The sequence below is a fragment of the Molossus molossus genome, unplaced genomic scaffold (assembly GCF_014108415.1).
Source record: "Molossus molossus isolate mMolMol1 unplaced genomic scaffold, mMolMol1.p scaffold_m16_p_14, whole genome shotgun sequence".
Taxonomy (NCBI): domain Eukaryota; kingdom Metazoa; phylum Chordata; class Mammalia; order Chiroptera; family Molossidae; genus Molossus; species Molossus molossus.
This window is the reverse complement of record NW_023425349.1, coordinates 14,776,112-15,064,469: the sequence shown is the minus strand read 5'-3', so window position 1 is coordinate 15,064,469 and position 288,358 is coordinate 14,776,112.

The window sequence follows — 288,358 nt, the reverse complement described above, 5'->3', positions numbered from 1 at the left end:
ACTTTTGCCCCACCCTGCATATCCCTTGAGACACCTCGCCAGGTTGTTTGAATCTGCACAGTCTCCGTTTGCTGCTATGTAAATAGGGATGAAAAGAACTTCCTCAAAGAACGAGAGGTATATGCCTGGATCACCTAAAATAGCATGTGGCACGTAGAATTTTTAAAGTAAATAAATATTTTAAATGCAACTGGACTGAAGTGATGGAGCATAGCTTATTTTTTATTCAACACATTTTTATCAAGTATGTATTTTGTAAGAGGCACTTGACTAGACTGGAATACAAAAATAACTGTGTAATTTCATGCCGAGGAAGCACAGGCTGAAAGGGACGACAGAGATTTTGACCTGGCAGCCGGAGGTCCTGGGTGCCATCGGCGGCACGGTGTAGGAAGTGGATGGGGAAGCTGAATAGCTCAGCAATGGCAAAGATTGACAGGGACATGAGGGTATGACACTACCATGTGCTGCTGGCCATGGCGTAGATCGGGATGGGCATTCTGAGAACATTCCAGCTGGTTAAGTATTGGAATACTCATGTGTTGCAAGTTTTCTCTGGGGACATATTGACAGGAAATTTTCATGCGTGTAAGGGGTGAGTCAGAGGGTGTTCCTGGCAGGTCAGTGGAAGAGCCTCTCTGTGGAGCAGTAGGCAGGTAAAGGCCTAGAGAGCAGAAGAAACAGAATGAGAAACAGCGAGCTTTCATTTACATACATTAACATGTATGAACCACAAAAATGACAGCATACATACAAGAATTCACAAAAACAAAAGCGTCCTGATTAAACACGTCAGACTAGTTGCCTGTGATGCGGGGAAGGAAATGGGAACGCAAGGGGGTGACATAAATAAAACAAGAACAGGTCCTTGTAAGGACAAGCCATACCGATTTGTCATGAGCTGAGGAGGATGGGTTACCCAACCCTATCCACGGAGGACAAAAATGAGTGATAAAGCACATGATCTTTCTTAGGGTGAAGAGGAAGCCTCTTCTTTCAACAAATACTTACTTTTGTGCATAACATTGTTCTCTAAGAAGAAAACAGAGATGGAAATAATCCAAATCCTTGAACCTAATGGAGCTTGTAACTTCTTGCTAGGGCGGCAGACAGTAAGGAGGTGCACACATTAATATGCACTGTGATTTCATGTGGCAGGAATGCTATGAGAAAAGGTGAATCAAGGTCAAGAGTTAGGAGGCCAAGGAAGGTCTGTCTGCAAAAGTGACACCTGGGCAGAGATATACAAAGTCAGAAAGAGACACGTTTGAAAATCCAGACAGGGGCCATAAAGGGGTTATGGTATCCATCCCAACGTGGAGGAGGGGGTTGGGCAATGCTGGACACCTGCTGAGTGTCCTGAAGTTCAACTCAGTTCTGACATTGTCTCTCCTGAAATAGCATCAGATCCCACAGTTTAAGGGGTCAGTCCTACAAGGCTGACCCAGCCCATCAGTCAGAGCCCAGGTTGTTACCTGTACTTTGGACAGACTGGCTATCAATTAAATGTTCCCACAACCCCCTCCGCAAGTCTGATTCATTTGCTAGAGTATCGCACCAAACTCGGAGAAACATTTTGCTCGTTAGATTACCAGTTTATTATAAAAGGATGCAACTCAGGAACAGCCCAATGGCAGAGATGCACGGGGCAAGACACGGGGAAAGAGCTCAGAGCTTTCTTGCCCTGTCTGGGCTTGCCGCTCTCTCCCAATATCCACATGGTCACCAATCTGGAAGGTCTCCAAACCCAGTCCTTTGGGGTTTTTACAGAGGCTTCATGACATCAGCATAATTAAATAAATCATTGGCCATCGGGGATCGCTTTAACCTCTAGTACCTCTCCCCTCCTTGAAGGTCATGGGGTGGGGCTGAAATTTAACTACATGGTTGACTCCGGTGGCAACCAGCCCCCATCCTTTGGTGTTTTCCAAAAGCCTTGGTCCCTCTCAACAGGAAATTCCAAGGGTTTTAGGAGCTCTGTGCTAGAAACTGGGACAATGAACAAATAGCTATTTCTTATTGTAAACCACAATATCTCAGAGAATCAATATAGGACAGCTAAGTCAATGATAGATGAACAATGAGTGAGCTCGTGGTCTTGAACAGAAGGTCAGCAAGGCTGAAGTGAAGGAACAAGAAGCACGGGGGGAGGGCGGGTCAAACAGAAGGATGAGTCAGACTGTGGAGGCTCTCAACAGAAGAGGAAGGGCTTTACAGATTATTCTGAGTGTGATGAGAAGCCAGTCACAGCCTTGGAGCTGGACAGTGACATCGTTTGACTTCCTTTTTAAGAAAGTTCTCTCAGGCTACTGTTGGGGACCCTTTGGTCAGGGTCAAAAGTAGAAACAAATATCAAACAGGAGACTTTCAATTGTCCAGGCAGGAAATGATGGTGCCTTGGTTTGGCTGTGAGCAAGGCTTCAGTGGAATATTTACTTTTTCCAGCAGAGAAGCTTAGAAAAGGACATGTTCGGATGAGGAATATCATTAGAACTGACTCAGAAATGTGAACTTTCCAGATGACTTAGGGGGTATGCTAAAGGAGGGAGAGGGAAAAAGACAGATAGATGCAAGGAAGACCGAAGAGAGGTAAGGAAGGGCTGGATCGATACACTAAGGAGCTTGGATTCTTTTCTGCAGAAAATGGACCACCAGGGGAATGGGCTATGTAACCTCAGCTTTTATAGGATAATTAAGGGAGCCTTGTAAATGATGACTTAGAAGAGGCAGAAGACAAGAGGTGAGGGGAAATTTAGACTAAAATCATTTTGGTTTGCAAGGATAAGAAAAGATGTGTTCATGTAATGAAGTATGGAAGGTACTCAAGTGTTCTGCTTAATGGATATGATAAATATGAATACCTACCACACTGGTTTCTTGTAATGTCAAATTTGTTCATGAAAGATGCTCAGAGGAGAATCTGACACATGGTAATTCCTCAACAAATAGTATTTACATATTACAAGTAGTAATGGTATTATTTCTATATACTATTCTATGTCCTAGTACTAGTTCTATGTACTTGGTCTACAGGAGGTACACAGAGAATATGTAAATGTCCATCATTTGATTAGGGCAGAAGTGTCTCAAATCACTGATACCCCCAGCACACCTGCATGCTACATTGGTAGTACAGGTATACACAAGGTGCTTTGGGAGCATCTGGAGGGGAGGCGGTAATTTAGAATAGAGCACACAGAATGTGTTTTAGTGGACAGGAGGAGGATTTGAGAAGGCTGGATGAACACAAATGGACAGGTGCTTTGAGAGAGTAAGATGTGGTATGGCCTGAAGGTGAAAACATGGACTTTGGAATCTACTGGCTGAGATTGAGACCTTATGCGCCATATCCAAGCTTTGTGATTTGGAGCAACTTTCTCCTTCTAAACCTCAGTCTCCTCATCTTGAAAATTATATTGAAATTCTTATGTATCTCATGAGAAATCTTATGTATTTCATCTGTGATAAAAAAAAAAATTAAGTGCAGGTGAAATGGTTGGCATGATACGTGGAACATTTTAAGAGAGAAACCAATCTTGCTATTATATTTTGCTTATTATGACGATTCAGCCAACTCTTACGCAAAACATCCCCGGCTTCTGCCCATTGATTTTTGTCTTTCTTTGAATTCTGTCTTTCAACCTGTGTGACGGGCAGATCTGGCCTGATTTGCATTTTGTTTCCTGGTTTTCCATTGTTTGCTTCAATATCAAGGATTTGATGTTCTTGAGCGTAGCTACCCCCTCTTGCCGTAAGAGTGGCAGTTTGATGTGGTTTGAAGACTTTCAGAACGAAAGATGCTCTGTAGCATTGGTACAATACACAGCACTCATGTGGCAATGAATTGATGCCAATGTCCCAACCCACGGTGAGTCAGAACACCCACTTCCTGCACTGGGATGTTTAGAAGTTCTGCTGTGCTGGTGTTTATGACTGACATGGAGAAATGGAGATTTGCTTTTAAGGTAACGAACATCAGCTTCCGTGGTCTTCCTTCCCCACCCCCTGTCTTCTCACATTAAAGAGAAGTCAGAGCACATCTCTGCCCAAAGAAACATCCACGTGCAACCATTAATGGGATGTTAAGAACTACAATCACCGAAGGTTGGAAGAAGCCTTAAAATATTTAGTTCAACTCCTACACGTTGTTGGGCAGTGTAAGCGTAAGTGAATCCTGATGTGAACAGCTTGCTCTCTTCTGAGGTCTCCCATCCCATTTGTGGACAGCTATAAATGCTAAAATATTCTTTTATTTTTATACTGATCTTCACACATGTCTCCCTGTAGCCTATGGCTGTTTGGTGAAACCCTACATTTTATTCTTTTATTTGAGCCCCTCAAACATTGTAAAACACTGAAACATTGTCCTGAATTTGTCTGTCTTAGGTTTCTTGATTGGCTTCACATATCATACCACCCTGCTATTCTGCCCTGAAATTCTCATTCATTTTGTATTTGGGCACCAAACCGAGTGATTCTCAGGTGCCAGTCATTCACTTTCAGTTCCTCAGAGCAGATAAAGAAGTAAAGGCAAAGGTCGGTTAAGTTACCCATGTGAGATCATACAACTAGTAAGAGTGTATATGAGATTCCAATCCAGGTCATTCCTTACCCTAGTATGGGCACTGCTGACAAATACACCCTTCTGCTTTCTCATGCCCCTTTGATGGAAGCATCTTCTCTTTTTAAAAAAATATTTTTTCTTCATTGATTTTAGAGAGAGAGGAAAAGAGAGAGATAGAGACATCAATGAGAGAGAACATTGATTGGCTGCCTCCTGCATGCCCCCTACTGGGGATCGGGCCCACAACCTGGGCATGTGCCCTGACCAGGAATTGAACCAGCAATCTCTTGGTGCATGGCTCGACACTGAACCACTGAGCCACACCAGCTGGGCTTTGATGGGAACTTCTTATGCAATATTAAAAGCAGAATTACTGTAGCAGTAATAATTATGATTATGACAAATAATCACCAGGGTTTTTGAGAGCTAACTGACCTAGTACCTTGACTCTGGGTCTTTTCTATCTTTACAGAAACTTTGAGGTAGATACTCATTTTACAGATGAGGAAACCAAGGCACAAAGGTTGAGTAACTTGCTCAAAGGTATGCAGCTGCTAAATGGCAGAACTAAGATTCAAAACCTGAAAGTCTGTTTCTAGCACCTGCCATTTGAAGCATTATGCTGTAACCCCATGTTCCCAAATCTTGATGTTGTGTTTTCTAAAATCTATCTTTATTGTTGACAGTATTACAGGCGTCCCTCCTTTCTTGCCCTCTTTAACCCCATCCTCTTTCCCCCACCCCCGCCTTCATCATGATACTGCCCGTGTCCACTGGTTATGTCTATATGCATATCAGCGCTTTGTGTCCACTGGTTATGTCTACATGCATATCAGCGCTTTGTGTCCACTGGTTATGTCTACATGCATATCAGCGCTTTGTGTCCACTGGTTATGTCTATATGCATATCAGCGCTTTGTGTCCACTGGTTATGTCTATATGCATATCAGCGCTTTGGTTTATCATCTCACTGGTGCCTATTGAACTATCAATGATGTGTGTGTGTGCACGTGTGCACACTTTGTTTTATAAGAAAAAGACAGGCTGTTAAGCCCTATCTTCTCTGTACTGGAATTGTTCAGTGGGATTTTTTGCAGGCCAACCATTTATCCCTATTAGAGGCCAGATCTAGGGATTCAGTCCATTGACTCAGCCTGATGAGACTTGTTTCGCTGATCATTCCATACCCACTTCCCAAGCTTTGTAGCAATTTCTAAAATAGCAAACACATCTTCTAGCCTTCCCTAAGTCATTAACAACATTTTTTTTTTTTGCAAAAAATGGAATGTATACCTACAGGGGGGAGGGATCCTTAAACTAGTAGGAGGATATTCATTCTTTGAGCATCTGACAGATTTTTTCTTTCCTCTCTCTCTCTCTCTTTTAATCTCTATTGTTGAAAGTATTATATATGTCCCCCCTTTTACCCAATTGACAGATATTTTTTTAGCAAGCACTGTGTGGTGGGCATCACAGTAGCCAAGGTAAATAAAACTTTCAGCAAAAACAAACTCAATTGCCTCATGGAATTTTCAGCTTCAAATGGGAGAAATGCATTTATCCAATAACAATACAAATTAATGATACGTATTCTGAAAGAGCTATTCGGGGTTAGTGGGTTGAAAACTGTTCCTCTGAAGAAGTGATGGTTGTACTGGGATTTAAACAATGTGCTGGACTAACTAGGTAAAAAGAGGATAGACATTTTTAACACATTCTCTTTGGCTATAGGTGACTTCCAATTGGATGAGCCATTGTCTTTTTTTTAATTATTATTTTTTGTCTTTTTTAGTTTAGAGAGAGGAAGGGAGAGGTAGAGAGAAATAGAAATATCAATGAGAGAGAACATCAATTGGCTGCCTCCTGCATGCCCCCCCACTGGGGATTTGGCTCACAACCTGGGCATGTGTCCTGACCAGGAATCAAACTGGTGACCTACTGGTGCATGGGTTGATGCTCAACTGAGCCACACTGGCCGGGCTGAGCCATTGTCTTATAGAATGTGAAATTGAAGAAGATAGAGCCTTAGAATAAATGAATATACAATTCTAGTTTGCAGTTGTCCAAACTCAGTGCTGTGTGTCATACATGAATAGTGCACTGTTTTTAAGAGTTTCTGAAACAAAACAACTTGGAAAATCCTGTGTGACTCAACATCAAAATAGTGTCTTACCTGGAGAGCTTTTTGGGTCCCTTATAACATTTAAATATACTGTGAATCTCCAAGTGAGAGTTATTGAACATGGTGTTTGCTAAATTTATTTGAATAGTATTCTTTGTTTCTGTGCCACAGCTCTTAATATTTTTTTTCCAGGTTCCAGAATTTAGTATGGGAAACAATGATCTACTTTAACCCAATACCTCAAGCTCAAATGCTTGGACTCTCTCTAAGACATGTCCATCAAATACTATTGAGTTCTTTCTTGAATATCCTTCATGAATGAGTATGATACCCAATGTTTTGTGGGGTTTTTTCCCCCAAATAAATGAAATACCTAAGACTCTGCTTAATTATCTTAGTTTTGTGAACTGTGTCAGTTGCTTTGACTTAGTCTCATGTTCCCCAGCAGCACAGAAATGGCCATTGCATTTTGTGATTCTCAGAAGAGCTGTATATTCCTCAAGTGAACAGTAGGTTGGCGCAGAACCGTTGGAGTGGGGATTAGTCATATTTTATTTTTATAAGAAAGCCACTTGATGCTCTACAAGAACCCTTTTCTAAACATCATTAATAAATAAAAAATAAAGAGCCTGCATATGAATAAATGATGAAAGTACCTCCCTTGGTAATTTTTTCAAGTTTCTGAAAATACATCCAGTCTTCATCTGCAAACTTAATGCAGTTAGAAGAGCCATTGAGAATGTCATTATGTTGCATGCGTCTCCGTGGACGTGAAGAGACAGAGGGGACCCTACCTCTTGAAATATAGGATGTCTTCGAATGTGCAGGTCACTTATTCAAGGCAGATTATTTACAGTGTTTTTTCTTAATTGCTATAGATTGTGTAATGTCAAAAAGGGGCAAAATTTATAGATGAAAACTGCGGGAGAAGAAGGTGGCCCGCTGGAGTGGAGCTGATCAGGTTAATATGCTCATATATCATCACTGTTCCCAGGACAGGCCTCTATTATTATTCATCCAGCACATTCCACTGTTTGCATGACTTTTTCACTACTAGCCTGAGAGGTGGTATTTATTTATTTATTTTTAGCTGAGGGGCAAGTCTGGTTTAACTTCATATTCCTAATGCTTTGCATACCTTCTAATACAAAGGACAGGTTCAAGAATTGTTTGTTAATTTTTTTTTTTGTAATGAGTATCATATTCCAAGAATGGTACCTCTCAGAGCCAGTAATATTTCGGTCATGAAAACTTAATGAGATAACCACCCTTCAGGGTGTCATCAGCTCAGCTGTTAAGTTTAAATCAGACTTTGCGTGGAAGTATTCACAACAAGGAGACTGGCAGACATTACAAATGACCCCCCCTTCATTCACCCAGTCAAAGCTAGTTGTTAGCTGTTCACCAGCCTGACACTTTGCTTGGCTGCTGCCTTGGCTCCCAGCTCTCTTTCCCTTGCTCTCTGATACAAGCAGTTGGAGGATTTTGTGGGTTTCGATCTTAACTCTTTAACTTTCGTTGACTCTGTGCCTGATCTTAAGAAAACATTCTCCCTGACACTTTACACACATCTCCCCCAACCTCTCTCTCCCCACCCCGCCTCTTTCTTTTTAAACTTAGCGGAAGGAAGGCTCCTTCAGACATCACTGTCGAGGGAAGGAAATCACTTTTGGCAGGAGTCTCGTAAGTAAGGACCATAGCATGGAACTTAGTCAAAAGCATGGATTTTACAGCGGGAGTTGGAATCCTCGCTCCACCTCTTTACTCTGTGTTTTTGAAGGGGTTACTTAACCTTAGTAATCCTCTGTCCTGTAATCTGAAAAGGAAACAATAAAACCACTCACACCCATTTGCTATGACAATTATATTGATGTTGGAGAAATGGATGGATAGCCTTTCTCTGTTGCTAGTGGGAGTGGGTACTTGGGGTACCACTGGAATAAGCATTTCCCCCATGGGAAGATGAGATGTAGTAGGAAGCTTTATTTTCATGGAATTACATCCCTGGGTTTCTAAAGTCCCATTTCCCTTAATCCAGTCCTGGAAGACGTGCAGCTGGGGATTCAGCAGAGCTAGAAGCAAAGCCAGAGCCCAGAGTTCCCGTTCCAAGGTGGAGTTCAGTCCAGCACAGCGTCAGGCCAGTTGCAATCCATCAGTCCATTGTGTGGGTCCACATGGCCATGAGCCATGTGGGAAAGTGCAGGGGAGTGCAGCTCCTGCAGCAAGAGAGCCAGGAGCCCAGCCTGCAAGAGAGAGGAAACTCCTTTGTTTAACAGTGGTTCTCAACCTGCCTGATGCCGCGACCCTTTAATACAGTTCCCCATGTTGTATGTGGACGTATCTGCATGTGGGCGGACCCTCCTGGAGACAGATAGAGGAGCTGTGTCTCAGTTCCTAAAACTATCAGAAATGTGTGTTTTCAGACAGGCTTAGGCGACCTCTGTGAGAGGGTCATTTGACCCCCACAAGGGTCACAACCCACAGGTTAAGAACTGCTGGTTTAGGAGATTAAATATTTGAAATCTTCCTGTGCTTGCAATGGCCACACCTACTATGGACAATGACCTGTTCCCAGGTGTGACTGACAAGCAGGTATATTCCCTGTTTCATTCAGACTTTACTGGGCATGCGTCTATTCTTTGGCCTTCCCTTCGCTGCTTCCCAGTTATTCATAACTGGGTTATTACAACAGTATCAATATGAGATCGTGTCTCTAAAATAATCTAACAGAGTACTTGGGACAGAATAGTTAAACAATAAGCACAGCTATCATATTATGCTGTGTTTTTCTTTTAGGATTAGAACTAGATCTTTACTCTGTCAGCTGTGCATCTGTGTGCAAATATGAATTGGAGACAAAGGCCCTGGAACAGATAGCAGGCTTTGCCACTCAAGGGTTGTATGATCTGGGCAGAACTCTCCGAATCTGTCTTCGCTCTTATGAAAGAGGATAATGATGTCTCACTTGCCTCCCTCACAGCACAACTGAGAGAATCCAATGACATAATAAATCTGAAAGAGTTTTGAAAGCAAATGTGAGAACATGTACCACGAGGCGGCTTAAAAATGTATATCATTACTGAACAATTCCATTTTTAGGAATTTAATAGGAAAAAAATTCTTAGAAAAAGAATCCATACAGAATATTCATCAAGCAGTTAGTTAATTACAGTGGTGTTATTGCTAAGAAAATAGAAAAGAAGCCAAATACTCAATGAGAGGGAATTATTAAGTAGATTAAAATGCATTTATATGTGGAATGTCTGCAGATATAAAAGTCATTTTATAATAAACCTGAAAGAATGTATCCCACATTGTTTTTAAAGAATTTGTCACTGCATGGTAGGATTCTTAGTGACTTTCCTTTTTGGCTTCTTTATATATTCAAATTACTTTATGATTAATATATATCACTTGTATAATAATAATAATAATAGCAATAATAATAATGATTACAAAACAATAAACAAAGTATGCCAATATGTGAATAGAGTGGTTCATGAATAAATGTTTTTATATTTTGTGCATTTTGGTCTTTTAACTTTTCTGCTTTGAGTATATATTATTTTATAATTTGGGAGAAGCATTAAAATACATCAATGAAATATGAGGCATCAATACTTAGCTCTTGTTGTCTGTATTATTCAATGAGCAATAGTCATGATTCAGGAGAAGGTACTTTTACTTTTCTGATCGCCTCCACAACAGCCAATATTCTAAAAAGATGCTCTAGAGAAATGGCCCCTTGATCTTTAGAGTCTCATAGTTTTACATCTTGTGGGCTCTCTGCTACCTGTTAGTCTTTGTCTTTCTTTTTATATTAACTGGGAAGAAGGGAATAACAGTGTAAAACTGGACTTTTCGAGTCAAGTCAATTCTTTGCATCTCAGAAAAGTAAAAACAAATGTTCTTCCTTTGGGCACTGCTCTTCTTGTCCGTTGAAGGTAATGCAAAGACGATGTGACATGCGGGTGGGGAGAGGTTGGGGTTAGTAGAGCATGGGTCTTACGAAAGGAAGCATTCCAGACTCGCTTCCCAAACAGGGTTGCATGTAGTAGACTGTCCTACGCATATTTTACTCTAGCAAGGTTCTTAATACAGAGAGAGGAGGCCTCAGAATCTTTGTTTTTATAGAATTACCCTACTTCCCTAGCTATAGTTTATTGATCAAGGTGGAGATACATGTCCTGAGATGGCTTGTATGCAAATCAGATTCTCAAAACACAGGTTCGACACATGTCGGAAATGTCGTCATAGTATTGGCGGTGTCCTAAGAGAAGTTCCAGGAGCTGCAGTGGCTGACTCCTTACTCCAAAGGCTTGATTGTTCAGTCTCATCTTCTGCTTTAGGAACTACCCCATTTCCCTTGTAATAAATAAGTCCTCCCCTTTCCCCTAAGGAATAGGCAGAATCAGTTTCTGTTGCTTAAAACCAAAAGAATGTTGCCTAATGAAGCATGTGTCTATCAAAAAAGCCATTGGATGAAGAACATGAGATTCCTCAACTATGTCGTTGATAATGGACATAAATGTACTTTTCTCAAATCTGGTTTCAGGGAAGAGTATAAAGGGATAGAATGGACTCTTACTAGATCTTGAATTACTCTAAGTTGCCTGAGAGGAATTGCTGTTATGGGGGCTATGTTATAAGAGAGGAACCAGCAATTGTTAAGTCTGAAGCATGGATTGAAATGGTCTTGAAAGACAGTGGGCAAATGTGGTGACTAGTGAGAGGTACTGATGGATTAGGACCTGAAGTTTTGTGATTCTTGCTGAGCAAGTAGGGAAAACTGTTACATTCTGTGGGATGGTCCATAGATATCTTCTTAAAGATGCCATACAGAGCTAAGCAATGTTTTTTAAAGTGTAAAAAAAATATTAGTTACCATTGGTATGTTTCCATGTCACGCATAGGTGTTATTTCTGTGCCCACACAAGTGTGTATGCTAGTGATCTCCATCCCTGATTTTTGAGTAGGCCGTGACATCTTCAATTACCTCAAGATACACTGAACATTTATCCAAGATTCTTAAAACAGAATTAAATGTCATACCTGCTAATTATAAAAATAAATGTAGGTAAGAGCGGGTTTATGTCCTGGAATTAAACTGATGGCTTTTAAATGCTGCTTGTTCATGGAGGTTTAGAATTGCTGATTTGGGAACTGCAAGATAAGGCAAATGTATCAAAAGATACAGGGAGAAAAAGCTGTGCTTGTGATGGGAAAAGATTGAGAGCTGGTGACAAAAGCTGTTGAGTTGAGAACACCTTGCCACTTATTAAAGTTAAGATAACTTGCCTTGCCTTGGGCTCTTTATTTTAATGTAGATGTCTGAGAGTGAGTGGGTGATTGAGGGAAATGGAGAAAGGTTATATGTCTTCACAGGGCACGATGGCAATTGAATGACTACCAGACCCATCCCCTGTGATGTTAATATATGCACTCATTGTTCCACCCTCTTTTCTAGTAACGGGTAAACAACATTTGTCACTTGCAATAGACTGCTTTTTACTTCCAAACTGATGGTGAACCGACATTTGTATTTCAAGTATCAAAGCTCTGGCTGCAGAAGCAGGAGGCCCAGAAGAGATGTATGTGGTGGGTGGAAAGAGAGAACAGGACAAGTTTCGCATGTACAATTTGGCAGATCGTTCATAAGTCTGGCCTTCATGACAGGAGATGGCCTAATGCCTCATTAATTCCCACAGAGATGACGGTGATGTATCACCCCCTTTCAATCTGAAACTAAGTAATGCATTTAAAAAAAAAACACCTAATTTGCACATGTTTAATGCGTTCATTAAGCTATTAGTCTTTCAACAAGAGATTTAATAGCAAATTAACATTTCTTTTAAATAAAAAAAATCATTCCCCAAAAGTCTTCAGTGAATGCAATTATTTTGTGTTTTGAGCACAATGGGCTACAGGAGAAAATACTTGGCACTTGTTTGAGGGTGGAAAAGACCATGTTGGAGTCTTCTCATTTATTACACAATTAGTCACTCTGGGGCATTTTTTTCCCTGAATAACACATATTTCTGGGGAATAAAAGGCATCTTGGAAGTAGATGTGAGAAGGTCAAAAACAGAAAAGACTCCAAAAGGACTAATTTTGTGAACTGGATCATGATAAACTGAAAAAAATGACTTACCCTAAACATAGGTTTGAGAAAGAATGGAAGTTGACTTTGCTGGTCAACATTCAAATATCAATATTTACGTAACATTTATTTTGCTCCAGTTATATATTATGCACTGGACTAGATGATACATAAAGCATGATATCAAGAAAAAATAACATGTATTATTTCTGTCATTGTGTGTTTGTTGAATATTTACTATGCGATGTGTGCCATGTTGAGCAAGATGAAAAATCACAGGCTCTATTCTTGAGGGAAGTTACTGAAGAATTTGGGAAATAAGCATGTAAGCAAAAAATATATTCAGTTTTTCAAAAAACTTTTATTGAATGTATTTAGAAGACATTGGTTAATAAAATTATATAGGTTTCAGGTGTACAATTCTATACTACATCATCTGTGTATTGGTTTGTGTGTTCACCACCCAAAGTCAAGTCTCCTTCCATCACCATTTATCTCCCCTTTACCCTCTCCCACCTTCCCCTAGCCCCCCTTTCCTCTAGTAATCACCATACTGTTGTCTTTGTCTATGAGCTATTTATTTATTTTTTGCTTAATCCCTTTATCTTTTCCACCCAACCCCCCAACCTTTCCCCTCTGACAGCTGCCAATCTGCTCTCTGTATCTATGAGTCTGTTTCTGTTCTGTTTGCTTATCAATGAAATTATATGGTACTTGTCTTTCTCTGACTGGCTTATTTCACTTTGCATAATACTTTCTAGGTCCATTCATGCAGCCATAAAGGGTAAGATTATCATTTTATGACTGAGTAGTATTCCATTGTGGAAATATACCATAGCCTTTTCATCCACTCATCTAATGATGGTCATAAGAGAAAAACAATTAGTTATCTACAAGGGAGCTCCCACAAGACTGTCAGCTGAATTCTCAACATAAATATTTTAGGCCAAAAGGATTGTCATGAAATATTCAAAATGATGAAAAGAAAGAACCTACAACCAAGACCATTTTACCAGTGAGGCTGTCACTTAAAATTGAAGGAGAAATAAAGAGCTTCCCAGAGAAGAAAAAGCTAAAGGACTCTGTTACCACCAAACCAGTATTATAAGAAATGATGAGGGGTCTTCTTTAATAATGAAGAAGGAGGAGGAGGAGGAGAAAGAGGAGAAGAAGGAGGAGGAGGAGAGAAAGAAGAGGAAGAAGAAGAAGAAGAAGAAGAAGAAGAAGAAGAAGAAGAAGAAGAGGAGAAAGAAGAGGAAGAAGAAGAGAAAGAAGAGGAAGAGGAGGAGGAGGTGGAAGAGGAGGAGAAAGAGGAACACAGTTCAGAGAATAAAATGACAATAAATGCATACCTATCAGTAATTGCTTTAAATGTAAATGGCTTAAATGCTCCGATCAAAGACATAGAGTAACTGAATGGATAAGAAAACAAGACCCATATATATTCTATTTACAAGAGACACATCTCAGAACAGAAGATACACTGGGACTAAAAGTAAAGAGACATAAAAAGATATTTCATGCAAATGAACATGAAAAAAAAAAAAAGCTGGTGTAGCAATACTTATATCTGACAAAATAGACTTTAAAAGAAAGGCTATAGTAAGAGACAGAGAAGGACACTACATAATGATAAAGGAAGCAATCCAACAAGAGGATACAACCCTTGTAAACATTTATGGATCCAATATAGGAGCACCTAAATATAGAAAGCAAATCTTGATGAACATAAAGGGAGAGATTGACAATAATACAGCCATAGTAGGAAATTTTAACACCTCATTGACTTCAATGGATAGATCTTCCAGACAGAAAATCAACAAGGGAGCTGTGGCCTTAAATGATACCCTAGATCAGATGGATTTAATTGAAATTTTCAGAGCATTTCACCCTAAAGAAGCAGACAATACACTATTTTCAAGTGCACATGGAACATTTCCCAGGCTGGATCACATGTTAGGACACAAAACAAGCCTTTCTAAATTTAAGATTGCAATCATATCAAGCATCTTCTATGACCATAATGGTATAAAACTAGAAATTAATCACAAGAAAAAATTATACTCAGTTTTAAATCTTAAAATTCTAGACGTAGACAAAGTGCTTTGTGAGCAAAGATGAAGGGCGTTCTAAATCAAATGGGAGATTTGGAAAAAGCTCCATGGGTAAAGTGAACGCACATAGTAGACATTCAGAAATGAGTAGAAAATGTACTCCCAAATGAATGAGAGCACCAGAAAAGGTACAAAGGAAAACATGTCACACATAATAGGAAAAATTTATGTTGGTTTGGTTCTGTTCTGGTCAGTTTGTGCTTCTATAACAAAGCACATACCATATAACAGAATACCTTAGACTTGGTGGCTTAAACAAAAATTACTTATTTCTCAGAGTTGTAAAATTTGAAACATTCAAGTTCAAGGCACTGACAGATTCAGTCTCTAGTGAGAACCCTCTTCCTGGTTTCCAGAGGGCTGTCTTTTAGCCGTACCCTCACACAGTGGAAACGGCAAGAGTACTCTCTTTGATCAGGGCGCTAGTGCCTTTCATGAAGGCTCTAACCTCATAATCGGTTGATGTTCCCCAAAACCCCACCTCCCAGTATTATCACATGGGGAGTTAGGATTCCAACATATGAATTTGGGGAGGAGAAATAAACGTTCAGTCCATAACCTCTACCCTACTACACATTACCCGTAGTCTTTCCTCCCTGAATTTTAAAGCATTTTATTGTGTAAGTTGGAATTAATTCTTCTCTATGGAAGCAGAGAAGACATGAAGACACATTCATTGATTAGTATCCACAAAGAAATTTATATGATAATCTGAAAATGAACTCTACCAAGCAATATAGCTATTATGTTTCAATTGAGAGAGAAGGAAACCCTTTTTCACTTTCAGTAGCTAATAATCTCAGGGTGAAACAAATTCCAATGTATACCATTAAATAAATATGGATTATTATAGCACCTAAATAGATATAGCTCAAGGACATTGCCTCATATTCTTCTATTCCCACCCTCATCAAAATTTTTGTGTGTGTAATCCATGGCACATTATGTGCTTTCTTTAATTATAGACTATCATATTGCATGTATTTTTTCCCTTAAGTGTATGCCTTCAAAATGAACCCAATGAAATTTTCATTTTTTCTTTAATGAATTATATTTAAAATGAAAATCTAGGGTAAAATTTGCTATACTAGTCAATCTATTAATAGCAGTGTGCATTATTCTTGTGTTGCCACGTACATACTGCTTTGGTTCGAAGAAGATCCTTAAATTATTTCCGGGAAGAGACTCTATGTTGACTGACAACTGCACAATACTAGTTATTAATATTATTCCACGTCTGATGGATTTCTCCCACCATGATATATTTTGCAAGTTCCTGGGGTGAACTTTGATTTGTCACCTTGGGAACCAAAGAAAGAAGAAATAAATCTTGAGAAAGCTCAACATTCATCTTTTTGGAAAAGAGTAAAGAATCAAATGAGTAAATAACGTCAACATCAATATTTGATGTCTACATGCACACCCAAACTTGGAACATCTGTCTTCCTGCCACTAATGATTTTCTTCCAGATGTGATCCAGATATGTTTGCAAATGGGGAGCAGAGGGGTGAGCACAATTTACTTTACAAGCAGTTGGTGGTTCTTATCATTATTTTTTTGCTTCTTTTTAAAAAATATATGGATTTCAAAAGTGATGTGACAGCCTTCACTGATTTGTCGAAATGACAGTGAAATAAATCTAACATTGCCTTTGGCTTTGCTCTGCTGTGTGTGGTGAACACACAACCTTCTTAAAAAGAGAGACAATGGGGTATGATGGTACCCATGTGGATTTTGGAGTCAGTCATGAATTTGAAGGCTAGTGGATCAACAGCTCCTTATGTAGTGATATGAACAAATCCCCCATTTGCACCTCTGATTTCCTATAGGACCTTGAAAAAGTCATTGTTAATAAAGGTAAAATAGTAAAAATAATTGAGCATTGTGTAGTGTACATTAGGTGTTCTACAAAGTGATTTACATGAAACAACTCTTTCATAGTCTTCATATCTGCCCTATAAATATCACCAGACCATTTGTGGACATCAAAGCCCAATAAGACATGAATAGGAGTTTGCAGTAAAAAAAAAAAAGTAAGGGTATATTTTTAGGAAGCAGCGCATGCCTGGACACATGTGAGGTAATGTGCAAAGATCTGGCTCCCCATGGCTTCCAGGGCATGGGGTATATAGGAGAAAAAAGCATTAATCATGGTGACAAAAGGAGTTAGGATTATGGTCAAGGTCATGGTCTCTACGGATCATTGGGTGCTAGGAGTGCATCTGGTCTTGATGTGCATCTGGTCTTGATGTCGTCCATGGCGTTCCTTCACCTGGTTCTGCAGCTTTTCTGGGCTTGGAGCTGAAACACAACTGAAGCCTAGGTGTTATCTCTAGTTTGACTGAAACTCCATCTCTGGGGTCAACAGACTGGAAGCTTTGTTTCCTAAGACTAACGCTGTCAGAACCTCATTGTTCCGAGGGCTTAATACTTAAGCAAGCGGACATGCAAGAGGAGAAGGAAGGAGGTGAGTCAGGGAGCTGGATAAGGCCAGTTTAACTCAAAATGAAAAAATGGAGAAAAGTTTATATTAAATAAATGAAGTTTCGGACTAAGGAAAATGGCGGTGAAGTGAATGGAGCGACACAGACCATCTCCCAAGACCAAACTGGATTTACAACGAAAATAAAGGCAAATCGTCAGGAAGGGGCAGCCGAAAGACACCTTGGAGGACCACTTAACCAGAAACACCCACTCAATCCTGGTAGGCTTGTGAGGATGCGAGAGGGGGCCAGGAGCCACGGTCCGCAGCATCTGGGCAGGGGTCAGGGAAGTTAATGCTACCGCCTCCCTTGCCACCCTGCATGGGCCCTGGGAACTCTGTAGCCTGCTAAGCTCTCGGCTGGAGCCGCACAGACTCGCGGGCACCAAGGGACTCGACGGGACGCTGCTACCAAGGCTGAGTCCCACGAACTCTGCGTGCTAAGCCCTCGGCGGGGGCCGCGTGAACTCGCGGGGACCAGGGGACTGTGCTGGATGCTACTGCCACCTCTGCAGTGTCCCGCTACCGCGGCTCAGTCCTGGGGCTTTCCTTTGTAGGTAACCTGTTGCTTACTCTCTTGCTGCTTTTAGGATTCTCTCTGTGTCTTTAAATTTTGGCAGTTTGATTACTATGTGTCTTGGTGTGGGCCTGTTTGGGTTCTTCTTACTTGGGGCTCTCTGTGCCTCTTGAACTTGAATGCCTTCTTCCTTCACCAAATTAGGGAAGTTTTCTGTCACTATTTCTTTGAATATATTCTCTAGCCCTCGCTTACTTTCTTCTTCTTCGGGGACTCCTATGATGCGAATATTATTCCGTTTTCAGTTGTCCCACAGTTCTCTTAAGCTGTCTTCCTGTTTTTTAATCGTTTTTTCCTTTTTGTTTTCTCATTGGTTGATTTCTTCTAGCCTGTCTTCTAATTCACTGATCCGGTCCTCAGCTTCCCCTACTCTGCTTTTTAGACCTTCAAATGTTTTTCATTTCTGATATGTCATTCTTCATTTCTTCCTGTTGGTTTTTTATTTGCAACTGGTTTATTTTCAACATTTCTATGTCTTTACTCATGGTGCTCACGTAGAGGTCTTCGGTAGAGGTCTCTTGTTCTTTCATTTGGCTTTTGTTTCTGTTTCTCACCATTTTGGCTATCACAGTGGGCTTTGGAGTCTGCCAAATTTTCCCAGTGGGTGTTGGTGTTCTGCTGTTTGTGGCTCCCTCTCCTGGGTTTGGATGCGCCAGGGAGGACCCACTTTAAACACCACCGTCAAGTCTTAGCTTTTCTGGTTAGTGTTGCACGCCCAGGGAGTGGTAGTTATCCTCTAGCTTTTCTTGCTTGGAGGCTATTAGTAGAGGTCACCTGCAGACCCTTGGTTTCTGAGTTGCCTGAAAAACTCCCTCAGGTGCTCAGTGTAAGAGGATTTCCTGAGAGTGAGGCAGGTGTTCCTTGTTAATGGGCCTCAATTAGCATTTCAATGGCCACCAGGTGGGGTTGAATCTCTGAGGGAGGGGCCGCCGCCTCTCCCCAGGGCCCTGAGAAGAAGTAAAATGACCACAGTCCTGCGTGGCTGCACTTGGCAAAAGCTCTTAGCACCCTCGAAAACCTAAGTGTCCCACACAGTTCCAGTCCAGTCTACCTTCCCTCTGTCAGAGCCCAAGGTGAGTGGCTGCTGCCAATTTAGCCTCTGTCCAGACTCTGCTTCGTGGAGCCGCCTGGGACTTTTAACCTGAGGGCGCTGCTTCCAGCCAAGGGCGGCCAAGGCTGCGGTACCAGCTGAGGGGGTTGCACTCAGCAGAAGCCCCAGGACTGAGCCACGGTAGCGGGACACTGCAGAGGTGGCAGTAGCGTCCAGCACAGTCCCCTGGTCCCCGCGAGTCTGCGCGGCCCCCGCTGAGGGCTTAGCACGCAGAGTTCGTGAGACTCAGCCTTGGTAGCAGCGTCCTGTCGAGTCCCTTGGTGCCTGCGAGTCTGTGCGGCTCCAGCCGAGAGCTTAGCAGGCTACAGAGTTCCCAGGGCCCATGCAGGGTGGCAAGGGAGGCGGTAGCATTAACTTCCCTGGCCCCTGCCCAGGCCGCTGTGGACCGTGGGATCAGGAAGAGAGAGAAAACTTGAACAGACCAATAACAACAGAAGAAATTGAAGAGGTAATCAAGACTCTCCCAGCCAACAAAAGCCCAGGCCCGGATGGCTTCACGGGGGAGTTTTACCGAACATTCAAAGAAGAACTAATACCCATTCTCCTCAAACTATTTCAAAAAATTCAAGAAGAAGGAAGACTTCCAAACTTGTTTTATGAAGCCAGCATAATTCTAATTCCAAAACCAGAAAAAGACACAACAAAGAAAGAAAACTACAGGCCAATAACCATGATGAACATAGATGCCAAAATTCTGAACAAAATACTAGCAAATCAAATCCAGCAATACACCAAAAAAATTATCCACCATGACCAAGTGGGATTCATCCCAGGGATGCAAGGCTGGTACAATATTCGCAAATCAATAAATGTGATACACCACATAAATAAAATGAAGAATAAAAACCACATGATTACATCAATAGATGCTGAAAAAGCCTTCGACAAAATCCAGCATCCATTTCTGATAAAAACGCTCAGCAGTGTGGGAATAGAGGGATCATATCTAGACATAATAAAGGCCATATATGAAAGACCTACAGCCAACATCATACTCAATGGGCAAAAACTAAAAGTATTTCCCTTAAGAACGGGAACAAGGCAAGGATGCCCACTTTCGCCACTCCTATTTAACATAGTACTGGAAGTCTTAGCCACAGCAATCAGACAGGAAGGAAAAATAAAAGGGATCCAAATTGGAAAGGAGGAAGTGAAATTGTCATTATTTGCAGATGACATGATACTGTACATAGAAAACCCCAAAGACTCTACCAAAAGTTTACTAGACTTAATAAATGAATTTGGCAAAGTAGCAGGATACAAAATTAATGTCAAGAAATCGATGGCATTCTTATACACCAATGATGAACTCACAGAAAGAGAAACTAAGAAAACAATCCCATTTACCATTGCGGCAAAAAAATTAAGATACCTAGGAATAAACTTAACCAAATAAATAAAGGACCTATTCACAGAAAACTACAGGTCATTGAAAAAAGAAATAGAGCAGGATATAAAAAAGTGGAAGCACATATCCTGTTCATGGATTGGGAGAATTAACATCATTAAAATGTCCATATTACCCAAAGCAATATATAGATTCAACGCAATCCCCATCAAAATACCAACGGCATACTTCACAGAATTAGAACAATTACTTCAAAAGTTCATATGGAATCAAAAAAAGGCCTCGAATAGCCACAGCAATCTTGAAAAGGAAGAACAAAGTTGGAGGAATCACAATACCAGATTTCAGGTTATACTACAAAGCCACTATAATCAAAACAGCCTGGTACTGGCACAAGAACAGGAATATAGACCAGTGGAACAGAACAGAGAACCCAGAAATGGACCCAAGGTAATATGCTCAATTAATATTTGACAAAGGTGGCAAATGTATACAGTGGAGCAAGGACAGCCTCTTTAATAAATGGTGCTGGGAAAATTGGACAGCTACTTGCAGAAAAATGAAACTAGACCATCAACTTACACCCTACACCAGAATAAACTCAAAATGGATAAAAGACTTAAATGTAACTCATGAATCCATAAAAATCCTAGAAGAGACTGTGGGCAACAAAATTTCAGACATCATACGCAGCAGAATTTTTACTGACACATCACCTAAGGCAACAGAAACAAAGGAGAAAATGAACACATGGGACTACATCAAATTCAAAAGCTTCTGCACAGCAAAAGATACAATCATCAAAACGGAAAGGCTACCCACTGTATGGGAGAGCATAATTGCCAATGATATATCAGATAAGGGGTTAATTTCCAATACATATAGAGTGCTCATACAACTCCACAAAAGGAAGACAAATAACCCAATTAAAAAATGGGCAGAGGAACTAAACAGACACCTCTCCAAACAGGACATACAAATGGCTAAGAAACATGAAGAAATGGTCTTCATCACTAATCATCAGAGAGATGCAAATCATAATAACAATGAGGTATCACCTCACATCTGTCAGAATGGCCGCCATCAACAAATCATCAAACAACAAGTGTTGGCGAGGGTGTGGAGAAAAGGGGACTCTAGCATACTGCTGGTGGGAATGCAGACTGGTGCAGCCACTATGGAAAACAATATGGTGTCACCTCAAAAAATTAAAAATTGATCTTCCATTTGACCCAGTGATCCCACTTCTAGGAATATACTCTAAGAAGCATAAAACACCACTCAGAAAGAATATATGTACCCCCTTGTTTGTAGCAGCACCATTTACAATCGCTAAGATCTGGAAACAGCCCAAGTGTCCATCAGTAGACGAATGGGTCAAAAAGCTGTGGTACATATACACAATGGAGTACTACGCAGCGGTAAGAAAGAAAGATCTATTATCCTTTGAGACTACATGGAGGGATCTTGAAAGTATCATCCTAAGTGAAACAAGCCAAACAGAGAAAGACAAGTTTCATATGATCTCACTTATTTGTGGAATATAATGAACATAACAGTTTGAGGAATGGGGTAGTCCCAGAGACGCGGAAGCGGGGTATAGACTGACAATTCCCTAAAGAGGGGGGAGGTGAGGGAGGGATGAACCACAGAACTTATATGCATGTATGCATGAACAGTGGACATGGACAACAATCTGGGGAAAGGGCAGGGAGGGAGGGGGAGGAGGGAATCAGTGGGGGAAAAAGAAGAAACATCTGTAACAAAATTAATCAATAAAAAAAAAAGAAAGACTCATCATGTTCTGGGCAAGAATACTCAAAACAGAACCAGATCTAGATAAAATCTCAGGACATTTTTGAATCTCAAGGACAAGAAATTATTTGAGACACACCCATCAGAAAATCAGTTAACCCGAAAATAACCAAATGAGGATGGTTTCTTCTCCAGAACAGCTAAGGATAGAACACAATGAAGCAAAATGGCAACAGTGTAAGAAAAATTGTAACACAAAAACTATTCCCGGATCAACTGTCACTCAGCTCACCCAAAGGAATGGCCACCAGAAGACACAGTCTGATGGCACCGTCTCTGAAAGGCACCCCTCGCCCTAGGCAAGCTGCTGGGAGGTATTCTTCCGCCAACCTCCCTGGAAACATGGCCCAAAGGGAACCAAAACTGTGGTTAGCTTATTGGAAATAAACAGTTAAAACTAAGTAATACGTGTAATGGTGATAATACAGTGGAATATAAAAGAGAAAAGCAAAATTTGAAGAACAAAGTGATTGGGAATAACAATTTGCTTAATGAAGTCAGATGAAATTAACACTGGCCAGAAAGCTGGAGGGGCAGGAGAGTGAGCTCAACCCTGCACAGGAAGGCTTCCATCTTGGCTTTGACGACTAGAAAAAGGAATTTCCAAACATTTGCTCAAAGCATAAAAAGGCAATGATTTGTGTAGTTAAAAAAAAAAAAAAAAAAAAAGAGTAGGTGTTTTCCAAATAACTGCAAAACATTAATACAAATAACTAACAACCCATGAGAAAACAAAGGAAATATCAAGAATCCACTATACAATGGCAAATACGTAATGTATTACCAAAAAGTCACTTATAAGGTTAAAACTGTATATGCTATATGTCAGTGAAAATGAGAAAGTTTTTTATTTTGAAAAGGGGAAAACTTTCTTGGGGTTGCGTGGGTGGCGGCCACTTGATGTGTGTCTCTCATGTTGATGTTTCTCTCTCTCTCTTCCTCCCTCTCTCCCTCCCGCTCATCTGAAAATAAATGCAAAAATGTCCTCAGGTGAGGATAAAAAATAAATACATAAAATTTAAATAAATAAATAAAAGGGGAAAACTTTCAATTGAGTATATATATATAAAAAAATGAAGTTTCTCAGTGGTCCTATACCTGTGTGCTATTCATATTTCAATTTCAGATGAAATAAAGACATATTGTGATGAGGTGATTTGCCCAAAGACCCAGAGCTAGAGAGTGAAAGAAAAAAAAAAAATCAGTTGAGTCAATAGAAATTCATAACCTCAACTCAAAGCAGCCACATTTTCCTGTCTTTTCCTGGGTACCTTGTCAGACGTTGCAAAGTGCAGTGGACTAGTACACAGCAACAATATGCATAACAGAAATGATGCTTGTTAGGTGCTTACTGTGTGACTGCCACAGTCCAGAACACTTCATGATTTTAATCTCCTAAGTCCTCACTAGAACTCTCTGAGGTGCTTAGCAAAGGGAGGGATTTTTATAGACAAAGAAGGGGAGACACAAGAAATGAAGCCTTTGGTCATCTAATTACTCAGGACGAGGATGCGCATTTGAATGCAGGCATTCTGACTAAAGATGTCGCCTAGTGTAAACTAGTAAGGTCTACCTGAAATACTTGCTGAATGAATGAATACATTTCTCCTCTCCTAGTACTAGTTCTTCATTGTAAAATGATGGTGATTAATAATAGCTTCCAATTTAATGAAACAAATATAGATCACAATTTTGTGAAGGTAGGTATCATTATCCTTCTCATTTTATGAGGATTCCAAGCTGGGAAAAGGTTTGGCAGCTTCATCAAATTTAATTGTTTAGGGAAGCGTGGAGCAGAGAGACCCTAAAATGGCCTTCTGAAACCAAAGGCTCTGCTCCCCACCTTCTCCATGCTGCCTCATCTAAGGTATGAAGGGTGTTATTGAAAAGTTCTAATTTATTGGACGTTTTGTGATTGAAGACTCATGCTCTAGACCACCTATTCCTTAATGTATTACAACTTGGAAAGGAATATATCCAGTTCAGTGTTAGCCAGTGGTAGGAGGTAGAGAGCTGAGTGACTGGGATGTTTAAAAGATGTCTAAAAGCCATTTTTTGGTCCGGCTGGGTGGCTCAGCTAGTCAGAGCGTCATCCCGTGCATCAAAAGTTTGTAGGTTCGATCCCTAGTCAGGGCATGTAGGGGAGGCAGCAGATTGATATTGCTCTATGTTGTAACCCAGGAGATCGACCAAACTCAGACGCCGAGATGGGGTTTAACAAAAGGAGTTTATTGAGCTAAGTCCGCAGGCACCTGCAGTATGTCCCACACAGGAGTAACTGTGGCGGCGGAGAGCTAAAATGGCTCCTTTTTATAGGATTTTGTAAGGGGGGTTGCTAGTGTAAGCAAGCATGTTACAGAAGCGGAATTTAGCAGTTAGTTAATTACCTGTTACTCAGTTTCCCAGACATCTCAAAGGTCAAGATGTTTTCAATAGATTATCCCTGGCGCCGACCCCAGGATTACTCAAGGGTTATTACCCCAGGGTTAGCGATTACTTAGGGATTAGTTAGTGAAGAATGTTCTTCAGTAAATGAGTAAATTGACAACCCCTTTGGTTGTCGTGAAGGCCTCTGGGAGTTTGGGTCAATGGCACTGAGTTATAACACCTAGTCAGGGCATGTAGGGGAGGCAGCAGATTGATATTGCTCTCTCACATTGATGTTTTTCTCCTTTCTTCTTTTTCTTCTTCTCTCGTCCTTCCTCTCTTTCTAAAATCAACAACTAAATTCTCTGGTGAAGATAAAAGAGAGAGAGAGAGAGAGACAGAGAGAGAGAGAGAGAGAGAGAGAGGATAGATAGATGATAGAAAGAAAGAAAGAAAGAAAGAAAGAAAGAAAGAAAGAAAGAAAGAAAGAAAGAAAGATAGAAGCCAGTTGCAGCCTGCAACATAGAAAGTACAGCAAAAGATACTTGACACATTGAAATTCAAATGTGTCTATCTGGCAACAGACTGTCACTGGGTCCGGGAAGCCCGAGTCCGGGTGAGCTGAGGGGTAATGAAGCCCCGCGTCTCATGTCATTGACGCTGGCATTTCAAGCACCACATTCATAACAGAAGTCACAAACTGCTGGGTCCCTCTCGTCTTCACTAAATTGAAATGGTTCCGCTGGGGAATATGGCAACAGGGATGAAAGAAAAATAATATTCCTTTTCCCCCTGTACAAAGAGAAGATGCTGACAATGTTTATTCAAAAGAGTAACATCTGCAAATGTTTCTGGACATGGTGACATTATGCCTAGCCATGCTTCAGTAAAGACATCCACCAACATATCAGAGGTGGAGAAACTGTGCTATTATTATGGCCTTTAATAAAACAAACAAACAAACAAAACCTATAAGCAAAGAGGGAATTCTGGATCCCACCTCAGTTCCCTCTGGGTGGCAGTTTGGGCTTTTGCTTGCTATTAACAGAAACCTAGATGCAAAATAGCTTAAAGAGAAACCTGTATAATTTTATTAACCGATATCACCCCAATAAATTTAATTAAACAACTCATAGACACAGACAATTTAGGTGGTTACCAGAGGAAAAGGGGGAGGGGAGAAGTTAGAAGAGAGTAAGGGGGAGTGGGGGTGGAAATATGTGGTGACTAAAGGAAAATTGACATTGGGTGGTGAACACACAATGCACTTGAAACCTCTATATCCTAATTAACCAATGTCACCCCAGTAAATGTAGTGCAATTAAAATAAGAGAAATTAGTAAACAAATAACTAAAAAACAATAGTTAAAAGATTTAAAGGAGCTCACAATAAAGAGAATCGAGGGTTACTGAATTCAGATGCTGGACATAGGGGCACAATATATATAATGAGGATCAATTATTTTCCTCCTAATTGCGATGCCTCTGAGATTTTTGTTGCCCCATATTTTCAGCATTGATTCCAGTATCTTCTGAGGCTACTGCTATGTTTGTTCCTGTCTAACAGAGAAAAGGCTCTGCTTTGCAGAGAGCTTTAATAAAATGTCCCAGAATGTATTCCCTTTGTCTCTGGCTAGCTGGGGCCACGGTCTATGCCTGCAACAATGTTGCCATTGTATTCCGAGTTGATTGTATTCCAGTTGACTTCCTTGAGGCACCTTTAGAGCTAAAGATGAACACAACTTCAATGGAACATATATATTCAGAGCAGAGGAAAGGTGTCAGTGTCCAAATAAAATCAGGATTTCTACAAAAGGAGAGTGAATGAATGCTGAATAATAAAAACAAACTGTGTTTCCAATGCATCTGTCCTTTTAGTAGACCTCAAGGAAATACAGACACGTTAACTTCTAATCAATCACAGAAATAAAAGAGCTTTTACATCTCAATTGAGAGATTGCACATTCGTGGTCCAAGGACCGGATTTATCCCAAAGATGTATTTTCTAAGACTTAAAAAGGTTCTTTGGTATTGTAACTTGAGTTCATATATAACATCTAGAATTTTTTTTTTTTTAAATCCACATTTTCAAAGTTTCTCCTAAGCAATTGAAAGATGGAACACCTCTGAGCCAACATTCTGGCTTGGGGCTTGTCAGCTGGAGATGAGCAGTTGTTATGTCCTTCAATCAAAGACAGTGTCTATTTCACCATAGTCCCAGCTGTCCTGTATCATCTCAACCCTGAAGCCCAGTCTAAGGAATCAGAATTCACATATTTTCCCTACAGATTCCTTTGAGACAGAGCCGTGTTTCTCTATGAAAAGGGCGGGGATAGAATGACTTGTTTGTGTGTCCCAACAACACGAAAGCAGATGTTTTGCTTGAGGAAGTAAAGAATAGTCTTATAAGTTTAGTAAGCAAACACTTGATGCACATAAATTATATTAAGAGCAGTAGGCTTTTGCATTGGGAACCTTGAATCGATTTCATTCATCATCATCTTACAGATGGTGAAACTGAGACTAAAGATGATAGAGTCTTGCGAAGATGCCATAAGAAGTAGTGAGGTTGTTACACTGGGTCCCCATCTTTTGCTTCCTACCCTCACCTCACACACACACACACACACACACACACACACACACGGTAATAAGGAAAATAGAGGAAAAACCTTCATTTATTTAAACTGTAAAAGTAATATACGTATTTATAGAAGAAAAAAAATCTCACCCCAAATTCCACCTCACTAAAACTGAGAACTTATTTTTCCAGTTGATACTCATTATTTTACCACAACACTGTGCCTTGCTTTGCTAAAACATCTTATAAGCATTCATTTTGTGATATATTATGTTCAACATTAGTAAGTACATAGATAATAACCTAATACAAATATTCCATAATTTTAACCATTTGTCTCTTTTTGAATATTTCTAAATGTTTCTTGTTCTTTGATTCTGTTTCCATTCCAATCTCTCTTCCAATCAAATGCCCAGTGCTTCTTGGCCCCCTGCCCCACCCATGCACCCTCACCCCGAGCGTTCAGAGAAATGAACGGACGAGCTTGAGGAAGGTTTCATATGAGGGATGGGGGATCATAACCTAGTTTCAGAAATTGGTATATTGAAAAGGAAAAGTCAAAGGAAGAATCTCAGATTGGCAGCAGGTCGAGGGGTATGAAGGAATAGTGTTAAGCAGTGGGGATAGTTGCCTGGCTTGGGGAATTCAAACATATTAAGCCAGTTCCTCAGATTCTCATAAATACCAGTGTAAGGGAAGCAGTGGAGAGCAGGCACCTCCTGATCTAGGGCTCAGATAATTTGAAGCTCACTCTCCCACTTTTTCTTTCTCTCTCTTTCCCTCCCTTCCTCCCTCCCTCCCTCCCTCCCTCCTTTCTTCCTTTCTTCTTTCCTTTGTTTCTTTTCTTTGTTTCTTTTCTTTCTTTACTCTCTTTCTTTTCTCTCTTTCTTTTCTCTCTTTCTCGCTCTCTCTCTTTCTCTCTCTTTCTTTCTTTCTCTCTTTCTTTCTCTCTCTCTCTTTCTTTCTCTCTCTCTCTCTCTTTCTTTCTTTCTTTTTTTCTTTCTTTCTTTCTTTTCTTTCTTTTCTTTCTTTTCTTTCTTTCGTACGTGCCCCTAGTGAGAACCAAACCTGGGACTCTCTGGTTCACAGGCTCCAACAGCTGAGCCAAACCGGCCCTGCACTTTTTCTTTCTCTATGGATTAACTCTTCTACCTTTTTAAATGGGTTCCATCTATGGAACCCTGGAGAACGCAACTGCCCCACTTGATTTTCATTCTCCTGGTACCGTGACAACCAAGCTAAGAGGTAGTATTTCCAGGCAGACATGTCCCAGGCACACGAGATTAGGTTTGGTTCACGTACCCATTCCCAGAATAACTATGGTGGTCAGAAGAGGACTCATCCATTAACTCACCCACTCGTTTGCTTGCTTAGTTGAGACTTGTGTCATGTGGTCACCATTGTGGTCTGAAAGCTCTCAGTCCACGGGCAGAGCAAAGAGAAAGGGACGAGCATGCTGGCATCTGGAAGTGCTAGCAACCATGACAACTCAGAACTGAAGTGACAAGGATGAGTTCGCATTCGACGGGGCAGGTGAACGCACGAGGGTCAGTGATGGATGGGCACGGAACAATAGCTATTGAGTCATTCATGTGTTCGGAACTCCTCTGCATGAGTTGAAGTAATATGCAAATGAGCTGACGGTCACCCTGGTCCAGAAGGAGCTCTTTGCTTTTGGAGGCAATGATCGGGGGAAGGCACGTGCCACAAAATTGGATTCTGAAGAGAAGGGTGTCCCCTCTGAATGCCAGGACATGCAGTGATGGAGGAGCTCAGCTTGGGCTGAGGACAACCAGGAAAGCTTTAAGGGGCAGAAGAGCCTTCGAAGGCTCAATGAATGAGTGTCCAGGGGCACTGATGAGCTCAGTGTGTGGCAGCCATGGAGAGGAGCCGTACAGTTGGCATCGTGAGGAAAAGTAGGAAGTTTGGGAGAGTGAGTAGGACCCATTTCCTCAAATGTGATACCCAGGACACTGAACTTGATTTGTTTTCACTATAAGATGCCTTCAAAAAATGCAGTCCCAATACCTTTTTTTTTAATCCTCACCCGAGGACATTTTTCCACTTTTTGTTCAGGTAGAGTGGGAGGGAGAGAGAGGGACAGAGAGAGAGAGAGAGAAACATCGATGTGAAAGGAACACATCGTGTGGCTGCCGCCCACACAACCGACCAGGGCCGGGGACAAACTGCAACCAAGGTACGTGCCCTTAGCGGGAACCGAACCCGGGTCTCTCAGGACCGCAGGCCGACGCTCTAACCGCTGAGCCAAACCGGCCAGGGCCAGTCCCAATACCGTTGAGTTTTTTGAAAATTGTGCGATGTTTGGAAGTTAGAATGAATCAGGATGCAGAAACATAAAGCCGTTATATATTCATCAAGAGTACACATCAATAACCTCAAAAATATAAACGTTGGTTTAGCCATGGTAAAAGTAAAAAATGAGAGAGAGAGAAGAGACATTTAAAAAAAGATTCTGAAGGCCAGGTTTACTGAAGGGTGTGGTCAGACAGTCATCCTCAGGGACCTGTTTTCTGAGTTTAATTTCCTATAGGAAAACAGAACCATAAAGATTAACATTATTATTATTATATTTTTTTTTCTTTATTGACTTCAGAGAGAGAGGAAGTGAGAGGGAGAGAGAAATAGGAACATCGATGAGAGAGAACATCAACTGGCTGCCTCCAGCCTGCCCCACACTGAGGAGGATTTGGCCCACAACCTGGCATGTGCCCTGGCCGGGAATCAAACCAGTAACCACTTGGTGTATGGGTCGATGCTCAGCGACGGAGCCATACTGACCAGGCAAGATGAACATTAAATGTATATATATTTAAATCAAGAATTTTAATTCTATGAGTTTATACTAAACAAATACTTGGTAGATCAATGGATACATATGTTCAATACGACATTCTCTGAAATGAGAAAAGCACACACACACAAAGACAATATATCTGAAATTGAGTTCTCATTGTAATAAATGATTTGAAAATCATTCCGTGGGATGCCACACAATATTGGAAAACGATGTGGTAATGTATGTATTTTGCATAAAGATGAATGCGGAATTTTACATCGCAGATTTAAAGTTCGGAAGAGTGCATGCCAAACAGAGGCTGTTGGGGGCTTACGCGGTGAGAAAATGAAATAATTTTTATTTTGCTTTCTGCACAGTGGTGAGTTCTCAGTCTTTTTTGGCAAGAAGTCATCTCACTGACAATCAATGGAACATGAACGTATGAATTTAGCTAAAAGACAGTAAATTATTAAAGTATAAGTAAGCCAGACAGAAACTGTCAACATGACACCTGACCAGAAAGAAGCAGTGAAAAGCAGGAAGAAGACCTGGCTATCCAAGTCCAGCCGGCACTGAGGCAGGTAGCTGCTGAATTCGAGTGGTGGAAACTTTGATTTAGACAACTGAAGTAAAAACTGCACTTGAAAAAATGCCTGATCTGTTTGGCAGATATCAACCTATTTTATCATCATCATCACCACCATTATTATATAAAGGAAATAAAATAGAGATATTTGGCTATTCCATAAGGCTAAGCTGAGTATCAAGAATGCTGGAGATATCAAAATCTGAGTTTGCAAAATATTAATCAAGTCATTAGGATTCATATTGCAAATGGTGCTTGCTATGTGTGAAAAGAGTCACCCTGGGGTTCTTATGAATAGCAAGTGTTTCTTTTTCCTTTTATCCCGATTTTGGTATCTACAAATTCCTTCAATAGTTATGTGTCTCTAATGCAATTGAGAGGCAACTAAATTTACAAAACTTTCACTTACCGAAGCTTGTCATGACCACAGTTAGCTGCATGAGGGGCTCATTTGGATTTCATCCTCCGTAACACTGAACGTGGGTTTGCATTTGGCTGTGGCCTTGTGGTCTCGGGGCGCAGTGCACTGCTAACTCTGGTTGGGTTCATCAGTGAAAATGAAATGGAACGTTGACATTTACATGGTGAAACTGATCAATGCAGATGGAAACTCTGAACCAACAACCTTTAAAACTCATAAAGTATTGTTTTCAATCCTCGAGAATATATTTATTGATTTAGAGAGGGAGGGAGGGAGAGAGAGGGAGAGAAACATAGAAACATTGATATGAGAGAGAAACATGGACTGGTTGTCTCCTACATGTGCCCAAGCAGGGATGGAACCTGCAAGCTTGGTATGTGCCCTAACTAGGAATTGAGCCCGAAAGCTTTTGGTGTAGAGGACCAACTGAGCCACCTGGCCAGGGCCAGATCTTCTTTGTGTAAGAGTAGATGTACTTGGTAAAAGCATCTTCATAATGTACAGACTTTCAGAATTAGATGAGCTGCCAACACGTATATCGTCCTCATGTTCTATCTTTAAGAAATCACCCAAAGGAGTTAGAAAACTTGTACCAGGCCACCTTTCCCATCTCTGGAATAAGGAGAACTTAAGTCCAACTCTGAAGTCTTTTCCCCATGAAACAATGTGTCACTACATTCATTTCCTAGAGTTACAATGTTACTGTGACTTAAGTGAGGCAGGGTGTCTCTTCACTCTAACAGTTGCCACTAGTAACTACTAGCTACTCTAGCAAAGGGCTTATTAAATCTTTTCCTGACCAGATACACTCCCATGCACACTCACACATACCCAACAAAATAAATACAATTTTCATCCTGAAAATCAAGTTCTCACTTTGATCTGGCTGCTTCTTTTCTTTATTTCTCTTTTCTTTAAAGACTTCTCCCGTTTCCACATCTTGGGCAATTATCTATTTCTATGTAGGTGATACTCGAATATTTATCTCCATCTCTAGTATCTTTTCTTAAACTTCAGTAATGTATTTCCAATGATATTATGCTCCTTTCCAGTTCTGGAGAAATACTGAGACCAACACAGAAAAATCTAGGGAGAGAAGGAAAGCGAGAGTTCTAAAATATCTGCTTTTCTGGACTTAGTTATACTTGAAAGAAGCAAAATTTGCCCATGCCTGATCTGTACTTTGGAAACTGAATCAATACATTCTATTTTTAATCTTTAGTTAAAGTTGAGTTTCTGCTACTTGCATGGCTGACTGTAATATAGTATTGTCTAATATATAGCATAAAAATAATTTGTGTCAGATTCCAGCTAGATGTAGATAACAGGAGTGTTTATTGTACAAAGATGGTCCCAGTGACATCTCGCATTGGGCATCCCCTTCTACAGTGTAACCCGTCACTGATTCCATGGAGACGTGCAGCTCATCTCTTCACCCACTTGCAGAATGTGGTGGAAATGAGGCAGTGCCAGTTCCACACAGATATTTAACTGCTTAGGAAGTTTCTACTTTCTGCCTCTCGGAGGACGGTGTCCATGTGCCCTGACCGCCGTGCCGGGAAGAGCCCAGGCCAGCGCAGTCGTGTTATATTAGGAGGCAGAGATGCGATGTGGAGGAGACACAGAGAGAGATGGGGCTGGAGCTGGGGGGAGAAGTGCCAAGTAGCACCGAGTTGCCAGACATGTGGTTAAGAAACCATCCTCTTGGACATGTACCTTCTAGTCTCAGCTGTCCCAGTGGAGACCACATGGATCAGGGACAAGCAGCCCGCCCAAGCCCCTCCACATTCCTGACCCAAACGTCTGGGAACAGCCAAATGGCTGTTTTATAGTACAAAAAGGTAGACAGTCATTGTTAACAAAGAAATAGATAACCAGGACACATAATGTGGACAAAATCAAGGAAGAAGGAACCTTTCATTTTAGTAAGAAACATGACATAGCATGAAAGAAATAAATAATGTTATAGGAATAAAAATAGGATGGGGTTGATTGGAGAGCACTCATAAAAAATGAAGGGGTGTTGACTTCATTGTGCATAGAGCCAGGGTCTCCTGCATGTCTGCATCGTGGAAGCGATGAGCAGAGCCTGCGTGTGAGAGCCGAGTCCCCTCTAGAGGTGACAGCACCTCAGGAGTCCTGCCCTGCCGCACACACTGCTGGCCTTGGGAAACTTGCTTTGCCTCTCTGTGTTTCCATGTGTTCCCCCATAAAATGCAGTGCTATGCAGATCAAATGAGCTAAGAGCCACGTAGCGTAGGCCAGTGACCGGCATGTAGACGCGTTATCTACACGTTGATGACATATTTCAAAAAATGAATCACGCAGATACTTCTGGATGTGCAGGTAGGGTTCACTTGTTTCCATTTTGTTTTGTTTGAGGGGTACAGTTAGGAGTAGTTTTTATTTTTTATTGTGGTAAAATATATGCACCATACAACTTACCATTTTAACCATTGTATGTGTATAATTGGATGGCGGTAAGTGCACTGGTGTCCTTCTGAGCCATCACCACGCCCATCTCAAGGACGTTTTCAGCGTTCCAACCTGAAACTCTGTCCCTGTTACACAGCTCCTCATCCTTCCCTTCCCCACCCCAGTCCCTGGTAACCTCCCTTCTACCTTCTTTATGAACGTGGCTACCTTAAGTACCTCGTAAGTGGAGTCATAACAATACGTTATTTGTCTTTTTGTGTCTTTCTTCACTTAGCATAATGTTGCAAGTTTCATCCATGATGTGGCATGTTATCAGAATTTCCATTCCTTTTCATGTCTGAATACTACGTGTATCACTTGTGTTTACCTGCTAGTTCAGTGATGAACATGCGAATTGTTTCCACCATTCAGCTAGTGTGAACAATGCTGCCATGTACATTGTTATCAAAATGTTTGTTTCAGTCCCTGCTTTCAGCTTTTTTGCTATACACACAAAGTGGGATCACTGGATAATAAGGTAATTCTACGTTTAATTTTTTGAGAAACTGCCTTCTTATCTTCCACAGTAGCTGCACCATTTTACATTTCTACCAGCAGTGCAAAAAGTTTCCAATTTCTTCTCCCCAACATCCTCACAGTATTCATTATTTCCTTTCCCCTCCCCCCCTCTCTTCCCTTTCCTTTCTATCCCAATGGGTGTAAGTGAGCTTCAGTTGCGGTATCTGGTCATATGTGATGACCAAGTTGAGATTTCCCGAATGAGTAAAGCTCAGCTGGGACAGACCTGGAGAGAGAGAGAGAGAAACATTGACGTTAAAGGGACAAATTGAGTGGTTGCCACCCACACGACCCAACCAAGGCCGGGGACAAACTGCAATCAAGGTACGTGCCCTTAGAGGGAACCGAACCCCGGTCTCTTCGGACCACAGGCTGACACTCTAACCACTGAGAAAACCTGGCTAGGGCTGTATAATGTTTTTTAATATTTTTTCTTTATTGATTTGAGAGAGAGAGGGAGAGAGAGAGAGAGAGAGAGAGAGAGAGAGAGAAAGAGAGAGGAAGAGAGAGATAGAAACATCAATGAGAGAGAACATTGATTGGCTACCTCCTTCATGTCCCATACTGGGGATCATGTGGGGATCAGGCCCACAAAATGGGCATGTGCCCTGACCAGAAATTGAACCAGTGACCTCTTAGTGCATGAGTCTATGCTCAACCACTGAGCCACACCAGCAGGGCTGTGTAATAACTCTAGAAGGCTCCTTATGGCTGGAGGGGACAGGATGAGAGTGGTGGTGAGGGGTAGGCATGGATGTACTCATAAATGGAGACCATCCCGACAAGCCTTGTTTTATGAGTTGATGGTGGAAGTCCTAGCCTCCAGTACCTCAGAACGTGACCTAATATGGAAGTAGGTTTATGGCAGACGTGATTAGTTAAGAGTAAGTCCTACTGGAACAGGATGGGTTCCTAATCAAGTATGTTTGATATCCTTAAAAGAAGAAAACTACATGCAGGTAGAGAAACAGCAAGAACATCACCTGATGACAGGGGATCAGTGTGACCCATGGAGAAGCCAAGGGTCACCAACGATGGCTGGGATGTCACCAGAAGCGAGGAAGCAACAGGGAGGATTCCCTGCAGGTTCCAGAGGGGGCCCGGCCACTCTGCAAAGGTCTTGGTTTCAGCCATGTAGCCTCCAGAACCGTGAGAAAATAAATGGATGTTGTTCAAGGCACTGTTGCTAGAACTTCGCTTTGGCAGCCCTGGGAATAACTACACCTCGTTTCAAAGAAAGAGAGTTATTTTAAGAGAAACGGTGGTCCAGCAGAAAGGATTAGAGAGAAGGGAGAAAAGCTGATTCAACTAGTCGAGAGGCTTCTGGGGTGAAATCCATGGGGAGTTGAAAAGGGTAGATTCAGATAGATGAGCAGAATAGAGGTGGACAAATACCAGGACCCAGTCAGAATTATAATAATGTAAAAAGGATGATGATGAGGATGATGATGATGATGATGATGGTGAGGATGATAGAATAAGAACAAGTATTTCCTTAGAGCTCTTTGTCAAACACTAAATGCTTAATGGTGAATTGATCCCCCGCCCTACCCCACATCCCACCTATAATGTAGCTACTGTTTTACCAATGGACTATTATTATAATGAATGTGAGTCTTGAGGAAGAGGACACGTACAGATTAAGTGTTCAAAACAGATTCCAACCGAAGCCAGTTTTTTCTTTCTTTTCTGTTCTGACCTGCAGAGCCTGTGGTCTGAGCTACCAGGCTCAGGCAGAAGGAACTGTGTGAGGGTGGACAGTGGAACACGAAGATGTTTATATGGAGCCCTGGCCAGTTTGGCTCAGCAGTTAGAGTGTCGGCCTGCAGACCAGAGTCTTGGGTTCGATTCCTGGTTAAGGGGCAAGTACTTTGGTTGCAGGTTCAATCCTCAGCCCAGGCCAGGGTCATGCAGGAGGCAATTTCTCTCTCTCTTCTCTCTCTCTCTCTCTCTCTCTCTCCCCCTCCCTCCCTCCCTCCCTCCCTTGTTCGCTCCCTCCCTCCCATTCTATCTAATAGAAAATCAATGGAAAAATATCCTCGGGTAAGGATTACTTTTTAAAAAGATACGCATATGGAATAATAAAAAGATATTTAAAGCACAGACGAGGGGTGAAGGACAGACGGAGGCTCTTGTTTACACCTACAGGGGTGTGGACGTTTGGAGCAGGTGCAGGTGGATAAAGGAGGAAACTGACGTTTTGGTCAGGGACAGGAAATTGCATCATGTCCCCAGCCCAGAAGGAGCCTGGCCACTCTCCAAGAGCGGCCCCATCCTGCCCCAGCCCCTCCTCGAGCGGTGCACAGGGCACGCTCTCCCCCGTGGTCCAGGGACTGCTGCCCGACAAAGCCGGAGCTTCCTTCGTAACACGGCTCTTGGAAACCATCTGCAGACCTGCTTTGGCCGCCAGGCTGCGCTCACCCTGCCACCATGCAGCTGGCTCAGTTCTGCTCGGCACAGGAGTATGTGGGAGCTAAGGTGTCCACCTGGAAGGAAGGGAAGATGGAATTTGGAGGTGACTTTGGCGAGAGCTCCTCAGACTGCCGCGGGCAGGTACTCATTGAAGACGGTGGGACCCCGTTTATTTAATTGTGTGTATGTGTGTGTGAGTGTCTGCAAGCATGGTGTCTTCAAACCCCGCCAAAGTGAAACACTGCTCCAACCATGCAATAATGACAACATAGTCTAGATTGACACCTGCTGATTCACATCACACAGCTGGTGGGGGCGGGGGGCTAGCATGTATTGAGCGCCCAGTGTATTCCTGGCGCATTGTTATCTCCCTTGCTATACGTATGTGCACCAGCAGCTGCGACTTCAAAAACTGTTGTGAAACAATCAGTCCAAAGACCTCAGAGGTGTGCAAAGTCAACATGCACTCCTGTTTGTGCATCTGCAGTCAGTCAGTCGGTTCTGCTGCCTTGACCTAGAATGGGGGCTCCCTCAGGTGTCTGTGGTCAGTGGGTGTTGGCCAAGCAACTCGGCAGATCTTAGGTCTTTCCTACCTGTCTGGAGTCTGGGCTGGGGAGCGGGGTGGATGCAGCTCTGTTCCCCTTGCCTCATTCTTCAGGAGACTATCCCAGGCTCATTCCCACAGGGAAGGCTGAGAGGCAAGTGAAATCACAGGAGCACATGTGGGAACCTCTGCTTGTTTCACGTTTATTAACTCTCTGCGAAAAATCACAGGCTCAAGTCCAAAGTCAGAGTGCGAGGGGTTCAGACGCAGGAATGTCTTCAGTAGGGTCCTCAGATGCTGTCAGTCTACCTCTGCATCCTTGTCCACAATTCCTCAGAGTTCATGAATTTTCATAAACTAATTATGGAATTCTATACTGTGTATACTATACTATGTATACTATTACATATACTATGACTGTATTAATGTACATTCCCACCAACAGGGCAGAAGGGTATGCTTTTCTCTACACCTTTACCTGCACTTACCTTTTGCTTTTTTTTTTTTTAATCCTTACCTGAGGACATTTTTCCTTTTTTTTTTTGTTTAGATAGAGTGTGAAGGAGAGAGGGAGAGAGAGAGAGAGAGAGAGAAAGAGAGAGAAACATTGACATGAAAGGGACACATCTAGTGGCTGCCTCCCGCATGACCCAACCAGGGCCAGGGACAAACTGCAACCGAGGTACGTGCCCTTAACAGGAACTGAACCCTGGTCTCTTTGGACCACAGGCTGATGCTCTAACCACTGAGCCAAACTGGCCAGGGCTGCTTTTTTGATAATAGCAATTCTAACAGGTGTGAGATGATACTCTGGTTCTGATTTGCATTTCCCTGGTGCTCAGTGAGGCTGAGCAACTTTTCTTGTGTCTGTTAGCCATTCGTATTCTTCTTTGGAAAGTGGCTGTGTCCAATTTTTAATCAGATTATTTGTCTTCTACTTCATCCTATTCTTCTTCTGGCTATTGTATCAGTACTTTATATATTATGGGTATTAATCCCTTATTAGGTATATGATTTGTAAATATTCTCTCTTGTTCCATAGGGTGCCTTTTCACTGGTGAGTATTTCTTTTGCTGTGCAGAAGCTTTTAAATTTCATGTAGTCCCGCATGTTAATTTTTGTATTGTTGCTTGTGCTTTATTTTATTTATTTATTTGTTAATTGTCACCAGAGGATATTTCCATTGATTTTTAGATAGAGTGGAAGGTGGAAGGAGGGGGGAGAAAAAAAAATCTATGTAAGAGAAACACATTGATTGATTGTCTCCTAAATGGCCCTGACCCAGGCCAGGGATTAAACCTGCAATTTAGGTACGTGTCCCTGACCTGGAACAAAACCTGAGACCCTTTGGTCCATGGGTCAGTGCTCCAACTGCTGAGCCAAACCGGCCAAGGCTGTTGTTTGTGTTTGAATATAATATAAAAACCCAAGGGAAAATGAGAAATAAGAGAGGAAGAAAAACAACTAAGAACTTAATTCCTAAGAAAGCTGGAGTATTTTTCAACCAGCAAAAACTGGGCTCAAATCTCAGTTTTTACCTATATTGTTACTGAGGTTTTGTTATCAATTAGTGATTTTTGTGGCTCTCAGTTTCTTTCAATTGTTTGTTACACAGTATAAATAAGGCGGTGTCAGTTAAGTATTTAGCATCAGTGTCGGTCAATAAACGTTGGTTGCTCAAAGGATAAGAGATCTTTCTTTCTTACCGCTGCATAGTACCCCATTGTGTATATGTACCACAGCTTTTTTATCCATTCGTCTACTGATGGACACTTGGGCTGTTTCCAGATCTTAGCTATTGTAAATAGCGCTGCTACAAACATGGGGGTACATATTCTTTCTGATTGGTGTTTCAGGCTTCTTAGGGTATATTCCTAGAAGTGGGATCACTGGAAAGTATCATCCTAAGTGAAACAAGCCAAACAGAGAAAGACAAGTATCATTTGATCTCACTTATTTGTGGGATATAATGAACATAACAGTCTGAGGAATGGGGTAGTCCCAGAGACGTGGAAGTGAGGTACAGACTGACAATCCCCAGAAGAGGGGGTGGTGGGGGAGAGATAAACCACAGACCTTATATGCATGTATGCATGAACAGTGAACATGAACAACAAACTGGGGACAGGGCAGGGAGGGAGGGGGAGGGGGGAATCAGTGGGGGGGGGGGAAGGAGAAACTGTAACAAAAATTAATTAATAAAAAAGAAAAAAAAAGAAATTGCCATAAGACAAGTGGCATAATCTTAGCAGAATATTCAAAGTGATGCTTAAATAAATCTTTTGATTTCTTAAAAAATAAATAAGTAAATAAACATTGGTTGCTCTAGCTCTACACTACGTGAGGGACATAGGGCACCTGTCAGTCAGCGGTGGTGGAGGCATCAAGCCCAGACGTTCAGGCTCCTCAGGGGTAGCTGGAAGGCATTTGCATTACAAAACTAATCCACAGAGGTAAACTGCTGAGAAAGTGGAGTAAGCACATTGATAAATAGTTCTAAGTAAAAGCAATTTCAGCCCGAGACCCTTAGGCTGTCTTCTCTCTTTTTGGCGAGTGTCAAACCCCAGAGATATGGCTTCTTACAGCAACAGACACAGCGACAAAATATGCTCTGGATAAGGTAGAGTTTTCCTTAACTACACTTGAAGTCCGGGTGGGTCAACTTACCGTCACAATAAAGCACATGGGGATCTTGATAAATTTAAAGCAAAAGACAAATCAGGGTGTCGGGGTGTGTGTGCGCACAGGTGTGCACAAATGAATACATATAGGTGTACACTCGTCTGAGTGAAACAGATTTATTCTTGGGAGACAAATCCTGCCATATCTTCCCCTTCTTGTATTTATGAAGCCAGCCAGGCACTTTTCCAATTCACTTCATTCTCCATTGCCCATTGATTCCATGTATTGGCTCCGTGGGGAGCTCCAGAAAGCACCCAGTGGTTGTGCCGATCACGCCTGGAGCTGCACAGCTCTCTGTTAAGAACGTGATCGCATAAGCTCCTTCCAGAGCCATTATGAAGCGGTTCTCCCTTCCCAGTGACTTCTGATGGCAAGTGGCTTCAAGAAACAGCTCAGAGAGGTACTAGACAATTGGTGAGCGTCAAATCGAAACCCTAAAGGAAGTGCAAGAAAGCAAAGCAAAGCAAAGCAAAACAAGCAAACGAGAACTATTCCTAAGATAAAATGTTATGCTTTTTTTTTTGCATATAGTTTAACAATTTATCAAATCAATTAACACAGTTTTGTGTGTAGTAGTTCTTTGAATTTCATGGTGTTTCCCCTCACATACAGAAGCTAAACTTAAGGGCACATAACCCTGAATCCATGTAGAACAGATTTTATTATCACATTTAATGAATTAAGACCATTGTAGCTACATCTATCTAAATACGCAGACAGGAGTTTTTACTGACTCTCTTTCTAAACTCACTCCCACTATATATGACTCCCTTCCCACCAATACAACCTAAGAATTAAATAAGGGTATTGAGTTTTAAACACAGTCTTGGAAGTTACTTGAGTAGTTACTTTAAATAAGTCACCACAAGAAGTGGTTATCAATGGTTCTCAACTTAGGGTGTAAAAGCTCTCTTGAGTGTATACGGAACAGTGTAGAGGTGTACATATCTATACGGATACATAACATTTAACAAGACTTTAGTTTCTGGAGGCCAGGTTTGTTAAATTCCCTGCCAGATTTGCCAAAATCTCACTTGTTGAAAGTCAGTGCGGCAGATTATGAAAAAGGTGCTTTAGACAGATGCACCCCCTCTCAACAACAGAGAAGGGCCATTTGGATGAAAATGAGCTCAGAAGATAAAGGTAAAGATCTGGCTGTCAAGTTGAAAGACAGTACATACTCAGAGTACCTCCTTGCTAGAGATGTTAATTGTAGAGTTCACAGAGGTCAATCCCCACGTACTAAGTCTGGTTGGTCTTAATTAGCACAATCTGATTTTATTAAGACTGTTACTGGCAAATTTACTTTGGGTTTTATTAGTTTGGTAGACTGTGTGCATGTGTGTTTGTGATGAAGTTGAAGGTTAGAGGAATAGATGGGGGGGGAGGTTTTTCAAATCTTTACAAATGAACCTATAAAAACATATCATAGTTGCCTTCTGTGACTATATGTCATGAAGGAGCAAAGTACTGTGGACTCTATGGTGGGGGGCAGTGAACTGAATGAGTGACGTAGGCCTGTTAACATACATGAGAGGAGACAACATGGACCTGTGGACGGCGGCCTCCCCCACAATGTTTAGACAGGCAGAGATGTTTGTTTGTTTGTTTTCCCTCTGTCCTTCTCTCTGCAACCTGCAGACTATTTCAGAGTGGAATGGCTCAGAGTGAAAGGGCCCTTGGGTAATGCTGCATCAGTCATCAAACATTCCTTAAGCCATTTGATCTCACTGGAGCGTCCAAATGCCATATCTGCCTTTTTGCAGACAAATTCCATGCATTCAATTGGATTTAAATCTTTCTCTCCATTCTGCCTTTCTCCTGTCCCTAGATACTGATAGGATTATCTAGCGCTGGGCAAAGCACTCACAGAAGTTTTAAAATAGGTCCTTTCATAGTCTGCATCAGTGTCTCAAGTCAGAGCCCGATTATCCCTCCACTCTGAATCCATATCCCTTTATTCATCAATGCCTGAGTCACTGTATACTGAGTTAAAATCTTGTAGTCATACAGCTTCCTCACAAAAGTATATGATTTTAAAAATACATATTAGTATTGACATTTATTGTAACTTTTAAATAGATGTCCCCCAAATATATATGATATAAGATATTACACATATTAAATGCTCAACAATGCATTTGCTATAAATAAAATGTCTTTGAATGTATGCTTTATATGACCAGGAAGTCTCACAAGCTCAGGAAATAACCCTAGATCTTCAGTAATAGAGGAAAGTTTGAATATTTACTACTCATAAATAAACATTTGGCCCAAATGATGGAAATTAAGTTTATATCTGTTTTCATTGACTAAATAAAACATGTCCAATTATGAAGGGAAAAAAAACCCACAATGCTAAAACTGTCATATACTTATTAATGCTATAAAATGATATATACTCTGCTTTTAATCTTTAGATACATGTATTTTTAGATTACACAAACTGGTTCATGCGGTTTGTAGAAATCATATTTTGTTTGGATTCTTGGGCAAGCAATTAACGCTTTGCCATGCAATTTTTAAAAAAGCATTCAGCACGATGGGCAGAGCAGAATTGCTCTTTTTGGAACTATGGCTTTCTTGGATTATTCTCCCCTACTCAGAAGTCCAGACTCCCATCTGTCTCTTCATTGTGTGTGTGTTTGGGGGGGGGGGGCGGTTACAAGACATCTTAAATTTTAACAGCATCTTTTTAAATGAAGGAAATAGGCTAAAAGCAGACTGGGAGGGGAGGGGCTTAGGTACTTTTGAGGAATTCAACATTTGACATCCCAGAAAATGTGTGAAAACCTTCAGAGACAAACATTGATATTATCAAGATGAACAAATAGGCAGGGGGAGTAGTTATCAATGATAACAAATAAAAGATCTTAGAGTAGGTACACAGACAATTGCCAGAGAACAGGGGGATTTGGTAGTGTGGTCACTATATTCATTTTGTAGCTGTGGAAAGGAGAACTGACGGTGTGGTCTCTGAAGAGCATCCAGGCATACTCGAGGAAGTGAAATCTGTACTAGGGGTGAAAAAAGGGACCTTAAAGAATTTGTTCTAATACATGGAAAAGAAATTCCCAATATCTTCTAATACAGAATAAAGAAAATAATACTAGAATTGGGATCAGTTATTCATCATTTTTGAAGAGACATAAAGTTTCAAACAACCCTACAGTGTTGTTTTCACAATAGCTTAGAATTATAACTTTAAAAATATAAATTAGTCCGGCCAGTGTGGCTCAGTGGCTGAGCATCAACCCATGCACCAAGAGGTCGCCGGTTGCATCCCTGGTCAGGGCACATGCCCAGGTTGTGGGCCAATCCCCAATGAGGGGCATGCAGGAGGCAGCCAATCGATGTTCTCTTTCATCGATGTTTCTATCTCTCTCTCCCTCTAAATCTTTTTTATTTTTATTATTATTATTTTTTTTTATCCTCACCCGAGGACATTTTTCCATTTTTTTGTTCAGGAAGAGTGGGAAGGAGAGAGAGGAACAGAGAGAGAGAGAGAAACATTGATGTGAAAGGGACACAAGTGGCTGCCACCCGCACAACTGACCAGGGCCGGGGACAAACTGCAACCGAGGTACGCGCCCCTAGCGGGAACCGAACCCGGGTCTCTCAGGACCGCAGGCTGACGCTCTAACCGCTGAGCCAAACCGGCCAGGGCCTCCCTCTAAATCAATAAAAGAAAAAATAAATTAAAAAAAGTTATAGATTAGTCTGTGACCAACATGTAAAATTGATTATAAAAAATGTATAATTTTCGCCATGGCCGGTTTGGCTCAGCAGTTGGAGCATCGGCCTGCGGACCAGAGAGTCCTGGGTTCAGTTCCTGCTAAGAGCACGTACCAAAAAAAAAAAAGTATAATTTTCCCCTATGCTGTGCATTGCTTATGGAGTAGACAGTATGTTATTTTTAGACTTATATATTCATGTCTTTATAAACACTTTCATTTGGCAAATATTTATTCAATTCCTATGATGTTATAAGAATTGCAATGGGTAGTAAGTTTGCAGGAGTAGCCAAGACACATAGGAACTCTGCTCGATGAACAGGAGGACAGCTGCATTGGTCAGGAGCAGGGCATGCCGCGTGGAAGGAGGTAAATACATACTCATTTTCTTCTGTTTTTTGTTTATACGTATTATGTACAAAATGAATATTTTATTTCTTTTCAGTGGGTTCTATCATTCCTATCTGCACACCTGAGTAGCCTTATGTCTGCAGAGGTAAAATTTCTACTCTCCATTAAAGTGGAATTTCTTCCTTTTGGAGCCTGGCTTGCTGCTGATAACAATATATTTATTTTTGTTATTTTATGTTTAATAGATGCTTATCTGCATTTATTTTAGTTATGATGTTTGTAAATGACAATGGATTATTAGGAAAATATCAGTTGAGGCAGCAGGTCATTTTATTAAGGAATAAATACTGTACATTTAAAACATAATAGTTGTTTTTTAAGTTTAGTGATTTCTTCCATATAGCTTATGTTTTTATGAAGTCTAAATCCTTAAATTCAAAGTAATGTGTGGTTTTATAGAGTAATTTTAATAGTGATAATAACCAAGAGTAGAAAATATTGCAAGACACAGTGTCATGTGCTTTACTTGGTTTATCTCATTAAATTTTTATTAATCATTCCAATTTGTGAGGCATATATATTTTTCTACATGTTACAGATATGAGAACTGAGACTTGGAAGGCTTATATAATTAAGCCAAAGTCAAACCATTATTGTGTGTATTTTTTTTTCCTTTATTGATTTTAGAGAGAGAGGAAGGGAGAGGGAGAGAGAGAGAAAAATCAATGAGAGAGAACATAAATTGACCACCTCCTGCATGCCCTTCACTGGGGATTGGGCCCACAACCTGGGCATGTGCCCTGACCAGGAATTGAACCAGTGACCTCTTGGTTCAGGGGTTGACACTCAACAACTGAGCCACACCAACTGGGCTGTTGTGTATATTTTAAGACACTTCTGTCATGCTTACTATTTGCCCAGAATTGTTCTAAATAATTTCCAAAATTAAAATAAATTACTTTGTCAGTTTTGTTGTTATATTCATTTTATAGACGTGGAGATGATAGAAGCATCGTAAAGTTAAGTAACCTGAGATCACACATTTACAACGTGATAAAATCACGTTTAGACAGTCTGACTTCCAAGTCCACACTCTTAAATAACATTTTGAGCCTTTTGGAAAGTTTGCTTTAACTCATCCCTTAAACTGTACTTTATAACTATTTACTGCTTCCATTCATCTTTGCATATCCTTTTTAATGCCAGGGACTGTGAACCATCACTTTATCATTATGTGTAATCAATTTTTTGTGACATCGACTTATTTCTGTAGAGGTTTGGGAAGCCACTGCATTGCTTTGAAAAGCACTTGGAATCTCAGCTCAGCTGTCGGGAAATCTCAAGGACAATCAACGTGCTTTTGATCTCATCACAGGCTTCCTCACCCACCGTCCGAGTCCAAGCACTCGCACCGAAGCTGCTCTTCCCCACCGCGCATGCGCACACACGCAGTCACATATAAGATGCACTTTTGTTTCTAACAGCCTATGCTTCCTGCTTCCTGCAATTTCCCTCAGCTCTTACCTCTGTGCCGGTTGTAATCTCAATTCCATGATAAATGCTTCCTTTGTAACAGAAACCTGCTCACAGAATGTTCCCTCACCTTTTTGTTGCTGAAACCAACTCTTGCCCCACAACACTTCTTCTTGAAAGCATGTTTGTTATTTCTCACCCTTTGGTCTCTGAAGTGAGGTCCCCATTCTCTAGCTTGTCTTGACTTCTGTCACAGACACTCCTGATACTCTCTTAGACATAGGTCTTCTCTGGGTCTCATGTTCTCCACCTTATATTGTCGATGTAAGGACCCCTTTTAGTATCTGATGTAAGTAACTGACTTGTTTCTCCCCAAATGTGCAAATGATTCTGGAGCAATTTTATGATTGAAAATTGAATTTCTAGTTATGAATACATAAGTGCCAGTATGGGCATGGACCCTTTGGCTAGAATTTCTGCTTTTGAAGCACCTTTATGACTCATTAATGACACGGATTGAACATGATTGTTACACACCATTTAGGACATGGAATCTTATCCTTCTTGAACTCCATCCATCACCTTGCATCCAAGCCAGATCATCGTTCAACCACACGACACCTAACATTTCTCCATCTCCTTGAATCATATAACCTTCAAAGTCACTCTAGTAAGAAACCCACATTAGAAAACACTACTATCCAACAAGATCAACATCAAATATTTATTGATCTCCAATTATATCTGGGAGATACAATAACAGCATTTATTGATATAATAGGATAGATGCCATACTAAGCAGCTTCCATCTATTAACTCTTAATCCTCATGGTGATTTCTATTAATATTTGTGTTCTTAAAGAAAGAAAGTGAGCCAAGATTGTTAACTCACCTCTCCTATGCATTTGTATAGTTTATTTATATTACAATAAATTAGGTGGAAGCTGGGACTTAAACCCAGAAAACTGTGGCTCTGTGGCCCATGTTGTGAACTATATCGCTTTTGGGTAAGCTTTGCTGTCTATTGAGAAATTCACGTAAGTAGAGAACTCAATTATTCTAGATAAATAGACAATCTAATTGTCATTTGGTGTAGGTGTGGAGCGATATGTCTAACATAGAGCCTAAAATATGGAAGACGACCATAAATATGAATTACCTTTCCACATTCTTCCGTGAAACTTTGCATGAGAACTATTCAGAAAATAAAGGAACCAGCAGCAAGGACAGGGTGGGGCAAAAGTAGGCTTCCGGTTGCTGGCAGGGGAAGTAATACAAAAATGAATCAAGAATGATACAAGAATATATTCTGTGTTTCACATACTTACCACTGTACATCTATTTTTCCCACCCTGTATTTAGACACTGAAAAATAGATTTTAAGTGTTCAAAGGTTTTAGATGTGCATATTTTAGATCTCCCACTCTGCGTGCAGAGATTTACACACACTCTATCATATCTGTACCAGAGTGGAATTTCTCTTCCATGCTCCACTTGGTGAGAACCTGAAACACTGAGAATATTTCCTTTGACAAAATCCCACCAGCTCTTAAATCATCTGTCCTCACGAAAAACAAAAGAGACGGGACGCATTGAAGGCATGGAGGAGAAATATTATTTTGAGAGACAGAATCCCCAGGGAAATTGGGCTGTTCTGCGGAAATGAATTTATTGGCCCCTCGTGACCCCCCCCCCCCCCCCTTGCTAACACCATGTATAGTTTACTCTGTTCTTTTATTCCTTTTCCCTGGGAGGAAATTTGCGATTGTGCTTGTCTTTTAAATGACTTCAAAACTTCTATTTACTACCTACTCGTAACTGTTCTATCTACTGCTACCTGGCGTGCCATCTCTAAGTACTACTTTATAGAGGATTTCCTCCACGAAGACTCTCAAATATCCCGGAATACTTCCAGAAAACAAACCTCCTTAGCTTTGCGTTCAAAGTCCTGAAAATCAGAATAGTCCCTATATTTTCGAATCATTCCAATAGTGCAGAATATAAATTTACCAGGGAAATAAGACTCATTCATTTGTGTCTATCTTTCTTTGCATTGTTTAATTAATCAAATTATCAACACGTCACTGTCTGGCCTAATGTTGGTCACTTCAACTCTCTTTACTGTGGTTTCTTCATTTGTCAGTGAGGAGACTGGACATGTCTCACACACAGAACTGCTGTGGAGATTCAAACAGCCAAGGTCTACAAAATGCACAGATGCGTGTCTGACACACAATGGGTCTTAGGCCGGTGTTACTGTTACTGGTATTTGCATGCTCAATGTTTCAATCACTCCGTATCTAACCTACAGAACTTGGCGGTTCCCTACAACATACACAAGCTTCTATTTCTCCTCCAGTCTTCCCTACTTACAACGCTTCCTACACCCTGGTGTTCTGGCTCAATCGTGGACATGTTGATTTTCATCTTCCCTCATTTCTCACACTTAATTTATTATAGACTCCTGTCTATCATAACTCGGAAACAAATCTCAAGCGCATTGACTTCTCTTGTTCTGCTCTCCTGCCTCCACAGGAGAGTCACCACCACCTCTCGCGTGGGCTGCAGCGTGGGCTTGCAGACAGATCTCTGCTTCTCTTCTGTCCACTTCCGTTTGGGAAGCAGCCAGACCGATCATTTCAAATACAAACTTAAATTTAGAAAATGCATCCATGGTTTCTTCTTGTTTCTAGGCTAAAAATCCACACAGTTTATTGTGGCACAGAGAATGTTCATCACTTGTCTCTCTGTCCTCCGACTTCCTTTGGTACCATCTCCCCTGACTCTCAGTGGCTCCTGCACTCATGAACCCTCTTCTCTCCTTCCAGCATGCAAAGCTCTCTCCTCCACCTGAGATGTTGTGCAGGATGCTGCATTTGATTGGAAAGTGATTTTATACACTTTTTTGGGGGTATATCTGCCCAATTTTTATAATGGCTCACAATTCTGTGAGCTCACAAGGATGTTCAAAGCACATTTAAATGCTACCTCCTCATCGACGATTTTACCTAATTACTCTATTTAAAGTGGGCTTTCTCTTTTTTTACAATTTTCAATTTTTTTATTTAATCAATTCATTTTTGTTACAGATGTTTCTCTTTTCTCCCCCATTGGCACCCTCCTCCCATTCTCCCCCCACCCTCCAGCATTGTTGTCTATGTCCATTGGTTATGCTTATATGCATGAGTTTTTTGGTTTATCTCTTCCCTACCCCCTACCCCCCTACTCTGAAGTTTGTCAGTCTGAACCTTACTTCTATGTCTCTGGGTCTGTTTTGTTCATTATATTCCACAAATAAGTGAGATCATGTGATACTTGTCTTTCTCCGACCGGATTATTTTGCTTAGCATAATACTCTCCAGGTCCCTCCATGTCGTCTGAAAGGGTAAGAGATCTTTCTTTCTTAAGATGCATAGTACTTCACTGTGTACATGTACCACAGCCTTTTTATCCATTTGTCTACTGATGGACACTTGGGCTGTTTCCAGATCTTAGCTCTTGTAAACAGTGCTGCTATAAACATGGGGGTACATATATTCTTTCTGATTGGTGTTTCAGGCTTCTTAGGATATATTCCTAGAAGTGGGATCACTGGGTCAAATACAGTTTAATTTTTAATTTTTTGAGGAAACACCATATTGTTTCCCATAGTGGCTGCACCAGTCTGCATTCCCACCAGCAGTGTACTAGAGTCCCCTTTTCTCCACACCCTCGACAACACTTGTTGTTTGATGATTTGTTGATGGCGGCCATTCTGACAGGTGTGAGGTGATACCTCATAGTTGTTTTAATTTTCATGTCTCTGATGATTAGTGATGTTGAGCATATTTTTATATGTCTCTTGGCTATTTGTATGTCCCGTTTGGAGAGGTGTCTATTTAGGTCCTCTGCCCATTTTTTAATTGAGTTCTTTGTCTTTCTTTTGTTGAGTTGTATGAGTACTCTATATGTTTTGGAAATTAACCCTTTATCTGATGTATCATTAGCAATTATGCTCCTTTTCTGTTATATCTTATTGTCTTACTTGTTTCCATAGCACACAGCTTGGTTGTAATGACCTTATTGATTTATGGTATACCCTTTGATATATGTCTTCCCCCTCGATTGTGTTTCATTAGGGCAAGAGTCCTGTGTGTCTTATTTACTGCCCCAACCCCATCATCTTGTGCTCCATGAATATTTACTGGGTGAATGAATAACCATGTCACCTTTTCCTTTGAACATCCTCTGTTACTCAACTGGTGAAACACTTTGCTATGATGTGTGAGGTGTTAAAACTTTCCTCAGTTTTAACTTATTGCTTACTTTCTTATTGCTCTTCTAGATTCTAAGTCTCTGATAGCATGGGCTCTTCATTTTTATCATCATATTACCATCAACAACCACATGGCCTGACATATCATCATGCTCAGTAAATGATTGATCAATGAGAGAATGGGTTATGCTTGGAATACAGTATACAGGGTTATCCAATCAACTATTTAATAAACATCTGTTAAACCCACCATATGTTAAGCAAATTGTTTCTGCCTATATCATGGAGCTGAGTGTCTATTCCAAGGTCTCTGAACTAATGACATGATACCCATTTGGAGCTGGATAATTATTCTTTTGTGGAGGACCGTCTTGTTCAGTGCAGGATGTTTGGCAGCATCCCTGGCCTCTGCCCACAAGATGCCTGTGATATGTCTCCCCCGTCCCATTCTGACAACCAAAAGTATCCTTAGACATTGTCAAATGTCTCCTCGAGAGCAAAGTTACTTCTGGTTGATAGCCAGTGGTTTGGGAAAGAGACAGATGTCACTGCGTATGCAGAGAGGCATGCAACTGTGCATTGTGCCCGATGCAATGGAAAAAAGTAAAGGCTGAAATGTGAGAGTAGAGCGGGGAGGCTGATTTAAACTGGTGGGTGCAGATTGTCACTGGATTAAAGGTTCCTGAGGATAAAATCGCACGTAGGCTTTGGCGTGGAGGTGAGTAGGACAGGTAAAGGATCAGGGGAAGAAGTTTGCAGGCAGAAGGAATAACATCTGTGGAGGCCCTGAAGCATGACAAAGTCGGGTTTATGCAGAAAACTAATGCATAATAGTGACTGAGGTACAAGGTAGCATGAAGGGAGCCGAGGAGTTAGGCAGAGGCAGGGTGGTGCAGGGTACTCTGATCCATTATGAATTTAGAATGGGATCATAAGACTAATTGGAAAAAGTTAGAGTTTTGAGCAGCAGGGATGGAATAGGGGAATCCAAAACAGAATTGGATTTCTATAACACCTTTTGGCTGCATAATGGAGAAGGAGGCTATTACAGGGATTGTAGTGATAATGGTGGTTTAGTCTGGAGGGATGGTGTGAGACACACTTAACGTCGCCTTGCTTGTTTGGGTGAAGAAGTGGGTGGATTCACAGTTTCTGGGGGAACTATCCTCTAGTGAGAAGGTATTCTATGTGGGGACTATCAAGGTGATGTTTTCTTTAGGGTGCTTTGGAGCATGTGCATTGACTTTCCTGCGTTGTCTCTTTCACACTCGGGCTAGCTCCTGAATCCATCTTAAGGCTTCTCTCTTGCAAACATCACAGATGGTTCCCACTCTTTCTGCCCTCTGGAGAGGCTACTCCGTCCCTCCGGGTGTGAGCATGAGTGTGTGGGCTCCGCATAGGGAGAGGGGAGCAAGTCAAGCAGAATGGATCCTGGAGTGGAGGGACCTGAAGCACAAGTGATCACAGGGAGAAACGTGGGCTGGTTCCTCTAGCCGCACACCTGCTTTGACGGTGCAGCTAATTAGCAATGTGAGCACAAGCTGGGCTCTTGGCAGGGAGCAGTAATGCAGTGGGAGGTGAGGGAAGGCAGTCTTGCTGGGGAACTTGTCCCTGATTCATAAATACTCCTGATTATTGTGGTGACGCCCATTTGTGATTTCACAGCTAAGGGCCCGTCAGTCGTTCTCATGCACACTCCTCGTTTTCACAGATTTCTAACCCAGTGAAAGAAATTCACTGCCACTCTCGACAGAGTACAAACCAAGGTTTACTTTCAAACACTGAAAAAATGACTCTGTCAGATTCACATCCACAATAAATAAAGACAGGTCACTGAATTAGCTCAACAAAAGATTATGTCTAATGTTACGCTTGTTTGTTTGTAATCACAGACCACATCGTGTCTTACGTGAAAGGGACAATAGTGAAATTGCTGTGGCCCTCTTGCTAAAACGGTGGGTACGAATATCACTCCTGAGGTTCTAGAAAATGCTTTCATTCGTTTCTATATTTATCCAACAGTCATTTACTAGCCCGGGGCACTGGGCTGGGACGGAAGCAGACAAAAAAAAAAGTAAGGCAAAGTTATTGTTTTAGAGTAGCTGAAAATTTGGAGGGACACTTACATCATGGTAAAATACAAACAACAGCAACAAAATCCAAACACAGAAACGTGCACTTGAGAGTGACAGAGGAAAGTCCCGCCACTTACAGGCATTTAAGAGAGAGAAAAAAGTAAAAAAAACAAAACAAAAACAAAAACAAAAAAAACACAAAAGTATTTCTGTTTCTATATTATTGAATCCAATGTAATAAGAATGAGGAAGGATTTGAATTTTCAGCTTGTTTTGGTAAATAAACCTAACTGTTTCCTTTATTTTATTTTATGTTTTGCTGTTAGAGACAGAGAGGAAGGGGGAGAGAGAGAGAGAGAAACATTAATGAGGAAGAACATCGATTGGCCGCCTCCTGCATGCCCGCCACTGGGGATTGGGTCCACAACCTGGGCGTGTGTCCTGACCGGGAATCGAACCAGTGACCTCTTGGTGCATGGGTTGATGTTCAACCACTGAGCCATACCGGCCAGGCTAAACTTAACTGCTTTCTGACTGCTGTGAAGTAGATTCAGGGGAGAGTGGAACCCACCCAGGGTAGAATTCAGGGGAATTGAGGTGTCCCTCCCCTACTCTCGCCAAGGAGCAGAGATCAGACTGTCGGACTTGCCCCCTTATGTGGACTGATGCCAGTCGCTGGAAGAAGGGTAACACCCCTTTAGTTGTTACTAATTATTTGAACTGGATTTATATCCAGGATCTTTCTGACATGCCACCAAAGGTAATATTGAGACATTTTTTTAGAAATTAAAATCTATTTTACATTAATAGAAGGGGTATAGCCAAGAAGCCTGGGGAGGGTAGGAAGAGATATTTGAAAAGTCTATCAGGCAAATGCTGAGAACTGAGAAAATAGACCCCAGCTGGATGGCTGTCCGTGGAGAAATGAGCCTAGAGGCTGGGATGAGGATCTCCATAAAGTTTATGCCTGGAGCTTAGCATCTTTATTGCCTTAACTCTTCATCATCAGCCAGTGGCTTTTTCCCAGGAGACCAGGATGTTGGCCACTCAGACACCAGCTTCTTTTTCTGGTTAGATATTTAGACGTCCCGGGTCAAGGCCTCCTTCAATCACCACCCATTATTCTTACTCTCCAACAGCCCAGCAGGAAAGTGGTACCCAGTCCATGCTTTTCCTGCCACCCTCGGTCTGTCTTGTAAAGATGTTGTCTCCCTACAGTGCCCCAAGATGACAAGAGATAAAAGGAATGCCCTGGACAGGAGGTGAGAAAGAGCTTCCTCGCCTGAACTTAGGGACAAGAAGCTGACTGGAGCATGCCAGAGTACCTGAGACAGTGGGGAAGGTTAAATTATTGCAGCTATTCACATCGATCAAGCTCCTATGTGTGAGGCACTATGTTCTCATTGTATGCATTATCTCATTGAACAATGTTAATGTTTAAAATTCTAATCATACACTTAGGAAAACTGAGATACACAAAGAAGATATTTTCTCATGGTCATATACCTACTTAGTAGTAGAGAGAATTCAAATGTACAGTTTGACTTCAACATCAATACGTTTTTGTTTTTTTTCTGATTTTCTTGGTTGTAACTTATCTTTCCGATATCATTGTATTTTATTTGTAAAGATGGGGGGAACGTATCCTGGTGCCTTATTTCGTCGTCTTTGTTATAAGGGCTTCTCTTTTCCTAGAGCAGTGTTTTCACAAAGTTTGCTCCTTAGGACATGTATTCGACAGGATATTAATAATAATTCTGTCTGAGGCTGGAGTAGGCAAAAATGTATCGATGATCAAACAGCTGATAGCATGGAGGAGTGGGAATCCTGGGATTGCAGGACTCCTCAGCACATTTAAAATTCTTCTGTGAACGAAACATCTGTAGAAGAGGCAGAAGCTGAGCATTTGAAATGTAGCATTAGCGAACATGTTTGGGTCCACAAAATTCATATTTTTTATTGCTTTGTGTACGTATGACAGTTCTTTGCTGTGGAATACGTCTGGGGACTGGCTGGCCATGAGGATCAAGTCCACGTTTATTAGCACAGCCAATAACCACTCCTTCTTCAGACTCCAGCCTACTGCCAACCCGCCTCATGCGGTCCCTCCCTGCACACACAGGCACGCACATCGACCAACACAGACACACAGACGACCTCTGAGCTCCTTGAAGACACCGGTCTGTTTGCCACACCCACATGTTTTCACAGAATACACCCTTTTCCTTAGGTTGTGTTTTCAACCTCCCGTCACCACCGATGCAAGAAGTGTGTGTTCAACTGTCCATGACTCTCCTCAAATGCCATCTCCTCTTGAACCCACTAGAGAAAATTTTACAAAACTCCATCAGCCCTTCCCTTTCCCCAGTGTGCATGTCTTGAGATCTTGGGGGCACAGTGATGAAGACCTTAACTCTTTGGTGGCAGGTGGGAGTGTTCTTGGTTCAGACTCTACATAGACTCTGGGAGGCAATTTCTACATAAAAAGGCAGTTGAGTGTTGGAAGTACCAGGGATGCACGTGAAATCTAATTAGATCCTCATTTTCTTATTGTCGTCAAACACAGGGCACTTGTTATAACCCTATATCCTGCCTAATATGATCATGGCTGACCTGTTCCTCAAATGTAATGCTATCCACACAACCACATCCCCAACCTAATGCTGTACTAGACATTATATCACCAAACCAACCCCAGCCTCATAACCCATTGGCCCATTAATATGCTACTAATCATTTCTTTATAAAACATAACCCACCCAAACAACCCTATAACCTTTCTAATGGATTCAGAACCAGCCAATTTCCAAACTTGATCTCATCTGCATAGTTTCCATCACCTCTTAATGAGCTCTAACTGGCCCTGCAAGTCTCAGCATTAACACAAGCTATTCCGTGCAATTTGTGGCCTTCCATTTGATTTTTTTTTAAACATCAAATACTGTATCTTTTTTTCTTTTAAGTCCATTTTTTCCCCAACTTATCCAATCTCCTTTTATCCTGCTTGAGAAAATTGGAATATCTCTCAACATTATAGTTCATTATCTTTTCCAAAAGAAGGTGAGAGGAGATGTATAAAATGCATCTATTTTCAGGTTCCACCGCTACATTTACATTCACCGTTGGAGTTAATGAAGACTTCCTCATGTGTGACCAGGGACAGGTCCTGTATTAGCTATTTCGGTGGATGCGTATAAGAAACTCACTAGAGGGTTGCACAGAGACCCATGCGCCTCTTCATAGGGGGTTAGATGCAGCTGAGCTCAGAGCCTTCCATGAGAAATATCCCTTCCACGAAGTTACCGCAGCAAACCAGACAGAGCTAAGACAAGAAGGGAAGGCAGCATACCTAGCAGGCAGATGGCAAGTCAGCATCGTTTCCGAAAATTCTATTTCCCTGCAACGTATGACAATGATGGTTCTCCGCTTATGAGCACGGGGGTTGCCATGTGCTCCTTTGGTTGATTGATTCACTTGACAAACGTTTACTGAGTGCCTACCTTATGTTGACACGGCTGTGCGGGATTGGGCCAGAGGAGTCATACTCACCTCGATCTGTAGCTCATCTTTATTACTTGACCACGTTTTCCATCTTCTCTGGATTTGGCAGGGGTATAGAGGCATATATGTAAATATTTGATTGTTTGATAATACACATATTGGTGTGTCATAAATGAATATATATAAAATTCAGCCACACAGCAAATAAATGATCAAAGGCTGTGTGCCAACGAGCACACCCAACACTCTGAAAAGACGGTACTATTATTTTCACTTGAGGAAAGTAATGCTGAGAGAGCTCAATATCATTGCTCAAGATCTTGCAAGTGGCAGAGGCAGGATTTGAATCCAGGCCTCTCTGACTTAAAAGCCCAGGTTCTTTCTCTCATATCACACTACCTGCCCAGCAGAGTCACTGCAGAGACATTGATCTATGTATTCGAAATCCCTTATGGGTGAGGAAACGAAGGTCAGAGAAGAGAAGTGATTTGCTCCAGGCTTCGTGTATACAGCTGCACACAGCCTAGAGAAAGATTGTTTCTCTGGAGAACAGGACGGTTGCTCTCTAGCCACAGCATCCTGGCACTTCAGATTGGCTCTGTCCACCAGCACAGGAAGATAAAATGAATCCCCATTGCCCAACCCCGGTAAATAGCACCCCTGGCATTGGTTCACCCAGGACCAGGTCTCCGGAGGGAAGAACGCGTCGTTTATCATGCTGCCCCAGCCCCGTTATGGTTACGCATTTGGAGAACCACATATCAAACGTAGCATGTGTGCAAATGATCACACAATTCCTTCAGGCCTGCTGTGTCCCCTTAATAGGCCCATCTTTCAATTATGATGTGACTATCAGTCAGTGTTCTATAATCTCATTATTTTTGCTATGTTGACAGTGGTAGATGGATTATTTTCCGCTTCCTTTTGAAGCCAGGCCCATCAACATGAGAAGGTTCTTGAATCTATAGAGGGAAAAAGAGGCACTTCAACTTCTTAAACCTAAGAATTGGAACATCCTTGATATGTTCACGAGTAAGAATAAAAACATCCATATTTGAGAACCTACTTTCTTGAGCACATCTGATTAACCTAATTAATTATATCTTCCTTTGCTCAAAAAATCATAGCTCTTAAGTACTTCGGTTTGAGGAGAATTTAGAAATCCAGTAGCTTATATGTCTCCTTATGTATTTTCCTGTTCAGATATATCCTTAACAGGTCATCACATAGAATTGGCTTGATTAGATCTCTCTGTGGGGAACTCACTACCTCACATGACAGTAACTTGCTTCACCAACATTCATCATAAGGTTATCTATTCTTAAATCAAAATTAAAAAATTCAATCTAACATCATTTAGTTTCTCTTTCGTGCCCACAGAAGAAATAAATACAACCATTATTCTCTCAAAAAGTATTTAAAAATTGTAACCATAACTTCATTTCCATTAAGGCAGCCTTAATGATTGTTTTCTATTTATTAAATGAACTGTACCTAGCCCTGGCCAGGTGGCTCAGTTGGTTGGAACATCATTCCATGCACCAAAGGTTTGTGGGTTTGATTGTGGTCAGGGCAAATACCTAAATTGGGGTTCAGAGCCCTGGTCAGGGCACATACAGGAGGCAACCGATCGATGTCTCTCTCTCTCTCGCTTTCTCTTTTTTTCTCTCTCTTCCTTCCTCTTTCTCTAAAATTAATAGCAACATATCCTTGGGTGAAGATTAAAAAAAAACACAAAAAAACCACAATTAGCTATCATGGTATGGCTCAAAAATCAACCAAATTGCCAGATTCTCTTGTGCATGTGACCTAGCTGATGCATACACGGATAGTCCAGACTAGCGAAGTGACTGCTCACCGCCACTACTCTGCAGCTGATGGCCACCAGACCATGCCCTGGTGACTTGGAACAATGCAGCATCACTATGACTAGAGAAAGTATCTGTGCAACTTTTGCTCCATTTTAAAAAAATGAAGTAATTTCAAGTTACAGAAATTCGCAACAACAATACAAAAATTTTTCTTCTTGTAAGCACTTGAGAATGAGTTATGGGCATGGTATCCCATCACCCTAAACATTTTATTATTATCATTATTATTATTAATCCTCACCCAAGGATATTTTTCTATTTATCTTCAGATAGAGTGGGAGGGAGAGAAAGGAAGAGAGAGAGAAACATTGACTTGACAGAGACACATCGACTGGTTGCCTCCTGCACAACACTGACCGGGGTCGGGGATGAACCACAACTGAGGTACGTGCCCTTGGCTGGAGTCAGCCTGCGACTCATTGGTCTTTGGGCCGACGCTCTAACGCTGATCCAAACCGGCCAGGGCACCCTAAACATTTTAACTTATAAATCCTACAAAATAGACATCCTCCAACATAATTACAATACAATGTCCAATGAGGTGGTTTGTATTAACCTAATTTCATAAGCCGTTTCCAAGTACCTTTAATTTCCATAAATAGCCTTTGTAGCCAAAGAGTCTAATCCATAATCACGTGTCACATTTATTTGTCATATATTTTTAGAACCTTTCATTCAGGACCAGTTTCTCAGCTTTTCTCTGACACCTTTGAATATTACAGGCCAATTATTTTGTAGACTATCACTCAATTTGGATTTGTTTGATATTCACTCCTGATCAGATTTAGATGACAGATTTTTGGCGAAAAATAGAAAAATGGAGATTCTTTATTCTTCTCATTGCATTCTATCAAGGGGTACACAATTTCAATTGTCCCTCTACTGGGGTTGTTAGTCTATGTTGTATCTACACATTTTCTTCACCATAAAGTTACTTTTATAATTAAAAATGTATGAGGAATTATTTTGTGACCAGGCAAATATTCTATTCCTTATCAAACTTTCACCCACTAGTACAGCATCCATCAATGTTAGTTGGAGACAGTAATTACTGGGATTGCCACGTGATGACGTTCTATTAGCATCCTTCTCTCTCCATTACTTGGCATGCTAGTAACAAGACAACTGTTACTATGTTCCCATTTATTTATTTACTGATATCAGAATGGATGAGTGTGTGCCTATTTTATTTAATTGGGTATGCTTCATTATCATTACAATTTAATTTGGTGCCTAGCTTATTCAAAGGAGAGGTTCTCCTCCCTAGTCTCTGGACCCTTTTTTGCAAGTCCACAGTGTTTTTCATATTTGCATTCTTCCTAGCACACCAAACTGCATCCGGATCTTCTCGAACTTTAGTTTCCATAAATGTGAAGTCAGCCATCTCTCTTAGGATACCTGGTTCTATTTACTGCAGAGTTTTTTTAGAGATAAAGTTCTGGATACTGGAAGCGCTTATTGTTGTATTGTTGTAGGGTGTCACTATGCCCAAGCCCTTCTGGGAAAAAGACATAGGATGTGTGTGTGTGTGTGTGTGTGTGTGTGTGTGTGTGTGTGTATATAAATTACCTGTGCCATCAAGCACCCTTCCTCAGACCCCCTCCTCACCCACCCATTCAGGCTTCAGACCACCTGTTAAGCATTTACCTCCAAGGGACACAAACCTCAATCCATCTCACCCAATGGCTTTTGTATTAAATGATTTGTGAGGGAATGGATGAAGAAAAATAGGAAGGAGGAAGGGAGGAAAGAAGGAAGGAAAGAAGGGAAGAAGAAAGGCTCTCTTATTCTGGTTTAATTTTACTAAAATTTCTTTATGAAAAGAAGAACCTTGAAGAGTTTCTGACAAAATGAAAGTGGAGCTGAGTCCCTGCATGTCCGTCTGTTGAGCATGGTGGTTTCAAAGTACCTCCTAGTACAGTTCATATTAAAATCCCGCCTACCCTTAAGTTTGTTGCCCATCTTGTGACCGAATTTCAGGAGCATACATTTGATCTCTCTATGAAGTTGACTCTTGTTGAACTTCCTCTCGGAAATCTTTCTGTTTGCCAATGGCATGGGTAAGACATGTGATCATCAGCTGCACATGTATGTGTGTGTTTCTCTAATAAGTGAGCAAAATGATGCAATTATAGCAATTTCCACTTTACTGTGAACACGTCCCTTTCTAGCAACATGACCAAGTACTCTCAGCTTTATATGCAGTATGCAACAGAACGTTAGAATGGAAGTTTTGACTGAGGCGTATTCTAAAATACACTTCCAGACAAGCAAAGATTTCAAAATAGAGGCTGGTACCTGTTTGACACCTTTTAATCCTTCTCTCCTTATGAGTATAACATGGTCACCAGCTGGAGAACGCAGAGAGGATTTTGGAAATAGCTCTGTGAACACTTTATGTATAACATCCCTCCCTGGGTAGAGTTGGGGAGGGCTTTTCTGCTCACCTCACATCAAGACCTTTGGGAAACCATCTGTAGAGATTACTGACGATCCCTCTTGTTATCTAATGTCTGAGTCATTCAGGGTGGGGCAAAAGTAGGCTCACAGTTGTCCATATGGAAAATAATACAATAAATGATCAAGAATCCAAGAATAAATTCTGTGTTTTGTGCACTTACAACTGTAAACCTACTTTTGCCCCTCCATGTATATGAGGAATATAAAAGTCAAAAGCCTGGGAAAAAATGACCTATATTCTCAAGAGTAGACGATTGTGATTTGGAAAATAACTATCTCCCCCACCTGGTAGAGCAAAGGATGTATGGCCTTTACCCTGGGCCAGTTATGGGCCATGTAACAAAGGGAGAGGTTTGGGTTGTCTGGGATTATCTAAGAGGTTTGCATGGAGGGAGAGCCATGAGGACCCGGGGGAGCTGAAGACTGCAGACTGAGTAGCAAGAGGTAAGTTGGCACGAGATGCATCATGACAGCCAGTGAGAGACGCTCAGAATCGGGGGTGGTCGTGCCAGAACACCCAAGGCCAACATGGGCGGCATTTCACTGCTGTCCTGCCCAAACACTCTGACCAGGTCTCCGCCCCGTGCCAGTCCAAGAGGAACTTGCCCGCTTCCACCTTTCCTCTCCTCCTAACCCTTGCCCCAGTCCTGGGGTTTAGAATGAAGAATGGAGGAAGAGGAGCAGACACTCTCCACAACCCCCTGTTGCCCTAAAACGGGCTAAGAAGAGGGGAGGGGAGAAGCTTAACTTCATATCAAGTTCCAAGCTTTGAGGACTAGAGAGGGCAGGGTGTCCTCGCGATTAAACTGAGGCAGTTTTGTAATGGAGTCATCTGGGAATTGTTTCCCTGGTGAGCAGAGTAGATGAGATGTCTGTCTGAGGGCAGGGAAGCAACCAATGTACAAGAATTCGCTGGAGTTGCTTTATGATTGTGTATCATAAGACGTGCTGATCAATGAAAGATTATATGAGCATTGCAGCTGTGTTCTCACCAAAACAACCCAACCTTATAAATGAGGCGAATGATTTTCAGAAAGCCATGCAGCTCTTCAGGCAGAACAAAGATTTACATTTATGTTTAACTGATACTTTTAAGTCCAAGCCTTTAACTACAGGGCTCTTCGTGAATTTGTGACATCCACTGTTAGATAAATATGATTTGATCACTTCTTTGTTGACAGTATTACAGATATTCCCCATTTCTCTCTCTTTGCCCCCCTCCACCCAGCCCCACCCTCCCAGGCCTTCACCCCATTATTGTCTGTGTCCATGGGCTATGCATAGATGCATATATGTTCTTTGGTTAATCTCTTCCTGTCCCCCCCACCGCCTCCCCTTTGAGATCTATCAGTCTGTTCCATGCATCCATACCTCTGGTTCTGTTTTGTTTGCCAATTTGTTTTTTCATTCAAAAACTTCATCAAATTTTTGAGTGAAGACTTGAGACAGAAATACCCCAGACCTAAGTCCTTTAGAAGCTGAGAAAGTCCTTTCTTCCTATAAGGGGAAATCAATAACAAAACTTACTTAATAAGTATTCCACTGAGATATTCCACTGCTTAGGAAATCTAAAACTACTTTATTAATATATATTTCAATTTTTAAATCTTAAAGTCTTTTTGAAAAAGGCATTATTGAAATCTACATGCACTCCAGTCAAGGAGTAAAATCTGAGTATATGAACAAACAACCAGTAAGTCAACTGAGAAGTCATCCTCTGCTCAGACTAGACTCAGGTCTGCAGTGTTCTGTATTCTCTAATTTGTTTGTTTGTTTTGAATCCTCATCTGAGGATATGTGTTTTTAATTGATTTTAGAGAGGGAGAAAGGGAGAGATAGAGAAAGAATCATCAATTTGGGAGAAAAACATTGAGTGGTTGCCTCCCATACGTGCCCCAGCTGGGGATCAAACTTGCAATCTAGGTATATGCCCTGACCGGGAATTGAACCTACAACCCTTTGATGTACAGGGCAATGCTCCAACCCACTAAGCAACCCAGCCAGCAACCCAGTCAGCATTATCCTCTCTCATTTTTACCTCCACAGCTCCCTTCCTCCCCTCCCCTCCCCTCCCCTCCCCTCCCCTCTCCTCTCCTCTCCTCTCGACTATTTTGGAGAAAGACAGAGAAAGGTCTGTCCCTCCCTTTGAAAAATGATGTAATAGTGATTATTCAATCAGATACTATTTGTAAAACACCTATGACTAGTATATGGTAAAATCCTCTACAAGTTGTCTCTACTTTCGCAACACAAGCCTTTTTAGATATTAACTGGTGGAATGTAGTAAATGACATTATGCTACACAGTAGTATTAGAAAAATGGAGCTGCCCACGAATGCACATGCATCTATCTTTGTATCATATCCACGCCCCAATGCCCAGCTGAAACCTGTTCTCTACTAAGTCCTGTCCACACAAATGGGTCTTTCCCTTGATAACCCCTCTCATTCTCTTTAATTCAAATTTAGTTATTTTTTAAATAAGCTTCATTCTGTATTGCGTTATTTCAAATATTCACAAATACTTATCAGAACCATTTTATTCAACTTCTCAATTTAACAGTTTAGGACATTGGGCGAAAGGAATTAAGAAACTTTCCCCAAATCACACTATGTTAAAGACAAAACAGTTGCCCTAATTCCTCATTAATCTTTCATCACTTTACGGGAAAGCTTGGCAAGACCTAAAGTTGTATTGCATTCTTTTATTATCTTTATTCCCTGAGGCTAAGGGCAGTGGTGGGTTCGTCAAGTGGGCACCCAATACATCCCCGCTGTGTGAAATTTTACATTTTCTACATGCACAAGGGGTTTCTGAACATTCCTGTGCACAAAACTCACCCTGGGCCTTGTTAAAATATAGGGACTCTTGTCTCTACCCCCAGAGATCGTGACTCTGAAGGTCTGAAATGGGGCCCAGGAATCTCGATGTCCTTCCTACTGCTCCAAGTAAGTTGATCTTCATGGTCCACGAAGTAGTTCTTAGGAACCACTGTCAGGCCTATATACTTTATTCTGGGATATTTCCAGGGAATTTTGTTTAGTATCATGTTTTGTTGTCTAATAGACCTTACAGCTAAGAAAGAAGAAGAAGAAGAGTTCTTCATGATGCTGTAACTAAATCCTTGCTCCGGCCATTTCCTGTCTACTGCCCCGGGTGGAATTGGGTAACAGCTGGTCTTTTAATAACCCTTGAAGATTATGATGAAGTTACTCATCCACCTTCTCTTCCCCTGGCTGAATAGCCCCAGCATCTCAGCTATCCTACAGGCCCTATTTCCCAGCCCATCCTCTCTCCCGTAGCTGCCTGGCTTCTGAAATAAGACTAACAGCCCATTATTATGCTGTGTTACATGAGGTGTAGTGAAAGCCATTTAAACATGAAGAAACTGAAGTAGAAAGAGGAGAAATAATTGAAAATCCACAGTGAGAAGAAGCACCATACAAGTGGTAGGATTGGGGTTTGAGGGTAATCTTCATGTATGCCTGGTCTGCACACAGTTCTGTTGGAGTTTGACGTCTCCGGGCAGATAGGCAGGCAGAGCCGTGCGGGGGTGGCATTGTAGCCAAGCAGGACACCACAGAGCTCCAGGCCAGGACTGCTAATTGGGTATGTGACTTGGAGCAAGTCACTTTCTCTTCTTCTTCATTTCCTTACAAGGCAATGTATATTCTATCTAACCTCCAACCGTTGTTGTGAAGCTCCAATCAGTGCAGCAGAAGGAACTTTGGAAAGTATGAAGTTCAGTCTATACCTAGACTTCAGGGGTTGGAAATGCAGGAGGCTGGTTCGATGGAACTAGGGAATTGGTATCAGCATCAGTAGCTTGGGGATAAAAATTGTAAGATTAGTCAGCAAAGTCCAGTCTCTGAGACACAATTAGGACAAACCAGCAGGGAAACTCATGGCTAGTTGAGCCACACTTCAAATGGGAGTGCTCCTCCTCCAGGAAACTAACCAGTGATTTTCTTGGAAGGCTGGTGCTTCTCTGAGCTCCAATTCCTACACCTGACCACCCTGGACCTGAGTTCTCAGCATGTTCTTCCTCATGGTGCCCCAGCTAGTCTATCCTTCCTGCTGTGATATATCCACAGTGGCCTTACCAAAGCCATTCTGCTTTATACTGTGATAGTCTAGACACAGGTTCATGGCAGAGCAATATCCATTGTCAAAGACGAAATTGGATCTAGTATATCAGCTGTAGGAGAAAGACTGATAAATCAGCAGCATCACCAACCACCCAGGTCAATCAATGACTAAGTCATCACTCTAGCATTTCTGCGCATTATTTAGCTTACTGACCTTAGTACTAGGTAATGATGATGCAAGGCTCTATTCTAAATGATGGACTGTATTATCTCATTAAATCATAATCTACTACTACTGTGAGTTAGAGATTCACAGTTGTCCCAGTCATCCCAGCTGACTGATGAAGAAACTGAAGTAGAAAGAGGAGAAATAATTGACAATTCTGTAGGAACCGGAGCCCCAGAAGCAGACCGCCGGCATCCAAACCAATGCTCACAAACACCACACTATGCAGAGTTAACCTTAGAGACAGAACTACACCCTGATGAGAAGAAATGATGACATTTCCATCCTTTCTCCATACTGCCATTGACCACTTTATTTCTAGACATTGAAGTCCTAACTTATTGGTTTAGTATCTAAGACCTTTAAAGGTCTGGATGTAAATTGTTCTCAGCATCTTAACTCCAACAACCTCTACCTCCACACCCTATATTTAAAGACAAATTCAGCAGTTGCCTGTTGTCTCTGGGCTCCAAGATTCCTCAGCTACTCACTTTCATATTCACTGTTGTCCCTTCTTCCTATGACAGTCTTTACAAAATTAGCTCAGCCAAGTCATAACCCTTTCTCTATAAACAATATCAATGTTTACACTTCATTTCCTAATTCCTGATCCAAGCAAGCAGATGTTAGTTTTGAACTCCAAGTTCATCTCAAAAGCCATCTTTTCAGTCTAAGAATTTTCTTTCAATGTTGTGATAATATCGTATCATTCTTAAAAATCCGTGATGTGGGGGACATGTACATACGCTGGAGACAATGTCACATGCTTTCCTAACCTTCACGTCAGTCCTATGGTGTTTCATTAAAATTTCCATTTTGCAAGTAGTGAACTGAAATTTATATAGGTAGCTCAAGGTCATACAACTGGATTTTATATTCTAAATGCAAAAACTGTGTTCTCAAAAACCACAGTATACAACTTTATTAGTCTGTAAAGTTCTTTTTTTTTTTTCTTTATTGACTTTAGAGAGAGAGAAAGGGAGAGGGAGAGAGAGATAGGAACATTGATGAGAGAGAACATCAATTGGCTACCTCCTGCATGCCCCTCATTCGAGATCAGACGCACAACCTGGGCATGTGTCCTGACCAGGAGTTGAATCAGTGACCTCTTGGTGCATGGGTCAATGCTCAACCACTGAGCCACACCAGCTGGGCAGTTTGTAAAATTCTTGAAAACAGGTTTGCATCTTGGTCATATCTGATTCCCAACACATTGCACATGGTGATTACCATGTATTATTGCATTCTTTTTCTTTTTTTTTTTTCTTTTTTTTTTTAATGTCTTTGCAAATTGATTTAAACTGGATTTTGTCTTAGAGCATGGGCTTCCATAAAGTGGCACATTTTCTCCAAACCACACCACCTGAAACTTTCTTCGCCTTTATTCATCATTAATGAGTGTTTGCTTGTTCTCCTAGTTACGTTACCCTTCTATTCAATCTTTGTTTTAAACTGGCTTTCATGTTCTTGCTGCTGAACTGACAATCCTTCATTTCAGCTGTTTGACAGATTGCACTCCCTGCCTGCCAGCATCAATATTTACTAATGGACCCTTTCTCTTGCAAAAGCTGTTTGCAATGAGGAAAGATAATGAAGAAATTGCTTGACCCCAGACACACAGCTAGCAGTAACGATGACCCATGTCACTGGGTCTCACTGCCATCTGTGCCCAAGCAAGGGGGGAGGGCGAGAAAAAGATGAGGGAGCTGAGCCAGTGGAGGAGAACTCCAAGGAGAGAGAAGGTTGACGATTGAGAAGCAGGAAGGGAACAACCTTTTGTAAGCATACTTCTATGGCCCAGACATTTTACATGCATGGTCTCATTCAATTCTCAAAACAATGTACTAAGATAACTGTGGCTGATCATTTTGATTTGGTCTTAAATAAAAAAAACAAAAACCAAAAACAAACAGAGTCAAAGAAGGTATGTCAAAGAAGAGAGCCAGAAAACAAAAGAAACCACACATCATAGTTGTCTAAGTCCCTGACTCTTGGAATTGTCCCAGAATGGATTTGAGTCGAGTCTTCGGCCGTAGAATCATGTGACACCTGCAATAAGTTGTATCTCTGTTTGTATGCACGCAACACGCTTGGTGAATTCTCAGCATCATTTTGCAGGTGTAAAATGAAAATAATAAGAGGAGCAATTCTGAAGATTAAATGAGATGATAAACATTAATTTATTAGCCCAGTCTCAGACACAAAACAACTACCACATACATGAAAAGCATTATATTTTTATTCTTGAAATGATAGTGAACAAATGTGAACTTGTTTCTCTCTCTGAATTCTTGCCATTTCCACTTCACAACAAAGCCAATGACTAAAAGGGAAAAGAAGGGGCAAGAACAAAGTATTGAATAGTTCTCTTTGTCATTGTAATACACCTTCTTATATTTTGGGGATGTAGAGAGAGCCCCCTCTGGCCAGATTTCTACCTTCAGAGCCTACCAAACTTAGCTATCGTTCTGGGTAGCATAATGTTAATTTACTGCCATGCTCAAGTTTATACTTTCATAGTCATGCCACAGTTTTGTATTAAAATTAACTCTTCATCAATACATAGAATATCTTCCCAGAAGTGACAGAATACAAAAATATTTGAGAGAAAAATAGAAAAGACTTTCATACTAATATGACTTCATGTATTCCTCCATTTTTATTGAAGATTATATGAATTCATGTAACATGGTTTTTATTTTCTTCTATATTTAGTCCTTTGAAGATGAAAGAATGTAAGACACCTGAAAATATAGGGTGTGGCAAAAGTAGGTTTACAGTGGTTCACATGGAAAATTATGTAATAATTAGTAAATAATATTACAATAATAAACTATGTTTCTCCTACTCATAATTGTAACCTACTTTTGCCCCACCTGGTATAATTTTAAATCTGGGATTTCTGGATTTTAGTTTTAATTCTGCCTTGTACTGTGTGAGCTTGATCAAAATGCTCAGCCTCTCTGTTAGTATTTCCAAAGCTGTAGAAACTGGGAAAATGAGCTCATATATTTATAGTCAGCTGTGACAGTGTGGATGAAATGTTCTGTACAACTTGAATTCACATAATCAATGTATATAAATTCTCTCTTTTTTTCTGCTTGTTTATGAACATGACTAGATGTATCAGTCAGACTTGTTCTTAGTTTGTAAAAGGTGAAAGTGGTGTGATCAGGATTTAATTACCAGGCATGTTCTTCTCCTTGATCCCTGGGAAATTTGACAGAAGACACAGATTCCCTGCAGAAATGGACATGGGCACGTGCTCATGAACTCAGGCCTGGATTTCCGTGGAATCACACAGACCCTGAAACCCACCTGTGTGTGGACCCCGCTGACGAAGACTCAGCCTCTCTCCACGTTTTAGTCCAGACATCCACCATGAGCCTAGGGTGGTAGTTCTTCACAATAAGTACGCCGGCCTCTTTCCGGGACACCAGCTTTATAAAGAGCTGTGAGTGAGTGGGTGTGATTTGGCCGAGGAGCTGAAAGAGAGCACACGAGGTAGGGGAGCCTGGTGGGTTGGTCACGGTAGGTGTCAGCACAGTGGACAGCTCTCTACATCACTCTGCTTGTAACAGCGTTCTGGGACCTTGCTAGTCACCAACTGTGCAAGCCCTGCCTGCAGGAACCAAAGTGTATCCTCAGTCCTCTTCCTGTCAATGTCCCCTGAAATGCCACCTCCCCTTCCTCCCTCCATGTCATGTGCGTTCCTGGAGCAGAGATACTCTGAGCCCGGCCCCAGCCCTTTCTAGGACTGTTGAATTTCAGGATCTATGTCATGCCTCTCTCCCAGATGAGGTGGTTTCACAGATGAGGGGGCATCTCTGAATTGCCATAGTGGTCGGTGAAGAGTCAATGGTGATAACAATGCTATTTTTATTCTGGGCCTTTTTCTTACTACTTTCCGGGAATAATTTCCTCCCCTCTTGTGTCTTGCTTCATGACTGCCATGACGTGGCCTTTATTCCTTTATGTACCTTCTTTTCCTACTCTGTGAGGAGCTCCTGGACCACGTGGACAGCCTCTGACTCTGTCTGCAAAACAGGATGCCGACGGCCTGCCGTACAACTGCTGCAAAACAAATGAATGAATACAGAAAAGACTGGAAAACTATATGCGTTAATAAATAATGTATGCAAATATGCTTTATTATATCATGCTTAGCTTACAGAAAAATCTTGGTGAATGTCCCTTCCACAGAGAGGTCTGCCCTGACCATATAATGTAGCCCGTAGAGCAGGTTGTAATGATAGATATCATTATAATCATGTGTTTAATATTTATGTCTCTTATAAACTACATGAAAGAGCTTCACTGCTGGAACAAGGACAGTTCTTGGAACAAGCATCGGTCCTCAATATACGTGAATAGAACACAGGAGTCAGTCGTCTCTCTTTCCTTTCTTCCCTCTTCTCTTTTTCCCTCCCACTTCATCTTTTCCTTTGTACCTCTGATGTTTCTTGGGTTTCCATGTTTATTCACTTTTTTTCTTCACTCATTCTTTTCTTTTTCTTATGCTTCCCTTCTTTCCTACAAAAATAACTACACTTGATGATTATAATATTGGGAGGGTGATGATAATGATGATCACATTGATAGTGATCATTCACTGGGACTGTATTATTTGCCAGGCACTGTTCTAAGCATTTTGCCTAAATGAATGTACTTAATGGCCCCCAAACCCGGGGAAGTAGGTGCTATTCTAATCCCCAGCTGTCAGAAGTAGGAACAGAGTCTTGGAGGGGTTAACCTGCGAGCCCAGGTCAGGGAGCCAGGAAGTGGCAAAGGTAACTGCAAACCAGGATCCGACTCCAGATGTCACAGTCTTTAACCGCTGGGACGTGCCTCCCAGAGACCTCCAGGGCCTCAAGCAATATATTATAGGAATCTTTGGAGAGCTTCAGATTTAAAGACTGAAATAGGATCAGATGGTTTTCAAATTTTCTTTGTTCCACTTTCAACAGTTTCTTAGAAAATTCACTTCAAGTTATCAATCCGAAAATGGATTTGACTGGATTAAAAGTCTGAACCACTCTGGCCATCCCTGCTGTCACAGACAACCTGATAAGCCCCCATAGTTCTTGATCTGGGGAATCATGGGAGAGTCTTGTACCTGTCAGATTGCTTGACCAGGTCCTTGTCTTGTGGGTGACAGCAGCTCCATTTCCATTGCCACTTGCTTTTCTATCGGAGAGAAGCCAATTCCAGAAGATCTACTCAGAATGTTTGCAGTGGAAGCTTCTGGTAAAATACCTGTGTTGTGCAGAAAAGTGGGCACAGGTTCAGAAAGAGGGCCCTGGGGGGAGACAGCACACCTGAGTTATAATCCCCCTTTAAGATCCCCAGCTCTGTGATATGGAGAAAGTCACTCAGCATGTATATACAGACCTCCGATTTCCCAATTATGTTTCAGGTATGTATGTATGTATGTATTTATTTATTTATTTATTTATTTATTTATTTATTTTTATAGCGAGAGGAGGGGAGAGGGAGAGAGATAGAAACACCAATGAAAGAGAACATCAACTGGCCGCCTCCTGCACGCCCTCCACTGGGGGTTTGGCCCACAACCTGGGCATGTGGGCCCACAACTGGGAATCGAACCGATGACCTCTTGGTGCCTGGGTCAGTGCTCAACCCCTGAGCTACACTGGCCAGGCTCCCAATTATTATCTAAAGGGATTCGGCTTTACATCATTTAAGGTTTGATTGAACTATAAAATTCTTTGAAGTTCATTTAAAAGAATATACAGAAAAGCAAAAAAAAAAAAAAAAAAAAAAAATGGATTTCCAGTTTGGGCAGTTTGACTCCAAGGTAGACAGCTGCAACTCTGAAACTTAAATCAGAGGTTATATGACACCATCTCCTCTTCATCTCCAAAGAACGTTCTCACTGAGTGTTAGGATATGAAAAAGAGCAATGAGCTGGGGCTCATTCAGGGCAGCAGGAGAGATGAAGTCAGCTGTGACGGAGGTGCGCCGGGCTGGGGCGCTGGGGGCCTGTAGGAGTGGCCACTGAGGGAGGACGACAAAGAAGAAACCTCTGGGCCTGATGTGACGAGAGCTAGGGTCCGTCTTCCTGTGGAGAGTGGTAGTGAGCGGAGCAGGGCTTCCTGGGGTCCGAGGCTGGGTGGGCTGTTGAGCCTGGCTTCTAGTTACAGACAATTCCTCTCAAAGTGACCCAAACGGCCAAAGGGGTTGATGACTCATGTAGTGAAAATCCAGACGTAAGAAGCTCCTTAGGTGGGTTTGATGCAGTGGCTCAGAGCTTCCTAAAAGCAAGCGGGTTCCATCCATCTGCTCTTCCTCCTTTTGTCGGGGTTTCGGCTTCATTTCGAGGCTGGCTTCACTCCTGGAGGCAAAATGACTGAGCTGTTTCTCGTACCACATTGCTCAGGGAGAACCCGAGGGCTGGTGTGGGGCAGCTCTGCCGGAAGATGGAGGGCACTGTTTCTCGTGGAAAATCTTCCATGACGCACGCACCCCACTTCAGTCCCACGCCCATTCCTAAATCAATGCCACTGGCCCTGGGCCTTGGCACGCCTCGGCCACCCAAACCAGTCACTGTAGCAGTGACGCGATGCTTCTTTCTTGGGTCAGATCAATTACGAATAGCACAAAAGTCTGGGCACTTAATGGCCCCTAAGCTCATGGCGTCTCAACAGTGGAGGAAAGTAGATACTGGGGGACAACCAACATGCCCACACTGTGAAATGGAAAACGCTGAGAAGAGATGGTAATACATTTCATCTAAGGAATCAACTCCCAAAGATTTGTGATGATTGCCTGGAAAGATACGTTCAGAGGTCTTTCCGGACCTCATGAGATTGGGCTCTATTTGATAATAAGGACCTGCTCTGGGCAGTGAAAGAGGCAGTCTATATCCCAAGGCTTCACCAGTTTTGATTTCGCAGGAAATCATACTACAAAGAAGAAACGTGTGTTGCCCAATTTCTAGAGTCGCCTTCATTCAAAATCAGGAAGAGATGAAGGTGATCACCAGGTAGCAGTCAGTCCTGTATCTTGTACCGCGGACTCCGGCAATTACTGAAAGTTATCTTTACTGAAGGGGCTTTTCCGATTCTAAACAGTTTTGCCTGTAGACACACTAGAATAAACGAAAATGAAATATATTTAACACGGCAAATGAAGTGAGACAGAACTAAATGTGATGCATAAAATCTTTATCACATCGAGGAAGTGATGTTACGGAGCCAGCAGCTGCGAACATGGGCTGCAGCTGTGATCCACACAAGGCTCTCTCCTCATCGCGGGCACCTGCACGTGGACACGATGTGTAGGCGGGGACGCTGCCCACCCAGCCTTCTCGGCTTAGACCTAACCCCCAAGTGGGGTGACTTGAGTAATAATGGGGACAGGCCGAAGTTGATCAGTCATTGTGTTCAAAATGTTGGATTCAATGAACAGGTGCCTCGTACAAACTGAATACATCATTTTCTGCAAGGGAATCTAGAAGATGCAGACATACTCTGTACTGGCAGTGAACTTGCTATCTACCTGGGATGTGGGTGGGCTGGGTGCACCAGTCAGGTCTCCCAGGGAAACGCACGGCTGGGAATCTATCACACAGCGGATGGAAGAGTTCAGAAGCCAAAGAGGGACAGGGAGGCAACCCAAACTGAGCCACAGCGGAAACCCACTACCATCCCGAAGCTTCTGAGGGAAAATGGAAGGAGAACCTTGGGCCAGGGTCACGTGGAACCACAGCAAATCTTTCTCAAGAGGACAGAGGAACATAAGAAGCCCGTCCCCGACATGGACACCCCCCGATGTGGGCATGGAAGAGGTGGAAGTGAAGGGAATAATCCCTTGCTCACTGCCTTCTTCTCACCCTCCAGCCTCACTTTACTATTTCTACTGTCTGACAACATTTGTGTGTCAGTTCACCCGGGAATCTGGCGTATGCAGCACCCAGGGCTCTGTCCCACAGAGGAGGACAAAAGGGAGCTCAGGGAAAACAGGTCAGGACCAGCATAGAGACTGGCATGATAGCTCTAACGTATCACCTACTACAAGCCAAAGACTGTGCTAAATATTTTGCATCCTCTGTGTTGTTTAATCTTACCAACAGACCCATGAGGGAAATTCTACTACCATCCCCATTTTTGTTTTTTTAATAAGGAAACTGGCATAGAGCAGTTAAGAACTTCCTCAAGTCATCCAGCTCATATGAGGCTGGACCAAGACTCAAGCTCATGTCTGTCTGTCAAGTCTGGGTTCTCCACCACCAGTTGGTAAGGCAGCGACCACCACAGAGCAGGTTGTTAGATGTGCCATTGAATGTCTGTGCTATTTGGGGCAGATGGTAAGAGGTCCCACTGGGAATATTTAAAAAATAATTATGGCCCGGCCAATGTGGCTCAGTGGTTGAGCGTCAACCCATACACCAAGAGGCCGCCGGTGCGATTCCTGGTCAGGACACATGCCCAGGTTGTGGGCCCGATCCCCAGTGGGGGGCGTGCAGGAGTTGGCCAATTGATGTTCTCGCTCATCAATGTTTCTATCTCTCTCTCCCTCTGCCTTCATCTCTCTCTAGAAAAAACAACAGAGGAAAAAATATCATGGAGGCCGGGGCACTGGAGTTATTTCTTCAACGCTGAGAGCACAGAAATGATACTGGTCAAGGGAAATGTGGTGGCCACGGGAGGAGCGAGCCACTTGCTTGAGGTACCAGTGCAGAAGGGGGGGACAGCATCAGAGAGGCAGTGGCAGGAAAGGGGGGCATTTTGAAGAAGGGGTATATGTGTAAACTAGCTTAGCTGTTGTAGAGAATAGCACCCAAAGCCTAATTTGGAACCTGAGGTTAGAGGGCTTCTGATTTAGACTAGAGACCCCTTTTAGAAGAAAGAACTTAAATACACATCTTTTATAATCATCATTCACACTTGCATACTTCGTCAAACTCTTCTAGACCCGTGACTCCCAGCCAGCTGTCAGGATAGCTCGGGTTATTTTTGCTGGTGATAGTGATGAAACGGAGGTTCAGGAAAGTACTCGACTTCCCGACAACCACGTGGTAAGGGTCATGCCACAGGGTAGGACTCGGACTCCTGCCATTTAGCCCCTAATCTGAGATCCTTTCTCCCATAATGGAGGCAAATTTCTGAAGAAATGAGGTTGTTGGTTTCAAACAACAGCAACCACCTCCGGGTGGTTGAAAGTGACGAGGAACCTTATGAATAGCACAGGAGAGAGACCCAGGGATCCTGGAGGCACAGACACAGCTAGTGGGACTCATTTGGGGGAAACCATCTTAAGTGTCTCTGGGTCTGTTTTGTCTTCCCCCAGCCCCAAAGCTTCCTTGCCTTTCCCAGTCCACTCAGAAAATGAAAGGGAAAAATACCCACATTAGAGAGAGAAGCCGGGCTTACCTGTCTAATCACCGAGAGGTCCCTTCTCTCTCCCTTTCCGAATCTCTCCCGTTCTCAGGAAGGAATCAGGACTGGGTCCATTGTGTTCAGTCCCATTAGCAGGGAGCCATAAAATGCACAAGGTCACACTTTGTAAGGTTGTGGGCAAGACTCCCACCGGGGGAGGACAGAGGTTACAGGACAGCATTGCTTCGAAGGTGTTCCCCACAGTGAGTGGCTGCACTGTCGGATGGAGAAGAGGCCATGCTTCTGCTCACCAGCAAGGCTGCAGGCAGGCACCGAAGAAAAGCAGGTCCCATTGCCCCACTGTCTCCCCGAGCAAAGCTGTGCTTTTCCCAGGCAAGGCCCTTCGAGCTGAGGATGCAGAGGGAGTGTCTTAGGTCTCTCTGTTATTTCACGTTCTGTCTGGAGATGGTTAACCCTCCAAATCTTCTTCTCAGGCCAGAGTGGGGTACTGCTCGGAGACATTTAAGAAGATGCATCGACAGCTTTCACTGTGTCTGGAGGCTCCAGGGCCTGGCTCCCTGGGATAAGGTGCTCTCTAGTTAGCTTAGGATCATCGCCGTTTCACGAATAACATCTTATAATAAAAATATCCCTTAAGTGTGTATGTTTAACGAATGATTTTCACGGCCCTCGTTTTGTTTAATTTTCGCAATAACTTTTTATGCTAGGAAGGGGAGGACAGGCTATCTGTTTTCCTATTTTAACGTACGCAGCTACTGAGGTGAGTCGCGGGTCTCGGCATCCCAGGGTCGTTTGGTGCCATTTCTGTTAGATGCCAGGTCTCTTTATTCCTAATGCGCTGTTCCTCCCGGTCATGCCAGTTTCATCTTGCAACATGTCTCTTCCAGCTCCTTCTTTTCTTAAATCGTGCCGACAACCCCATCCTTCCTCCATGGCCTCCCAATATCCCTTCCAATGCCTTTTTCTTTCTAGGACCTAAAACCCTGTGTTATCGCCAGGTGTCCTCATTGACTACCCCGTCCTTCCATCCTTGCTCCCTGTTTCCCTACCCCAGATACATTTGGGGGTCCTGGGTCAGCATCACAACAGGCCAGACTTGCCAAAATCTGAGAAGAAGCCCACCTGATGAAACCCCAATCCCCAGCTTGAACCAGCAGAATAAAATGTACACCAACGAGAGACCCCTCCTCCCTGCCGACTTTGGGTTCCTTGCGGCTCCTTGTTAGAGCATGACACTAACCAGAGCTGTTGTGCACTCACTGCTTTCTCTTCCCACTTTCTCTTTCATTTTGCCTCTCTATGAATATGTCCAGAGTTTAAGAAATAATTCAGATCTAAAGGAGCGGTACCCAGCGTTTTTCTTTTCAAAGTCGGATGGCTGGGCACTGGGGTGAACCATGCCCAGTGACTGCCACTCAAGCCTGTTGCCCTTTCCGACCTTCAGGAAGGTGGCTCTTCTCCATGGCCCTCTTCAGACTGGCATGCTTTTGGAATTTGTAAGTCATGCTCTGAGCAAGCAGGACAAGCGTGGTGGTAATTTTCCACAAAGATATGCTATTATCCACGTGGAGGATGCATGAAGCTGATATCTCTATTAACCGGAAAGAGCTGGAGTTCTGACGGCTGAGGCCCCGAGCAACTGCAGGGATCCTTGGCGCTGTGTCGTCCAGGACACGGAGGCAGTGTCGCCAAGAGACCAGCAGCATCAACCTGCAGAGGAGTGGCTTCAGCCTCCCAGGCCGGCAGCGTGTCCAGCAAAGCTCAACGCCTCCCTTGGGTTCACAGGCCGGCTGCCCCGTGGCGTTAAAATGGAGCATTTAGCAGGAATCAGTGACATCATCTTTGGAAATCTCCTGCCGGGTTGCGCCCTCATCATACCAGGGTTAAAAGCATGGGGTGGATGTAAAGAGCATTTCCAAAGGGCCGGCTGGGGTGAGGCTGGTGACGCTGGGAGTGGAGAGGAGAGAGGTGGAAAGAAACGGTTTTCGTGATGAGACTCCCATGGAGAGCCAAGCTCGCCCAGTGTGGGGAGTCCGTCTGATGTACATTTAATCACGGATATCCATTTAAGCTGGTGGTGGATTCATGGGGTGGGCTGCTTCTCCTGGGAGGCGGGTCAGCCTCTTTCTTCTGTTTCCCCAGCTGGAACCAGGAGGAAAGGAGAGGTGGGGATGGTGGGTGGAGTTGAGCACAGCATGGAGGTCTGCCGGGGTGGGGATCCGGGCGCAGGACCCGCCCGGGCACCTGTCGAGGAGACCTGGCCTGAATAAGGAGGGTGCTGGACAGTGGGAGGAGCACCTCCCTGGAGTGAGGGGGCAGAGAGCAGGTGGTCCAAGAAGGTTGATCTCAACATGGAGTGAGCAGGGGATGGAACAACCTATTACAATAGTAACAATAAGCCCAGCCGGTGTGCCTCAGTGGTGGAGCGTCAACCACACACCAAGAGGTCACTAGTTTGATTCCTGGTCAGGACACACGCCAGGCTGTGGGCTTGATCGCCAGTGGGGGGCATGCAGGAGGCAGCCAATCGATGTTCTCTCTCATCAATGTTCCTATCTCTCTCTCCCTTCCTCTCTCTCTAAAATCAATAAAGGAAGACAAAAAATTGTAATAAAAAATAAATGAAATAAAATATTAACAATAAGCCAACAAACACCGATGGAGCCCGACTCTGCACCAGCTCCGTCCCTGGCACTTGGCCTCACTATTCTCGCTGATTCTCACCTTAGCCTCCTCGGTAGGAGTGAGCAGTGTGGGTAGTTCGTGTTTCCCTGGGACAGAGAAGCGGGGTGGAGAGGTGAACACACTGCCGATGTCACACAACTGGTAAGAAGAGAAACGAGAGTGTGGCCCGAGGGCCAAGGCCTGCGCTGGGGGACAGGCACTTTCATGCCGTTTGTGTGTAGCAGAACCGTTCAATCGTCACGGCCAGGTCCCGCGTCCGCGGACGCCGGGAGCTGTGCTCGGACCAGGGTGTCCGCGTTTCTTTCCCACCGGGAACCCGGCAGGTCCGGTCCCTGGCAGACTCCGTGAGAGCAGTCGGAGGACATGGTGAGGAAGGAACAAATCAGATGCCGAGCAGGAGAGCTGAGAACTGGAAGCTCGTGGTGGTGACAAAGAATTCACTCTAACGGGCTTGTTTTTCTATTTTCTCCCCCCAGCTGATCTGATGACAGTCTCGTTCCAACCAAATTCCCTTGTGCGCGCGGCTCTGTGTTTCCATCTCATTTTCTCTCACCTATTTCATTTCCATCCCATTACCCACGCCTCCTCTTGCTTCCTGACCACTCTATTTTCTGCCAGGCCCCGAGATGCTCCCCATGCACCAGGCTCTCCCAGACGGCTTGTCTTCTTCCTCTGCTGGGGGCTAATAGCTCTGTGCCCATCTCCAGGTCTTCTGGGGACAGGACGGCTTCTACCCCACGCAGGACCCAGGGAGGGGACCCAGCGTGGGGACCATAAGAGGGCAGAAAGAAGGATGACAGAAAGAAAAATAAAAACAGGGAGGAAAGACCGGGGATGTAACAGGGAAGTGATAACAAGAGAGCGAAACGGGAGGAAGAGAGGATGGGAGGAAGGGAAAGATCCAAGAGAGAGAAGCTGTTCATTTGAGAGAGAAGGGAAGGGCTGCCGGACACAAATAGAAAACCAGAGTGAGAGGGAAACGGGAGAAGAAACAAGTGATCCAGAGACACGGGAAGGGAGAAAGCAGACATGGAGAGAAGCTAAGGCGATGAGAGGGAGGAAAACGATGGCGGAACAGCAAAGGCACGGGGCCGGGCGGGCGTGGGACTCGGAGAGGCCGAGTGAAGTCACCAGGCGAGTGGGGAAGACAGCTCTCCGGCAGAAAGGAGTGTGGGGAGGGAAGGAAAACAAACCCAGCGGGAAGAAGATGGAAGGAAGCAAAGCAAGGTTGACAGAGGTGCTCAGAGCAAATGAAAAGATGATTTTCTCAAGCTTGCTTCCCCCCCTGCCTCGGCAAACACACTGTTTCATTTGACAGTACACGAGGACATTCGGAGAGCTAAAAGAGTAAATAAATAAAAGTAACGCCCTGGAGCTCTGTACAGGGGATACTCTTTGGTCCACAGTGTCTCCTGGGAGGCCCCAAGGCTCCGCGGTAGCTTCAGGAAATATGTAGCCATCATCATAATAGGCAAGAGCAGCTGAGAATAGACCGTGTGCTTGCCCTGTGCTTAGCACTGTGCCCGGGTTGCTGCCTGTGATTCTCCTGGCTCTCTGTGATCAGTTACCGTTGCTGTCTCCGGTTCTGAGAGGAGGATACGGTGCTTAGAGGAGTTGCCCAAGTTTGCACAGCTTTACATGCTAGACCCAGCGTCAACCTCAGGCTGTCCAATTCCAAAGCCTATGCTCTTAACACCGAAGCCCATAAAAGGAAGCCTGGCATTTAGAAGTAGGGCGTGCAGTGTTGACTGAACCCCCACTGTGCACCGGGGACCATGCTGGTGGGCAGGGGCCAATCGGAGATAAATAAGGCATAACCTTGGCTCCCGAGAAGGTGATGGGGTAACAGTGGAGAGAGGGCATGGGGAGTTTGCAGTAGGTGGAAATAGTGCTTTCTTGGATGTAAGGACTAAATGTTTAGGGACAGGGATGCGAAATGGCCCTTCATGGGCAGGGTTTGAAGGGAGGGTAGGAGTTCTTGACAAATGTTTTCTGAAAAAGGGTGATAAATGTTTCCAACTATGTGTGTGACAGATCTCTAGGACGACCACTTGGCTCTGTGTTAGTGGCACCAAAGTAGCCGCTGACAACCTGTAACTGAAGAAACATGCATGAAGGATGCTTGTTCCCAAAGGATCCGCGTCAATAAAATTTGAATCTCGTATGATTTTCATGTGTCACAAAATATTATCTTAAAAATGTTTTTTCAATCATTTGAAAAGGTAAAAACAAAAAACAAAAAAACATTCTTCGCTTGTGGATGATAAGATGGATATGGCCAAAGGGCTGTAATTGACCGACTCCTGCTCCAGGTAAAAATGAGGCAAACTATTCCCAGTACAGAGAAGCATGTACAAATCAGAGTGCCCTGGAAGGACTTGGGTTTGCTGAGCATTGCCATTGTCTGCCCCAAGAGCCAGGGCAGCCCAGGGCGTGACTGAGGTTGGTGTAGAGATGTGTGTTAGGGCTGGATAATGAAGCAGGTAGAATTCCTCATGTTGAACCCTTGAAATAGTTTCAAGCAGAATTTTAGCTCATTCCAATTTAATTTTAGATATAGACAATAAGGGACGTGGGAGTCTCTAGAGCAATATTTGAAGTATGGACTGAAAAAGTCCCCAAGTCAAGCAAAGGCACAGATGTGGACACAGGGACAGTTCTGAACGTTGTTTCAGAGGTTAAATGGATGGGCTTTGGCAGTTGAACAGGTGATCAAGAAATGAAGAAAGACACTGAAATGCTTAGCATGTCTCAGTTGGCAGTTGTGCTTACAATGTGAATCAAAAGAATTCAGTGTAGTCCAGCCAGTGTAGCTCAGGGGTTGAGCATTGACCCATGCACCAAGAAGTCGCCGGTTCAATCCCGATCAGGTCACATGCCCAGGTTGTGGGCCTGATCCCCAGTGGGGGGTATGCAGGAGGTGGCCAATCGATGTTCTCTCTCATCGATGTTTCTATCTCTCTCTCCCCCTCTCACTTCCTTTCTCTCTAAAGTCAATAAAGGAAAAAAAATTTAAAAGAGTTCAATGTAATAAGGATTCTGAGCTCTTTTATAGAACCAACAAAAAAGTGTGTGTGTGTGTGAAGTTTTCTGATTACAAGAGTAATATAGCTTATTCTAGTTAAGTTGTTGTAAAGACTATAACATGTCAATCATGCATACATTTTCTGTGACTATGAAGCTCTTCTGTGCACCATTTCTAGTCCTGCGGACTTCACCCCTATCCCAGCCATGGCAGGTGTATCCTAGCCATATCTTGCCTGAAACATGCATTAAGTACCTCTAGCTTTTTGCCCCAGGGCTTCTCTGACTACATATCGAGGGACACAACATTTTGCCTGGGAAGATGTGCAACCCGGAAGCCAGAGTCAATGTCTAAGGATCAGCTCTTCACCGGCAGGAGCTGGGAACAGATCTAAGAACGCCTCTCCCCCTCTGCCACGGCAGATAGTTCTGAGATACTGGTGGGATTGAGCACCAGCTGTGTGCAAAAGTAGTCAACTCAATAGGCATCTTTGCAGTCCCTTGTCCTCCTCCTCTGACTCATTTCACTGACCTCTCACTCTTGCTGTCTAGATCAAACTCCCTAAAAATTACCTGTCTAAATGTTCTGCTCCTAGGAGAACCCAGGAAAAGGATGTCGGTTACCAACAGAAGCTTATTTTTTTGCCCAGATAAACTGCCAATGTCTATGTTCCTGTTTATCAGGCAGCTTTCAAGTGGTCATTTTGAGACACAGGTTCTTTCCATTGTGTGGTTCTGACATCTCCCAGGACCCAGAGTTCCCTCGGAAGGAAACAGTTTCTAGAAAAGTCACACCTGCTTCTTTAACTGTCTCAGGACCATGTGGTATGCGTTCCATCCTCTTTCATTCCTCAGGCAAGCATGAGTCACATGACCCTATCCAGACCCGTGGGACCTGTAGTTCCGCTCAGTAGCCTTCTCTTAGCAAGTACTATGCTGTAGAAACAGAGCGTGTATTTTGGTGATCAGCTAGCCATTTCTACATCAACGTTCAATTACTAAAATTTGAAAAATACATGAGTATAAAAAATAAGTCACTATGACTCCACAATCCAGAGAGAGCCACTATTTCATTCTGAAGCATTTCTATGAACTTTTTTTTTGTATAACTAATCACAGTTTAGAAATGTGTTATATATAGACTAACTTAAAATCCTACAGTAATTATAGATTTTCATTCTGCTCAATGCACTTAATATTTTCTTCTATTATATAATATTCATTAATTATATTATTCATTAATTTAGACATGAATTATACAGATTAATGTTATAATAGTATATACAAATGTCCTCATTTGAAAACTATTCTTGAGATGTCAGGAAGGCTGAAATGAGTTCACCGATCACGTACCAAGTGGAGACAAACTTCAACGGGCACAGGAGCTGCTCACTGTCAGGGGAGGGTAAGACCCGAACACAAATAAACACGTTCTATTATGTTAAGAGTCCACTCCTGAATTAGTGGGCTGCAGAAACGAGGCCACCAAAGACTTTGTGTCCTAACTTTAGCTACGAGTTTTTTTTTTATTTTTCCTTTGAGAGCTTAGTGAAAAGAATGAAATACATTGTTGATATTGGATGTTACAGAAATGGAACACCAATTTTAAATTAATAAAAATGCCTACTGTTATTGCTACCAGCACAAAGTCTATAATGTCACCCCACAGAAAAGAGAAAAGGGAACGGGAGGCAAAGGGAATGTCCCCATTTGGACACAATGGTCTCATTTGAAATCAAACACTCAGGCAGTCATGGGATTTAGGAGAATGAGGGCTTGTCCCCCATGGGTTAGGAATGGGATAAAAAGAAGAATATTTATAACTAGCAGTCATCGAAAAACTAAAGGTGAATAAGCTATTTTGCTTAGGGCAATCGTGTCTTCTTTCTTTTTACCCTCTTACTGTCCATGCATCTAAATATTAATGCTCCTCCTGCTGAATTGCACGTCAAATTCATGCAGAGCTAGATAACATCTGGGTGTATGTTTGTGTATGTGTGTGTGTGTGTGGGGGGATGTTATTCGATTTATCCCTAAGCTGCTATGCAACTAAATATTCCAATTCTTCATGCTATAAACACATAGCGCCAAATAGTCATGCATGTTCCAAGGAGGAAGCTATGGAAGTATTGATGCCTGGGTTCCCGGAAGAAATAGAACCTACTCTGCAGGGTTTCAAGGTCCAATTGTTTAATTACCCGAACAATGATATATGGCTAAGAACTTACTCCAGAGCCAAACTGACTAGACTGAATCCCCTATGATATTCTCTAAGAAAGTGACCTTGGCAAATTCCCTTAACTTGTCCACATACTCTGTATAAAACAGGGCTGGTAGCATGCAGGTGTCATGGAATTTCTGTGAGAAATCTATGCAAGGAAGCATACAAAGCAGCTGTGTTGTATCTGGCCCATGGCAAGTGACCCCAACATGTTATCCAGTTTTTCCAAGCGCTAAAGAAATGCTGAGTGGCATTTGTAAAATTGTCTTCAGTCCAAAACACATCGAAAGTCTAATGTTTACTTTAAAAATTTTGAAGACGCTGACAAATTTTCTAAAATGTACATAGAAAAATGAAACTTTCACAAAGACCTAAGGAAACTTTGCAAAATAAAAGCAAAGAAGGAAGATTGTTTCAATCAGACTTGAAGACAAAATCATAGTAATAAAAGGAGATGGATTTAAATAGCAAACCAACAGACCAGTGAAGGAAAATAATTTAAAGATTCTTGATAAAGAGTATAAAGAGCTGAAACCTGACCCATTTATATCTAGCAACTTATTTTATGATGAAGATGGTACTAAAAACCAACAGGAAAAGGACAAATCACTTAGTAGATGGTGCTGGGGAAACTGAATTACTCCCTGGGGAAAAATAATGCTAACCCTGTGCCTTACATAGGATAGATGGATCAAGGATTCATATATAAAAGAAAAAAAGTATATGTAACCAATAATTCACAATCTCAGGGAATTATTATCTTGTGTTAGAGAGATTGTTGTTAAACATGACCCCAATTATATAAACTATAAGGTTTTGGAAAAAGCATGAAATTTTACACCAAAATTATAGATTTTCATTCAAAAATTGACTCTATATACAAGACTAACAGATTAACCTATTTTGAGATATTACATTTGCAGTGACAAAGTATGACAAGATCCTTGCCCTGTTCTGATCTTAGGGGAGAGTGTCCAGTTTGTGATCATTTGGTATATTTTGAGCTGTTATTTCCCCCCCCCCCCCCCCCCGTAGGTATTCTTTATCAAGTTGAAGCCTCTACCTTCTATTCTTAGTTTTCTGAAAGTATCCTGAAGAGATGTTGGAAATTGTCAAATGGTTTTCTGCATCTGGTGATAGGATCATGTGATCTGTCTTCTTTGGCTTGCTGATTGGTGGATAACATTGATTTGTTTGGGGAACAGCCTTATCTACCTGGGATAAATCCCATTTAATGGTATTGCTTAATTGTTAATATACATTACTGGATTTGGTTTGGTAATATTTTATTGACAAATTTTTCATCTGCATTCATGAGCAATATTGGCCTGTAGCTTTTCTTTCTGGTCTTTATCTGTTCTTCTTTTCAGGGTAATGCTAACCTGATAGAATGAATTAAGAAATGTTCTCTCTACGTCTATTTTCTGGCAGACGTTGTGGAGAACTAGTATCATTGATTTTTTTGAATGTTTTGTAGAACTCACCTGTAAAACTAGCTTGGCTTGGTGATTTTGGGAGAAACTTATTAATTATTGATGCAAATGTTAATATATGTAGTTATATTCAGACTATTTTTTTTCTTACATGAATTTTGATATTGAGTCCTTTCATGGATCTGTAAATTTCATCTAGGTTATCAAATTCATGGGCATAATTTTTTATGCTTTGTAAAAAATTATCCTTTTAATGTCCAAAGTATTGCTAGTGATGACCCAACTTACATTTCTGATCATTGTAATACGTGCCTTTTTTCTGCTCAGGGTAGTTAACCCGGCTAGATATTTATCAATTTTATTGATCTTTTCAAATAAACAGTTTTGGTTGCATTGATTTTCTCTATTGTTTTCAAATTCATAGATTTTTTTTGCTCTGATTTATGTTAGTTACTTTATTCTGCTTGTTTCAGACTAAATTAGTTTTACTTCTCTATTTTCCTGAGGTGGAAGATTATGTATTTTATTTTAGATCTTTCTTCTTTCCTAAAGTTTGTATTTAACACTATAACTTTCATTATCCCACACATTTTAATCAGTTGTATTTCAATATTGATTTAATTCAAAATGTTTCACAATTTCTCTTGTGACATCATCTTTGACCAATGTGCTATTTAGAAATATGCTGTTTAACCACAAATATTAAAGATTCCACATTTATCTTTCAGATATTGATTTCTTGCTTGATTCCATTGTAGTCGGAGATCATACTTGGTATTACTTCTATCATTTTAATTTTGTAATGTATGTGTTATGGCCCAGAACGTGGTATCTTGGTGAATGTTCCTTGTGAGCTTGAAAAGAACATGTATTCTGCTGCTGTTAATGGAATATTCTGTAAATGTCAGTTAGATAAAGTTGATGAATTGTGCTATCCAGGTCAACTATATGCTTACTGATTTTCTATCTACTTGATCTACCAATTACTGAAAAAAGCAGTATCAACTTTTTCAATTATAACAGTGGATATATCTCTTACCCCTTTCAGTCCTTCCGTTTTTGCCTCATGAATTTTGAGTCTTCTTTGTACTTAGCTCTATTGTTAGGTGTACGCACACTTAGAATGGCCATTTCTTCTTGGGCAGTTGACCTCTTTATCATTATGTAATATCCTCTTTATTTGAGATAATTTCCCTATTTTTTTAAAATTCACAAATCTGTATATTTTAAAATCTGATGATCAGAATGCTTTGAAATGACCATGTAAGTCTTTGGTATTCTGCTCCTTGAGTCTGACTTCTGTTCCTTGCACCCATTGCCCTCCCTTCTCCTGCTGAACTCAAAATTCTCTCTGACTTTCCCCTGAAGAACTTGTGTCTGTCTCTCTGGGGTGACCACAGCCAGCTGCCAGTCATGCTTCATTTCCTGTAGACACTCAGCTGCCTGAGTACTTACCAGGAGCAGCTGTTCGCAACCCGGAGGGGGAACCAGGGATGCTTTATTGGGGAAGGACTGCTGATGGAGGGAGGTAGGAGAGGCATTGAAGGCATCCAGGGGCCTTGGGTGGAGGGTATCGAGGAGAATATCAGAGAGGAAAGAGTCATGGCCAGAAGTCTGACTGCCTTGTTCCTGCACCCCGTGGGGCAAGGGCCTCCGCGGGCTGTGGACTGTGCAGGCCTGTTGGCCCAGAGACGGTGAGGGTCAGTGAGTTTGCAGTAGACATCCGTCAGTCAGCCCTGTGGAAGCTACTTGCCTCCAGGAAGAGAAAAGCCACTTTCTACTCGCTTGGGCCACATCCTCACTCCCTGAACCCATCCTCCTCTCACACTGAGAATGGCCCTTGGGTCCCAGAGGGGAGGTGAAGGCAGAAGAACGGAAACTGTGAGAGCAACCCTGTGGCGCTGCGGGGAGACGGCGCGCGGTCGTAAGCAGCGCCGGGGCATCGGCAGACCTGTGTTTTGCCCCTGGGGCCCTGGCTCAACCTTAGCATAACCTTGGGCAAGTAACAGAATATCTCTTGGCCTGTGCTTCTTTATCCTGTTGGGTTTGATTAAATGTGTTTTAGTAGGAAAAGTTAAAGAACCAAGACAAGAAAAGCCTGGATAATTAGATGGCCATAAACACTGTATTAATCTGCAGCCTGATGTGACTCTGATGAAAGTGAGGTGATGTTAGTCCTCTGCAGGAGAGACGTATCTGTTCTCTTTTGTTCTGCTCTGGTCAGATTGTTTGAAATACAAAGACTCATTCTGAAGCACGCTTGTAAAGGGTATATCCAGGAAGGAATCTGGGAGCGTGAATGAGAAAATTACAAATCAGGGAGATATGCAATCTGGAGCAAAGGAGATGGTGGGAGAAGATTCGATTTATTTTATTACGACAATGGTTAATACACGGCTGCAGCTTAGTAAATACTTGTTTTGTGCTAGGCACTGTCCTGGGAACTTCAAATGCACCATTTCATTTAATTCTCATAACTGGGTCTACGGGGAGCTGTGTGTGTGTGTGTGTGTGTGTGTGTGTGTGTGTGTGTGTGTATGTATGGATGTCCCTGTAGTAAAACTGATGAAGCAGATGGAATGAGTTATATCACTATTTTTAACATCACACAATTAAGAGTAGAGGGTACCTTGGATTTAAACCGTGTCTATCTGACCCAAATCCTAGCCCCTACCTCATAACAGCCACAGTGTAGGGCAACAATCTTCAAGTCCTACATGGTATTCAGGGGTGCTGCTTATATCTAACAGCAGAACAAGGACCTATGGTGAAAGTCATATGGGGACAGAATACTCCTTACTTAATTATGAACTTCTGAACAAATGAAGCTTCAAGTCGATTGGACGGGCTGCCTGAATACAGTTAGGGTCCTGTGGGTTGGCTGAAGGCGCTGAGACAGCAGCAAGGCAAATACTTGCCTGGGGTATCTTTACGGTCATTCATGCGCAGTACGGAGAGAGCTAGATGATCTCCAAGGTCCTTTCAACCCTGAGGGCTTAGGATTCTGTGATTGCCAAGTCTGAGTGTGCTTTATCAATTCATGTCTTAAGACTCCACGAAGCGTGCAGTATTTCTCTTGATTAAGACAGGTTGGTATCCACATCCCTCAAACTCTAAGAGAAACATAATAAATAAGTTAAAATAAGAGCCCCCATTTATTGATCCCTTGCATAGTTTCAAGCACTAAGTGCTTCACGTACTTTAACCAGCACAACTTCTTGGGAAGTCTTTTTTATGATTATTTTATAAAGGGATGGAGAACCTGAGTTTTACATCAAGTTTATAAGTAGAGTAGGTAGCGGGAGAGAAACTGGAACCCAAGCCCACCTGCCGCTAAAACCTTATTTCTTACCATTCTATTATACCTCTTCCTTCCAAATGGTATAATCTTCCCATTATTGAGGATAAATGTGAGGCCTAATTGAAAGGAATCTCTCATGGAGCAATGATTTCCTAGGTGCCTTGTGCTCTCACTGAACCTAAAACACTTCATTTAATATTCACAATGGTTCTCTTACATAGTTCTTACTCTTATGTTATACATACAAAGCTGAGAAGCAAACAGCCTGAAGACATTTCCCTCGGTCACTCTTGTGATAACTGGCAGGACCAGAATTCCTTCATAAACTGAGATGTCTCTGCAGTGTAGCGCTGTGACTTGGCACCTGGGGCTGGACAAGGCCATAGTTACATTGCTAAATGCCTTGCTTGGACTCTGAATACTTGACAAATGTGAACCTTGAATCCATGTTTTTGAAACTTCGTTAATTCTCTTTATTTTCACACCAGCAATGTTGATCATGAAAAGCCAATAAGCTGTATGTCTCTGCTTATTATGACCAGCGCTTTAAATCTCATTTTCTCATGCATTCGTACTGTCTGTATAAACGGAGTAAGTGTTTGCTGTGTGGTATTGTACAAGTTGCTAACATAAAGCAGCCGGGGGAAATCTAAGCAAAAGCAGAATCTGTACCTGGGCTGTAATACAAGAATCAAGTCCAGAGACGGTCCCTTCCCACCAACAGAGAAACTGATGGCCAAAGAAAGCTTTCTTCTGCTGGGTTCAGTTTCAGCTCTTGAATTCAGCAACAGGAAATAATGGAATAGAATGATTTCTGAAGCACATTTTGAAAGGGGAGCAATATTTCTCTCTCTGGATGTTTTGAAGTATGGAAAACATTATTAGACAGATGGGGAGACAGGGTCAACCAGTTGAACTCCCATGATCTGCTGCAGTCTTCTGCACATTGCAAAAGTTAAGGGTTTGCCTTAGGAACTGGAATGGAAATGCACAGTAAGCTCAGTGCTCCGCTGAGCTGTCAATACAGGTGAGTGGCCAGAGATCGGGGAGGGAAAATAGCCATTTTCCCTTGCTACACTATTGAGGAAAATTTGAGGTTCAGGACATCTGGGTGATTTTTATATTCTAGGGCAACGCTTCCTGAAAGGTCACTTTGTAGCCTGTTGTGCTCTAAATGTTCCTACATATTACTAATGATGATTGAAAAGGTTCTCAAATTATTACGAGGGGACAGAAATCTGACACTTCAGGAAAAGTGAATTACATGATAGGAAAATGATTTTCATTTTCATCGTCTTCTAATTCTTCAGACTAAGCCAAGGAGACACCTCTATTTCGGGGCTAATAGATCTTTAACACTTAATTTCATCCTCTTATTTTTTTTAGTCCTCACCTGAATATATGGTTCTTGATTTAGAGAGAGGAAGGAAGAAAGAGAAAGAGAGAGATCGATATGAGAGTGAAACATTGATTGGTTGCTTCCCATATGTGCCCTGACTCAGAATCAAACCCACAACCTAGGTATGTGTCATCCTCCATTTCTAACAAAGAAAAAAATAGGCCTGATCCTGAGAGTCTTGGCCCAGCAAGAACATCTACCTAGGAGTCAATAAAATTCCATTGTTTTTATGGGATTTAATTTAAAAGATATAATCAATACTTAACATTTGCAGATTTCATATTTGAGAATTCACCCAAAATTTCTTTGCAACCCCAACATCAGTTCTTGCAGCATTTTGCAGTGAACATATGCAGAGTGGTGACAAAACGCTGAGTCACCCACTCATCCGTCACCCCACTCATCTGTTCCCACCCGAGGTTGAACTTGGGGACACCCTTCCTGTTTCAGCTCTCACACCATAAACAAGTGTCCTTTCCATGGTCATGCCACACTTTTTGCATTTTTGAGGGTTTTTTATTGTTAGTGGTTTCTCCGTTGAATAGGGCTCCTAAGCCAGTACTGAAAGTGCTGTCCGGTGTTCCTAAGCGAGCAGCGCACCGGGCGGAGAAACTGTGTTGGAGAAGCTGCATCCAGGCGAGGTGTAGCGTGGCTGGCGTGATCGAATGTGAGTGAATCAACCATATGTATTGAATCAGCATTATATGTGAAGTCAACAGTATCTATTAAATAAGGTGTCTTAAAACAGACACTTTATTTTTATTTTTTTCAATTATACAGCCATCTTTATTTGTAAAAATCCAGATATAAAATGTATTCTTTTGGTCTTCATATGATTTCCTTTTTAGAAAAACAAAAAGGCACATGGAAGCCTTCCGTGCTGTTATTCCCACAGACGATGTCTGTCAGGCAGCCCTCCCCCCTCCCCCCAAAAGACATTTTGAAAGAAGGTTATGTATCGATGAAATTGTGTGACCCGAGGGTGTGGGAGCCCAGCCCCCGATTTCCCACAGGTGCCGCGGTCAGCATCTGCCAGTTCTGTGGTTGTGGAGACGCGATAGAACACAACCCCATGAGTAATGAGACTCGAATCTGCTTCTGTGTTAGGCAAATGATTTGAACCTTCCATTTATGACGGTGCTAGTTAAAGTGTCCTTTAAAATAAGTTTAAGTCAAAACGCAGGTTTATTGGAATAAACCCCAGGCAACTGCATGTCAGTAGTGCAGGTTGTTGCTGTTACCGCCCATATTTGAAAGCAATAAGGGAAAGTCAGGTTTGGGGGTCACTTCTCTGATTTTTGAGTAGCCTGCCAAAATTTCCAATCAATCATTGAGCCTCCGTGCCCTGCGTCTAAAGTGACAAGACTCAGAGGGCAGGGGGCTGGAGGTGGGAAGAGCTAACCCACAGAACGTGTATGGACATATGCATAACCAATGGCACAGTCAACGGGGACCTGGGGGAGGGGCGGGACGTGGAGGAGGGTCAATGGGTGAAAAAGAGGGACATCTGTACTACTTTCAGCAGTACAGATAAATTAAATAAATGAAGTGACTACCCCTTTGCACACAGGGAGGTGCTTCTGACGAATCACGGGGAGGAACAGGAAACCTACAAACAAGCTCACCCATACCAGGGAGAAATTGCCACAATCATTGCTATTCTCTTGATGACAAATTGTGAGAATTACCAGCCCCTCTGAGCCCCTCTGCGACTGCAGTTCCATCTGTCAGGGGGAAAAAAAGCGTTTTTGAGATGCCCACCCCCCCTTCTTTACCCACTAATAATGAAAAAATAATGACCTTTTCCCCATGGTGGTGAATATTTTTCCTGTCAACTCTGATAGGCTCATAATGTGGGCAGACAGATTATTTATGACCAGGGAAATTAAATATTATTTCATTTCTCCTAATACAATCTGTGGTGTCTCCCTGCTCCCAATTCCTCCCCATTTAGGTTATTGTCTTTTCTGCTCCGATTGGCTGCGGGCTGGTGGGCCACCTGGGCCCTGGCAGAGCGTGCGAGCTAATGGAGGTGGCAGAGAGGGTGCAATTTGCGAGGCCGCTTTACCCGTCTCTTCTAAATGAAGACATTTGGTCCCTGCGAGTCAGAACCCATTCTGATGAGTCTCGATGCATTTGGGCTAATGGAACAGGACAGCGATGGCCCTAATAGATTTCCTGAGGTGGGTGTTCTCACTCAGAATCACAGAATGCCAGAATCGGGAGGGACGGTGAAGACCGTCTGTTTCTAGTCTCATTTTGCATATTGGGGAACTGAGGCACAGGGACGGGGGCTCCTTTAAGGAACTCTGTGGGGGGAGAGCAGTTCTGTCAAGCACCATTGCGATGATCATTCTGGTTTGGGACTTACGTCCTTTGTAGGACCCCGTGCCTCTACTCAGTACTCAGACACACAATCCCACTTTTGAAGGTCCAGAGACAGGACTCTTTCCCAAACAGGACATGTCTTCCAGGGGTCTGCACCTTTGATTCGTCTTCTCCCTCAGGCAATTTAGCTGGCAGTGCCCCGCAAAGGGCAGGCTGGGCTTTCGTTAGGAGTGTGTGTGGCAGCAACTCCTCTCTCTGCCCAATCCGGCCTTCCTCCCCTCCTTCCCGTAGGTACTGATTCCCAGCACCAACCCCATCTGAGTGCCTGCTCTGGGAGAACGCAACCGAAAGCAGCGAGGAGATGAAATGTGGGGTGAGGTTCTTTCTTCCCTATTCTTCTGTGCATGCCACACCTGTAATGTGCCCAAGCAGGTTCAAGTCCAGCGTGGAAAATACAGTCCTGCCAACTTAGAGATGCTGGCCAGCTAGTAAATAGGATACGTAGAGCCAGGCTAGCGTGGGTCAGTGGTTGAGCAGTGACACATGTGCCAAGAGGTCACAGGTTCGATTCCGGGTCAGGGCACACACCCAGGTAGTGGGCCAAATCCCCAGTGGGGGGCATGCAGGAGGTGGCCAATCGATGTTCTCTCTCATTGATGTTTCTATCTCTCTCTCCCTCTCCCTTCCTCTCTCTCTAAAATTAATAAATAAATAAAAAAAAAAAAGAAAAGAAAAGATGGACAAGTAGAGACCATTATGCCTACACCACTACTTCATCCAGGCCACTGTCACCTTGACTAGACTTGTTCAGTGGGGACCTTGCCTGTATCCCACTTCCCACCTTCCTCCCATTTATTCACCCAAGTAAAACCCCATATCTGATTATATCACCTCTTGGCTTCAAATCTCTCAGGGAAGCACCTCTGTAGTTCAACTAAAGCGCCATCGTCTTATTTCATCTCGGGCCTGTTTCCCCGACATCATTTCTTTCTAATGTGTTAGGCCCTCCTAGCATTTACCTGGTTTGAGTTTTTCAAACCCTTACGTTCTTCCCATCTCGAAGGCTCCATACCTGCTTATCCCTTCGCCCAGAACATTGTCCCTTTGTCTTCGCTGAGTTGCTGATACATGTCATCCGTGACAACTTGTTTTATTTGTCATCTCCTCAAGGCCATAGAGTTTTGTAGGGTCTATACTGCAAATCCCAGGACATGCTGGACATATTGCTAGTCCTCATTGATTCGTGTGTTTATTCTACTTACAGTGATACCTCGGTTCTCGAACATAATTCATTCCAGGAGGACGGTCGAGAACCGAATTGTTCGAGAACCGAAGCAATGAAACCCAATAGGAAAGCGGACTCCACAAAGCGTGACTCTCTCTCTGCACTCACACTGATGACGCGAGCAAGGCGCGCTGGGCCGAATGAACGCCATTCGGCTCATCTCGGAAGTTCGAGTTCCAAATATTTGTTCGGATTCCGAGACAAAAGTTTCTCGAATCTCCTGGTCGAATACCGATTTGGTTGAAAACCGAGGCGTTCGAGAACCGAGGTATCACTGGTATTTGATGGTAGTGGTCAATAATGACCTTAAGCAAAGGATGGCCTTTGCTCATTTACATAAAGCTTCCAACTAGGCACGAGAGGTGGAGGGAGCTCTCACCTCCTCGGCCACCGATTTCCACCACTGGACACAACTCCTTCCCTTGAGGGTCTGTATCGTCATTGTAGTCATATAGTCATTTGCTTGTGTACTTCATTCTTTGTCTACTCTATTAGATGATAAGCGCCACGTGTTTAGAAACATAATTTTTCTTCTTCACCCACAAGTATACTGCCTGCGTTAGATAGTGCCTGACATATAAAAAGTGCTCAGTAAATATTTGCTGGAAAAAAAATGATTGTTGCACGAATCAGGGAAAGTGGATGGGCGGCATCTGAGCTAAACTGTGAAGTGAGCACAGGATTTAAAAAGGCTCTGTGACGAGGAGGCATTTCTGGGGATGGTGGGGACAACTCCTTATCTGGAAAATGGGACACAAATCGCCTACGTAGAAGTCATGTGCTCACAGATGTAACATTGTCCGTCACAGCAACACCGCAAACATTTCTGTTAGCATCCTCCTCCTCCTATGGCTAATGGACAGCAGAAACTGTACACCTATCTATTCAAAAGTGCGGTGTTACATAAAAGTATAAAATCCCATTTATAATTAGCTTGCATGCTTTGGAGAATTCTCTGGGGGGATTTGGATTTTGTAACTTTTGAAGTCCCAGCCTTGCAATTTATGTTGAGACAGTGGAAAAATGGACTTCACAGAAAGTGATGCACGCCACACAGCCTAGACTGCTGGGACAGTGGCTGAAACTACGACACGTTTCTCTTTCTTAGGAATTTGCTCTCCCCACCAGATCGTGATCTGCCGAACAAATGCCCCCGGGAAGCCAAGGGTATTCGGACCAAGTCTTCCTTACAACCTCGGTGGTTCTCTTTAAACTGCATGTGCCACAGGGATAACGTTCAACGTCACGTTTTCTGTTCTCCCCCCTTACATCTGCAGGGCTAGGAAGCACTGGTACCTCAGAACACTTTGCAACAGTCCCCGGCGTTAAGAAGAAAGCATTACCAACTTCAACATTGCCCAGCGCATGGCGAGTCCTCAAAGTTGAGGTCGCTGCCATTTTCCTCCAGGTAGCTGATCACACTTTCATTTCTCTCTTTTTTGCTTAGGTCAGTGTCTTTTTATTCTTTATATTTAATATATTCTGTTAATAAACTGTGCATTCCAAAAGGTAAAAAAGCAAAAATAAAACCAACTGAGATCGCAACAACTTCCCTCCTTCCACAAGAAAATAGCACCCTGCTGGGAAAGGTTTGGATTGATAAATGATTTGGGTATTAGAGAAAATGCAGGTGGCAGAATGAAAAACAAACAGAAGTATAAAGTTATTAAAGAAGTTGCTCCTGTCATCATACTGTGTGTTTTTACAAAAGTTTATTTTTAAATGTACACTAGGCTCCATGATTTAATATATATTTAAAAACCATCTTTATGGTTTTAAAGTGTCATTAGGAGTAAACACTTCATCCTACCTCTCCTGTCCTTCACACTATTTTATGCTTGTGACAACACAGTTCTCAAAGTTTTGCCTTTTTTTTTTATCCTCACCCAAGGACATTTTTTCATTTTTTGTTCAGATAGAGTGGGAGGGAGGGAGGGAGGGAGGGAGGGAGGGAAGAAGAGAGAGAGAGAGAGAGAGAGAGAGAGAGAGAGAGAGAAACATTGACGTGAAAGAGACACATCGAGTGGTTACCACCCACACGACCCATCCATGGCCGAGGACAAACTGCAACTGAGGTACACACCCTTAGCGGGAACCGAACCTGGGTCTCTCTGGACCGCAGGCTGACAACCGCTGAGCCAAACTGGCTAGGGCAAGCTTTGCCTTTAATGGATACTTTATTCTAGGTGCACACAGATGATACTTTGATTAGCTGTACCACTGCTTCCTGCCATGGGCATCCAAATTCCCTTCCCTAAATTCTAACAAAATTCCTGCTGCTTTCAGCTCTAATTAGGTCAGGTAATCAATCTATCACAAATTCCTCCTTTCTTCTTGGGGACCATTGCCTGGAACACTCTCCCTGGTATTAATCTCTGTATCAGTCATGGTTTTTGGTTGCAAACAAGAGAATGGATGCTTCAATGATAAAAGCATTTATTGAAATAATATTGTGTAGTTTGCAAACTCAACGGTAGTCAAGTCATGGATCCTAAAATACATAGAAATCAAGAAAGACTAGGCAGCAGGAAAATCGGCTGTGAGCTGCACACCCTGGAAGCTCAGAGCTGCAGCCAGTCGAGGCCCCTGGACATTGCCATTTGCCACTGGGCCCTTAGCCACCCCTGCAGCTGCGCATCACTGAATCAGGCCCTCAAGAGTCAAAACCATGGGTGGGGCCATCTGATAGCCTGGCCTAAGCCATGTGTCTGTACCCATACTCTAGCTCCCAGCAAAACTTACCCAGGAGGGGGTGGGCAAGGCTTCTCCCTATTTTATTTTTTTCAAAATGAGAACAAGGTTTGAATATGGGAACATTAAATAATTGGCAAGTTTCAGTGGCAGAGTTAAGTATTAAATAGGTTTCAAATCTTGTCCACGTTTTAAGCTCTCCATCATAAGGAAACATGAGAATTGAGTAAAGGGATAGGTTTTTTATAAGAGGAGATGAAGTAAATGAAGATAACAAGGCAACAATCCCACAAAATTTCATGCAATGCTCTCTTACAATCCATCATAAACCACAGTCATAGCCTAGAGAAATTTTATTCATTCATTACAAAAGTATTTGTTAAGGGTCTATTGTCTAAGCAATGCTGTGAATTCAGTCCCTATCCTCAGGAAATTTACCATATAGTTCATTGCCTTTGGTGACTTAATAGAATAAAGTAATTGACTGCCTTCAATTTTATATATATGAAATTGAAACTCACTGTGTCTTTTTTCAGTTATTATGCTGGCAAGGAACATTTATTCATCCCGTACACTTAAATACAATAAGAAAGGCTATGAGCAAGAAAGAAAGGCAAAAAAAAAAGTGGTTGGAAGATTGGAATTGGGTGTCAAGGTAGGGATTTGGGTGCTAGACCACTGTGAGCCCTTCTGTAAATCCATGAATCACAGCTCCAGCCTCCTGAAGTGTTAAATGAGGTAACACTTGACTCTACTTGTCTTATCTCTTTGCCAAAATAAGTTAGGACAGTCTACCTGGACTCAGTTTAATTTTGATTCCATAATAAAGAAACATACTTTTAAGGGCATCTAGTGACAGATACGGACTGACAACGTGTTTCGCGATCATTGTCTACTCTAAGCTACTGTATCTGATAACACCTAGATATCACACAAGCTTCGACCAATTTAAATTATTTCATCTCTCTATCAAAATGTCTTTTTTATTAAAAATTCAACTCTCACACTCATTCTCACTATCCATACACAATTTTGTTTCAGAGTTAAGTGGTCAGTCAGTCACAGAGGGCTCTGTTGCAGTTAGAGAAGTACTTGAAAGTTGAGACTTTGTTCCTCCTACTTTATGATCTCTTCTGTAGACAATGAACAGTGAGTTCTGATTGGGGCTCATTTAGCTAAGGAAGAATCCAAATCCCCCACTCTTCACATTGTCAGAAGAAGGAGATTTTTCTTCTCCTAGGGAACAAAATTGAGAAATGTTTCTGATTTCTCTGGACCCTTCCTCTCTCATTATCAAGAGAGAAGTAAATTAATCCCCTGCTGGCTAGAATGGAGAGCAGGAATTCAGCATGATCATCTCAGGACCTCTCTGGATCTCTCATTTGGAGTGTCAGAAAGTGTCCTTCTTTGGTCACTTGTGTCCTAAATTTATAGAAGATTAGGTGATAGAGTAGACCCTGACGTGCCAAGGGGCTGGTGTATATTTGAGAAAGTAAAGTTTCAGAAGATCCAATAGTGGTTGCAGATGAAATTACCTATTCTAATACAACTTTATTTCTAATAGCATGGCCACTTTGATGTCTGTTTGATTTCTGTGTCTATTTCTTAATGTAACCATACTTGGGAAAAGAATGAGATGTTATTTGTGGGATCCCTGAGAACTCCAACTTGTTCCTTCTGTGGTAGCATGTTCATTGAGGAAGTCCTTGGTCCTTGTCTACATTCTAATGGCAACTTTATCAGAACATGTTAAGCATAATTTCTAGAGAGAGATCTCACAGGGACATGGTAAGCAATTCATATTCTTTTAAAAAATATATGCAATTAATTTTTTAAACAATACAGCACAAATCTTTCTGCTTTCTTCTTAATAAGTACACATTGCTCATTTCATCTCATTTTTTTCCTCTGAAGAGAAGAAATCAGCTTTAATTGTGTGACAAATATCAACGAGCTCCTTTAGGAGAGACCTAGAGGGGATTTAACTAAAATTCCCCCAGAACCTATGTTTGGTGTTAAGGAGTAAATTAGTCATAGTAAAATACCTTCGGTGGTCCGGAGCCTGCAATCAAATGATACCTTGAAATGAGGCTTTCTTCCTGTAGCCATTCGACCATTCCCAAAAATGTATTTAGCCTGGCGATGGTAGATTACACACAATATGATGTCATTTTGCTATAGTGCTATAGTTTGTTCTCACTGCATATGCTATGCTTGGATAGTAAAAGAGGAATTGGTTTTTAGTGATGTTACTTAGGAAGATTGATGAATTTTTTTGTGCATGGGCAGACTAGTCCTTTAATCCCAGGTGGTTCTAACTAAGAGCCCAAACCACATCGAATGAACCTCATTCATTCATTCCTTCATTCCTTCATTCCGTCGTTTATCTTCCACCCATTCATTCATTGAATAAAAAAAAATGACAGTCAGTCAACTGGTATCCAGCATTTTTCTAAGTACTAGAAATACACCAATCAACAAAACAGACAGAAATCTTAAATTCTAGTGGGAGAGACTGGTAATAAACAAAATTAATAGGCAAGTGATACAGTGTTTTAAAAGCAGTAAGTTCTAGAAGGGGAAATTAATAAAATAAGAAAGAGATGTATGGATTATCAGAGGCAGAAAAGGAAGTTTTAAAGTGGTCAGGCAAGACCATAATGAGAATAAAGCATCAGAACAAAGCCTCAGGAGGCAACGCTCCAGCCGCTGAGCATTCTGGGAAGAGAGAACCACAGCTCGAAGGCTCAGTGAGGAGCAGGTCTGGAGTTTTAAAGGGACAGTCAGAAGCTGCCATGATTGGAGTTAAGTGAGTAGAGAGCAGATTAGTAGGAAATAAAATCAGAGAATGAGAGGCCAGATTATGTGACTTTGGGGCCATTGTGTTTGGAATTGTAAAGATTGAAAGGAGAAGCCACAATAGGATTGGCCTCAGCCCGGGCTCAGAAGGACAGTGTAATAACTCAAATGGGTGCCTGGGACCAGGCTGCTTCCAGTGACTATGTAATCTCAGTCTAGGTGTATCTAGGACAGTCAGGAAAAACAAAATAAAACACAACTCTCTTAAAAGAGTAAAATAGCATGTTTGGATGGGAAGATCATCAGTTCTGGTTGGGACAAGATAAATTAGAGATATCAAATATACAGGTGACTATAGAAAGCTTGGTTTCAGGTAAAAGGTAAAGCCTTTCAATACCTATTTGAGAATATCTAGCCTATAGGTGGAATCAAAACTAAGATACTGAATATAGTCCCCAAATGAGTGAGTTTAGATAGAGGAGAAGAAAGCCATTGATATTGCCCTGGGGCACTGAAAGATTAAGAGGTCAAAGAAATCAGGAAGAATTTACAAATACAACTGAGAACAAAAACCAGAAGAGTATGCTCACCTGGAATTAAAATAAATAAAGGCGTTGGAGAAATAGAGTGTGGCCCTGGCCAGTTTGGCTCAGCAGTTAGAGCGTCGGCCTGCGGTCCGGAGAGACCCGGGTTCGGTTCCCGCTAAGGGTACATACTTTGGTTGCAGTTTGTCCCCGGCCCTGGTTGGTCGTGCAGGTGGCAGCCACTCGATGTGTCCCTTCACATCGATGTTTCTCTCTCTCTCTCTCTTCCTCTCTCTCCCTCCCACTCTATCTGTACAAAAAATGGAAAAATATCCTCGGGTGAGGATCAAAAAAAAAAAAAATTAAGGTCCGGAGGAGAAATCGAGTGTGTCATGTAATGCTCATAGTACTGAGGTGAGACTGGCCATTGGATTGAGAGATGCAGACATTGCTGGTGGCTCTGACAAGAGCAGTCTTGCTGGAGTTGCAGGTGAAAACCTATTCAGGATGGGTACCAGTGTGGATACATTGGAGACCATGAAATTAGAGCTTCCTCTAGGCCCCTTCTCTTGAAATCCTGATGTCTGAGTTGCAGTAGACATAGGTGCTATTCCCCAGGAGCTCCAATGAAATCCCTCTTCAGGTGCCCAAGAAGGTCACCTCTTCTCTCTGTCTTGAATTTGGCCACTTGTCTTGCTTTGGCCAATGAATTGTCAGAAGTGGCAGGTATCAATTCTAAGCAGAAGCATTGAAATCTAGTGTGTGATTGTTTTGTGACTGTTAGTCTCTTCTTTCGGCAGCTCCGAGCAATGTTCAATAGGAACTTTATTAGCTTTGGTCAAATAGAAATGGATATTCTCCACAAATGTGTGACATTCTTAGGGTATAAGCGAAGAATGAGCTTTGTTGTTCCAGACCACTGGACTTTTGGGGTCATTGGTTACTGCAACCTCATCGAGATTAATCTGACCAATACCACAGCATGTGCCCCTGCTGTGTCTCTGTGTGCCTGCTGAGATTGTACCTATACTGACCGACTGACCACAACATGCTTGACACTTACAGGGAACTTACAGGCTCTCCGCAACATGAATAGTATTTGCTTTCCTCACCAATACTGACAAACTTGGAATGGTAATAATTAGCCCTCATTCTACCCTAGACATGGGGCCCTCCTCTGTCTCCCTGGGAACGGGTGGGAGATGGCAATAAAGCATGCTTTCGTTTAGCACATCTGTGGGAAGGACAGGGTCCGTGCAGTCATTGTAAGAGTCCACCGGATTCGAAGGAAAGGGCGAGTTCTCACTTCACATTGGGAATTCAGAGATTAGTTTTATGCAGAAAAAATACATCCATAAATAATAAGTGTTCAGTAATTGTTAGCTACTATTTTCGGTGCAACTCTTATTCTAGTATTGCCATTATTGTTGTTGCTTTGATTATTATTATATCCAGATGGTCATGATGACATTGAATGTCAAAGCAAAATTTCATTTAGCACAGAAATTTATTTTCCACCATTCCCTGTATACCAGGACATAAATGAAACTGAAAACCTGAATTCATTCGACATTTGTTAGATGTCTGCTGCATACTGGGCTTATACTCCGGAGACTAATATTGGCAAAGCCATGTTCAGGTGAATTCTTCCACTTCGGGTCCTTGGGGCATGAAGTCAATCATCTAGGAAAAGAAAGCTCTCCGTCAAGCCCATTCATCTTGAGTGGGGAACAGAACAGAAGCCCATATTTTCCCATGTCAACACACTGATGGTGTTTTGTCCGTAAGTTTATGGCCCCCTAACCACAAATCTGCAAGTGGAGAAACTGGACTCAATTGGAGTGGGTGATTGGTAAAGGCCGAAACATTACGAGACAGGGAGATATGGAGACAGAGACAGAGAGACAGAGAGAATGAGTTGAGAAAAAAAAGAGGGAAATAAATAGCTCTGTTTTTAAAAGATGAGTTTATTTCCCATTGTTTCCTCATTGTCTAAGTGAATGCATGTCACTTAGAGTCCATTAGTTAAACAATGGCAATAATACAAGGGGATTCTAGCTGGTGGAAACCCTCAGCAGTATGCCAAATGACTCAGCATTTATTCTTGTCTCTCTTTTTCTTCCATAAACTGCACCCAGACAGACCATTCAATTCCACAAGCCATCAAGGACTGTGAGATATTACATCGCTATAATGCTATACATATAATTTATTCATCTTGTCAATGAAATTGTGATAAATGCTGGACTTCCAGGGATCACAGCACATATTTCACCTCGAGCCTTTTAAAATAATTTTTATTTTTTAAATTTTCATTATAAATTCTATAAGCTGATCAGCCTCATGATCATGAAAAAATTACTTCATTCCCCAAATTTATGTGGCATAGTAAAATCTGGGCAGGACTTCCTTCCCAGCCTCTGCCTCTCAGGCTTGTTTATCTGTTGGGAGAAAAGGGGTAAATGGAACCAACATTTCTGGAGCCTCGGTTTATTCATCTCTAAATTGGAAATAGCGATCCTGCCTTATGAGGTGTCTACAGGACATGTGCATTTTAAAAATAGACTGTTTTGCTTTCAAAGTTAATTTTCATTGGGTATAGGAGGCTGCCAAAGGTTTCATTCTCCTTATTTATTTATTTTTTAACAAGCACACATTGAAGAAGTGAATGCCACAATCCCTGCTGTCTGAGTTTTCAGTCCACTGCGGGAGACTGTCCAAACCATCACACTGGCACAATTCAGTGTCAGAAGCCCTGTAACAGAGATCAGAAAACTTACTTTGAGAAAATCAGGAAAGGAGAACAAACTTGGTCAGAAGATTTAGCTAATGCTGAGGTTTACTTCCTGAATCCTGAAGGAATGTTCAGAGAATTCCTGCAAAGGGAGGAGCTTGTTCAAAGTCATGGCTCATTGAAAGGGGCTGGCGAGTCCATGGTATTAATCACCTAGAGCTCCCGTAATATAGTCTCACAAACTGGTGGCTCAAAGCAACCGACATATATTGTGTTGTAGTTCTGGAAGCTGGAGGTGCCAAATTAAGGTGTTGTCAGGGACATGCTCCCTCCAAAGGCTCTAGGAGGACCCTTCCTCAGCTCTCCCAGCATCCGGTAGCCACACACATTCCTTGGCTTGTGGCAGCATCACTCCAGTCTTTGCCTCCAACTCCACACAGCGGTCTTCTCTCTGTGTCTCTCTTCACATGGCTTTCTCCTCTCTCTGTGTGTCCCTGTACAAATGTTCCTCTTATAAGGTTGCCTGTCCTATTGGATTAAGGCCATTGTGATGATCTCATCTTAACTTGCTTGTTTATATCTACAATGACCCTATTTCTAAGCTCACATTCACAGGCACCAGAGATTAGGACCAACAGCCCCCCTGTTGGAGGAGGAGAATTTAACCCATCACATTCATGGGCAGTTAAGTGTAGCACATAGGAATCAAGTTTGGAAGGAAGACGAGAAGCTGGATCCCGATTATGAAGAACACAGAATGCCGCATGGAGGGGCCCTACGCATGTCTCCGCAGGAGACTGAATAAAGCAGCTTCTTCTCTCTTTGTTTTTTAATCCTCACCGGAGGATATTTTTCCATTTATCTTCAGACAGAGTGGGTGGGAGTGAGCGAGAGAGAGAGAAACGTCGATGTGAGAGAGGCACATCAATTGGTTGCCTCCTGCATGACCCTGAATAGGGCCAGGGACCAAACTACAACTGAGGTATGTGCCCTTGACCGGAATCGAACCTGCAATTCTTTTGTCCCCGGGCCAAAGCTCTAACTGCTGAGCCAAACCAGCCAGGGCAAGCAGCTTTCTCTTTATAAAGATAACTATGGCAATGAAAAAATGGGCAAAGTGCGAAGTGGCAGTCTCTTCCAGATAAATAGCAGGGAAGCAAAAGAGAGGCCACAGCCAAGAGAAATTTCTTGAATGAGATGACAACTGATCTTATATGGGAAAATTAAGAGAGGAAGGAATAGAGAATGGCCCCAAGGTTCCTAGCTTTGGGCACTGGATAGCTGGTGAAGCTATTAGCCAAGATATGAACCATACACAGTGGAGCTGATTAGGAACAATAGGTGCAGAAGACAACTGGAAACTTTAATTGAATGCATGTTAAGTTGATCTGGGGAGGAAAATGGAATTAAGGCAAAATTTTGAGGAATACAAATGATGAGTATATTTTGCATTGGGTTAGTTCTCACACATTTCAAAATCTGAGAACAAGTTGTATTCTTGACTTTTAATAGCGAGGTAACAAGGATGGCAAATTATATGAAGTGCATGCGTTTTCTATTTCTGAGCAATAAGTGACCACCCATTTAGCAGCTTATAAACACATGTAATTATTATCTCACAGCTTCTGTTGGTCAGAAGTCTGGGTGACAGTGAGCTGGTTGTTCAGTTCAGGGTCCACTGGGCTTGAGTCAGGGCTGTGGTCTCTGAAGCTCACAGTCCTCTTCCATGTTTGCGGGTTGTTGGCAGAATCGATTGCTTGTGGTTGTAGGACTGAGGCCCTCACCTGCCCGTGTCTGTGCCATGTGGCCCTCTCTGGAACAGGCACCTTGCTCCTTCAAGGCCAGAAGGAGAGCATCAATGCTGCTTTGAATCTCTCTGACTTCTAGACCATCTTCTGGAGCTTTCAACTGACTAGGTCAGGCCCACTTACAACGATTTTCCTTTTGATTAACTTACAGTCAACTGTTTAGGGGCACTAATTGACCCTAAACCTTTTACCTTTGCTGGATAATGTAACCTGTCCATGGGAGCGAAATCTCATCATAATCACGAGTCCCACCACAAACGCGGAGGGCGAGGGTGGTCCAGGGTGTGTAGGCCGTGAGGTGGGACTCGAGAGCCAGCTTGGAGTTCTGCCTCCCACACAAGGTAACAGTGAGTGCTGGGAGAACCAGGACTACACCTCATCTCTTCTGACTTCAATTTCAATATTATTTCCCAGTATACTAGTTCACCCTCAGTGAAGCATACATCTGATTCTCATTGGTGAAGCCCTGTTTGCAGAAAGCCATGATTCTGGGCAAAGCAATGATCTTCTGTACTCTTGTACAACATGTGTGGACATTCCTAACGATGACAGTTGGGCTGGGACACATGCTTCCTACCATAAATAAAGATTCATTTTGCATCAGCCAGAACAAACTAACAAAACACTAAAGTTGGCATGTATTTTAGAAATGCTTCAGGAATTGACACTTTTCAGGCATTCCAGATTCCTCTCCATGAACAGTGAAAGTCAATCCCACAACTGTAGCAGTTAATAATAATGGCGATAATAATGATGACTCGTAATTTGCACTCATACATTTTTTTCAAGTCAGCCTCACAACAACCCCATCAATTCTATTCAATAAACACTAATTTAACCTCAACTATTTATATTGTACTAGGCGCTGTGTGGACAAAAATCAGTAATCGGTAAACTACAATCTGTATCCTGACCCAGCTCAAAGTCCAGTTGGGAGAAATAGACAGGGCGTGCTATTTCATTTAAAAAAGAAAAGTAGACTCCGTGAGGAGAATTACAGAGTAGGAACCACATAGTTGATTAGATAGAGGAGATCGCTTGTTCTAACCTTATAACCAGCTGTCTTTTTCCTGCCTCACATCACTGTCTGTTTTAGTGACATAATATTCAAATGATTCACATCCATCTATTTATAGTTGAGAACAACACTTTAAGGCGAGGGTAAATCATGGAGGGAGAGAGAACACAGCTGTAACAACGTACTTGATTTCTTCATGGACAACACTTTCTCTGGGTCAGATGGTCAATGTATTGTGTAGCTGTCTTTGTTGTATCCGACAGTCTGGAGCAATCTCTGGAAATGACACGAGAGTAACCTGCTCTCTAGCGGCGTGGACTGGATGGTTCCCAAAGGCCAGCAGGAGAAATTTCCCAGGGAATCACAGCTGGATCAATGACAAGGTTACCTAATTGCTTTGCTGATTCAGAAGGGGAAAAGAAAAGAGAAACGACACCCTGAAATCAGTGAATAAGAAGTGATTCCGAGGCCAGGACGATCAAGTTAGGAATCCAGATTCTTCAGGGAGGCCCCCTGAGGAACGGCAATACTTGACAAGCAGAAATAGCCAAATAGTTTTGAAAATTGCTTACCTAGTATTTAGAGAAGAAAACAATATTCAGAAATAAATGGAATAGCATTGTGCTCAAACAATTGCATTGTTCTAGATAAGCTCCTTGGCATTCTTTATTTAGAACTACTTAAAAAAATTCCCATAGAATCCCATTGTATTTTGATACCTGACTTCCGATTGGCTCGGGCTCCCATCATCTGGGCCCTCCATCACAGCAAGCTGGGGAGGTTACGAAAGGCCAGAGTTCTTTATTCGGTATGCTGCATTAAAGAAAGGTACTTCTTTTTCTTTTTCATCAAGTTATTCAACCTCACTAATGATTAGGCAGAGGGAATAAATTGCCGGCTAATTAAATTTGCAGAATGCATTCAATAGTGAAGGTATATGAGGGTAAGAGAATACTGTAACGGGTCTTAAAAGCTTTGCATTTTGTGCGTGAGAACGGTAGGGCGTGAGTCGGTGTGTGCAGTCACAACTGGCAGAAGGGAGGCTGCTGGGGCAGTGGTCTTAGACAGAAGAGAGAGGACACGTGTGGAAGGAGGAGACAGACTCTAAAAGCTGTGTGATACCAGCGAACAATTACTCCTGTCTGAGTTAGCTCCCAGATTTGTTAATAGACTTCCCATGTATATCATTCTGCAGAGGCACCCCAAAACCTCATCCCCAAATGAGTTTTTTTTTTTAATATTTGGCAGCCACAACACGGCTGCTGAGGTAGCCACTGGGATTTCATTTGTTCTCAAAATAGAAAAAGCCTTTTGGCAATGGTAAGTGGCCATCCACCAGAAAGTGTGCAAAGCTAGATGATAGGTATGGCATATATTTCTCAATTAGTAGTTTTGCTCATGGCAGTGAAGGTGAACTTATTTTTATAACAAAATGAATGCAGACACACTGCAGTATAAAATAGAGAAGTTGCACGGAGCTATAACTCGAGACTTAAAAGAGATTTCTTCCTTACAGTGTACCAGCTCGACATACATCTCCAGGTCTTCTAGGGTCACCTTCCTGGGTGTGACAGGTTTTTAGGTGGAAAAAGTTAAGAAAGTCTATATATTCCAAATATGTGCATCGCACGATATGCAATATTTATTTTAAAGAGGTATTAATGTATTAAATATTCACGGAGAGCCTATTCTGTACCACACATCTTTCTCGGAGAGGAGGGAAGCGCCAGGGGAGACAAAACAAGTCCCTACTTTCAGTAACGTGCATTCAGAGTCTACATTATACTTACGAAATCCTTCGCAAGCAATCATTGGTCACAGTCGTATTCATGGATTATTCATTGGCATGCCTTCATTGGTCCACTTCGCACACGTTTATGAGGTGTTTTCTGGGTGCGAAGCACTGTGGTAGGCATTGAGCTTTGAAAGTGAACTCGGTAGACCTGTGCTCCGCCCTGCTCTGCACAGCACGGGTTTCAACAAGGAAGACTATCAATTAAGCAACCAGTTCCCGTGCTATGCAATCAGTTTTAAGCGAGTGACGTAGGATTTGGGACAGGAGGATTTGACAAGGGTGTTTCATTGGCCTTGGGGTACATAAACGTCCTCTCCAAGGAAACATGTTGAAGCCTACGCTCACAGATGTGTAGGAGCTGGTCGGGTGGACAGAGTAGAAAACGGTGTGTTTCAGGTGGAGGGACAGCTTGAAAGAGGCTGAATGGGAACATAACTTACCCAGTGCATGAAAAAAATTCCTAATGGCTAGAATTCACAGTGAGGAGCAGCAGGCGAAACAATGTTCATGGAGCATAGATCTGACCGTGGAGATCCTCACGGGCCATGCTAAGGGATGTGTGCCTTAGCGGGGAGGTGATGGAAAGGTCATAAAGGGCTATGAGCGAGGGCAAGACTTGACCGTGTGGTTTCCGAATGATCGCTCTGGCTTCAGGGTGGAGAATGGATTTGAAAGGGCAGAATGGAAGCAGGCAGACCAGGAAGGAAGGCATGGCAAAACCCAGGTAAAAGAAGATGCTGGTCAGGCGGTGGCAGTGAAGATAGAATAAAGCGGTATCGAGGAGGTGAGTCCAAAGGATTTGTCGTTTGGTTGGAGATGGGTCAATGGCAACCTTGCTCTGAGGTTTGTCTAACGTGGCTTGTGCGAAGCCTTGCAGCCCGCTAGTGGAAGAACGAAGACCTGAGTGGTCCTGAGCCGAAGTGTGCATACCAATCTAGTATGCTGTTTTCTATTCCAAGTCCCTCACCTTCACAACCCCTCTCCGCCCAGACCACAGAAGCCCACCCTCTCCTCGGTGTCTGTAGTGATCTCTGTGTATCACCTTTAACTGATGAGTGCCACATGTCCTCCCCAGGTAATGACACAAGCCCCATGGGGCTCCTTCTCCCTCCTGAAGGAAGCCAACGGCCTATTTGCACATGAGCCCGGTTCCTCCCCTACCGACCATCCCTGTCACAAACTGCCCACTCAGGCCGTGTTTCCAGCTACAAGCAGACAGGTTGACTGACAGGATCACACATCTGCCGCTCACACAACTCCAGGCAGGCACAGGGTGGAGAGTGGGTGTGCGGGGCCTGTCTGGCACCAACAACTTCTGCGGCACCGGCATTTCAATCAGCACCGTGTTCAGCCAGCCCTCGTGTCACTCAACAGTAGTCCAGCCCCAGGGGTCCAGTACCAGAGCAGCACTCCAGGGGGGACTTCTAGGGAACCAACCGAGGTCCTGGGCTGCTGCAGAGAGAGGGGTTACCGGGTCCATGGGCAGCATCTGTCACACCTTCGTCCCTTGCCAGACAATTAGGATACAGTCCAGTTGGGTGACTTTACCCTGCCCCAGGAAGTGACAGCTAATACCCGGCTGGCAGAGGAGAGCGCTCCATGGTTCCTAATGACCATCCAAGTCCACAGCAGCTGTCCAGTGCATCCAAAACAAGTTGACTTTTGTTTATTCTTTCTTTGGGGAGAAGGGCAAATATAAAGCGTGGTGTGCTTTGAAATGCCAATCTAACTCCATAGGCACTCACACGGACCTGTGCATAGGGCTAGACACATTTTCACAGAACCGAGACACAAACCTACCTGTCCATAGATAAGCTAATCTATGCACAGACCACAAGCATTCAAGCAGGCATATAGATGTATACAAAATATTCCTATGCTAAAACATGCATGATTATAAGTACACAGATGCAAACTTGCATTAGGATGCACACATGCAACACACACACACACATTTAATCACATGTATTTGCAGTCGACACAGTGCACACAGACATTGATATACAAAGGCACGTGTGCAATGCATGCAGGTGGAAGGACTCGTGTAAACACAGGCTAATACAGATACGAATGCATGTGAAAAGACACTGGTACAAATACATGCACCTGCACACGCACCCGTTTCTCAGGGACACGTTTAAAGAGAAAGGGACCAAGAATGAAGAACATTTATGTACTGGAGTTTCTACTGTCATCATTCAAATCACTTTCAAGTGTGTAAAACAGAAGAGGGGAAAAAAATCAATTCTTGATAGGAGAGGTTCAAGGAGCTGTGAAATCATATTTTATTTTCAAATATCATTCAGAGAAGTTTACACTCTTTCAGCAAAGTCTGGTCTCCCAGGATGGGGGGGGGGGTGGGATGCGAAGAACCAGCTGGGAACTGTAACGTGAAAGACACCGCCAAGTTCAAGGCCAAGGCCTGTGCCGAGGGCAGAAAGGACACTTTCATCTTCTCTGGCAAGAGCAGGAGGCTGTGAGGGTTTCAAGTGACCCGATTCAAATAATGGCCACCAGGGCTATCTGATGTGACACTGGTCACCTCATTGATTGCTAAGTTTGACTTGGTCAGTTCACATTAAAAAATAAACGTGCGTGGGATCCGGAGGGAGTGTGAAAGCTCCCTCGGTTTTTTAAACACAGAGAGACACAGGCTGGAGGAAGAGGCGTGTGACCTGCCCAGCGCCACCGGGAGGAAGGTCTGGGACGGAGCCCAGCCAGCTGGTTGCTCAGCCCTAAACTTCCTGCCTCTCCTGTTGGACATCTGCCTTCAGAGGGTCCTCCCTACTAAGCAGAATTCTGATATCTCAAAGACCTTTATAAGCACGAGACTAATTAACTCCTGTAGCGTCGGGGGTGTTTAATTACAGACACCACCCTGAGGGCTGGTGGCGGCCGAGGTTTCCCCGAGGGCCAGACCCGGTGACACACACAGCCCAGTCAGTTGTCCTGGTGAGCACCCTCCCTGCCTGTGGGATCACTCTTATTCCTGGTGTATGCTTAAGTCGTGACCAGGGCCGGGCTCCGGAATACTAGCAGGATGTTACGAAAATAACAAGCAAACCCCAGTACACGCCGAAATGCAGAAATCCTAATAAGTGAATATGCTCAGCCACAAGAAGCAGTGGGGGAAGGGGGCAGACGAAGGGCACTGGGAAAGTCAGATGCTGCCATTGCCAGTGCCAGCTGTCCCACTGAAAACAGTAACAATGGAGAACAAAAGGAGAAAGCTGGGCTGCCAGGGGGTTAATTAGCAAATGCGCAGTAAGTTGAGCGCACAAATGTAAGGTACATGGCTGTCTGCACGCTTCCTGAAGGAACACGTTATCCCAGCGGTTCTCTTCATGCTCTGACGCTCACTGCACCTGTCCCTGCTGTCCCCTGAACTAACCCTCAACTGTCCTTTAAAGACTGGCCAGATGAGCTGACCTGAGCCTCCATCTCTCAGATCCATGTTCCCCGGGGGCCCTCAGACGTGATTTCTGGCATTTTCCGTGGCGGTCCTAGAATACAAAGGAGAGTTACTGTGCACCACAGAACAGCAGGTTTCGTAACAAAGTAATTTTACCAGAAGCTACAGAAGAAAGGTTTTCCTCTGATGGATTCACAGAACGCATGAGCATCTTCAAGGTTCTGAGTGGTGTTGGGAGAAACACATCCTCTCAATGTGGTGGATCCTGTTTCTAAGTATTTTCTGAGCGTGTTTTGTCTCGTGCCGCTCCCTCCGGGCCCTTGGATTGTGACTGTTCATAGTATGAACCTGGAGAGGGTTCCCCACAGGACGCAGTTTGGGGAAGTGCTCCTCTCCTGCAGTGCCCCCATTTCAGACAGGAGCCAGCTGACAAGAGCAATGAGTTGGCCGAGATCAGGGAGTAAATTAATGATAGTTTTCCTCTCGATCGTTTTTTCTTCTTTTTTGGCCTCACCTGACAGTTGGTCTCTTCTCAGATCCATTTTGGACACAATTTAGTATCTGATTTTATTCTGTGTTATTGTGTGTGTGTGTGTGTTTAAATTTGCTTTTTTTTTTTTCCAGTTACAGTTGACATTCAATATTATTTCATATTAGTTTCATGTATACAGCACCGTGAATTGTGTGTGTGTGTGTGTGTGTGTGTGTGTGTTTAATGAAATCGTATGTATAAAATCATTCAGCATAGCTTCTGGAACATTTCAATCACTCAGTAGATGTTAAACCTAAATATGTGTATTGGTGTGGCTTTCCCAACTCGATCATGTGTCCCTGGGACGGTCCGAGCCTTGTACACCTCTGCATGCACACTTCGTAAGCCCACGGCTCATATGGTCCTTCTAGACCCACTCGAAGCACGCACCAGCTGCTTCCTCACTTTCTGATCGAAAACCAGAGGCCGCCCTGCTTTTATGCCCATTGGAGGAAAGGAGAAAGCCTGACATTCAAGCAATAAAATGAACTCTTTCCCCTACAGAGTTAGTCTAACATTAATAAACGCTTCGTGTTGCACTATTGCCCTCTCCTCTTATTATGTGCGTGGATTTCATGCTCGATGTAAATGTCAGAACTCGACTGTCTGCATTTTCTTGGGATTTGTTGCCGCTGAAGGAACACCTGCTGTGACTTCGGACCTGGGCGCCCTTCCTCCCCACCCCGCCCCCATCGCTCAGTGACCACAGAGCTATGGAAAGTGGGCAAGGAGCACTGCGCCTGTTGTGAGCCAGGGTTGAAACCCACGTTCTGTGTTTTCCAACTCTGAGGTTTGGGGCAACTTGCTTTTACTCTCTGGACTTCCCTGTAGGGAGCAGAAATGGTGCCTTTGAAGTCTCCACTGTCCCATCCCATCACACCCAACTCTCCTTAATAGAACCACGACTGTGTTCAGATATCTACCCATCCTCCCCTGAACCAGGAATATATGCTGATTAATTGAAACCAGTAGTTTGTAAACCTCGCAAGCAGCAAAGTCATCTGGATGGCTTGTTAAAATGCAAATGTCTGGGCTCCGACCCCAGAGAGTCTGGCCCCCTGGGCCTGGGGAGGAATGCTGACGTCTGCATTTCTCAGGAGTTCCCAGGTGAGGCTGATGCTTCTGGTCTGAGTCCCCCACTTTCAAACCACCCAGCTAAGGCAGTTGGGGTATTTCCATTCCCCAGTTGGTCTGGTTGTGGTATTTTAACTTGTTTGAACTCATTCCCCCCAAGCAGAACCCAATACAGGCTTATAGGCTGTAGTTTAGGGGGACATGATCCTAGGAACCAGTGTGAAGGAGCCATGGAGTGAGAAGGGGAAGCCACCAAGGGTGAATGACTGGGTCTCCTCTGAGGTCCACTAGGAGGCATTGCTGTGCAGTCCTAATGCGGGACTCAAAGTTTACCTCCTTGTGCAGTGGTTCTCAACCCTCCTAATGCCGCGACCTTTAATACAGTTCCTCATGTTGTGGTGACCCCCAACCATAAAATTATTTTTGTTACTATTTCATAACTGTAATTTTGCTGCTGTTATGAATCGCCATTGGAAATATGTGTTTTCCGATGGTCTTAGGCGACCACTGCGAAAGGGTCATTCGACTCCCAAAGGGGTCATGACCCACAGGTTGAGAACCGCTGTCCTAGTGACTCAAGAGGCCAGGAATTTAGTTCCCATCCTCACTTGTTTAAGGTTGCTACTTAGGACCTCATCTCTGGCATTTCAGCTTAGCCCACACACAGGCTGTACATGCTCCGGAAGCTGTCATCAGGCTCAGAGATGCTGTTTTCTTAGGAAAAAGCCATCTATGGGGTTTGCCCAATAAATTGCAGGTGCTCTGGGCATGGGCTGAGGGCAGAAGGTGGAATACGCCCAGTGTCCACTACTGATGAACTGTCCGCTACCGATGAACACTTCATGCAGATCTGGCCAGTACATGTGAGGAGTATCTGCTGGGGGACCCTTGTCCAGGTTTCTCTATTCTTAAGAAAATTCTCGAAGTATTTTTCTATGGATGGTGTCATATCTGAATAGGACACTGACTTTGCTCTATCCACGTCAGGACAGAAGTAGTCGCCTTGGAATGAGGCCACTGCTGAGCAGAGCAGAGCCGGGGGCTGAAGCAACCTGTGTCTGATGAAACTGTGGAGATATTGACATCTCCTAGCTGGAGCGGCCCTGTCACTGGATGCACTGTGTGCGAGATAAGAAATGGTGTCCTTGTTTAAGACGGTCAGAATTGGGTTTTTCCATTAGCAGTTGCTGAATCAAGTGCTATGCTGATTCCCCGAAACCCCAAAATTAAAATGGTGCTTCACACCCTTGCTATCAAAGTGTGGTCTGAGGTCTAGAAGCATCCTCCTAGACCCCACTCAGAGCTACTGAATCAGGGCCTGTGCCCGGCCGGGCCCCCAGGAGCCCACGTGCACGCTGAGGAACAGAAGCCCTGCCTTACAAAGCTCCTGTGCGGGGATCACACGACTCAGGTTGAATTTGATCGTTATTTTCTTTTTTTTTTTTTGGTATGTGCCCCTAGCGGGAACTGAACCCGGAGTCTCTGGTCCGCAGCCTGATGCTCCAACCGCTGAGCCAAACCGGCCAGGGCTGACCGTTATTTTCTATTGACACCTCGGTGCCTCCTTCTAGTCCACTTATTCCTCATCTCTTATGTAGAAACAGGAGTATGTCAGCACATGGAAATGTACCCAAATGTGAAATTCATTGCTGGTTAATTAGCCTGGACGGTAATTTTTTTTTTTTTTTTTTTTACGTAGGAGTTAGTTTTCCTACATATTACTGAGCAATTAGAATTCTGTTCTGAGAACAGACAACATGGGAGCTGAGGGCGGTGAGGAATGCAAAGGTGCACAGCTAAACACGGTTATTCATTGGAATTTCTTCCTGGGTGTGTGGCTTACTAAGCCCGACTCCCGGCAATTTGAACGAAAGTGAAGCAGCGAGCAGCAGGGGGACCCCCTCAAGCAATGCAGCGTGCGCTGGAAAAGGAGAGAAAAAAACCAATCAAACTCCGGATCCAGCAAATGGCAGGATCTGTTATTATTTTAGAAGGGCCTGGACTGTGACTTTGCCCTGGCATATCCCAAAGCAACACCTCGTACACGTATTCTTCAGAATGTCACGGCGTGAGATAGGTATTATTAAAGAATGGTTCTGTGGTCAAATGAACTTGGAAAATGTCGGGAAATAATAATACAGGCTAGAAGTTTGTTTACTAGATAATTTTCTACAATAGGTCAATATTCAAAAGGCTTTTTTTTTCCCCTATTCCAGAATTGTGCCAAAAGTTTCCTATCAGGTCCCTGTGTTTGCCGCCTACCCCACACTTCACTCTGTCCACCGAACAGCAAGTGGAATCTTTTCAAAATGCTAATGAGGCTGGGTCATTCTTTTGCTCAAAGTGCATCCATGCACTTGATATTCATATTGATATTGTTTCCTCTAACGTTGCCCATAAATCCCTTCTTGAGTTCGTATGTGTTCTTCCCAGGATGGAGGCTGACCGCCATCCCTAGGTCTCTCATTTTGTTGACCATGACAAGATAGTTCTTATCTGAGCTTTCTTACATATTTAAATCTCATTTTCTCAGATAAGCCATAGCTCACGCTGTTCCCATCTCTCAGAACACCCTATAAATTTCTTTCGGAGCAAGTTGTAATTCATGGTAATATTTCTATTTGAGAAATTAGTTATTTAATGCTTGTCTCGCTCCCTGGGAAGAAATCTGTCAGAGATCCCGTTTGCCACCACCTCCCTGATAAGACATTTCCCAGATCTTGTCATGGTCAACAAAATGAGAGACCTAGGGCTGGCGGTCAGCCTCCATCCTGGGAAGAACACATACGAGCTCAAGAAGGGATTTACGGGCAACGTTAGAGGAAACAATGTAAATACAGTGTCTGGTGCAGAGGGCACAATTAGGAAATAGTCTTTTAATGATTGAATAAACTGCGCCCCCCTGGCACCGCAATGCACGACGTGATCCAGAGGCACGGGAACACAGGCACAGTTTTTTAAGCCCAGAAGTAATATTCCGTAGACTGCACTTGGAGAAATGCTTTTCGGGGGTCAGTGCCACTCCTCCTAGGTGTGAAAAGAGGAATATAAGTTATAACTACATTTCAAGCTCTGACCCGCTGTGTGACCACGGGCAGAGTCATTTCAAGCCTGAGACTCACTTGTGGAGTGACGAGGCTGGCTGAGACCATCCCTGCGCTCCTTGCGGCCCCCACATGCGGAGGCTCTAATCGTGCAGAAGGAGTACTGCTCTCACGTTGGTCCTGGAGTGGGCTCTCCCGGACTCCAATCGGACTGACCTCATTTAACCCCTGGTGTTTACAGCCTCGGAGGGTAGGTCAGGAAAGGAAGTCGACATCACCTATCTGACTTTCCACAAGTTGTTTTACAAAGTCTTCCTGATGTCTCTGTAGAAAAGCGTGAGGAAGGGGGCTTGAAGGCGGTAGGGTGGTTCTGTAACTGGCTGTAACTGGTGTTGTATGTAATGTATGCCTGAGTCACCTTTCAGGGTTTTAGTGGATGGTAAAATTAAAATAGAACTAGACTGTCCGGCTGGTGTGGCTCAGTGGATTGAGTGTCATCCCATGGACTGAGAGGTCCCAGTTCGATTCCAGGTCGGGGCACATGCCCGGGTTTCAGGCTCCATCCCCAGTAGGGGGTGTGCAGGAGGTGGCCAATCGATGTGTCTCTCTCGCCTCAATGTTTCTCTCTCTCTAAAAAAGTCAGTAAGATATATTTTAAAAACTAGACTAATTGTGGTGATCATTTTGCAATAGGTAAAAGTATTGAATCATTATGTTCAGTACACCTAAAACGAATGTGATTTTATAGAGCAACTATACCTCAATTAAAAAATCAAAATAATTAAAAAAAAATGAAAGATAACCACCCAACAAAACTGCTACAAACTGAAATTTTATAACTAGAAATCTAGTATATTAAAAGAGTCAGATGATAAATACCCCCTGTTCTGATGGGGCTCAGGGTGCTATTTACAATGTTTAAAAGGAGAAGACAGATTAGAACACCATCCCAGAAGAGTGAACAAGATAATGAGAGAATTGAGGGAGTTGAGATGTAGTCCACACAAGAGACAACATAATTTTGGAGACCAGGATTCGGCCTCCCCGATGGAACTCCTCAGTGCCTGAAATCTCCCTCCTCGCAGCCCTTCCAGTGCGTCCTCTGCGTTCTCATCACTTACGAGGGCCGGGTCTGGCTCAGCTTGATCACCACCCACCACCCAGGAACTAGTTCCGAATTAGGAGTGTGAAATCAATGAGTTGATGGATGAATAAATAAATTGTTATTTTCCTTAAATACATTTACTATTGTAAGGAAAGACCATTTATGTTTATTCTATGTAATCCAATTGATTCACAGGAGGACCAACTGCAGGTGGAAAATCGTTCCATACATTTCCCAGTGTGCCACGGGCCGTTGGACAGATAGTGGCTTTCCTATAACTGGTGGCCAACATGCCAAATTTGGAATTTTTGGAGAACCATTGGTCTGGAGCCACCGTGGATAAGACTCAAGCCATTATTTTTATGCAGAGGTTCGTTACGCAAAGTTTGGTCTCATCCAGGAGAACAATAAATTAATTCCTAAACATTGCCTGGTATTTTGTGTCTCTGGGCCTCTAGTTTAGCTATTCTGCCAATCCACAGCTCACCCCCATTTCAGTTAAGTCCAATCCACCCTTTATAACGCCCCTCACGTTTGGCTTTCACATAAAACACTTCATGAACAAAACTCATTCCTTCCTCTTCCACAGGTCTGTAGGACAGGAGTCCCTCTCTGCCCCCATCCCCAGCTTCTGCCTTGTGTGAAAGACTGGGCTGCCAACCTCACACACCACCAGTGCAAAACCCAGGAGACCTGCCCATGCGCAGGTGGACGCAGAGAGCTCAAAGGATTTCCCTTCCCTGCCACATGTCTGCTAAAACCACCTCATAAAAATGGGAAGATTAGACCTGTTATTCAGATCTTTTAAATATGCAATTATCTTCCCTTGAACAGCAGAACTCCTCCTGGTATGTGTTCCTTCCTCTGTAAACATGCGTAGGAACCAGTGGCAGAGCCGTTCTTCTTTGCTGCACGATTGGAGAGCAAACTCTACCTACGCTCAAGGTGCTGTTGAACGGGTGAGAGACTGAAAGGCACAGGCCCTCTGAAGGGAGAAGGGAGGCAGGACGAAAGTGATGGAGATGCGTGTGAAGACTTCAGGGTGGTGGGCAGAAGTCCGGACCATCACATCTGTCACTGTCACTTCGTTTTGATTGACAAGTTTGTTTACCAACATGCGTTGTCTTGTCTGGCAGTGAAAAGCTTTGTGAGGAGTCATGTTGTGATTCTTTCGTGTTGCTCTTTGGACAGCAAATACTTTCATCCAATAATATTTGGATGATTTCAGAGGAATGAGTACATGAGAAGCATATGGATGACATCCCCCTTGGAATGTGCTTTGTCTTTAGAAGACAGGGTTCAGGTTGCTGGAGGAAGCCTCTGCCAGGCACGTGCTGGATTGGGGGAACATTGGACCCCAACTGAGAATCTCTCTCGCTGCGGGCTCACCTCCCCCATCTTCCCAACACTGGCTCTTTTTTTCGTTAACAGCATTTGGTAGTATTGCCTGCTTTGCTCACAGTACCAGGCTTTGTGCCACGGAGAGCCAGATGGATTTCCTGCCCTTAGCAAACTACTATTTATTAAACGTTAATGACAAAATGCCAGTCAGGATTCTAAGCTCTTTGTAGGTATCACTGTATTTCGTATTCACCAATGAGAAAGGTACCATGATATTCTCATTGGCATCATTAGGTTCCCGTTTTCCCTCGTGTATTCCCATTTCTCAGACGAGGAAACTGAGGCAGAGGGAGGTTAAGGAATCCGTTCAACATGAAAGAGCCAGCAAATGGGTCAGCCCACCTGACTCCAGCCCCTTCCACCCCTCTGCCTCTCACACTGTTACAAACCACTTCCTCTCAGCCCGGAGTTAGCATGCTGCCTTGTTTTATTCTTGAGCTTATACCATGAGGTATGTATTCCCCCGATGGTTTTACAGATGATACAGCTCAGTCTCAGAAGCAGTTTGAAAAAGGCGTTACACACACAGGACCCGGGGTTTGCATCCAGGCTTCTTCTGTGCTGTCCTCCAAGAGCAGCCCCTGAATTCACTGCCTCAGAATCGCCTGGGGTGGAGCTGTTGGGGCCACGCTGCTTCAAAAACACCCAGATTTCAGACCATCCTTGGAACCTGTGAGTCAGAGTCTCTGAGGCAGGTATGTGTTCCAGTCCGCCCTTTGTAACCCCGTGAACCCCGTGATCAGGTACTTTCTGTGACTCACAAAACTGAATGCCATCAAAAACCCCTTGAGAGGAAGCGGCAGCCACCAGCCAGCGCTATCAGGGAATTGCAAAGGAGATAGAAGATGAACCCGTGTGGAGTGTGGATTCAAGAATGAAACAGCTGCAAAAATACAACTTGGAAAAGCAGGTGATTCTGTAACGAGGCTGCGTGTAGATTCATTCGCAGGGCGGCGGCCGACTGTCAGTCCTGAGGCCTCTCGGGACCTGGGACATGGAAAGCACAGAGGGGTCAGCGTGGCGGGGCACAGAGAACAGGGCTCTGGAGTCCTTTCCTGCCTCTCACTCCTACTTGTCCTTTGACTTCTGGTGAATTATGTATTCTTTCTGCATTTTCAATTCTCTGTCTGTAAGATACTCGCTTTGTTGATTTTTATGCGGCGTGAGCGACCTACACATCTAAAGCAGCTGACACACAGTAGGTCTTCAGTAGTCACTCACTAACTAATTAATGTATTTTTGCCGATGTTTCATGACCAACAAGGTTTTTGAGAGAGTGTTTGCCACACTCTTTCTACCCAAGCCGGCATTATACCAGCCATTACAAAAAAAAAAATGTCCATTTGTCAATTATTTCCCTTCCTTCAGACCATAAAACTGTCTCCTTAGGAAAGAATTTGCCTGTTAATGCGAAGTTCATTGCTAGTGGTAGGTGATGACTTATCATCCACTTGCACTTTCATCAGAGAAAGATGAAGACATGCAAGATTACACCAAAGGAATGAATGTCTAATGGGAATAAATTCAGAGACTATTCTAGATTGGTAATAGAACTATTTGGGGGCATAAGTTCTTCAAGAATGTCATTTAAACTTCAAGTTCCATTACTTTCTCCATCTGCTCGAAATACCAGTTCGGATATCGTATCTTTTATTTACTTATCTATTTTGGTGGAAACATAAAATTGCCAAGTTGCAGAGGACCTGGAGGTCATTTATAACAACTCCCAGCAATGCCTGTCCGTGGAGGACAGTCTGCAGTTTGTTCGTGGATGTCACAGACTACAGTTCACATGGGTTACTAAGCCCGATGAGATAAGAAGCCAGGCGCCATTTTGAAGATGAGAAAAATAAGGTTCAGAGAGATGGGGGTGCCCGCCCAAGGTCACCCAAGTCACTCAAGACCAGTCCTTGCATCCAAAGGCCAGACTCCTTGTTTTTTTCTCTTCCTTCCCAAGACCATAGTACATCCTGACTCCAGACAGGCCTGATATTACGGATGAATTCCTTTCTCTATCTCTTTCCATCTCCCTTTTTAGAAACTTTTAATTAGTCCTGGACGCGCTGCCATTATTAGTATTTGTTATTAAGTATTAAAAGCCATCCCTGTTTCCTTCTCCTCCCCTGTGCCTCTCCCCAGGCTTCCCACTCTGACGCTTCTGCTTTTAATTGTTATATTTTTTCACCAGTGATCAGTGGAGCTTCCCTAATGATCTCAACTCATTTGGAGGGTTTATAGCTGCAGCGCGGAACTCCAATAAAAGGGAGAGAGAAGCTTCGCTGGAACCCCGGGGGCTCCGCTGCTGCCTGGAACCGAATCCTTTGCAGCTCAGACCGCCTCCTGCGCAAGGCCCTGTCCTGTGTGGAAAGTGTCAGATCTCCTACCTGGGAAGAGCTGTTCTCCTTCTGCACCCTCCCGCCCCGACCCCTCCTCCTCTCTTCCCAGAATACCCTGCGAGATTCCTGCACCCGGAGGCAGGCACGTGCTGCTATTTGTTCAAAGATGCAATAAATAAGTGCATTAATAAAGGAAGAGCGGAGGATTCTAAGGAAGAATTATGGGCCACTTAGCTTTGCGAAAAGATGTGCAAAGTTCTTAACAGGAGTCAAGTGCTCACAACCTCGAGAAAGTAGACAGGAGCAGAGCATTATTAAAAGACTCCCCGAGCCAGACACATCATGGGGCTCGTGACAGCTAACTTCACTCAGCATTTACCATGTGCCAGCCTAAGCCCTGGACTTTACATGGAATCACTCTTCCAAGCCTCCCCACAGCCCTGTCATGGACTTGTTCTTATTATCCTCAGTTTGAAGTTGGGGAATTAAGCGAGTGAACCAACATGCTAACGGAGGTCATCTAGCTCCAGAGCGTGGGTCTCAAGTCTCTACATCATAGTCCTACTGGGATCCTCGGACGCACCTCCCAAGGACTAAGCTTAGTTACTATGCATTTAAACCTTTCAAAGATTGTGTTTATATAGTTTCTCATTTAATCGTGATTGAAAAAAACAACAACACAAAACGATGTAAGAGAAAATAATACAATTGTTCATCTTTGATTTGGGGAGAACCCAGGACAAGAGGGGGGTTATGGTCCTTCCCCTGTAAGGAGAGGTGCAGGACAGACTCAAGTTCACCAACAGTGAAGGTGGCAGACGGGCAGTGACGGAGGGCTCGCCGTTCCGCCCCGCAGTGCCGTGGGCTAGTCATCTCACCAGGTCTAGGCTGTGCGGCTTTTCTGAGCCCTGGTTTTCCCCGTCTGCAAACTGAGGATGAGAATGTCTGTCTCACGGGATTTGGCCAAGAGTGTTATTTTATCTTCTAGAGTATGACAGACACAAGGCATTTGGTTTTCCTCTGCAGGCTCATGAGAGAGACGTTGTGACAAAGTGAGCCCCTCCGAGAATGTGGGCAGGAGTCGCTGGGCACATATACACGAGGCTGGACCTTCTTATCTCACTGGTCCATGTTGCTCAGCTGCCGAGGAGAGAAGTGTGGAAAACTGCCCTGCATGCATATGTATGAATTAAAGACTCCCCTTTGCTAACTCAGGGCCATCCTCACTCTCTTGCTCATGCATAGAGAACTAAATGAAGCACAGTGGTCAAGGCAGTGACCACAGCCATTCAAATCTTTCAGGCTCCTAAAAGCTCTAAGCCGGGAAGGACCCAGACGCATACAGGAGAAAAGAGTCACCCATGATCATATGATTTAAGCAGGACTTGGACTAAGAGTTAAGTACTGGGAAAACAGCGCTTGGCATGGTTTCTACATCTAGGAGACCCAAACAGGAACCTTCCAAGATCTATGTCCCTAGTGAAATGGTCGGACCAGGAGCAAAGGCTGCTGAGGCTGTCTACAAAGTCACACCAGCTGAGAGTGATGGAGCCCTTCCGTTCCATGTCGTCTTAATGACGAACCTGTAATAAATCATGAAGAGGAAAGTCAAGGATTCTAATACTTAATTATTTGCCCAGTGATTGAAAGTCTAATGTCATTTGCTTGTGCTTGTTTGTAAAGGCTCCTGTATTTCCCAGCAAGGAAAGAACTTCAGAGTTCAGGGATTTAATCTAGATGAATTCATTAAGGTGCTTATTCATCTACACACCCTCACAGCTGAAGATCCAATCAGTTGTCAGTGCCTCCCAGGGCTGGACATGGAACCAGAAAACTGGGAAACAATATTATGAATGTGTCACTTCGATGCAAACTTAGTAGAATATCTATTTATTGGCCACTGATTCTAATCTCAATAATAATTGGTTGTCTGTTGTAATTGTATTTTGCTTTATGTTGGGATTGGGTGTAATGATCTTGTGGTTCTCATGAACGAGTAAAAGGCCAAAGACACAGTTTTGGTGATATGGCAGATTGGTGGCTTCTGGGGCCTCAGTCAGTACACGTAATTTGATACACTGACTTAAAATTTAAAAAAAAATATGAACCCTTTTTATTTTTAATGCACCTTAAAAAACATCAGAGAAAAAAATCAGAGACCAGGGACTATATGAAAGTGTGAACACAAAGAGGTAAATGAGAGTGTTCCAGACAGTGTTCTGCTAAGAGGATTTGTGAGTTCCTGGGGGCCTGAATCCAAAGTTCTAAGGGAAGGGGCAGCCAGGGGGGCTATAATGTGAGGACAGATAGATTATCTACATTAAGCCCAAACCCCAAAGGGCAACATTATCATTGGATGAACTAGGAGAAAAAATGCCCATGGAGTTTTAAAAGCACAAGACATATATTGATGTCTGAACCTACTCATCAAAAGTTGATAAATCAGAAGGGATGTGACCAACATTAAAATTTATCAATATGCTTCAGGGATATTTTTAATGGTGAGGTGAGTATATTGATTAACTGTATATTTTATTAACTTAAATGTGTATGTTAAAATTTGTTCAGTAACAGCTAAAAGAATGTATTACTTCCAGAGGAGTAAAGAAGAAAATGAACTCATTTCAAAAGAAAGAAGACAAAAATAAAAGTTAAATGTAGAAAATTAACATAGATAGAAAGCACACAATAAAAAAGATAACAACTCCAACTCTATCAGTAATCATGATTGATGTAAATAAATTACTTTGCCTTTAAAAAATAAAAATGTATTTAAAAGTCCACCTTTAGTCTCTTTACCAGAGAAAATCAAAAGCACAAATGTATCGACAGATTTAAAAATCACAATGGGAAAATGTATCAGGAAAATACAGCCTTAGAGATGGCAATATGTTTAAATTTTAGAGAACCTGGATACTAAAGGTGAAAAAAGACTGTTAAAGGAGGGAAATAGGGTCATTCTATAAACAAAACAGATTTACTTTGCTAAGAAAATATTACAACTTTAAACTTCAAGTCACTTAATAATACAGTTTCTAATTATGTAAAGCTAAAAAAATGACGGACCCACGAGATAAAAATGACAAATTCACATCACAGTGAGAAAGTGTAATGTATTTCTCAGTAATTGATTAAGAATATAGATGACTCAAACAACATAAATAATAAGCTTGGTTAGTGGAATATTGCCCTAACAATGATTTTTCTGGACAATTTGAAATGATTGATCATTTCTAAATCAAAAAATTATTAATAGGTTTCACAGATTTAATATTATATCACCAAATTTTCTGACCAAATTGAAATTGCTATATGACAATATATTAAAAAGATAACAAAAGTAAATATAAATAAATAAATATGTGTGGATGTGTACTCATGCACACACACATCAGGAAAAAATCACATTTATAGGTATATTCAGAAACTTAAACAAAATTCTAAATTACCCATGGGACATGTAAGAAATTATAATGAACAGTAAATAGTTTTTAGATCCGAGTAACTGTGAAGATCCTATCCAAAGTTTGTGTTGTAGCTGAAATGATACCCAAAAGAGGTTTGTGGTTCTAAAACCTTTGTATCAAAAAGCAAAAGGGGTAAAAGTTAATTATTAAAAATCAGTAAAATAATGGCATGAAAAATCTGAAGAGAATAGGATTGAACAATAAAAAGAAAGATATCTGCATATAGGTGTATGTGAGAGAGAACAGGAGAGGGGGAGAAAATGAGAGAGACAGAATGAGAGAGAAAAGGCATAGGGAGCAATGCTAAGAAATAAAAAAAAACAACTATAGTTTCGACGGTAGTCATTAATAGAAATAAGAGGCAATATGTATAATAAACAATATTTGAATAAATGGAAAAGCATACCCATGAATTAAATCCTCAAAAAATTTGGTTTACTAAACCTCACTGAATAAAAGGTAGAAAATCTGAATGATTTTTAATAATGTTAATGGTATTGAATAGTGTTTTAGTCTTTTTCCGTAAAGCAACTGGTCCAGTTGATTTTACAGGTGAATTGTATAAACTATCTAGGAGACCAATCATTCCCATCTTACAAAATGCCTCTCAGAGAATAAAGTAGAGGGAGAGGTTCAATTCTCTACTTGTTTTTTTAGAAGAATGTAATTTTACCACCAAAACCACACAGAAAGAGTCTATGATAGGAACATAACAGACCGCCACCACTCAGGGACATGCAAAACGCCTAAATTAAATATTAGCAAACTGCATTCAACAGTGAATAAAAAATGCATAGTGATTACTCTGAGATTATTCTAGGAATGATTAATATTAGAAAATCTTTAAATTTATTTTATCATTATAACTGACAGACTAATAAATAAATCTCCACGGAAGCAGTAAAAGCTCTCTATAAAACCTGACAATTGTTCATAATGAAAACTCCTCTGAACTATGCCTGAAAGGCAACTTCCTCAACCGCATAAATGAGAGTTTTTAAAAATTTACCAGAGAGAAACTGAGTAGAAAAAGACCTAAGTATACAAAGAAACTTTCTACATTTTACACACACACACACACACACACACACACACGCAATAGCAAAACAGATTAGTGAAATTCGAGTCTATTTAAGAAGCTGAGCTGCGGTTTTCCACATGGGAAGAGGATAATGAAAAGGTGTGCTCAATTCATCCTGCCTCTTAAACAAAATCATTTTCCAGCTAATTTGAAGACTTAAGCATGATAACTACATCCATAAAACTTTCAAAAAAAAAAAAAAAAAACCAACAAAAAACGAATAATATTTTTATGTCTTCAAGGTAGAAAAATGCTTCTTAAACAAAACCTACAAGAACAGAGCATACATAAAATTATACATTTGACTTTTTAAATATTAAGGGCATTCTTCTTGGTAAAACCCCAGAAATAGTGAAAAGACAAGCCGCAGACAGGGAGAAGACATTTGTAACCACATAATGACAAAGGTTTACCTTGCAGAATGTATAAATATTTTTTTTCCATTAATTTATTTTTGTTACAGATGCTTCTTCTATTTCCCCACATTGACAACTTCCTCCCCATCCCCTCCCACCCCATCCACAGCTTTGTTGTCTATGTCCATCGGTTATGCATACATGCATATAAGTGCTGTGGTTTATCCCCCCCCTACCCCACCTCACCCCCGAGGATTGTCACTCTGAACCCTACTTCTATGACTCTGGGTCTATTTTGTTCATTAGTTTGTTTAATTTCATTATATTCCAGAAATAAGTGAGCTCATGTGATATTTGTCTTTCTATGCTTGGCTTGTTTCACTTAGGATAATACTTTCCAGGTACCTCTATGTCGTCTCAAAGAATAAGAGATCTTTCTTTCTTACAGCTGCGTAGTACTTCATTGTGTACATGTACCACAGCTTTTTTATCCACTCATCTACTGATGGACACTTGGGCTGTTTCCAGATCTTAGCTATTGTAAATAGTGCTGCTATGAACATATAGGTACATATATCCTTTTTTATTGGTGTTTCAGGCTTCTTAGGGTATATTCCTAGAAGTGGGATCACTGGGTCAAATGCCAGTTCAATTTTTAACTTTTTGAGGTAACACCATAGTGTTTTCCATAGTGGCTGCACCAGTCTGCATTCCCACCAGCAGTGTACTAGGGTCCCCTTTTCTCCACATCCTCGCCAGCTCTCGTTGTTTGATGATTTGTTGATGGCGGCCATTCTGACAGGTGTGAAGTATCTTTAACAAATCCATAAGGAAAACACTAACCATGAATTAAAAGGGGAAGCAATGGGAAAAGCATGATCCTGCCTTTCACTACAAAGAAAATCTAGCTGGTCTCTGACACATGAAGAGATGCTCACTGTATCAGGAATAGTACACATACAAGGAACTGCCTTTCACACCCACAAGATTAACAAAATCTAAGAAATCTATCAATACCAAGTATTAGCAGACATGCAGAAACAAAAGAGTTGTCATTCACTTGTGGGTGTGTAATTCAGTCCTTCTATTTGGAAAATAGTTTGACCTTACCCGGTAAAATCAAACACATATACAGCCTACTATCTAGCAATTCTACTAAAACTGTGAATAATGCAAGTGTCGAATTGACATACAATTTAGTACTGTAGAGTGGCTACTTGTGCTGAGGATAGAAATTTCAGCCAGGGAAGAAAACATAGAAGTCTTCAAGACAAACAGTAATTATTTCTTCAACTATTGTGAGTATAAGGTGCTAATTTATTACATTTCTTGTACTGCACATATATATTTTACAGTCTTTTGTACATAAGATATATTTTACACAATAAATTAAGTATGTGTTTAAGAGAAAAAAATGGTACGAAAGAGCAAAGGTGTATGAAGAAACAATACACGAGTGACATGATCTGACTTATATTTTCCTAGGATTTCTCTCTCCACTTTATTAAACATAGACTGACGAAAGGCAAGCAGGGAACAGAGAGGTCATTTGTTATCTCAAAGAGAGGTGATATGGTGACGTGGACCCTGTTGGCAAGAGTGTAGGTGATGCGAAGGGGATGGATTCTGGGTAATTTTGAAGATAGAACTCAACTGATTTGCTGTTCAACTTGGTGTGAGTTAGATAAGAAGGGTCAAGGACAATGCCTCATTTTTTTATCTAAACACATCAAAGGACAAAATTAGCAGCACTTATTGCCCAGGGTTATGGAAATTCAGGGAGAAGGTGCAGATAAAGGGCTTGATTTATACTTTGTCCCTTATTCCAAAACCCGTAAGATGGGTGTGTATCTGTGCTGGTTTTTGAGTATATAGGTAATAATACCACTACTCTTGATTTGGTTTTATGACCTTTGTAAAAAAAAAAAGATGGACCAGCTGGAAGAGTTTGATGACAGCCGCAGTTGAGGAAAGAGTTTGAGTTTAAGGTCCAGATACATACTTGACTGTGGAGTTGCGCTAGATGTTGACATGCTATCTCATTGACTCCTCACAAAGATCAGTTTGTAGGTTATAACCCCCACTTCCTAGGTTAGGAAAGTGAGATTTAAGAGGTTGCATGGCTTATCCAGTGTCACAGAAATCATCCAAACCTCTTCATCTCTCATGGCCCATTTGAAGAAACTCAGATTGATCGGTGTGAGAAGATACTTCTACTCTACAGTTTCCATTTAAGTGACTTCTTTGCCATTTTTATATCATAACAATGCTGAATCAACTATATGGTTTTCTGAATTTTGTCATCTCTGGTCTTTGGCATATTCTAGTTCATCTCTATGGAATAGCCTCTCTTTATGCCTCAGGAAAATTTCAGCTTAAGTAATATATTTTCCTGTTAGTTTCTCTAATTCCCTCAAGTAAAATTAAGATTGTGTATACTGCCTGGCCAGTGTGGTTCAGTGGTTGAGCGTTGACTCATACACCAAGTGGTTGCTGGTTCGATTCTTGGTCAAGGCACATGCTCAGGTTGTGGGCCAAATCCCCAGTAGGGGTGGGGGGGCATGCAGGAGGCGGCCAATTGATGTTCTCTCTCATCGGTATTTCTCTCTCTCTTCTTCTTCTTCCTTCTCTCTCTCTTTCAAAAAAAAAAAGCAATGAAGAAAAAACAATTTTTTTAAATACAGAAAGATTATGTATATCTAATTTCTGGTTTCAGTGAGTCCCATTCTGCACTCTGAGGGAGGACCTGTCTCCCAGATAAGGATGTGAGTTTGCTTCGAAGGCAGGACATTTGTCTCATTTGTCTTCGAACTTCCAGGCCATGAGTCAGGTCCAAACACACAGACTCACAGTGAGGGCATATTGATGTATAAATGTAGTAACTCTTGAAAACGCATATGGTATGCATGACACTATATCAAAAGCTTTCCTTGAACATCAGGCTGGGTAGAAAAGCAAACAAACGTGGGACCTCGTGTTGCCTGTCTCTGCCAGGTAGTCCCTCTGAAATACTGGAGTCTAGACTTCAAGACCTCCCTTGCAGGGTCATTGCCCTCTCGCAGGGACTAGGAGGTAGTAGAACACATTAAGGAAAATGCTCTGATCCTGCCCCCTCACTGCGGTCGGTCCTGGAGATTTTCCGGGGCCCGTGGGTGGCGCCTTGAGAAGCCCGGGGCAATCTGCTTGAGGCCCACTGCGCTGAACCAGCCCTGCAGCGGGCGCCCCGCTTTGTTATTCCATCCCAGGGTTGCATCTGACAGTAAATACCTTTGCTATTTCAAAACCTACTCACCGAGGTGACAGATTTGCTAAGGGGAACTTCAGTGTAAAAAGCTGCCGCCTTTTTTTTTTTTTTTTTCCTTTGGACAAATGTACAGAGTATATTAGCTTTTCCTGCTCTAATTTATGGTGTAATAAAACCTGGTATGCCCCAGCCCTGATGGAAAAGTAGAGTGAAGGGCTCCTCTTGCTGGCTCTTGATAAATCCTACCAAGTTCTTACCATGAGCACAGTGATGATTAAATTTAAAGGAGCAGATTGGAAGAAAGGACACCACGTTCAGGCTGGTGAGAAATGAGAGAGACGACTCCTGAGATTTGAAGCGAAGACCTGGCAGGCCCCATATGTCTCCAGCCACGATTTATGCCTTCGGGATGTCACTTCATCATGTCTAATGTTTTGTGTGTCACACGCACATGCAAACCTGCAGGTGACAGAGGCCCTGGTCTGAGGCTGGAAGAAAAAGCAAGGGACGTAGCTATGCCTCTGATTCTGCCTCTATATCCCCACTGAAAAGTTGCATGCTGACAATGGAGAATGGGATTCTACAAGTTTGGGGTTTTAAGGAAAGAAAATTAATATTGGGCAAGTTTGTCTGGAGGCGAATAAACCGAGGACGTATTTGCAAGGATATGTTAAAGGAAAGCACCTGTCAAAAAAGATCTTCCATAGAACCCAAAACAGATTTCTTCATTGTTGCCAATGGCAGATAAGTTTAGATTCTTAATAAATACATTTTAATGAATTAGAAAATCATGTTGATTTAACCCAAAACAGCGGACCTTTATGAAGCAGTGCAGTACTTGTGAATGGCAGGCACTTCAGATTTAAATCCTTGGATCACTCCGACTAATTAAGCTCATTTTATATCTTACCTTCATCAACCCTCAGCATAAGGTTATATGACAGTGTTTAATCCTTATTTTACGGAGAAGATAACTAAAACTCAGAGAGGTAAAATTACTTTCTAAAGGCTACACAGGGGGTAAAAGGATGGACAATCCGATTTCCCAGATTCCAAATCATTTTCGGTTATTGACAACTTGTGCTAATCCAGATATATTGTCAAGAAGTTATACAGTTACCAAATATATTAAAACAATTTTAAGTTAACTTTGTTGGTTTAAAAACAATTAATACGTGGTTATCTTAAGAAGCCAAGACGACTTAAATATGAAGAGAAAGAAATTAGCATCATCTGAAATCCACCATCCAGAGATAACCAGTTCATGTTTGAGTGTTCCTTTAAGCACTTCTCTTTGGCTCGATACAGAAATATGCACAAATTTTTATATAAATGAGATGATATCGAACATACTGTTCTAAAATCTGTTTTGTTTTTCATTCAGCAATATGTCATGGGCATCTTTTCATGTCGATAAATATAGATTTGCATCATTTTTAATTGCAGCATAATTAGAAGTCACAATATTTTAGAGAGGAAAAACATGTCAGGGGCTGTCTACCCCAATCTCCTGTCCAGTGTAGAAAGACTCTGTATAACTGCCCTGGCTGAAAATCATGCAGATTTTGCTGCATTTTGTCATTCAAAGATGAGAGTTCTAATGGTAAGGGAATTATGCCAAACATCCCCTCTCTGTATCGTTCACATGCTAAAATATGTGTCCATATTATGAAACTCAGCTATCACCCCTGCTTCTTCCCTCTCAATCAAGCCTTCCCCAAGTTAAATATCCCTAAATCTATCTTTTGTCGTTATGAGTTAGAATTTCTAAACCTTTACCAAGCCAGATACCCTTCCCCAGATAACTTTAATAAATTAATGAACTGAACACAGTTCTTCATTTGTGGCATCACCATCGTTGAATAGAGTGAGCTTTTCCAGTCCAGTGATTTAGACGCTGTCCTTCTCCCAATAAAGTCTAATACTGAATGTTTAGAGAGATGAACAAATGGATGAACATTATGTAGAACTGAAATTAGCAGTACGGATGTGCATGGACATTTTGTTTTATGAGACCTTCAGAGAATGCATGAAAACTCATTTTTTATCAATTGTTCAAACATGTAAAAGCAGTAAGGTGGAACAAAGAACATTGGACTATTCTTACTTATTAAAAATCAATGCTCTGAAGGAAAAACTACAGATGCTATGGTAACCTCCACGGAATTTGACCAGAAGGCATTCAATACCACCTTACCCAATATTTTTATTATTTCACAGAGTAGCTGTAGGCCCGAATGTTTGTTGACTCTTGCTCAATGGCATATGGCAAGGAAGAAGGAAGATTGTGTTTCCTGGAACATATATGCAAAATAGTGCTACCAGCAAGTTAGTATAACTATGGAAGCCTCCACTGAGCACTTGATCAGGAAGTTCTTAGGAAGGAAGATGGATAAACTTGAGTGACTGTGTTTCCAAGTCAGGGGCCAATTTTCCATCTCAGAATAATATGACAACTTGCTGTTGAGTTTTGTTATCTTCAAGACAGCTGAGAGTCTGGCTTGAGTAATTAAAATGCTAATTGGAAATTCAACATTCATCAGAGGAAATCGCAATGAGTCAATTTTCTTTTCTTTCTCTCTAAGTGTTTTCACTGGTAATGGCAGATGTTGAGGTTGTGAGTTTATTGTGTACCCTGGATGTAGAGAAATCTTCTATTCAAGCTGAATTTTTCTCCTGTATTTTTGTTGATTGTCTACTTAAATTAACCTTCCCTAATGAGACGGAGATTCGTTGGCTATGTCTGTAATTTACTGTCTGTGAAATTAGTTAGTCTGGATAATTCATCCCACGGGAGACAAGGATGAGATCACAGAGTGAAGCACCAGGTAAGAGGAATGGAGAACATAAAGAAAGGCTCTTCTGTCATCGTATCCACAGTTGGCACTGGGGAGGCATAAGGAGAATGCATTTGATAAGCCCAGACTCCAGGAAACGTGATTTATCACTGGCCACCTCCCTGCCTAGCATGTCCCATTGGGAGCTTAGCTGGGTGAGATATGCTACTTAGATTGTGGAACCAGCAGATGTCAGTATTGGTGCACAATAGTTATAATAAAACTTACTTCTTGGCCAAATCATATAAAGCCTAGCTTTGAGAAAGACCTACACACACAGTGACAAAATAGACTATTTGAATTGTTACCTTTTTTTTTTTTTTCTGAATGGGAACTTACTCTAAAAGAACATCATCTTGAGACAATGGATTGCATTATATTGAATTACCATATTTTGTTTTAATGAATTCTAAATAGATATTCCTTGAGGTGTGAGAAGAAAGGGATACAATTTGGTAAGTAAATGCATGTGTAAAATGCTACTTTTAATTATATATCTGCTACAGGGATTCTTATAATTTATAATATATTCACTTCTAGCAAGTCTTCAAGATAGGATAAAGGTATGCATTGCTCTCAACATCAGTTGGCCATGTTATTAAAGAAAATAATTTCCTAATAATATTCTTCATAAGTATTGACTGATAGAATCTTCTTGTATTGCAAATGATGTGCAAAGAGTACAAAATGGTTATATAATCAACTGACAGCTCAATACTGCCTTCAATTTAATGGCAGAGTCCTATCCAGTTCCCCTACCTTATGCTCTGGTGAAATATCTGTAAAATATTAAAAAACAAACAAACAAAAAAAAACATCTGAATGCAACATTCAAAAACCGAAGCCCATAAATAAAGACGGGAATTGGGTTAAAATGAATTTCTGGGGGCTACTGAAAGACTGACACTGTGGTGGTGAACTTGGTTTTGTCAAGCTTGAAGCTTAGGAAGGAAATGTGTGAGCACAACCAGAGAGTGCTGCAAGGTGAATTAACAACCCACGGGTGCCTGGGGCAAAAGATTATGGTAGAGACATAGGATAAGCAGCTGAAGGCCTAGAAAGAAAAGCTGGAGGATATTCTTTGGGAAATTAGAACCTTCATTAACACCCATCTTTATCTATATGTAGAAGGCTGCATGCATACCAGGGCAACATGCATGCTCCAAGACCTAGGAAGACCCTAGGACTGCACCTTCGCTACATCCTTAGGCTGAGGGAAAGCCGCGCTAAGTTTTAGGCCCCCAGCAGAGTCAGACAGAAAAACTGAGAAAGGTATTTGGTTTTGTTTAATTATTGTGTGTGCTTCTTTTTTTAAAAAGCTCCTGGCTTTCAAGGCAATTTCTGTGAAATTATTAGGTGAACACGAACTAAAGGAACAGAAATTTCAATGACCATACATGACAAGGAATACAGTCTTTGCAAAAAATAGTTCGCAAAACTCATTAAGTAATGAATTGCTGTAGCCTTTCACAATCGAAATGGAAAAGAAGAACAGAAAACTCAGGGAAAGGGTATCTAATTTCTATAGTAACTACATTAAATATTCAGTTTTAAAACAAAAATTATAAGTTTTTGTTTTTAAAAAAGGAACATATGACCCAACAAAAGGAACAAAATAAACTGACTGAGCTCATTGCTGAGGAAGCCCAGTCATAGGACTTGCTGGGCAAAGAAACGACCTTCATAAATATGCTCAAAGCTCTGAAGGGAAACAGACGAAACTAACAAAATCAGGAAAATTATGTATAAAATACAGAACTATCAATAATGAAATATCAACCTACAGAGTACAAGCAAGGAAGTACTCAGAGAAAAATGTATACCTAGAAATGCTTACGTTAAAAAAGAGGAGATATCTCAAAGTCAATAACCTAAATTTACACCTTGAGGAATTAGATAAATAAGCTAACTAAATGCAAAGCTAGCAGAAGGAAGAAAATAGTAAATATTAAAGCAAAGATAAGCAAAATAGAAAATAAAAAAGCAATAGAGACAGTCAATAAAACCAAAATTTGGTTTTTGGAAAAGATCAACAAAATTGGCAAAATTTGAAGTAGACTGACAAGAAAAAGAAAGAACTAAAATCAGAATTAAAGAATAATATTTCCAATCTTACATAAATAAAAAGAATTAGAAAATACTGTAAGCAATTGTATGCCAACAAATCAGATACTCTAGATAAAATGGACAAATTCCTAGAAATATGCAAATTACCTAAATGTACTCATGAAGAAACACAAAATTTCAACAGACTTATGACAACTAAAGAGATTTAATGGGTATTCAAAACCTCTTAACAAAAAAAAAAAAAAGTTCAACCAGATAGTTTCAATGACAAATTCTTCCAAACATTTAAATAATTAATATTCACCCTTCACAAACTCTTTCAAAAGTAAAAAAGTAAATTAAAAAAGGGAACACTTCCTAATTCTATTATAATTCCAGAATTACTCTGATGTCAAAGCTAAATAAAGATATCAAAGAAAGGTACAGAACAATATATCTTATTAATATAAATGCAAATTTCCCAACAAAATACTAGCAAACTAAGTGCAACAGTTTATTAAAAGGATTATCCACCATACCAAGTTGGATTTATTCCAGGAATAAAAAAGTAATTCAATGTAAGGAAATAAATCAAAATAATACATCACATTAACAGAAAGAAGGAAAAATATTTTGATCAGTGTTCTATAGTAAGATTCTAGATTCTCTCTCAAATATGATGTACAGAAATAAATTTAAGTGTCCAGGTGTTGTCTGAGGAGTTCTAATGGAGCAGGTATATCATTTTCTCATTCTGGATTACACACACACACACATGCTATATCTTTATCTATGTATCTATCTATATCTTCCCTTTCATTTATCCTATACACACACACACACACATATACACATATATACTTCATATATATTAATATATATGTATATATACACACACATATATTATGTAATATGTAATATGTAATATTTTATTAAAAGATCTAAGGAGGCTATGGTACTCAGGGTAAAATTTTTTGACTAATGGAGAATAGATACAACATTTGAAGGATAATAAACCTTCAATCACTAAAGGTATTCATGTATCAATGTGAGAAATAATTGGTAAGAATACTAGAGAGAAGGAATTTACCATCCTGAACTCACTGAAACTGTAATGCCCTATAAGGTATTATTGGACTTTCTAGAGCTATTTTCAATATTCAAGCGCACACACACGTAATGGAAATTCTTCATTTACTCAGCTTAAGAGTATACAGGTTAAACAAAGAGTTTGTTTGGGGATTTCCTGGACCAATAGATCTTCAAAGGTCATTTCTTAATGGAGAGAGCAGTAAGTAATAGTTCTGTTAAGAAATTCAAGTGCCAGATTGCAAATCAGACAAAAACAGTGACTACGAGTTTTTCAAATTCTGAGAGTTTATGATTCTAAGATACAGAATGTATTGGGATGTTTAAAAGAGTTTAAGCAAATTTTATTTTATTTGTAATTTAATTTATTGCGATGACACTGGTTAACAAAATTATACAAGTTCTGGTGTACAATTCTACAACACATCTGTATTGTGTGTTCACTACCCCGATTCAAGTTTCTGTCCATCATCATTTATCTTCCATATACTGTCTCCTCCTCCCCTCTCCTCTCCGCCCCCCACCCCCGTGCAATCACCACACTGTTTTCTATGTCAATGAGTTTTTTCTTTTGTTTTTCTCTTTTTTTTCCAATCCCTCCAACCCACCCACCCAGCTCCCCACCCCCGAAAGCTGTCAGCCTACTCTCTGTGAGTCTTTCTCCATTTTGCTTGTTCATTCATTTTGTTCATTAGATTCCACATATGAGTGAAATCATATAGTACTTGTCTTTCTCTGACTGGCTTCTTTCACTTAGTGTAATGCTCTCCAGATCCATCCATACTGTTGCAAAGGATAAGATTCCTTCTTTTTCATGACCAAGTAACATTCCATTGTATAAATGTATCACAGTTTTTTAAACCCAAAACGCTAATTTGAAAGAATGTATGCACCCCTGTGTTCATTGCAGTGTTATTTAAAATAGCCAAGATTTGGAAGCAGCCCAAGTGTTTTTCAGTAGATGAGTGGATATAAAAAAATAAGCAAAATTTTATTGACACACCTGTAAGAGTCATACTTTATGGGAGACAAAGACCTAAAATATAGAAGATGTCTTATTGGACCAAAACTACTTTTCTAATATATTCATGAAAAATGCTATTGATGACAAACACAATTAAACATTATTCTTTTCCATATAGTATCATTAACATTTTGCTTATATAATTCAATTTTTACTTGAACTCTAAATATAGATTTTATTATTATTCTTTTTGTCAGAAATTAATAAAAGTTATAACTTACGATATTTTTAAGTCATTTGACCAAGAGTAGACAACTTTTAGAGACAAGATTTGAACCTGGACACTCTGCCCCAAAATGCGCATTCAAAAATATCATGTTGACAACATTTTAAAAACCTGTAAGGTTTTTAGACAAGAGATTTAGCAGTGTGAGCAATCAGAGGACACGGGTAAAATTAAGTGGCAAAAGTCATTTTGAGCCATAAATACGACAATAATGTAACAGCAACAAATTAGTTTTATGTAACAGTCTAAAGCTTTCCATTGACTTTTACTTTCATTATCTTGATGAATTAATTACAACAATTATAAATAAGAAGTTGTGATTATTCCCATTTCACAGATAGGGAAACAGGTTAGGACAGAAAAAGTCCCTATCAGTGTTGATTCTCAGTGGCAGAACGCAGACTTAAAGTCACGGCTTTTTTTTTATTGTGCCACCTTCTTTTCATAAATAGTATTATGAATATAATTTGATAAGACTGTGATACAAACTTAATGTTATGGTGCTTTTCTCTATCACTTTTTTCATCTCCACTGAACTCAGACCTGCATAAGGTTCAGAGATCTCATCTATAAAAGACGGGGGGGGGGGGGGGGGGGGGCTGTAATAAGTAAGTAGCATTAAATGCAAGGGGTTATTTTAATCAGTTGCATAGTGTATAAATAATAATTCATTGTCATATATTGAGCATATAATAAGCACTTATATAAAGGTTAACTTTTGTTATCACCATTATTCTATTTTCAGAGATGAAATTGTAACTAAGCATCCAGGATTTAGGCAGTGACTGGGAAAATTTACTTTAGTGTTCCTTAGTCAACGGTTGGGGAAAACAAAACCAAACACAATAAAAACTGAATTGGTCTGGGGGTGCACGCTGTGATGGATACCAGCACGTAGAATCTACTTATTGAGTCAGAGGATCGTGGACTTAGGACATCAAGTACAACTTGGCATCAAAGACTCACAGATTCAGAAACTATTAGGTTATACCTTCACTCAGCAGCACTAAGAATCAACTTCTTACATCACCATGTTCCTCCTGAATATATCTGATGAAAAGAAGACCACGTTGTTTCTACTTTAATATTTCCTTGGCCAGGAATGCCTTGTCTCTTGGGGCTTCTAATATCTGGATAGCTGTCAAGGCTAGAAAAGTCATGCACTCATTAATCTAAAACATATCATCTTGAACCAACTCACCTTGACTCTCGTTCAGTCTCTTGGGATTGTGTATGAGAAGACAGATCCATTTTTGAATGATGAAAGAATGCATAGGGGTCAAACGCCTACTCTCTTTTACCATACTTTGAACCTATTAATGTACAATTAAGGTCTTGCAGAAGTATGCGTTTTCTACTTGTCTCTCCTTCATCACCAACCCCAACTTTTTCTTCTCCTATTCCTTCTTTGAGCAATTGGGTCCTTAATTAGCACGTGCAATTGCAGGTTATTAGAACATAAGGGAAGTTAGAAAATACCAAGTCATTCCTCCACATCGTTGGGAGGAGGATACTGAAGTCTAGAGAGGTGAAGTGGCTGATCCCTGGTCACATAGCTAGCTCCGCATGAAGACACAATCTAACAGGGGTAGGTGAAAATATGGTAAATGCGGAGTCCTGTTTGCTTGTTTTGAACTTTGTTTTTATGGAATGGGACTACATTGAAAAATAGATGTCATTTATACGGAGGGGGAACAGGAGGGGAGAAACCCCAAAGAACTCTCTACTTGGTGATTTTCGTTCCCAGGTAACGCACGGATCATTTTTCACCTGGTATCTGAAAAGTCCTGCATGGCAGAAGTGCCTTTGCTTTCTCTTTCCTTGTTATTTTGTCCAGATAGCTCTCACTTTCCGTTCTATATTCAGGACATAATGCCACCTTGTGCCTTAGAGAGGATAAAGCTAAAGAAAGCAGTGGAGCAGCGAGGCAGAGAGAGAGACTCGGGAGCCAGTTAGAATGGTCTGTTCACAGGGGACCAGCGGGAAGATGCTGGGCAGGAAAGAAGTGGTTCTTTTTAAAAGGAGTGATACTTTTCAAAAATTCTATCAGCTAGATACCCAAGCAGCTTCACTCCAGGGGAAAGTGGAGAACTCACTTACGGAAGTCAATTCAACTTTATTACTATTCCCAGTGGAGGCAGACAGAGATTTCTAATGAAAATCTTGGAGGCAGCGGCAGAAGTCATGAGAAGCAGGATCTTATCCTGCCTGTTGCTCTGAAATATCTGAGAGACCTTGGGCGAGTGACCCTCCCTCCCTTTATGTCATTTTTCTCTGCATATTAAAACAGACGGTTTCAAATGCACCGTCAGCTTTAACATTCCCTGATTCTAGATTTCCTGAACATGAATGGATGTGGAAGAGGAAAAAAAACAACACCAACTCTGAAATGGAGTTGGATCTCTCAGGGTTACCGCAAACTTTTGGAAAGTATTCCAGATGTATTTGGGACATGCCGGTCTCCCAATTACCTGAGTGCTGAGATGCACGCTGTTGCCTTTGGTCCCCGACTGACATTAATCATGTCAGCTCCCTTTTCTACAAGAGTGACTGCTTTAATGGGAAACTCCAGCCACTGTCAACATGCCAGGAGGTGTGAAGAAGGAAGGGCAGATGAATGGGAGGGTGTGATTAAAAAGGAAATGATGGATGAGGAAATCAAGCTCCTATATGATGAGAGGGGGATGGGGTTGGTACGGAAGCTGGAGCATGGCTCGGAGTCGCCTGACCCATTGTCTCTGGGAAGTACTTAAAAATATGCAGCAGAAAATTGAGGCCTTTTTGTTCTACTTATCTCCACACCTAGCACCCCATGCGATGGAGGCTGAACGGTACGGTGGTTAAGAGAGCCGCCTGGTTTTGAGTCTTCTCTTTGCTATTCTCTAACTGTGTAACTCAATTTCTTTCATGGGAGATAATAATCATGTCTATTTGATAGGATCATTGGGATGATTTAACAAGATAATGCTCATAAAGTGATTAACATAAGGGCCTGGTAATATTAAGCTTTTATAAAGTTAGTTGGCGCCGACCTTTAATTCTATATTATTTACAGGTATCACTTACATCATCTGATTTAATGCTCACAAAATTCTCCCATGTACAGTAGAAATGATTGCTATGCCGCACACGAGGAAGCCACCGTTTAGTGGTATTTAGAGTCAGATAACTTCTGAAGTTGGGACAAGAACGAAAGGTGGTTTGTCTCCCGGGTCAGCACATGAGATTACACATGTGCTGAGCACCAACAGTGTGCCAGGCCGTCTGTTTTGTGCTTCAGCACAGACTCTGCACACTTAAGGCAGCTCAAGGACATTGACTTGCTTCTATGAAGGTAACTGAGGTTTAAAGAAAGAAAGTGATTTACCTAGCAATGCACAACTCACTCGTAGGGAAAGAACTAGAGTTTGAATCAGACCCTGGGACACTCAGTTCAGTTTTCTTTCCATCTTAATCTGAGTGTTCCCCTAATCATGTAATTAGTCTATTACATGGTATTGGGTGACAATATAGAGAAATATAAAGGATACATTCGAAGATGAGCCCCTTATAGTTTCAATAATGCACCTAAATCACATAGCTAGTATCTCCAACAGTGATTCTCAAAGGCAGTTTTCTGCAAGATTATTTAAAGACCAAGAATTGGTTAAACGAGTTGGTCTGTAAGGTATTCCGCCAGACAAAACAGCATGAGGCTCATAGCATATATCATGAGCTCTGAAGACAGATACACAGACCTGTCCGTGACATTTACTACTTATGTGTCTTGGTAAAAAATTACCTCTTAAATTTCAATTTTCTCCTATGTGAAAGAAAAACAAGACTGCCTCTCAGGGTCATTGTGAGGATTAATCATGTAATTGGAGGTATCAGTGTTTACTCACTAAAGGCAGCTTTAACAAAGGAAAGGGTTTTTACATTGTGGATTTGAACTTACTCAGAAATTCCTATGTGTATGTCCTCATATCTTTATAGAGATGTTCCCTGTGATGGTTATGATCAGTACTAAAATCAATAAGTACAAATCAATTCAATAAATAGGTGTTGCTCTTTTACCCCAAGTAACATACTGGTTGGCATTGTCCTTACACTGTGGAGAAGTCCCCATGTAAGTTTCACCTCAGACTGTATTGTTGCGAGTCTCAAGTACAAAGGCCCAAAGCATATGGTATACATAAAGTTGAAATGTAGCTTTTATCCCTGTGTACTTTCAAAGGGTAAATTGTTAACTTTGGACATAAATTATCCCAGAGGACATATAATTCTGATGCAGCCAATGCATAAGCTAAATAACTTTTTAGATTTCTCTTAACATCAATTATCACCCTCAATTAATTTTTGTTGCGTACTCATTAAGTTACGGGAATATATGAATGTAAGCATAGAGGCAGAGGCCCATTGGTCATGCTGTCCGAAAGAACTTTTGCTAATGATGGGACTGTTCTCTGTGCTGCCCCGTACTGAATGCACACTGCATGCGCATTCAACGACTACATTTGATGTTTTTATTTCATTTTAAGACAGTTACATTTAAATAGCTGTATGCGGCTTGTGGACAGTGCATTGAACAGCACAGGTAGTAAGAAGAGGGCATTGCTCTTAGAGTCAGGTGACTGGATTCTAGTCTTGACCTTACGACTGCTATATTAATTTATACGCAAAAACCTCTTCTTGCAATGTATGCGCTGTCTGGGGCTAAGTACCCCTATTCATAGAAAAAAAGGATTTCACTAGGTCCAGGATTATACACCACGGCATTGAAGGCTCCGGGGCTGATACCTGTGCTCCTGGCAGACATCACTGAGCTACCACCATTAATATCCTCCTACACGTGACGCTCTGGCAAGCACTTCAGTAGAGTCCAGGAATGTGACAAGGAGCTTATATGTGTTTTCTGTATTGAATAGCCTATACAGTCCCTTCTAATGCCCAATTATTGGGTTGAGTCTAAATTTTTTTGCACCTTAAGAGGCGTAGAATCTCATGTAAAAAAATACGGTTGTTCTTCTTGAAGTCAACTTGAACATGATTATAATTCTATCATCTATGCATTTACTTAAATAGCTCTGAACCTCTTTGTGCACCATGGGGTGGAGGAACTGTGGACTTAAAATCAAAACAACTGAGTACTAGTCCCAGACCTTTAAATGATTTGCTGTTCCAAATAATTAGTCATTCAAGATATGTGAACCTCAGTTTCTGCATCTGTAAAATATGAAGAATTAAATGATTTTTTGTATCAGTTTCACTTGCAGTGAGTCAATGGCCTCAACGTACTTAACTAGAGGAAAATATTATTAATATGCTGGTGGTGAAGTATGACTGCTTAGTATTTTTAAGTAGAATAGATGGTCTTTCACCAAAGAGTACAACAAACATTTATTTGGATTAATAGTATGGCTCTTTTACTTGCAGAAGGAGGTAGGGACAAGGAGGCTTATCTCTCATGGCTGTTTATGCAAACACACACCACTTGCTATTGTAGATTTTCCATGAACACGTATTGGCATGGGATTATGAAATGTGATGGATGGAGGAGAACCTGGAGGTCATCTGTTATAGGTTGGGTTTTTCCAGAAAGCAGACGCAGAGGTGGAAATTAGCATGGACAATGTTAATTAGAAAGTGCTCTGGGTATCAGCAGCTGTGGAAGAGAAGGGAAAGAGATAGGATTGGGATGGGGCAAAATACAACGTGTCTCCAGATGTTAGTACTGCAGCCTGGTGGGCTAAATCGCCCTGTTTGAGAGTCACTCCCACAGGTACCCTCAGACTTAATGTTTCCTGTTGCGAGAAAAGACGTACCCTCCTTTCCAAAGCTCCATACTCCATTCTCTTCCTTCTGCCGGTTTCCCCCCTATACTGTAAAGAAAGATTTAAGAAAACATTTTAAAGAAAGTATTCTATATGTACTTAAAGTTCCCCTTTTCCATCTTCCCTTCTTCTCCTCTTCAGAGTTCAACTGTATCTTGAATGTGTATGTATTCTTTTTGTACATGTTTTTATATCATATATATGTAAATCAATGCATAGTATGCTTTGTACATTTTTATAAATGCTCTTAAATTACATATATCATATGTATAATATATACACACACATATATCACACTGAAAAATGCTTGTTTTTCATTCCACATTATACACTGAATTTCCTTTTTCCTCATGATGCATTCAGATCTACTTTATTCATTGGAAATACAAAATCTACTAATTCATTTCCCTCTTGATAAGTATTTAATTTGTTTTCCTTATTTCACCTTTACAAATGATGTTGCAGTGAGCATTCTCGCCTAAGTGTCTTTCTGATGTAAACAAGATAACTTCTCTAAGGGATGACACCTAAAAATAGAACCGCTAGACGGGAATGCATCTTCAACTTCACTATGTGACTGCCCACCGCGGTGACTGAACACATTCCCAATCCATCCCGTAGTGAATTAAAATGACCATTCCCCTAAATGTTTGGCAACATATGTTAATGTTAATTTAAATAAAAATTTCCTGATTGATAACTGATTTTTAAAAAATTGAGGGCTGACATGCATAGTACAGGCATACAGATATTGATCATACCTGTACAGATTGAGGATTCTTTGCCTTGATGTATGCCTATATAACCATCAGAAATCCAGATAGCATTTGCAATACCCGGCGAGGTTCCTTTGCGACTCTGTCTAGTCTGTTTGGTGTTTTATTGCTGCCATAACAAATTAAATCAAACTTGGTGACCGAAAAATACCAGTTTATTACTTTATTGTTAGAAATTTAACACTGGTCTTACTAGACTAAGATCAAGGTATTGGCAGAATGTCATCACGATCTGGAGGGCTTAGTGAAAAATCGGGTCCCTTGCCTTCTCCAGATTCTTGAGGCTGCCATGTTCCTTGGGTCATGGCCTCCTTCCATCCTTAAAGCCTGTGACGTCTCATCTCGCTGATACTGTTTCCATTGTCACATCTCTTTCTCTCTTCTGCCTCCCTCTTCCATTCATAAAAACTCCTGTGGTTACATTGGAGCCACCTAGATAACCCATAGTAATTTCCCTATTTTAAGGTCAGCTGATTAGCAACCTTAATTCCATCTGCAACTTTAATTGCCCTTTGCCATGTACCTGACATATTCATAGGTTCTGGGATTAGTGAGTCCCATAGGTGGGTCAGTATTCTTACTACCACAGGAGTTAGCCACTATTTCGACTTCTACAGTTATGAATTAGTTCTGCCTTTGATTTGGTTTTCTTTTAAGGCAAATAAAATCTACATTATGTCCTATTACTTTGTCTGCTTTAACTGAACATGTTTCGGGGGTTTTATCTCTATTAGCAACTGTTTGTTTTATTGCTCTATAATATTTCGTTAAGTATATCACACTACATTTGTCCATTCTGCTGTAAAAGGGCATTTGTGTTGTTTAGATAACTTGTCTTTATAACTAAATCTATAAATGTTTCTGTACAACTTTGTATGGACTATGCACTCGTTTCTATAGGGTGTATACCAAAGAGCAGGGGTCCGTAGGGAGAAGGTAGATGTTTCTGTTTAACCTGAAGAAGCTGCCATTTAATTTTCCAAAGTGGTTTTACCATTTTATTCTCACAATAAAAGAGAGTTCCAGTTATTCCTTATCATCCTAGCCCACACTTTATATAACCCATCTTTTTCAAAGTAGTAATTACACTTGATAAGAGGTATCTTTCTGGTTGTAAAGAGGTATCTCATTATGGTTCAATTTGCATTTTCCTGAAAGCTCATGATCATAAGAGCCTTTTCATGTTTATTGCCGTGCGTATCACTGCTTTTGTGTAGTGCTTGTTTGAGTCATTTGTTTATTTTTTAAATTGGATTTATGGGTTTTTTTTTGATTTGTAGAAGTGTGTTGTAGAAACTAGATATAAATCTTTTGTCAGATATATGTATTGCAAATATTTACTTCTAGTCTATGATTTGTACTTTTACTTTCTTAATGATGTTGTTTGAGAGGCAGACATTTTTAATATTGAAAAATACCCTTTTCTTTCTTTTTTATTTTATGGTCAATGCTTTTTCAGTTCTATTAAAATATTTTTGACTACCCAATTTTGATTTACAAACACACACACACACGTGTATATATATGTATATGTACATATGTGTGTATGTATATATGTGTCTATATGTGTGTGTGTATATATATATAAAATATCTCTTACATCTTCTCCTAGAAGTCTATGCCTTTCACATTTAGGTCTATGATATATCTCAAATTAATTTTTATGCATATATGACGTAGAGGTCAAGGTTCATTTATTTCTCTATAGACAGTCAATTGTTCATTTGCTACCTTTTGAAAAGATCACATTGACCAGATTGAATTACAATGTGCTATATTTTTTAAAAAAATCAAATGACATATACTTTTGGGCAAAATGATTATTTATTGTATACTTCCCAAGCAACATAATTGACCAATTTATTACATCAATTGCACTAGTTTTTCTCTCGTGTTTGGGTCCTGTTTCTAATCCTAGAATGATGAATAATTCTGGTGAGATGTTTTTCCCATTAATGATGTGTATTCAAACCCAATCATTTCATATTGAAGGAGATGGAAATCTGACTTTGAGCTCCTTTTGTCAGTCTTTTTTTAAAAAACATTTTTTTTTCTTTATTGATTTTAGAGAGAAAGGAAGGGAGAGGGAGAGAGAGATAGAAACATCAATGAGGGAGAACATCGATTGGCTGCCTCCTGCACACCCCACACTGGGGATTGGCCCTCAACCTGGGCCTGTGTCCTGACTGGGAATCAAACCGGTGACCTCTTGGTGCATGGATCGAAGCTCAAACTGAGCCACAAAGGCCAGGCTGTCAGTCTTTTTCTATACATTTTAGTGGATTTATTTTATACTTTCCCATTCTTATCGTGTGAATTTTCTAATGATAAAAAAGTGACAAATACTAACATTTACTGAATATTCCTGGTGTGCAAACACACGGTGTTCACAGTGAACCATGGTTCCCTCCAGCACAAGCTTATAAATACGGATGAATACTTACTAATCACGGTCTCAATTACTTGTTGAAACATTCCGAGAGTCAGTTACCAATATGATCCCCATTTTACAGGTAAATGATCAATCTCTGGAAGACAAAGTACTTTTGTAAGATCACAGAGCATTAAATGATGGTAGGTTATATGCTTTAGGCATTGCATTATTATGATTTTACCTTTGGAAGGGGACTTAATGTCTATTTTATTTAAAGATATGTTTTTATTGATTTTTTAGAGAGAGGGGGAAGGAAGAGAGAGATAGAAACATTGATGTGAGAGAGAAACATCTATCGGCTGCCTCCTGCACTCCCCCTACTGAGTATTTAGCCTGCAACTTGGGCTTGTGCTCTGATTGGGAATCGAACCAGGATCTCTCAGTCCATGGGATGATGTTCAATCCACTGGACCATACTGGCTGGGCATTTGTCTATTTTCTTTAATTCACTTTGAGTCGATCACACCATCCCAGGTGACCAAGAGGTCTTTCAAAACTATACTTAAGAACCCGAGAGGCGTGTTGCTCGTGTTCCCAGTGAGAATGCATAAACTGGAAATGAAGAGCTTGATCTCAGGCCTGAGACAGTAGGAACACAGCCCTGTTACAATTAGCCCAGAGTCATTATGCAAGCGACACAGCATCTCTGAATCCGAGTTTCATTCTTGGTTTTCCTGAAAAAAAGAATACCTCTCTTACAGGGTTAATCTGAGGATCTAATGAGATAATACTTGCCTCTTATCTAGCAGAGATCTCGGCATGTAGTAAATTCTAGCATTTACTATTATGATTGTTTTTACGTCTTTGGACAGCTCTAACTTAAAACAATCTGCATGAACTAAAATGCACAGGCTTCTGTGCCTGTGGGACATTCAGAACACAGCCCTGTTCTTCCTTACATTATTTAAAGCCTGCCACTTGCTCCCCTTGAGACTTCTTGTACCCAGGCTTAGCTTCCACTGTCTTCCACTTTACTTCAAGTGCTATCCTTTTAAGATTATTAGTTACTTGTGTCAAATATTGAATGCCTTTTTTCTAGAATACCCTAAAAGTGAATAACACAGGATAGGTAACCAAAGAATGTTTGTTGAATGAATGAACCAAGTCCCCATATCCTCTCGGTCATTACCATTTATTATCATATCATCTCTTCATTTAATTTTAAGGACACCATATCTTATTTATAGAATTATTTAATCTTTCATCATTATACATAGATTATATAGAGAACATCTATCACTCCACTCTGTTAAGGATCTCGCGGTATTTTTTACATGTTCTTAATACATATATCAGGTAACCATCGCAACCTCTCAATTATATTAGATGTAGTTATTTTTTTCTTAAAAGAAACACATGCTCACTAGTTTAAGTGGGATCTGAACCCTGCTATACGTGCTATTTATAGTTCAAGTTCTTAAATACAGAACATTATTCCCTCTAAGATGAATTACTAGTGAGAAATTCTAGTCACCTCTCTGCTGATTATAATAGAGAATTGTTCTGTTCCCTTGGCTCAGTTCTCAGTTCTTTTCTCGTATTCCTTTTCTCTTCTCATTTCTCTCTCCTGATATGTCCCTCCGCACTCTTGACAGGTTGTTATTAGAAACATTTCTGCATATTAACTTGGATTAACTTACCTCTCCCTCATAAACCAGTGTGTGAGTGGCAGGCCCTTCAATACACCTGGACACACGAGATGCCTCGCATCTCCACCAGTATGCGGGTCTGTCACATCCTATCTCACTGTAATTCCAGACCCTGCTTCTTCTTTCTCCAGAGGCTTAATGTCAACCCAGCCAGCACGTTCAGGACTATCTTTGCCCTACCTCTGAAAAAAAACAAAAAAATCCTTGGCATCATCTCAAAGAGAACTCAAATGCATTATTACAATTTCTAGTTGTATAATGCTGGATAAATCTTCAAAGGAGGTGGACATCTGATGAGAAACAGTGGCGGGTGTTGGGAAGGGCACTGAGTTTGGGTCTTGATAAGAAGGGCACTGAGATCTTGATACAAATCCAAGCTTGGCCTTTCTGTCCCCCTGCTTCCCAGAACCTTGGCATTTCAGTAAACCCAGTATTACGAATTCGACCTTAGGTATGATACTTGATATGATTCTGGCTACATTTGAATATACCAGCTGTATCGTTGTGAAGAACAATAAATCTGAATACAGGTATGATATTTACTAATAATTAGGATTTTTCCAAAACGCATCAGATATGATCATGGTATTCTGGTTTTGTACAAAAATGTTCTTTCTTTCAGAAATGTATTTTAAATGTTTAGGTATATAATGGCACGATGCTATATTTATTATATTTGAACATTTAAGCAAGAATTAGACAAATTCAATATGACATAATGTTAATGATGAAATCTGGATGCTGGTTGTACTTTCCTCTCTGGTTTGCTACAGGGAAGGTAAAAAATAAAATAAACTTTAAAACAATTGTTTACAAAGGTATCTCCTCTCTAGGATTCTGTACTTCTAACTGTGAACGTCTTTTAAATGTTTACGCTGCTTGGGTGACCAATTTCTTTCAAAATTCAAAGCAACATAAATAATTTGAATTCCCATTATTATATGTCAGATGGGGTTTCTCTTTTTTACTCTTTCCTCCAGGAAGCTCAGAGGCATAATGCTTCATTTCAGTACTTTGCTTAGCCCACTGTTCGTCATGGAGACAAATACTGGGGTCATTCTGTGTTGTCTACATTATTCTCTCCTCTGATGATTATCTGTTCTCTCCTCCAATGATACTGTTGTAATTCTCAGCAAAGAATTGTTCTTTTCTTGGTAGAGGGGAAAGCATCTTTAGATCCCAGTTGATGGTAGTCAGCTCTATTTCCTTCTTGGCTCTTGGTCAAGAACTTGGCAAGACTTGTCCAAATTTTCTGGGCATACACGCTGTATTTACTGCCTCTCACATTTGTTTCCTTTAGAAATCTGATTTTATTACAAGTAGGTTTCTTTTGTAAGCTGTCCCAATTCTCTTTAGAAACGAGTGGTATAATGAAGGAATACATGACTAAATAGTTCAGTGCATCAGTGAATTAGTGATTGAGTGATCAAGCCGAGGATTCTTCTATCTCTTGTTGGGTTCTACCAAAAAGTTATCACTCTGATCTATGCAAAAGGCAGAATTTTGATCAGCCTATTTCACAGGTCCTTATAGATGAAAAAGCAATCACTATTCTAATTGGCTTTATTTTATGTCACGTATGCCAGTATGAGGCTCAGAAAATCATTTCTCCCAGACAATTTAATACGACTGTCCTGGTTTTCTTTTTCATTACTTTTCTTGTGTTCCCGATGAAACATTTCCCTGGTTTCTGCTTCAGTAAGAGCTGTTTTCTCACCAGGGTTTCTGGGCTCCTCTGAAGGATGCATCACACACTTTTTTTCTCCCTGAAGGTGTTTAATGGCCATGAGAACGTGTAGGTCAGGCTGATGCTGGGCAGCACTTTCGTTCCTAATCAATATTAGAACCAGGAAGCTTCAGCCTCCACAGCCATCAGCTCCTCTGCACTGATCATCCTGTTCATAGCCAGTGATCAGAAGCAGTGCCATTTTTTTGAACAATCAAGATATTCATGAGTTGTGTTATTTTTAGTGTATTTGAAATGGCACCAGCAATGGGGCTATTGGCAAATGAATACACATTTTGATCTACTGTGAATGTCTCTGCAGCAGAAGTGATACATTTGCTTTTTGCATCTCTTCCCAAATAAAAACCTTCAGACAAGACATATGACAGATGGTGGTGGTCTGAGAATCACCTTGTGGAGTGCCAAGAGCAAACAGGATTTGGGGGTGCCACAAGGCAGGCATGACTCTGCATAGTGAAGAGTAGAATATCTTACTAAGACTCCCTGATGTATACATTTGGACCAAGATCGTTCCATTAGGTGACGATGGTCCAGGATTCTACCCAGATGCTCCTGAAGGAGTTGGTGAAGAGTGGTAATGAAAAACTCTGATTTTGAAGTCAGACTTTTGGATCTAAATTCTGATCTAGTCACTACTGACTTTATAAAAGTCCTCTTTGAGTCCCGATTTTCTCATGTATAAAAAAGGGAATAGTCATGCCTCACTGAGATAACGCGTTAAAAATTCTTAGTCTAGTGTCCGATATGCTAATGTTAGAAGAACCTAATAAATAGTAGTAATTATTAATACCATAAGTACATATTAATAATTAGTAATACATAATGAAGAGTAATAATAGTTCCGCCCGGCCGGTGTGGCTCAGTGGTTGAGTATTGACCCACATGCACCAAGAGGTCGCAGGTTCGATTCCCAGTCAGGGCACATGCCCAGGTTGTGGGTTCGATCCCCAGTGGAGGGCATGCAGGAGGTGGTCAATGGATATTCTGTCTCATCGATGTTTCTATCTCTCTCTCTCTAAAATCAATAAAAGAGAAAAAAAATTTTAAAGAGTAATAATAGTTGTAGTCATAGTAATATATTTATCGAGTCCCCTTTTGGTCATCTTGAAGATATAAAAATTAATTGCACATCCACCTTAGAGTCATAGGACCACAGTTTCAGTAGAGAGATAAAGCTTCTGCCTTCCAAGGTAGCTGAGGGTTAAACAAGATGATACATGCGGAACTCAGCACAGTGGCTGACCACCGTGCCTTCGACACATCACTACGACACACGTGGGAAGATGTTAATTTCAAGAAGACATGCCAATAATGTGTCTTGGGAAACCAGAGGGCAAGCGATAACTTCCCACTTAAAGAATTCAGGGGGTGAGCCGAATATGCTAGGCCCAGTGGAGGACAGCATGGGGGACAGACATCATATTTAAAGAAGCAGACGGTAGGGAGTTAGCATTGCAGCGACCAGCAACAGGGTTGTCTGAGGCGAATTTTCATGGCAAAGTTTGTTTCAAGGAAAGAGCCCCTCTAGGCTTAAGAACATCTTTTTCTTCTATAGATGAAGAGATATTTCAAGTTCAAAAGAATTTTCCACTCGTTAACTGCTCATGAAGGCTCACAAGTTGAACAAGTGTATGGTCCTCATTTTCACATGGAGAAGCTAAGACCTGGGACTGTGAAGGCTTTGCCCACATTCAGCAGACTCAGGAGTGACTGAGCCACACTTGGGTTCCAGCGCAGTGTCGCACAACGGGCTGCCCTTCCTCCAGCGTGCCAACCGGCAGTGCCAGCCAGCACCGATGCTAATCTGCCAGCGATGGCAGGATACCAGCGCCCGATGGTATCTCCAAAATGAAATACTCGCTGGACCATGGGCTGTCTGCTTCGGGGCTGCCTGGAACCACAGGCAACGCGGAGAATGAAAACAGCAAATTGAAAACAAAGCCCACCGTTCTTCTTAGAGTTTGCGACAGTCACCTACACATGGGGAGCGAATAACACATTTTCTGCTGTGTGTTCGCAACGAGGAGCTGGAGCACGGAGTGGCAGACCGCATTGCACTTTGAAATCAACTTTAATTTGAATTTGGGGCCAACTTTTATACTTTTCATGCTTCTCAGTAACCTGTGGACACACGTCTATGTGATGATCGTTTGCATTATATCTTGATGGAACCTTAGTTTCTCCCTTACTAACGGGAAGATGAAGTTACATGTTCTTTAAAGATGCTTCTTTCTGTGCTGGCTGCATTCAAAGTCTACATCCTTAGAATACAGTTAAATTTTATAACCTGGGTTACTATTTTTTTTTAACGACTGAGTTGAGATCTTTTTTGCCTTTTGAAAAATTGGTTGAAAACAGCCTGTCATATACCAGGGAAATTCAAAATCCTTGACTGATTTATTGCAAATATCTAAGGAGGGTGGTGTGTGGGACGGGGGAGCTGTGTCCTCATGGACATCAGGATGTCCTCATTAAGTTTGTGGCTTGCCTTGCCCTCCGCATTTGGGGTTTCCGGTCCATCCTGCATGGCTGCAGACCGAAAATATTACAGCAGCCCTTATTTTTTAATTCTCACCTGAGGATATTTTTCCATTTATCTTTAGATAGAGTGGGAGGGAGGAAGAGAAAGGGAGAGAGAAAGAAACATTGACATGAGAGGGACACATCGACTGGTTGCCTCCCGCACGACCCAAACCAGGGCCGGAGACAAACCGCAACTGAGCTACGTGCCCTTGGCTGGAACCAAACCTGTGACTCATTGGTCCGCGGGGCCAATGCTCTACTGCTGAGCCAAACCGGCCAGGGCTACCGCAGCCTTTTTTTCAAACTCCCAAGTCTGCTGGTCCAAGGTATTTATTTTCCCAACATCTCCATTTCTACTGCAGAAGACTTTAGTCACCTTTTACATTACCCTCTTTTGAAGGTACATGTCTTAAAGTCCTCACTTTCACCCCCAAAATTAGCAGGCATATTTCTTAAAAAATAAAATAAACTAAAAATAAAAAATCCCCTCCTCAAGGGAAACTCTGCAGGAAACTTTAAAGATTTCCCTTCACTACAAATCCAGTTGGTATTTAACAAGAAGCATAGGCCCTGACAGCTGGTTGTGGCTTAGATAAAACTTTTCGTGAACATTTTCCATGTCATTAAGTGTTCTTCCACAACATCATTTTTAATGGCCATGGGACATTGAAACATATGCATGCCTTATAATTTATTTAACGGGTCCTCGATTGCTGGACAATTAGGTGGGTTTTCAAAACTCATGCAATTTCAGGATTTCATCATTTTTTAAAACCGCTTGCCAATTTAATAGGAGGAGGGAAAAAATGCTACTTCAGTGTTTTATTTACATGGTTTTTATGGGTGCTAGTAAATGTAAACACTTTTCACATTAATTGATCATTTCCATTTTATTCCCCCGTCTCATCAGACAATCTTGTTGGCTTTGATTGCGAAATATGCACTCTCTCCACTTCTTCAGCTTCACAGCTATCACCCTAATCTGAACCCCTGTTCCACATGAACTGCTGACGTCACCCTCTAGTTGGACTGCGTGCACCCACACCTGTCTTCGTGCAAAGACCAGTTGGGTGATGTCCGCTCCTGCTAATATAGTCGGACTGCTCATTCCTCTCATAGCCCATGTCACAGCCGTCAGTGACCTGGCCCCTGCCTCGTTCTCTCGTCTCGACATTGTCTTGTATCGCTCCGCCCCGTCATTCACTGCCCTTCGGCCACACCAACTGTCCTTCTGGGCTTTTGCTTTTTGCTTTCATTCAAGCTCACCGAAGTGCCTTCATACTTGCTTTCTTCTCCATCTGGACTCCACCTCCTACCCCCACGTCCACACCTGCATGAGGCTGGCTTCTTCCTGTTCTTTGGAATCTCTGCTCAAGTGCTGCCTTCTCTCAGAGAAACTTCTCTAACTACTGACAATCAGCCTTTTCTGCCTCCGGGGAGCTGCAGCAGCATGGACAAAGATGTCAAAACATACACGTTTCTTTCCGGTTTTTTACTTTGGTAAGCAAAGGGGGAGGGGAGAGTAATGTAAGATTGGACTGGACAACTAGTCAGAAGGCCAGGTAATTATAGGGCATTATCAATCAGCTAAGTAGCTTCTATTTTATTCTCTAGGAATCTAGGTAGGGTTTTTTTAGAGCTCTATATCGTTTTATTCAACCATAATTTATTCATTTATCAATCATTTATTTAAGGCCTACTATCTACCAGACATTGATAGATATTAGGGAAACAGAATTATCTTTGCCTTTAAGGGGCTTGCCGTTATAATTGAGAACCTAAATTGCTCAATATCCCCAGAGCACACGTAAAGTCCTGAACCATGGTTTCTCCCAATTCCCAGTGGACTGTGATCCATTAAGGAGACATCTCCTAAATGAAACAGTTAAGATACATCAGATTCTTATGCCCACAAGCCTCTTAACCTAAGGAGTTCTACGTCTTCCACATACTAATAACCTCCCTAGCCATCCTCCAGCTAGAGGCTGTAAATGAACACGCGAAAGCCCCTGGTTTGAGACTTAGATAAAAATCCCACCCAAACATCCCAAAGATACACACAGCAAGTCTTCCTTACCAAAGGCTTTTCCCACCTCCAGCCAGTGGTGGAAAGAGGTGAGGAAGTCGTGAGGGGAGTGCTGTCAGATGTCATCTTCCCCCCTCTGATCGGAGAAGACACCTTGCACATCGATGAACATGCCATCTCATCGACTGTACTTCCACTCGGGTGTCCTCGAGATGGAAGGTGTCAGTTTTCATCTCTTTGATCCATCACTGCAGCATATTTGAGAGGAGATACTGGGTCTCTTCATGTTTCTTTCCCATCTCTTTTAATTATATTCAACGGAGAAAGAAGAGACTGATCTCCCCATAAGCAAGATGCTTTCACCATCATGAAACTGTTTGCTTGCTCTTCTGGTTTGGGGGCGAAGTTCAGTTCTGTCATTTTTGACCCACCAAGGTTAAAGATAATGTTTGTCTTCCTTCCTTCCTTCCTTCCTTCCTTCCTTCCTTCCTTCCTTCCTTCCTCCCTCCCTCCCTCCCTCCCTCCCTCCCTCCCTCCCTCCCTCCCTCCCTCCCTCCCTCCCTCCCTTCCTTCCTCCTTCCTTCCTTCCTTCCTTCCTTCCTTCCTTTTTTTCTCTTCTTTTCAACATATAGTGGAGTGATACAACTTAGAAAAATCTATACATAATGGCTCAGTAGCTGGCCACTGGCTACCTGGGATACCCTCTAAAGTTAATATATTTAGGAACCCTTAACTTTTGTGAATACTCTGTTTGCTTACGCATATATTCTAGAGCAGGTGTTCTTAAGGTCGTTTTATGCCGTGACCATCTTTGACCTTCTAGTGAACACTGTGGAATTCTTCCACAGCAGACTAAAGATGTCCACACATTTTGAAACTTCTTCCAATGAAGCAAGGGAAATAGTTTGCTTTCCCTTGACATTAGTTGTTTATATGTAACTAACAGAAAAGAACAGAGGAGATGCTGCAGAATACATGAAGAGAGTCCGAAGAAGCCCTGTTTCTTCTGCCTCAGTCACTTGGAACACTCTCTCCTGAACGTTCCTTCTTGGGATGCTCTCAGCACTCAGCCTCTGTGATGTGAGAAGCCCACGTTACCAGGGGAGGTAGACAGGTCAACAGCCCCATCTGAGCTCCCAGCCATCAAGCCTGTTGACTGGCAACTACAGACAGCAATGAGCTGAAACCACACGAGAGGTCACAGTTGACAACTGCTTACCTGGAGCCTTCTTAAGCTCCTGATTCACAAAAATCACGAGAAAATGCAATGGTTATTGTAACTTGCTAAATTTCCATTTGATTTGTTGTCCAGCAGTCACTAACCAGAACACCCCTCCCCTTTTAAATGTGTGAAATAAAACTATAAATTACACCCTGGCCGATTTGGCTCAGCGGTTGGAGCGTCGGCCTGCGGTCTGGAGAGACCCGGGTTCGGTTCCCGCTAAGGGCATGTACCTGGGTTGCAGTTTGTCCCTGGCCCTGGATGGTCATGTGGGTGGCAACCACTCGATGTGCCTTTTCACGTCAATGTTTCTCTCTCTCTCTTCCACTCTAGCTCAACAGAAAATGGAAAAATGTTCTCAGGTGAGGATAAAAAAAAAAAAACCTATCAAATTACAAAGAAAATAAATTACATTAAAACAGCTACAAAGTACTTTTAAAACAAATTTGATTTTATCTCATTAAATGCATTTATTCCTAAATCATTAAATAACAAAAGTTAGCAGTATATCTAGACCTACTATAATTTTAAAATAGTGATGAGCAAAAAAAATAATAATAAAGATAGTGTAAAATATTACTCATCCACGATTGCTTGTTGTTCAATTGAAGGACTTACTAAATTTCCTTTAGATGTTAGTAAAAACAGAGAAACGTGTTTCTGTACAAACTCACTGAACCCTTGGGTTATTTGAAGCTAGATTAAGACATCTTGCTCCAGATTTTCCTCCTTCAGGACTTTTAAATACTGTTATTTTTACCCTGCATACACTTTCTCCCATGAATGTTAAAAATTAATTCATCATTTTAGAACTGACTCCAACACTACCTCCTTAACCAAATCTTTGTGAATTCCATGCCACATCCGGACCGACCTTCTCTCTAAACTCTCAAATGAGTTTTGATCATTTATGGCTATTTATGTGCAAACTATATGTTTCTTAATAAAGTCAGATTTCTTAAGTAAAAGAGAAATATCTTGTACATATGTGTCTCAGAAACTACCACATTCTCTCTCTCTCTCAGGAACTAGCACAAACATAATAATTTATGTGTTCACAACAAAGTTATACCAACTTAAACACAGTGAGTCCTAAAACTGGCTGATCCTCAACATCACCTAGGGAATTTAAACAAGTACTGATTTCCATGTTTCAACCCAATCTACTGTATTACAATAATTAGAAAAGGGCCCAAGAATTGGTATGTTAGCACACTCCCACTCCCCCAAGTAATTCTTTTGTTAAAAAAAAATGCTTTCATTGATTTTTTTAGAGAGAGAGGAAGGGAGAGAGAGATAGAAACATCGATGTGAGAGAAACATTGATCAGCTGCTTCCTGCATGCTCCCTGCTGGGGATTGAGCCCGCAACCCAGGCATGTGCCCTGGCCTAGAATTGAACCAGGATCTCTCAGTCCATGGGACAATGCTCAATCCACTGAGCCATGCTGGCCCGGCCCCCCAAGTAATTCTTATGTATGCAGCTTGACACTCACTTGACTTTAAAACCACTGGACAAAATAATTCTAATAGTAATAATAATAACAATGATAATCATATTAATGAGTGGATCAAATTAGATCACTTTTTTGTTTGTTTGTTTGTTTGTTTTGGTACATGCCCCTAGCAGGAACCGAACCCAGGACTCTCTGGTCTGCAGGCTGAGGCTCCAACCGCTGAGCCAAACTGGCCAGGGCTAAATTAGATCACTTTATCTGAGCATCAAAAGACCTTTAACATCTGCATTCAACTGACCTGTTCTACTTGATCCACACTAGCTGCCAGGACGTATCTTAGGCAAATTCTGGCCATCTCTTCGCATGACTATCGTCGCTCATGAGCGTCTCTTCCCAGATCACAGTGGTCTTTCTCGTCTGTGAGACTCAGAGGCATCGCTCTCTTATCTGTGTCAAGTGATCCTGCTTCTCTGGTCCCTGAAAAGTGGTCCAGTTACCTGAGTCAAGAGGACTCATCGGAGGCATTGCCTAGGAGAGTGTGACCGGGGAGGGAAGGGAAAGAGTCTGTTCTCTTCTGGTGGAGAGAGGAAGCATGGGAGGTGCTGCTGGCCCGCTGCCTGCTGAGCCAAGGAGGGAACGGTCATCGGAAAGGAAGTTAAAGGCAGGCGTACAGAGAGAACAGTGAGCACGTCGGTGGGGATTCGGTTCCTGCTTGTCATTGCCGCAGACGTCACCCACATTCTACGCTTTCCCTAGTCCGGGGCACCGCCTGTATCATTCTGATTAGTGCCCCCTTTCGGCCATAGCTCCTTCAGGCTGGCTTTGATCTCTGGGGCCCAAGAAAGTCAGATGCTAAAATCTTTGCTTTCCCCACACCTCAATTTAAGTTGGTAGCCCCTTAAAATAACTGTCCTCCTCCCCCTACGCCCAGTGGTCCAGTCTGTTCCAACGGCTTAAGCCTACAGGAAAAGCCTTTCTGATCATCTGTACCACATAAATTGGCAGACGTATCATCCTGTTCTGTATCTGGTACTGACTCATTATTGTCTCTAATTTAACTAATGGTATTTTTCAGGCGTTTTTTTCCATACCTGGAAAGAACATTAGAGATTAGAATTTCAACCCCCTCATTTGTATTGAAGGAGAAAATGATACCCAGAGAGAAGTGACTTTCTGAAAATCATGTCACATTGCTCAAAGTAAGTTCTGTTTGGGCACAACAGCATCCACCCGGGAAAAGGAGTTCTTGGTGAAACCGGTTCCAAAGAGGTGCATCTTGTACATCCTTTAGCAAAGAATTTTCTACATAAGCACCCTTTCTGAGCAATCCGGCAGGAAAACAAAGGAGATTTAAATGGGTTCAGTCCCATTTTCAGGAAATTTAAGCATAGGAATCTTATTTCAACAAACATGATTTGCAGTTGAATCGGTGTTCCTTGGAATATCCATTGGTGACCTCTTTCTATTGGCGTTGTTTCCTTGTCTCAAACCTAACAATATGTCAAGGGGAAATTTTATCATTCTTTCCTGCCACAGTGAGATGATAAAATGACAACCTTTCTCCATTTCTTTCTTAATTTAGATTTTAACCATTTCCCCTCAAGTCTGTGATTTTTTAATTGAAATGTAACATATCAGCGTCAGGTGTACAACGTGATTGGAGATATATATATATATATATATATATATATATATATATATATATTGAAGTAAGCACCACAATAAACCTTGTGAACATGTATCACCATACATAGTTACAAATATTTTCTTATGATGAGAACTTTTAAGATCTACTCTCTTAGCCACTTTCCAATATACAATATGGTATTGTTAACTATAGTCACCATGCTGTATATGACATCCTTAGGGTTTATTTGTTTTATAGTTGGAAGTTAGTACCTTGGATCACCATCACCCACTCTGTACCCTACTCCGGCCTCTGGCAACCACCAATTCGTATTGATGAGTTCTATGAGTTCATTTTTGTTTCATCTTCATTTAGGTTCTATATATAAGTGAGATCATATGGTCTTTGTCTTTCTCTGTCTGATTTATTTCACTTAGCATAATGCCCTCAAGGTCTCTCCATGCTCTTGCAAATGGCAGGATTTCTTTCTTTTTTTATGAATGAATAATATTCTATTGTATATAGGCCACATTTAACTTTCTATTCTACAACAAACGCATTACGAGACCCGAGCTGTATGTATAGCATAGCCGCTCGACTCCATAATCAAATTCTGAGGAACAGTGTGTCTGGCTCTCTCCGTTCCAGCGGTGGGAAGGGATCAAACCTTTGGCTTTTGGACTGAAAATTTGGCTGATGTCTCAGTGAGAGCAGAAGTCATGTACAGAATCTGAAAGCTGAAAGGGATCTTGGAAATAACATGAGCATCCTTATCTTGCAGGAGAGAGTGAGTTCTAGGATAGGGAGGTGACTTTTCCAAGGTTGCATAGGGATTGTTTGCTTAGAGGCAAGAATCAAAGCTGGGCCTTCAGTCTCCCGTTCCTGCATCCTTTGCACTAATTTCTCTTATATTCACCATTTGTGCAAGGTCTGAGCATGAATGATTTGGGCTCTTGCTTTTTCTTTTCCTCTTTTCCTTCCTCTTTTCCCACTTCCCTCTCCCCACCCTCTGCTCCCTCTCCTCCTTTTTTCCCCTCCTCCTCCTCCTCCTCCTCTTCTTTTCACCCTCTACTTCCTTCTCCACCCCTTCTTCTCCTCCTCCTGCTGCCTTTCTGTCACAAAACCCCCCATTAAATATGGAGAAAATTTCAAATTTCTCTGATACTAAGAAGATCTCCAATTAAAAAGCAATGAGGTGCTGGTGTTAAATCTCTCCTGCTTCCCAGACCTCTCTGAGATCTTCTCAATGCAACAGGCCTCTAGCCCAGAAGTGTGCCTCTGTGCACCTACCAACAGGGCTCTGCACACATTTTAGGGGTTCAGTTAGTGTACCCCGATCTCAACCATATGGTATACCCTCGTGCCTTTTTTCTCATGCGTACATATTACTTCAGGATCTTCTTCAAATGAACATGTAATTCAGTAGACCTGAGGGGGGGCCTTAGAGCTATATCACTAACCCCAGGTGACGCCAGAGTCCACAGGCTACACCTTGAGTTGAAAGAGCCTAGACCCAAATCGCCAGCTCCCTTTGGATTGACCTCTGTAGTCCACGCACACCTTCACGGACATCTACTCTCCCTCTAAACAAGAGGAATTCATAATAGTTACACCGACCTTGTAAGATAAGAAGATGAAATGCATATACATTTCAAAAAAAATGAAGTTCACCTGCCCACCTAATCTTCATCCAGAAAGGAATAGGGAGACGAGATGGTCAAGGCAATTACCGAAAATGGTAAATTTATGAAGTTTTACACTCGCAAGTCATGGGCTTTCAATAACACTGCACAGTGACATGGTTAGAAATCTCTCTTGCTCTTTCAAACACACACACGTACACGCATGCACACCACACATCACACAAAGACATGCATGCAGACATATATACAGTAACAGAGAAGCATCATCCAAAGCATTGATCAAAGCTTTGTACTGATAAGGAAACAAAAGGATACGTTTTGTAACCCTGATTTTTTTCTAATTTTGTTTGTTTGTTTATACTGATTGAAAATGGGGATTTGAGGAACTTGGTTCAGCCACAGATTTGATGTAGTTTCATTGACAAGTCACTTAACCTCACAGAGCCTCAGATTGTACTGTTAAATAATTGAGTTTTACTTACTGAGACAGAAACTTGAGAGCTTTATTTATTTATTTATTCATGTATTTTCACAGTGTCTGTATATCCTGAGATAACAGATGACATGGGATCAATTGGAAAATACTATAACACGCAGAGGGGTTCAAATTCTTGCTGATGCCCTCTCCTTCCCTCCTTTCCTTGTGTTTCTCCTGCCACAGGCCTTGGGGGCAGATGGGGTTCGAGTCCCCTCAGTGTCCCTGCTTGTACTGTGGAGCCCGGAAGTTACCTCATACACAGCACGTAAATAGTCCGGAGTCACAAGAGGATCCCATTCAAGGTCGGCAATCTGCACGTCCTCATTCCTTACATCGGATCACTCCCCAGTCTAGATGGGAAAACCATCGCGGTGTTTAAAAGGGACATCCTTGCCCTGACTGGTTTGGTTCAGCGGTTAGAGCGTCGGCCTATGGTCCTGAGAGACCCGGGTTCGGTTCCCGCTAAGGGCACGTACCTCGGTTGCAGTTTGTCCCCGGCCCTGGTTGGTCGTGCGGGTGGTAGCCACTCGATGTGTCCCTTCACATCGATGTTTCTCTCTCTCTCTCTCTCTCCCTCCCACTCTATCTGTACAAAAAATGGAAAAATGTCCTCAGGTGAGGATAAAAAAAAAAAGGGACATCCTTGCTCGTTCCAGGACCCTCGCAATTTAGATAGATTAATAAAGAGTGCTCACGGGCCTCATCAGTTTGGGCTCAGTACAAGAGAAACGTGATCCTGGATGTGATGATGTTTGCTTTAGAAATATCTGGAGAAGTTTTGTCTTGCTCAGTGCATAAACCATTAAGGTGAATAAAATTATAATAAGGAAAAGAAATGTACCTTATGTCAGTGCCCATAAGAACATTACTCTTATCCATGAAAGTATAATCCTTAAATATAATAATGATAGCTAAGCCCTGGCTGGTTTGGCTCAATGGTTAGAGTGTCGGCCTGCGGTCCAGAGAGACCCGGGTTCGGTTCCCACTAAGGGCACGTACCTCGGTTGCAGTTTGTCCCCAGCCCAGGTTGAGGTTGTGCAGGAGGCAACCACTCGATGTGTCCCTTTCACATCGATGTTTCTCTCTCTCTCTCTCTCTCCCCCTCCCACTCTATCTGAACAAAATATCAAAAAATGTCCTCGGGTGAGGATAAAAAAATACCAATAATGATAGCTGATATGTACTGACCACCACGGCCAGTTCTCTGGGCTAAAAAGCACATTGGCATTATTGTATGTAATGCTCCATGGTGGCCCACATGACAGGCACTGGTGTGATTACCATTTTTAGACTAGAAAACTGAGAACTAGAGAGGATAAGAGCTAGTGAGTAAAGAAAACCAGTTAAAGCTGTGAGGCTGCAGGTTCTGTGCATAGAGCTTGCACAGTCTGCCTCAGCTATGCTTTGTCTTAGTGCCCGCACATTTGAGTGCATACATAGAGGTATGTATTCAGTTATCTTAGGATTCAGCTGATGCAGGATTTGGCTCAGTCTCACTTTCTGTTTGTGCAACATAGAGACGTTTTGCCAGAATGATCTTTATGAGCACTTACTGGGGAGTCAAGGAATTCAATCCAAGCATGATAGATTGTTTGCAAAAACACAATAGTCATTTATCTCCCTACCCCTTTGCCAGGTGATTTTGCAACAATGTCTATTAAGAAGTGGACTCTGCCTGGCTGGTATGGCTTAGTGGTTGAGCATCGACCCATGCACCAAGAGATCACGGGTTCGATTCCCGGTCAGGACACATGCCCAGGTTGTAGGCTCGATTCCCAGTGGGGGGCATGCAGGAGGCAAGTCATTAGATGTTCTCTCTCATCGATGTTTCTATCTCTCTCTCCCTCTCCCTTCCTGTCTCTCTAAAATCAATAAAGAAAAAATATGTAAGAATTAGGGCTAGATTTGCTACTTTCTGCGGGCAATTAAAACAGCAAAACTAGGATTGCTCCAGTTCCGGGCTGCTGACCCCAGAGCCCTTGCACACATCCACTCTTCCTAGTCTGCCTCCGCCCTGCCATGACCTGGGCTGGCCTGCGGGACAACAGTCATGTGTCCCAGGCACCCTTGTAGCACTAGCCAATAGTCAGCCACTGTCAAACAGTCGGCCACTGCACAACAGTCAGCCCCTGCACAAGGCCTTAGACCTGTCTCCACCCAAGTTGAAAGCTGACCCTGGGCACATGTGCAAGCCCAGCTGAGATCAACCAACCTTCTCTAGATCAGCAGAACCACCGAATCAATCCACAGACCCATGAGCAACATTAAATGGTGCAATCCACAGATTCGTGAGCAATATTAAATGGTGTTGGTTGTTTTAAGCCATTAATTTTCTTACAGTGGCTTAAGATGCAACAATAAGTAAGTTAACAAGAAAGCAATAGCAAAACCATCCTTTCTCCTATATTGCCTATTTTAGGGTTTTTTTTTTCGTCACTCATTTATTCAATAATTATCTGATAACTGACTACTCTGGGTCTGTATTTGAAATAGGCCAAGAAAGAAGTATTCATTTGAGGCTTTAAATAGGTTCTATTATAAAGAAACATCTGCTTACTTTAGACTCGGCGAGAGAGAGCAGGACACAGTGGTGCTTTCTTTAGAATGAAGCTCTTTTGTCATCTGGCATTAAGAAACACTTGCTGAGCGTATCAAGACTCCGCTGTTCTGACGACAGCCCAGCTCACCCATTCAATACCTGAGCTTCCTCGTCTTTGGTCCAACTGTAATTTGGTTCATTTTGCTGAGTGTCTCACACACTCCCCTGTGCCTATTTCTGTCCTCACAGAGTTAGATCAATACAATAAACTTTTTAAAACTTTTTTTTTCCCATATGACCTACTTTATTCCTTTCCAAGTTCTTAGTTCCTAATTCTCCCTCTGACCTATCTCAATTCTACTCAAATGCCTCAGTTTACCATTAGACCAAGTCCTAACCATGCGTGGCACCCACCTCTCCCCACCTGCCAGGATACTTTCCTGGTAGCATCTTTATGGCATAGACACTAAAAATGATGATGGGGAAGAACTTGGCACATAGAAAAGAGCTATAAATGTACAAGCTAACTCATAAATCAATATCAATGATAAATTGTATTAAAGTGCCATTTAATTCTTTGTGATCATCAATAAAGATATAGCCTAACCCGTGTGGCTCAGTGGATGAAGCGTCATCTCATGGACTGAGAGGTCCCGGTTCGATTCCCTGTTAGGGTACATGCCCTGGTTGTAGGCTCGATCCCCAGTAGGGGGCGTGCAGGAGGCAACTGATCGATGTTTCTCTCTCACATCAATATTTCCATCTTTCTCCCTTCCTCTCTCTCTTAAAAATCATTGAAAAAAAAAAAAAGATATAAAAAGCTTCTCCCAGCACCCTCTCTGTGGTCACCTTCTGAGCCCCTTCAGACTATTGCCCACTCTGTGTTAGTCATTCTGTTTACCATCTTGATGATGGTCTGTTTAGGCTGAATTATCTCATTCTGGAAGCATTTTGCTGAGGAGTACCATTTTGAGGGTGGGATAGAGAAGAGGTTGTTTTTCTTCCTTCAATCAATTAGAAAACCTGTACATCAAACACGTGCAAATGACGTTTAAACCTACAGTGTCTTCCTGGTTCCCGATATCAGCGAACCCTCCCCTCCCCGGGGAGTGTGTGGCTTGTTCTGGTTGGGGTTACGGAAGTGGCAGCCCCCCCACTGACACGCGGCCTGCACCCTTCCTTCCCTTCTCACCCGTGTCCCTCGCCTCCCCAACGTCGTCGTCTTCGGTGCCTAATTAGACTCTCACCCTCCAGGCCCCTTCGACAAAGTGATGAGCTACTAAAAATACAGCCCTGCAGGAATACATTCAACGTCTATTTCTGTTATTTTTTTCCACCGATTCCAGACGAACAAAGCAGTTAAACAAAGGAGAGAAAGGGCCGTGATTGCGGACCTGGAACACAGTCGCACACTTTGTTCATTTTAATTACACCAAGTCATCGTTTAGCAGGAGCCCAAGGATACTGCGAAGGAGAGGCGTTCACAGATCTCAATTCTTTTGATATTTTCCATTTAAAGCTTCTTCCATAACCCTGAACACGAATCTCTGCATTGTAATCCTGAGGACCCCCCCGCCCCATCTCGGGGTGGCGTGTAACGGGCTCTGCTGCTTTCGGACGTGGGGAGGGCCGGACACAACCCCGCTGTTAGCTGATGAGACCCAGCCCCATCAGGGCACTGACTGCCTTGTGCATGGAAGATGGGCCTTTGCAAAGTGGGCTAGGAGATGGAGGGGGCGGGGGAGAGCTACACCGTGGACTCCCGTGTATACTCAGAGTTCTCAGCCTGAAGAAGCAGAAAAAGAAGCCAGAACACATATGTGAGGAGAAAAAACCCAAAATGTCTCGCTTGTGTGAAAAATCTAAATCTGAATGTTTCTCTTCCTCACCCATGTGCTTGATAGTTAGCAAGTACTATTTTAAAATCTGTTTTGTAACAATGAATAAATGATTCTTTTCCTCGAATAATATTAGGTGCTATTAAGTGTACGGATGAAGAATCATATACTAAATGACTTGTTTAGTCTGCATGGAATAAAGTCCTTCGTGCCTGCACACTGCCGCGGGTCCCCAGGATCTGCGGGGCCCACATCCATGACTAACACAGAGATTAAAAATAGTCCCCAAAGAGGCTTATGTTGTTGCTGGCATGTACTATGTAGTTAGACCTATGATGGTGGTCTAAACATATACAGACATGTTTTTCTTGTTAGTCCCTAAAAAATACAGTATAATGACTGTTTCCATAGCACTGACATTGAATTAGGTATTACAAGTAATCTAGAGATGATTAGAGGGTGCGGGAAGATGTGCGCAGTGTTTTTGCAAACGCTACATCATTTATATAAGAGACTTGAGCATCTGTGGATTTTTGTATCCACAGGAGTCCTGAAAGCAATCCCCCGTGGATACGGAGGACGAGTGCATGTATGTTGGTCCCTGGAACGTTGGTGGTCATTCGATAAGCATTCGTTTAATGAATGAAGGGATAAATGAAGGCATGGCCAGGTGACTGGTTCAATGAAGCAGTGTGTGCACACAGTTTTTGATAGGAACCTGGAAGCAGCTTAGATATTTGCCCAGTGGATTGAAGACAGACGACGCTTCCAAAATCAAGGCACTGAGAAACAGCATGGCTAGTTTAGAAATAGAAAATCCAAATGCCCTGCTAGAAACACTGAATAGTTAAACTCTAGAAAATTGAAAGCCATTAGATATTTTTACCCAGTGAAGGGAAAGAATCAGTTTTGGAGAGACCACTAGGGCAATAGAGAAAGAATTGAAGAAAGGGTTAAGAGATAATAGCAAGGAAATAATTCGATATTTATAAAATGTTAGTGGGATTGAATTCCACGGAATTGAACTGATATGCAACAGACTGTAGAAAAACATTATTTCGGAGGATATATGTTTAAATATTTTATTTGATTAACATGGCCACGTAAAGTTATTCAAACAACCTGTAGTATGGATCAGTTGTTTCTTTGAATGCAGCACTGTGATCGGCCATGTCAATGAGCCTCATTCTTTCTCATCTCTATAATGGGTCTAATGATTTCCATATGGCACAAGGGCGAACATGAAAGTGTCATAACACTTAGCAAAAATATTTGATAAGCCATGAAGTGACGATTCTCATTAATTATCAGTTTGATCACTATAATTAATACAAATACCAGTGTGGGTGGTACAAGTCGAGGAACTACTAACCTTGGCACCGTTAGCCCAGAGTTCTGCGTTGGCAGCTGCTACAGCATGGAGGTCATGGAGCATGAACTTTAAGTCTGAAAGCAATGAACTGAGATGGATGGACGATCCTCGATGCTAAACCCTATGCAGTACACAGTGAGAGCTAAGTAAATGATCTCCACTCAGGTCGCTGACATCTAAAGTCACCTCTAACTTCTTGCCCAAGGATTCCTCAACCTTTCGTTTTTTCTGTCCACTTTGGGAATTCTCAGTTCCCACCCTGCCATGTCCCCACACAAGTCAAAAATGATGTAGAGACTCTAATAAGCCTCTTTGTCATGTTGGATAAATACCAAAAATAGGGGCCTCACATAAAAGCGTGTAAATACATATTTTTTAATTGTGTGTGTACAGACATGCACACACGCCCATATATGACACAGTATATGCTAACAGACAATTCAGCTCTATGACTGTTGACTGAGCCTCTCATCAGATTTCATACCTCTCTGATGCTTTCTCCGATCTGAAATGAAAGAATGCATTTCTGCCCACTCCCTGGCACAGCCTGCTGAAGTCCATCACCCATTCCGGCACACGTCGATTAGGTTACACCAAACCTCTGCAGCTCATTGACGTGGGTCTCTGTGTATTAGTTCTTACCTCTCAGGCCCTGGTGACACGAGAGGGGGCGTCAGCCCTTTGATGTCCTTGCTGGTGCTTGGTCTCTGCCTCTCTCTCTCTTGGTCACAAGAAAGATTGTATTCGCCCAGAAGCCTGTCAAACGGATATTTGATGTGATGGAGATGGAGACTCGCTGAGCTCATTTCGTTATGATGCCCTGTCCACTATGAGATCTGTTCTTTTTGTGGTTCTGAAACACCAATGTAATCCGATTTGTCAGTGAACGGAGTCTCCGGCCACGCCAGCAGGTCATTTTTGGTTCAGCAGAGGGGACACTGAAGCTCCCTCTGGGCAGGGATGTGTCCACGGACACAGCTGTCCGCCGACGCTGCACACCAGGAGACACCGAGGGAGGAGAGGGGAGAAGGGTCCCTGGCCTTTTCGTCAGAAAGCTCTCCCTTGCAAAGGAAAGGCAGGCAGTTACAGTGGAAGGCAGAGGAACAAAATACCAGCATGGATAAGTTTCCACGGAGTAGAAATTCACTCATTCATCCATCCAATGCCTTATGAGTGTCAATCAAAAGGTTGTGTTTCTTTCCCAGATGTGGGATCCGGAAAGGTTATGAAGTGACAGTCCCACGTGAGCAGTGTCTTGTAGGGTGACGAGAACTTCACTAGCTGGACCCTGGGGGAGAAACTTGGCAGAAACCCGCAGCTGGTCCTCCCCCTGTATCCAAACACCTGTAAAATTAGACTGCACATGTCTTTTCATGAAGAGGTCAAGTTGACTATTTTCCTAGGATCCTATTTTGCACACCCATGTTCATAGCAGCATTATTTATTTTTATTTTGTATTATTTATATTTTTTTAAAAACTTTTTCTTCTTCTTTATTGATTTTAGAGAGAGAACAAGGGAGAGAGAGCTAGAAACATCAATGAGAGAGAACATTGACTGGCCGCCTCCTGCACGCCCCCCACTGGGGATCGGGCCCACAGCCTGGGCATGGGCCCTACCCGGGAGTTGAACCAGCGACCTCTTGGTGCAGGGGTTGGCACTCAACCACTGAGCCACACCGGCTGGGCCAGAGCAGCATTATTCACAGTAGTCCAAAGGTAGAAGCAACTCAGATGCCCACTAGGGTAGGAATAAATACACAAAATGTGGTATAGAAATGGAGTCAAACATTATTTGGCTTTAAAAATGAACTGGATTCTGGTACATGCGACAGCATGGACGGACCTTGAAACAAGCCACACACAAAAGGAGAGATGTTTTGCATTTCCAATTCGGTGAGGCGCCTGGCGGAGTCCGATTCGGAGAAAGGCTGCAGCACTGTGGGGACCAGGGGCTGAGGGAGGCAGAACGGGGAGTCACTGGTGAAGGGATCGAGTTTCAGTGTGGGGAGCTGAAGGGTGACAGTGATGATGGGGAGACAGTCATGTCAGTGCCTTTGGTGCCCTGAAATGTACCCTAAGAAGTGGTTAAAATGGAAAATTGTATGTGTATTTTATCATAAGAAAAAAGCAAGCCAAATAATAATTAATAATAGTAACAAACCTGTCTAATAAGTCACTCCTACAGGATGAACTGATGAGGATGACATCTGACAGGTGCCACCATCCTACAAGGTCAGAGGCATCCGTGGTTCAATCAGAACACCAATTAGAAGCCACACCAGTTAACAAGAGAGAATTCAATATGAAAAGTTGTTCAGCATATTCTGGAGAAGTGAAAAGGGAAAGGAGAGTAGAAGAATAAAATAGGATGGAGGTATCTCTCCCGGGGCAGGGGCAAAGGGAACTAGTTTAGGATGATAAAACCAAGGAACCTAAGGTCTCTGCAGAGCTGAGATTCGGACCTCCGGGAAGGGACCACCAAGGGGCAGTGGCTGGTGTCCCTGAAGGGGTGTGAGGCTGAGAGCGAGGACCCGCGGCCAAGTTACATCACAGCAGACGGAACAGAACAGCAAGCGTCTCCTCTTTTCTCCCATTTCTTGTCTAGAGGGCTCCCTCCAGCACCCCACCCCCCAGACCGCAAAGAAAATAAACGTTTTGCACAGTATAGAAGGGTAGGTTTGGAGCCGAGAGACAATGGCTTAATAATGAGCAGTTTCTCTGTTTCTCCTCATTTTACACGTGAGAAAGCTATGATTTGGAGAGACCGGGTGGCTTGCACAGGTCCCACGAGAGCTGACGGACGAGCCAGTGTGTGGTCAGCTCTTCTTCATTGGAAAGTATGTTTCCCGCTGTACCACCACGTTTTATTGGTGAATCTGTTTGTGTCTATCGTTACTCAAAGAAAATGCCTCCACCAACGTTTCCCCGGTGGCAAGCACTGTGCTTGGTGTCGGTAAAGCAACGACTAAGAAAACACGCAGTGACCCCAATTTAGAGTCACACCAGGGGTGCAAGAAGTAGCCAGATGTTCCTGGCCACGTGGCACGTGCTAGAACAGGGGTACACGGCGAGCCCCGGGGGGCCCTGCAGCGCTTACCTAGGAGCGTAGAGGCCAAGCACCCTGAGTGGGTGACGCTGGAGCTGCGCACTGTGGCGACTGAGAAAAAACACGGGCACTTTTTCAGCGGGGAGGGTAGACTGATGAAAGTCCTTGCAGCCATCCCGGTTCCTGTGCCCCTCGAAGATGAAGCCTATTAGCTCAGCGCAGTGCGGGCGCCCGTCTGTGAAGCTTCCCCGCAAGGCCGCGTGCTTCCCTGCCTGCCCCGAGCCCCGAGCCGCAGCGAGGCTGACCTTTCTCCAGAAATCGACACAGACTGGAGGTCAGAGATTTGGTTTAAGTGGGCCACCTTTGAAGTCCTCAAGTTTCAACAGATAAAAGGAGGTGCTTACAGGCCTATCTTCTGGGCCCTGCCTTTGATTCTCAGACAAGAATGTAAGGAATAAGATCATTGTGTCAGAATATAAATTCTCATTTTCAGGAACTATCCCAGGAAACTGGTTTCTCCCTATATTTTAAGGCAAAGCAAGGGGACTTAACCTTTTCCTGTCCTCTGCTGATGTATAGGGCTGGCTGGCGGCAAGTCACTGATTCTCTCTACCTTGCTTTCCATCTCTGACTCCAGGGGGTTAAAATGAAGTGCTATTTAGTCGGTAGTGGCTGTGCAAAACTCTGATCCAAGAGTGTACACATAGTAACACATTCAGTTCTCCAACAGCTCACTAAGGAAGACAGCAAGGCTCAGAAAAGACAAGCAATGTGGCCAAAGGCACACAGCTGAGAATATCCAGATCTAATACCAGTGCACAGGCCTAACTGGAGGGACAGACTGCCTCTCACAGATGGGAGTTCCTTCCCTTACCCCAAAGTAAGTATAGGTAGAATGACTGGCCACAGATACACTGGAAGAGTTTGCCACCAAAACAATATTATTTGAGAAATAAGAATGTCCAGATACAAATATGTTTTCCATCATCCTCTGCTTGTGCTTGAAATTCTGACTATTTTAAGGCATTCAGTCACACACACGTTGGTGTGTTGTGCAGACAGCATTGTTCTTAGCATCAGAGATATGAAAAAATTTCGTTAAATCCGGCCCCTTTTATCCTGGAGCTCACTGTCTGACTTAGCAGTTATTTTGACCCTCAGAGCAAGCCAGAGGGATGGACCCAGGACTTGAACCCCAGACCTGCCACAAAAAAATGACCCTTTTCTTAGACTGAAAGATGGGAGCCTGATGAGAGAGGTAAAGGATCCTTAAAAAGTCCCTTCTTTCTCCTCGTGGGCTTCTTTCTTGTCTCTCTCTGCATCCTAACCAAACAGGCGCTTAGGTCCAGGCGTGGCTCCCATAGGCAGATGTTCGAGCTCTGGACAGGTGGAGACACCAGGTTGGAGCCCCCGCGGAGGATATGCCAAAGCATGTTTCTATGGTCTATGTGGGAGAAGGGCGGGGAAATGAGAGAGGGCTCCTTGCTGTCTTCCTGACGTACCAGCTATCCCGGCAGCAAAACGTAAATGAGTTGAGGCAGGAACTGCTTCACCAGCATTAAAGAATACAGATTGGCGGGTGTTCTCTACGCCTCATCTCTCAAATCCCCACCCTAGGTGAGAAGCCTGCTGGCGGGCCCCAGCTACAGACAATGCCGGGAAACCCCAAAGTCCTGTTTGATCTCCGTTTTCCATATGAAAGTCTGAGACCCAGCAAAACTGAGACGATTCAAGGATCACCCTTCTTTACAACACTCCCACGCAAAGGCCCATCCCCTGGAACACCCGTTGACACAGAAAGTGCATTTATATAAGCATTAAAAAGTAATGTCTGCGGAGTCCACACCAATCCATCTTTAAGTCTTGCTTTTCGTGGCACTATTACGGGAGCACGCTTTGCAAAGAGCTCTCCGTAGATGTCACCACCCCGCACGGGGGCTTTGGAAAGGGGGCTGGGAAGCTGTGAGTTTGTGCAACGGCACATGTTAGCGTGAGTTATAATATGTCAGGGGCCCCGTGTTAACGATCAGAAAGCCCATTCAGCTCCTTTAAGGTTAATCAACTCAGCATTTGTGCCAGGTGTAATGTCTAATTAAAATGATGGACGGGCGGAGAATGCCTCCAGGCAGAGGGAGAAGATGGCACAAAGGGGGAGCACCCGTGCCATATTGGTTTGGAAAATCAATAAGAGGAGCTCATTTTATCCCACTGTTATCTGTGCATTTGCCATTCAGTGGCTCATTTGAAAAAGTGCCAACTGGCTGACGAGTAGGCTCAGCGGAGCTGCATTTCTCAGCACTGAAGGGTGCTCCCTTTGGAGGATGCTCAGCAGTGGCCCAGGAGGTCACCGGAGGGGACCAGGGAGAGGAGAGTGTGGCCAGGGGGACCAGGAAGCCATCCTGGGTTCCAGTTTGAATCACCAAATCTGAGAGGTGGGAAGAAGCCAATGTGGGGTGGGAGAGCCACCAGAAGAAGACTGGGGACATCTGACCTGGAGGCTCAGTCTGTCCCTAAATAGATTCTGGACCCTGGGGGAGTATTCTCAGCTGTCAGTGTCATCATCGGAAAGTGCACTTAGTCATAACATTAACTGCGTTGCTAACTGCATACGTTTGGAGCATTGGAAGAATTTTTTGACTGTGAAAGTTTTGTAATATACAGACTTAAAATATAGATTTAACTGTGTATCTGTATCTATTTTTACAACTCTATATTTATATGTATTAATTTGCTTAATAAATATTTATTAAGATGCTGCTATGCGCTGAGAACTATTCTAAGCACCGAGGAAGCAGCAGGAAACAGACACTGACTGTTCTGAGGAAGCTGAATGTCTAACGGTGGAGAAAGTATCTGAGATACTTGATTACCCTCTACTTTTGTTTGGTCAAATCTCTTCATCTCTTTTCTTAGGAAAACCAACTGGACAATCAGACATAAAAAATGTAAGTAGAGGATTAGTACATTTTATCTAGGTGCTAATTTTTCATTTATTGAGATCCAATGTTGGTGGCCATCTTTGTCTTTCTTAGACTATAATTCATAAACAAACCTTGAGAAATATGGAATTGTTCATCATTCACCTTGACATACTGAATGGACATGAATTTTTAGTTCAGTTCATAGCCGAAGTACTTCTCTGGCCCACCGATGAGTTGTGCACCATAATTTGAGAATGGCAGATTTAATGGGATGATATAGGCTTTCTGGTAAATGTTCCTTAATCTCAACCTAAATACGTCCTCATGGGAGATCATTAAGTCATGGGGTTACCTATACCCCTGTAGGTGAACCATGGGGACCTACAATTTGATTTCCTTGTCTACAATTTATGAACACTTTCATTATGAGACTGTTGTCAGATACCATTTATCCATTGTTTTGCTATATATGATGAGAGGTGAAGCTAATGAGGAATATGTCCTCCTTTTGCATGTGGGGTCCATGGAACAAAACTATTTAACTATCACATGGCAGACTGCTATGTGTTTATCTTGCAGGCTGGGATAAACGACCCCTGGCCTCATAACAAAAGGAAGTGATTTAAAAGTAGATCCTTACAAATGGATCAAAAGAAATCACTTATAGAGTCCATGGAAATTTGTGGATCTCAGACTCTACATACTAGAGTGATATTCCGGTCCTCTTACCCTTAACCTAAACTTTGCCCAGGAGTCCATGACACTGCAGTTATATATAAAGTTGGCAGCTATAATGAAGGAAAACAAAAGAGAGAAGTAGCTCATTCTGAGAAAGCATGTCATTTTCTTAAGTAGGAGAGAATAAAAAAAGAAGTCTAGAGAAAATGGTATGGACACAGGTCAAAATTTGCGTTCTTAGGAAGAATACACAATACACAAAACTACACAACAAAAGATACCAAGTTAATCTAAGATTTTAAAAAATCTTTTATGAACAATTCCATATTTCTCAGGGTTAATTTATGAGTTATAGACAAAGATGGCCACGAACATTGGATCTCAATAAATGAAAAATTAGCATCAAATAAACTGTACTAATCCTCTACTTATTTTTTTTACATACTTATTTTTCCTACATAGGTTTATGTAGGAAAAGCAGAAGAACCCAGCATGACTATACATTGACGAAATGAGCAGTATGTAATCAAAGAATGTATAAGTGATGGGCTCCTTGTGTACCTGGCACCATGCTGACTTTGAATATTGGACGGTGTTTTTTTGTTTTGTTTTGTTTTTTTTAACATGTATTGAAAAGCTGGTATAAGAGTGATTCTAGGAAAGTGACAGAGTCAATTGTGATTTATAATTACTGAAGCTCTGGACATATTGGCTAGTGCCTATTGTGAAGTGTGTGGGGGTGTTGGGGGGTTATTACTGGCAAAAAACCCAGTTAAAAGTTGACTAAGAATTTCTTAAACATCTAATTGAATGCCTCCCTCTGTCTTTGATGCTAAAACTCTAGCCCTACCAGTGTGGCTCAGTGGTTGGGCACTGACCCATGCACCAAGAAGTCACCGGCTCTCTTCCTGGTCAGGGCACATGCCCAGGTTGTGGGCCTGATTCCAAGTGGGGGGCATGCAGGAGGCGGACAATCAATGTTCTCTTTCATTGATGTTTCTATCTCTCTCCCTCTCCCTTCCTCTCTCTCTAAAATCAATAAAGGGAAAAATAAATTTTTTAAATGCTTACATAAAAAAAAGAAGTAAAAGGTATAAAAGTAAATAAAGAAGAAAAAGAAGGGGGGGAAAAAGAGGAAGAGACAATCATCACCACCATTACTATAGCAAATAAAAATGCTGGAACTAGGCAATAAGATTTATCAAGTGCTCACTATGTGTCAGGCACCAAAAATTATTTTACCAATGTTATCCCAATGGATTCTCAAAACACCTCAATGATATGGGTGTTCTCCACTGTACAGATGAGGACTTGCTCTGCATCACGTGTCTAGCACAGTCTCCGTGGCAACGACTACCACAACATTGGGAATTATAAGTTGAAAACTGGAAAGCTTCCATGGCAGCCTAATCTGTTACCTTCTGAGTTTTCTCTGAGAAAAAAATTACCCATTTAATCCATTATATTTTGAAATGTCTTAGCTTTTTTATTACTGTAAATAATACAGTAGGTATTAGGACTGTGATTCTCAGACCTGATTCTGTAAGCACTTGAAAGGTCTTCACTCATCTTGAGTGGCCCATCTTAATTTTACAAGAAAATTATCTGTGTTATTTTTTATTTGTTTTTATTTTTTCTTTATTGATTTTAGAGATAGAGGAAAGGAGAGGGCGAGAGATAGAAACATCGATGAGAGAGCACATTGATTGGCCGCCTCCTGCATGCCCCCACTAGGGATCAGGCCCACAGCCCGGCCATGTGCCCTGACGGGGAATAGAACCAGCAACCTCTTAGTGCATGGGTCGATGCTCAACCACTGACTGAGCCACACTGGCCAGGCTATCTTGTGTTCTTAAATAAATATACGCCACACCTTATTTCAAGAAAATGGGAGTGATGCAGACATACACACAGTACTGTGCCTTATTACGTAACATGACCTGTCAAACATCCTGAGTAGTGGAACTGGTAAAGCTATAATAAAAGATAAACTGAGGCCCAATCAGAAATGAAGGATAAATTACAGGGGATCCACAGTAGAGTAGATGAAGCCAAACATCAAATTAGTGGTTTGGAATATAAGGAAGCAAAAAACACCCAAACAGAACAGAAAAAAGATAAAAATAATTTAAAAAACTGAGGATAGTGTAAGGAGCCTCTGGGACAATTTCAAATTTACCAACATTCACTTCATGAAACACTGGAAGGAGAATTGAGAGAGAGAGCAAGACATTGAAAACCTATTTGAAACAATAATGACAAAAAACTTCCCTAACTTGGTGAAGGAAATAGACATATAAGTCCTGGAAGCACAGAGAGTCTCAAACAAGATGAACCCCAAGAGGCTCACACCAAGACACATCATAATTAAAATGCCAAGTGTTAAAGACAAAGAGAAAATCTTAAAAGCAGCAAGAGAAAAACAGTCAGTTATCTACAAGGGAGCTCCCAAAGCCTGTCAGCTGATTTCTCAACAGAAATTTTTCAGGCCAGAAGGGATTGGAAAGAACTATTCAAAGTGATGAAAAGCAAGGACCTACAACCAAGATTACCCAGCAAAGCTATCATTTAGGATTGAAAGACAGATAAAGAGCTTCCCAGACAAGAAAAGCTAAAGGAGTTCATCACCACCAAGCCAGTATTATATGAAATGTTAAAGGGTCTTATTTAAGAAGAAGGGGAAAAAAAGATTAAAAATATGAACAATAAAATGGCAATAAATACATATCTACAGCAATTGAATCTGAAAATCAAAATAAATAAACAAGCAGAACAAAAACAGATGCATAGATACAGAGAACATTTTGACTGTTGCCAGATGGGAGGATGTTTGTGGGGATAGGTGCAAAAGGTGAAGAAGTACAAATTGGTAGTTACACAATTGTCATGGGGATGTAAAATACAGCCTATGGAATACAGTCAGTAATATTCTAATAACTATGTATGGTGTCAGATGGGTGTGAGATTTATCGAGATGATCACCTAGTAAATTATATAATGTCTAATCACTGGGGTGTACACCTGAAACTTATATAATAATGTATGCTAGCTGTAACTGGAAAAAAGTTTAAATTATTTAGAAAAGATAAACTGAGGCCCAAACCTCCAGAGTCATTGATACTCAAGCTTCCGACTCAGCACAAATGGTTTAGAGGAGAGCATACTGGCATCTTGCCATCAAATAAACATATCACCAATAAACGATGTGATTTGGAGCCTTTGTAACACTACTTTAAGACACCTGTGTCTTTGTTATTAAATCGGTAGAAATAATAAGTGGCCGGTTGTGTCCCAGAGTTTCTGAAAGAATCGAGCGAAACAGAAGGCCTCTGTTAGCAAGAAACCCACCGAGCTCCCCAAGCCTGGCTCTGTCTGAGTGCCTCAGAAAAGAATAAACAAGGAGAAGGTGCAGTCACCACCTTCATTATTTTTTTTAGCAGCCATGATTAATAATAAAAACAATAAATTAGAAGGAGTCTGTAATAACGTGTGGATTTTGAGAGTGCCGAGAAAGCAATGATTAATGCTTAGAAGTATATCAGAGGTGGCTTCGGATACAATACATCATCTTGCTGTGGCCAAGGTTGAAGACTCAGGAGAAGCCTATTTGTGGACGTGTGAGTCACTCGTGTCTTGAAGAGTAAATGCACGAGTGTGGACTCACACGGACTTAGCAAAGCCTTCCCTTTGCTTGTGGAGATTTGATTATAGGTGGCATGATTATGGTATAACTATTGAAGCATATGACATTTTACAAATTTGAGATTAGATTGAAATTAACGAGGCACCGCCTTTTCATGCTGGGGTCCTCGTGGCCCTGAGACCTACTAATAAGTTATTATGATGAGATTCTCTGTATCCTTTCCAATTTGTTTTCAAAATTGGAGACATTATCATTGTTTCTGATTGTGCTAGATCTGAGGTAGAAGTCAGGGCAGTGAACACAGAAACAGCATCCCTCCAGTTTTTTTTTTGGTTAATGCTTCAAAGCAAATGACATAAAAAATCCTCTTTAATGGTGATGAGCATATTTTTCCATTTGTAGATGATGACCACATGCATCGATAGCAAGACCATTTTTTATTTATGCTCAGCTGAGTTCTGCAAATAGAGAAATTGGCTAATTATCTACGAATTTTTGTTCTTTATCTCCATAGAATTTTAATGAACAGTAATCGCCACTTACTCATTCATATTTGTGAAGAGGGGGCAACCTCTCCCTTTGGTGATTTTTCTCCCTGGCGGTATCTCGCGGATCTGATCATCTTAGGAGAAATAAAACTCCGACTGGATAGCTTCCCATTTACCAGTCCTCTCCACGGCCTTGCAAAACCACAAGCTACTGAATCTGGTTTCTTGCCCTGAATTATGAGGATGGAGTAGAGATATTTTGGAAATTTTCCTTGTGTTTTCTACATAGAACTGCCTTTCTATGAAGACATGGCTTGGATTGAATTGGGTTGTACTCCACACACAGTAATCAAATCAAATCAAATCAAATCGACAAATACCCATTGAGGACAACTATTATAAGACAGTGAGCTTGACAAAGGCTCCTTTAGTAATTTCTGATCTGAATTCTACAGGCCCTAGAAGCATTTGGCAGAGGGGTGCAACTTCTCTGCTGCTAAATGTTCATCATCATTACCAGTAACAAGAGTTTATTATTGCACAAAGTGTCTCCAGGAATCTATCTACTTGGCCATTCTAACTGTTGCTATCTTGATGCAGGCCTTTTATTATCTGGCCCAGATAATACAATTACTCTGTCTGGTTTCTCTGCCTTCCTTAGTTCTCCTCCAATCATTCCTCCCAATGGTGGTTGAAATATTTATTTTGAAGCATAGAACTCATTTTTTCCACCAAAAAATTGTTCAGTGGTTTCCTTTAGGAACTGTAAATGAAAGTACTGCTCTCATTTAAAGAGCAAAGATTATTTTCTTTGGGCCACCCACGAAGGATTATATTATTTTAATTGTAATGCTACTCAACCAATAGTGCTTTTTCCCTTTACTACCAAATCGGACTTATCATATATGAAACATAAACCACATAGTGAAACCAAAAGGAAAAACAAATGTTAATATGATCATTATTCCTTCTGAAATCATGCTATCAGTATAGGATTTGCCAATAGAAAGATGTGTTTGTGTGATGTTCTACTTTATCATACAGATTTTATGTTTTAGATTTTGATTGACTAGATCATCATTTGAGTCCTTATCATTACTGTTATGTGTTTTTCTTTAAAATTTTTATATTATTTTTAATAATCAGTCATATTGAAAGACCAAATCAATACAACAGGATTCTCACAAAATTAAAAAAATAATTATATTTAAGGAAAAAATATCTTATTTCCTTTTTCTATCTCATTTCCTTGTAATGAAATACTAATATATATATTAGTATTTTTATATATATATATATGTGTATATATATATATATATGTGTGTGTGTGTGTATAGATATATATATATATATGTTTCAATTATATATCCATTGAAAATGTGACCGTTATTTTGACTAAACCCTTTTAATTCAATGTGACTATACTACCCTTGCACAGTAGGATAATTCAATTTTATCTTGCATTGTTTTTCTTTTTTAAATAGAAAAAGTTTGTGCTTTCCACACATGCCACGTCATCGTTCACCCTCAACTTTGCAAAACTAGGATGATAAAATATAGGAATGGAAACAGTGAGGTAGTGTTTGGTTATTAGATGATTACGGAAATGACCCAAAATATAGTTATCACTGAATTACACGCAAGGATTTTTAAAATAAATTTTCATAGATAACTCACATAACTTCAAGAGTCAATAAAATTGAATTTCCTAGTAAAGTTCCAAATCTTGAACCAACTCACATTCTTGTCCCCCTAGGCCTCCCTGTCTCTGCTCGCGCTGGTTCCCTGTCTAGAATGTTCTGTCTCATCCCACATCCCCTTCAGCTTCTCAACGAGTTGGATGCACATGCCCTCCTCTCTGCAAACACTCTAGACAAATTCATCACTCCTCCCACAATCTTTTTCTGATTCTTATATACCCGCTGAAAAGAGATTGTCTTGTTTCTCGCATATAGGCCTGTCTCTTTGCTTTCTCCCTGCCTCTGTACCAACTCCCCGCCTTTCAGAGAACTTAAGTTCCTTAAAGTTAAGGTACAGCAACTAGCACAGTGCCCACTGATAAGTCAGCAGTTACGAATTAGAAAGGAATGGAATGAAATGAGATGAGATCTGATTGATAAGATGAGATGAAAGAGCTGTTCAGCCAATCCCGTGTCAGAAGCTTTGAGTCATCAAATGTTAAGACATCGTTCTTGAGTTTGAGAGGTGGAGCATCTATGGAAAAGAATAATGTATTAATAAGCAGAAACTCAAGGAAGTGTATAAAAATATGTAAATGAGTAGTATGGACCATAAATAAAATAGGAATTCAGAGAAATTACATGGGTAGATGTGCTAATAGATTTTTCCCCCCATGAACAGATTATTTTTAAACATGATCCAGGATGCCTCATTAAATGTGGAGTTACTTTCTTCATCTAGTGGCTTTTACGTGACTTAAAGTCTTGAGGCCCTTTGTGTACATCAAATTTCATTGCAGATCCATGACCCTATCCTGGACAGATCAGCTCCTATTATCACTCCTATTGTTTTTGTTTTTGTTGTTGTTGTTGTTGTTTTTTGTCATGGCACTTATTAGAAATATAATTAAATCATGGCTGGTACATTTATCCAGCTCTCCATGACACAGAGACTCTAAGATGAAAGAGCCTACAATTCTGCCTTGCTCAAAACTCTGTCCTCAGCATTTCACATAGTGCCTGCCATATGGTAGATGATAAATATTGCTTGAAGCTCAAAGCAGGGTTACTCTGGTTGAGACTGGAATGGAGACTTTCAGCCAGTCACCCCTATTTTCTTCCCTCAGTGACCCCTGGAATATCTTAGTGTAATGTCTAATGTTCAATGGTATATTTAAAAAAAAAAGGGCCAATGATCTCAATTTTCTCATTCCTCACTGGCAAATTAGAGATGATAATGAGCAACCAGCAAAGTTGTTGTGAGAATGAACTAAGATAAGACAGCGCATGTGAACACAGGTTTTGAAGTCTAAAAACTGCCACCATTCCTTGTCACATACAGAAATGTAGAACACGGCCATCACCCAGACTCCCCTTAGAAAGCTGGACTAGAATCCTGGGTGTACTGGTCTGAGCCAAATGTAATTGCATTAAAAACATTAACAGCCTCTCCTGTGGACTCTGTTCAACATAACCAGCCAAGTCCAGATAGATCCAAAACAAATCACCCCCAAATCAGCAAATACTAGTTACATTTCTCCCTTTGAAGCCCTCCTCTCCACTACCCATCGCTCTCCCCAGCCCCACAGCTGCTGAGTCGCGGATCCCACCCCTCACATCCTTATTTACAGGTCCTGGAGAGAACGTATGCATGTACCTGACCCTTTTGAGTTGGGAGCACAATTAGACATTGATTTAAAAACAGCTTCTGTTGAAATCTCCCAATTGTTAGTGTATGCTGTGGTGCGAAGCTGAAAGAATCTTAGAAAGACGACGTTTATTCTTCAAGACTTCAGAATGACTATTCTAAAAGTAGCCTCCCTCTCCGTCACTTTTGTTTGAGTAAATGCTGCCATTAAACAAGAGTCGGTATAGCCTGAGCTTTGAAATACCCAAATCCCGTGTTAGACACACCTGGGTCCCTAATCTAGCTTCAACGCTCCCTGCGTACATTCCTACACAGTAACTCAACCCACTAAGGAACAGGTTTCCTTATATGCAAAATGCAGGCATTAGTAGTACCTGCCTCCCAGGGTTTCCATGTGGATGAAATCAACGTGTCTCACCAGCAGTTGGTAGCTGCTTGCAGAGAAGTTTGAGTGTCGCACTGCTCTATGGCCAGGCGTCCGAAATTCCCAACTTGTGATTTTCTTTTTTTATTATTATAATCTCATCCCTGCATTTCCTTGCCATGAACTGAATACCAGTGTGTGTGTGTGTGTGTGTGTGTGTGTGTGTGTGTGTTGGAATTACACACCTCTGTATTAGTAGCTGGACAGTTACCTACCATCTCCTTCTTCCAAACAGGGTAGCAAAATGATGAGTCCAGCTTGTGAATCTGGATGCGTGGGTTTTCATTTCTGGCCCTGCTGCTCACTGTGTATATCCTGCTGAGCAAATTAAAGTATCTCTCTGACCTCCTCTGTTCACTCCTGTACAATGAGAACAACATCAATACCTTCATCAGAAGGCTTTTAGTTAAGGATTAAATGAGTTATTATGCAGGGTGGGGCAAAAGTAGGTTTACAGTTGTGAAACAGTATTCTTGTATTATTATTTACTAATTATTATATTATTTGCTATATGAACAACTGAAAACCTACTTTTGCCTCACACTGTATATAAGTACCAGAGAAGCCCCTAGGACATAGAATATACTATCTGTATGAAATATCACTATTAATTCTTTCATCAACCTTTTATTGTTTAGTAATATGTAGATGATAAAACATATCTGCTGTCACTATTCCTAAATATATCTTAAGTTCATTGATTGCATATATCCTGTCATTTAATCTTTAACAACAATTACACGTATTTTTCCTATTGTACATTTGAGGGAACTAAGGTCCCTAGGTAAAATTAACCTGCCAAGATTCTATATAATTAGGAAGTAGCAGAAATGAGGATTAAGCCAGAGCTGAGTAATTGTAAGCTTCACTTCAGTATTCCACTAAAGGGAAGACTGTCTATAGTTACAGGTCACTTGAGGAATTTTTACACTCCTTTTCTCACACTTCTTCACTCATGGAGGGGGGAAAAAGTATTCCTTAATGGTCTTCTATGTTTCTATACTTTTTTGCATTTATCACAGTCCCTGGTTCATAATAGGCTCTCAAGTGACAGACCTATGAAGGAAATACCACTAATTGAATACAATTTTGGGGATACCTGTGACATTCCAGGCTCAGTACTTAGATGTTTATAGTCTTTCTGTCATCCATCCTATAGGATGATTCTGCAAGATGGTGCAATTTTTGCCTTTTAACTGGTAAAAATTCAGACTATTTCCCCCCAGGCATCCCACATCCCAGCTGATATGAAGTGGAACTGGGATATAATTGGCCTGGTGACCTAACACTTGACTCTGTATCTTATCCTGAAGATATGGACAAAAGGTATCAATCCTAATATTGAAATTTTAGTCCACTTTGACAAAGATTCTGGAGAATATGTAACACTCAACCAACTAGCTAGCAGGTTGGTGGTCAAATTGAGTAGGGTCTCTTTCTCTCTCTCTCTGACTCCAGCTTGCCATGGACAAAATAGAAATAATTATGTGTCAATAACTGAAGTTTATTCTTGGCAAACAGCTGATGAGTATATTTCAGAGGTTCCTGTTTTTTGACCTTTACTGCCCTAGACAATGACAAAATCTTGTTGAAAGCTCTTTAAGCCGAAATTAATTTATGCTCGACAGTGATTAAAAGAGAAAGTGAGAAGGGGATGGAAATTAACAAATCCATCTTTATTGCTGAGATCCCATTATGATTATAAGGAGAGGGAAAAATCAACGTGGCGGGTGCCAGCTGCAATCTGGTAAGGAGTTTAAACAGCCCGTCCCACTTGGGGAATGTCCTTGGGTGGACAGATTTATCTGTCACTGAGTCTTTCAGAGAGAGAGAGGGACTTATTTATCAAGGACTGGGATGCTGAGGTCCTTGGACTTGCTTTTGGAATAAGGGTTCCAGGGTGATTGCTGTTAGAGGAACAGGCCAGGGAGGTTGAGAGATGAGGCCTCTTGAAAAGTGGATTCCGCATGTGCTGTATTTCCACGCTCTGGGTTCCTGTTGGGCCAGTCTCCTTGGTATATGCCTTTACGGGTGATATACGTGTACCTGCAATTCATCATCTGCTTCTGCAGGGCTCTGAGGCCAAAGACTTTGTTTATTCACAAAGCTCTTTGGACAGTGCCTCCTCCTGTGAACAAGACTAAGCAAACATTGGAAAAGGCATTACCGGCGTCAACCCCTTCAGTCTTCAAAATAGCATCTTGGAAGCACCTTCTCCTCACCACGCTTAGTACCAGGCAGAGACAAAAAATGTTTAAGCAACACAAGATTTTAAGCTCTGGCCTCCATGAACCAACCAGCAGATAAGGCTCATTTCCCCTTAAAGTTCAAATCAGAATTCTCCCAAAGACAATTCTAGAAGAAGACTATAACAAGAGAAGTGACATGTGCTGAGAACTTTCTGGACGCCAAACATTGGACACCATGATATCTCATTTAATACTGGCTCCCAGTTGATTTTCTCACCTGCAGAAAAAGAGAATTCCCTGCCTTGTTTCACAGGTTAATCTGAGACTCAGAAAAGATTTATGCAGAAGTGATTTGCAAATGTAAGCCATTATTATCATATAGTCCAGCCTCTACTAGTACATGAACCTTCTCTGTAATTGAGCTCAATTTCTCTCATGATCATTTATCTTTAAAAGGAATGAAACTGACAATCTTATATTGCCTCGTGTAAAACTATAGCTAAAGGGACAGATGTGTAAGCTACGACTCCTCTAATTGGCTTTAATTACCATTGGACATACACTAAAGAGGCAAAAATGTTTTATTTCAAAGCAGGTAAAAACAGTTGAATATCTGAAAGTGTTAATGATAAAGATAATAACAATTAAATTATTTTCTTTGATTCTTACCATAATGTCATGGAATTTAGTATTGACAAAAGAAGGAAGTGGACAGCTTTCTCGGTCCTTGGGCGGAAAGTTGGTCACCATGATCATGTACAAAATCATAGTGGTTACCTAAGAGGAAACTTTAGGGATACAGGTTGGGATGATGAAGTTCTGGAGTTTATCAATTTACCCAAAGCATTGAAAGAGTCATTTTACCTCTCTGGACCTCAGTTGGGAACTAATTCCTACTCCTATCCATTCTCCTTCCTTCAAAATACAAATCTTTTTTTATTTTTTGATCCTCACCTGAGGATATGCTTATTGATTTTATTTTATTTATTTATTTAAATCCTCATCCAAGGATACTTTTCCCCATTTATCTTCAGATAGAGTGAGAAAGAGAGAGAGAGAAACATTGACATGAGAGAGACACATCAATTGGTTGCCTCCTGCATGACCCCAATTAGGGCTGGGGATCCAATACTCTATAGCTGAGAAAAACCAGCTAAGGCTGCTTATTTATTTTAGAGAGAGGGGAAGAGAGAGAGAGAGAGAGAGGCGTTTCATACATGTCCTTACTAGGTATTGAACTCACAACCTAGGTATGTGCCCTGACCAGGAATCAAACCTGCAACCTTTCAGTGAATGGGATGCCGCTCAAAAAGCTGAGCCACACCAGCCAGGGCCAAAATGCAAATCTTGAAATTGTAGTTCTCAGATATTTTTTGAATTCTTACTAAGAATGAGAGAGAGGGACAGAGAAAGAAAGAAATTTGGTTACTTGACCTGGAAGTCCATCTTCTCTAGAACGTCTTATCAGGTTAGTGTAGAAAACAATACTACACCGGAAGAGACCATTCATGTGGACTTGAACGCACAGTGACCCTCCCTACAGTGAGCATGGCTCAAGCAAGGTTTTGGAGTCTGAATCAGGTTGGAAATTGACAAGTTAGGAGAAAGTGATCACAGGCTGAAGTTAGATGACTCAGGGAGAAGGAGTAAAATGTTCACTTCTCTGCAAGGCTATGATTATTTTCCATCCCTGGTTAAATAGTTTCAGTGGGTCCACATTGACCAGAACTATATTCCTTATGCTGTTCTATAGAACATACATTTTATAAGATGTCATATTTGCTACTGAAAATGGGTTTTCAAAGCCTGGAGTTGAACAGCTTACCAGATTTCTTTATTGCAGGAACTTCACAGAGCCCTTGATATACCGGTATGCATTATGAGTCTCTAAAAGAGGATATAATATGCAGACTATTCAGACATATTTAAAGAAAAAAAACAAAAAAATGTCATTTGGGGGAAGCATTTCTATGATGAATGTTATGGCAAATGCACTTTGGAAATGCTCATCAAAATATGAGGTCCCGAGCTAAGAATACTACTTTCACTACCAACTCCAATATTTCAATGGCTGATTTTTGGTTCATAAAAATTTTGGGTCGATAGTCTCTCCCAGGGAGCTTACTGATAGTCAGAGAACTCGGGAGATCAAGCTCCCTTTCATCCAGAGGCTCTGGTATTGCAAAGATCTTCCCTTCTAGCCACAAGGCTGGGAGAGAGAGACCATGGCTGGAAAGCACACAAGCCATCTCATGGGGAGTTCTGGAAGGGCAGACATCACTGCTTTCTATAACCCACTAGTCAGAACTCAGTCATGTCGTCCTATCCAGGCACAAATTAGGCTGGGGACCCGGCCAGTGTGACTCAGTGGAGCACAAATTAGGCTGGGGACCCGGCCAGTGTGACTCAGTGGATGGAGCGTCATCCCATGGACTGAGAGATCTCTGATTCCCCATCAGGGCACATGTTCTTTCTTTCCTTCCCTGTATCAGAGAAGGAACACCACCCACCCTAAAATGCTCTGTTATAGAGTTAACTTCTTTCATTATGCTTTTTCTGGTCACCCTGTCATGTTCAGAAAAAGCAGTCTTTTTCCCTTCCTTCATCACATTGTTTATCTTTCTATTATATATCAGATACTGATTGGTATTTATTAGGGACTCTTGACTATTCGTACATAAGCTTGGGTGTGTGTGACATGTTATTGAAAGAAGAACAGAGTCTTGAGAACAAAACCTGAGTTTGAACCTGGACTTTTCAATTACTAGATGTACTACCCTGGGCAGGTAACACTGCCCACTCGACAGTGCTTCCTCACTGGAAAATTATGAATTTAAAATCTTTCTAAATCAGGATGTCAGGAGGTTAAAATGACATAATGCACAAAGACCCTTAACACAATCTACCTGCCACAGAAGGAGTCACCTGTGACTGATGATCGTTACAATTGCTCGCATCACTGTCGTCGTTACTTGGAGCCAGACAGACCCGGTTTTCCATTCTAACCCTGTCACTTATTAGCAATCTGACTTCGGGAAAATTACTTTTTATGTCTGTGTCTCAGCTGCTTCATTTGTACAAACATAGATAACTCTTTCTGAGTGAAAAGCAAGAAAATAATGCCTGTCCCAATACGTCACAATGACTGGCACGTAGTAGAGGTGCAAGGAATCAATGAATTTATTACGAAACACCACTGACCCTAAGACAGGCCTGAGAACACCTGTTCACTTAAGGATTCTGTCTAGAGGGGGAAGGACAGCCGCTTCTATACAGACTGCGTCTGTGCACGCGGACCTGGAGCTAGGCAGTTCTTCGTTAGTTCCCGTCTAAGTCTTCAAAGCTAAAATCTAAGCCCGGCTCTTCTCTCCTGATGTGAACTTGGTCACCTTCTTTCTTCTACTATCCTCTTAGGCTACTGAAGCCTGTTAAGCTAACCCCTCATCTTTCTCTTCGCCAGGCTGAAGTTCTTTCATCTCTCCTCCCAAGTTCCCTTTTCCAGTTCTTTAATTATTTCCTTCCGTTTCTACACCACCCTTCCATGTCTGAACAGAGCAGCGGCGGGAACACAGAAAGTTCTACAGTAATGTGTGCATTTGCAAGCACTTACACTCCAAACCAACCAACAAAGGACAGTGTCCACATATAGGGAAGTGTCACTCCACTGCCTACTACCAATGCACCCTCCCACCATCATCTTCCGACCCAAAGCAGGTGGCATTTTACAGGTATCCCTTCCTCTGTGCATAAAACATCCTTAGCCATTTATGTCTAGGTGTTTACTCTCTCGGTTCAACCCTCAGTACTGACTGGATATGCCAGGAAGTGATCTACAGGCAAAGAGAATTCCGAATGAAGTTCTCTTTATGCGACTACAGAATAAATAAGTGAGCAAGTAACATAATCGTGCAATAGCTATAGATGTAGATATTAAAGAAAACTGTCTTGTATGGGAAAAAACAAGACAGCTGTTAGTCTCAGACAGAACATGGATCTCCCACTGACTAGCTGTGGGTATTGCATGAGGGAACCCTTTCTTTAAGATTCAGTGTTATCATTGGTGGAGATGGATGTTAGCAACACGCCTTCAGGGTTTTATTGCAAATTAAATAAATGAAGACATGAAAAGCATCTAGCTCCGGGTCTGACACTTAGCACTCATAACATCACTTTAGTTTCTTGTCTTTGTTTTGCTGGTGCAAAGGAGAAATGTCAGGTACAGAAACCACGGTGGCAGAAACTCTTTTCCAAATAGAGTACTCTCATTTGAGTTTGTTATCAGGCATCCATTTGTAATGTTTTTCTTCCTTTTCTTAAGGAGTGAATTTTTATTAGTCTCAAGGCAAATTGTGCGGGTCCCAAACTTTAATCAAAATACTTGTCTTTTAAAGTCCCCTCTTCTGCTCCACCTTTGTTCCCCTCCCCTTTCCATTGTTCACAATGATCTGTGTCCCCTCTGTCCCTAAATCCCCCATTGACCCTGAGCAGTCTGTTTCCACCATGTCCCCCATTTCCTATCTTGTCCCCTGAATTAGTTCTTTCTCCATAACCCAGAAGGATCTTGGAAGAAGTGGGCAACCATGATTAGACTTGACAATAACATAGCATCTGTGGTCAGGACCGTGGGCTGTGGAGCAGAGACCTCTGGATTTCAATTCAGGTTCTCTCATTTATTAGCTAAATCCCTTTGGTAAAGTTACTTAACCTTTCTTTCCTTTTTTTTTTATCCCTACCTGAGGACATTTTTCCATTTTTTGTTCAGATAGAGGGGGGAGGGAGAGAGAGAGAGAAACATTGACGTGAAAGGGACATATTGAGTGGTTGCCAACCGCACGACCCAACCAGGGCCGGGAACAAACTGCAACCGAGGTACATGCCCTTAGTGGGAACCGAACCCGGGTCTCTCTAGACCACAGGCCGACGCTCTACCGCTGAGCCAAACCTGCCAGGGCAAGTTATTTAACCTTTCTAAGGCCCAGTTGTTGTTTTTTTCCCAACAAAAATCAGCATAATAATAGTTCTTTCCTCATAAGTTTTTTATTAATATTAAATAAAATTGTGCATGTAAAGCATCCAACCATAATGCGGTCTCAATAAACAGTATTTATTATTTCTTCTGCTATATATTTAATGCAGACACAGTTATTCTATTAAGTGCCAAGCATTGTGCTGGGCACCATTCAGGAGAGGCTCATAGTAAAGGCAGGATCTCTGTCCCCAAAGATTGGTAGCTTATTGGGGAAGCCACACACCGACCTAAGAACATAACAGTAATGGACACTGCAGAGCAAGACTTTCTCCCCAGGTGAATGTGTTAAATAAAAGATCCCAAATAAGCTTTTGTCCTTAAAAACAAAACAAAACAGAAAAATAAAAACTAACTCTAATAGGATAGTTTTGGCCACCTGGAAAGGCATACGAGGAAGAATTTTGAGTCCAATGACAATGAGTGGAAATAGCAGGTGGTAAGTGACTGACAACGTCTGTCAAAGGCACAGGAGAGACGGGCCGTCTTCAGTGCACAGGGTGTCTCAGGAGGCGAGTCGAAAGAAAGCGCGGCGTGTATTTGTGAGTAGTCTTATGAGACCTTTATTGCACTTGTGTTACTCAGTATATAGCGCGGATACTGTTGTCCTTATCACAACTGAAACTGAAGCTCAGAGAAGTTAGGTGTTCGGCCAGGAAAAGTGGCCTGGCGGAAATCTGACGTCGAGATGGGTTTACACTCTCCTGCTCCCTCTGGCGCAGCCCCTTCCGGGAGGAAGGCTGCACTGGCCGGACAGCAGCGGGGGAGCAGAGCCGGCTGCCTGCCTCCCAGGCCCCTTCCTTTCCCTGGGCCCGCAGGAAGCTGCCTTTTCCACCTGTCATTGCCCTCAGACTCGGGCTATGTGACCAACGCCGGATAAGGGCGTGGGGGGGAAACATGGAAGTCACTGCTGGTTAGGGCCTCTGTAGCCTCCCATGTGACTCACGGCTCATGCATTTTCTGTCCTCTGGCCTCATGAAGGGGACCTGGTGGGGAACATCAAGGAGACCTAAAGGGCCGGAGAACTGGAAGAGATTAAGAGCTTGGGACTTTGTCATACTTCTGGGAGGAGAGCCACTTCGGAGAAGAATCTGGTCCATGTTAGTCTGTGACAGGAGAAAACAAGCCTTTGTTGTGTCATGACACTGAGGTTTTTGTGTTGTATTTTAGAACAGACAACATTATTTATCCTGACTGGTAGAGATTAGCAGAATAAGGAGACGTCTCCAGGGCCAGGGTGACATGCAGATGGACCTCATAGGCAGACGCCCCTCTCCTGGCAACCAGGAGGTGTGCAAGGCAGTCAGGAAAATTAAGCAGAAATGGCTGAGACTGGCCCTCCAATTTCCCATGCGTGTACTTCCATGTTGGCAGGGTGAGTTTAACAGGCATCCCCGTTATTCATTGCTGTATAACACCCACCTCAAAGCACAGTGGCTTCAAGCACCAACCTGTTTATTAGGTCATGTGTTTTTGTGGGTCAGATATTTGGCCCGGGCTCAGTGGGTTGAGTGGTTTGTTCCACATGGTATCAACAAAAGTTACTTGGTTGTATTTGGTTGGCAGATGGGCTGTGATGGAAGATGACTTTATTCCTATTTAAACTAACATGTGGCATCAGCTGGGACTGTCAGTTGAGGTCAGGATCCAGAGGTTAAGTGGATGCTGCCCTGCCTCCTAGAGGCTAGTCCTGGAATTGACATGGAATTACTACTTCCCCCCTTTCTCTGTTGGTGCAGCAAATCAGTAATGCTCTCAGACTTCACCTGTCCATGGGATGAAAAGCAAATAATTGGTACCCATCTTTCGTGTGCCCCATCTGGGATGTGTGGAGTCAGGGCCTCAAAGGCGGGGGCCTGGCTGTGTGTCTCTTCTTCCCCTGCACTTACCACTCACCAGGCTGCCTGGGGTTCAGCCTTCTTGCTGGTGGAATTCCAATCGCACCCTAAGCACACATCAAAAGAGATGGAAAAGGGAACTAAATTTGACAGAACACCAACTCCTTCAAATGTCCAGCCTTAACACAGTCTCAAAATGACTCTATTTAATGATATAGGTTTTACTTCTCTTTTTTATTACTGAAGACAAGAACCCAGTTTCAGTGAGCAAACAAGTCCCTAAGGTCGTTCAAGGTATTCCATTCCCAAAGCAGTATTCTTTCCATCACACAAGGCGTCCTTCCCTGTGTCTGGCTCAGACGTCCCCTGCTCCAAATGCAGACTCTGTGGTCAAGAGTTAAATACCCACCTTGACCCCTAGCCCACTGACTGCAACTGGATCAAAACCTTTAATTTCTCTGAGTCCATTTATCTTATCAGAACCAGAGGGGGGAGCCCTGTCTCTGCCTTCCCCAGCACAGATTATGAAGGATTGCTAATAAAAATGAACCTAAACTCCTTGCAAATATAAATGCTAAATAACAATTACATGACAAATGAGGGCAATAATATTGCTTCACACGACATCGCTTAGGAACCAGGGACGAAAGGCAATGTAAGGACTGCTCTTAATTCTGCATATCCAAGCCCCCATCTCTCCCCTCCTGTTTTATCCTCTGTCTGAAATGCTTGATGAGGGCCCTTTTACCTTTTATTTTACTTTGCCTTGTTGTTTTTCTACTTTAAGAAATAGATCACCATATCCCTGGGGACCGGTTGCCCTTTTGTTCCATCTGAAGAAAGAGAACAGTGCAGGGTTATTTCAAAGATGAACCAACCCAAATCCAGTGGGGATCGAGTCATCAAGAAGCCCCACTTGGTTTTCAAGCAGGGATACAAAATTATGCTATAAATTATACAAGGCATGGGGCGTAGGGGTGAGAAGCAAGAGATGAACGCCAAGCCAAAAGTGTTGGTCCCACAGCTGGTGTTGCAGGCTCCAACTAGGAGATTCATGGAAGGGGGTGATTTTGGAGTGGAAGGGACTTTGCAGAACCATCCATCTGACCCCCTACTTCCTGCTGGTGTTATGTCTGTGATGGCTCTTAAATAACCTCGTCTTAAGTCCGCCACCTCAGCTTCCGGGTGGGTCAGCTCAGGGATAGTTCCATCAGGGTGACCTGAAATCTTATTCTTCCCTTATTTTTGGTTTGTGGTTCTTTTTTCAAGGACATCACAGAGCATATTTGCTCCCTTTGGGGAGTATTTAAGAACTGGGATTGAGTTAGTATAGGCCACAACCTCAGCAGTTCCTCAAATGATTTTCTTCTAATCCTCACCCGAGGATATATTTCTAATGATTTGAGAGAGAAAGGAAGAGAGAGAGAGAAAGAAAGAGAGAGAAAGAGAGAGAAACATCGATGTGGGAGAGACCCATCTATCCGTTGCCTCCCATATGAGCCCCGACTGGGAATCGAACCCACAACCGAGGTATGTGCCTTGACCTTCCAGAATCAAATGCCCAAACTTTTAGTGTATGGGACACCACTCCAACCAACTGAGCCAGCTTCTCCTCAAATAACGTTTGATGAGATTAATTCGGCCTCCTTGGAGCCTGTAAGAGGGCTGGAGGAAGTAAGGAGAGAAAATATAGGTGGAAAGAAATATGATTTTCTGACCAAAGGTGATAAACACCTTGGAGAACTTCTATGAGGTTGGAGACCGGTTTCTAAGCCACAGGAGCAGCCTGGGCAGACAGGAGGGGAGAGAGGTGGGCAGGCTGAGGGACAGAGTGGGAAGGGCCTCGGAGATTGTTACCCAGATCAGGTAGGCTGAAGGTCGCTGTGCCAGGGTCGGAAGGGGCCATTAGCCCTGCTCTGCAGGAGGCAGGATGCGGTGATTGCCTTAATTATGTGGGCGGAGACCGATTAGGAGCATAATGGAGAGGGCGGGGCAGGGTAGAGCGCAGCTCCGAGGTGGTTCAGGTGGGGGGAGATGGCTGTAGGAGAAGGTTAGAGGAAAGTGAAGGCAGGAGAGTTTTCCGTGAAGCTCAGAAATTAAATTCATTACTCAAAAGCATGTGTGTGTGTTCCGCGGCCGTTTCCAGGGAAATCGCCCCCCTTCCACGCTCTGTACCTTCTTTATTGGCGGTAATTTAACTAGGTTTATGTGGATTTTTTTCCATAGATATCCACACACCAACGCTGTTTTCTTTCACAACGACCTTATTTAGCTGCTAGCCTCTCGGCTCCAGGAGAACAGGCAGGAGAAAAGGCCTCCCAGGCTGAGAGGCAAATGTTCAGCATCTGAGTCGCCAGGGAAGGTAGAAGGCACAGGCCTGAGCGCGGGCCGCTTGCGGTGGTGTGAAGACTCGGTACAAGCTCCCAACACGCTGTCGCTGAGCACCCAGGGGGAGACAGGACGGGAGCTGATGCGGTCTCCCCGCATCACGCCCTACAGAGAGACAGAAATAATGCCCGGGCTTCGGTGGCAGCAAAATGTAGAAAAGAGAAGTCAGCGTTGAGTTTTGGAGGATGTATTTGCATTAAATGCAATTCATTAAATTCACATTAAACATTACATCATTTCATTTTTACTAATAATTCTGCTTTGTAACTGGCTTGCACAATTCCTGAAAACGTGGGGTTCTGCCGTGAGTTGATTCAAGCCAACGGCAGCGCCCGGATCCCCTCTTCTGTGGGGAGCAGGGGTGTTGGCTCCCTACAATGGGGGGAAATAGAGACAAAGTTGCAGGTAGGGGAGTCTGAAAAGAAGAATGGAGTGTGTCCATTTATATTAACTTAGTAGCATTACTATACACATGTTGTGTGTATACTCTTCACAAAACCTCCTTATATAATTATAAAATAGATTACTCTAAGGGTTAGGCCTTAACAATACTTAACCAAGATTAAGCATCTCTTTGTATATTTTATCTGTGTATTTGTTTTCAGAATCTGATGTGTATGTATATGTATAATCTAGGTACATGGCTTATATATAAACATGTGTGTTGTATTATTTAATGCATAACTATGTTTTTATAAATGTTACTACACCACACATATACACACATTTCCTACATATCCTACATAAATAGACAATGTTTATTATGTTGAAAATTGCATTGCCTTTCAGGAGAATGTTCAGACTAGAAACTTCAGCATAATCAAGAAATATGCATCAATCGTATGCTTCCCACTGGGCTCTATGGAAATGAGAGAAGACCCCAGGTCAGAAGAAACTTGTTCTTTCCTCAAAAATCCTGCGGTGTATCAGCGGAAACAAAGTTTAAACTGTATAAAGCCAAGAAGTATATGATAAGTGTTAAGAATGGTTATCATATACTGCGCCTGTGGTCTGTGCCAGGAATGGCATCGGGGAACCTCCCGGGAAGCCTCCAGCTAGGAGCTCTAATTATTTGCTTTTTAAGACGAGGGTCCCTGGTTCTGAGAGAATCCTATTAGCTCACCTAGGGTCAGACATGCAGTCTATGCCCCAAAGAAATTTCATCAGAGATCTGACTCCAGGACCAGAGTCGGATCCATTGTTGTTCTCTGTAGGCGGAGCTATGCCATGGACCGTGAGGGCTGCTGACGCTCCAGAGGCAAGAAGCAATTTCTGGGCATCGCAGAGGGTAGACACTGGGCAGCCTTCAAGCAGATTGGCAGAGGTATAGAATAAGGGTCCACAGGCAGGGACTTCGCTGACCATCAATAACGTATGCTGCCTCCGCTGTTTGATGTATTAGTGGAATCTTGAGGCTTACAGAAAAGTTGAAGACTGACTATGATGTTGGTCTCTTTTAGGAATACTTTGTGGTCATTTGGACAGAGAAGTGTTGATATTAAAAAAAAAAACTTGGAAACTTAAAATTTCTAATCAAATTAATTAGTCACATCAATCGGATTATATGAGTGTTTAGACTACTTAAGAGAACAGTAGTTTCAAGAACACTCAAGAAGTTTAGATGGACCCGTGTTCCTGATAACAATGTCTATGCTAATTGCAAATTGTTCTTATCTAATCAGTGGAGCCTCAATGACCTCTCCTAGCAACAGTTGGTTAGCCTATGTAGAGATTATATATAGATTGGATAAAAATTAAAGAATCGTTCAAAATGTTCACTAATTTGGTGATTTTACTACAATTATAAAGTGGTGTGTGTGTGTGTGTGTGTGTGTCTGAGTGAGACAAACACATATTTCTACATATCTATAGATTTCATTACAAAATGAAAATCAGTTTTTATTTATCATTTAAATGAACTCACTTTCTCTCCTTTCCTTTTTAACACTTTCACATGGGAGCTTTGTCCAGGTAGTGGGCAAATCCTCCATCTGTAATACAGAACCAACATTGAGTGCTGCCGACTCTGTGCTGGGCTCTTCTGAGTACTTAACATAAACTAGCACATTTATGTCTCACAATTACCCCAAGAGAAAGGCATAATTATTATCCTCATTTTACCTGTGTGAAAACTGAGTCACAGAGGTTAAGTGACTTGCCAAAAGTCACACAGTTGTTCACTGGTAAAACCATGAAATGTTTTTCCAAAGTTCATGTTTTTATTGTTGTTGATTGTTTGTTTGTTTTTATGGAGACAGAATCCCACCTTCTTCAGCTATAATATCATTACCACTGTAATAGTTGGTAACATTTATTCTATTCCCTTGAATGCAAATCAACATTCACTATTGGAGTTGGAAAGTGGCCACATCATTTCCATGTGTCTGCCTCCTAAATCCTTGTGGCAATTCAGTGACACCTTTTCTAAGAAAACCACCCTGGACACCTGTCTTGACCTCTTGCTGGTCTTCCCATACTTGTAAAGTCTTGCCATGAAATCTTTGCTCTCTGTTTCCTTCGATTCACGTAGCACGTGGCCTCAGGCTTCTCTGCTCTCAACTATGAGTAACCCTATTTACCTGTGTCATTAACTTTTATTTGCCCCTTTCGGATTTTAACACCACAGGCCGTTGCTAGTCTATGCCAGGCATTTCAGCTCTTGCTGAAAATTCACCCCCCTTAATGTAGCTTTACCTGTTTCATTTGGGAATTATATATCAGATTGTATCATAAGCTTTTCATTCATTGACAAGTACATTTTTTTAACTACATAAATTGAATTTCAAGTATGTGCCAGACAGAATGTAGAAGACCTAAGATACAGGGATTAAAAATAAAAATAGAACATGTCAAGCCTCAAGGAGTCTCCAAACTGACTAAACACTAGAATCACTGGGAAATTTTTGAAAATTCCTGATTCTCAGGGAGCTCTCTGTGCCAATTCAATCAGAAGCTCTTGGTAAGAGACCCGGGCAATGGTATTGGGTTTTCATTTTTCAACTTCCCAGGTGATTCCAAGTTAGAGAACCACTATATTGGAGGATACAAGTATATTAAAAAAACAACTAATTACAGAAATGTACACAAGATACAGATGTTGCAGAGACAAATTAATAACATACTCTCCTTTTGAAGAGGGTCTCAGAAGGGTTTCTTGGGTGAGGAGCTAAATCTAATTTAATGAGGGAGAATGGGAGAACATAGCTAGAACCCCAAGTTTACCCATGTTGCCTGAACATAGAATAGGGAATGAAAAATGTCAGGAGAAGAAACTGAAGAGATAGTCAAGGCAGAAACTTATGAATACCCATCTATGCCACTTTAAGGAGCTTGGACCTGAGATCTGGCTAATGGGTGTCCTTCAAATGACATCAAGCAAAAGAAAGATCCAATCATGCTCAGATAGATATGAGTTGGCACAGACAGTGGATGGAAAGAGGCCAGTGATGAAGGAGTTGAAGATGGCCAAGCTAAGGATAGTGGCAGTGAAGGTAAACATATACTAATAATAGATCCAGCGTTCGTTTTTAGAAGAAATTCTATACTTACTGATGGATTGATAGTAGATTGGATGTCAGTAATAAGAGAGGAATAGGGAAATAAACAGAAAGAGAAGAGAGTGAGAGGGAGAAGGAAATGAGAATCACAGAGATTCTGTTTCTGGTCTACATTGGATTCGTTTACCAAGGTGGAAAGTTGCGGGGAGGGAGGGGGGTTTGAGGAGAAAAATTACTCAGTTCAGTTCAGTTTTATTCCCTAAACTTGATATACCTATGAAAATGGAGGGGGACAGTGTGTATAAAGGAGAGTCGCTGACTGTTAAATTGCACTAAGGAGAATGACGAAAAATATATCTGTTGGCTGTGAACATGGAGGTTATTGGTGATGCTGACCACGTATATTTTAGCACGAGGGTAACAGAAACCTAAACTGGGTGGTTTGAAGAATAAATAGAAGATGAGGAAGTTGAGCTAGCAAGGGAAGAATGTTGGGTGGGGGTAGGATGCGACAGTAGCTGGAGGGAAATGTGAGGTCAAGAAAGGGTTACTTTTATCTAATGGGCAATGTTACTACCATATGTGCTGATGGGAATGACTCAGCAGAGAGGGAGAGCTCAGTGGTGCAGCGAGAGGACAAAGGAAGTACAAGTACGTAAAGTGGGAAAACCCTTGAAAAGATGAGAGTTTCCAAGGTCAAGAGCTTAATATAGAGGGACTGGCTTTTGACAAGAGAAGGTGGGGACAGAAGCAGGTGGGCTGTGGATTTGTTAATGAGCAATGGCAAGGTGTCTTTCTGATGTCTTCAATTTTCTCAACCACGGGCTTTTCTATATGTCAACACCACTGCCAGTCTCTCCTGTGATGTTTTGAGCAGTAGGCTCCTTGTCCAGACAAGGGGGCTTAGCTAGAACAACCATTCCATTGTGTTGCTCTTGCCATCACCACCGGCATTTCCGCTGTTATTAAATCCTGCCGTGTGCCAGCAACTCCACCAACTTTTTGAGGTTTCCTTTATTTTATCTTCACATCATACTTATGAGACACATACTATTCCCCCACACTTTACAGATGAGGAAGATGAGGCGCATAGACGTAGAAAGAGAAGGTCGTTCCAGAGGCAAAGTTTGTGAGCTAGATATAAAATTGTGTCAAGTATTGCTGTAAGAACCAAGCAGTCTTAATTGGGTTTTGCTTCTCCACAAGCTCCAATGCAAGCTACCATTGAGTGGGTTCTACGGGTGAATGAAAAGTAAACAGATAAATGTCGCTCAGTGCCAATTCGCAATGCCGATGGCTCTGCCTCTTTATCCTTGTTCTTTGGTTATCTGCTGTGAGTGATGCCTGTTTGACTGATGAGCCAAGGGGCTTGCATTTCTGCTGGGGACCTATGGGCACAGCGACGGGAAACAAACTGGACTTGCCCTTTCTGTCATCTGGGAGGAAAGTGGTAACTGAAGTCGTCCACAGCTCCTGAAAGCTTCACACCAAAGCTTATCAGCAAAAAACATTTTAGCAGTTGAATGGCGTTCAAATAGAGCAGCAAACACAACTCTTCCTTTCTCTCTTTCTACCCATGCACCTGACCAATACAGAGAGGAAGTGAGGCATGTAGGAGAACCAAACCAAACCAATCTAATACCTGTTGAGTAAGCGTCCAGTATATTTCAGTCCTATAGGATAAAATGTTTGTGTTGGTTTTGTTTTGCATTTGAGTCTGCCGAGGTATATATTACTTTTTCCTTTTTTCTGGAGGGAAAACTAGATGTCAGTTCTGGAAGCCAGCTAGTGGCAGAGAAGGACCGGCATCTGGGACCTACAGACTCTACTTTCTACTCTACCTCACTGCCGTCCTAGAAATCTAGTGCACACTTGCTCTCTTCCTCGTCATCATCTGTAAAATAGTGACCTGCCAGTCCCCATATCTTAACTCCAGAGTCATTTTGTCCAAACTCTTGGAACTGAACACTAAAAATGGCTTTCTGGGAATGTGTTTAACTTTTTCCTTTCCCCGAGGAGAGCTTTGTCTGCCTTCCTGTCCAACTGTGCCGAGCTCTTCCCATATCCCTATTCAAAAGATTCCCATTCCCTGTCCCTCTCAGCCCCCTTGCTTGAACAGCAAAACTGTCCATCTGCCAGGGCTTTATGAGAACTCAGCTAACAAATCAATTGTTATGAGGAGGGGCCGTGTTTTTCCCTGGACATGGTCTTCAGTTTAAAATTACCTTTTGTCTTATTTTCTTTTTTAAAAACAGAACAATTTCTTTATTGGGTTTGCACGCTGGGCCAGGATCTTGGGCAGGCATACAGAAACATAATAAAAGAAGAAACCAGCCTATACCGAGTGGCTGCAATATCTTCAGTGTGATAGATCTGTAGCCTTTTTCATCACAGCACTGTAAAATAGACATTGCCTTCCCCATTATAAAGAGGTAGAGATTGATTTTCAGAGAGATTCAGTGACTTGTTCAAAATCACGCACAGTGAATAAATGAACTGGAATTCCAACAAAGTCTGGGTCACTCTAAAAGGGGTTCCCACTACGTTACACGACCCTACCTTCTTCAGAAGACGTAGAAAACATTTCTGCCTTCAAATAAATCAAGTGCTGGTAGTGAAATTAGTCTCATATGTGAATAACCATTATGCAGGAATATAAACAGTGGTCCGGGGTAATTGATAACTGCACAGGTATTGAGAAGTCAGAGAGGGCAGAGCACCAACTCAGGCTCTTCCACCTTTTGGCATGTTCTAAAACATTTTCGGAGTGTCTCTGAGTCCTCATTTTTAGGTGGGGCTAAAACAAGTCTAATATATTTATTAGGTGCATTGAAGCAAAAAGTACATATAAGATATTTAGCCCAGTTCTTTGCAGGTTAAGCATTTAATAAATGGCAACTGGCCTGTTATTATTAATCTTAAGTGTGCAGAAAGGGCGAATGTAAGGTGCTAGGGAAACCAGGAGACTAGGGCCTTTCTCTAGGGAATTGCAGGGGAAAGACTTCCCAAAGAAGATCACATTTAGATTAGATATGGAGAAGGAAGGAAGGAGGTTTTCAGTGGGAAAAGCATATCACGTAAAAGGTAGAGGGATTGGACAGTCACAGTGGCTAGGTGGCACTGGAGGGTGGCCAACACACTAGGGCCTTAAACATCTTGCAGAAGTGTCTGGACTTGATTGTATGGACCACCAGAGAAAACCGTCAGAAATCTTTAATGAGGAAATGATGCAAAGCTATTGGTTTTAACATCACGATGACTACCGTGAGATGCATTTCGGAAGCCCCAAGAGTCTTCTTTCCTCGTTCTTCATTCCCTGTGCATAGTCACACCCCTGGGTCCTGGACATCTTCAGGCTATAAAATCTCATGTAAAGGGCATAGGGGTGGGGTGGGGAGAGATATAGAGAGAAAGCAAAACAGCAAGAGGGGAAATACCAGGTCCCAGGAGACCCCACGGAGATGTCCTCACTGTTCTAACATGGAGGAAATGAGAAAAACAAGGAGCACATTACAAACAAGGACATGTGTATGCATTTATTAACATTTCCAGCGTGGATTTAATTTTCAGTGTGCATCCCGCCTACACAGCGCCTGATGTGTTTCATCTAACCTCTCGTTAAGTTGCATGCAAGTCATCCTTATAACGTGTCCTCTGGGGGAATCTTCAAACAGCGCCTATAATCTCACTTATAAATGGCTCTCTTTCAAAATGCAGTTTATATCCATTCTTTTACCAGCTCCTCCCCCACCCCACCACACATGTGTGTGCATGGGTGCAAGCGCAGGCGCGCACACACATGCGGGCGCTCGCGCGCGCGCGCACACACACACACACACACACACACACTGCTATTTGAACCCTTTGCCTTTCTGTAGATCCAGAAATGGATTTCCAGCACCTTGATGGAGTTGAAGCAAAGTTTGTGGGCTTTGGGATCAGGCACACCTACCTCCCTTAGTTTCTGGCTCCACCCTGACATGACAGGTTGTATTTCCTCTCTGAGACTGGAAGTCGCCGTTAATACAATTTGGACAGTGATGGAAAGAACCGGATTTTGTTGTTGCGGGCAAACGAGATAGTGTCTCGAGCTTTCCCCGCACCACTGGGCGCATGTGGTTATTTTCCATTCTTTCTTCAGTGCACCTGTCATTTCTACCAGAGGCTTCTAGACCGAGTTCACACGCTGGTTCCACCACTTATTAACTGCATTCCTTAAAGAGTGTGAGTTTTAGTTCTCTCCTTTGAAAATAGTATCAATCTAGAAACAATTAACTCACAATGTTCCATTCAGACAAAATAACACTAGCTAATAGTTAGATAGATAGATAGATAATTAGTTACATTTATAGGGGTGATATTTAGTTAAATTTATAGGGGTTTATTGTCTTTAATATTTTTCACTAGTAATGAAATAGGCATTATTATTGTCCTTGTTTCACAGAGGGGAAGAGAGAGGTACAAACAGGTTAAATTATTCGACAAGGCCACACAGCTGATATGTGGTTGGGTTCACATTCAAACTCAGGCAGTGTGGTTCCTAGCAGGACCACAAGCATTTTGCATGGTTCATAGGCTTAGCTGATTTGTAACATTGATTTCTTTTACCCCCTCCCTTCCTGGTCCAGAAAGCAAATATGGCCTGCATAGCTAGGGAGAGGATAGAAGTCAAATTATCCTAAGACCATGAATCAATTGAGTATAGTTATCATTACCAGAGAACCAACCATGAGTCCCATTGCAAAGACCTTCGGATAAAGAAACAAGTAGTTCAACAATCAGTTCTCTGCCCTCAAAGAATGTTACATATAGTCAAGAAATGACACACAGCCCTGGCCGGTTTGGCTCAGTGGTTGAGCAGTGGCCTGCAGACCAGAGAGTCTTGACTTCGGTTCCCGCTAGGGGCATGTACCACAAAAAAGAAAAAGAAAGAAAGAAAGAAAGGAAGAGAGAAAGAGAAAGAGAGAGAGAGAGAGATGACATACATGCCATTCTCAGTGATACAACCCATATTTATAAATAGACTTTAAGAGGTGTTATAGATTTGTGAATAATGGTCTTTATTTCCATACAGCAGCAGGTGTATGATGATCACAGAACACTGTTAGAGGGGACCATTTAAGCTCTACCAGAGAAATAGCAGAATATATTCTGTAATATCCCTCATTTCCAGCCCTCTCCCCTCTAGAAAATAAATGGAAAGTACTGGGAAGAGATAGTCTTAGGGCAAATGTGCATTTACAACTGACACAGGTAGAAGAAATCACCTGCCATATCTCTGGGGGATTATGCAAATAATAGTGCATAACTCATTTACAAAGACGACAAAGAACAAAATGGAAGTCAACTAATGACTCAAATCTTAAATCAGTTCTCGAATAGAAGTACCTGCCCAAAGGGATGATAGGTCATGTGCCGAATGACAAGTCTGATAGGTTGTATCATTCCAGGTATTTTATGAGGATCAGAAAGAAAAGTGATGGTGTGGAATGGCCTATATTACAAGGATTGTTGTTGCCTCTACTACTTGTCAAACTCACTCATCCCAAACTCCAGTACCTGAAGCAGTCAAGAGCCAAGGCATACACTCTAATAGACCTGAAGAAATTGTTGCTATCACAGGCAGACTGTTTTCTGTAGGGTTCTAGTGGCCCATGCCTGGACACAGAGTCCCCTGAGGGCAAAGGGGAGGAGGAGAGGCACACAACCAAGTCCATCAGCAGATTTGGGGCAAAATGGGGATGTGGCCCTAGAACAAAGTCTCCCAATCTTCCTGTAATTTGTGTTTCTTTCTGGGTAAAATTAAAAATTGTTATCATCTTCATTAATATCATTTCAAATTTCAAAGTAAGTAGTTCCACAGTCAGAAAAGAATTAAAGAAACTAAAATTTAACAGAGATTATAAGCCATAAAAATGGCAATTTTATACAGTCTTTCTCAAACTACACACAGTCTTTCTTGCTCTCTCTCACTTCCTCCCTCCCCCTCCCCCTCCCTCTCCTCTTCTTTAACCTCCTCTAAGCAATGTCTCCTCTGCCTCTCCCTGCAGATCCTGACAAATGAGAATTGACATGAGAGTTGAGGACAAAAAGTTTGTCAACTAGGATGGAAACAAAGCAAAAAAAAGCCAAAAACCAAGAAAAGAACTTAGAAAACAGATCAGCGTGAGGCTGGTCATTGTAGGAATAAGTACTTTTCTACAAACTGTTGAGTCCTGAGATTCTTGCTGCGTCGCAGCAAGAGCAATCATCAGTGTTCATGACCATCAGGTCCTGAGATAAGGTACAATTATCTCAGGACTTTGCGTAGGAAAGTATTGGTAGCCATAGTGACAGGGGCTTGACTAGACCTCAGGTCTCTGGAGTCCCAAGTATTTTCCATAATCCCTTGTCCATCTGGAAATTAATTTTTATTTAGTTACCATCTTGGATCTCAGTTTCCTAATTTTTATTTTCTGTGCACGTTTTCCTCTGGTTGGCATGTGAGTGTGTCCTCATATTAAAATCAAAATGTTGGTGTTTGCATCCCAAGTCTACCCTTTTTGATGGTTCAATTTCTGTTTAGGTCATTGAACTGCCCAAGACATTGTTCCTTCATTTTTTTAAGGAGATATTTATAATAAAACCTATAGTACAGATTACTGTGGTAAATTAGAGAAATCAAAATTGCCTTAAACAGTACCTTAACAGCCCAGCCAGTATGGCTCAGTGGACTGAGCATCATCCCATGGACTGAGAGGTCCTGGTTCGATTCCCAGTCAGGGCACATGCCCCACTTACGAGCTCGATCTCAGTAGGGGGCATGCAGGAGGCAGCCAATCAATGTTTCTCTCTCTCTCTGTCAAAAAAAAAAAAAAAAGTATCTTAACACGTATGAGTGGCAGCAGAGCACTGTGGTCCAAAGCAACAGGCTAGAGTCAAACACCTGGAAACCCTGCCATTGAGAAGTTGTGTAACTTTGAGCAAGTGATTAACCTGCTTCCTTCCCATGTGCCTCGTCTGTGATCTAAGAATGACAAAGCCTACTTCATGGAATAGCTTTGAGGATTACAAAATACCTGCATCGGTTGCGCAGTCCTGGCTGCCACCACTGGTTAGGAATTATCAATGCACAGGGGTGGGGCAAAAGTAGGTTTATAGTTGTGAGTCCATGAAACAGTTTATTCTGGCGTTATCATTTATTGATTATTGTATTATTTTCCATACAAACAACTGTAAACCTACTCTTGTCCCACCCCTGTATCAAGTACATGCAGAGAATAATATTACTAATGGTAACAATAGTTGAATCTACCTTTCAGCTCTTCTAGGGCAGGGGCTAAACTTTTTATTTTGTATGCTATACACAATTAGTTGGTTTAAGTGAAATCAGTACATAATGCACAGGAGACTATGCAGATCCTTGATGGAAGTGGTCCTTGTCTTTCTCCCACAGGCATTTCCATGAAGGTGGAGAAACGGTGTAGCCCCTGCTTCACATGGCCGAGCTGATGCCCGTGGGCTCAGCCCGTCTGATCTCTCCAGGCCGTGTGACTCAGGTGGCACAGTGCGAACTCAGGAGCCTTTGCAGAATCTACTTAAGAGACACGGGGAAGGCAGGGAGCAAGGGAAGATCTTCCCAGACCTCTTTGCTCCAGGAATCTCCCAGTCTAAACTGAACCCAAATTCTTGGAAGATTGGGTCCAGCCACCGTCTACATAGTCAAATAGCCAAAGACAACGGGAAACCCAGATACTACCGAGCGTGAAATTATTATACGACAGGCGAAGTTTGTTTTCCTAGGGGCGTTGGTCTTAGGTGAAACTGTGAACTTATGGTCTGTCTGTCTGAAAGGGCATTTTGGGGGACACTTTCCAGCACCCATGACTTTAATTAGATTCTCAGATAAATCTGTGACCCAGTATTTATGCAGGTCTGCTTCTGAAGAGAGCTGGGTCCCATGGACAGCAGCCCTGTTAGGGCTCCAGGCACACCTCCTTTTCAGCAGGAGCGTGGTCTGGAAATGAGGTATAAAGGATGCTTGTTGTGAGTTGATTGGGATTGTGTATCTTGTTCGTTAAAGAGGCTGTGGTGTCCTTATTGAACGTGACCAGTGTTGGTGAGAGATCGGCCGTCAGTGCATGGGTGCTGACGTTGCATGTGGAGGGGGGGTGCTGGACTGGACGTCAGCAGCTCGGGCAGCACCCTGACCTCGCCCCTGCACCACAGAGACCAGTGGGACTGACCTCCGCCGTGGAATCACACGGGGCTGAATACTGCGAGGGGTCGGCGGAGTAAGACATCTGGACTAGAGGCGGGGAGGGTGGCAGAGGCCCTCCGTCCTCGCCCTCTTTTAGCAACAGAAACAGGGACTGGACAGCCGCTCACGTCAAACATGTATCCTGAACTGGACCTGAGTTTGCTCTTTTTTAGAAACAAGGTGTGGGAGCTGATAATTCTAGCAGCTTCTTGGCTTGAAGGGCACTTTTTCCATGGGACTGGGGTACATTCTTACAGGAGAAATGAGGACAAATAACCATACCACCCCGATTATCCTATTATAAGAGCTAACCTGTACTGAGCCCTGCCCATGACGTGCAGTATGTCATACTCCTGACTTTCAGTACATCACTGAGTCCTCAGACACCCTTCAGGTTATATATATATTTTTTTATCCTCACCCGAGGACATTTTTCGATATTTTGTTCAGATAGAGTGGGAGGGAGAGAGAGAGAAAGAGAAACATCGACGTGAAAGCGACACATCAAGTGGCTGCCACCCGCACGACCCAACCAGGGCCGGGGACTAACTGCAACCGAGGTACATGCCCTTAGCGGGAACTGAACCCGGGTCTCTCCGGACTGCAGGCCGACGCTCTAACCGCTGAGCCAAACCGGCCAGGGCCAGGTTATGTTTTCAAGGTTGAAATGAAAGCTAGTCTAACATGCAGAGCCAGTAAATGACGGAGCCCAGAGTCAGACTCAAGAATAAAACCCAAGAGTCTGCTCTCTCAAACACAGTGCTTACAGGGTCCAAGCTTATATTTTAAGTAACTTCTTTAAAGAAATCAGTTGTAAAAGACGTATGCATTCATTTGAGAAAATTGGGGAAAGTTCAGAAAACTGCAAATCCCTCAGATATAATCGTAACAGAACATGGTTCCCTTTCATAAAAGTAACACTGTTTGTTATTAACATAGATTTTCACACCTTCTTCATTGTTATTTCAGACGCTAAGTGTTTGAGTCACGTAAAAGTCGTGGCTGTCTCGCCCTGTCCCTCTGTCAGCCTCGGGGGTTGTGACAGGACCCCTTCCCTCACTTTCCTCATCTCTCTGCTCCAACGGCCGCCTTGGAAAGGTCCCCCCGGCCACCCTGTGGACGCTGTGAGATCAGGCGCCGTGGTTTCCACCTTATTTCCAGAACCCAGCGCAGTTTCTGGCGCATAGTAGGCCCTCAGTGTTCGCTGAATAAAGGCAGCGTTAGACAAGACACTGTGTTTCCCACTTAGACATCAGGAAAGGAAAATAATTGAGGTGAGAAGGCCTGCTTACGGCTGGGAAATAGAAAAGTCGGGCCTCGTGCCTCTTCTCCTCATTCTTAACCACAGACCTTCTCCCACTTGGCTCGGTCCAACCTCTAATGTGATGGGCTCTGTGCACAGGGCCGGTGGGCTCTGCAAAAAGCCACATCCGTGTAACGCGCCCGGGAAGTGGGTCGGAGCCCTGGTACTTAAGGGAAAAAATGCAGCGTTGAAAGAACGCCTCCCATTTATCTTTTCAAGGGCTCCATTTTTGGAAATGCCACCGGGAAGAAAAGAAATGACTCCAACGCCACCGCAGGAAGTACACACCTTTCCCTTGTTCCAAAGAGCGACTCCGTTCCACTTCACCTGTGGACTCCTGTGCTGGGGTCTCAGCCCCAGCCGGGCTCTGGGACCTGGAGTGAGTCACAGCCCCTCCAGGACTCAGGAGCGCACGTCCTGATGCCTATGCGTCGGAGCAGATGGTCTCTAAGCCCCTCTGTGCTTTAACCTGTTATGTTTGGAGCATGCTGGGTGCCCCCCTCCCCACGAAGATGAAGAACGTGTCTCTGGGGATGGGGAGGAAACACATAGGGTACAATTCATGTCAGACGAGCACTAAGTCCGGCATCCTAACTCGCTTCTCAGTTGGGTGGAAGAGAAAGCAGGCAAAAACAAAACCCCGACGCCAAGCTAAAAAATAAACCATTTAGAAGAACAAAATCTGTTACCTTCTCCCTCACGAAAGCAACCCTGGGCTTGAAAATAACGTGCACAAAACAAATACGTGAGAAAGTTCTTCCGCTGCTGCTTCCAGCACTTTTCGGATCTTTCTTTCCACTTTGCACTGACTGTCAAATGATCTATCAAGAGGTTAGTTTGTAATTAAACTCCGATCTAATTGCTGGAACAAGTTACTAATTGTGTTCTTAAATCCTTTTATTCTATACCCTGGAAACCAGTGCATCCCAGCCTTTAAATGCTCGTGGTTTGAGAGAATCACATAAGTACAGCTTTTAGCAGAAATTTTGTTCATTTGAAGCTTTTACCCAGAGCATCAATCAAGAAAACGAAAAAACATGAAACCAATTGGTAAAGGGAATAATCCTCCCTTCACAGCAATAACAAAAAATAAATTTGAAGACATGTTCTGCCTCCTCTCTGTCTGAATTATAGATAGTGCCATGCTTAATGATTGGTTTATCTACTAAGACCTACTCGGGAATCTGCTCATTTTCAAATGGGGCTTCCTATCTTTAAAGGGTCAGTTGGGTGCTTTTGGGGTGTGGAGACTCTTGGGAAGCCTCTCGAATCCACTCCATGAGTCATTCTATTCTGAAAAACACAAAGTGTAAGTGGGGCATGTCCATTCGATTTGCATTTGAGTTACGCGGAGGAAACAAAGCAAAGTATCTGAAAGACTAGTGAAGAACAAAACAAAAGAAACATCAGTGCAGATGACTAAGTCTTTGGTCTATTTAGTGCTGGTGGAGGCTGGTGGTTCAAAACCTAAAAAATGCCTTTTCTGTGTTGGGAGAGTGTGGGGGGCATTCTTGGTTGTGTCTTAGCTTCTAACTCCCCATTTCTCCTCCCCCAAAAGTCCTTGAGTTTTGGGGGACAGTGACCCCAACCTCAATCTCCATGGCTTCTATTTATTAGTTTAACCTTGCCCACCCCTAGGTTCCTGGCCACAGTAATGAGGTCACACTGGTCCTGGGAAATGCTCGTGACCCACCAATTCAAGTCAGTGAAGGCAAATGAGACTCAGTGCCACATCTTCCTCTGGGTCAGGGGAAGTCCATGGTCTCCCTCCTGCTGTATTGAAATGTGGGCCCATGAAGCCCCAAGATGCAAATGCCTATCTTTTCACCCAGAGTCTTTTGAAATCCTTTCTAATATTAGGAGATTTATTTTAGTGTTAGTCACGTTCGCTTACAACTGGAGCTCTTGACTGATGAAGTGTGAGGTGACTAAGACTTTGATTACTTCTAGAGAACTTGGACATAGGATGAAGCTAACACCACCACCCAAAAGAGAGAGGAGATGTATCGATCTTGGTGACTTCCTCAAGTTGCTTGATCAAATGTCACCTAAAGTTATCTTTCCAGCTTCTTCTTAAGCTATAGGAGTCATTACTTACCAATGAATACGTAAACAGGAAGATAGAATGATAAATTGAAATAGTGGATTAATTTCCTAAGGCTGACATAATTAAGTACCACCAAGAGGGGGTCTTCAGTCGCAGACATTTATTGTCTCACTGTTCAGGACTTGAGATGTCCTAGGTCAAGGTGTCTGCAGGATTGACACCTTCTGGGGGCTGTTCCGCATCTCTCTGAGATCCCGGTGCATTGCTGGCGATCCACTGCCAGCATTGGTGGTACCACTGTAGGCGCATGACCAGTCTCTGCCTTCACCTTCACATGGTGTTCTCTCCTGTATCTTCACATTTAGTCTCTGTGTATCCATCTCCACATCCAAACTTCTCCTTTTCACAAGGAGAACAGGCAGAGTGAATTGGGGCCCACTCTAACAACCTCATATTAACTAAACTAGTTATATCTGCAAAATCACTCTTTCCAAATAAGTTGACATTCTGACAATTCTGAGGCACTGGGGGTTCAGACTTGACCATCTTTTTTTTAGGGGGGAATGCAGTTCAATCCATAACACAGAGTATTTGATTAGGAATCATTTTAGGGGTATCTTGATTATGCAATGCATTTGAGGATATAGCATTTACTCAGAATTAACAGATAAAATGGAACCAAGAGACTAGATATGACTATTAAGGGAAGAAAATAATCATTCAGACAGAGGGAAAGCTATTGCATTAGTACATGTCATGGTAACAAGCAAACAAACAAAAGACCAAAAAGCAATTACAGAAAAGGCTTGTATTGCTTATGTCCATTTGAGTTGTATTTTCTACACTTCGGAAATTAAAGACTTAAACAAGCAGTATCATTTAAAAAATTCTCATTAGAATTTTACCTCCTAGCTGTAATTTACTTATAAAACCCCCAGTCAATATTTTCTTTCTCGGACAGTGAGGTGACTTCTTACTCTTTGCGTTGATATTTGTTGGATATTGTGATCTTGGGTGTCCTTTCATGTTAGATTTTCCTAATCTTTTTATTTCTGAAGTTGGGGATCATCTTAGTACCATTTTTCTCTCTGGTACCAACCACATGCCTGACCAATAGTGGGGTCTCAATAAAAACGAGAAGAGCGACAGGAACTCCAATCTAGTTTAGCAGTGGGGGTATGCCAGTCAACATTTAACAAGTTACTTTCCTTGGACCGTAAAAAGCCCTGAATTTTAGCAGGTGCCAATTCCCAGTGTGTAAATGCTGCCACTGTGGCTGACTTCAAGCTAGAAACATGGCAGCCCTGCAGTGGGGAGTGCACACAGTCACATCTCCCAAGCCGGTGCCAGCAGGCTCCGTCCTGCGCGCCGTGGACAGGGAGCTGTTCAGAAACCCTTCTAGGGAAACAGCTCGTGCTTGGCTATCAGACTAACTCGGGTTGTTGATTTGTTGCTAGCCCTTAAAGCTGCGATCTTCCGAAATTTATTTATCTCCATGAGTGTCGATGTCCTCTTCTGTAAAATAAGAGTAATAGTTGCTGCAGAGGATTCTCATGCAAATGAAAGTGGATTGTCACTGATGTAGCAACCAACGAAGTCAGGAGTATAGAAAACAGCTAATGCACGTTAGCTGCGTTTTTCATTCCGTTGTGGTTGATAGAAACGTTTTCTTGCCTTTTAAATTTGGTCACAAAAATGCAAATGAATGTAAACGCTGTCATTGGTTATGGAAGTTTATCTGATGGGAAACCAACTCTTCTTCCTTATGCTGAGTCTGGAAACCCTGTGAAAATGTAGTTTTCTGAATGGACATCAATGACTGGAATTGAGCTCATGATGTTTGGTCCAGAAATGGTTCCTGGCCACACAGGATATATCATATCAGCATTTGATAAAAGATAGGGATTCTAAACCAACAGGTGATTCAGATGATTGAGGAATGAGACAAAAAGTAGGAAAACCTTTGAGGACCTGAAGTCTCATCACTCACTGTCTTCAAAGCCTGCTTTGTGTACATATTCACTTTATTCTCCAAGAGGAGACTAGACAGTGGGATTCCACCTGTGCAGAGAGTCGCAAACCCAAGTGCCAAGTGTGAGGCAGACTAAGAGGAATAAGTGAAATAGGCTGTGTGTGTGTGTGTGTTTGTGTGTGTGTGTGTTTGTGTGAGAGAGAGAGAGAGAGAGGAGGAAGAATGTAGCAAATTAAATCGAAGAGTATGTCCAAAGGCAGTCACATTTAAAAATGTTTATGTTCATGCAAACCCAAGGAAACACATTCCCTGTGGGATGGATTCTGCTCTGTGGGTGTCAGTTGGAGACCCTGACCTCTGTGGAGAAGCGAGTCAAGGCTGCACCTAGAATCTAGGCCAGCTCAGTGTCACGGAGATAAATACAATCAAGTTAACTTGCCTCTTTTCCCACTAGACTGGTTCATGTATATCTGGCTTTTATTTTTAGTATTTTTCTTTCATCCATAAGGAATATAAGCTCATTGAAAACAGTCCAAACAAAACAGAAAGGCATATGGTGGAAAAGCATCAAGATCTCCCACTTAGAGAGGACATCTGAACATTCCGCTGAAAATCCTTCTGTGTCTGTGCACACGCATTCACATGTTCACATACATGTACACACATGCACACACATGCAGACACATGCAATATTGTGTGAGTCTGCAAACTGAACTCATGCTGTTATGCTCCCTTCTAATGGATAACATACCAAAATGTTCATTAAATCACTTCTGCCTTAGAAAACTGGTTCTACAATTGAGTCCATTTTGGCTCAAAATATGGCATCAAGTCATTGTATTCAGGTATCAAAGCATCACATCTAGTCAGCGTCTACCTTTAAATAAAACATTTCTTTTTTTGGCTTCACTTCTAACAGTTAGGGGAGAAAGAGGCGACCTTGTTTTAGAAACCAGGCAGCACTATTATTAGGATTTTATCAACCTTTACTTATCTCTGGATTTTTTGCCCCTCTTCCCTCACGGTGTGTTATCTTCTCTCCGCCGATCTTTTCTGTAGATGACCTTTTCTGTTATTTCTCATCTGCGGGTCCCATCAAGCCTAACTTTGTAGCTGCTAAAACTCAGGTAATTGCTTTTAGATGGGTATAATTAAGAAGCCATTAGTGTAAAGTTTCATTTCGGTTTACGCCTTGGTCTGCATTTGAGCAGAGAAATATGAAATTAAGGTATTAGCTCCTTTCAGGACAGGAGCATGAGTCACGAGCTAATACGTTCCAAGAGCAGTTTCTCAACTACAGTGATTGTGCTTTTCTCTTTGAAAGTCTTCTCTTTGGGACGCTCCTGGAGGGGTCGTTTTTGAAGAGTGGGGAACAGGTCTATAGGGACAGACCTGGATTGGGCACCTGACTCTTGGAGTGTGAATGTGCGTGTTGTCCCATGAGGGTCATAGGAGAGCTTTGAAAAAGGTGCTAATATAGAAAAGTCCAACCCAGAAATCTTGGTTTTCTGTCATTGTTGTGTAAGTGTCCTACCCTTCGAAGGGCAACTGTGAGACACGGTAAAGAACATCCATGACCTTACGGGAAGCCCCTGGCCTGCCCTGAAGGCGTCCACTTCTCTCTAGGAAGGGCCAGTCCTTGCCCCCATCCATACAGGAGGGTGATAGCATTGCTTTTGTGTAAATTACGTAATCCAAATGCTTTAATCTTCACCTTAAAATTCGTTCTTTTTTGTTTTGTTTTGTTTGGAAGGGTCATCCTTCATGACCCCCGTTTTTGTCTCCAACGTGACATGTATGAAGGCTTTGGGGCTGGGTTGAGGAGTGGAGGCTGGTGGGCTCACCTGGACGCTGACTCGAGACCAGTTCAGGTAAGTGCACACCTTAAAGAAACAGAACATTCTTGACCTGAGTGAAGAGGGAGTCCAAGTCAAGATGACCTAATGTGATTCGGGGTTGAACTTTCTAGAGCGCTAGCTCTCAAATGTGGCTGGCTGCATGTCAGAGTTACCTGTTACATTGGTTTCCCTAACCCATGTCCACAAACTGGGTGTCTTCAAACAATGAAAATACATTTTCTCACACTTCTGAAGTCTCGAAGTTTCCATTCAGGGTGTTGTGAAGACCATGCTCCCTCTGAAGACTCCAGGACAGAATGCTTCCCTGCCTCTGCTTACCCTCTGGCGACGTGTGGCAATCCTGCACAGGTATCTCTGTGCTTCCTCTCCTGCAAAGGCACCGGTCACTGGGTTAGAGCTGCCCTAATCCAAGATGGGCTCATCTTCACATTTGCAAAGCAAAACCTCTGCACTCAACTTCTCATCTACAAAGACCTTCTTTCCAAATAAGGTTGCATTCTGGGATTCCAGCGGGACATACAATTTTGGAGGATGCTATTCAACCTATCACACCTCGAAATATTTAAAAATTTTCAGTGCCCACGGTGCATCTGAGATAAATTCCGTTAGAATTCTAGCAGGGTACATATTGGAACCACTTAGGGAGCTATGAAAGAAACAAATACTTGGGTCCCCCCCCCCCAAAGAGTCTGGTCTACAAAACAGGTATTCTAACAAGTATGATATTGGATTGCTAAAGAATATAAATGAGAACATGTAAAGTGTGCAGCAGAAGCTTAGCACATAATATAAGCTAAATTAATTTTTTGATTGGTCTGGTTTGAAGGGTTTATAGAAATAAAGACATAATTTCACATATGTAGGGATGTAATGTTTAATAAGCATTGAGACCCTTCTTCCTCTGCCTTTATGAGGGCAAATCTGATGATCTGTTTTCTATTTCTAGGGTCAAGGTTTTGCCCAGCATCTGGCTTGCTATTACCATCACCCTTGTACATCCTGCCTAAGACAAATGCTTATCATCTCTTCTGCATTTGAGTCTAATTGCCACTGTCCTCCCATGTCCTGTCCTTTAACAGGTCAATTTGTAAGCTCTAATTTTCTCTGGTCTGCCTGTGTGATTAACTTAGTTTGCTCCAGTTTGAGAGATTTCGTAGCATGCAGGTTCTTCAGTTCTAATTCCAGGACAGTCCCAGGGCATCGAGCCCGGCCAGTCACCCCAAGCCTGACTCAGTCAGTCATGGATAACAGAGCATGCCTGGTGGTGCCTCAAGTGTGTTACACATATTAGAAATGCAAGGAGAGCCTGGCCGGTGTGGCTCAGTGGATTGAGCGTTGTCCCACGGACTGAGAGGTCCCTGTTCAATTTCTGGTCAGGGCACATGCCTGGGTTGCAGGCTCGATCCCCAGTAGGGGGCATGCAGGAGGCAGCTGATTGATGATTCTCTCTCACATCAATGTTTCTATCTCTCTCCCTTCCTCTCTCTAGAAAATCAATAAAAACATTTTTAAAAAGAAAAGCAAGGATCTTCGAGAGTAATCACAAATGTGTATACAATAGGTCATTTGTCTTTAAGTCTATGTAAGAGCTATCAGAGAGCAAAATAGCAAATGATGATGATGATGATGATACATATTGATCATTTACATTAACCCAGTTTCTATGCTAAGGCTTTATGTGTACTATGCATTTAATATTCACAATAAGCCTATAGGGTGAGTGGAACCATTATCTTCCTTTTTAAAAGGAAGAAATTAGAGTTCCAGCAGCTTATGCGACTTCTGCAAAGTCTCACAGCTAGTGTGTACTTTGGCCCAAATGTAAACACAGGCAGTTTGGCTTCAACAGTGCTGGTCTTATTCCTGTGCCATACTGAATGGGTGCATAGGGGATGGATAAACACAAGTTAGAGAAGGACAGAGGAACCGTTCTGCAGCTTGAGGTGATCCACAGGGCCGTTACAGACAGAAGGAGACTTGGACCAAAGCCTATAGCTTGCAATGAATCATGACTTCCCTTAAGTGGTTCATTGATGGAAAACATTAATTGAGCACCTACTATGTGTAGAGCACATACAGAAATATTGAAGCAGTGATAGTAGTCAGAATTTTTGAGGCTTTTACTTTGTCCCTGGCATCATGCTAAGCACTTGATATAATATTACCTCATGGTATGGCTTCATGATGTCCACCCAACAAGATACCATAATTATCCCCATCACAGAAAATAAACTTAGGATCGTAGACATCAATTAACCTGATCCAGGATCTCACACCTAGTTTGTGACAAATTCAGGATTCATTCAAATCGAGGTCTCTTTATTGGTTTACTTGTTATATGATGGAGTCCATTTCTTAATCATCATGTTCTCCTGCTCCTCAAGGTGAGGAAGCATCAGAATATTTCAGTGGGTCATAAGTGAAAAACACAGAGAAAGTCCATGTGGCAGATGCTTCAAATAAAACTTGGGTAATTCACCTGCTCAAGATTGGAGTGCTGGTGTACAAGCTGCAGCAGAAAGTCGATGGTGAAGGAGAGCTGGTGGCATGGATTCTTTCTCATCTTTGGGACACAGCTCAATCTCAGGCTATGGAAAGCATTCCTGTGACAAAATTGGAAGTACAGTTAATCAGGACGTAATTGAACAGTTCCATCTCTGACTAAGGGGTGGGGGTGATGGAGGACGGGGAGGGGAAGGAAAAAGCACATCACGTCCCTCCATTTAAGAGAGTGAAATGTGTCTTCTCATCCATAATGCAGCACCATAATGTTCTTGTATGAATTGAAAATGCCAGGCAATCAAAGGCCATATGTCTTCAGCTTAGATCCACAGAGTGTCCATGTATTTTTAATCAAGGCTGCATCTCTGAAGTATGTTTATGCTTTCTTGGCATAAAAGATGCTCCCTTAGATTAGCTCTGCACCCAGCTCTGGGCTGTTGTTACCTTTGGCCACACCAGAAGAAGTGAAGTTGGCAGATTCCCCACAACGCATTACTGTAAAGCGAATGCAAGCTGTACTTGAAGGATAGTGAACACAGAGCAATCCATTAAAGCTGAGGAAATGGACTTATGAGTCACTGCAGTCTTTGCTCCCTTGCAGATCTCTCTGCTTCTACTCTCTCCTTGCACCCGAAAATTCATTTTCCACACCGCACCCAGCGTGATCTGTTAAAAATGCAAATCCAATCTCTTCATTTCTCTACTTGAAAACCTCTAGTAGAGGGTTTTGAAAATAAGGATGAGACTCTTTGCTCTGGTCCACACAGCTCTGCATGATTTATGTTCCCATCCCCATTTCCTGTCACACCTCACTTCCCTACACTCCTGATACTCCAGTCACATTGTTCTTATTTCGGTTCCTAACCACTTAGTGGTCAACTCTCGAATGCATTCGCTCAAAAAATGTTTGAGCACCAGGTATGTACCAGGAACTCTCCTAAGTGTTGGGGATACACCTGTGAGCAAAATATAAATCTCCCCAACCTCTGGAAACTTACATTCCAATCGGGGTAAATAGACAACCAACAATAAAGAAGATGAACATGTATAATATAGAGCGTTGAGGAAGTGACAAATCCTTTACGAAAAAAGAGAAAGCAGAGTGGTATAAATAGGGCCAGGATTAAGTGGCAAGAAGTGCTCCGTAGTGCTATGAAATGAGGTGGGGAGCTGTCTCATGTTAAGGTATTTTCGCTTACTGCTCCCTCTCTGAGAACACCCTTCACCCAGATATTTACATGAGTATCTCAGAACTCAAGTCTCAGCTCAAATGTCACTTGTCAGAGAGACCTTCCCTAATTCTCCAATGTGAAGTGGTCACTTGTAGTTACTCTGTCTCACCACCCTCTGTGGTAGCACTTAGAAATAGCTGAGGCTACATTTTGCTTTTACGTATATACTTGGTTTTTGTCTGCAATACTCATGGACTGTAAGCTCCATGAGAATAAGGTCTTTATCACTTCAGTGTTGGGTCTCCTGTGTCCAGATCAATGTCTATCATATAGTAGATACTCAACAAATACATAAAGAAATGAATGGATAAAAATATCAACACACTCGTTAGACTACTGGGATAGGAGAGATTAGTAATATTTGGCATTGAGAAATCATCGACAGATGTTATCATCTTCTTGGTTAACAACAAGTCGTTTATTGAAGCAACACAATCCAGGAAATACAGAACAATTGAGAAAAATTGTATCAAAAGAATCATTGAAAAGATGAAATCTCCTTCTCGTCCTTTATATACCTGGTGTGTCAGTGTCTCTCGTTCTCACCACCAGCATCTGGTCCTTGGGCTGTCATCTCTCCTTTTACTTTCTCACCTTTGCCGCCATTCAACACATTTTTCAAAGTCCTGGAAGGGTGAGTCTTTAAAAACATGTATTTGATTATATCGCCCACTGCTTAAACCCTACAATGAGCCCCTATGGACCACAGGATAGGGTCCAGAATCTTAAAGTGGCTCCCGGAGACTACAAGAGTTGGCCACTGTCCACTCCTCTGGTGTCATCTCTCAGTACTTCTCACCAGCTCTATATTCTAACTGGCTGATCTCCTTTCCATTGCCCAGGGCTACTATGTTTCCTTTGGACAACTAGAAGATGATTTCTCTGTTTGGAAGTATCTTCTCTGCTCTCTCCATCTGCCTCAGTCAGTTCTTCCAGGTCTCTCCTTAGACGTCGTATCCTCCAGCAAGGACTCTCTGATCCCTAAGACGGGCTGGGTCCTCTTTTCTGTGGTCTCCTCCCATACTGCACTTGCCCATCACATTACTTTCCATCGTGTGAATTGCAATTGTTTGATTTCTGGCCTGTCTCTGCCACTAGACGTACGTGACAACGGGGCAAAAATAATCTACGTCTCCTTCATGCTTGTAGTTCAGGCATCTCGTATAAGACCTGGCTTAGAGTCGTTTCTCAAAATATATTTGTTGACTGATTAGATACACTGTCTAGTCAGTTAAAATAGCAAGACTTATTTTTGCAGACAGAACTTTGAGCATTATTTCTCATGCTGAAACTACTCTTCTGTGGCCACACTGCTGAAAGCCGAGAGGAGATGTGGAGGAGGTTGAGGGCACACAGCTTATCTTTTGGTACTGATGTCATAGAGTATAATTGGGTCCTTCTGCTCAACCTTTGGTGACAGCCTCAGAAACCAAGGAATTGATCTACCAAGACAAGAATTTTGACTCATACTAGAAATATTGAGCATAGGGGCTTCTGCAGAGTAGGGGATTCTGATGTCTTGTTTATCACATGGAAAGTACCTTAAGATTAGTGGCTGTGTCCATGTCTGAGACAAACTGAAGTGGTTATAGAAATAAAGGATGCACAAACTGAGTGAAGTCTTTGAAAGCATATCGTCCCAACATCTCATTTCACTGAAGAAGAAAGCGAAAACTCCAGTGGCGTTTAAAGAATGGCCTCTCTGCTCTTGGATTGAATTCTTGACTTTTCCTTGTAACCTACAGTTTCTTTCATCCTTTTAATTCCATGAAACTCAACATACATTGATAGATTTTAATCTTTTTCTCTTAGTCATGTGCCAGACGTTAAGAACAGCTTCCTCGTGAGAAGGCCACATGCCAGTTCTGTGACATAAATGTGAGTTCTCTTCCGTGGGTCATTTTGCTTCCATGAGTGTGAGTGTTTTCCACGGCTCATCCTGCAGCTGAACTCAGAAACCTATTCCTCTCTAACATTATTTGACTAATTCACTTACACCAGAGGTTTGGTGAGCAACACACATATATATATTTTTAATATCATAGGAAAAAAAAGAACAGAGAGGAGACTATATCTCTAAGCAAACAGTGTAGCAATCCTTCCACGTAAAGGTGTAACTTCTCCAAAACCCCTGGCCCTCTTGTCACTGAGGGTTTCATTTCCTTCCTTTTAATGCATTAAAATTAAAAAAAAATTTCTAACTGACTTAGAGCTCTTCTCTCCAGTATATTTTCTCTAAGCATTTTGAATTCTTCTTTCCTTTATAATCACCATTATTCAGCTCTGAACTAGCTCCTCCTTCCAATAGTGCTTATCCGATGTCATCACGAATGTTCTGCTAAACGAAGGATCTTCCAATGAACAGAGCCGCCGTCCATAGAAAATGCGTCCTGTGCACATGGCCTCTTTAGGCTTGGCCAGCAATTCCCATGTGGCCAAATCATTACGAACCTGTGTTTTGAGCATCTGAAAATTCACTTATAAGATGGCCTGAAAGATTCTGACCTCATGGAATTGTGAGGATCACATAAAATAAGTATGAAAAACAAAACCCTGACACACAACCCCACACAGAACAGCCTAGTAGAAGCTCCTCCTCCAAAAGTGACTGGACTTGGTCATTCATCTGTCCCCAAACTTATTACTGTGTTAGTGTTTAGGAGTCTTCCCAGCCTCTTCAAGCTCAACAGGATCCCTAAAATTTGCAGGAGAGCACTGAGTAGTCCAAAAAATTGCTAATCAAAAAGACTATCTTATTTTTTATGATGGAGACATGACTATTCTGAAATAATCCAGAAAGTGTGTGTGTGTTTTCTAGAGAATTTACAAGTACTGACACTCTCTGTGAAAGACTGTGTTAAGTTCTAAAAGGCGACTGTAACATTCTTTTGTCCCTAGCCCAATTTGACACCTGTTCGTGGCAATCAGAGGCACTTCGTGTTTTTACTTTGATGTAAAACTCTGTCCCTATCTAGACATGTCATGGATTGAGAGTCTCGAAGCAGAGAAGCTTCTCTATCTATAATCTAACTTAATTCCCATTCTCAGCAGAGCTGGTGAACAGTCATGTTCATGGCACTAGCTCTCTGGGTTTAGCTGAGCAGGCACTGACTGGAGCTACTCGATGCCATCTGACTCTCAAGGATTAGGAACCTCCCGGTTCCAGCAATTTAGGAAAGGCAGGGTCTCCTGGGCTTCTGTCTTTGAAACTGATGACAAAGCACCCCTGTGGTGAGACATGCATTTGGCTACAACACAGATGGAACAGCGTCTATTAAAAGAAACTACCAGACCCCATCCGGCTGACCTAAATGTATGATTATTGAATTATTTTTTCAATCCCTGTGATTCTCCAGTTGTACAAGGAAGATACACTCTGGAAAGAACTGTGGAAATTACTGAGATGAGTAGCAATTGGCTAAATATTTATACACGAATATCATTTCAGTTCGTCTTCACAGTAATTTCACCAGGTAGATATTTTTGTTTTATTAAAGGCAAAATCGAGGCTCAGAAAGATGAAGGAACTTGCCTAAAGTGATGTTTCAAAAGCAGCCATGTCTGGGGAGACAGACAAAACATGGTCGTCAATAACATGGGTAAATGCGTTTTACACGTGTGCCCCTTGAATCTTCACAGAAACCTTACCTGGTTTGTCTTCATTTCATAGATGAGTAAGACGAGGTGCAGGGAAAGTTGGTACTCATTCAGGGAAATCATACAAATGTTCTATAAGAAGGACACAGGTGCTCTTGGATAATGGGGATCACCAACGGTACAGACATGGGTTTAGTAAGATGCCCTAAATATTCCATACGGTCTGAAAACAACGGAGACTTTGAAGAAGAGAAAGGGGTATTGAAAGGAAAAATAGTTACATTAGCACAGACACTCATTCTGCTTCTAATTCCAATGGCAAACCTACATTTTTTGTGGAGTTGTGTAGGAGAAAGCATTGTGTTTGTGTTCAAAGGGCAACCCTGAGGAAAAGCTCAGGACACTGCCTGCATTCTAAGTGGCCCAAGTGATGGAGGGAATGGGCTCTGTTCCAAATTGATTAGTTCTGCTACCTTCTCATTATTGTTCCGCCCGAAGTTTGGCATGCAAGCAAGGTCATTCCATGCATGGGTCTGCGTGACTTAACTAATTCTGCTACAAATTCCCTCTTCGCCACCCCCCCCACCCCCACCACGGCATGCCACCTGCACTAAAGAAAATTAAAAATCAGCACATACATTTTACATGAGTTCCCGAGACCAGTGAGAAATTAATGTTCTGTTGTTTTTTTGATCAAGATACAGCTGTTTTTTAAGATGTTTGTCTAATTCAGTAATAGGAAACCTTCCTCCAAATTCCTCCGTGGAGCCCGTGCCTCCGGATGGGAAGAAGAAAGGCTGTAGACTCGGAAGAATATGTTTGATCAAGGGTTCTTCTTGCACCTTACACAGAAACGTCAGGGCCAGGGATCAGGTTGATACCTCCCCCAAATGCACAGAAGCCTTAGTACCTTCCTATTCCCATACCCTCTCTTAGGGTGTTCCCTTATCCTAAAATGATGTCTCATATTGTCACATTCCATCGCATCCAGTTCTTGAACGTTGACTGCACATGTCTCCGTTTCCATGAAGTCATATCCTCAGATCACATGATTGCTCTCATATCAGATCTTCAGTCATTCTTACGAAAGTCTGATCTCCTCTGACCCTGTTTCCCTACTAATAATGTGAGAATACTTATACCTATACTTAAGGGTAGATTTTAAAATTAGAGAGAATGTCTAAGAAACCGAGCCAAGTATTTAACAAATAATACTAAACATTAGTATTAATTTTGTTAATATCACTACTTACCAGGAAATGCAATGTCAGTTATTCTTGAAATGAAATTCAAAACCCTTCACAGTCACGTTCCAGTCTTGCTTTCTAGTCTCATCTCCTGACACTTTCTTCAGAATACCTTTGTTCTTACTCCTCCAAAATTCTGTATTCTATTGAATGAAACTCCCCACGGTGGAGGGAGAAGTATACAGCTTCATGACTGAGGGCCTCCAGGGTTGCTATTCTTTTCACTTTGTCTCCTTCCGCACTAGAACTTACCCAAGATCTCATGGTTAGCAAATCACACAGAGAAGAAGCAGCCATCAGAATTTAGGTTCAGTTTCCACACCCACAAACAGTTCAGACAGGCTTTTAAAAGGTTCCCAGGCTCAACTGGTGTGGTTCAGTGGTTGAGCGTCAACCCAGGCACCAAGAGTTGGCCAGTTCGATTCCTGGTCAGGGCATGTGCTCAGGTGGGCTTGATCCCCAGTGGGGGGCATGCAGGAGGCGGCCGATTGATGTTCTCTCTCATCGATGTTTCTATCTATCTCTCCCTCTCTCTCTAAAATCAATAAAGAAAAAAATTTCTTTAAATAATAAATAAATAAATGGTGCTCAGTAATTGTTAACAAGTGATTTGCTTGGTTATGAGCATAAGCTTTGAATTTAGACAATCTTGGGTTTGAGTGTTAATTGACTGGCTGCACAACTGCAAACCTGTTCCTTCAGCTCTTAGCTTAGGCAGCGATCTTTCTAAAAAGATAATAATACATATCTTAAAGTTAGTATTATACCTTATAATATCCAAAATGTATATTCATAAGTTCATATTCAAAATTTTATTCATGGTATTACCTATGTATAATGCATAACATATATATACATACACACATACATAATTTGATCTGCATCGTAACTTTTTTTTCTTTATTGATTTTCTTTCTTTATTTATTTAATTCTTTTTGTTACAGATTTTTTTCCTTTTTCCCCCATTGACACCCTCCTCTCCATCCCCCTACCCCTTTCCCAGCTTTGTTGTCTATGTCCATTGGTTATGCATACATGCATATAAGTTCTGTGGTTTATCTCTTCCCCCCAACATCCCCTCTTCTGGGTTTGTCAGCCTGTACCCTACCTCTATGTCTCTGGGTCAATTTTGTTCATTAGTTTGTTTAGTTCATTATATTCCACAAATAAGTGAGATCATGTGATATTTGTCTTTCTCTGCTTGGCTTGTTTTGCTTAGCATAATACTCTCCAGGTCCCTCCATGTCATTTCAAGGGATAAGAGATCTTTCTTTCTTACAGCTGCATAGTATTCCATTGTGTATATGTACCACAGCTTTTTTATCAACTCATCTACTGATGGACACTGGGTTGTTTCCAGATCTTAGCCATTGTAAATAGTGCTGCTATGAACATGGGGGTACATATATTCTTTCTGATTGGTGTTTCTAGCTTCTTAGGGTATAGTCCTAGAAGTGGGATCACTGGGTCAAATGGAAGTTCAATTTTTAACTTTTTGAGGTAACACCATAGTGTTTTCCATAGTGGCTGCACCAGTCTGCATTCCCACCAGCAGTGTACTAGGGTCCCCTTTTCTCCACACCCTCACCAGCACTTGTTGTTTGATGATTTGTTGATGGCAGCCATTCTGACAGATGTGAAGTGATACCTTATAACTTTAAGATGCATGAGTATATTTTAGAGACAGAGGAAGAGAGAGGGAGAGAGAAAGAGAAATATCAATGTGAGAGAAGAACATCAATCGGCTGACTCCTACACACCTACTACTGACTATCAAGTCTGCAACCGAGGCTTGTGCCCTAACTAGGAATTGAACTCATGACCTTCGTGTGCCCAGGACAACACCCAAACAACAGAGCCACACGGACCAGGGCATTGTGTGCATATTATGAGTATATGTGATATTAATATATATATTAGTTCTAAGACTCAAGGAGAAATAGATCCAGGAATCAGCCTGTTTAGAATAAAATATTTAAAGTTTTTGAACAAAGTCTAATGAGAGGCTGAATGGACGTGCCACACTCACTGCTATGTTCCCCCACCCTCCCCAGTCCCTGGAACAGCCTCAAGGTGGGAGTGACGGCCTCAGGCAAAGTAGAAAGTGATCCACAGTCAGTGCCCCACAGAAGCACTGGGTGGGGAGGGAGGAACAGAGTGAATTCCTGGTAGTTATTAATTTGTAATAAATCACCTCTAAATAATTGAGACACATAGAGCAAGTCTGCTACCCAATGGTCAATGATTCACTTTTCATGAGAGTCTTAGAAGACAGGTTCTTTTTTGTGAGTTCATTTGCGCCAAGCTGACCATTGTCAGGGAAGCAAAATCTCAAAAGATGGAGAAAATGCTCCAGAGAATGGCCCCTTGGCACCTTATTTTATACATCGAAGGAGAAGATGTAAGGGGGGGACACGAAATCCACTGGTGGTAGATGAGGGAGGCTGGAGGAAGCAAGGGGGCAGGTATCTCTGGGATTGGATGAACGTAAAACAAATAGACTCATACTTCCTTTACATTGGTGAGTTTAGGATAGTTAAGAGTTAACAATTAACATGATAACAATAACAATGAAGACCTCTGTGGTCTCCTGCTCTGGTGGGGGATTGTGCCCTGAGGGTTCTGGAGAAAGATTCTTGCAAGAAGTCAGTTGTGGTATTGAGGTCCAAACTCCTCTACACGGGACGAGGGGGAGTTCAGGGATACAGACTCCCTCCTAAAACCTAGCAAGGGCTGAAGCTCAGCTAGCTACTGATGAAGTGGTCTCTGTAGGGCTAGTTAATAGTTGCTATTGGTAAGTTGTGACTGATCAACATTGAAATGCTATTAATGATACTAAATATATCGATATGCTGTATACATAAATTTTGGTACATAAAGGCGGAAATAAATCTTGCAATGAAAGCCACCCCCATGAGGGCTTCTGTTCAGCAATGCACTTTCCCCATTCCTGCGGACGGCCCACGGTTTTTGCTGACCTGGCTTCAGTAAATTTTAATTTAGCAAAAAGCTTGGTTGAATAGATGCGTTCACAAGTCCCAGGCCATGCAACACTCAATCTGTTTAACAGAAATGTTTTTCTAGTTCCATATTTGTGCTTTCTGCCGGAACCGGGTCTGTGCCTCTGTCTCAGTGGAGCAGAAATGGAAGGGGATGTCCGGAAGGGAGCCACATCTGGAAGGGACAAGAGGCAAAGTGGCGGCTGGGAGACCATGAGGCTGGAGTGTTGGAAAGATACAGAGGGAGACGACAGATTATTTCATCAAAGAAAAAGGAGTGCACAATATCACAGCAGGTTTCCACCTAAAAGCAATATGAATTGAGACTTTCTGATGGCCCCCTGAGATTGCTAAATAGTTTATTGTTTATGTGGGCATACATATTCCATGTGCATGTATACATTTTGATCAAGAGATAGATATTAGGGAGAAAAAATTACTTAAAAAACTGTATATTGGGTGACTTTCGTAAAATGGCCATTGTTCTAAAGACTTGGATTCTCTCTCTCTCTCTCTCTCTTTCTCTCTCTCCCTCTCTCTACTTCTCTCTCTCTCTCTTTTCCAGCCTTCACACACGTAGTTCTTCTCTCTAAATAAGATTATGTTCCCTGTCTTCTCCACCTGACAAATTTCTGTTCGTGATCAGATTCTTGTTTGACCATACTTCTTCAGGGAAGTTTTCCTGACTTCTAACAGGTCCACCCAGCACCTCATCTCTTCATATCCAGTCTGTGAGGCTGTAAGGCCAGATTCCCATAGATTAAATTTTTACTCCACCATTTATTAGCATCGTGACCTTGTTCAAGTTAATCCGGTTGTCTCGGAAGTAACAGTAGAAGCCAGAAATAATACACATACCCCCTGGATTAGGTATTTGCGGATTAAATGAGGCCATTTATTTAACAAGCCGAGACCAGGGCTGACACTGAACGCATGCTAACCATTTTTATTCTCCCCAACCAGCCTTGTTTTCAAGCTGGAACAGGGAGGGACTATGAAAAGTGAAGGGTCCACACGAAGAGTTTGAATTTCATCTGGTAGGAAATTGAGAGCTATTGAAGATTTTAAAGAAAGGAGAGACCGCATCACATTTGAATTTTAGTAAGAAAAAATAGAAAGGATGAGATGCAAATAGAGAAAAAACTCTTTAAAGTCTGCTCAGTATGGCCATGTAATTCATTTTTAAGCAATCACATTTACTCGCCAGTTCTAAAAATTAAGAGTCCTTTTAATGCCACCAACATTTATGGAATGCTCACGAAATGTGAATGCTGTTCTTGGGGCCGAGGATTCAAAGAGCAGGTTGCATCGGATTTACACCGATATAGACCTAGCTTCACCATCAAGTACTATGTCCTTCTCTCTGAACAAGGTTCTTAAATTATCTAAGCCTCAGTTCCTTCAAAAGTAACAAGATTAAATGAGATACTGTGTATAAATCACCTTAAAATGCTTAGAATGTGGTGTGCTGTTAATGCTTCTTATCATTATTACTATTATTATCATTGATATTATTTTATAAGAATGCTAAATGACCCCTTTCTCCAATGCCAAGGTACATACAGTCTAAATATAGAAAGCAGACATGTAGACATATAAATTGCATTCCATTTGAAGTGCTGCGCTATTAAAAATAGCAAACAGTTGTTGAATATATACCATATGTCAGATATTATTCTCAGTGCTACACATGTAAAATAGTATTTAATTCTTACAGAAACCTTATGAGACAATAAGACAGTGCTAGATGATATAGGAATAAGTCAACACAGGAGCACAGGTTAAATAATGTGTCCTAAACCATATGGAGAGTGACGAGCAGAGGTGCATATGAGCTAGGGTGGTCCAGGCAGATGCTCTAAACCACCAGCTTACTGCGCTTCCCTGCTAAATAAGGATGTGATGACTGAAATCATGGGAGGTTTTCAAGAAGATATAACATCTGTGCTGGGCCCTGACAGATGAGCTACTTATTTTGTTTCCAGGAAAGCTTTGACTTAAACCACTTCAGAGAGAAGGCTATCCCCAATCTTATCCACAGCTAAAATGCCTCTTTCAAGAATCTGTTATATATGATAATGACCAGACATTACTGCTATACAATCCTTCTATATACCAAATCTTTCTGTTGGAATTAGGACCAGAAGTGGGTACCACCCCTACCAGCAGTGTGAGAGTGAATTCTAGCTCTCTGTGCAAGCTGAGGGATTTCCCTCAAGATTATTGATCCTAGAAACAGTTTTCTGCTGATTAATAAATGAAGGGAGTGGAATAATTTAAGGGTAATATTAATCTCTCCTTCTAGTTACCTGTGAGAACTTTCCTCATTGCTCTGCAAGGCCAACAAACAACAACAATGGCAACAGTGTTAATATTATTATTAAAAACAGTGATGATTGTTAACATAAGTATAGCTGTTGACACTGCTGATATCTCATAAATATCTTAAAGGCATTTAAAGAGCTAAAACCTCAATGGGTATGTGGAATTGATCATGCCATCTTAAAGACGAAGACATCAAGACTTCGGATGATTTAATCATGTATTCAATGTCACGTAACTGCAAGTGTCACAGTCATGATCATGGCCAGAAGAACCATTACTCAGGTCATAGCTGTGTCTATAGACCTGTCTCAGCATCCTTATTTTCGATTGTGCCTTGTGACAGGATGTACAATTTAGCGATTTAATTTACCAAATCGCACTGGCCCCTGAGCCCAACATGTCAGGTGAGAGTAAAGAGAAGTTTTTTAACTAGTGGCCAAATCCTACAGTCTCCCCTGAACAGAAATTGGTGCATTTCAACAAAGTGAACAATAGGAGTGTAAGCTTCTCAGTTGGGCAACCCTCTAAATTAAGTGTTTTTGACTGGTAAATTAAGAAAAAGAAAAACAAAACAAACAAAAAACACGAGAAACAGAAAAACAGAGAAGTAAACTTCTAATATTCTTTAGCAATGCAGGGTGTTGTGTTTATTAGAGTAGGTCATTAGATATTCCTTCTTCTCCTTCTGAGATCCACATCTTAGTATGTGCTTCTTTGCTTCCATGAAGTTGAATGAGGTCATGGAACATGCTAATGGATGTGAACAGAAGCATTCTGTATTTTCCCTCATGGAAGCTTGTGCAAGGCTGACCATCCTTTGTTACGGTCTCCGACCATTTCTACAATGACAGTGAAAGCCTGTGCCCAGGTGCCATCTACATCTACCTGGGCCCTGGAAGATGACAGCGAGTAGAGAGCCCCTGTTGATGCGCATTGGACTCATGTTAAAGCTTTGAGATTTATTGGTTATCTTCCTCCTCCTTCTCCTCCTGACCCTAATGTGACTTGGTATGTGATTTTGTGCTTATGAAAACATCTGGCCAGATACCACAAGAAGGAGATGAGTTGGTGGAAGAACTGACTCTAAATAGAAAGAAATAGAGAGGGTCAAGGAGTTCAGGAACTTGAAAGATTAAGAGAGGAAACTGTTTTTCACCCCAATCTGTAAAAAGATATTGAGATAGTCATTGACTGTAACAAAGGCCAAAGAAAACTTTAACTTGCAGCTAGGATCACATGAAAGGAATGGCCGTCACAACCACCGTTAAAATCTCTGAGTGGATTAAGGTGTTTCAGAGGAAAGGTATAATTAAGAGCTTGGTATCCAGTAAATTGCACAAAATGGCTCAGGGGGAGAAAAATTACAATCTTAGCTTGCCCGTGGAAGCTTTGAAAGTTAAAGTTGTTGTAATTAAGGTGGCAGGGGGTGAAGGGAGAAGAGAGGCGAGCAAACAAAGACATAGCAAATCTAAGAAATGTATCTAGAAGAAAACAGTGAGAAATGACTGAATTCAACGAGATATGAAAGCTATTACCATTTTAAGTGAGTGGCATTGCAAAGAAATCACAAACAGTCTACGACTGTTTGAGATTTAAAATAACACTAGGGCTTTCAAACTCCTAAGCAGGAAAGGGGCTGAGAAAGATGTTTAGCTACCACCAAATAGGGCACATTTTTAATGCCCACTTTCTGATATGGCCAAGAAAGTTAATGGAAATAGAAGAATCCCATTTCCATCAACAGGAAATGGACCATGAGAAGACCTGGACCACAGAAAACAAAAGAATGGGGCTGTACCCAGGGAACAGAAGGAGACACTAAATCTGGGAACATCTTCCACTCCCACATGGGACTCTGTCACATCTCTCCAGTAGGATTTCAGAGTTGTGGTGGAACAACTACTGTGCCTCTTTCATTTATGATTAGGAGTGTTTATTGTGGAAATCCCATGTGTGTCCTTTTATTGTATCTTGGCTGATAACATGTCTTTTGAGTTCAATATTCGGGTTCAGATCTCTGAACTAAAAGGAAGTACCTCTGGACTCAAAGAGGCAATAGGAAGCCACTCAAGGATCTGGACTTCAAGTTTATCACCATGATTAGATGCGTTGTTGTGAGTTCTTGAGTGGAGTTCTTCAGTTATCTCTCTTAGTGGTATTAGAATGAATAGGTTTAGCAAGCAGGAAGGGGAAGAATAAGAATAAGAATAAGAATAAGAATAATAATAATAAGAAGAAGAAGAAATATTTGCCATTAGAGAAGCGGACTGTAGTAGTTTTATGTCTGTTAAAATATTCCAGATTTTCTCCCTTCTTGGCACATGCAAAATCATTATTTCCCTTCTTTTTCAAATTAGGATTGCCATGTAATTAGATTTGATCACACACACACACACACACACACACACACACAGAAAAATGTGAACGGATATGTTGTGTGTCATTTTGTGGTGGAAGCATTTATTTATAAGATACTGCAGTGTGGTAGTAGTCCTGGAAGCATATGTAAGCATGTGCCTCCCATCCGTCAAGGACTCTAAATGACTATAATGAGCAGAGCATCCTTCTGACTTGAAATGGACATGTAGTATAAGAAAGAAATAAACCTCAGTTATTTTCAGACTCTGAAACTTAGCAGTTGTTCATTGCTTAGTATAGCATACCTATCATGGTTCGATCATGGGCATGAATTCATATTGTTTTACTCTACATGTGTTTTTCTTGCAACTGTAGAATAATCTTTACTTTAAGGTATAAGGTAGGGCTCTTCTATCATCTGAACTTCCATCCCAGAACTAGCAGTCATTCTGTGAGGTTGCAACCATTCCCATCATGAAGACTTACCTCCTCTTTGCCACGCTGGGTAACAGGCACTGCCCTTCCTCTTGAGTGATTTATAAGTAATAAGAAAAAGTCTAGAGACAAAAATTCAGCAGAATTGCATCCTATCTGTCTCCTCCATCTCCCATCTCTTTGATGAAGCACACACAAATTCGCATAATTACTTCCTCCATCTCTACTAAATGGGATAATGGAAATAGACCTGACCATCCCATCATGGCGCTATCCCAAGTACCAGCAGCAGTTAGGTATGAACTTCGTCATTGACTCAACTGTAGTCCAGATCTCTTGAATGAGGAGACATATTTAATCGTGCTCATTGATATATATCCAAACCTAATCCATTGTCCTAAGATTTTATAGGTGGAGGAGTTAGCTCCTGCTCTCAAAATGAAGATAATTACAATTATTTGATTGAAACAAGCTAAGATCCTTTTTGGTTTTAGCCTCAATATAAAGCTTCTTCAACAGTATGTCTTATTTTTTTGTTTCTCTGTCTGGCAGAGATAATGCACATTGTGGGTGGTTATTGTTTAATAATTCAGCTTATTGTTATTGAGGACCTGCTGTGAGCCTGGTGGTGTTCTGGGGATTCACAGGGAAAGCATCTCTAGGAGAATGACATTTAAGTGAGAGTTTATGAGTGAGGAAGTTAACCAAGTGTGAGGAAAAAGCACTCCAAGCAGAGATAGTAGCCCATGCAAAACCTCTGATGTACAAAAGGTCAACTCATTTGGGAACTTGAAATAAGGCCAATGAGAATTATGTGATAGGAACAAGTGGGAGATTGGTTGGGGTGAAGACACAGGCAGAGGCCAGTTCACCTTAGACCTCGTGAACGATGCCAAAACTTTTAAAAATTGTGTTAGAGGGCCAATGGAGAGCCATTACGCAGTTATTGATGATCTTACAGTGCCCAACTTCCACTCTTTGAATCTTAGAAATCCATCCTGCCCATCATTTAAGGATCTTTCCTATAGTAGATTGGAATCCCCATAAATCTGTTAAGTACCAAATTTACTGATGGTCGTGTACATGCCATACCCTCTGCAGAAGAACTGAAGGCATAGATATACCCTTTAAGTTACAATGGATGGGAAATAGAAGGAGTAAGAAAGTATAAAACAATTCCTGTATTTGTGTATACCCCTTAAACAATACTTTTGCTTTCTCTAACAGAGAATTTATAAATTTACAAGTTAAAAAAAAATGTGTTTAACAAATTACCTGAGGGCATCAATGAGTTAAAGGCGGTGAGCTCCTTGGAGAATAATAGAAACAGGGTAGATGAGAAACTATAAGGAACAGCCCTCCTGATTCTACTGACAACATGTCTTTAAAAAGCCAAGAGCAGGAAGTAGAGTGAAATAGAACCAAAAGCTTGCTGCAGTTGCAGAATTTTAAGGGATTTATTTAATATTCGTTGGGCATAGCTTTAAAATATTCATGCATGTTGGACATAATTATGTCATTTTATTGTCCACTGCGTGTCAGAGAAATGTCATTTTTTTTTTCCCCACCACAGCTTATATCACTTCTTTGGCAATTGGGAAATGCAAGTGATTATAAACAGAGAAATCTTAGGTGGTAGAGAATTTGTTTCATGAATTTTATAGTGAAACTTTAAACTCTGAACACTGTAGTCAGAGAATGATGATGGGCACATTTCTCTATGAAACCCAGAGTGGTCCCTTTACAGCCCCCGCAGTTAAAGGAACATTGAGCTAACGATTGAAGGGGTCAGGAAAGATCCTAGTGGAGACTGAATAGCAACTAAATTGCTATTTCCTATCTAGAAATGACTCTTGTTCTGTGTTGTTTTAGAAGATTCCATTAGTAGCAACCCATGCAAAATTCAAGGAAGTTGATTCTGTTCCAACTCCAGGGAGAATGACCCGTGGAATCCAGCTTTTCATGAGAAATTCTGAGCCCTGGTGCTAGTGGTATGTTGGCAGAAGGATGCTGTGCAGGAGAGGAGACCAGCAACCCTCCAGGAGACAGTTTGGCATTGTGGAAATTGCCTGAGATTTGATGCCAACCACATTAGGACTCAAATCTTAAAATTCCCAACTTACTGGCTGGTTGACCAGCTGGCTGTTACAGTTCACTTAACTTTTCTGAGCTTCATCCTTTCTCACCTGAAAATAGATAACCGACTCAGAGTTGTAGTTAAAAATTAAATGGCATGCTATATGTAAAATTCCAAGCAGATAATCCATCAAAAAACAAGTCTTTTATGAAACTTTCTAGGAAAACGAGGCTCATAGGCATGTAATGCAATTCCCATCACATAGGTTCTCAACAAATATGAAACTCCTCCATCTTTCCATATCATTGGCCATAGATGGGCTCTAATTTTTTTTTTTATCCTCACCTGAAGACATTTTTCCATTTTTTGTTCAGATAGAGTGGGAGGAAGAAAGAGAGAGAAACATCGATGTGAAAGGGACACATCGAGTGGTTGCCACCCGCACGACCCAACCAGGGCCTGGGACAAACTGCAACTGAGGTACGTACCCTTAGCTTAACCAAACCCAGGTCTCTCTGGACCGCAGGCCGACCCTCTAACCGCTGAACCAAACCAGCCAGAGCTGGGCTCTAATTTTTTAAAGCTCCCACTGTATCGTTGACTCTTCACAGCTAGAAAATGCATTCAGGTGAGAAAGGTTTCCTTGCCTTTCTGGATTAACACTCAAACCTGTCTTTTTGCAGCCCTGTCTGTGTTTATGTCTATAGGTAATGAGTATCTCTTAATGACTTAGGGGTGTGTGTGTGTGTGTGTGTGTTTTACCCTCCTTTTGAAATTGCTGGTTTTCCTCGGAACTTCAAAAGAAGATGAAAATGCAACATTCTTCTTGAAACGTGTCCAAATTTAACTTAAAAAACCAAACCAGGATGTGAAATCCAAAAAGAGCTTTGAATTAGTCCGCCTAGTTTCTTTTCATTTGGTGGCAAGAGGGGCAGGTGCATTTTTATAGCATTGGGTTGATTTCCCTTTGGTCAAAAGAAGTCCGACATCAGTTACAGGGTTACCCGTGGCTGCCAAATATGACACAAAACCAAAAGCCACCTCACGTAGTGCTCAGCCTTGACAGGTCCCACAGGTGCACACTTTCCATGGCCTCTTTATCCCTTCCCTTTCTGCATGTCACTTTCTTTACAAAGAAGTCGAAGTTGGATTTGTACTAAAAACTGCAATGTTCTAATCAGGAACACCAGAGCATAAACTCCGAGTGATGTCGGTCACCTCTATTCACCAACTTTTAGGAATTTAGGGAGTTGATAAGCAATGCAGCTTACTTCCCACAGGGCCGAGAGGTGGAGAACAGAGTGCTTCCTTCTACTCTTGCCAAAGCAAATGCTTCTGCAAGGGAGGCTCGAAATTGTCTGGCTTGAGCTATAATATGCTAGATGTTTTACCTTGTGATGCCGCGTAAAACGCAATGCTAATGGTAGAAAAGAACAATTATAACAGCATACGGTAATACAAGTTCTGTGAATGGCTTTGGGGCCATTAGCAAGTCAAGTAAGTGTTACTTGACCACAAGCACTGTGATACCTCAACTCTTGCTCTGATAAGCAAGACCCCCAGTAGGTGACTAAAGGGCAGGGAGTGTGTACAGTGTGGAGACACTGGACAAAGCGATGTTCATACCTTGGTCCGAAAGGCACGGCGAAGCTCGAAATTTGATCATGCTACTCAGAACAAGACACAACTGAAAACTTCAGAATTGTTTATTTCTGGAGTTTTCCATTGATGTGCGTAGCCAACATCATGGAAGGCAAAACCACAAATAATAGGGGACCCCTGCATTTATAACACACCTTAGATTTTATAAGCAATAAAATATTCATAAACAGGACATGTTTCATTCCTTTGGGTTAGAGGAGCTATTGCTAGGTCCTCAGGAGGGGTTGGGCATGGTGTGAGTTTCCTCCTCTGAGCCTGGTTTTCCATACATGACAAATCATCTGATGTCTTGTCATTCGGCTCTTTCAAGTTACACTTTGCTTTCCTTTCCTCCTAAAATGGTACTTGGTACTGATATTTCCCTTCTAATCTTCCATTAGAAGTTTTCTTCCTCTTTATCCTATAGAAATATTACATAATTAGCATGACAGCATAAATGCCCCTACACAATACCTAGTAGTGAAATTAACATGAATACCATCTCCCTGGATCTGCACAATTACCTGTATTTACACAAAGTGCCATCGCAAAACTTGGCTCATTTTACCTCAACCGTAAGTCTGTGGGATACCTATAATTATCTGAATTTTACAAATGAGAAAATGACACCCAGAGGTAGGCCCTAAACCAGGGTTTACTGATTCCATGCCCAAGCGTCTTCCTTGTACGTTCTAGTGCAATTGCTAAAGAAACAGGCAACAGGGATAATCAGCAGCATCCACCTGCATCCCAGTGGGAAGCCGACTGAAGTCACTCGATGTGTGTTTCTGATTGCTCCACCGTGATGGACCGAGGGGGGATCATGGGTTCTTTTGCTAGGGAATGCTGAGAAAAAATGCTGAGAGTAGAAATAATGTGGGCAGAGCAGAGCCAGGGATCATGGGACACGTCACATGAAGGCACAAGAGGTATCGGTGAGAAAGTAAGGTAGGTGGATCAGGTGCTAGGAAAGCATGGGTGCAAAGAGAAAATGGAGTTGAGGATGGTAACATAGCAGAAAGGTGGTTGGAATTACAGAAATTTTCCTAAAGCCAGAGAGTGGGGCAGGCATGCAAAATGAGAGGGAAGATGCTAGAGAGTTTCTGGACTCAGACGGGGAAAGTTCTCAAACGCTGTCAAGGAATTGCAACAGCATGCATAGGAAATGTAGCGGGTGTACACTACCAGCTCTCTGCCTCACAGAGCTCATTCTATCAGCACAGGGAGAATCTACCCGAGGAGACAATACCTGAGTTTCCTCAATAGAAGCCTAAACTAGAAGAAGGGGAAAACTAAGAACTCACGCTGACTTTTTTTTTTTTTTTTTACCCTGAAGGGTAAAAATCAATCTCTTCTAAAGAGGGGCTGTGCTGGCTGGAAATTCTTTTACATGTGAAGCCAGCATTTTTCAACATAACCATTATTTCATACACCAAATATTAGTTTGAATAAAAAATGTCAGACCTGGCTGGTTTGGCTCAGCGGTTGGGGCGTCGGCCTGTGGTCCAGAGAGACCCGGGGTCGGTTCCCACTAAGGGCGCGTACCTCGGTTGCAGTTTGTCCCCCGCCCTGGTTGGTCATGTGGGTGGCAGCCACTCGATGTGTCCCTTTCATATCGATGTTTCTCTCTCTCCCTCCCACTCTATCTGAACAAAAAATTTAAAAATGTCCTCGGGTGAGGATAAAAAAAAAAGTCAAAATAGCCTGGCCTGTGTGGCTCAGTGGTTGAGTGTCGACCCATGCGCCAAGAGGTCACTGGTTCGATTCCCAGTCAGGGCACATGCCCAGGTTGTGGACCCAATCTCCAGTGAGGGGCATGCAGGAGGCAGCCAGTCGATGTTCTTGCTCATTGATGTTTCTATCTCTCTCTCCCTCTCCCTCTAAAAATCAATTAATAAATAAAAATAAAAATATAAAAGTCAAAAAGAAAGAACATTCTTACAGGAAGTGTCCTTTGAAGAATGCTTTTCCACCACGTGATCATAATACAGGTGGAATAGTCATCTACTGGAAGGGAGTATCTAGAATATTCGTCTCTTACCTTCTCTCTACTCTGATATTCCATTTTCCACCCTTTCCTATTTTTCTCTTCTCCATCTTCCCCCATCCCCCTCATGCATCCTACCTCTGTCTGGACACAGAACGTTGAGTCATCTCTCCCTTGTCTGGTGGCCATCCAAACAACAGCGTCCCTTCTTTATGATAACACAGCCTGGCACGTTAAAAGGAGAGGAAGAAGGAGATTTCCAAGCTGTTCAAAATTGGCATCTCAATACATGTGCATTAATGCCCGCACGTTTTCTTCATAGGAAAGAAGTTCTCCAGATCTTATGTATTCTCACTTTGCTTTTAAGTAAATGGGATGCATTCATGTCTCTGTCCTTTATTGTGATAGGAGGTAAATGGGGTCAGTGCATTTTGAGGACAGTCTAAGGCAAAGACACAGTGAAAGAAGTAACAGGGACGGCCTGGAAGAATGGAAGAAATGACAAAAACAAATAGGACCAGGGATCGACCGCAGGACTGAAACACTCTGAATTCTCTATCCAGGTGACGTGATTCAGTTTGCACATGAGTGTTCTAGGATGGGCTGTCTCAGGAGGTAAAAGTTCAATTATGTGCAGATATGATGCAATTCATTTTCAAAAAGAAAATTAGTAAAATAACTTACAGGTGCTGCTAAAATGTCACGTTAAAATTTAAACACCATTTTGGCTCTTTAGATACTTATATTTTAGGTATTTGGAGAAAAATTAATTTATAAGCGGTAGCACATCCTAGCCCTCTGACAGGTGAATGAAAGTCCCTAACCTCCTTTCTTGAGTAGTCTAGAATTCTCAGTCTTTCTAAAATACACATTTTAGTTTATCATCAGAGAAACCATTTGTAACTGACAGAATAAGCAATGATGGGTCCATTTTATAGACAAAGAAACTGAGGATAAGAAAGTAAGTTGGCAAATGTGAAACCATTAAACACATGGGAACTATTATCATCTAATGTTTTGCCCAAACTACTACTTACCTGTCCACAATTTAGTTTTACTTTTTCTATTTTTTTGTTTTCTTCAAAGAAAATCTCAAAAAAAAAAAAAGAAAACAACAAAACAAAACAGGTAGGTTTGGGGGAATATGTTTTGAAGACTAAATTATTAAATTTCTATACTTATATTAGCAGAGAATTATTTTCAAAGAAATGATTTTATTGTATTTCTTGTCTGTGTTTTTGTAATTTATCAAAGATTTGAGGGGAAAATAATTGTTTGCTAAATAGTTGTAGGAACTCAATCACGGGTATCAGGTGTACAAATGCATGAAGGAGCAAGAGGAAACTTCTGGGCGATTGTACCTCGCAGCTTAGAGTCACATGCCCCAGAGGACATTTGATAATACCTGGAGACACCTTTTATTATCATACTGGGGGTGGTAAGGTGTGTATGTTGGTACCCCTTTACCTAGTGGTAAAGGCCAGGGATGCTTTTAAATATCCTTCAGTACCCTGGACAGCCCCCCAAACAAAGAATTATTAGGTCCAAAATATCAATGGTCCCAAGTTGAGATACCCTGACTTAGAACAAGAGAACAAATAATTACTAAATACTGTGCATATACCCAGAATAGACCACTCTAATAACCTAAAGAAATAATTACATTTGGTTGGGCAGGCTTGGGACATTTTTATGGGGACAGTGTCTATGGATTGTCCAAAAGAATGGTTGCAATTTTGGTCATGAGAGAAGAATCTACACTAAAACTTTAGGATCTAAATTGAGGACCAATATTTCTCAAAATTGCTTTCCAGGGATTACTAGGGTACATGGCACCAGAGGGTATAAAGAGAGATACTACTCTCTCTCTCTCTCTCTCTCTCTCTCTCTCTCTCTCTCTCTTACACACACACACACACACACACCATGAATTTCTGTGGTCCAAACTTGAGCAAAACTAACTCAACCAAAGTTAAACAACATCCACTGCTACAAGACTTCTTAGAGGGAATACAGTATTCAGCATCTCGAAATATATTTATCCAAGTAAATATACATTTTTTAGAAAGGTATTTTTTGTTTAGTGCTGCATGGATCACAGCTTTTAAAAAAAAACACTGTTTTCGATAACAAGAGGTCATTTAAGGAGCTGAAGCGGGGGATGTGGTCTGAGCACATTTTTGTTTGGGGAGGACTAAGTGGTCACAATGGGGAACAGCACTGGAGAGAGGTGGCGTGGCAAAGAGGAGTGGGTGACAGGGACATCCGTTAGAAGATGATCGCAGCAGTTAATGAAAAATTAATGGAGCCCTGTATTCCATTTGCGGCTCAGAAGATGATTTGCAAGGACTCAAATTTGTACGTAGCCTAACTAGACATGAAGGCTGTCATGCAGATGAGGGCAATCATCATGCCTCATCACCTGCCCTTACTTTCTCCTTTAATTTATTTTGTTCACAGCAGAATGTCCATCCATTAGCAGAATCACAGCATAAAAGACATACTTCTCAAGAAAAGACATACTTCTCAACCTAAGACCCTACCAGGCACAATTCTCATCCACTAAGCATCGCAGCAAAACGTTATCCACAAAGCAGGGCAGGATGTCTTTGGAAACTGCAGCCCTGCACATTTGTGCAATGCACCGTCTTCAGGGTCCCCTGAATGGTGGAAAGTTCGGCACCTCATGCATCACTGAACCCTTTGCTACAGGAAAAGAGCTCCAAAGTTACTGAATAGTCCACCCTGAGCCATAAATTACAGGGTAGTTATTTCTTAGTTATTTAGCAGTTACAGTGCAATTAGTTCCACTTAATGTCAACTTTTGCCAATACGTCTTCCATTAGCCTGAAAATTATAGCTTGGTTCTGTAACAGCCATAATGTTCCAGCCGCTTCCAGACTCCAGCTTGCACCGGGGAGGGAAGATGGGGAGGAAATTGCTAGGAAACCGAGTTGATTTGCATGTGGATGTATGTTCCTCATCCTCAATTCAGAAATCATCTGCTGACAAACCCATGGCCCGCTTCTGTATCAGGGATTGAGCCAAGAGGTCAAGAGAACACAATGCCCGCAGCTGGGAAGCATGGCGTGGCTCGGCTCACGGAAGATGGCAGTAAACTTGTCTGTGATGAAATTCCAGGGTCTGAGAAGGTGAAGTGGCTGGCCACCTGCTGGGTGCAGAGAAAGCTTGGATTAGTTCAGGTTTGTTACTTTGTTCGGCTGAAATACCATTTCATTTGCTAGACCACTCTCTCGCTGAAGGTACAAGGGAACCACACAAAACACAACTTCCTTCCATGCTTTTATCCCAGATTAGATAGCCCATGTGTTTTTCACTTTATAGCACAACATTTTATTTTTTTATTTTTTTATTTTATGAATTTTTATTTATTTTTTTGTTACAGATATTTTACCTTTTTACCCCATTGGCACCCCCCACCCCACCCCCCCCTCCACCCTGTCCCCGGCTTAGTTGTCCATGTCCATTGGTCATGCATACATGCATATAAGTTCTGTGGTTTATCTCTTCCCACCCCCCCACCCCCCATCCTCTCTTCTGAGGGATGTCAGTCTGTGCCCTACTTCCATGTGTCTGGGTCTACTGTATTCCTCAGACTGTTATGTTCATTATATGTTCGTATATAAGTGAGATCATGTATAGCACAACATTTTAAAGAAACACGACTTGGCATTAACATGTGTGCCTGGGTTCACCCACACCATGAGTGATGTTTTACAAAGTAGTCTTGTCCGAGGGAATCTGTTGGCTTAGTCCTTCAGAACGAGGTCGTTTATCCCAACTGTAGCACCTATTACCATGCGCTTATTGTTGGCAGTCATGATGCGAATCATTTTCTTTATTTTTATTATTATTTTTTGTTTCCTATTTCATCCCCAAAACCACCTTATAGGGTTTGTAGGTCACCATAAACCCCCTGTTTACAGACAAAGACTCTAAGTACTAGAGAAGCGAGTGACTTACCCATGGAGTAATATCTGAACCCAGGTCTTATAGAATCCAAGACCCACACTATTTATAACAAGCTTTTCGCTAGTGTTTATTCATGACCCACTGACTGTGAGCCCGGGACTAGGGCAGCAGGGCGATGCTGGGATAGAAATGGGAGGGGGAGGGAGGTCCCCACAGCGAGCTGTTTGCTTGTGTATGTGTTGGCCAGCGGGCAGTGCGGCTCATACACTGGCGGAAAGTGTTTACCAAGAAGACATCTGTTTTAAATGGTGCCACCTTTGTTGTAAGCACAGGGGACTTGTGTGACACACAAGGTCAGCAAGAGCTTGACTTCCCTGCTCTGCTTTCCTCCGCTTGCCTGTCTCTTGGGACGCTTGTGCCATTTTGCTGTGAATTACAACTCATTGCTTCCATCCGCTGCCTTCCACTCGTCTCCCAGGGCAGGGCTGGCTTTCATCTCAACACCCCTTGCCCAGGGCAATGCCAGCAATTAGGAAGAAAGCACACGCAGTGCTGGTGAACCCAGGCTCTGCAAGACCATGAGCACATTTCATAACTTCTGTGAACCTTAGTTCTTTAATTGCAAAAACGGGAATAATGTCATTAGCCAACTTCACAGAGGTTTTGTGCAGGCTAACTTGATCCATACACATAAAAGACTAGAACAGTGTATGGTACAGAGTAAGTTATCAATAAATCATATCATTCATAATATTATGATTTTGATAGCGGTGGTATTAGCTTACTAGATATCAGGAGAAGGGAAAAGGGGCAATGTTCCATGTTCTTCAGTTGCCAAACAAATTAGGATTAAGTTAAAACAATAAAAAATAAGCCAGGCTTGCCCTGGCCGGTTTGGCTCAGCTGTTAAAGCATTGGCCCATGGACCAGAGAGGCCCGGGTTCAGTTCCTGCTAAGGGCACGTACCTCAGTTGCAGTCTGTACCCGGCCCCTGTTGGGGTCGTGTGGGTGGGAATCAGTCGATGTATCTCTCTCACATCGATGTTTCTCTCTTTCTTTCTCCCTCTCTCCCTCCCACTCTATCTAAAGATAAATGCAAAAATGTCTTTAGGTGAGGATTAAAAATAATAATAATAAAAAATAATAAACCAGGCTCTAGAGCATCGTTCCCAAGGGCACCTCTCTGTCTGTGTAGTAAAGTGTATACCTCGATGAACTGTTTTCATACAAGAGTACATGCCATCCATCAGTGCCGCTCACAGAGGACACGAGCCCATCCCTGCAAGTCTCCAGAACTGTGGGGGTGTGACCTCCCCAAATTCAGTCGGCAGATTTGCAGAGGGGTATAGGAATTGCCTTCCTTGGACTCTCCGTTGGATTTCATTGATAACAGTGCCACAATGGTGGTGGCCATGTCACATCCATTATCTCAGTGGCTCCAAAGACAGCCAATAGGATCAATACAATGTTTATTATTTACTTTTTTTTTTAATCTTCATGTTCCCAGATATCCAACTTGGTAGCTCCTATTTTATGGGCAGTCAATGAATATTTGTCAAATAAATGGAAGTTGAGTATAAAATAAGGTCTGTATTTAAGGGACACAGACAAAAATCAAATGATCATCAACCAGTTCTCAGGAGAGTATTTCCCTAGAGGGGAAAGAAATTACGGGATGGCCATTATACTTTTGTAGCTCTTGCAAACACCATATTAAAATGAACATGGCGCCCTGGCCAGTTTGGCTCAGCGGTTAGAACGTCAGCCTGTGGTCCAGAGAGACCTGGGTTTGGTTCCCGCTAAGGACACGTACCTCTCCCTTTTACATCGATGTTTCTCTCTCTCTGTCTGAACAAAAAATAGAAAATTGTCCTCAGGTGAGGATAAAAAATAAATAAATAAAAATAAAATAAAATGAACATGGTGCCCTGGCCAGTTTGGCTCAGTGGTTGGAGCGTCAGCCTGCGGACCAGAGAGTCCTGGGTTTGGTTCCTGCTAGGGGAAGGTACAAAAAGTAAATAAATAAATAAATAAAATGAACATGGCCACAAGGATTCCAATTGCACCTGTAGGTGGTGTCTGAGGAGTTCAGTTCATAGAAACAGAAGATCAGGGGTGGCTACCAGGGGAGATAGGGTAAAAGGAGGTAATTGTTGTTTGAAAGGTATAGAGTTTCTGTTTTACAAGATTAAAAAAAAAGTTCTGGCCATCTGTTCTACAACAGTAACACTACCGAACTGTACACTCCAAAATATTTCAGATGGCATATTTTATGCTATGCTTTTAAACACAATAAAAAAGCAAATGAAGTACATCCTTTTGAATAACTTAAAACACAAGGTTAAGTATAACCTTATTCAAAGTCAACTTTTCCAATCTGTAAATAAAAACAGATTAGTATTTTGATCACTGTGTTTAAATTCCATGCACATAGAAGGTCACAGCAGGGTCTCAATAATGTGCCGAGGTCTGAGTTCAGAGGTGGACACTTAGTGTAACACAGACTGCACTCGCCCAGGAGCCCTCAGAGTCCAGTCCCTGTCCTGTACGTTCTCACTGTGTGACCTTGGGCTAGACTCTCCCTCTGCATCTCAGCTTCACCGTCTTGAAATTGAGGGGTGACCCACATGGGCTCTCTTGTCTCTTCCATCTTTGACATGATCTGTGGTTCTATGGCTCCCTCCTCAGAAATGTTTTGTTAGTTTGCTTGTTTCATTTTGTTTACATGCTGTTTTCTTTCCCGTGCATTGAAACAAGCCCCCCCCACCCCCCCTTCTAGCCTTGCAGGTATCAACACCAAGAGAAGTGACCCACGAGCTTCTCTCCTTGAGCTAAGACTTTTATAAGACTGTTTTGGAGGGTAAGATGTATCCCTGGGACCAAGAAATAGACCTGCAAATAACCTGTTTCTGGGCCCGTGTCATTCTGATGCCCTGTGTTCTTAGGCAAGCACTAGAGAAGGCAGTGAGGTAACCTGAAGTCCAAGTCTGAAATCCCGTCTCAGTTCTGCCCACAGTGTGACCGGAGGCGAGGAGCTCAACCTCTTGTGTCTCCTTTGTCTCAATATCAACACAGGGTTGATAATGAATGGTACCTATAACAAGCTAATTTTTTATAAATGCATGTATGGTGTTTAGAACAGTTTTAGTATATTGTGAGAGCTCCTTAAATATTATTATTGTACGTATCATTAATCAAAGTGCTACCTAGAAGATAACCAAGGTCCAGGGAGGTGATGTCATTTATGTCATCACAGAGCAAGTCCCTTCACACAAAAAATAATGCCAGGTGGATCAGTGAGGGTTTTACCAGACAAGAAAAAATGGTATGATTTGTGTGCATCCACACATACGTATATTGGAAGGATTTATTTTATGAAATTGACTTAGGCGATTGTGGAGGCTGGTTAAGCAAGTCCCCAGTGCGCACAGCCAGCACCCAGGAGCGCAGATCACAAGCTGACTGAAACTCCACAGCCACGAGCTGAAACTCCGAGAGCACAGGGCGAGGTCAGGAAGGAAGATGTAAGGAGAACAGAGAGCAATGGCAGACTCGGTGGCTGTTGGGAGTATCAGCTTCTGAAAATGCTGATGACTCTAAAGGCTTTCCGGCTGATTAAACCAGGCCCGCCCTGGACAATCCCACCCCCATTTTTAAAATATTTATTTAGTTTTAACTTTTCATTTACAGTGGACAATCAATATTATTTCATATTTGTTTCAGGTATACAGCCTAATGGTTAGACAAATATATAAATTATGAAGTGATCCCCCAATAATTCTATTACCTACCTGGCACCATACATAGCTGTTAAAATATTACTAACTGTATTCCCTATGCTGTACTTGCTATCCTCGTGACTATTTTGTAACCACCAACCTGTACTTCTTACTCCCTTCACCTTTTACCTCATTAATCTGTTCTCTTTGTCTATGAGTCTGTTTCTGTTTTGTTTATTTTGTTCTTTAGATTCCACATGTAAGTGAAATCATATAGCGTTGTTTTTAATTTTTAACTTATTTTTGTTATAGATGTTTCTCCTTTTTACCCCCTAGACAACCTCCTCCCCATCCCACCCCAGCATTGTTGTCAATGTCCATTGGTTACACATACATGCATGTAAGGTCTTTGCTTTTGTCTTGCTTTGTCTCACTTATTAAGACTCTAGATCCACTTACGTTGTTGCAGGTGGGAAGATTTCATTCTTTTTTTATGGTCAAGTAATATTCCATTGTATATACATACCACCGCTCCTTTATCCACCTGAATGCACCTGATCTTGTTGGTCTCAGATAATCTCCCTTTCGATGAACTAAAAGCCAGCTGAATGGGAACTTCAGTGACACCTGTGAAGTCTCTTCCCAGCAGCATCCCTATGGGTGTTGGAGTGACTGGGAGAAGATCTGTATATGCTACAAAGTCACCACAGCTGTTCTGCCCTCCAGCTGTCGTGAGAGGATACTCCTTCAGCTCTCCCTAACCACGAACATAGTTCTACGGGCATCCTGAAGACCAGGGTTCAGGCTGGTCAAGTTGACACATCGAAAAGTATCACAATGTACCACACACTGCGTTCTATTAATACTGGGCCTTATATCAGAAAGATTTACCATACTGGGTCATACAAGTTTATTCTTTTTAGCAGCTGCAAGATAGTTCAAAGCATGGTGCGTAATATAATTTCTTCTCCTGGTGGACCTTTAGGTTATTTCTGGTTATGCTTCTTACTTCCAACATGCTTCATTGTTCACCTTGTATAAATGTCTTTTCTTACATGTGCCAATGGATTCATAGAATGCCTTCCTAGGGCGAGGAATGTGGGGTCAGTCATCCATGCATTTTAAAGTGGTGTCAAATATCACTAAATTTCTCTCCGGAGAAGGTGCAGCAACAGCATAGACTTCTACCCAACATTAGGCGTTTCTTATACCCCTGGCGGCCCCGCTTCCCCTTTGGCCTGGGCTCGCCTAGCTCAGCACTGCCCTATTCTCCGGACACAGATGAGGTTTTCAAAGTGGGTTTCTATGAATCTACGTTTTTATCTTCTTGAAGTTAACCCCTTTGACACAAGTGGTTAGAGCACACGTTGAGTTTCATCCTTGACAAATCTGGCGTGCTAGCTAATACATGATCAACCACTGGAGAGTCACAGAAACATGGCCTGAAAGGCACCAAGCAGGAGGGAGAGTCTGCAGGACGTAGCCTGCCCTGTAGTCTACAAATTGTCCACACAAACGTATGAATCTGTTTGTAGAATCTATAAGGCCACCTGTGTCCTACTGGATCAATTCTTTATGTTTAAAATTCTCAAAGACAATTGTATTTTGGAGGCTAGCCTAATTAGAGAAGCATTACCCAGCTAATGATGACTGTAGCGCAAACGGTGGATGTAAGTGTTCAAGAAGGTTTTGACCTTAGAAAGTAGAAGGCGTACCAAACATGTGACAGGAAGAAGGAAGTAGTTTGGTTTTTAGCTTGTACCTTTCACTTTTATTGAAAGACCTGCACCTAGATCTGTTCTTAATTTAATAGTTTTACCTTTTCAGGATGAACTCAGGGCCCTACTAATGATGTGACCTCTGTTCAGTGAGGAACAGGACAGGTTGTTAAAGACTTAAAAAAAAAAAAATACCTGTGCACTTTCAGGAGAAGTAGGATGAGCAAGCTCAGATGTTTTGAGTTCAGAGATCTGCAGCTGTTTGAAAACCCAGGGAATTGAATGGGAATAAAACTGTCCACATCACACAAAAGCTGTCCGTGGCTTTGTGCCCAGTCTGATTTTTGGAGTATCAAAGAAATCCTTTCCCTTCATGGACAAAATAACCCCACATAAGCCAATAAAGCAAGAGGCAGAAACAAAAAAGTTTGCTAGATTCAAACGAGCAGAGACAGCCAGATCTAGGGGGTCCCCTAGGGAAAGAGCGCGCATAGGGGGAGCGTGAGGGAGGAATAGAGCTGGGGAGAGAACACGTGCTGGTGAAGGTGACAGAGTCAGGCAGTGAAAGCCCTGGGTGAGGACAGGAGTTAAGGGAAGAGAGGGAGAGAGAAGAGAGAACAAAGAAAGGAAAGACTGATGTGATTGATAAAATGTAGGGGAAGGGGAGACAGAAAGAATTAACCCACGAAGGTATTCAGTACCTTTTTACGAAGTATCTATTACAAAGGCACAACTCTGAGGTCTCCTTCAATATTATGATCTAGGGACCCCACTTCCCTCACACTGGTCCTGGGTCCCAGAGACATAGTGATGAACAAACTGAGGCCCCAGCTCTGAGTGGAGAAGACAGAAGATCAAACAGGCGATTATAACCCGGTGTGATATGAACTATCCCAGGGGACATGCAGGAGGTTGTGGAACAGACATTAGGGACACTGAGCCTCATCCCAGGTAAACTGAGAGTTGGAAGAGGGACTGGGGACATGAAAAGACAAGAAAGCAAGAGAAAGACTAACATGTTGTCACTGCTGTGGTTGACAATGCAGATCATCTGATGGTGATTATTACATCAGCCGATGTTTATTTTTGAGCAATGTATTTACTGTTCTCTCTCAAGAACTAGGTTCTTCAATGTCCTCTCACGTCAGCACACGGCTTTGCCTAGTGCTTTTAACCGACCCCTTTTGAAGATGAGTAAACTGGGCATTTGAGGTTCAGCACTTTCCCCAAGACCACAGAAGTTCAACCCCCCGAGTCCATCCTACCTCCAAGGCTGTGGTGGCCGCAGGGAGGCAGGGGTGCAGGGCAGAGAGCCATGAATGAGGTGAGACTAAGAGAGGCTGTGGGGTGAAGGAAAAACCAAGACGAACGAGACAGGAGGAACGACCCCCAGAAGACGAGAGAGCGGAGGAGCGTGCGAGGGAGGAAGGAGAAAAAGGGAAGGACACAAGGCGAAGGATGAAGGTCGTCCTTGGGGGAGGAGGTTTCTTAGAAGAGCATGAGAATTTGCGAGCAGAGTAAGCTTGGACGACAAGGACAAACTAAGAAAACTGCTTGAGGGCTGAAGGTCTGCAGAGTCTCCTATGGAAAGACAAATGGACAGAAAAGGGGGCAGAGAGAGAGGGAGGGAGAAATGACACCACGGAGGGGCTCCTGGAGCCCAGTGGCAGCCTTGCGAAGCCCTAAAATCCCCCAGCCCTGGCCCTGGCCCCTCCACAGAGCCCAGGGTTCCTCCGCTCCGAAGGTCCCCACAGCAGGGGGACTGCACAGGCAGAGACAGGAGCCAGGCATCGCTGCTCCTGTGTCTCTGGACAACCTCAGTGCTCCGAGCCACCATTGCCTTTCCTGCAGTCGTCTGGAAAGTACAGTGAGAGGGACCATGTGTTCCTCTGGGGGGAGGGGGGAGGAAGGAGGGGAATGGTGTGGGTGCGGAGAGGCAGCTGGAAATGCGGTAAGTCAGCCTTTTAGAGGTTAAGTAATATTTCGAAACCAACTCGGATTTTATGGACGGGAAACTGAGGCCCACAAGGACCGAAGTCCTACCTAGATCACACAGCACGTTGAGGCCAAAGCCCAGCTCTCCCCCAGGCTTCTGCTCGATGTAAAAACTCGGACACCCCATCTGTGATGAGGAGGGAAAGAAGAGACTGGGTGGGAGGAAGCAGGCCCCTGGGTCCTTGCAACAAGGTCAAGGCCAGCCTTGCTCTGCCGCGAGTCCCAGTGGCCAGCGCATCCTCCCTCGGGCAGGCCTCTGATTCTAGGAGCTCGGGCTGGGATACAGCGGATTTCAGCAGGTGCTGCTGTTTCTGTCCAGCAGGATGCAGCCTTTCAGGCGGCGGGAAGGACCTGTGAAAAGATTTGCGACTGCGTTCCATCCTGTCCCACCCGCTCCCCACTTCTGCAAACCGTACCTCCAGCTCTGGAGTGTTCCTGCGGATCAGGGGTGCTTCTCCACCCCGAGGCTCTGGCTGAGACAATCGCTTCCTCTAGAATGAGTCACTCTGGCTCCTGAGGCATAGGTAGGGAGGTTACCTCAGATGGTCTCTCTGTGAAAGCACCCTGGAGATCCCTTCAGCTGACCCAGTAAGCTTCCTGGCAAAGAACAAGTATTCAGTACATGTGTGCTGGGTCAGCGAGTGGATGGATGGATGGATGGATGGATGGATGGATGGATGGATGGATGAATGAATATTAAGCACTCCAGCTCTCATAGCAAGCGAGTAGCAGTACCAGAGCTAGAAGGGGGTCTGGCTCAGCGGGGTTAGGGACCCTCTAACGCAGATGCGTGATAACAAGCCGGAAGGCAGTATTGCGTCTAGACCCTGGCCCCGTCTATGCTAGGTGGGACGGAAGTAAATGAAGAGAGTCCAGGTCCGAGGCGGTTCCAGAGACAGGAAAGACCATGAGAGCACGAGTCCTCGGATCAGGCCGAAGAGCTCAGTGTCTGTGGGGTGAGTAGGGCGGGCGGGGGATGGCAGACTGTGCTGAGGGAGGAAGCCTCATACGGACTACCAGTGGACTCTGTGAAACCGCAAGCTGAACTTCTAAGGCGGCCAAGAAGGGAATCAAGGACGAGAGGAGTCAAGCCGGAGGACGAGAGAAGCAGCAAAGACATTGTGGCAAAGGCAAGAAAAATCTGCAACCCTGAAGCTGCCCTTTTGGGATATTGATTTTAAGTTGTTTATTAAAAAACAAAAGACTCTTAAAGAACCTCTGACACTGCCAACCCCCCACCCTTTTCCTGCCCCAGAGATTCATTCAGAGAAGCCTGCTTCAGGTCGCAGATCTTACAATGGCTCCTTAGCCTAATCCGAGGTGAGTGTGGTCAACCGGAGGGCAGGTGCCTGTTAGTTCGATACCCGTGTCCCTCGTTTCTGACCTGCCCATCAGGAATGTTCCTGCCATGTTGTTCTGTGCTTCCTTGGCTACCTCTAAATTCTCACTTCTAAAATCGAATACCCTGTTTCTCCCTACCTTCTCCTTTGTCCGAAAACATCTCTGATGCCCAGTGCTGCCTCGCTGTCTTTGGAAATGCCGAGCCTGTGCGAATGCCCCATGCACACGCGGTAAACTTTGATTCTCCCCTGACCGCCTGTCTCTGTTAATCTGGTTATTAGCCCGCCCAGAAGAACTTGGAAGGCGGGAGGGAAAGCACAAATCTGTTTCAGCCCCCACGGTGGGTCCCTGCGGAATCAACAATGCACGGACCTTGGGATGGTCAAGGTCTGCTCGTGGCGAGAGAGAACGCGAGGGGCAGGGAGCTATTTGAAAGAGCGCTACTTGGAACGGGCTTCCCTGCCAGAGGGCGGGAAGGGAAGGGTGGTCCGCAGGCAGCGGGCCGGCCTGCTCTTCCGACCCAACCGGAACCCAGACAGGTGATGCCTCTCCTGCGGTATCTGTGAGCATGAGCAAGTGTTCACAGGTGAACCGGGAGGACCTCTGGCAACAGGAATCTTCTTGCAAGTCGACCTAAATGCAGAAGAGCCTAAAGGTGATTCTAGAAGTGTGTTGTTGTTTTTGTTAGTGTGTTTTCTTAAAGTAACTGTAGTAGAATTAAGTCAATCCTGGGGATGGCAGAAGACCTCTGTTTCATGGGAGGTAAGAGCTGGTGGCACAATGGGCATTAGATAAATATTCTCTGCTTTTAGCTGGATCTGTGAATTGAGAGAAGTCCCTTCATGCCCTGCAACCTCAGTTTCCTTGTCTGTTAAATAATGATATGGTTTCCATGTTTTCTGAGGCCTTTCTTTATATTGTGTGTGTGTGTGCTTCTTCTTTCTTTTTTGGTAAATATTTACAGTATTCTTTCCTGATCAGGTAATCTCTGGGGATAGAAAACCCACTTCTCACTTGATTACTCTTAACTGGGTGAAGAAAGAGAGGCCCTTCAAGCAGGGAACCAGGAGTCTCTGGGAGGAACCTAATTTAGAAACACGTTGGTAATTGCTTAGTAATCAGCCAGGCAGGCAAGTCCTTCAGAACTAACCTCACCATCGAGAAGATGCTGGGTGCTTTCATGTTTCGGTTCCTTGACAGCCCCCTCCCTCATGTGCATGACAAAAATTTCTTCTGTACCCAAGGCCGGGCTGAAGGGACTGGACACCGGCACCCTCCACACTGGGTCCACACCAGCTGGAGATGCCAGCCGTCCCATTGCGTCCCGGGAACCCTGTGGCTTGGGCTGTTGCCATTGCTCTACCCACTCTCTGCAAAGGCCCCGTCGGAAGGAGTGGTTCTGAAAGCTGAATATAGTGATTAGCAATGCCCACGTTTAATCTCCTCTCTGTCTCCCCGACTGTGGCTCCCTCTACACTCCCGGTCCGCGGAGTTTTATGCCTGTATCAAGGAAATGTTTTCAGCTGTCTCTCTGCTATTTTCTTTCCCGTCTTATAAATCCTTAAAGAAATGCAGTGTGAGTGGATTTAGTGCGAGGCTGGATGGATGGCTCCAGAGAACACATTCTCTTTATCCGAGGAAGCCTATGTACACAGAGGAGCAAATGGCATCTTCCCGTCCTGCCAACGTTATTATTAAGCACGTCTAGAGTCCCCCCCCCTTCACTGTAACAGCTACAAGCAGTTTAATTAGTTGGTTTTCACCCCCGAGTTGTAAAGATAGATGATTCAATTTATCCAACCTGAGATTAATTGCGCATCTGAACCCAGGTGCTCTGATCGAGGGCTCGGCTCGGCGGCAATGGCCTTGGTAACCTCCTGGGCCAGCATTTTATAAGCGATGGTGACCCAAAGCAAATCATTCCCTGACCGCAGGGCCAACGTGAGAGAGAGATGCGTTCCGTGCCACCGGAAAATGTGCATGTTCAACGGCAGGGAGAGGCTAGGTCCTCCCAAGGGGGTTAGAACCGGTTCTTCGGGGTGGAGACGTCTAGCTCCGTGCGCATAAAGCCCAGATTTGGGTGCTGTAGAGAAACAGTCGTAGAAACGCTTGTATGGTATACTTGCAGCATTAAAGTTTTAGGGGGAGGCAATTAGAAAAAACTCTTAGCCCTGGCTGGTTTGGCTCAGCGGTTAGAGCGTTGGCCTGTGGTCCAGAGAGACCCGGGTTTGGTTGGGGTCCTGTGGGTGGCGGCCACTCGGTGTGTCTCTCTCATGTCGATGTTTCTCTCTCTCTCTTCCTCCCTCTCTCCCTCCCTGCTCAATCTGAAGATAAAGGCAAAAATGTCCTCACGTGAGTATTAAAAAAAAAAAAAGAAAGAAAAAACTCTTAAAAATTCTCTGGAAGGGTGGGGATGTCAAAAAAGAAAAAGAAAAGAGCGGAAGTTGAGCCACCTGCAATAGAGAATAAGGCACTGCATTGAAACGGGGGCTGTGCCCCAGGCCTCGTGCCCCCTTGTCTTCACAACCTATTAAAGAAACCATAGGTATGGTTTTTCCCTTCTCTTTCTTGAAGTGCATCACTTCTTCATTAAATGGGTAGGAGTCACATTGGTTAACATCACTGTGATTGTGTGTTTCAGATGTACCATTCTATAAGACATCATCTGTGTGTTGCATTGTGTGTTTACCACCCCAAGTCAGGTCTCCTTCCCTCACCATATATGACCCCCTTTACCCTCTTGAGCCTCCTCCCACCCAGTTTCTTTATTGAATAAGAAGACTTGGGATAGGGGAATATGTGCAAAATTCCGTTTCAGTGATAAAGTTCTATGCAAATATAAGGTATTGTTATCGGTAAGTTTTTTTTTTTTTTTTTTGAGAGAACTTTTTATTGTTGACTCTTACGGAGTTCCCCCATTTTCAGCCCTTTGCCCCCCTCCACCCAGCCCCCAGACCCGCTTGGTCTTCACTACATTATGGTCTGTGTCCACGGGCTATGCATATACACGTATGTGTTCTTCGGTTGATCTCTTCTCTTGCTCCTCACCCTCCTCCCTCTGAGATCTGTCAGTCTGTTCCATTTATCTACGCCTCTGGTCCTATTTTGTTCATCAGTTTATTTTGTTCTTTAGATTCCACATATAAGTGAGATCACATGATATTTGTCTTGTTCTGACTGGTTAATTTCTCTTAGCATAATAATCTGCAGGTCCATCCGTGCTGTTGCCGAGGGTAAGTGTTCCTTCGTTTTAACAGCTGCATAGTATTCCATTGTGTAAATGTAACTCAGCTTTTTTATCCACTCGTCTACTGGTGAGCATTTGAGCTGTTTCCAGATCTTAGCTATCGTAAATAATACTCCTGTGAACATAAGAGTGCATATATTCTTTCTGATTGGTGTTTCAGGATTCTTGGGATATATACCCAGAAGTGGTATTGCTGGGTCAAAAGGCAGTTCCATTTTTAATTTTTTGAGGACCCTCCATACTGTTTTCCACAGTGGCTGTACCAGTCTGCATTCCCACCAGCAGTGCACTAGGGTTCCCTTTTCCCCACATCCTGGCCAGCACTTGTTGTTTGCTGATTGGTTGATTTATTTTTTTAAAGTTCTTTTTTTTAATTAATTTATTTTTGTTACAGATGTTTCTCCCCACCGCCGGACACCCACCTCCCCATCCCCTCCGCCAAGCATTGCTGTCTATGTCCACTGGTTACACATACATGCATATAAGTTCTTTGGTTTATCCCATCCTCCCCTGTCTCCCTCCTTATACATGACGGTTAGCAATGAGTGGAAAACAAACCACTCAAAAGCTAGTGGCTGAAAACAACCATTTATTCAGCTCACAATTCTATAGGCCAGCAAATGAAATGGGAGTCACTTGAGCGGGCCTGCGATTGCTGGGCTCCCGCATATCCACAGCAAGCTGAGGTCACTGAGGCAGCTCTGCTTCTGCAGGCTGGCTGGGTGTCGCCTGCGTGTCTCCCAGGATGTCTAACACTGGTGTCTGTCATCCTCCAGCAGGTTGCACACTGATTGTTCTCACAGGCGCTCAGCAGGGTTCCCAGAGACCCTGTGACGTGGGGAAGACCCCTCGAGGTCTACGCTCAGAATGAACACACCATCTCTTCAATCATAGCTTATTTGTCAGAGCAAATCGCAAAGCCATGCCAGTTTCAAGCAGTAGAGAAATCAGCTCCATCTCGTGATGGGATGGATGGGCTACAAAGTCACACTGCGGAGAGCGCGGACAAAAGGAACAAATTACAGCCCTTTTAGGAAGCCATCTTTCTCAACACACACGTGACTAGTGGTCAGTGACTTATCTACCTTATGAGCAAAAAGCACGCCTTTCAGACTATAAACAGTGATGTGCATGTTATCCCCATACCTTAGCTTTGGAATCTTAAAACCATGCGTGGAATGTGTGAATGAAAAAGTACCCCTTCCAGTCCAGCCGGTATGGCTCACTGGTTGAGTGTTGACCCATGCACCAAGAGGTAGTCCATGTGATTCCTGGTCCAAATCCCCAGTGGGGGGCACGGAGGAGGGGGCCAATCAATGTTATCTCTCATCAATGTTTCTCTCTCTCTCTCTCTCTCTCTCTCTCCCCCCTCTCTCTCCCTTCTCTCTCTAAAATCAATAAAGAAAAAATATTTTTAAAATTTTTTATATCATCCAAGGACACTTTTCTGCATTCATCTTCAGATAGAGCGGGAGGGAGAGAGGAGGGAAGAGAGAGAGAGAAACATCAATGTGAGAGAGACACATCGACTGGTTGCCACCTACACAACCCCAACCAGGACCAGGGACAAACTGCAACCAAGGTACATGCCCTTAGCGGAAACTGAACCCGGGGCTCTCTGATCCGCAGGCCGATGCTCTGACCGCTGAGCCAAACCGGCCAGGGCTTAAATGTTCTTATCACACACATAAAATCAAGGTGACAAGAGGAAAGTTTTGGAGGTGACAGACACATTTATTACCTTGATGGTATAAGGGAAGTGTGTCTATGTCCAAACTTCTCTAAATGTATATATTACGTTGGTGCAACTTTTGGTAAAGTTTATGCAACTTTTTGAAACTTTGTGCAACATATGTGTACGTCATGTCAATAAAGCTGAAAATTTTAAAGAAAGAATTGAAAGAGATACAGTCCTTTTCCAAAGCTCACTTTAAACAGCATCCATTTGAGAAAGGAAGCTTAAAAGACACATTAACTGGCCATTTAACTTAAGTCCCCAAGTTCCATTCAAGCATGAAGTTAGAGCCTCGGGAAGCCAAGTAAATGCCTGGACACCATGCTATCAGCCTCACACAGGCCTGCCTGCCCTGGGCTATGAGTTAGCATCACACCCTCTACCTTGATGCAGGGCCAGTCTGCGATGCATTCAGGACAACAGCGTTTCTGTATCTTTTATAAAACTCTCATTGTGGATAAAGTGCACCGAAAGAGGTCTGTTTGTTCTTCTTTAAACACTGTTGTACGTGCTAAATTTCTTCTTCAGTTAGGGTCCGGAAAGAATTTTCTCCATAGATGAATTCATAAGATTTCTATTCTTACGTAACCCAACATGTTTTTCTTTCGAGCTTATCTGCCAAAAAAATAAACTAATTGTCCTTGTACCATAATCTTCTTAACTCAAGTGCCTGGAAGTGCCAATACATTATTTTTTTTTTTTCCAAATGACTTTTCAAATAACCTTAAATGTTATTTCTCCTAATTGTTTTAACTGCTAAGTTACCTTAAGCCATTTCGGAAGTCAAAGGCCATGTTTAAAATATCTTTTTTTTTTTTGTTAAGTGAACTAATGTCCTGAAGAGATGTTTGCATAATTATAAGTCTGGGTTTAAAAGATTAGACCTTCCGATGCTATTTTTATCACCCCACATCCAAAGACATTTTTTAAAATTTATCTTTATTGTTGAAAACATTATAGATGTCCCTCCTTTTTTCCCTTGTTGACACTCTCCTCCCTGCTCCGGCCCCCTCCTGTCTTTCCCACACTGCGTCCAGCCGTTATGCATATATGCGTATCAGTTCTTTGGTTTATCTCTTCCCACACCCTCCCCCCTTCCCTCTGAGGTTTTTCAGTCTGTTCCCTACTTCCATGTCTCTGGCTCTATTTTTCTGTTAAGCTGCCTCTGCATGGATGAGGGTGCCTGTGTTTGGCCCTTTGGTACCAAGAACTTGAGTCTCCAGTTCTGTGGTTATCCACGTTAACGACAATGGTGGTGAGATGCCGCGGTGAGTTATGAGGCATCGTGGATGTGGACGTGCGTGAGAAAGAATCTTCCTCAGTGGCTTCACCTTCTTTCTCGTCTCCAACGGTATCCTTGTCACTGGCTCGTGGCCCCGCTCTGGAAACAGAGTCTAGGCACCGTCCTCTAGAGTTGTTTTTGGAGTAGCATCCATGAACGTTCTGGAATTCAGTGGCCAGCACAGCTGTCCAGGGAGGTCTTCACCCAGGTCATGTCCACTTTGGAAGGTCATTGAAAGCACCAGCTCTCGCAAGTGTCATTTGAGCTATTCAATGCCATACCGTTGTCTTCAGCTCTACAACAACATTCTGTCTGCTGTGCCCTTGGGATGAAAGAATCACAGGGCCCTTCTCCGTTGTCACCTGCCGTCAACGCCTCCTGTTTTGAGATACAGAAGCAGGAGAGATGGCGATAATGGGAAAAACCAAGGACAGACAAAAGCACCCACTCCTTGCAAACCTTGCGTAGCATACCTATCTTTAGCCCACTACTTCACAGTGAGAAGCTAACAGAAACCAAACTGTGATAGAGAAAGAAAGAGAATTCCTAAAAACAAATCAATAAATACCGTCATTTTACATGAAATAAAACAAGAGCGTCTGGTACCAAGTCACCACAGGGGCATTGCGGAGGTTGTCCAGGAATATACTTGAGACCGTGGGGAGAGCCTGGTCGTTGGGGGCCTGGTTCCCAGTTTTGGATAAGCCTCTGCAGCTCTTTGAACCTCAGTTTCTTTTATCTGTAAACTCAAATTTCAGTATAAGTTGGGCTCTAGGGTCGTATACAAATAAAACACCCCAGGACCCTGTCCACAAGTCATTGAAAGCAAAGTGCACACTTTGGATTCAAATAACAGTTGAACCAGTTTTTCTGGAGTTGACCCTTTCTTTGCATTTTTGATGTGACATTTTGTACACGTTTCTGACTTCTGAAAGGGCCTCTGTAGCCCTCGTGTTTTTCTCACGCACAATGATTGTTAAAGTGCACAGGGCGGGCAAGGGCTGGCCCCACAGATATCCCTCAGAGACCCTGGCAAGGCTGCGTTAAAAAGGCATTTTCATAAAATCACCATTCGTTTTGCGTGTAGATACAGCATTCAATGTATTTGTTTAAATTACAAATAGCAACAAAGGTAGTGAAAGACATTGATTCATCCAAAAAAAAAAGCACGAACTTAACTTAAAAATGGAAACTGAGCCCATAACAACACGCATTGAAAACTGGATGTGTTTCCCCAGCACCCACCCGTGGGCTGTTCTTCCGTGGTAGGAAATACGATTATTTTTTAACATTCTACCCTGAGCCTTACCAACAGAGGATTCTAGGTACGCGTGGAACTAAATTGAATCCCTCTTATCTGTTTCCTAAATGAAAGCCTATTTGAAAAATAAGGCCACTGTGTTTATGTGAAACAGCGATGAGACAGCAAGCAGAACAGATCCTTAATCCCACGAAGTTCTTTATCTTGGATTTATTCTCTCAAATGCCTTTGTAGGGAATGCATTTTTCTTTTCTTTTCTTTTTTTTTGGATGACTATGAAGTTTGAAAAAGTACTGTGAAATCTTGAACAAGTAATAATTTTACACTGTACAGTTCCTAAAAAATCAGTTACAGAGAATTATGTAATAAATTAAATATGAAATGTCGTTGGAAGTAGCGGTGCTCAAGGTGTCAGCTTTATGTGACATTAAAGTTCAGGCAGACAGGTATAATATTTATTGAATAAACTGCTTCTATTGAAAAGCTGAGAGGGGGACAGGTATTCAAGAGACGTCATTGAAATTGTCAAAGAAATAATATATTTTTTTGTTTTTTATGACTAATACTTTAGAATTGAGGTTGTTTAAAAAGAAAAAAAATTATTTACTGAGACAATAGTATGTTGAAGCAATATTAGGCCGAACCTATTGTTTACATAGGTAAAAAGTAGTTGGATATTGGCATGTGTACATGGTGACAAAGGTTCTCTCCTTGACCAAACTCCAATCAGGCTCTTTGGACTCTTTATCAATGAGGTTCTATTCCTGGGCATGTCCTCCAAGAGCCCAGGTTTAGCAAGAACCCTGTCAAGTCAAGGTGGTTTTGCCAAACCCCCACCCTCTACGGTTGATCACCCTCCTCATCCTTCAGTATATCCCAGAGGGTGTCTTATGGCCCTGGCCTGCCCTCATCAAGAATCCTGTTAGATCAATTTAGCAAGAATTTACTTATCTAAGTAATTTCCGTCAACTGACTCTTTACCTCCAATCTACGTCTTAGCTATAAATTCTCATTTTTCCTTATATTGTGAACCGCGCCTTGCTCTATACTAAAGTCTCCTTTCTGCTATTACAATCATTCCTGATTAAAATCTGCTTTTACCGCTTCAACTACTGTACAGCTCTGGTTTTACCGTTTCGATCTGAAATTCTAAACAGTGCTAGAAATGCTAGAAATGATGGGATTGCAAAGACAAGTATAGTTCTTACCATATTAACTTATTGAAATTCTATTTTATTTGGTAGAGAATGTAAGGATTCTAACCAAAAGATTCACAGTGAAATTGGGTAAAAACATAAACTGATTAAAAATAAAGTCAGGAAATCTAAATAGTATATGGAAATTTTAAATCATGCAGACTCCATGATCTAATCAGTTAGTAAAACTGATTCAAAATATGAGTTTCCTAGCAGCCAAGACAAGGGAGAAGGGAGGAGGGGGCAGGAGGAGAGTATCAATGGGGGGAAAAGGAGGACCATCTGTAATACATTCAACAATAAAAATAAATAAAATAAAAGTGACTTAGAAAAAAATAATATTGATTTTTCACATAAGTGAAAAACCTACAAAAAATAAAATATGTTTTACTTAGGTCTGACTCCATATGGGAATGAATGATTTGTTTAATTGATATATATTTTCAATAATAGAAAGCTAAATGAGATAAAGGTGTTTTTTCTTTATATTATTGTTATGCAGCGGTGGTAATAGTGGTGGTGTTTTAAAATTTATTTTATTTTAATTTGATAGTGAGCTACCAGAGAATGAGAATGCAAAGGTAGAATTTTGTAAAACAATTTGGAGAAAATGTCATTAGACTTGCATTCACAAAAGTGTATTGAATAATGATATTGAACACATATAGTATTTACTATGTACCAGACATCATTCAATCTGTCTCACATTTATTAACTCATTAATTCTTACAACAATCATATGAGGTCGGAAATGTTATTATTTCACATTTCACAGATGAGGAAACTGAGGCGTCAAACATTTAAATGATTTCCCTGAGGCCACACAGCTGGTAAGTGGCAGAACCAGGCTTCAAAGCTAACAGCTCAAAGCTCATACTTGCTTTTCTTCATTTTAAAATAATAATTATTATTGATTTCATTTTATTTTTCAGTTACAGTTGACATTCAATATTATTTTTATTAGTTTTAGGTGTACAGCATTGTGCTTAGACAATCATGTACTTTACAGTGTGTTGCCCTAGATATTTTCAGTACCCAACTGGCACCATACATAGTTATTAGAATAATTATTGATTATATTCCCTATGCTGTATTTTACATCCCCATTGCCATTTTGTAAATACCGCTTTGTACTTTTTGATCTCTTCACCTTTTTTACCCCAACCCCTAACCCCCTTCTCTCTGGCAAATATCAATCTGTTCTCTGTGTCTATGAGTCTGTTTCAATTTTGTTTGTTCATTTATTGTGTTTCTTAGATTCCACAAAGGATTAAAATTACATGGTATTTATCTTTCTCTGACTGACTTATTTCACTTAGTGTAATACCCTCTAGGTCCATGCACATTGTCACAAATCTTAAAATTGTATTCTTTTTTTACGGTGGAGTAATATTTCATTGTATGTATATTTACCACCACTTTTTATCCATGTGTCTATTAATGGATTGCTTTTGTATCTTGGCTATTTAAATAAGTCTGCAATGAATATAGGGGTGCATATATTCTTATGAATGTGTTTTGGGTTTCTTTGGATATATTCTCAGAATTGGAATCACTGGATCACAAGGCAGTTCCATTTTTTTAATGTTCCTGTAACCTCCATACTGTTTTCCATGGTAGCTGCCCCAGTCTGTATTCCCACCAACAGTGCACATGGGTTTCTTTTTCTCCACATCCTCACCAATGCTTGATGTTTGTGGATTTATTGATGATTGTCATTCTGACAGGTGTGAGGTGGCATCTCATAATGGTTTTTTTTTTTGTTTTTTTTTTTTATCCTCACCCGAGGACATTTTTCCACTTTTTGTTCAGGTAGAGTGGGAGGGAGAGAGAGGAACAGAGAGAAACATCGATGTGAAGGGACACATCGAGTGGTTGCCACCCGCACAACCGACCAGGGCTGGGGACAAACTGCAACCGAGGTACATGCCCTTAGCGGGAACCGAACCCGGGTCTCTCAGGACCGCAGGCTGACACCCTAACCGCTGAGCCAAACCAGCCAGGGCTCATAATGGTTTTAATGTAATGATTAGTGATGTTGAGCATCTGTTTGTATTTTTATTGTCCTCTTTAAAGAATTGTCTATTCAAGTTCTCTGCCTATTTTTAATTGGATTGTTTGATTTTGGTGTTGAGTTGTATCAGTTCTTTATAAATTTTGGATATTAGCTCCTTATATCATTGGCAAATATCTTCCTCTCTATAGTAGGTTGTCTTTTTGTTTAGTTGAAGGTTTCATTTGCTGAGCAAAAACATTTTAGTATGATGCAGTCCCATTTGTTTATTTTATTTTTTTGTTTTTCTTGCACAAGAAGATATATCAGGAAAAATGTTGCTAAGAGAAATGTCTGAGATATTACTGCCCATGTTTTCTTCTAAAAGTTTTATGGTTTCTAGTTACATTTAAGTCTTTAATTCATTTCATTTATTCTTGGATAAGGTATAAGAAGGTGATTTAGTTTTCATAGTTTTGTGGGGTTTTTTTGCATGTATCTGTCCAATTTTCCCAACAGCATTTATTAAATTAACTGCCTTTACCCCATTGTATGTTCTGACTTTCTTTGACTAATATTAATTGACCATAAAACAGACAGATATATATGTCTATTTTTATGCCAGTATCATGCTGTTTTGATTATGTGGCCTTGTAGCATAGTTTAATATCAGATAGTGTGATACTTCCAACTTTGTCCTGCTTTGTCGAGATTGCTATGGCTATTCAGGGTCTTTGTGGTTCCATGTAAATTTTTGGATTATTTATTCTAATTTTGTGAAATATGTCATTGGTATTTTGATAGGAATTGCATTGAATCTATAGATTACTTTGAGTGGTATGGACAATTTAATTATATTAATTATTTCTGTCCATGAGCATGGTATATGTTTCCATTTATTTGTATTTTTTTCAATTTCTTTCTTTAGTATCTTATAATTTTTCAAGTACAGGTCTTTTAACTCATTAGTTAAATTATTTCTAGGTCTTTAATTCTTTTGATACAATTGTAAATGAAATTGTTTTCTCAATTTCCCTTTCTGATAGTTTGTTATTAGTGTATTAAAATGCAACAAATTTCTGAATGTGAATTTTGTGTTCTTCTACTTTACTAAATTTACCTATCAGTTTTAGTAGTTTTTTGGTGGACTTTTTAGGGTTCTCTATATACAGCATCATGTCCTCTGTTAATAATGACAGTTTTACTTCTTTTTTTCCAATTTAGATGCCATTTATATCTTTTTATTGTCTGATTGCTGTGGCTAGGACTTCCAGTACTATGTTGAATAAAAGTGGTGAAATGGACATCCCTGTCTTATTCCTGATCTTAAAAGAAACATGGTTAGTTATTTTCTACTGACTATGATGTTAGCTATGGGTTTGTCATACATGACCTCTGTTATGTTGAAGTATGTTCCTTCTATCCCCACTTTGCTGAAAAATTTTATCATGAATGGGTGCTGCATTTTGTCAAAAGCTATTTCTGCATCTATTGATATGATCACATGATTTTCATCCTTTATTTTGTTTATGTGGTGTATCACATTATTTGACTTGCAGAGATTGTACTAACCTTGCATTCCTGGAATAAATCTCCCTTGATCATGATGTATGATCTTCTTAATGTATTGCTGAATTTGGTGTTTTGCTGAGGATTTTAACATCAATGTTCATCAGAGATTTTGGCCTACAATTTTCTTTCTTTGTAGTGTCTTTATCTGGTTTTGGAATTAGGTCTGTGCTGGCCTCCTAAAAGGAGTCAGAGCTGTGTCAATGGCTACCCCATGCTGCCTCCCTTAGAGCTAGTCTTGCAGTAGACCTTTAGAAGACTCATAAAGTAACTCAACATTCACCCAGCTCCACCCACAACATGCACAAATGTAGGGAATGAATGGTTTTCGAGGTGCAAGAAGAGGTGCTCGCACCCCATAGTGTTGCCAGAAAACGGGCACAGTGGAGTAAGCATAGGTACCACTCTGCAGGTTGTGGGCTGCAGGCGGTGAAGAGCATGGGCTGTGAAGCCAGAAAGAACAGGGTTTGGATGACTGCAACTGACTCTCAAGGAGACTTTTAGGACATTTCCTAATTCCTTTTAGCCTCAGTGGTCTCCACCTCAAAACAGAAACGATACTGTCTCTCCCAGTGAGTTTGTGCAAGGATTACATGCCGATGTTTAAAAGATGTGTTTTAGTGTATCGTCTGGCACATGGTAGCTCACCACAAAGGGTACCAGCGATGGTGGTGGTGATGACTGGAGGCACAGCCGGAGGACAAGGTCTCAGTAGGCAATGACAGAGTGGAAAAAAGTGAGCCCACGTCTCTACTTTAGGACAGCTCCCTTTAATAACTTGGGGGGAAAAAGTTAGTATAGTCCCCTCCAGGTTTAGCATTTCAGCTTTATGGCTGTCGTCAAATGACAGGGCATTACAGCTGAAAGAGCCCAAGGAGTTTAACAAATTCAGCTGCTCCTCTCCACTCCAGAATGCCTAGAAAATGAGGCTCAGAGATAAACCAGCTGTTCAGAGTTCTAGGGCCAGTCCATGGCCAGCCTGGCTAGTGCCAGAGTTCCTCCTCACTGCCAAGGCTGCCTCGCTGAGGCAACCACTCATTCACTGTTAATGATCAGGGGTTGTCTCGGCCAGGTACTAGAGATACAGAGATGAGTGTGATTTCCCTTCAGAGTGTAGCAAAACATATATCCCTGAAGCAGACTGGGAAGAAACAGAAAGGACTGAACCACAGCAGCTAGAGAGATCTTCCCTCATTTTATAGGGATCATAGGAAAGGGCTGCCTAACCTTACGGGGCAGGAGACGTGGTCAGAGATGGCTTCTAAAGAGTTGATGGCTGAGCAGAGAAAGAAGGAAGTATCTAGGAGAAGAGGAGAGGATCACTTTTTCTAAAAGGGGGTCTGAAAAGGAATAAAATGAGCTATCCCTACTTAGAAAGCATAGACCCCACACTGAGGGAGGAAATTGGACACACTCCATCACAAGGGATGGACCAGTTGCTTCTCAGTACTATGTCCACTGCCTTGTTCCCAATCATCTGCTCAAATAGGACTCCTTTTAATTTTGTTTTCTAGATGAAGAACCCTTAGCACAGGGGAATCAGATAATCTTCTCACGTTCTACAGTGAATACCAGAAAGTGGGTTCAAAACCAGGCATCCCTGTTCCAGATTCTGCACACAATCTTAACTCCCTTCAGTGCCGCAATGTATCCTTCTTGGAAATCAAATCTGCTCAAAAGTGAATCTAACCTCAAATAGGAACACAATTCCAGAGAAAAGCATGCAAGAATGTTGGCAGATGAAACTAAAATGCATGAACATAAGATTATTTTAGCTTCTGTAGTCAGAATTTATTTGATAATTTTAACCGTAAGCTAATTCGTGACATGATCAGAAAACGAGCCAGGTCTTGATTATTTTTTTTTTTTTTAACAGACATTTTTTTTTCTGACAAAATTGTATGCTCAAATGAAATGAAATCCTTCACTTTGCGTTTAACTTTCCTATCATGATTAGGAGGAAGGTAATTTTTGTAAAAATATTTGAGAGATTCATCATTTTTTATTCCCCCCCAAGGCTTCTCCTCGTCCTTTGATATTCAAATATTTCCCTTTTGAAGTTTCTAAGCATCGTCCTTGTTGATTTTTCTCTTCTGCAGTTGTTAATTGGTCTAACTCAGCCTCATCCTCAGTGGCCAATGGTCCTGAAGGTGATACCCGAGAACCTGAGCATCACCCGTCGGCTCCAGGACTCTGCAGGTCTCACGTGGCTGCAGTTCCATTTAGCAGGCGATGAGCATGGCATTCTCATTACGAGGTGGGTGCTCCCAATAGTTTATAAAATCAGTGATCACCGAAGCAATGGCACAAATCCTTTTGACAAGATGGGAAGAAACAGGGTAAATACCTTGGTTGAGACTGGTTTTATTACCTCTAGTCTTTTAAAAAATGTTGCGTTAGTGAGGACTTTTTTTGGACAACCATAACTCTCCGAATTCCAGTAATGAGCACTCATATAACAACGATCCCATACATCCCACAAATTCCCCAGGGTTCTGGAGCTGCCAAAGGGGAAGCAAGAGACCCATCTGCTCAGTTTGAGAAGTAAGAACATCTTGGGAAAAGAAGCAGGAAAAAGATTTTATAAATAGAGTTGTATTTCATATGTACATTCGGCATATGGAATAAGCTCCCGCTAATATATTTCCCCGAGTTTGTGGGTAGTACAGATTTTCCCCAGTACTTGGATGGCTCGGGACACACTGTGAGCTGCCCAGAGACATGGTTTTGCAGGGAGTTGAACTGCAGGCAAGCCCATACACATGGTTGATGTTCTCAGTACCCGGAGTGGATAAAAAAAATTCGGCACCTCCCAGGTACCATCCTTCTCCCAGGGAAAAATAAATAATTAGTTTTGTCTCTTTAATCTGCAGCTTTCCTGTGGCACTGGGGAGCGAACCCCTGCAAGGAGACGCATTGAACGACATCGGCTACCGGCTGGTAAGTCTGGGTGTAGAGGGCGTCACAGGGGTCCAGTCAATTCCTGGTGGTCAGTGGGAAGAAGTCAGAGGAAGCTGTTCATGGAGAGTAACGGTGGAGATGTTCTTTCTCCCCACTCTGCCCCCTGCTTGTCTGCGGAGCTGGCTGGTGTGCGGAGACCTGGCGTCTGCTGTTCTGGGCTGAGGAGAAGGGCATATGTCTGAGTGCAGGAAAAGAATCGGAGGCTCTCAGCGTCTCAGAACCCAGGATCAGAATCTTGTGTCTCAGAAGCTTCCTGGAGCCAAGAAGTAAAGGAACAAATGTTATCGGGGGACTGTTCTTTCGGTTTGAAGCTTAGCCTCAGGAAACCATGAACCCCTTGATTCCCAACACGTGACTCAACTCTGCTCAAGTCCACACATTTTTATTCAGCCTCTTGTCGCATGAGTCACTATGAGAGTCACATGCCTGTGCAGGCATGCACACATGTGTGCGCGCGAACACACACACACACACACCAGCTACCATGTGCGATACATGTTCTATAATCCAGTTACTGCAGTGAGAGATGTGTGTCCCCTAACTCCTTTCATGCTTGCATCAACTCCGGAAGGCAGGTCTTTTCATCTCTGTCCTATAGTGAGGACACTGAGGCTATCAGGGCTAGGACACCTGTCGAAGGGCGCAGAGCTAACCAGCTGTGAAGGGCTCGAACTTGAAACCAGGCCTCTCTGACTCCAAAGGCTCTAATCTAAAGCTTGCTCTCTCATGAAACGTATGCATGTGTGTGTATGTGTGTAATAATAGAAAATATTTAAAATGATACCGTAATTGCTGTAAGAGAGGCGAAAGCATCAGCTCCGTGGGAATGTACCGGTGTCAGGCTTCACTGAAGTCTCAGCACACGAATTCCCAGAATTAGAAGGCACAGCAGATGGCCTTTAAATTACCTAGCACTCAAATGTCTGCACTGGATAGGAATCAGAAGGGTTATTTCAAGAACCTGTTTCAACTCAGATGCTATGATATTAGTTATTACATAATATCAGTTGCTGCTGATATTCTGTGGTGTGTCTCTACCTCCAGGGGGCTGCCAAGGATCAAGTTTCCAGGATAGTAAATAAGGCAAAGGCTATCTTAAAACAGAAAGGGACTTGTGGAACTTAATGCAAGGTGTATGTGAAATGTTGCCATAACGCAGGAAATGTTAAAAAAAAAAAAAAGATGAGTAAGCATTCAGAGATCATTCAAGTAGTTAGCACCTTGCAAACTACCTCTGAGTTTGTCCACTGAGCACAATAATAGTTATGGGATATAATCACTCATCTTTTTATTTTTGTCTCAGACATTCCACTGCCATTCCTAATCCACAGATGTGTCTCCATATTTTGAGTTGAGATCTGCCTTCCCTTGTAGCTTTCAGTGTTGAAATTCCTCCGTGGAAGTGGCCAATCCTTTTACGAAGCATGATGTTCAGAAGAAGCCACATCCTCTCTTTGTCCTGCCCAAATCCTGGAGCAGCTTTTATCTGTGCAGTCTGGTGGCTCAGCAACAATACCCAGATCATTTGAGCAGTTAGACCCATTTGGGACCCAGATCACACAGCTTTCCTGCCGCAAAACCCGTCTCCAGCCAGTGCTGGGACCCAAGGAAGACCATTCTCTTCTTGGGCCCTGTCTTCTCTCGACAGCGTGGAAGCTGGAGATGGGCCCTGTCTAAGGATGGCCGCTCTGGATCACGAGCAGAAGCTCAGAGCTGTGGCGATTGGAGACACTTGGCATTGCCCTGAGTGAGTGTCCTGCTGTGTTCCTTACTTTAAAGTAATGTCTCCTGGCACCTCTAAAGTGAGCCAGGCCTCCCGTTCCGTAGTAACCCCTAAAGTCTAATATTTTGGCTGTTTAATTTCTCTGAGTAAATATCAGAGGTGAGCAGCTGCATAAGAGCAGCATCCTAAATAGGATGGGGTACTGTTTGCTCCAATCAAGGGTCGGAACGATGAGCAAGGGCTGCCTACGCCATGGCGAGTCATTGCTGATATCTTGGAGGGCACCATAGTGCCAGGAAAAAGTGGAGTAAGTGAGAGAAGCCCACGTCCCAGGGGTTTAATACTCTCCAGCATAGCGAAGTAGCTTACCTACACCAACCCTCCCTTGGCATTCAAGGCTGGCAACATGCAGACACAAACTCTCCCTTGGCATTCAAGCCTCTCCATCATCCAGCCCTGCTGTCCTTCCTGGTCCAGTTCCCTCCCTATTCTGAATGCCTCTCCCCGTTCCTTGAACATGTTCCATGCTTCTGTGCATCTGCAGAAGCTGTTTTCTCTGCTCCTCCCCCAACTTAGCAGATTCCCTACGCATCCTTCGTGACCCAGATTAATTAAGCCCGAGCTTTGGAGGCGCAGAGAGCTGGGTTTGGTTTCTTAGATTCTAATAGGTGTACGGCGTAGGCAAACTACCTCCGAGTTTGTCCACCGAGTACAATAATAGTTATGGGATGTAATTGCTGTGATTATCTCATTAAATACAATTTTTAAAAAATTCTTTTAGTAAAATGCTCATCACATGGTTGACACTGGGTTAGCGTTGTCGTTATTCACAGCACTTGGCCTGGATTTGAAATCGTCTCGGTCTCACTCCTAGTTCCTTGCGCTTGGTTATTATTCCACATTAGCCCTTTCACACTTTCTACAAGAGGGAGGACAGTCGATGATCAAGGCTTTGTGGGCCCCGGGCAGCTCTCCTCTGTAGCAGGGTACCAGCAAGATGCCCACCAAAAGCGCACGGGGAGCATAAGAATTCTCCATCAAATGCCAGACTTTACTATTTTGTAATGCCCAGCACCTAGTTCAGACATCTTCAAACTAAGGCTCATGGGCCAAATCTGGCCCTCTACCTGTCTCTAAGAAAATGTCACTTGAACGCAGCCAGTCTTGCTGGCTTATGCATTATCTGTGGTTGCTTTTGCATGACCTCAGCAGAGCCAAGTGATTGCTACCAGATACGCTAGGACCCTCAAAGAGAAAGACGCTTATTATCTGGTCTGTCCTGGAAATTTTGCCTCTCTGACTCAAGGCTTGGGACCTATTTGTTGAATGAATGAATGAATACTGACCAGAAATAGCCAGAATCAACAATCTGGTCTTAGCACCTTGCAAGCTTTAGCAAAAGCAGACGGACAGAAGCGGGGGTCAGAGATCAGAGACCGAGCAAGAGAGCTTATTGACTAGAGAGCTGTGGGCCTCCATCCTGGAGCTAAGACTAATATATTGTAACCCTACTAGATGTAGACAGCCATGCCAAGAGGAGAAACTGAGGCCCAGAAAAGGGAATAGTTTGCCCAAGGTCATATACCTGGTGTGCCCTGGGTTGGTATCAGGCTGATTGAAGTTCAGAGCCTTGTAAGAGATGTGTGCATCAGACAAACGCATGGGCTAAAATGCTTGAATCACCCCCAAGATTGAATGGTCACAGAAGAGCTTCTAATACCCTGCCATGTTTATCTTTTGTCCATCAGCATCTTCCTGGCTTATGGTTCAAGATGATCAGTTTAATGGCATGGTTTTTTGTTTTGTTTTGTTTTGCTTTTTCTAATGACTACCCATTAAATTTAAAAATACATTAGAGCACTTCATAGATGAGCAGGTCCATGATGGCATGGAATTCCCATTCGACCATATTTGGCCAATATTATTCTCTACCCTGATCCCCTCTTCTAAGGCCCATCATATTAGAGTCAGATACTTGTGATTAGAGCAAGATACTTCTTTTTAGAATAATTTCATTTTGTTTATATAGCTCCTATTTAGCCCCCAGGACTACCATGGGACTTTGGGGGTATCAACAAAGTTTTATTTGATCCTGGCTAGTTAACGAATTCATGTGGAACTGCTTTTAATCAAAGATAAACTATTTTTCATTTTTGCAATATCCAGCTGCTACCCTGACTCTCTCCTACATTATTTATACATGTCTCTCATAGTCACAGTCAACCAGATACCACATTTCTCGAACATGCCCAAAGAATATAAAAACTTAGCAGCTGAATTGAACTTGCAGGGGGGAAAGGAAATTTTGCATTTATACAGAAATTTCCACTGCAGACACGTTGGTGTGTGTATCAATGTTACACTTTGTTCTCTGGGGAAAATACAAACTATTTCTCTAGAGTAAAATGTCCCCCTAAGATCAGAGAACTGAGTGCTGATCTTGGAAATGTCTAGCGCAGTGTTTCTAACCCTCTTCCTGCCAGGGTACGCCTTCCCGTGAGGCATTCGACTCCTCTGTGCTCGCCAACATGTGCTTTATCCTTGCAAAGGACATTTCCAGGAACAGAGAATTCAACTTCTTGAAGGTCTCACACTCACCTCCTGTGAAGTCTGATGGTATGGCAATGTTACCTAAAGTCCATACGCTCTCTAACTTTCCTCCGGTGTCCCTTTTCCTGACTTTAGAACCAACTCAAGCGAGTCTCCTTCCTTTAGATAAAAAATGCCATCACAGGGTTGAAAATGACTATCATCTCCCTCCCTGTAGTTTCCCTGTCTTCAAGTCCAATATCTCTAATCCAATCACCCGTGTCAGCTAGTTGGAGATCCTAGGCCCTCTCCCATGGGCAAACTGCACTCACCAATGCTCACTAAAAAGGCTTAAGTATCTTGTTCACTTACCAGTTGTCATATTTGGCAATAATTGAACTTGACTCCATGGTTAAAGGAGAAAGACGTATAGGCACATTTATTCTTTTTGTGAAATAATTTGTTCCAGCGTCTAGATTCTGGACTCTAGAATTAGAAAGGCTTTGATAAGACCATAGCTGTCTCCTTTTCATCTGCTCCCATGTATCTTCTCTTTTTCATTTTTAAAAAGTATTTTATATATTTTGTAATTGATTTTTTAGAGAGAGAGGAAGGGAGAGAGATGGAAACATTGATGCGAGAGAGAGAAATCAATTAGCTGCCTCCTGTACGCCCCCTACTGGGGATCGAGCCCACAACCTGGACGTGTGCCCTGACTGGGAATCGGACTAGGACCTCTCAGTCCATGGGACAATGCTCAATCCACTGAGCCACACCGGCTGGGCTATCTTTATTTTTATAAATGATAATAAAATTGTTATGCCTGAAAGAAATGGAATGACTTGCATGAGTTCATGCTGTGAAGAGACATATCCATGCAGCATTTAAAGCTAAGAAAATAATATTTAAGTAGAACCACTGGGTGCCAAGTGCTTTGAACATGTTTTCTCAACTGATCTTTACAGGAAGCTCCAAGCTTCCATTCCTATTTAACAGATGGTGTGACTGAGGTTAGGAGAAAGGAGGGCCTTACAGATGCTCAAAGGACGTGAGCCAGGATCTTAACGATTTTTCAAGACCACCCTGCTTCCAACGGAGAGTCCTATTTAAATCCTAACCCTTGCAATCTTAGGCCAACGAGGCTGCTGCTTTGTGAGAAAAGTAATTATTCATCTTTTCCCATAATTACAAAATCTTAGAGCAAGAAAAGACCATATGGAGGTTGTCACGTCCAACTTGATTGCTAAGAAAAAAAAATATGCACTAATATTGGGTTGCTGTGTACTTTAACATCTAGCATTGTATATTTTTTGCTGAAGTTAATATCTTAAATTAAAAAGAATTCATCATCACACTCACCCGAACACGTAATGTCACCTTATGACATCATGGTCACCATAGCAACAGCTGTGCGTTAGCAGCATGCTGCCTTCTGGTAGGGATCACAGCAGTGAGTTAACAAGGTGTGACAGCTTCAGATGCTGATGTGAACAGAAAGGGAAGACGTGGAAAAGGTGGAACAGGTGCACTGCTTTTCCTGCCAACATTCCTTAGACCTGAGACGAGGTGGGAGTGAGCATGTGAATAATCCGGGAGGATCAGAAATAACCCTTCTCACCACCTAGCCAATCAAGAGAAGGCAGGGAGGGGGGGTAGGAGAGGTAGTAGAAGTCTTCTTCTGCTGTCCTGTTTCCAAAAGGCAGAGTGTTGACATTTCTCCATCCTTGCCTGCCTTTTGCCCTTGAGCCGTGTAGCATATCAGAAAGAGCATAGAATTCTGGGTGGAAATTTTTGACTCTACCACTTATAAGATTTTCATACTTGGGAAAATTCCCTAATTAAATAAAAAAAAATTTTTTTTATTGATATTAGAGAGAGAGAGGAAGGCGGAGAGAGAGAAACATCAAGGAGAGAGAACACCAATTGGCCGCCTCCTGCATGCCCCCCACTGGGGAGCGGGCCCACAACCTGGGCATGTGTCCTGACTGGGAATCGAACCAACCACCTCTTAGTGCATGGGTCAATGTTGAACCACTGAACCACACCGGCCAGGCCCTAATCTTTTTTAAAATTTATCTTTATTGTTGAAAGTATTAGAGATGTTCCACCTTCTTTTCCCCATTGCCCCCCCTTCCCACTCTCACCCCCCACTCTCACCGCACTGCTGTCTGTGTCCATTGGTTGTGCATATATGCATATAGTTTGTTGGTTTATCTTTCCCCCACCCCAACCCTCTCCTGCTGAGGTTCGTCAGTCTGTTCCCTGCTTCCTTGTCTCTGGATCTATTTTGTTCATCAGTTTATTTTGTTCATTAGATTCCACATATAAATGAGATTGTGTGATACTTGTCTTTCTCTGCCTGGCTTATGTCACTCAGCACAATGCGCTCCAGGTCCCTCCAGGCCCTCTCGGAGCGTAAGAGAGCCTTCCTCTTTTGAATCTCAGTTATGGCATCTGTGAAAGGGATGTGGGATTTGCATCCTGAGAGTGTCAAGGTCAAAGGGTAATGCAGGGTACCTGGCCTGGGAAGCCCTCAGGCCCCCCTGCTTTCGGAGTGGTTGAGATTCTGACTTACAAAGGATGGTGGGCAGCGGTGGGCCCATAGCTGGCCATTGTATCAATTTCTACATGTTTAAATTATTCCAAAATTGTTTACTTTCTAAACAAAAATGTGTAATTTTGTTGAAATCCCACTTAGATAGTGGGTATCAGTTCTAGATACATTTTCCTCTGTGAACTTGGTCAAACACCTCCACTGCTGTGAACTTCAAAACTGTGTGAAGAGAAAAATAGATTTTTGGGCTTCTATTATTCCTTGCTACTTACATCATGCTTGGAAACATGCCTTTTGACGACCATACATGTATCCATCGCTATAACTGCAACATCAAAATTGGATATTTATTTCTATTCTTTCTGAGTAATGATTGTCTTTCTAATTAGGTTTCCACAGGTTTTTGTTTTTTATATTCCCAGCTTCTAGTACAGCACCTTACACAGAGAAGGTACACAATACATACAATTGTTGAATAAACAGAGAAGTACGCAACATGTCTTCAGAATATTACTGAATACCTGTATGAGTCTACTCACTAAAAGAACCAAGCGTGCCCTTAATCTTTCAAATATGTGTGTGTGTGTGTGTGTGTGTGTGTATGTGTATATATATATATATATATATATATATATATATATATATATATATATATCATTCTCTGCCTTTCAGAATCTCCCTCCCCCTCTCCCAGGTCTCCCTGTCTTCGTTCTCTTGTCTTTAGAAATTTTTCCCTGGGACTCTCCTACCAACCTAATTCCATGTGAGTTACATTCATTTGCAAAACCTTTCACCACATGAAGATTCTGTTTAATTAGTCAAAGTTCCATTTTTTTTTTGCCCCTGACAGAGCATCATACATCACCAAATCCAGAGAGTCATTAGCTATGAGATAAATCAGGATGAAGGGAGCAGAATAAAACTCTAGACCATGGCGAAGCTGACTGCGTCTCAGGCTCAACTGTGCCCACCCTGCAGGACCCAGCCCGCTCAGGACCTCTGGGGCCATCCCTGCTTGGGAGGGGACCATGCGGGAGGCTGGTCTTCACCAGGGCCGGAGCCAGGGAAACAGGGTTGACTACCTCCAGCTCAGAGAATCCCACCTGGGGCTCCCGTGACTGCGAGAGACTGTGTGTCTGCCAGAGCCTTTCTCGTTAGGTGGAAGGTGTCTGCTTCCACACTTGGGGGATGAAGAACAGAGCTTGTGTCCGCAGGTCTGCCCTGCCCAATAGACAACCTTTAGGCAATGCTGCCCAAACAATGATACGATTAGGAACAATACAGGAGACCAGAATGTCAGTAAACCCCCGAGAAGCCTTTGATCTCTATATAAATAACATTAATTGGCTACTCTCTCGATGTTAATGTTCTCTGGGCCTCAGTGAATAAATTGGGAGTTAGAATGGCCACTCTCCTTTTTTTTTTTGCAGCTTTGTTGTGAAAGTAAAAGGATAAAATGAACACTGAGATGTTAAAATGACACCTTGTTTACTTTCTTAAAATGCTCAAAGGTAGCATTTTACTGAATGTTGGGATTAAAACAACACATGACCCTTCATCCCACACATTCTGTCCATCCTGGGGACGTGACAGGAAGCTGTCATATGGCAAAGAGAAAAGTGGTCTTAGCACATCTATACCCTTGATGACCGTGTGAGTTTCGACCAATCTGTAACAATGCAAACAGTGGAAGTCACCTGTCACGGTGTTGCCGCAAACAGAATAAGCTCATTAACATGCTTGCATTTATTTTGTCTCAAAGTATCATGAACTAAGAATGGTCTTCTTGACCACTTCAATGTCACCATACAGTCGTCACACAGTGGATGTGGTCTTAAATGTTATTGTCCCTCTTGGATTTTTGCATCAGTTTCTTTCTCTGGGACCCATCACTTAGGCAGCTTATACCAGGCATCACAAAGTATACATAAAGTAGTGTGCATACATTACCTCACCTACTCCTCTGAACTCTGTCAGAGAGAGACATTATCTTTACTACACCAAGGGAAGATGAAGGTGGTCTGTGGTTAGTTAGGAAGTGGGAGGCCCAGGATCCAAGGTCAGCACTATTCACTTCTGAAGCTGGAGCTTCTTCTTCATGCACGGCATGTCCCCCATAGGCTTCCGCTGGGAACTGTAGACTCTCGGAGTCCCCCTGGGATATGAGATGGGTTTGATGCTCAGGAATAAGGAATAGGCAAGCCTAAGGAAGGTCAGATTGGATTTCCAATCAGAAGCCCTGTGCTTTCTGGCCTTTTTCTTTCAAATGCAAACATTATGCACAGCCCAGCAGGTGGCCAGAGCCTGGCAACAGGTAAAAGGTAATGATGGTCACACTTTGCATCAGGACAGTGACTTTTATCTAGGGGTGTCTGAGGACTCCGCCAACATTAATTAAACTTCACAGCATCATCATTCTTTAAGGTCAGGACTGCGCCAATTTTAAAGAGATACACTGAGATAATAATGATGACTCTCATAAAGGACAGGAATCGAGATGGGTCACTTGTCAGCACAGATTCTGAAGCAGATCATAGAGGCCCAGTCTCTAAGTCAACGGAAACAGTCATTAGATACTATGTCAGGAACGCACCTGCAGTGAAGTCAGCAGGCATGCTAGTGACCTGACCTTGGCATTCTTTATGAAGGTGGATGGAGTTAGCCACTGTCCCTTGTCCTTCTCCGTGTACCTGCAGTGAAACAAGGGAGAGGCTGATGACTTCCTGACTGAGAATAACTTATTTCACAGCAAGATGGTCCTTAAGGATAATCTGCCCTCAGCTTCCTAAACTGCACTTTCACGACTTGTGCTACAACGAGGTTTCAGAATCCTCTTGGTGGGTGGGTGGGGCATGGGTGGCATTGGTTAGGGAGCTCTCAAAGAAACAGAGTTACCCCAGGGCCCACCACGGTCATTCTAATTTAGTAGACCTGTGACTCAGCCCCTCGGTGGAGACCCAGAGCCTTTGCACCGGAGTGGGTCAGGAAGGGGTCAGGAAGGGGTCAGGAAGTAGGGAAGAGAAGTCGCTGGGCTCCTTGACATGGGAGCCCCACACACTGTGCTACCTAAATCCAATGGTGAATCCCTGGTATGAGTTACAATCAGATGAAGAGAACATACAGGTTTATTCTCCCAATGAAGGTTTGCTGGGATCGTGGCTGTTGGGATGTTTAGATAGGCTAATGCAAATAATTTATTCAGTCGCTGAGGAAACTGAGACACAGGGGGGTAGCTAATTTGTCCAGGATAATGGAGCAGAGCTAGGATTTGAAGCAAAACAGTCTTTCCTCTTAAGTCCTGTTCATAGTAACTCAAGTGACCTAGAGAAGCCAGAGGATGCTAATGATGCCATTCTGTGAAGTGCTTAATGCTACTGAGAACTTGGAGCATCTGATGAAAAGTATGAGAGGCTCTCCCAGAAAAGTTTGGTTGTCACTTTAAAAGGCAATAGACTTGTCTCTGTGGTTTTTGGGTGAAATTACAAAGACAGTGTGTTATGGTTCAATACCAAAAAAAAAAGGTGTTTTTTATAAAAATATGTTTTAATTGATTCTTTAGGGAGAGAGAGATAGAAACATCGACGTGAGAGAAACATTAATTGTCTGCCTCCTGTATGCCTCCTACTGGGGATTGAGTTCACAACCTGGGCATGTGCCCTGACTGGGAATCAAACTGGTACCTCTCAGTCCATGGGACAGTGCTCAATCTACTGAGTCACACTGACCAGACAAGGAAAGATGTTTTTAATAGTCAGAGCTATCAGGTTTTAATAGGTAGAGCTTCAAGGAGGTAGTGAACTAACCATTGTAAAAGGTGTTCAAGCAAATGCCGCATGGCAAATTCACAGGGATGATGCAGATAGAATGTTTCTATAATAAATCAAATGCCTTTCTGGAAAATAAAAAATTCAACTTAATATTCTTTAAAGGAGGACACTAAAATCCAGAGTCTCAACAGTGTAACATCTATAATGTCTAGCATATAATAATAACAATAATAGTAATAATAAATAATAATAATAACATTGCTAGTTATGTAACAAAGCTGGAAAATGTGGCCCCAAATGAGCAAACTAGCCCTGAGACAACCCAGCTATTGAAATTAGCAAAAAAAAAGGTGCTTGAAAACAGCTAATTGAAATAAATCTAGGACTAAAGGGAATGTCTGGTCATAAGAAGCCAATCTCCATCAGACAAATAGAAACTATAAAAGAAATAAGTAGAAATTTTATGAACAAAAAAATATATCTAAAATAAAATTTCACTGATTGGCTTAATAGCAGATTGGAGACAGCAGGAAAGAGATCAGTGAACTTGAAGACATAATAATAGAAGTTGTCTAAAATAAAGCAGAGATAAAACAAAAAGACTAAAAAAAACAATGAAAGCTTCAGCGACTTTTAGGACAATAGCAAACACTACAACATCCATGTAACGGCAGTCCCAGAAGGAGAGGGGAAATAATGGGACAGAAATACCATTGACAAAAGTATGGTTAAATTGTCCCCAAATTTAGTTGGAAACAAAGTTACAAATAAAGAATCTAAGTGAACACCCAAAAGGATGAAAACGAAGAAAATAACATCCAAGAACATAATAGGCAAGCAAAAATTAAAAGAAAATATTGAATGAAGCTAAAGAAAATGACACATTAGATACAGTGAAACAGGGATGTAAATAGGACATAATAGCTGATCAGAATCGATGAAGGACAGAAGACAATTAAATGGCATCTTTAAAGTGCTGGGGGATGTGAGTGGGAAGTTGTCAACCTACAAGTTCATATCCAGCAAAAATATCCAGAGAAAGTGAAAGCAAAATTTGAGGGTTTTTAGAGTTTTAAAAATTGATACTTTGTCTCCAGAAGACTGGAATGACAAGAAATGCTGAAGAAAATTGACAGAGCTAACAAAAGCAATAACAAATACCAGGAGTGGGAAGCAGAAGGATAAACATAAAAGACATTTGTAAAAAAATGTTCTTAATATATTTTAAATGCACATGACTATTTAAAGCAAAAATTACAACACTACATTTATATTGCATAGAAGATATATGACACCTTTAAAAATGGATGGTAAATAGAACCCAGTTGTTGCGACGCTTTTACTTTTGGAAATAGTGACGTTAAGTAGACCATAATAACTTACAGATGTATATTGGAATCCCTAAGGCACCTGTTTTAAGAGAAATAATGAACAGGTAGAGCTGAAAAAAGCGAGTAGAGGGATTAAAATTAAATGCTAGAAAATATTTGATTAACCCCAATGAAGGCAGGAAAGGACAAATGGCAAAGTAATAAAAAAGTGTAGCCCTAAATCCAGCTATATGAATAATAATATCGAATCTAAATGAACTCAGCATTACAATGAAAAGGCTGAGATTGTCACACTAAATATAAAAGCCAGGCACAATGCAAATGTATAGTGTTTTAGTCATGAAGCCACACTTAGTTTGAAAGTTAAAAGATGAGGGAAACACCAGGCAACTATTAGCATTAAGAAAGCTAAAGTGACTATATTACTATCAGGCAGAAAAAACAGACTTTGAAATAATTTTAAAATTATTTCAGATGTATAGAAAAATTGTAAAATAATGAATCCCAATTAGATTCCCCAAATGTTAATATTTTACCACATTTCTCTCTATCATTCTATCATTCTCTCTCCATATCTCTCTTACTCTCTCTCCCTTTCTCTCTCTACCTGTGTTAACATCTGTACACACACATCAAGCCTGCATCCATAATTCTCTTCTACATGTAAATATTTCATTATGCGTTTTCCCCCAAACCAGGACAATCTCTCACATAAATACAAAGACAATTCTCCAAATCAGAAAATTAACGTTGTTACCATATTATTATCTAATCTAGAGATTGTATTTAATTTTCCCAATTGTTCCACTAAGATAATTTTTTTTTATAGCAAAACCATTTTATTCTTTGAGTTCAGATTTTAATTCAAGTGTAAATGTTACACTTCTTTGTGTCATTTTGCTTTCCCTTAATTGTGGAATGGTTACTCAGTCTCTGTCCTTCATGACCTTGAGGTTTTGGAGGTCTTTTTTGTACAGGGATCCTCAAATTGGGCCTGTGTGATGTTCCTTCGGGGTCAGGCTCAGGTTGTGCATTTTGGGCAGGAGTACTTTGCGGGGGGGGGGGGGGGGTGTGATAGTGTGTCCTTTTCTCTGCAAAATGTTAGGGACAGAATGATGTCTATTTGTCCAACTTTTGTTCCTTAACTTGGATCATTCGATTGTGGTGATGTCTGACAGGCTTCTCCTATTAAGTCGATGTTTTTGTATTTGTCATTCATATATGTTTCTTACTGGCCCAGATTCTTTGAGACCAGGTAAATATTGTATTTCTTGTCAAACTTTCACTTTCTTGTGTTAGCATCCATTGCTGATCCTTACCTGAAGGAATTATTAGCAAGGCGATTTCCAGTTGAAAGCAAGGAGTATAGGCAGAGATAAAGAGCAACAAGTAATACTGAAAATGTAATTCCTTAGGAAGACATAGCAATCATGACAAAGTACAGGCCCAATTAGAGAGCTTCAAAATCCATTAAGCAAAACGGACTGAATTAAAAGGAAAAGGAGAGAAATCCATGATCACCTTGACAAATTTAAAATAGATGAAGCAAGACTGAGGGCTTAAAAAAAAAGAAAAAAAAGATAGCCACCATCATCATTGAAGATGATAATTTTCCTCTTCAGTAATTGGTAGATAACAACACTTTGTAAATTATATGGTTGTCTAACCACTTTGTCACCTGAAATGGATACCAAATAATATTAAAAGTAATGTGTAATTGAAAGAAACATTAAAAAATAATTGGTAGATAACAAGAGAATCTGTAAGGATATAGCTTTGAGAACACTGTCCGCCACATTGATGTAAATGACAATTTATCATACTACACTTAGAAACTATAGAGTGTGAAAAATTTTCTTGTGCCCCTTGAATGTTTGTCAAGATAGACTGTATGCTGTGCCCTTAAATATCTCAATAAATTTTAAGACAGAGATCTTACAGAGTATAGTCTCCAATCAAATGGAGTTATATTAGAAATCAATAACTTTAAGCTATCTAGGAAAGTCCCAAATATATGTAAATTAAAATGCTCCGGAAGTGCATTAGCCAAGAAGGTGGACTTGTAGACAAGTTGGAAATACAGATTCCTCTGTGCGGTGCCCTTAGGGGGTCGTGGGAGATAAACACTATTTCAGTGCAATATTTCATTATTATTTGATGTTTGCATATTTCAACAGAGAAACTTAGAGGTAAAGAAAGGATGAAAATTGTAATTAAATATGGAGGCAGATGTTCAGTCCCATGATTTAGCAAAGACTTATACTGATGAGGGAAGGAAAGCCCAAACAGACCCCCCACACACAGATCCCCGACACATACAGGAAGGGAGACGGTGCGTTTCCTCAGACCTGCTCCTGCTCTTGCCAGCTCCCAGCTTGTAGAGCAGTTGACGTTATTCTGGCTTCAGGGACCTGCAGAAATGAAGCCGCAGCAGCAGGATGACCCAGCCGCACAGCACGTCCTGCGGAAATGCCACCGGGTCTTTATTGGAATGCGAACCGAACGCTTCCGAGAGGCTGACCTCAGGAGCCTATTCCTGCCAGCAGACTGTGAAACAGAATCGCATCTATATCTGCACATACCTTTATGGAGCTCATTTTCCTTTATCTTCAGTGACAATTTTTTTATTATGAAAACTCTTCTTTATGTAAGATGTATGTGTGTGTGTGTGTGTGTACAGGGTGGGACAAAAGTAGATTACAGTTCATATGGAAAATAATACAATAGTTAAAAAATAATAATCCAAGAATGAACTGTTTCACAACTGTGGACCTACTTTTGCCTCACCTTGTGTGAGTATATATATATTTTTAAAAATTTTTGTCTTGCCCTGGCCAGTTTGGCTCAGCGGTTAGAGCGTCGGCCTGCGGTCCAGAGAGACCCGGGTTCAGTTCCCGCTAAGGGCACGTACCTCGGTTGCAGTTTGTCCCCGGCCCTGGTTGGTTGTGCGGGTGGCAGCCACTCGATGTGTCCCTTCACATCAATGTTTCTCTCTCTCTCTCTCTCTCTCCCCTCCCTCCCACTCTGTCTGTACAAAAATGAAAGAATGTCCTTGGGTGAGGATAAAAAAAAAAAAAAGAAATTTTTCTTTATTGATTTTAGAGAGAAAAAAAGGGAGAAGGAGAGAGAGAAACATTGAAGAGAGAGCATATTGATTGGCCGCCTCCTGCATGTCCCCCACTGGGGGCTGGGCCCACAACCTGGGCATGTGCCCTGACCGGGAATCAAACCTGTGACCTGTTGGTGCATGGGTCAATGCTCAACCACTGAGCCACACCGGCCGGGCATATTTTTTTGTTTGTTTGTTTGTTTAAGTGAAAGTGGATTCAATGCTCAAAGGCAGGAAAGTTTTCCTCTTTTTATTACCCTGTTAGGGTATTGCACTCTCCCTATTATTTTGGGAAATAAATCAGGGCTTTAATACGATTAGGAAAGTAAAGGGAGCAAAGTCGCGCCTGATTTGTGTCCAGGTGATGAACTTCACACTGGAAAGGGAGAAGGGCCCCTGAGAGGAGCTGTGCCAGGGTGGGCTCGGTGTGCTAGCCGGGCGGGTGTCGAAGGGGGGGGGGGGTTGGGAGCATTCCAAATCAAGAACAGCAAGTCAGTGAAGAAGTGACTCAGAAGGTCAGGCTGCTAAGAGCCCTGCAGGGTGAGAACCAGAAATCACACGCTGCAGCCCACGCAGGCCCACATGAAGGACCAGAATAATTGATGATAGAAGAGCCAGGATCTGCGTGATTCACAGGATCTTCAGCCGCCCACAGACATGCAGCCCAACTGTCTCTGTGTAGCAAACATCATGGAGCTGCGGTGATGGTGGGAGGGCTTGGGGCTGGGAGGCGATAGGGTAGCTAAAGAGAGCGCTGCTGTCGGCAGGGGCCTGAAATAGGCCCCTATCCTGCCCACTGTGTTTTGTAGATAGACAAGGAGCCGTGACCGGATGAGAATGAAATGCCCCACTTTGTGTGAATACGTGAGCCTGTTTCTAATAGCAGAGCCAGAAGCTGCGTTGGAGTTGATGGGTAGCATCAAGCTTACGTGGACATCCTCTTTCCTTAAATCTGACCTGTGGCAGCACGCTCAATCCCGCCTGGAGGAGACTCCTCGCTGGATCCCAGGGGAACCCTGGAGTGGCGTGTGCTTTCTGCCTGGGGACGAGGTAAAGGCCATGTTAGAAAGGTGCTAATATCTGGTGCCTGCTTTTTCAAGCACATCCTGTCTGCTCTGAATGGCAGCTCAGTAAGTGACTCAGTCTTGACCAATCAGATGAACAATTCTTCCTGCCTTTGGAGAAAGCTGGGAGGGGGGTGGAGACAGGGGCTGACTGGCCCCATCTGCCACATAGGGCACAGGGCAGTGTCCTTCAAGTTGCACGTTTCAGCATGGGTACGCCCAGGTGTTGTCCCCTAATCACTTGTCTCCTTGAATGGATTCAAGCTTCTCCTGGTAGCTGTTCTCTGTGTACCCTAAACCCTCAACACTGTTACCTTGAATCTTACAGTCATGACCATCTGAGATTTCTCCAAACAGAGCAGGGAATAGTCAGGTTGTTAGGCTGGTATGTAGTGAACTGGGGAAATCACCTAAGCTCTCTGGACCTGCCTATTTTATGAGTGTTTAGATTTATTCACCTGGTGCTGAGCCTCCTTCTGGGAACCTTGGGCACAAAGCTTAACAGCTGCTGGCCTTGAGGTGCCCACATTAGTTGAGGAGGCCGACAACCATATATACTACGGTAGGCTGTGTTAGTTGCTAGGGCTGCCATAACAAGATGACCAGAGACTGAGTGGCTTAAACATCAGAAATCTATTTCCTCACAGTTCTGGAGGCTGAAAATTCAAGATCAAGGTGTCAGCAGGGTTGGATTCTTCTGATCCCTCTCTCCTTGGGTTGCAGATGGTCACCCTCGCCCTTTGTCACCACGGCCTTTCTCCTGGACACCCTCATGTCTGAGTCCTAATATCCTCTTTTTATGAAGTCATCAGTTGTATTAGATTAGGGCCATCCACATGACCTCATTTCACCTTAATTACCTCTTTTAAAACCCCATCTCTAAAGTACAATTCTGAGGTACTGGGAGCTAGGACTGTTCATATGAATCTGTGAAGGTGGACAAAATTCAGCCTGTAACACAGGCACTATGTTGAATATAATACACGAGAGAAAAATAGTCCTTACTTTTGAGATGTTGTCAGGTTAGTGGGAGAGGCAAGGCCCCATCTAAATATAAATCAGGCAGGGATACAGAACTATAGAAGCTTGAATTGATAAAATATATTTGCAAATAAATAGTAAACAAGCATTTTGAGATGTTTCATGGCAGAGAGGGTAAGAAAATGAAGACTTGCACAAAAGGTGGTATGTCCTCCCTCCCTGTCACTAAAAACATCTGCCCTTAGTAGTAGGACTTTTGTCTTTCCACCCAGCAGTAGACCATCAACACAACAACGCTGCAGGGGGTGAGGACCAGGAGCTGCAGTTCAAATGGCCACACCCCATTTCATAAATACAAACTCTCATTTGCTCAGAGGTGATCAAAGATTGTTATTAACTATTGCCGTTCAGCTAAATGATTCTAATTTTCTCAACTATGCTCATGTGAGAGCTAGAAGGAGACGTAAAATTCTATGAAATTGAGGAGGAATGTGAATGGGATTTATGAAGAGCTGGGGGCCTCTGAAAAAATACTCTACTTTGTAATGATGCATAAGATACTATGGATAGGGTCCATAGTTCTCATTATATAGAGATCATTCTTGGATGTCTTAATTCTAAAGATCAAAAGAAGGCAGAGACTTGAAAGGGTAGCAATGGAAGAAACTGAAAAGTCATCAAGAGTAAAGATGTGTGATTAGAAACCAAGGCTAAGATCATCCATACTCCGTATTCCCAATGACTATGTATGGATGTGAACTTCATACTATTTATGTATGAAGTTGGATGGTGAAGAAGGCTGATAGGAGGGAAAAAACTTGATTCATTTGAAATAAGGAGTTGGAGGAGATCTCTATGGATTCCTTAGACCACCAGACAGGTGAACAAGTGGGTCCTAGAGAAAATTAAGCCTGAAACATTGCTGGAAGAAAAATGACAAAAGTGAAGCTGTCCTACTGTAGGCACATCATAAGAAGGCAGGGTTCTGTGGAAAAGCCAATAATACTGGGAGAAATAGAAGGCAGCAGGAAAAGAGGAAGACCAGATATGAGATGGATCGGCTCCCCAGAAGGAGCCACAGGCAGGGGCTGAGCAGGGCTGCTGAGGACAGGACATTGTGGACGTCCCTCATTCATGGGGTTGCCAGGAATCAGAGCCGACTCAGTGGCAGGTAACACAACAGCCATGTCACTGTTTTATAGAAAACCCTCCAGAGGCCTCCTCCCATGGCACCTGGAATAAAATCCATCCTCCTTACAAGGCTCTGCACGGTCTGACCTCTGCTTATTCTCCCACCTCATCTTCTACTACTCTCTCCCTAACTTCCTGAACCATAGCTGCCCTAGGCTTCTTAGTCCAAGAGCACCCCAAAGTGATTCTTACTTCAGGAAATTTGCACCAGCTGTTTTCTCTGCCTGAACACCCTGCCTTAGATCTGTTGCTAGTCTGGGTCCTTCTGGTCATTCGGATCTTAAATATCACCTTCTTGGCACCGAGTAATGAACTTGATCCATCATTGTCTATCACCCTACCCTCATTCTCTTGTTTTGTTGCCTTGGTCTGCCCTATCACCATGTGAAATTATGTTTGCCACATCTTGGTTTACTTGCTTATGTTATCCCACACAACCAGACTGTGAGCTCCGTGAAACCAAGACCCATGTCCACTGAGGTCATCCAAGCATCTGGGATTGTGTCAGGCCCATGGCAGGTGATTGATACATATTCGAGGCATACATCCTCAAAGTGACCCATGATTGATTACTCCACCTCCCGCTCTTTAAATGAACAAATAAGTAACCAACAGCTAACAAGTGAAGAAGTATGACTGAGAAACAACAATTGCATTGAATCTGTTCCTTTTTTAAATGAAGGCTGGAGGAGTTCATTCATTTTAACGAGCCCTGTAAGGAATCATTCCAGACCAGGAACTCTTGTTTGGACGTTATCCAATTATCGATATTCTTTCCAAAATGTGGCACTGGGGATACCTCATAACAGGTTGACTAGCAGAGGGTAGGACAGTCACCTCCCTTATCCTGAACCCCACATACTTCCTACTGTGCTTGGTATTCTCTTTCAAAATCCTCCTCGCGCCATCAGGCGGCTCATTGCTTGCAGTTCCTTTGGAAGCAGTTGCCATATTTTCTGTTATTAGTTATTACCAATCCAAACAAACACTTTAGTTTTTCCAAACTCTGGAAGGAGGTATTTTTTAAAAGGCCATCTTAATTATGCATCAGCAATGGAGAATCATAGAGGATTCATTAACATAATCAACAGAAGTCTGTTTCCAGCATCCACAAGCAAGGTGATATAAAAACAACCAATACTTGCTGCTCAGCAGCTGTGGGTTTCTTTCCCGACATCTCCTCTCGGCTTTCTTAGTCCAGGGACTTTATTCTCTGCCCATAATTTCACCTGAGGGGGAAGGGGCAGCTTTAAAGAGCAGATGGTTTTTGATCTTTGCCTTGAGAAAGAAATAGAAATGATACCGGGAATACTCCCAATAGAGAGTCTTAAAACAATAGAGATGATAAGATATGAAGAAGAGTGGAAATGTGAGAAGAGCATGGTCTTAGCACCAGAGAGACGTGAGATCTAATCCTAGCTCCGCCACTCACTAGCTGTGTGACCTTAGACCATCAGAGTAACCTCTCTGAGTCTGCTTCTTCCTCTGCCAGATGGCATTATCCCCCGCTTCACTGGGTTATGAAATAACTGTGCGTGCATGCACCTCCCAGCACATCCTCAGAAACCTTAGTTTCGTTATGCAAAAGAGCGTCTTTACCCCTGTTCCGCACCTTTCCCCGTCTCCATCTCTTCGCCTTAGCCTAACTTGAGACGTTGACTTAACGTGATTCTTCTTGAGGCCTCAGAGCTGGACCTAGAAGCCAGCAGGCTCTGGGTGGTCACTGCCTGCCAGTTGGCAGGGAAGAATGGTGTGCCAGAAGTGGGGATTGAATTGTTGCCATTGGAGATGGTAACAGATACTTCCTGGTTGAGGCTGAGTTGGCTAACTCAGAGCTCTGTGGTTTGAGACAGAATCCCAATTATTTCCAGTTAAGAGATTACAATGACAGCTGCTCTCAACCCAACCACTCCTCACTGCTCCAGACCTGGCCTCATTCAGTTGAGAGCTTTAATCTACACTCGAGATTTGCGAGAACATCCTCAACTCCCATCATATTTGGATTATTTAAATCTCTCTCTGAACCTGAGGTCCCATTTCTTTTAGCTTAACAGTGGTCCTGGGAGGAGACAAAGGCCAAGAGAAGAAGAAATGGGTTTAGATGCCACCTCTATCATGTGTGGGCTGTTTGACTTGGGGCACCTGGGAACCTCTGTTTCCTCATCTGAAATGAAGACGGTAACTTGAGTCTTACTGTGACGATGAAAGTGAGTGCCCAGTGTAACAGAGCTTTGTGAATGGGAAGGACCATACACAATCCTTCACATCATAGGTGGCCTCTTCATGGTGAAGTCAAGCCTGATATAACCAGTGAAGAGAGAACTAAGCTCAGAGCAAATTGATGCAAATATATTGTAAGGCTTAACCCAGTCATTGAATCTCTTAGAAGATCTTCTTTTGGTCTTTCAAATTGAAGTAAAATTAATAGCAGGATGCTTGCCTCACAGGGTTTGCAGTTTTGTGAGTGTAATGTAGAGCCCTCTGTAAACTGTAAAGTTCTCTGTACACATGAGCAATTCTTATATTCTTAGGGCTTTTTTTTTGTTGTTTGGCACCAGTTGAGTCAGCTGAATGCTCTGAGCAAGAACAATCTGTTTTCTTTCCTCTTGGCAAAGAACACAAAAGACAGAGCAGCTCATAGAAACTGGGGCAGGAGAGAAAAGTTAACTCTCTCTTTCTTACACACACACACACACACACACACACACACGCGCACCCCTCCCCCACAGGTTCCCACAAGTCCAGCATCTAAAATACCACCGCAGAGCTGGGGAAGTGGCCTCATTTCCTCACCAGTTTCTGTGTTTTCCCTTCCGATGCTCACTGCTCATTGCCCAGATAGAGTGAAGATCTAAATTAAGAACGAGTCCCCGGCCCCAGCCGTCCTTGTCAGACTGCCTGCAGCCCTAGACGTGGATCCCCAGTGACTGGCTCTGCATTTCTTCAGCCTCTCCTCAATCCCCAAGTCAATCAGTTTTCGTTATGTTAATTTTATGTCTGAAATCCACCAACTTCTCTTCAATTCCTCTGACAGGGCCCAGTTCAGGCCACCACGCCCTCCCCTCATTGCAACCCGCCCGCGCACTCCTAGAAAAGCCTCCGTCCCAGCCTCCCAGCCCACTCCAACTCTCCTTTCATACGTCCTCCCTCTGCAGCCCAGGGACCTTTGTTAAAATGCAAAAGTCACCTCTCTGCTTACAACTCCTCAAGAGCTTGCTGCTCCTCTCCAGTAAAACGCACATGTCTTAGCACAGCATGTAGGACGCCGCGTGTTCGGGCTCTGCTGTGCCCCCTTCGCCCTCGGAGCGCCCACACGACCGACCCTCTGCTTCAGTCTATTCTCGGAATTTCTCAGCGAGCCTCTCCTCTGCCTACCCCGTCCCACTTCAGCTGATGAGTCCCGTGCTCTCCCTGCGGCAGCAGGTTCACAGAGCTCTCCACCGGGAGCATCTTCCACCAGAGCCTGTTTCTCAGGGTGCCCACTCTCCATGCTCAGGGTGCTTCCATGTTCCTTTCTATTCCAGCTGGCCATTAACTGCGTTTCTGCGGTGACAGTTCACGGCTCGCAAGATGCTGAGCTCCGAGGGTGCAGGAACCATGCACTTGCTGACCACATAGTCCTAGGTGTCCACACAGTACACTGCGCAAAATATTTCTGAATGAATGAACGTGAATCTGGGCGATACATTGGCCTTTAGCACTGTTCTTCCTTCTCTGGAAAATGGAGTTAAAATTACTTTTTCTATCCACTTTAAAAGATATAGGGAAGCGACAAATGAGGTATATATCTAATAAGGGCTATGAAAATAAAGCATCATCTTTGAACATTTTTTTTCTTTAAAAAAAGTTGTTTGCAATCACAGTTTACATTCAATATTATTTTGTATTAGTTTTAGCTGTGCAGCCTAGTGTTAGACAATCGCATACTGTACAAAGTGTTCCCTTGATATTCTGATACCCAACTGGCACCATTCATAGTTATTACAATACTACTGACTATGTTTTCTATGCTGCACTTTAGATCCCCACGACTATTTTGTAACTGCCAATCTGTACTTCTCAGTCCCTTTATCTTTTTTACCCGGTCTCCCAGCCCCTCTCCCCTCTGGCAACCATCAGTCTGTTCTCTGCTTCTATGACTCTGTTTCTGTTTTGTTCATTTATATTGTTCTTTAGATTACAGCAACCAAGCCTATGGAAGCAACCCAAGTGCCCATTCAGTAGATGTGTAGGTGAAAATAACTGTGGTATATATATACAATGAAATATTACTTGACCATAAAAAAAGAACAAAATCTTACCATTTGTGACAGTAGGGATAGACCTGGAGGGTATTATGCTAAATGAAATAAGTCGGTCAGAAAAAGACAAATGCTGTATGATTTCACTTATATGTGGAATCTAAAGAACAATATGAACAAATAAAGCATCATCTTTTGAATTCGCACAGGCTGGCTGAGCAGCAGGGGCAACAGAAGGCAGAGGTGGGAGGCATTGTTTGTGTTTGCATCCTGGCCGTGGCACTTGGTTAACTTCCTTGAACATTTAAACTCAGTTTACTCATCCGCAAAATGGGATCATAACACCAAAATTGCAGAATCATTGTGACTCTCAGGGATTATGTACATAAAGCAGCTAGCAGAGCATATAGGTGCTCAGTAAACTTTAATATTGCTATTAATATTACCATTGTAGATATTCAGAAAAAGCTAGTTTCTACTTTGCTCCATTTCTTGCTTCTTCTAAAGAGAATTCCCTGCAACATTTTGTTGATAATGCCTTTTTGTTTCTGACAAATTATCTGCATTATGCATCTCAAATTCAGTATCATAATATGTGTGTGTTTTGTCATTAACTAAGTAATCCATACTTGTAACTCTTGCCTCCTCTTAAGGGCAAAAACTGAAGTATGGATTCGTTTTATCATCAGTCAAACCCACTCCAGTGGAAAGTGCGCTGCAGGTATTCTAAGAATTGATTCAGGAGATCTGAGTAGGTTGGCTCACTAATTCAGAATTCCCTAATTTGCATTTTGGAGTGAGGGGGTCAGCAGCTCAGGTGTGTCTGGGGGGAAGCTAAGCATATGCATGGATAAAGCCAGGATGTTTATACCGAGGGGGACATGCCATGTTTTGTGAAGAATTTCGTAACTGATTTATTGTTAGTTTCAAGTAAGAGGAGAGTAATTCACAAAGAGAATGTAGTTGCATCCTAAACATTCTACTTGGAAGCTGACAAGATTCTCTGCAAAAACAAGCATGAAATGAAACACAATTAAATGGACTCAAATGCCAACATTTTGGAAAAAGCAAGATGAGAGAAAGAGAGAAAGAGATGGAGACACATCCACAGGCAGAGAATATAAAATATAAATTTAATTTGGGAAATTTAATCAGCACTCCATTTAATGGGAGCACGCTCCAGAGCACATCACCAAGAGGTGTCTGAGTCTGCTGTTCTCCCACCACAGTGTGAGCCTTGCCATGAAGTGTGTGTTTCTGGTGGTTGAAGAAACAAATACACACAAGGACCCTCACACCGAGTCAGCCACTGAAAAGAAGGGAGAATAACAGGCAGTAGAGCATAGTGGTTAAGAACACAGTTTCTGGAGCCAGGCTCATTAAGTTCAACTCCCAGAATAACCATTTAATAACAATAGGACATTAGGCAAATGACTCAATTCCTCTGTAACAGTTTTCTCACCTATAAAATGAGGATGATAATTAGACTTCCACCTAGAATTTTTCTGAGGATTGAATGTCCTTTTATATAAAGTATTTGACACAGAGTAAGTATTACATATGTATAGTTGTATTTGGGGGGTTTTCAAGGGTAGTTGAGACCATGCACAATTTTCACTTTCAGCACTGACTATGGAAACTAACCCCCAAGGAAGGTACAGCTCCATTGAATCTATAAGGTAATTACAGCTCATTTTGGATCATTATTAGAGCAGGTCTTTCATGGGCCTAAGACAATGTGTTCACCCTATTCAAGTAACTGCCTCTGATTTTTTCTGTACACTCTTTAAATGGACAAAGGCTATATGTGCATTTAGTACAATTCTACCCTTTTTTTTTTTGCATTTATTTTCAGATAGAGTGGGAGGGCGAGCAGGAGGGAGAGAGAGAGAAACATCGACGTGAGAGAGACACACCAAGTGGCCGCCACCCACACAACCCCAACCAGGGCCAGGGACAAACCGCAACCGAGGTGCGTGCCCTCAGTGGGAAGTGAACCCGGGCCTCTCTGGTCTGCAGGTTGATGCTCTAACCACTGAACAAAATTGGCCACAGTCTGCTCATTTTTTAATAGTGTTATAGACCTGACTTTTCATTAATCCCTACTTCCTGTCCACCTCCGGTGTCATTGGAAATAATAGTGAGAGTTTGCTTCACATTACTCAGCATAAACTCTAGTTGGAAAGTCATGACTCACTGGGTGGCCGAAAGTCTCTGTGCCAATTAGCTGCAGAGACCTACAGAGGAGACAACGAAAAGAATATAGAGCATGGAAATTCAAAGCAAGGCCTCTGGATTTGGAGACCCTGAGTTCAAATCCAAGATCTGTACCTAACTTGTGGCTCTGGATACAGTAATTAATCTCTAAAGATTCATTTACTTAAATGGAAAATTGGGGGGAGGGGTGTTGCTAGGAGCCTGTTTCATGAGATTTATAAAGATAATAATGGATAGTATCTACACAATATAGCTGACTCATAGATACTAATTATGAACACATACATGTATACCCTAATGTGAAAATCCTAATTCTCTTCTATTTATGTAGATACTGTTGGCTGAGCTAAATAAAACTCAAGAGTTGGGGATTATTCCCTAGATAGTTTGGGAGACGCTTATCTTTCAGAAGACCCTCCTTTGTAACACATCCCTCTTGCTCACAAGGAACACTCAAAATGAGTATTTTCCAAAACTTTTTACGCATCTAAACATCTTTTCTCCTCTAGAACTGTGAAAGACCTTGGGTTAAGGTAGGTTAACTAAAACTTTGTTAAGAGCCTCTCTGAAGATTGATTGGACTCTGTCAGGCATTCTTTTAGGAAAAGGTATCTACCTGTTAACCAAGAACCTAACAGATTCTAAAGTTGGTATCAGTGTGTTCACTGCCCAAGAGAAATAAAGTACATGGAGCTGGTCTCAGAGGCTCTGACATGCTCCTTCGTGGTGGTCTCCATCTGTCCAAGTGTCACCCATCTCTTAAAACACAACTCAAAAGCACCTCCATGTGAAACTGTGCCTGTCACCTCCAGCCCAACTGAGGACTTCCTCCTGTGAACTCTTCCTGTGTAGATCTATATCCATCTTCCAAGAATATCTCTCACACTGGACAAAAGTTATCCCTGTATATTTCTTATCTTACCTGCAGGGAGGGAACAGGCCAGAGTTGTTAAAAGCGCGTGCGTTCTTGTAAGAGATACAAATTTAAATCTAAACTTCTTTACCTGGTGGCTGAATGATGTTAAAAAAGCTAGAGCTTCAGCTTTTCAAAGGAAGGTGGCTGGACTTGGACAGTGTTGACCAGAATGCATCTGATGAATGCTAAACAAAAGGAGACCTCGTATAAGTCCACAGGGTTTAGCTTCTCATCTCTCGACTTTGTCATTTACTCTGAGATCTGGATCACATCAGTCACACCTCTTTAAGCCTTGGTTTACTTATATGAAAGAATAACAATAATGCCTTCCCCATAAGATTATTTGAAGATTCACTTGGATCAACAGACTTAAGAATGTTCTATGAAATGTTAATCGGGAAGCATGTAAGTAGGTATTCTGGGGAAAAAAAAAAAAAAACACACACACAAAAAAAACGAGTGTGGTCAAATATGTTTAGGACTTGCTGGATTAAATAGAATGTAACAGATTTATTTAAGGTAGAACGTTATAAAACCTTTATGTGTTAATGTACATTATGATCTTCAGAAAGGATATATAAGATTCAATGTCTCCCAAAACTACTGGTCATAGCATCGGTGGTAGTCAGAGTTTTTGATTACAAGTAATGGAGCCCAACTCAAACAGGAGAGCGAGGGAGGGAGGGAGGGAGAAAGAGATGGGGGGAGAGAGAGAGAGACAGAGACAGAAAAGGAAGGAGGGAGAGAGAGAGAGAAAATGAACATGTGTTTGCTTTTTTAACTAAAATGTCTCTGAGAAGAACTATACTCAGAAGATCAAATGCAGGCATTAAAACTGGGTCGCGGTTTATTCCTGGGTTCTGACTATTGTTATATATTTTTATCTGTGAGCAGAGAATTGAGTCCTTCATCCATGTCTGAACTAACCTGTGATGGTTATAGTCAGATATATATGATGCTCTGATGAAAGTGGAGCTTCAGGTAAAGTCATTTCCATGCTACCCACAATGATTAAGAGTAGGAAAGGAGTGATTTTGACCCATTATCAATGTGGATACAAAGAAGTTAGCGATAACACGATGTGTGCTACAGAATCATGCCCCTCTCCTTTTGGGTAAAAAGTCAACTGAGACAAAGTCACCACATTCTTTGGGAAATATGAAGTAGATGGTTATATAAAAGTTCTGGCCATAGTCGGCCCTCATGAATGTGTCTCCTTTTCCTTTGTCACTCCCCATGCTATTTTAGTGTCCGAACGAGCAAACCAAACCACGGAGATGATGCTGTTAATACCTAAAGATCAGTCGAGGTATCAAATCTCATAACCTAACTCAAACTTCCAAGCACTTGAGAAATTCTTTAACCTTGGACATGAGATCAGTCCTATAGGAAGCCTGACTATATCCTACTGAGCATTCTTTAATTGAATGCACCAAAAATAGCTGTGTTTCCATATACCACACACCATACAGCCCATAAGAGTTATACATATTTATTAGTTTAAATGCCACAGGAAAGACTTTCACAACTTTTCCTCAATCCATTATGAAGAAATCTCCCCCCCAGTCTCTCTGAAGACATGAATACTTCAAGGTGGCCTTGACCTTTTTCTTCTGTCTTCTCTTTCTTAACTGCTCTGGGCTCTCACTTTGCCTTTCTCACCCTCTTGGTCTTTACCTCTGATCCCTCTTGGTTTGCCTCCTGCACTCCCCTTGGCCAGGCTCGCTGACATCAAGGCAGCCTCTGTTTCTCACCTTCTTTCTGATCTTCATCTATGTGTGCTTCCTCTTGGACCCTTTGAACTTTTTTTCTGCTTGAACTTCCTTCCTCACCTGAGGTCATGAAATGGCATTACGTTCTTAAATATTGTCTTCCCCGATTGGGAGCCATACACCTTTGTATTTGCAAAAATCATATCCATATTCATAAGTTGCTAAGCATATTTTATAAACCAGAATTCACTGTGAAATACATTAACCCCTCCTGCTGTTTCTCTGCCCGATGGGGGAGGTTGCAGTCTCTTGCAATTTTGTTCTAAGGTATAAAAGCGATGTTCGCCAAATGAGAGCATACTCAGCTCCTGCCAAAGGAAAGAGACCAGTAAATCACACTCCTGCTAACCTACTGGTGCTTCTGTCTCCCCAGCAGTAGCTCTGAGTGCAGGTAAACAATAATAATGATGAAACTCACAAATACATTTTTCATCTGAAGATTTCCCTCCTTATCCCAAAACACCTTAACTTCTGGAATGATTGTCAAGCATCTAACTCTGTTGTCCAAGAACCAAGAGGGTTATTCATCCAACAAGGAACTGAAGTTCAAATATTGGCTTTTAAAAGAAAAGAAAAGATTAGAACTAGCATTTATTGTACATCTTCATGTCTGTATGGCATTAGATATTTGATCTTTTGAGTCTCAAAATAGTGTTATTATATATCTACATCAATATCTATATATGGATAGATATATAGATAGAGATATAGGTATATCTTAGTCAGCTCAGACTGATATAACAAAATACCATATACTAGGTATTCTGCTTAAACAGCAGAATCTTAATTTGCTTAATAGTGTTGGAGGCTGGAAGTCCGGGATCAGGGTGCCAGCATGGTTGGGTTCCGATGAGAGCCCTCTTCTTGGTGTACAGACGGCTGCCTCCACATGGGGGAGAGCAAGTTCTAGTTTCTTCCTCTTCTTATAAAGACACCAATCCCATTATGGGGGCCCTACCTTTATGACCTCATCTAATTCTAATCACTTCCCAAATGCCAACCTCCTAATATCATCACATTGGGAGTAAGGCCATCGATGTATGAATTTTGGTGGAACACAAACATTCTGTCCATAACAATATATGATCCCAATTCTTACAGAAGGCAAACTACGGCTCTGACATAGCCAGGATCACACAGTGAGTGAGTAGGGTGAGTTTTGAACCCTGATCTCTCTGTCTTCAACCCCAGAAACATTTCAAAGCTTGTTCTCAAAAATAAATAAATAAATAAATAAAAACTAATAAAACAAAGCAATTCAAGCTCTTTGAGTCATAGGGAGCTCAGTTTCTCCCAAGGTATCTTGGTGTTTTTATAGTGTAGGAATAAAGCTTGGATTGAGAATGTTGTTCACTTAGTTTTTAGACGTGTGTTTGCCTCCATTAACCAAGCTCCCCTGTCCGAGGCTCCTCATTTCCGAAATGAAGAAGTTAGGCAGTGCTCTGTGTGGTCTCTGTGCTGCACGGTTCAAGCTCTCGTTTGTGGAGTGGTCACAATGTACCCTACTCGGCACTCGTTTAAATCTCCTATTGGCAACAAACCAATATTTAGATGATGAAATTGGGCTCAAGGTGTTAATCCAACCAGCAAGTAGAAAGACTTGGAACCCAGGTCTGACCTGCCAGCATTAGAATATTCAAAGCTGTAGAGAACATTTACAGGAGTTTATTTGAGCCAAAGTGATGATATGGTGGGAAGCAAAATCTCAAATGCTCCCCAAAATAACAGTTTTGCAGTTTCTTTTATAAATTTGGAACAAAGGAGCAAATGTAAGGAAGATAACATACATGAGGGTGAGAAAGTAAGGTACTGGATAGTTAACGAGATTATGTGTTCCCATGAGGGTGGTTATGTCTTTGAGGGGTCTGGAAAAGGGGTTTACTTCAAGCATTTCAAAGGAGTGTTAAGATAGATGAACAAGAACAATGGACAAGGCTGACTTATAACCTTTTACTAAAGAAGTTATAGGCCCACAGTAAGACTACCACCATAACCTACCCAGTTAGGAATTTCTGGTAAGATCACCTTATGAGATTACTTTTATTTTTTATTATTATTTTTAATTTTTATCTTTTTTTTTTTTTTTTTATCCTCACCTGAGGACATTTTTCCATTTTTTGTACAGACAGAGTGGGAGGGAGAGAGAGGAAGAGAGAGAGAGGGAAACATCGATGTGAAAGGGACACATCGAGTGGCTGCCACCCACACGACCAACCAGGGCCGGGGACAAACTGCAACCGAGGTACATGCCCTTAGCGGGAACCGAACCCGGGTCTCTCCGGACCGCAGGCGGTAGCTCTAACCGCTGAGCCAAACCGGCCAGGGCTTAATTTTTATCTTTATTGTTGAATGTATTACAGATGTTCCTCATTTTTCCTCCATTGACCCCCTCCTCCCCACTCCCGCCCCCCTCCTGCCTTTCCCCACACTGTTGTCTGTGTCCACTGGTTATGCATATATGCATATAAGTTCTTCGGTTTATTTCTTCCCACCCCCCCAACCCTCCTTCCCTTTGAGGTTTGTCAGTCTAGCAACCCATTTGTACTTCTTAATCCCTTCACCTTTTCCCCCCATTCCCCCATCCCCCCTCCCATCTGGCAACCAACAAAATGTTCACTATATCTATGAGAATGTTTCTGTTCTGCTTGTTCATTTTGTTTGTAGATTTAATTGTTGATAGCTATGTATCCATTGCCATTTTGTTTGTTCATATTTTTTATCTTTTTCTTCAAGAAGACCCTTCAACATTTCATATAATGGTTTGGTGGTGATGAACTCCTTTAGCTTTTCCTTGTCTGGGAAACTCTTTATATGGCCATCAATTCTAAATGACGACTTTGCAGGATAGAGTAATCTTGGTTGTAGGTTCTTGCTTTTCATCACTCTGAATATTTCTTGCCACTCTCTTCTGGACTGCAAAATTTCTTTTGAGAAATCAGCCGACAATCTAATGGGAACTCCCTTGTAGGTTACTAACTGCTTTTCTCTTGCTGCTTTAAAGATTCTCCCTTTGTCTTGAACCTTTTGCATTTTGAAGATGATGTGTCCTGGTGTGGGCCTCTTGGGGTTCATCTTGTTTAGGACTCTCTGTGCTTCCTGGATGTGTATGTCTGGTTTCCTTCACCAAGTTAGGGAAGTTTTCTGTCATTATTGTTTCAAATAGGTTTTCAATTTCTGGTTCTCGCTCTTCTCCTTCTGGCACCCCCAAGATGTGAATGTTGGCATGCTTGAAGTTGTCCCAGAGGCTCCTTATACTATTCTCATTTTTTAGGATTCTTTTTTCTTTTTGCTGTTCTGATTGGGTGTTTTTTGCTTCCTTACATTCCAAATCGATAGTTTGCTTCTTGGCTTTACCAACTCTACTATTGAATCTGTGTAAATTATTCTTTATTTCAGTTAGTTTCTCCTTCATTTCTGACTGTGCATCCTTCATTTCTGACTAGTCCTTTTTTTACGCTCTTGAGGCCCTCACTAAGTTCACTGAGGTTCTCACTAAGTTCATTGAGCATCCTTATAAGCAGTATTTTGAACTCAGCATCTGTTAGGTTGCTTATCTCCATTTCACTTAGTTCTTTTCCTGGAGTTTTGTTCTGTTCTTTCCTTTGGGACCTGTTTCTTTGTCTCCTCGTTTTGGCTGCCTCCCTGTGTTTGTTTCTGTGTATTACTTACTAAGAGGTATGGGGCTATCTGAGACCAGATGCTGCTTGTTTGAAAGAATTTAGGAAAAACTGAAGCAGGATCCAAGACCGGCCAATCCTATGGTTAAGCAAGTGGCAACAGCTTGGGTGGACCTGAAAGTGGGGTGGGGCGGGGCGGGGCCTCAGGGAGTCACCAGGGCAGGGCCACCAGTGTGAGCCAGGTTGCTGGAGTCCCAGGTATGGTGGCTGTCTGCTGCCCCAGGGAAGGGCTCAGCAAAGGAACAAAGGCCTCTGACAGCATGTTTGTCCCTGAGAAAGCCCCCTCTCCAGCCCTTGCTCCAGTGCCAAACAGCTCAGTTCTTCCCTGTGTGTCTCTGGTGCCCCTCGAGCTGCCTCCCCTCCAAGCTTAGAGGGAGAGAGTCCGATAAGTCCGTGCGCGGGCCCTTTAAGGAGCTGCCTGGGGCTCCAGCCGCGTCAGCCTCCCTGAGCCTCAGTTCCCGCTGGTTTTTCCAGCCAGAAGTTATGGGGATTCTCTTCCCGGCACTGGAACCCTGAGCGGGGCACCTGGTGTGGGGCAGGGACCCCTCAGTCCTCAGGAAGGACCTTCCCAGCC